Here is a 288,358-nt window from a genome sequence, read left to right as displayed (position 1 = left end):
AATCTTAAGTTCCCAAAACAAGAGACCACCAGACATGATGAGCCTCCTCCTGTGATGCAGTAGGCAATAGCAACAGCCACGAAATACTCCTGCCAAAACTGCCAAAATACTTAATGCCAAACTGATCAAGCCTCTAGATACAATGACTGCTTTATACAAACACTTGGGATAGAAGAACATGTTAAAGACACTGTGAGAGTGCAATAGCCAAATCCAAAATACAGGAAATTTTTTTAAGGACAAATTACTCAGTATTTTCAACCAAAGAAATGGCAAGTAAAAAAAATAATAACTGTGGCAGTGTGGGGGGCTTTCATAGAGATGTTTAAAGACTTGAGAAATATCAGCAAAAGCAATATGTGCACCTCATCTGGATTTTGATTCAGATAAAATAACTATTTATGAGATAATGTGAATTTTTATGCTGACTGGATATTGCATGGTATTAAGCAATTATTATTAGTTTCTTTTAGGTGTCATAACGTATTATGGATTTTTTAAAAGGAATTCTTATCTCTTAGAGGTATATATTTAAGCATTTTTGAATAAGTTATATAAAGCCTGGGATTGTTTTAAAAATAATGTAGCAAAGGTAGGGTAATAGAAGTTATAAAGTAAAACTGATCTTATGTTGATAAATGGTGATGCTGAGTGGTGAGTACATGGGGGTTCATTGTAAATCTATCCCTTATATTCAAACATACTTTAGTGATGCTTAGAAATGTCATCATAAAAAGTTTAATGGAACAAAATATATGCTACTATAGGTGGCATATTATCTATACATTAATAATAATCAAATTAATATAGTATATTGTGGTTTACAGAGCACTTTTCATACATAATTTAATGTAATCCTAACCTCAGGCCTACAAGGTAGATTTTATTATTGTTATCTCACAGGGAACAATTTCAGAGTGGTTAAGTCAATGGCTCAGCAGTTCTGAGCTAGTAGGAGGCAAAAAATGGGATTCAGATCTAAGTCTTTGATTTCTAAATCCTATGCTCCACCTGGAGAGGGAGAAGAAAAGCTGGGTGATACTGGTTAAGTCTCTAACTTCTGAGCCTAAGGAAAAAATGAGAACAATAATACTTAGCTTGCTTTCTTCCTAGTTATTGTGAAACTCAGGTCTGAACATTTCTAGAAAAGGACTTTGTGTATTGGGAAGTGCCTTATAAATTTAGATTGGCACATATAGATTAGCTTTCTAGCAAAGAATGTTACAAAAAGGGAAGAAGGTGGAGAGCTCTGGGAGCTGGTTTTGGGCAATGCAGAGTTTGCTCTTGGTAACCTTTGCATACCCCCCACATCTCAAAAATCCCTCCCTTGTGTTCACATTAACTGATAACGCGTAAGATGTTTTTCCTGTGGTGTACTTAATGTTTCCCATCATCCCTGATGTGCTGCATTGTTACTATCTTGTAGGAGCAGAGGTTCCACAATAGCTGTTTATAACGGAAAGTTTTATGACTTGTTTTTAGACTGTTGAAATGAGCATGAAACTGCATGGTATTTTCTGCTGTTGCCCAGAACTCCTCTATTAGATTATTTACACTAAGTCATTGATAGCCATGAATTTTCACCAAGCCACACTGGAAAACAAATGAGATACTTTTGATTCTCTAGAGGGAAAAAATGGAGAGGTACAGTTAAAATGACCCACATTAAACAATTACAGCTACAAAAACAAAAACCTCTCTGGGGACTGGGTATAGATATCTGAAAAGTCACATCAAAATGGCAGGATCTGCTGGGTATGGTAACTCACGCCTGTAATCCCAGCATTTTGGGAGGCTGAGTGGGCGGATCACTTGAGGTCAGGAGTTCAAGACCAGCCTGGCCAATGTGGCAAAACACTGTCTCTATGAAAAACACAAAAATTAGCTGGGCATGGTGGTGCACACCTGTAATCCCAGCTACTTGGGAGGCTGAGACAGCCTTGAACCCGGGAGGCAGAGGTTGTAGTGAGCCGAGATTGCACCACTACACTCTAGCCTGGGCAACAGAACAAGACTCTGTCTCAAAAAAAAAAAAAAAAAAAGGCAGCATCCAAACAACTGTTTCAAAACATCTTGGTCTGAAACACACATTCAATGATGACAATGTAATTCTGCCAGTGCACATTGAAATACTAACAGGAGCACCTAAAACAAAATAAATGTAACTATATATTTTGCTTTAAATATATAAATTAAGATATCTCATTTGTGATTACTGCTTTCATAGTAATAATTTCAGCCATAAGTAACTTCGGAAGACTCTTTACCTCTCTGTGTCTCCGTTTTCTTCACCATAAATTAGGAATAATAATGATATCTATCTTGTGGGCTAAAAATGAAATCAGATCATATATGTAAAAGTAGGTTGTGCCTTGCTCAGGGCCTGGCACTGATCTAAATTCAAGTGCTAAATGTTGAGCACTGAAGTCTACAATAACCATAGGCACTTGGAGCATGGAGATCAGTGTGACTAAGAAAGGAGGGAGAGTTCTGTGGATAGCTCAGAACAAAGGTGTGGCTGCTGAGCCCCAGCAGTACCGGAAAGAGAAGGCCCAAATACTAGTGCCTGCACATGTGATAAAATGTTAGAATCTTGATGCTGAGTGTATGAGTGTTAACTGCAATTTTTTTCAATTTTTCTGAGTATTCCAAAATTGTGATAATAAAACATTAGGACATAAAATTATAAAATAAAATCTAGTATCCCCTCCAAACCTCCATGGCCATGAGTAGCCTCGGCAGAATAGATTGACAACAACTGATCTGGCCTAGAGACCAATTAAATTGGCACTAGGGAGAAAGAAATGAAGGTGGGGGTGAGCCAGGAAGAGCCAGAGGAAGCAGCACTTTCGCGATGTGGTGGACACGGTGCTGGAACCCCAGCTCACAGAGACTCACTGGTGCAGCCAGGAAAGTTTGCATCATTTGGAACATGTGTGCAGGACTTCTCCCCGCCAGACAAGCCGTGCTCATTTCCAGTTCTGCTTCCAGCCTGCCTGGGGGAGCCTACCATTACAAACAATTACTCTGCTCTCAAAATGGAAAATTTCAGTCCTAGGATTGCAACAGGAACTTCTGGAGCTTGTGAAAAAAAAAAAAGCACCTCGCTCCTCGAGAGCAAAATTAAATGGTAAAATTTCTAAATGACTGTAAACGTGGGTCTCACGTGTCCTGAAAATAGCATGTATGTGACTGCTAAGTGTTGTGTGGGTGATTCATCAGACTCTCATTTCTTGTTTTGGTTTCATGGATAGCACAAGATGTGGATTAGGAAAGTATAGTGCAGTGCTTATGTCAAACACAGAGTAAGGGGTTGCCCTGCACAGTGGCAGTTAACAATTACCAGAGTATGGTTCTCTTAAAATGTAGTCAAATGAGAGTACACATGTATATCTGAACTTTGGGCAAAGGTTTAAATATTTTAAATATTATTGAAGTCAATACACATCTGTTGAGCACCTACTATTTACAATGTGAATATGCATGAATTGCAACAAATAGTACTTTTTCTGTAATGTGTGAATTACGTAATTTCAGAAATGTGTCATTTTCAAACCTTTTGCAAGCACAATCATTTCACCTGTATCTCTCTTCAAGATTCATTCTAGGCTGGGCGCTGTGGCTCACGCCTGTAATCCCAGCACTTTGGGAGGCCAAGGTGGGTGGATCATCTGAGGTTGGGAGTTCGAGACCAGCCTGACCAACATGGAGAAACTCCGTCTCTACTAAAAATAAAAAATTAGCCGGGCGTGGTGGCAGACACCTGTAATCCCAGGTACTCGGGAGGCTGAGGCAGGAGAATTGCTTGAACCTGGGAGGCGGAGGTTGCGGTGAGCCAAGATCATGCCATTGCACTCCAGCCTGGGCAACTCCATCTCGAAAAAGAGTGAAACTCTATCTCAAAAAAAAAATAAATAAAAGACTCATTCTAGTCTTTATAGTCATGAAAGAATCAAATCTGGGGCAAAGTTGAGACACTACACTCAATTGGTTAGGAGTCACTGTCATTCTCTAGTTATATTGTCTGAGTGCCATACTTTTTTTAAAAAAAGATTGTTTTTAAAGTAAAAATGCTAGTGACTTGGAAGGGGATAAACTGAAAAGTCCACCTCCATAAAGCACCCCCAGTCTTGCCCCCTAGAGGTAACTTTGGCAACAGATCTTTGCAAACGCTTCAAGAAAATTTTTACACATACACAAGCATATGTGACCCAGATGTTGGCCGTCCGTCTCAACTGCTTGACTGACTCTCTTTTGGCCTCATGCCATGCTTGACACAAAACTCAGTTCCTTGACCAGTATTTACAAGAAATCCAATCATACTAAATATATCCTGATTTTTAAAGGATTATTAAAGATTGATAGGGTTAGAGAGAATTATCACGGTGTACAGCATCAACGTCTCTGTCTCAAACAAAACTGTGTTCAACATGTCTCTCCATATTCTTACTAGCCCACATGACAAATTGGGCATGCTTCTCTCTGGCCTGTGTACACCATCTATTCTGACACACAAATCTGTCATTCCTATCACTCCTGTTCCAAGGTCTCTATATCTCTTTTTTTTTTTTTTTTTTGAGACGGAGTCTGGCTCTGTCGCCCGGGCTGGAGTGCAGTGGCCGGATCTCAGCTCACTGCAAGCTCCGCCCCCCGGGTTTACGCCATTCTCCTGCCTCGGCCTCCCGAGTAGCTGGCCTCGCCCGGCTAGTTTTTTGTATTTTTTAGTAGAGACGGGGTTTCACCGTGTTCGCCAGGATGGTCTCGATCTCCTGACCTAGTGATCCGCCCGTCTCGGCCTCCCAAAGTGCTGGGATTACAGGCTTGAGCCACCGCGCCCGGCCGGTCTCTATATCTCCAACCCAACCCTAATTATCTCCCAACCACTCAAGCTGTAAGGATGCACTACGTTTTTATTTCATCAGTTCCTTTCAGATGGACATCAGGTTGCTCCCAGTTTTTTTTTTTTTTTTTTTTTTTCCTGTGTTAAACAATGTTATAATTAATATCTTAGAAGATACATCTTTGTACCCTTGTGAGTTTGTTGCTGGGTAAATTCTTAGAAGTGCAATGCTTGGATTAAGAACATATACATTCACAATTTGGATATATTTTGACAAAATGCCCTTTAAAAGTGATATGAATGTATATTCCCACAGGGTATGCAAGCATACACAGGATTTCTCCACACTTGGGTCAACGGTGGGTATTACTCCACTTTACCGTCATCTTGGTTATCTTTATCAAATGAATGGTGAAAAGTAGTACCTTACTGTTATTTTAGTCTGCACTTCTTTAATGATGAGTGGGATCAAAAGCATCTTTTCATCTATGTATTTGCCGTTTGTATTTCCTTCTCTGTGAAATGCCAGTTCATCTACCAGCAAAAACCCTCTTGTTCTTGAAAGAAGCATTTCCCTTTGCTTCCAGGACACTTTCATCTTCTGGTTCTCTGGCGCCTCTTTCTCATCCCTTTGGTGACTCTTTTTTGTTTACCTTCCTCAGGGATGTTGCTGTTCTCCAGGGCTCCACCCTCATCCTCATCCTGCCTCCTTTCCACTGTACGTGCTCTTGCCGTGTCATGCCACCTTCTTGCCCAAAATTAGTTACCATTTATTGACCACTTGTTATGTTCTAGACATTCTACCAGGCATTCTAAATGCTCATGATAACTCTTCTAGGTCAGCATTATGTTCCCCAATTTTTCAAACGAGGAAACTGAGATCATGGAGTAACTTGTCTAAGGTTGTACCACCAGTAAATGATAGAGCTGGGATTTGATGCCAGGGTCGTTTCTCTCCAGTGTCTAAGCTCTTTCTATTACATTGCCATGTCCTCATTTACTACTCACAGGGAGACAATTCCAAGTCTATATTGCCACTCTAGGTCTCTCCCTGGTCTCAAAATCCCATGTACTCAATTCCTCAATAGAAATATCTGCCTGGACATCAGCAGGAACCTCAAATGCAGCATGCTCTCCCTGAACCTGCCCTTCCAGTAATGCCTTCACGGATAATAGAGTCTCCCAGCCTCAGCCAATCAATTGCTAAGTGTCATAGAAACCACTCAGATATCTGAGCCCTCTGTCCTTCCCTCTGTTCCCCGCTTTGCTCAGAGCCTTGTAATTTCTTGGATAAATACCACACACTTCCTAAACTGTACATTCCAGTTTATCCCCCACTCAGCATCTTGAGGTTGTTTCTCCAATAAGCATAATAATCTGTAAATGAAGAGATGCTCTTTATCTTATAGGCTCTTATAAGGACTAAGTGAAATAATCTATGTAAAATATGCAGCTTATGCTAATTCCTCAGTAAGTGTTAGGGCTCCTACCTTCCTCCTGACCCACCTCTATGATTCCTGCCTCACACTAGGCTCTAGTCAACGAAATGCCTCACTTTTCGTGTCTCTGTGCCTTAGTTCCCTCTGCTTGGAATTCCTTTCCTCCACTTACTGCACTAATGAGCACCTTGAATTGTTTAAGAACTGGTGCAGATGGCACTTTCCCCAGAATGCTGGCTCTGAATCCTTCCCATCAGGTTCCCGGGCCCCTTCTCTGAGCCTCTTTACTTTTTCTTACACTATTGCATTGCAATTACTTGCTTACCTGCCTGTCTCTGCAACAAGGCTGAGAACAGGGGCTGTTCCTTATCCATCATCATATCCTCAGTGTGTGGCACTCAGGAGGTGCTTTAAAATGTGTGTGGAATTAACGTGTTCCATGTGTGAATAAGTGCTTGCCATGCCCCACCTCCTCCAGAACTGTGGTTATAGACAAATGGGATTAAAGTGCTGCAGCCTTGCAGGTGGTGCACTGCAGGCTCAGAGGGTGCAGTTAGCCTTCTGAATCTCACTGTTAAACCTGCAAAGTGGGCCTCAGACACCTCCTGGGCAATTAAGGTCAAAGGAAATAACACGTAAGTAGCCAAAATGCAGTTAAGATGCAAGTGGATGTTAAGTTGCTAGCCAAAACCAGGCGAAGAATGATCATTTTTAGGGAATGGACGAATACCTGGAAAGAATGCAGGCTTTAGAGTCAGGCACATTTAAATGCACTGTGTTATTCTGTTATAACAGAATAACTGTGAAGTGTCATTGATTGGACACAACAAAGGGTGAATGTGGGAATGTCCACCACGGGAATGTGGCTCCTGCTGTACTCAGGCCTCAGGGGCCCATGTTGACAGAGTCAGGGTCCCTGAAAAGCAGACTCTGAAAGGGGATTAACATGCAGGATGTTTGTTAAGGGGTACCCTTGTGATTGACACCTGCAAAAAAGAGCAGAAGGAAACAGGACTGTGCAGAGGGAGGAGCTGAGCTGCAGTGCAGGCCCAGCACCAGCCTTCACCTGACCCATGGGGTCTCTGGAGCTTGAATAACCCTTTAGAGACGTTCTGAATTGGGCCAAGATGGCTGGACCCTGATACCTCTGTGTTAATCAGGGGCGAACCTTGGGTGGGGTGACTCTCGGCAGCTGAGGCAGCCCTGCAGAGATTGACAACTGAAGGCTGTGGCAGACAGCATTCCCAGCCCCTAGGGCCCTGCATCTTTTACTGAAAAGGAGACAGCTCACCTGTGGAGGATCCTCATCATATAGTTGCTGTACCCTGGGGACACATGCCAAAGTATCTCAGCTTGGGTTCTTCCAGAGGCCGATTCTGAGCCTGGGATATGAGCACAGGCCATTTATCTGGGAGTATGGAAGTGAGATGGGAAAGGAAAGGAAATCAATAGAGTACTTTCATGAACAGGTAACTGCTGGGGGCCCCTGCAAATCAGAATAGAACATGTCCCAGAGTTGTCCCACTCAATGGGCAAAGATGGGGTGGTATTTATCCACCAAATCCTGTGTGTCATTACTCACAGCCACTCCTGGACAGACTCACCCCCTGGCAGTTCCCACCTACCTTTCTATCTTGAACAAAGAGTGGCAGGTGACTGCAATAAGAAGCCATTGACATGAACACAAACTGTGAGCACCAAGGGGATGTGAGCAGAGCACTAATGGAGTCTGCCACAGCAGGGAGGAGGAAGGCTACAGAGTCTCTCAGGAATGTCACGTCGCCTCAGCCCAGGGGTGACACACTCACACAAGCACACCTGAGGTAGCCACAGGGCCCACCTTACTGTAAGGTAGAAAAGTCTGCCTTGCCCTCAGGGAGGGAAGGGGAAAGGAATATTGCTGAGTTCTGACAAGGTTGGCCACAGTACCTCTCCTGCCTTCTGGCTGGGTGAGATTGAGAAGCTGCTTTATCTTTCTGAGCCTCAATTTACTAATTTTTCAAAGAGGAAGAATAACATCTATCTCATAAGAGTGTGAAAGATGGAACAAATGCATGCAAAGAATCTACCACAATGCAACAGAACTGGTGATGAAACAAAGCTACACAGTTCATTCTATTCATTTTATTATTTATATAATAATATATATATTATTTTTTATAACACAAATATGTGACCTATATTCTTTTTATGTATCAAATGTAACCTTAAAATAATAAAAAGGACACTCATTTAACACTAAATGTTGAAATTCAAAGACAGATTTCAAACATATAAATAAATCAGTGCTAAGAAAAATTTTTGAAATAGTCTGTCGTAGTTTCTAGTATGTCACGGGCACTTAGTAAGTGGTAACTATTATTATCTGGGAACTATTGAAAACCAATTTCATTAATCACAGCCAAAAATAAAATTGATTTGGAATGTGAGTTACTCAGATAAATAATCAGCTCAAGGGTTTACTTGGAGAGAAGGAGAGCTGACTTATGCCTGTTGACCCACCATGTAAACACAGTCATGGTAATTTACTAGCAGCAAGACCTGTTTCCTGCTGAGCACTTCCAGTCTGAGCTCCAGAGCTAGACACAAAGAAAGGGGGTCAAACATGTCCACATGGAACCTGTATTTTTGTTTTTTTCCCACCAACTTCTGAGTGATCAGAGGCTCCCTTGTTGCAATGTCATCAAAATGAGACATGGAAATTCCTCACCTGCCATAAGCTAGACAGAGCTTTTGAGATGCAAACCATATACACTCTCAGAGGAGAGGATTGAAACCAATGAGAGAAGTCACTTTCAAAGCACCATCCCCCCGCCTTCCCCCTTCCATACACATGCTAAGCACACAGAGCTTTTGCAATCTGCTACGAAAACAGAATTTTAAAATAAACCCCAGTCTACTCTCTCAAATCAGAATTTAGAAGAAAATGGATTTCTGTAAGGTGAATTTGCTCTCCCAAAGTAGTTCCATTCACACACATGTACACACACACGCACAGACCCCCTTAAAATGCAGCACTCATTAATAGGCCAAATATGGAACAAGCAAGTTTATCCTCAGCAGAAGAGAGGCATTCAATAATTATGAGGAGAGGTTTGAGGCTGCGTAAAAATAAAACTTACGGAAGCCAGCAGATGGCACTTAATCATAATTTTTCCTATGATTTCTATTAATTGTCAAATATTTCTCCTTCTGTCTTCCGAATAAAACAAATGATATGCTAATATGGCACAGTAAGTAACATTTTTCCCTTTGAGATATTGAATAGACTTGTTACATAAAATTTCCCCACCTACATAACTAGCCCAAGACCCACATTTCTCATGCATAGATTTATCATATCACACTATGCATATGCATGTCCGTATATCTGTGTGCTTCCAAGCATGCAGCACATTTGATCAATGCAAAAAGTAAAAGCTAACACCTTCATTTATCTCCAAAATCAAGTCCAAATCAAGGATCTGTTGTTCCTGAAACAGTCACATAAAATCATTTAAACCACATTGTCCACCAGAAATAGAAACGCAGAAATACCTCAGGGAGGCCACTTTGGCAGTTTTCTTCGGGGCTCCTATTACAAGTGTTAACAAGGTGAATGACCCCTTCCAGGCTACTCTGTCTCACCTGCCAACTCCTCTACCTTCTTCCCCCACACTCCTCCTTCCTTCTTCCCATGCTTCCACAATGCGGCACCCTTTTTCTGCTTTTTTATTCTCTTTCTATAATCTACTTCTGTTTTCTTTAACCTTTTCTCCCTCTTGAGCACTGGACTTGGTTTCCTGAGTCTTGTAGGGACAGATGCCGTACCAGTCAGAGTTCTTGGTTTCTGACACCAGAAATCGACTCTGTTAAGCAGAAAATATTTATTGCAGAGCAATCAAGTAGTTCACAGAATCCACAGGAAGCCTGGAGAATCTGGCTCAGTGAACAGGCAAGAACCAAAGGTGCTGGCACCAGAAAAGGCAGCCAAGGTCACACCACTGAAAACCACACGTCTGGAACAGTGCTACCAGCACCACGGCCACTGGCCACTGACAGCTACCGCTGCCCCCAGGCTCTCCTGAATAATGATTCACTAGCTCTGAGGGTTTGCTCCATTTCCTCCAGATTCCCTATCCAGGCTGGGGAGCCCACGTCCAAGGCTGGGAGGGCTAGCCTCATGAGTTGCTCTCCAAGAGCAGAGCTGTTGTTCCAGCTCAGACCAAAGCAGGGCGGGGGCACAAGCTTCAGTGCTGAGAAGCCCTAGCGTGAATGCAGGAGAAAGTGAATCTAGAGAAATACTGGCACTGAGAGAGCACCGGGTGTCACAGACATTACTCATTTTAAACCTGCCCTTTCCTGGTGCAGATGGGGAGGTCTGTGCTCCCAAACTGAGTGGGATAATTTTGGGGAAAGGAAAGATATTGAGTGGAATACAGGTCAGTTATGCCAGTTTTGGAAAGACAAACAATAAAGCAAAATCCAGCTGATGCTGTAGCCCTGCGCAGTCCACTCAGTTATTTCATACATACTTTGTTCTAGACAAAGCAAGGAGCTACAGTTGCTAATGTGAACACTCTTCATTTTCACATTCTATTTAGCCAATTTAAATTCCAGTTCCTAAGCACTATTCCGACCTCCCATATCTTAACCCTTAAAGGATGAAGGCTAGCCTCTTTCTAGGGATGAAATTTGTAACATGATTCCTAGCTCAGCGCAGGGGCCTCCTTCTCTCCTCCTGCCAGCTGGTCCCAATTATGAGCTGGTTTGGGTAATTTGAGAGTGTGGAGGGTGCCTGTGCAGTAGGAGGAGTATTTTCTAAGCACTCAGCTTCCCGAGCCCAACTAAAACTAATAGATGCTTTAATATTCTGAATTCTGAGGGGATTTGTAATGGTTTTCCAAAAAAAGGAAATAAAATGTATAAATAAAATCACTTGGTGGCATGCCTGGTAACCACTGCAAGTGCCGAGTGAGAAATCAAGTCTGTAGCATTCCAGCAAAACTCCAACTTTGCCTACATTTCTTGGGCAACTACCTCAATTTTCCTGTGTTTTAACAGAGGGGGCTTGTGTGGCTGCAAGTTTTCTTGTGAGATGACACCAGACTTTGTGAGAGATGACAAAGACTTTTAGGGATCTCCAGCCCAGATTTTAAAGGGCTGAGGATGTCTCCGAGCTCAATTTTGTTATTTTCAACTTAACGTTTCTTGAGCACCTATTATATCCAACACATAGCACATGCTGGGAATTCGAAGCTGAATAAAGCTCAGAATCTTCCAAGATGGTTCTCTTTCAACCAGCAGCATTCCAAGGGTAGAAGAGTTAGCCCTTGGCTGGGAGGAGCATTTTGTCAGTTACATTGTTTGAAATTGCCACGGCTCATGTGATTATACAAACCAGATGGCATTTAGTTGGTTTTATTATTATTATTTTATTTATGTATTTATTTTGAGACAGAGTCTTGCTCTGTCGCCCAGGCTGGAGTACAATGGCGCCATCTCGGCTCACTGCAACCTCTGCCTCCCAGGTTCAAGCAGTTCTCCCTCTTCAGCCTCCGGAGTAGCTGGGATTACAGGCACCCGCCATCATGCCTGGCTAATTTTTTTTATTTTATTTTTTATTTTTTTTGTAGAGACAGGGTTTCACCATGTTGGGCAGGCTGATCTTAAACTCCTGACCTCAGGTGATCTGCCCACCTCAGCCTCCCAAAGTGCTGGGATTACAGGTGTGAGCCACCACGCCTGGCCAGTTTTATTATTATTTTTAAACCCTCTACAGACTAATGCACTCCTTATTATCTAAACCTGGTCTGACTTCTCCCACTGTCTCCACTACTTCCAATCACTCCTCCCAGTTTACATCATCATAGGCAATCTGAGTATGTGCAGGAGAAAAAGAAAACTACATTTGAAGATGTAAATGTCACCGGAAGATAAGTGCCCATAGCTGCCTGGGCATGTGTTCCATTAGCTGATTAATGCCAAATATAGTTACTTAGACATTGTCCTTTTGGGTCTCATCTGAGGTACTCTCCCGACGCACACATGCTAGTCCTGTTAAGAGCAGATTTATATTCCAGGGACAGCACAGTCTCCTGGTGACACTAGCAGGTCCTGAAGTCACATTATCAGCATTTATAAGTCAGCTCATTTTTCTTACTCAGTTATTATTTCACGTTTTTGGGCGTAAGTGTTCTCACAGGTAGAGTGTGGATAAGAGTATCTTTCCTGGAAGGAATGTTGCAAGGTTTAAATTAGAGAATACATGTAAAACCACATGGCACATGGAAAGTACTCAAAGGTTCACTTTTATTCTATTTTGTTTATTTATTTTTGTTTGTTTTTGAGACGGAGTCTCACTCTGTCACCCAGGCTGGAGTGCAGTGGCACGATCTCAGCTCACTGCAAGCTCCACCTCCCAGGTTCTCGCCATTCTCCTGCCTCAGTCTCCAGAGTAGCTGGGACTACAGGCGCCCACCACCATGCCCAGCTAATTTTTTGTACTTTTAGTAGAGACGGGGTTTCACCGTGTTAGCCGGGATGGTCTCAATCTCCTGACCTCATGATCCGCCTGCCTTGGCTTCCAAAAGTGCTGGGATTACAGGCGTGAGCCATCGCGCCCGGCCTCCTCTACTTCTTTAATGGACTTGCTTTAAATGAACTTGCTTTCATTTTACGGACTCACCCTCCTGAATAACACACCGTAGAATAAACTTATGTTTCTTGCATGAGATCCAAGAACCTCTCTTGGGGTCTGGATCGGGACCCCTTTCTGGTAACATATCTATCTACCTACCAGCCTACCTGCCTGCCTATCTAAAGCACACTTTACACAGTGGCAATACCATGAAGATTATTTTGGTTTCCCCCTTTCCATATCAGTGCCTTCCTTCTCCAACAGTGGAAGCCTGGCTCCCGTTATCTCAGTTTACCTGTATGTAGCCAATCTCCCAATTCATGCCCCACCCAGCTCACCCCTCCTTGAGCCTGCATCCTCTGAACTGGCTACCTACCTCATTCAGATTCTTGCTTTTTTTTTTTTTTTTTTTTTTTTTTTAATGAAGAAAAAAAGCAAGAAGCCAATACATATATTTAAGACAAAGACCAAAAGGGAATAGAAAGGAAGGGAAGGGAGAAGCAGGAGAGTTGGGTTATATATTGATTTGCGTTTTTAAAAGAACACTCTGGCAGATTTGTGAAGAAAGAATTGAAGGGGAGCAAGAGTGTATTCTCCTCTTACTCATCTTGGCATTCCTAGCACTTTGGTAGCATATTTTAAGGAAGGTGCTATATAAATGTTTAGGGAAGGAAGAACGACAGTTAGGATGGGAAGGAAAGACTAGGAGACTGAGGGAGGAGGACCAGAGGCTTCTCCAGAGGCACACACCATAGAATAAACTTATGTTTTTCTTTTCCATAGTGGGAGTTGTTGCTCTCTACAGTCAAGGACAGAAAATCACTTTGAAGTGTGTCTTCCTTTCTTTGTGAAGAACCTCGTAAGTGGCTTCCTATAGTTGCTTACATTATGTAGTAGTGTTGCACCCATTGTCCTGTAGAAGGGTAAATCGTCCTGAAGCAGATATTCTTTGTTCAGTGACAAATCACTCACAGTCTCTTTTAGTTGCATGAACGTAGGACAAATAGGCCCTTTATCCTGGGAGAAGTTGTAAAGGAATCTTTTTTCCCTTTCTCTCTCACTCGTTCAGGGTCAAAACCTTCCCTTCTTTCACATGCAGGTCTGCATGTAAGTGGAGGACCTGTTTGCCTGGAAGCCCAGTGCCCCCTAGGAGGCAAGGGATTAAAATTCAAGTCCCTGCTCCCTGAGGTTCGAAAGTAACAGTATATGGCATGGTGACATGGCTCAAAGTCTAGGCAATATAGTTCCCTTGAGGCTGGAAGCAGCTGAACCAGACTGAATTCTCTTTAGGTCAGATGGGTCCACTGGGTGGGAAAGGTTGGTGCCTGTCCTGAACCCACCATGTTGGGCCAGTCTGAGACCAGGGAAGTGGCTGTTTGTGTAAACAAAAGAGTTGGCTACCAAGAGCAGAAAACTAGTGGTATTCTGGAGTTGACCTAAACTTACTTGCAAGAACTGATGGTTAAATTTTCAGGAATGTTGCAAGCTGGTTGTAAAATACAGCCATTAATAAATATATGTTTTTAAACTTTTTGTTATATCATAGTTGTACATATTTGGGAGATATATTTTTTGGAATGTTTTAATTTTTAATTTTTTGTGGGTCTACGTTAGGTATATATTTATGGGGATACATGAGATATTTTGATACAGGCATGCAATGTGAAATAAGCACATCGGGCCAGGTGCAGTGGCTCATGCCTGTAATCCCAGCACTTTGGGAGGCTGAGACGGGCGGATCACGAGGTCAGGAGATCGAGACGATCCTGGCTAACATGGTGAAACCCTGTCTCTACTAAAATTACAAAACATTAGCTGGCCTGGTGGTGGGCACCTATAGTCCCAGCTACTCAGAAGGCTGAGGCAGAAGAATGGTGTGAACCCGGGAGGCGGAGCTTGCAGTGAGCCGAGATCGCACCACTGCACTGCAGCCTGGGTGACAGAGCGAAACTCCGTCTCAAAAAAAAAAAAAAAAAAAAAAAAAGAAATAAGCACATCATACATGGGATATTTTGATACATGTATACAATGTAATAAATATTAAATTATATCAACTTTCAATAAAATCATTATATTTAAAACAAAGGTAATAATTACTCAAAATTTACCAGTAATTATTTTACCATATTTTCCTATTATCTATGATTTTGAGGTTATTTATATTGGTCAGGCCTCTGAGCCCAAGCTAAGCTGTATCCCCTGTGTCCTGTATACATCTAGATGGCCTGAAGCAAATGAAGATCCACAAAAGAAGTGAAAATAGCCTTAACTGATGACTTTCCACCATTGTGATTTGTTTCTGCCCCACCCTAACTGATCAAGGTACTTTGTAATCTCCCCCACTTTAAGAAGGTTCTTTGTAATTCTTCCCACCCTTAAGAATGTACTTTGTGAGATCCACCCCAGGCCCGCAAAACATCGCTCCTAACTTCACCTATCCCAAAGCCTATAAGAACTAATGATAATCCCACAACCCTTTGCTGACTCTCTTTTCGGACTCAGCCCACCTGCACCCAGGTGAAATAAGCAGGCTTGTTGCTCACACAAAGACTGTTTGGTGGTCTCTTCACATGAACGTGCATGACATTTGGTGCCGAAGACCCGGGTCAGAGGGAATCCTTCGGGAGACCAGTCCCCTGTCCTCACCCTCACTCCATGAAGAGATCCATCTATGACCTTGGGCCCTCAGACCAACCAGCCCAAGGAACGGAACATCTCATCAATTTCAAATCGGTTAGGCTGTCTTTTCACTCTCTTCTCCAGCCTCTCTTGCTACCCTTCAGTCTCCCTCTCTCGCTACCCTTCAATCTTCCTGTGCTTCCAATTCCAGTTCCTTTTCCTCTTTAGTAGAGACAAAGGAGACACATTGTATCCGTGGACCCAAAACTCCGGGGCGGGTCACGGACTTGGGAAGACAGTCTTCCCTTGATGTTTAATCACGCGGGGATGCCTTTCTGATTATTCACCCACACTCCATTGATGTCTGATCACCGCGGGGTCGCCTGCCTTGGTCATTCACCCACATTCCCTTGGTGGCAAGTCAATTGCGGGGACGCCTACTTTGGCTGCTCACCCATATTGCAGCCCAGGGCTGCTCACCCACCCGCTTCTCCGTGTCTCTACCTTTCTCTTTAAACTTACCTCCTTCACTATGGGCAAACTTCTGCCCTCCATTTCCCCTTCTTCTCCCTTAGCCTGTGTTCCCAAGAACTTAAAACCTCTTCAACTCACACCTGACCTAAAACTTAAACGCCTTATTTTCTTCTGCAATACCGCTTGGCCCCAGTACAAACTCGACAGTAGTTCCAAGTGGCCAGAGAATGGCACTTTTGATTTGTCTATCCTATAAGATCTAGATAATTTTTGTTGAAAAATGGGCAAATGGTCTGAGGTGCCTGACGTCCAGGTATTCTTTTACACATTGGTCCCTCCCTAGTCTCTGCTCCCAATGTGACTCGTCCCAAATCTTTCTTCTTTCTCTCCTGTCTGTTCCTTCAGTCTCCACCCCAAGATCTGAGTCCTTTGAATCCTTGTTTTCTACGGACTCATCTGACCTCTCCCCTTCTCCCCAGGCTGCTCCTCGCCAGGCCCAGCCAGGTCCCAATTCTTCCTCAGCCTCTGCTCCCCAACCCTATAATCTTTCTGTCACCTCACCTCCTCACACCCAGTCTGGCTTACAGTTCATTCCGCGACTAGCGCTCCCGCACCTGCCCAGCAATTTCCTCTTAAAGAGGTGGCTGGACCTAAAGGCATAGTCAAGGTTAGTGCTCCTTTTTTCTTTGTCCAACTTCTCCCAAATCAGTTAGCATTTAGGCTCTTTTTCATCAAACATAAAATCCCAGCCCTGTTCATGTCCCGTTTGGCAACAACCCTTAGACGCTTTACTGACCTAGACCCCAGAGGAAGGCCGTCTTATTCTCAACATGCATTTTATTACCCAACCCACTCCCAACATTAAAAAAAGCTCCAAAAATTAGATTCCGGCCCTCAAACCCCACAACAGGACTTAATTAACCTCGCCTTCAAGGTGTACAATAGTAGAGTAGAGGCAACCAAGTAGCAACATATTTCTAAGTTGCAATTCCTTGCCTCCACTGTGAGACAAACCCCAGCCACATCTCCAGCACACAAAAACTTCCAAACACCTGAACTGCAGTGGCCACGCGGTCCTCCAGGACTGCCCACCCCAGGATCTTACTTCAAGTGCCAGAAATCTGGCCACTGGGTCAAGGAATGCCCGCAGCCCGCAATTCCTCCTAAGCCATGTCCTATCTGTGTGGGATCCCACTGGAAATCGGAGTGTCCAACCCGGCAGCCACTCCCAGAGCCCCTGGAACTCTGGCCCAAAGCTCTCTGACCGATGCCTTCCCAGATCTTCTCGGCTTAGTGGCTTTAGACTGGCACTGCCCGATCACCTCAAAAGCCTACAGGACCATCACAGACACTGAGTAACTCTTACAGTGGAGGGTAAGTCTGTCCCCTTCTTAATCAATACGGAGGCTACCCACCCACATTACCTTCTTTTCAAGGGCCTGTTTCCCTTGCCTCCATAACTGTTGTGGGTATTGACGGCCAGGCTTCTAAACCTCTTAAAACTCCCCAACTCTGATGCCAACTTGGACAATGTTATTTTATGCACTCCTTTTTAGTTAACCCCACCTGCCCAGCTCCCTTATTAGGTCAAGACATTTTAACTAAATTATCTGCTTCCCTGACTATTCCTAGGCTACAACCACTCCTCATGCCGCCCTTTTCCCCAGTTCAAAGCCTCCTTCACATCTTACTCTCGTATCCCCCCAGCTTAACCCACAAGTATAGGACACCTCTACTCCCTCCCTGGCAACTGATCACATGCCCATTACTATCCCATTAAAACCTAATCACCCTTACCCCACTCAACACCAGTATTCCATCCCACAGCATGCTTTAAAAGGATTAAAGCCTGTTATCACTCACCTGTTACAGCATGGCCTTTTAAAGCCTATAAACTCTCCTTACAATTCCCCCATTTTACCTGTCCTAAAACCGAACAAGCCTTACAGGTTAGTTCAGGATCTGCGCCTTATCAACCAAATTGTCTTGCCTATCCACCCCGTGGTGCCAAACCCATATACTCTCCTATCCTCAATACCTCCCTCCACAACCCCTCCACAACCCATTATTCTGTTCTGGATCTCAAACATGCTTTCTTTACTATTCCTTTGCAGCCTTCATCCCAGCCTCTCTTTACTTTCACTTGGACTGACCCTGACACCCATCAGTCCCAGCAGCTTACCTGGGCTGTACTGCCACAAGGCTTCAGGGACAGCCCCCATTGCTTCAGTCAAGCCCTTTCTCATAATTTACTTTCTTTCCACCCATCTGCTTCTCACCTTATTCAATATATTGATAACCTTCTACTATGTAGCCCCTCCTTTGAATCTTCTCAACAAGATACGCTCCTGTTCCTTCAACATTTATTCTCCAAGGGATATCAGGTATTCCCCCTCCAAAGCTCAAATTTCTTCTCCATCCATTACCTACCTCAGCATAATTCTTCATAAAAACACATGTGCTCTCCCTGCTGATAATGTCAAACTGATCTCTCAAACCCCAACCCCTTCTACAAAACAGCAACTCCTTTCCTTCCTGGGCATGGTTGGATACTTTTGCCTTTGGATACCTGGTTTTGCCATCCTAACAAAACCATTATATAAACTCACAAAAGGAAACCTAGCTGACCCCATAGATACTAAATCCTTTCCCCACTCCTCTTTCTGTTCCTTGAAGAGAGCTTTAGAGACTGCTCCCACACTAGCTCTCCCTGACTCATCCCAACCCTTTTCATTGTTGGGTTGTGCACAGCCGAAGTGCAGGGCTGTGCAGTCAGAATTCTCACACAAGGACCGGGACCACGCCCTGTAGCCTTTTTGTACAAACAACTTGACTTTACTGTTTTAGGCTGGCCATCATGTCTCCATACAGCGGCCGCCGCTGCCGTCTTTACTTTTAGAGGCCCTCAAAATCACAAACTATGCTCAACTCACTCTCTACAGTTCTCATAACTTCCAAAATCTATTTTCTTCCTCACACCTGACACATATACTTTCTGCTCCCTGGCTCCTTCAGCTGTACTCACTCTTTGTTGAGTCTCCCACAGTTACCATTGCTCCTGGCCCAGACTTTAATCCCTCCTCTCACATTATTCCTGATATCACACCTGACCCCCAAGACTGTATCTCTCTGATACACCTGGCATTCACTCCATTTCCCCATATTTCCTTCTTTCTCATTCCTTACCCTGATCACACCTGGTTTATTGATGGCCGTTTCACCAGGCCTAATCGCCACACACCAGCAAAGGCAGGCTATGCTATAGTATTTTCCACATCTATCATTGAGGCTACCACTCTGCCCCACTCCACTACCTCTCAGCAAGCCAAACTCATTGACTTAACTCGAGCCCTCACTCTTGCAAAGGAACTACGTGTCAATATTCATACAGACTCTAAATATGCCTTCCATATCCTGCACCACCATGCTGTTATATGGGCTGAAAGAGGTTTCCTCACTATGCAAGCATCCTCCATCATTAATGCCTCTTTAATAAAAAGTCTCCTCAAGGTTGTTTTACTTCCCCAAAAAAATAGAGTCATTCACTGCAAGGGCCATGAAAAGGCATCAGATCCCATCACTCAGGGCAGTGCTTATACTGATAAGGTAGCTAAAAAAAGCAGCTAGCGTTCCAACTTCTGTCCCTCATGGCAGTTTTTCTGTTCTCCCACCTACTCCGCCACTGAAACTTCCACCTATCAATCTCTTCCCACACAAGGCAAATGGTTCTTGGACCAAGGAAAATATCTCCTTCCAGCCTCACAGGCCCATTCTATTCTGTCGTCGTTTCGTAACTTCTTCCTTGTAGGTTACAAGCCGCTAGTCCACCTCTTAGAACCTCTCATTTCTTTTCTATCGTGGAAATCTATCCTCAGTGAAATCACTTCTCAGTGTTCCATCTGCTATTCTACTACTCCTCAGGGATTGTTCAGGCCCTGTGACCTCCCTTCCCTACACACCAAGCTCGGGGATTTGCCTCTGCCCAGGACCGGCAAATTGACTTTACTCATATGCCCTGAGCCAGGAGACTAAAATACCTCTTGGTCTGGGTAGACACTTTCACTGGATGGGTAGATGCCATTCCCACAGGGTCTGAGAAGACCACCGCGGTCATTTCTTCCCTTCTGTCAGACATAATTCCTGGGTTTGGCCTTCCTACCGCTATACAGTCCAGTAATGGACTGGCCTTTAGTAGTCAAATCACCCAAGCAGTTTCTCAGGCTCTTGGTATTCAGTGGAACCTTCATACCCCTTACTGTCCTCAATCTTCAGGAAAGGTAGAATGGACTAATGGTCTTTTAAAAACACACCTCACCAAGCTCAGCCTCCAACTTAAAAAAGAGGACTCTGTCAAGGATAGAGCTCAAAAACTCACCAACAAAGCAAGTAATTACGCTGAACCCCTTTGGGCACTCTCTAATTGGATGTCCTGCGTTCTCTCAATTCTTAGTTCTTTAATACTTATTTTTCTCCTTCTCTTATTCAGACCTTGTATCTTTCATTTAGTTTCTCAATTCATACAAAACCACACCAGGCCATCACCAATAATTCTATAAAACAAATGCTCTTTCTAACAACCCCACAATATCACCCCTTATCACAAAATCTTTCTTCAGTTTAATCTCTCCCACTGTAGGTTCCCATGCCACCCCAATCCTGCTCAAAGTAGCCCTGAGAAACATCACCCATTATCTCTCCATATATGTTTGAGATGCAAACAATGTACCCAGTCATTTCCTACAGCACATTATTCAAGAACCCCCCCCATGTTAGTAATTGCAGGAAGTCCAAAAGGGGAAGCTAGCTTTTCCCCCTCCAAATCCATAGCCACTATTGGAAGTTGGAAATGCATAGTACCTCACCATTATCTATAAAATTTTTATCAGTTGCAGTAGATATTGTCACACATGTCCATGTGAAGAGATCTCCAAACAGGCTTTGTGTGAGCAACAAGGCTGTTTATTTCACCTGGGTGCAGGTGAGCTACGTCTGAAAAGAGAGTCAGTGAAGGGAGATAGAGGTGGGGCCGTTTTATAGGATTTGGGTAGGTAATGGAAAATTACAGTCAAAGGGGGTTGTTCTCTGGAGGGCAGGGGCGGGGGTCATAGGGTGCTCGGTGGGGGAGCTTCTGAGCCAGGAGAAGGAAGAAGTATCCTTCTCCTGAGCAGTCCTAGAGATTGGGTTGTGTGTAGGTCATTGAGCATAACATTGGGGAATGGATCAGTTCTTAGAATGATGCTGCTGTCAAGGCCAACATATCTCCATTATCAGATCATGCCACTGCACCCCAGCCTGGGCAACAGAGAGAGACTCCATCTAAAAAGTGTGTGTGTGTGTGTGTGTGTGTGTATATATAGTATTTATACATATATATACACACATATATACATATTACATACACACACATATATGTAACAAGGCTATAAGAACCCAACATTTTTGCCACCCCAACACTTCACCACTGTTTGTTTTGTTTTCCTTAATAGTATAAGAAGACAGGAATGTCAGGTCTCTGAGCCCAAGCTAAGCCATCATATCCCCTGTGACTTGCACGTATACATCCAGATGGACTGTTGCTGCCTTAACTGATGACATTGTCTTGTGAAATTCCTTCTCCTGGCTCAGAAGCTCCCCCACCGAGCACCCTATGACCCCCGCCCCTGCCCTCCAGAGAACAACCCCCTTTGACTGTAATTTTCCATTACCTACCCAAATCCTATAAAACGGCCCCACCTCTATCTCCCTTCACTGACTCTCTTTTCAGACTTAGCTCACCTGCACCCAGGTGAAATAAACAGCCTTGTTGCTCACACAAAGCCTGTTTGGAGATCTCTTCACATGGACATGTGTGACAATATCTATTGCAACTGATAAAAATTTTATAGATAATGGTGAGGTACTATGCATTTCCAACTTCATATTGAGTGATGTCACATTAATAGCTTGAAATCAATCATGATGGGTGTATTTACACCAAGAAAATTGGCCAGCTCTACAGTCAGGGTTTCTTCCCTTCATCCTCCAGGGAAGCCAGTGGTTAAACATTTCTGCAGCACAATCCTGACTGTAGTCCTTAAGACTTACTCACTATTCGGTATTTACTGGCTAAGACCAGCTATGGTATAAGGTCCTAATGACTGAGCATATTAAGAGCACCTTTCCTCAGATATCCACCATAAAGTGGCCGGAGCATGGGGCTCAGGTGTTCCTTCTATTTCCAGACTTGATGATGTTGAATTGCTTCAACTTACTGAAATTCTTACCTTCCACCAGAAAGGCTCAACCACTATGAATTTTCTAACCTACCTTTTATTCTATCAAGGTTCTAAATCAACTTGTGGCTATATTGCTCTTCAGCCCAGATATCTGCTGTTATGTGTCCATAAGATGCCTAACACTGCTTGAGAAAGCAACAGAATGAGGGAACCGAAGTATCCTTCTCCTGAGCAGTCCTAGAGATTGGGTTCTGTGTAGGTCATTGAGCATAACATTGGGGAATGGATCAGTTCTTAGAATGATGCTGCTGTCAAGGCCAGACACGTTACCCTAAGTGTCAGTGGCTGTTACAAGAGGAGGAGACTACCCAACTGCCATGTTTGGAACATGACCCATGTTGGCCAAGTATCTCTCTGCCCAGTGAGTACACTAAGGTAAGACTAAACAGGACTGGACACTTTGCACTCAAGTTTCCCTGGACCTAAAATAGTGGCTATGGATTTGGAGGGGGAAAAGCTAGCTTCCCCTTTTGGACTTCCTGCAATTACTAACATGGGGGGGGGTCTTGAATAATGTGCTGTAGGAAATGACTGGGTACATTGTTTGCATCTCAAACTGTGTAGAGAGATATCCCAGTTCAATGAAACAGAACAAGATGAAAAGACCGGGCATGGTGGCTCATGCCTATAATCTCAGCACTTTGGGAGACCAAGGCAGGTGGATCACAAGGTCAGGAGTTCAAGAGCAGCCTGGCCAACATGGTGAAACACCGTCTCTTCTAAAAATACAAAAATTAGCTGGGCGCAGTGGCAGGCTCCTGTAATCCCAGCTACTTGGGAGGCTGAGGCAAGAGAATCACTTGAACCCGGGTGGCAGAGGTTTCAGTGAGCCAAAATCACGCCACTGCACTCCAGCCTGGGTGACGGAGTGAGACTCCATCTCAAAAAAAAGAAAAAAAGAAAAAAAAAGAAAGAAGAAGGAGGAGATGAAAAGGAAGGGAAAGAGGAAGAGGAGGAAGAAGGAGGAGGAGGGGGAGGAGGAGAAGAAGAAAGGAAAGGAAGAAGGAAAGAGAAGGAACGGCACAGATTAGACAATGAAGAACAAACCCCAACTATTCTGCCTCAGACTGTCCCTTCTGCTGCATTCCCCAACTCAGTTAATGTGATCTTCATTTTCTAGTTTCTCAGATCTTCATTTTTGACTTCTCTCACAACCCAAATTTAATCTATTATCAACTATACTTTCTCTCTCTCTCTCTCTCTTTTTTTTTTTTTTTTTTTTTTTTTTTTTTTTTTTGTGGCAGAGTCTCTCTCTGTTGCCCAGTCTGGAGTGTAGAGGCTCAACCTCAGCTCAATGCGACCTCTGCCTCCTGGGTTCAAGCAATTCTCTCATCTCAGCCTCCTGTGTAGCTGGGACTACAGGCATGCGCCACCTTGCCTGGCTAATTTTTGTATTTTTAATAGAGACAGGGTTTTGCCATGTTGGCCAGGTTGAGTTCAAACTCCTGAGCTCAGGTGATCTGCCTGCCTTGGCTTCCCAAAGTGCTGGGATTACAGGTGTGAGCCACTGCACCCAGAAGTTTATCAACCATACTTTCAAAATAAACCTAGAATGTACCCTTTCCCTCACCATTTACCCCTGCCACCCCAGATAGCAGTCACCATCATCTCTCTCCTGCATGATCACAAATGCTGCTAATGAGCCCGTTTCTGCCCTGGCTTTCTCTTGTTTCAACAGAACAACCAGAGGGATCTTTTAAAATCATGAGCCAAATGACATCACTCATCAGCTCAAAGTCTTCCAGAGGCTCTCCTCTCATCCAGAATGAAGGCCAAAGCCCTTCCTCTGTCCTGCGGAGTCCTACTGATCTGTACCCCCAGCCTCTTTAACCTCATTGCCAACTACCTCCCCCTTGTTCACTCTGCCCCGTCTACACTGGCCTCTGTGCTGTTCCTTGACTGTATACCAGACAGATGCCCACACCAGGACCTTTGCAGTTACTATTTGCTCCCCCAAGATACTCTTGCCCCAGATAATCACATGCCTGATTCTCCACTTCTCTTAGTTCTGTACTCAAAAATCATCTTCTGAGTGAGTCCTTTCCTGGCTACCTAACCAAAACATCTCCATCATCTCCATGCTTTGTATTCCCTCTCTGTTTTTTTTTTTTTCTCCTTGGCTTTTATTACCCTTTGTATATTTATCTTTTTTATTGACTATCTCTCACTAGCATATGGGTATATGAGGGCACAGATTTTTGTTTTGTTGATTCTCCAGATTCTAGAACAGTGCCTGGCCCATAGTAAATGCTCATTTCAATGATCTATTGCTGCATCATAAGCCATCCTAAAATATAGGGACTTGAAACAAAGTTTATTAGAATCTCACAATCTCTTAGGTTGACTGGGCTCAACTGGGTGGTTCTTCCTTGGGAATCTCTTATGTGGTTGGAGTCAAATGGCAGCTGGGACGGGAGTCATCTGATAGACTTGGCTGACACAGGATGCTGGCTATTGGCTAGGAGTTCAGTTCTGTCCATTGTCTGGAGTGCCTACATGTGACCTCCTCCAAGTTCACTGGGGGCACCAACTTTTTTTGTTTGAGACGGGGTCTCTTTCTGTGGCCAGGCTGGAGTGCAGTGACATGATCTTGGTTCACTGCAACCTCCGCCTCTTGGGTTCAAGCGATTCTCCTGCCTCAGCCTCCCGAGTAGCTGGGATTACAGGAGCTCGCCACCACACCCAGCTAATTTTTTGTGTTTTTAGTAGAGACTGGGTTTCACTACGTTGGGCAGGCTGGTCTTGAACTCCTGACCTCGTGATCCACCTGCCTCGGCCTCCCAAAGTGCTGGGATTACAGGCATGAGCCACGGCACCTGGCAGGGCACCATCTTTAAAGATTAACTACCACGGTATTCAGTGAATATTTGTGGGATGAAGGAAGGCAGAAAGGGAGGGGAGGTGATGGGAGGGAAGGAACTAGAAAATTTAGAAAGAAGAAAATGAGGAAGGAAAGGAGACAGAAGAAAAGGAAGGAGAAAAGGGGATGTGGATTTCTGAATAGATGAAAGTACTATCACCCGGGAATAAAATCCATCCTTTCCTGCCTGACGCTTGTTTCCCATCTCCCTCAAGTTGCATAATGACCTGGCTTGGAAGCAGAAATTCATCTAACACCACATATCAGAACTGGAGCGCTCTTGGCAGAATCTTCTACAATTTATACCCCAAGTTCAAATTTGAGCCAAGGCATATTTCCAAGGAAAGAACAACACAGTGCTTTATCTTGATGTTGCTCCTTACCCTTGGTGATTTCAAAGCAGTTTTATAAACAAGCACTGTCATTGTACAAGAGAGGAAATGGAAGGGAACTAGTAATATTTAGGTAACCAATAACAAAATCTTTGAGTCAATGTTATAGTGAAATGATTAAGTAATTATGTGGAATCAGAGGCAGGCTACAACTGCATCAAATTAGTAAAGTAGAATTTGAAAGAAATAAGATATAAAAATTTCCACATAAAAACTGAAGTCAATTGAGGTTGTAAGGAGCTAGAAATTAAAAATAGATTTATACCAAACTAGGTAGAACAAAATTTAAACAGTTGTTGAGATATTAAAAATGGATTTGCTTTTAAAACAGTTTGGAATAGTTTAGTCATTTTCCAGAGCCATAGATATTCTGTGCCAGTTGAGCACTTTTTCCCAAACCAACCTGGCAGACGGTTGTCTAATCAGGAAGCTTTGCAGGCAAGTTCCTTGGCTAAAACCCAGAGGAATAAATGAATTTGGGTTTCTGAAGTTCCAGTGTCTCAGTACAAAGAGAGGTAGGCAACACTTTTTCCTAGATATATTGATGATTATAAAAATTGTGGTATAACAGAATGCAAGTTCCCTAAGCTTGGGATTCTCCTCTAACTGATGTGTCGTAGGATAAGATGGCATCATGTTTACTTCCATTTGTGGTCTCTCTAAACCACTTTTCGTCTTTGGCCCCCAGATCTGCCCATTTTAGGGAAATTGGCATAACTCAAGAAAACAACTTTTCATAGATTAGTTAGGATTAGATTTGGCAGCAGGATGTTGAGCTCTCCCTACTCCCCAACACCTTCACCTCCCTTTAAAACAAACAAACAAACAAAAAAAAAACAGTGGCTTAAACAACATGAAAGTTTATTTCTCTTTCATATAAGCCTGAATAGGTAGTTCACAGGTTGTAAAGGGCTCCACAGTGCCAGGGAATCAGATTTTTTTTAATTTTTATTTTTCCGCCTTAACTGCATAATCTCCACTTCTTAAATCATCCTATGGTCCAAAATGAATGCTTGAACTCCATCCCTCACATCCCACTCCATCCAAGAGAAAGAAGAAAAAGGTAGAGGGCAGGAAAAGCTCCCTGCCTTTAAGAACACTTTCCAGAAGTTGCTCACACTCCTTCTGCTTACATCTAACTAACCAAACCTAATCCCAAGGCCGGGAGAGAATCAAGAAGACAGGGAAGCAGAGTCTTTCTAGCAGCAGGCATCTAGCTAAAGATTTAAGGTCCTAATACTTTAACACAGAAGAAAACACGCCAGGCGCAGTGGCTCACGCCTGTAATCCCAGCACTTTGGGAGGCCGAGGCGGGTGGATCACGAGGTTGAGACCATCCTGGCTAACACGTCTCTACTAAAAATACCAAAAATTAGCTGTGCAGTGAGCCGAGACCGTGCCACTGCCCTCTAGCCTGGGCAACAGAGTGAGACTCCATCTCAAAAGAAAAACAAACAAAAAAAAAAATAGAAGAAAACAAATGTTGTGAAACAATTAAACAGTCTCTCTGCCACAGTTTATCCCTTTGACATCCCCAAATATATGGACATCCCTCTTTCCCCACATAGGACACAATCCCTCCTCAAGGGGAAGAAATTCAGGGACTGCCTCCAGCTCAAAGTCAAGATCTCTGAGTGAAGTGTCGTCTCCCTCTTCAAATCCAGATATGATATTACACAATCTTGCAAGCTGTTTTAGTCTGTTCAGGCTGCAATAAGAAAATACCTTAGACTGGGTACTTTACAAATAATGTAAATTTATTTCTCACAATTCTGGAGGTTAGGAAGTCCAAGATTAAGACACCAGCAAACTTAGCGTCTGGCGAGGGCTCTCTGCTTCGAAGATGGCACCTCTTGCTGAATTGTCACATGGTGGGAAGGCAAAAAAGGGCCAGACTCCCTTTAAGCCCTCTTATAAGGGTACTGATTTCATTCGTGATGTCATCACCTGCTAAAGACCAACCCCCCTACCCCTTACTATGATGACACTGGGGATTAAGTTTCAACATGAATTTTGGAGGAGCCATATTCAAACCGTAGCACAAACCATAAGCTAAAAGATGAATTATCTTCCCCATAACCCACTACATACGCAGTGATGTAGTAAGAACAAGAAAACCACAATTAAAAACTGTCAGAAAATGTGAAAGTCCCAGGAGTCGATCTATAGTAATTATCAATCCTGCTGAGCAAGAATAGAGGGGACTCTCAAACATCAGGAGTCAGTCATCTGTCTTGTGGGAGGTGCTTCTGTGTCCATTATCCCGCATGGTTATGTCTGAAGCAGGAAGTGATGAGTTTGCCCTTTGGGGTGGGAGGACTGCTGCACAGCTTCCATAGCCTGTTTCTTGTTAATGCATAGTCGGAGGCACAGAGGTTGCTTTAGGCATTGAATAGTCACAGGCTTTGGCACATCACGCTTGGATATTTGGCAGTACAATTCCCTCAAAAACTAAGTAGGCATCTTTTCCATTTGCCTTCTATCAGTTCCATGTGTGGGTAACAATAGCCAAATATCTTGTCTAAAAATGGTTTTTAAACTTAAAGACTCAGATCTTACAGACCTTTGTCCTCTGCCCACCCTTGGCCCCAGTTTAATGGCAGCTAGTTGAGGCTATATGATACACTAAGTTTTGGAAGGAAAGCAACAGCTTTAATTGGATAGTAACAGCTAAGTTGTCACCCATTGTCTAGCAGACAGCTTTTAATAGTATTTTACTTTTAATATTAATTTTTCTTTTATTTTTGGAGATGGAGTCTCTCTCTCTGTCACCCAGGCTAGAGTGCAATGGCAAGTTCTCAGCTCACTGCAAACTCCACCTCCCAGGATCAAGCCATTCTCCTGCCTCAGTCCCCCGAGTAGCTGAGACTACAGGCATGCACCACCACGCCTGGCTAGCTGTTGTATTTTTAGTAGAGATGGGGTTTCACCATGTTAGACCAGCCTGGTCATATTTTTTGAGACAGTTTCTCACTCTGTCAGCCAGGCTGGAATGCAGTGGTATAGTCATATAACCTTGAACTCATGGGCTCAAGCAATCCTCCCACTTCAGCCTCCTGAGTAGCTGGGACTTCAGGCACACACACACTGGCTAATTAAAAAAAAATTTTTTTGTAACAGTCTTGCTATGTTGCCCAGGCTAGGTTAGTCAATTTAAATGGCAGGCCAAAGGCAGAGAGCATAGCCTGTACCACTTCCCTAATATCTTAAAAATTGGACAGATTTAGCTTTAGTTTTCTACACTTCTACTGCTCATGGAATTGAGGATTTCGCAACAATAACCACCAGCCCCAGCTCCACTCTTGGTACTGAAATGAGAAAAGTTCCCATGTCCCCCTTGCAGGGCGTGCGATGGAGGTGTGGCTCGCTTCTTCAGTGCCCTGCTGTTCAAACCTCTAGGGGAGCATACCGACCGGCAAGCTGTGGGACTCCGACCCCACAGCAGTGTCTAGGGGTGGATGTTTACAGCTCCTGAAGCCCCAGTGGGTGTGTGTTACAGGGTGCTCTTTTAGTTTTGCCGTCTATAGGCAGCTCGTGTTAATCAGCTCAGTTAGACCCTCTACCTTGTTGCAAGGACAGAGGGCTTTCTGTATCCCAGGGTTCTTGCCTTGGTGTACTGGAAGAATCGGATCGCAGGCGGGCTTGGGGAATGAGTGCAAGGTTTTTTATTGAGTGGAAGTAGCTTTCAGCAGATGGAGGAGCCAGAAGGGAAATGGTTTTCCCCTGGAGTAGGGCTGCTTGACGACGGCCCAGGCTCTCCTCTAAGTGCCCCAGCCCAACTCCGCGTCGTTCTGCCTGTTGGTGGCCTGCTGGCCTGCCAGTGCCTGACGGTGTGTTCCTCTCCAACTCCAGCCACCTGTATATTCCCCTGCTGACGTCCTGCTCTCGCTGTCTTTAACTGCCTGTGTGTCTGCCTGCTAGGGTCTCCGGGGTTTTTATAGGCACAGGATGGGGGTGTGGCAGGCCAGGGTGGTCTTAGGAAATGCAAAAATGCCTGTCTCACCTAGGTCTGTGTGGGTGGAGCCCCAGCCAGGGACCACGCCCTCCTTTACCCAGCACTTCCCTTCCCCCGTTCTATATCATTTAAAGGGACCATGCTCTTCCCTTCCCAGCACCTGTTTCAGTACAAATTTATGGTTTAGTTAGGGTAGGCTAAATGGCTACCAGTAGTAGACCTAAGAATTTAATCACTCTAATGCAAAAAATACATTTACCTTTTTTTTTTTTGAGACAGAGTCTTGTTCTGTCGCTCAGGCTGGAGTGCAATGGCACACATCTTAGCTCACTGCAACCTCCACCTGCCAGGCTCAAGCGATTCTCCTGCCTCAGCCTCCCGAGAAGCTGGGATTACAGGCATGCGCCACCACTCCTGGCTAATTTTTTGTATTTTTAGCAGAGATGGGGTTTCGCCATGTTGGCCAGGCTAGTCTAGAACTCTTGACCTCAGGTGATCCATCTGCCTCAGCCTCCCAAAGTGCTGGGATTATAGGCATGAGCCACCACGCATGCAACTGTCCAGGATAGGTGCTCCAGAGATTCAGGGACCCAGACTACATGAGTCTATGTGTTCGGAAGCAAAGGACTCATGTTAGTGAATAGTCTGACTAAATGTCCTATGTTAGACATTTTCCTTTTAAGAGGTATAGATCTGCAATAATAAAGTAAATTCTGCTGGTTAGTCAAAACTCAGAATTTTCAGCCAGTAGAATTTAGTGTATGCGACAATAGGGCATCTGTATTAGAGAATGCCCATTTAAGGCTCTCTCAATTGCCCAATCTGAACCCATAATGCTGTGGGGCTATTCTGAGCTTTGCACAAACCTGGATTCAAATATCCCCATTCCTATGACTTACTACCTATGTGACTTTAGGCAAATTACTTAATCTTTCTGAACCTTCGAATGTAGATATTAAAACAAACCTACCCAATGTGTAGATTTGATTTGATATCATATATATCAAATAGATATATAAGTTTGGCATTTAGTAAGTGTTCAATAAATGGTAGCTATACTTATTTGAGGAGCACGTGCTTATAATATCAGAACTTGGGTTTGAATTTGCACAGATCCGTGTTTGGATCCTCATTCTTGCTAGTTGTATGTATGACCTGGGCAACTCTCTCCTTATCAGGTTCCTCATCTGTTAAATTGGGATCCTAATACCTGTCTCTGAGTGTGGTTATAAGGATTACACACAAAAGACTCCTAGTATAGTAATTAACACAAATAGTCATTCAATATAAGTCTTCAGTTCTTGTTTTTATTTTTATTACTTTCTTTTCAGATTAAGAAGGCAATGTATGCTCAGCTAATTTTGAAAAAGATAAGAGGTTATGAAGGAGAAAAAATTAAAACCTCCTGAACATCCACTATCTGGAAGACATTGTCAATGTTATATCTTGAGGGCTTCACTCCAGCCTTTCTTTTTGTGTTAGGTTATTGTTTTTAAAGCTATGGGCTGTGGAATTCCCTTTGGTTCTATACACAGGGAGTTCCCCACTTTGTGTTGTGAAAGGGAAGCCAGAAGTCCCTACCAGTGTAAAAATAACGTCCCCATTAAAACCAAAAGGCTCCAGTTAATAATAGAGAGCTTCAAGTGAAGAGAGAATAGCCCTCCCTAAATTAGGCTAGATTTGCTGCCATCTTGGAAAGAGGAATGAAAGCCTGTAGGAATAGGAAGGGCTGGGAAGATCCGGGGGTGTGTGTGAGTCTGGGGCTGCTGAAGACACTTGACCAATTTACAGTCTCGCCGTGGGCTAGTTCTGCTAGGAGAACATCTAGTACTGATTCCGGTCAATAGGGTATTCTAGTCACAGAAGGACTGTGAGATTTGGCAAAGATCACAAAGCAAGAAATGCAGACAGAAACACTCGAAAATTGCAGCTTGGGATAGAGCAGAAGTAAAACCCCAAATTCTGGATTCACATATTCTGACATACCCAGTTTATCTGGAACGAGAATCTAAAATTTAAATTGGACAGCTACCAGTCAGGACTTATTTTTTCCCTAAAGGGCTCTGCAGTGTGGGCGCTCAAGGAATATTTAAAAAAAAAAAAAAATCAGTGATAATCTGATAATGAAATAACAGATGAGTTTGTCATTTTAATTTCTGTACCTCCCCTTCCTATTATCACTGCCTAGACATTTTGCCTTAGTCTTTAAATTGTAAATTTACCTACAGCTATTCATTCTGCCTATTCGAATGCCTGTCAAACCAAAATGAAAGAAAGCTGTACCAAGGCAAGTCTGAGCTCTTCGTCTCAATCAGTAAAATCTTCCGCGGAAGCTTGCACTACTCAAGCAAGACAGATCTGAGCTCTTGATACAGTTAGGAAATGTGACCTACTTTAAAACCCAGCAGAGTGTGTGTGTGTGTGTGTGTGTGTGTGTGTGTGTTGAAATGAAAGTGAATTGTTTTGCTGAAATCTGACACTAAAAATAGGGCACCGGATCCTTCCCCTGCTGGAAAAAGAAAAAAAAAAAAAAAGGCATTAAAATGAGTGTGTGTCTGTATGTCTGGGAATATGTATCCATGGCAACCATTGTCCCACCTCCCCTATCAACAGCATTACCTCTCTCCACGGAAAGAGGGCACATGAATGCCTTTCCCAGCACCCCTCCCAATCCCTTACTCCATGAAATCTAATTAAAGAGTGAAATGAATTTTAGTGCTGGTTCCAGAGGCTGGGAGAAGTCCATGACTAGGGGGCAGGGTAAAGAGAGGAGCACTGGGGGAGGGACAGGGAGACCTGCCCTTCCACACTGGAGCAGCAGCACGCGACTCTGTTCTCATTTTTAAAAAGAGCCACAGCTCCCACGCTGAGGAGCTGCAAGGGAGTGATAAACCTGCCATGCAACGATGTTATTACTTTAATGGATACAGGACTGGTTGAGCACTTTATTTCCACCAGGGCTTTTTTTACGTTGCATCTTCCCTTTCCACAACATCCAGTTTTCCTCAGACACTCCCCCCTTTACTAATGAACGTTGTCCCCATTTCGAATCCTGCTCAGGTGAGGGAGAAAGAAAGCATTATTGGAGATAATAGGTCTGCCTCTGGGGTGAGGTGTATGAGTCAATCACACTGGTGAACAACCCCACCCCCCAACCTCAAGCATCCCTTTTTGTAGATATTAGAAGCCAGAGAAGAATAGGGGGGCATGGAGTGGTGAGGAAGACACTCTAGGGAGGTTGAAGCTGATTTGGGCAAATGAGCTTCAGGGTTTTTTTAGCGTCTGCCAGGGACCTCCCTTCCCCCTTTCCAGCAGCTCCCTGCCCTCCCTCCTCCTTCCCCCACCTTTAGTGTCCAGTCAGCAGCGACTCAGGCACCTCCCTCTCCCTCCTCTCTGGCCATCCCTGCAGTCGGCTATCTGGGCATCTGTTTCTCATTCCTGTATCCAAATATTTTCTCCAGGTTGGCTGTCAGTCTGGTATTGGGCTGCGGGGGTCTCAGCTGGAGTAGAATTGCCCTCACATGAGCATGAGCGTTCGGACAGGTCTGGACTTGTCCCTCTGACAAGGGGGAAGTGGTGGCAGGAAGCCTGTGGGCCCTCCTGGGAGAGAGGGGCGAGTTCATTTTACATGGGCTCCAACGGTGTGATGTTTCAGCGGCAAGAAGAAGGAAGAGCATGAAGAGCAACTTGGAGCCTGTCACTCAGACTTGTGTCTTCTGTCCTGTCCTGGTGGACTGAGTGTGGTGGGCTGCAAGCATAAGGAAAGTCAAAGACGTGCTTTCACCCACAACAGGTTGGCAGGGCCAAGAGTCGATTGGCACAGGGCAGCCAGAGTGTGACTGTGGGCAAGAGACAGTGCCAGCTGTGGCATCTGCAGTAACCACCACCTCGACTGCCAGCCCTGCCTCTTCAGCAGCAGGCACCTCCGTGTCCTTGGAAGGGATAACCGGCCTCTCCACCTGGACAGTGGGCCTTGAGCGAGCCTTCCCTTCTTGCAGCCAACTGAGGCAGCCGGCACCCTTGCTTGCCAGACACCCTGAAGCGTTCTGGAAGAAGTCAAGGAAGACCCTCAAGCATGGGTCACTGTCAAGCCAGAGAAATTCCTCTGACTAGTTTTTTTTATCCAGGTTGATGCAGCTTAGGGAACGTGGCTTATCCACAGTATAATCATGAGAACCAACATTTACTAAGTCCTCACTCTAGGCCAGGAATTCTTCTAAGCATTTACCAACTCACTTAGACTTGCAAGAGCCTATGAAACAGATGTCATTCTTATCTCCATTTGACAGGGGAGGTAAGAATATTCTCAAGGTCATATAGCTAGAAAGTGGCCAGGTACGGTGGCTCACTCCTGTTATCTCAACACTTTGGGACGTCAAGGCAAGTGGATTGCTTGAGCCCAGGAGTTTGAGACCCACCTGGACAACATAGTGAGAGCTCGTCTCTACAAAAATTTAAAAATAAATAAATAAAAGGTAAAAATATAGCTAGAAAGTGGCAAAACTATGGTCTCAAATCAGACAGTTTGAACCCAGAGCCCAGGTGCTGGCCTCTCAGACTGGGATCTACTCAGTCACTGGACAACAACACATCTCCAGTCTTCATCAGACTGATTATCTGACTTTTTCTAAAGTGCTTAGGAATGCTTTAAGCATCAAAAATTCATTATATAACCATGATGTAAATAACATCATTAAAACCATGTTCAAATGAGAAAAAGAAGTCACTACTAAACTTACCACCCCAGAGTAACTGATTTTAAATATGCATGCTTTTTTCATCCTTGCACTCACACATTTCATATAGTGAAATATAACTCTGGATTATGATTATTTCCTGATGTTACAACATTGTATTATAAATGTATTTTCATAAGGTTATTTTCTGACATTTTAATTGCTGGGTAGCATTCCTTCAAGTTGATGTACCGTAATTGACGTAGCTAGTTTCCTATTTTGAACATTTAGATTGTTTCCATTTGAAAATTTGAAAAATAAACAAACTCTTCGCTCTCATTTTTTCTTTTTATCAACTGCCTTGACTCTGTCCAGACGCAGGAGAGATGTTTAACCTGTGCAATTGAAGCTATTTTGATAACCTTTAGCCTATCCTTAAGGTTTACGCAAAGGTTAAAAGTGTATGATCTGGAAGAATTTCCTTCTGTACTATTCATTGCTGAAGGACTTGGAAGGAATGAAAGGTTGAATGGAATTGCGCTCAAAGTATTGCTGCCAAGGTCTAGAATGGTGTACGTAACAGACACAGGCCAAGGAGGCTGAGCAGCAGACTTGCAGAGTCAACATTTTTAAGTTGGTAACAGATGGCCCACTGGTCAGAGCTCGAAAGGCTGGGGCTCCTTAAACCAACAGGACCCACGCATATGATTCAGATGTTCTCAGTAACCAGAGGGACGGCTGCTGTCCACTCGCCAAAGGCTGCTGTGACACGTGTGAATATGCAAGAGATGGGAATTATTTATCTTCCCCTAACCTCGATATTTCATTTTCCCAGCCTCAGACAGAGACTTTTTTTTTTTTTTTTTTTTGGAATGGAGTTTCATTCTTGTTGCCCAGGCTGGAGTGCAATGGCGCGATCTTGGCTCACTGCAACCTCCGCCTCCTGGGTTCAAGCAATTCTTTTGCCTCAGCCTCCCAAGTAGCTGGGATTACAGGCGCCTGTCACCACACCCAGCTAATTTTGTATTTTTAGTAGAGATGGAGTTTCACTATGTTGGTCAGGCTCATCTCAAACTCCACCCACCTTGGCATCCCAGAGTCTTGGGGTTATAGGCATGAGCCACCGCACCTGGCTGAGACTTTTAAAACTCTGAATCACCACTGACTGCATTCCCAACTCCATCTGGACTCTGCCCTTCTGAATTAATGAGAAAACCTCAGTATCTAGGGTATGCTTAGACTAGATGAGATTCAGCTTAAACCCTGGTAAAAATTATCATTCTCTCCGTATCCTGAAAGCTCATTCCTGGGTGCTGAGTCAGTCTAGACAGGCAAAGGGGTTTAAGCAAAGCCAGGACTAGGGTGAGACAAGTGAAGTGCCTAGTGGGCAAAACTGAAGGAGGCCTCACTTGCAGGTGCTGGCCCTGTACTGGTGTGGCCCCGAGAGTGACGGCCTCCTTACGTTTTGTGCCCTGAGCATCTCACTTGCTCACCCTGCTCCTGACCCTGCCCTAATGTCGTGGCAAAGTTCTGGCTTAGTCATTGCTGTCCTTGTTAAGCCCCTGCCCCTGTTAGGCTTAGAATAACCAGTTGAACCTAGGTCCTTGACATTGGCAGGTGAAGAAAGGGGCCACATCAACTAAGGTAGCAGTAGTAGAAGGGCACAGGCTGATAACCTTCACAGGACCGGGTGGAAAGTGGAAGCCCATGTTCTCCAACCAACTGTGGACAAACGAAAGGACCAGACAGCCAGAACTGTAACTTCAATACGCACTGGCACTTGTGTTTTTAAGCCTGCCGAGAGAATTAACGTTCAACAGCTGTGCGTATTCACACTGCTGAATGCGTATTACACAATATTCTCAGACATTCTCCTACGCAGAGCAGCAGTATTGGCCCATCGGGTGATTCATGAGGTTCCAACACAAGCCGCCAGAGAAAGGGAGCTATCAAGATTCTGGTGATGAGAGAGAAACTGTAGCACATGGTAAAAGAAGAAGACAAACTGGGTATCTTTTCAGGCTGGATCAAGAAAAAGCTTTGACAGAATGAGGCATGATTTTCCTTTATTTGAAGTGTTGCAGGTCTACGGATCTCGGTGCAGTCTGTTCAGTATATGGAACAATGCAATGAGTATTCCAACCCTGAACAGCTGGGAAAGGAGAAAGATGTGAAAAATGAGGAGGGAGCCAGGTGAGTTCACACTTGAATAATAGAGTCTCTTGGTAATAAAACCACAGAGAGAGCCAGTGCTTGCCCAGATCTAGAGCTATCAAGAACTCCATTGAAACTCCACCGGCTTAGAGTTCCTTCTATGCCGCCTTAAGCACACCTATTCTGAGAGCATGGCCCTCCTTTTCTGTTGTCTGAGTCAGTGGCTGAGTCATGGGTGTGTGCACACAAATCTATTAGGGTACCAAAAAAAAAAAAAGAATTATATTTAATAATTATTTGTCTTCATCTGTGTAAATTTCTATTCTTGAATAGGTTTTAGGATGTACATCATATATTAGTACAGCAGTGATGAGTATTCATTTTGACAGAAAATGCTAAAAAAAAATTCATACTAATGGTCACATGATAAAAAATGCTTAGAAGAAGGCAAGGCGTGGTTCCTCCTTCTGTCATCCTAGCACTTTGGGAGGCCGAGGCAGGTGGATCACCTGAAGTCAGAACTTTGAGACCAGCCCGCCAACATGGCGAAATCCCATGTCTACTAAAAATACAAAAATTAGTCGGCTCTGGTGGCAGGAGCCTGTAATCCCAGCTGCTCGGGAGGCTGAGGCATGAGAATCACTTGAACCCAGGAGGCGGAGGTTGCAATGAGCCAAGATCACACCACTGCTCTCCAGCTTGGGTAACAGAGGGACTCCATCTCAAAAAAAAAAAAAGCTTGGGAGTCACTAAGTAAGAAACTCCTGACTGGGCACAGTGGCTCATATCTATAATTCCACACTTTGGGGGGCTGAAGTGGGAGGATTGCTTGAGGCCAGTAGTTCAAGACTAGCCTGGGCAACACAGTGGGACCCCATCTCTATAAACAATTTTAAAATTAGCCAGATATTGTGGCACACACTGGTGGTCTCGGCTACTCAGAAGGCTGAAGCAGGAGGATCACTCAAGCCTGGGAAGTCAAGGCTGCAGTAAACCATGATCACGCCACTGCACTCCAGCTTGGGTGACAGAGTGAGACCCTGTCTCAAAAAACAAAACAAAAAGAAGCTCCTTAGCCCTCTGTTCCGCGCCCTCTGCAACTTACTTATTCAACCTCCCCTCCTGCGATTTCATCCTTATACCACCTACTGTAATAAAATGGATCTGGTCATCCAGCAATTCCTGTTTTTTTTTTGTTGTTGTTGTTGTTGTGGTTGTTTTTTAATACTTCCTCTCTCTGTATCTTGGCTGGTGGAATACCAGCAAATGAGGAGAGCTAATGAAGTCTCCTGGATACATTGAGCCTGCAATCATTTTACTAGCAGAAATTTCAGCCCTGTCCAGGATACCCCTTCCTAGATAAGCTCTCCAGGGATAAATATCTTGTTCATAATTCTCAGTGAAACAAACTACTGCTGTCTGCTGGAGAGAAGTGGTGGCTCAGATGTATTCAACTTTCTTTCTTTCTTTTTTTTTTTTTTTTTTTTTTGAGATGGAGTTTCGCTCTTGTCACCAAGGCTGGAGTACAATGGCACAATCTCGGCTCACTGCAACCTCTGCCTCCCAGATTCAAGTGATTCTCCTGCCTCAGCCTCCCCAGTATCTGGGATTACAGGTGCCTGCCACCACGCCTGGCTAATTTTTGTATTTTTAGTAGAGATAGGGTTTCACCATGTTGGCCAGGCTGGTGTCGAACTTCTGACCTCAGGTGATCAGCCCACCTCGGCCTCCCAAAGTGCTAGGATTACAGGCATGAGCCACCGCACCTGGCCAGATGTTTTTAACTATCATGAACAAACATTACAACTACCGCCACCCCCACTGGCAGCTGTCCCCACTGCTTGGTAGACTAAAGAGCATCAACATCATTGGAATTAATACTAACTGTGTACCCTGCCACACCAGTGTTGGTGCTAAGACCTTGGCAATACAAAGGAAAAATGATTCCAGGAAGCACAGTATGGGGATCCAGAAACACCCTCCATCTCTATAATTTACTCAGCCAGGGATTTCCCAAAACCAAACTGCTGGTAGCAAGGCTGCTGCATGTTTCTGCAGTTTGTACACGGCACAGTGATGCCAGGCAGGCAGTGGATCAAGCCCTCAATCCAGGGACTTTGTCTTAAGGTATCCTAAGGCAGATTGCATTTTCCAAAGATGGCAGCCACAATATCTCCCATCCCTCAAGCTCTTCTGACAATGTGACATTGATACTTCTCCTGTGGAGTGGTGAGGTCAAATGACCTCTCCTTGTAAACTTGGGTGGGTCTTTGTGATTTCTTTGACCAAGAGAGTATGGCAGAAATTATGGTTTGTGACTTCTGGAGCTAGGCCATAGAAATGCCATGTACTTCTACAAGGATCTCACTCACATACTCATCACCTGTGCCACCTAGCACAATATGCACCAGATGAGCTGTGTGACTGCGGGCAAGCTGCCTAAGTTCTTGGAGCCTCAATTTCCTCATTCATAGAATAAGAGTAAGATTAATCCCTACTTCACAAGGATCATATAAATTAATCCATGCAAGTGCATAGTATAATGCCTAGCATATAGTAAGCCCTCAATATTAGCAATTATTATCTCCTGACATTTGGTAGGTGGCCAATTAATATTTGTTCATTGCTTCATTAAATTGCACTGTACACAGGTGGAAGAGAAGATGAAGATCCAATTTTTACCCAATGGCACAGAAGGCTCTTCATGTCCATGCTCTGTTAATGTCACCTTCCCCAAGCCGTGTCTGCACCAATCACCCTGCGCAAACCGCCACAGGACACCCCCCACCCTGAGCCCTGCCTTAGTCTTCTCTGCGTTTTCCCTTAAGCTCCATGTTGCCTGCCGATGTTTGCTTTTACAATTCCCTCTTTTCAGAGTATTCCCTTCAACTTCTTCATTCCCCTTTCAACTATTTTTTTACTGGTACTCCAGTCCTCAGCCTGCAGGGCACCCCTTTGGAGTCATTTTCTGACCTGAAGGTTTTATAGAAAATGTTTCTCTCTGGTTACTCTATCATGGCAGTGGTTCGCCATAGGGCAATTGCCTGCTAATTTCTCTGTCTCCTTCATTACCTGGAAGCTCCTGAAGGGCAGGATTTATATAATCTTCACCGCTGTATTCCTAGCAGTTAGCAGTGCCCAACCAGTAACAGTCACTCAATAAATACTTTCTGAATAAATTGTTGCACATAAATAGTAACCATAAAACATTCAAGGTAACAATGTTCTGTACCATCGCTGGAAGAAAACAGCCCTGTAGTACATTTTGAAAATATTTCCATCAAAACAGATTCAAATAAAATCTTGGCACTTCATGGAATAAGCTTCAGTTAACTGGAAAAATAATGTGCTTGCGATGTGTTAAGAGAAGATAGTAAATAAATGAGAATGTAGTTACCTAGCTTTTTCACTGGCCTTTCAAATAGATAGGCTCTGGGGACGACAGGGGGATGGGAAGAAGGAACCATATCCATTCTACAGTACTAAGGATTGTGCCTTGATTACTTAGTTGCTCAATGAATATTTGATGACAGACTCAGAAATGTAGGACTTAAAGGAACTTTGATGACTGAGGATTGTTTGATTAAAACCAAACTATTTAGGACCCTGGGGGATGAACCACAAAGCAGCTGTCACTGGCCAGCAGAAGAAGGGAATACCTTGCTGCTACTCCTAGGATCTGGTCCCAGGTGTCTGCACTGAATGGCTTTCCAGGAACCCCAGCAGTGCCTGCCAAGACTGCATTTTCTGATTTAACTGCTAAGGCTTTCTGTATGGAACAGCGAAATATCTGCAATGCTTTTTGTATAAATGTGATTAGCACAGCATTCTGTAGTATTCCTTTCCAAGGAAAGCACACCACACTTAGGCTGGGAAAACATCCCAAATTTCTATTGTGATAGGATCCACCAGGGTGAGGCTAACAGCAGGTTCTAACATAACCAAGGCCACTTTAATTTCCCACAGAGGCCTTTCTGATACCCCAGGCTCCACCTTGGTTTGCGTGGCCAGAGCCTGTTGGAGCACTGCATGCCATAACCTGTGTTTCTTGGTGAGTTGCTTGTCTATTATTGAAAATCCCAAGACTATGACATCATGGCAATAACCTTCAGAATGCTGAGTGGGTTTCCTCCCTGCCTGGGAAAGCCCCCTTCTAGACAGGATATGACATGATGGTCTGGGAGAGCTTAGGTTAAGTTTTTTCTGCCGCGACTCAGGGTAATATGGAGGTGGTTGTATCTACTTACAGACTATGCCCATCATTTCTAAGCCTTCCTTAGATTCTTTCTCCACAACAGATACCCTCACTGATAGTCCCGCACAGTGTGGTCTATTATAGGTGATTCAAACACACTATCAAGTTTAAGTACAATAAGAAGAAACTTGGGGTCCAAAGAACCTGAGCTGCTGTGTTTCACAGCTCCAGGGGGCACCGTTCACTCACGCTGCTGTGCACATCACCTGCTGCCGGCTGTCCCACATCGCTTATTAGCTTTCTTAGAACAAATGTAAAATCTCTAACAGGAGCTTCCTAGTTGTCACTCTCATCTTGGTCTACAGCCCCTTTCACCTAGGCTCTGACCTTGGGAGTTGACATTTCTTCTGTCTAAAATAACACCTTTCTTTCACTTATAGTTAACAAAACACTTTCGAATACTTTATATCGCATGAAAGTCAATACTCTTATGATGTAATTTGGGTATTTGTCCCCACCCAAATCTCATGTTGAAATGTAATCTCCAGTGTTGGAGGTGGGGCCAGGTGGGAAGTGTGTGGGTCATGGGGGTGGATTTCTCATGAATAGTTTTAGCCATCCCCTTGGTGATAAATGAGCTCTCACTCAGTTCGCATGAGATCTGGCTGTTAGACAGTGTGTGGCACCTCCCGCCAACTCTCTCTCTTGCTCCTGCTTTGGCCACAAGTCACACAAGCTTCCTTCTGCCATGAGCAAAAGCTGCCTGAGGCCTCCCCAGGAGCAGATGCTTCAGGGCTTTCTCTACAGGCTGCAGAACCATGACATGAGCCAATTAAACCTCTTTTCTTTATAAGTTACCCAGGCTCAGGTATTTCTTTATAGCGATGCAAGAATGGCTGATTACAGGGAGGTTAGGCAGTTATTAATGCTCTGTTTTATAAATGAGGAAACCAAGGCTCAGAGGTCACTGGCTTGCCAATAGTCACCCAACTAGGAAAGAGCAGAGGTCATGACTCCTAGTTAATTGTTTATTCTATCAGAACAAACAAGCTTTAGAGTATAAACAGAATCACCCTCAGACCACTGTTGCTGGCGCCCAAGTCAGCCTCAATCTCTCCTACTTATTTTTAAGACCCTAGGAAGATTTGTGCATGCTCATGAACAAGCCCTTTCAGCTGCCCTGTGGTCCTCCTTTCCCCTCCCCTCCTTCTCTAGTTTCCATCAGTCCCGTGATGGCTTACTGCTGGTGCCTGCAGCCGGGAAGATGGAACTAGTTCTCAGTGCCAGAGCCACCATTTTGGATCAACTCAAATGTTCTGCAGGGATAAGGGGAAGGGAAGGGGGTCAGGAAATGTTCCAGCAGCCCCTACTGTTGTCCTGGGGCAGGAAAAACTTTCACTAGAGAACAGGAGGTACTGAGACAAGTTTCTGTGTCTGACTTTTTCTTTAGGATGACTCCTTTTCCAATAGCCTCTTCCACAGCTCTTCTTGGCCCTTCATGTAAATAGTCTCTGGAGGCCTGTCCCCTTTAATCCTCCAGATACGCCTAGATGCATCTGAATTTCAGTCCAAGCTGGACTAAGAGGATCCAGACAAACAACCCCCAGGGTGCCAGAACACCATGGATATAAATCAGAATGACTCCACTTAATTCCCCCCAGTCTATGTGAACATGGGTTTCTCTCCCAGGAGGACACAGCACCTGTAAGTGGTCAATTTAAAAACACTCTTCCAGCGTTGATCTATCCCTGTGGAATACATGCAGATGTACCATGTCCATATGTAAGTGGCTTGATGCAACCATACCCTGAAATTGGAAATCACAATTGCATAAGTTTTGAAACCTAATAGGGTTTTGAACCCTAATAGTGCTACTTAGTGAGATCAAGTAATCTAATTATTTTTACTTACATTTTAAGTCCTTTCATACTCCTATCATGAATTTGCCTTGTTTAGAAAATTGCAAAGGAAAGCTGAAGCAAGAATAAGAACGTCAGAAAAGGGAAAAATATTTTGCCAAGTTTTATCAGTACGCGGACTCTGTTTTGGCTGCTGGGAATAAATTAATAATCTGTTTCAACATAGAACATTTATTAATAGAAAATCAGTTTATTTCTGAAGTCACTAAATACATGTTGAACAAATATTTCAAAAATATCCATTTGAGGCTGAGCGCGGTGGCTCACGCCTCTAATCTCAGCACTTTGGGAGGCCAAGGCGGGTGGATCACTTGATCTCAGGAGTTCAGATCATCCTGGCCAACATAGAGAGACCCCATCTCTACTAAAAATATGAAAATTAGCTGAGAATCAGGGCATACGCCTGTAGTCCCAGCTACTCGGGGGGGCTGAGGCAGGAGGATTGCTTGAACAAAGAAGGCAGAGGTTGCTGTGAGCTGAGATCACCCCACTGCACTCCAGCCTGGGCTACAGAGGGAGACTCTGTCTCAGTAAAAAAAAAAAAAAAAAAAAAAAATCCATTTGGAGGGGCACCAACTTGTTAGCCTTCCAGGATGCTCACAATTTTGGTCTAGTCCTGATCCTAGAGGGCAAATCACAACAGGCATCTCCAGCCTCACGCGGCCTTTGGCTTGCTCTTCTGTGAAAGGAATTAAAGTAGAAGCTTAACAAATGTTTGTTAACTGCGTGCCTTTAAAATCATACGAATCTTTGATGTTCTTTTTTGAAAGAAGAAGTAAGCTGGAATTTAGAAATCTACTCTGCAAGGGATTTTGCCATGAAAATATTGCTGTGGTAATATGATTTGATCTGAGGAAATAGCAACGGTTCCATTGCCCCACCCAGGCAGGCTGGGATCCTCTCTTTACTGTGGCTCATTTTCCTCTACTTCTTACATAAGCCCAGTTTAGCCACCGTTTTGGAAGAAAGCTGTGGGCGAGCCTAGAGCCAGAGTGAATGATCAGAGAGGATGTTTTCAGAGGATACCATTTAGGGCCTCCTCTTGGGGAGGTCAGACTCCGTAAAAAGCATGTGTGAACTCACACGCCCAAACACAAGCTCACCATCTACCTGTATTAGCCTCTAACCCAAGGCTTTTGAAATTGGAATGTGCGTACAGGTCAGCTGGGGATCCAGTTAGTGTGTAGACCTTGATTAAATAGGTCTGGAGTGGGTCAAAGTCAGCATTGCTAATAAGCTCCCGAGGGACGCTGCTGCTGCTGGTCCTCAAACCACACTTTGAGTGGCGAGCTCCATCCTGCATTCTCCACCTGACTCAGGAGCACAGCATTCACAGTGTTAGAGTCTAGGGACGGGTGAATTAGGAAGATGAGAGTCAAGAAGAGGAGATGAATATACAGGCCAGTGACTATATCACAGTGCTATAAGTGTTCACATGGGTACATAGAGATGTGTGTAAGCATGGGAAAAGGGACTGAGTAGAGGGGACCATGGCTAAAAATAAATCTTGCAGAAATCAATGGATTTTTTTTTATCCATGGATTCTCTTGACAGGGTCTAGGAAGAAATGAGGGTAGTTTGGCAAGATTGTGTATTTAGCACCTTGGATGGCAACCTCCCCGGGGCAGTCAGATTGTTTACTCTCTTGTGTTCTGTCTAGTTCAGTGCTGGCAAATAAATTCTCCATAAATACTCGCGGACAGAATGAGTTAGTTACATAGTACATTTCATTTTTTATTATGGTAAAATATGCATAACATAAACTTACCATTTTAACAATTTTAAAGTGGATAACTTAGTGACATTCAGTACATTCATGTGGTTGTGCAACCAACACCATACCCATCGCTAGAACTTTTTCATCATCCTAAACTGACACTCTAACTCCCTGGTCCTCCTGCTCTCCCCAGCCCCTGGCAGCCACTATTTACTTTCTGTCCCTATACATTTAACTGTTCTAGGTACCTCCTGGAAGTAAAATCATACAGTATTTGTCCTTTTGTGTTTGCTTTATTTCATGTAGCATGTCTTCAAGATTCATCCATGTATCAGAATTTCATTCCCTTTTAAGGCTGAATAATATTCCATTGTGTGCGTGTATATACGTATACATACATATATATATATACACACACACACATATATATATCACATTTTGTTTATTCATCCATTCGTGGATACTTGAGTTGTTCTCATCTTTTAACCATTGTAATGCTATGACATGGGAATACAAGTATCTGTATAAGTACCTGCTTTCAATTTTAAAATTTTGAGTATAGATCCAGAAGTGGAATTATACAATGTAAATATGACATAAATAAAACAGAATGGAATTACCAGATAATAGGGTAATTTTATTTTCGTTTTTTGAAGAACCACCATACCATTTCATTTAATTTTTAAAATGTAAAAACTTCATTGTTTGTAACATATGAAATAATTTAAGAATCTAGATTCTCCTTGCTAGGAGAACATGGGAGTGACCTTTGAATCTGGTGATTTATGAAATGGGTTTTCCTGGCTGTACCTTCCCTATGAGATGTTGCGAAAGTGAAGCTGGAGGGAGCTATATGTTGCATCATTTCATCTGTGCTGGATGGGCCACTGGATGGGACTGTCAGGCCTTCAGATTTCTGGAACAACCAGCCCAGGTCATAACTTAGCAGAGTCTCTCTCAGCAAAGTCTCTCTGCCGACCCCACAGCTGCTGAGAAGAGGGATGGCCCTGAATCAAAGCTGTGTGGATTTCTCATCATAGGAGAACCCGGCAAGAGCAAAGCCAGCAAGACTCCTCATACCAGAGGCTGGATGGTTTCTGCAAATGGTGACACCGGCCGTAACATTTTCCAGGGGGTTGATCTCAGAGGCAGCCAAACCTCGGGGAGTGCGAAAGCAGAACACTCAGAGGGTGCGGCTAAGGCCAAGGCTGGGGAGGGGCTGGTCTGCAGCTGGAGGCCATTAAAATGTGGCAAAGTCTCCCTTCTTTGTTCTTGGGATTAATTTAAAGTGCTGCTGTCCTGTAGGGCAGGGAGTTACATTCCTAGAATGGGAGACTCAGGAATATCCAGACAGAATCCTGACTTTCAAACACAGGATGTCTTTTTTTTTTTTAAAGCTATTTATTGAAATAACAGACTTTAAAAAAATCATCTATAATCCTCTCCCCTCCCCCCTACACAAATTCACTGTTTCCATTTTTCCATGTTCTCATTTACGGCTAATGCACTTTCTGTTGCTCTTTTTACTCATCAGTCATGCCTAGATTTCTCTTGTCTACTCCCTACTTCTGAAGGCAGTTCTATCCAAATTATTGTCATTTTCAGGTTTCTGGGATTGGAGGAGAGAAGGATGAGTCTCCTTCCTTCTCACCACCCCTTCAACACACACACACACACACACACACACACACACACACACACACACCCTCCAGGTGCCCTCCTCTTGGTTGGTAATGTTATCACTTGTCACTCACTCCAGTTATTGTCTAACTTCTATGGGAAAGGTGCCAGTTAGGAACAGAAATATGCCCTTTTAGCCTTATGCCTGTTCTAGAGTTGAACACTGCAAAAGGATTCAGCAGTGATGTTTGCCTCATAGAGCTCCAGCGTCAGGCATTTTGCTCCACCTCAGCAGTCCCCACTGATAATAGCCCTCAGAAACTTCACTTACACGGAGTGGCTAAGGGAAGAGTTTACTAGATTTATTGTGTTTGTATGCCACCACAATGTGTTCCATTTTTTATATATCCCCAAGTCTTAAAACTATAACTTTGGGCCAGGCGTGGTGGCTCAGGCTTGTAATCCCAGCACTTTTGGAGACCGAGGCGGGTGGATCATGAGGTCAGGAGTTTTAGAACAGCCTGGCCAACATGGTGAAACCCTGTCTCTACTAAAAATACAAAAATTAGCCAGGTGTGGTGGCGGGCACCCGTAACCCCAGCTACTTGGGAGGCTGAGGCAGGAGAATTGCTTGAACCCAGGAGGCAGAGATTGCAATGAGCCGAGATTGTGCCACTGCACTCCAGCCTGGGTGACACAGTGAGACTCTGTCTCAAAACAATACTGACTTTGGCATTCCTTTTTTTTTTTTTGGAGACAGTTTCGCTCTTGTCTTGGCATTCCTAGTAGAGACAGGGTAAGATTTAGAGACCATGGGCTCTTTCTAGCATCTCTAAACTAACAACCTTCAGGTTCTTGACCATAACAGGATCACGACATGTGTCTTGGGGGCTTCTCCCCAGCCACTGTTGTTTCCCATCTCCTGTGTCACTGACACTGACTTGAAAATTTCCTTCAGCTCAGGTGGCCCTGGTGACACTCCCAGGCTGTACGTTTTGACCTTGCTGCACTTCTGATGTTTCTGGAGACCTAACTCTAACTCTCAGTTGCTTGCTTAGCTTTCCTGTTCAGGTATTCTTTATTATGATTAAGAAAGCTACCCTAGCAGGCAGCACAAACATCTTTCTTCTCAGAAATAGGCAGGCAGAAAGTTAGGATGCAGGATTCAGATTATAACTTTCTTTTTCCCTAAGTCTGGGCAAACATTCAGGTGTCCTTGTAAGGCACTTTTTTCATTAATCAATGGGTTCTTTTAAGTAAAAACAAAAACAAAACCAAACTATAATCTAGATTAAATTCACAGATCATCGATATTAGGAAGACTAAATAACAGTGTAATTTTGAAGTCAGGGGAGCCTGGGATTGAACCATCCCAGCTACTCAGGAGACTGAGGCAGGAGAATCTCTTGAACCCAGGAGGCAGAGGTTGCAGTGAGCAGAGATCATGTCATTGCACTCCAGGCTGGGCAACAAGAGCGAAACTCTGTTTCAAAAAAAAAAAAAATAAGGACTTCCATTTCTGACCATGAAAGAGTAGCTGGTATCAAACTTGCCCTCCCACCAAAGCAACTAGAAAACTGGAAAAAATATATGAAACAATTGTTTTCTAACATCATACACAAGCATTACAGGGTAATCCCTGAGAGAAGGGAAACAGATTAGATGAGCCCTATATTTGCCCAACTCCCTTCCTGGAGGTACTTTCTGGACCACAGAGCAGTAGGGCATCCCAAGCAGAGCGTAGCATGCTCTCTGAGTTTGGGAGATTGAGATCTGAGTTCAGGGAGGTAGAGGTTGGAATTTTGTGGAGAGGACACTGGAAAGGAGAAAGCTATACAGGGAAAGAATCCCCAGAAATATGCACAAAGAGAACCTGTAAGTCTTTGGATGAATACTAAGTTGCACAGTCTCAGATTAAAACTGCACAAGGACTGGCAATAAAATAATCGTTGAAGGTCTGTAAGCTGAACAATTCCCAGTGTTCACACAGGAATGATAACTGTTAGTATTCCAGTCAGCTAAGGTGGAGAGTTTTCACTGAACACCTGGGCATTCAGTAGAGTCCTCAGAAAGATCATGCCTTAGTAGTAAGATTATGCTAGCCCTAGAGTAAAGGCTATCTCCCTTAACAAAGCTTAAAAACAATCCTCAAAAGAATTAAGCTGATATGAAGGTAACTACCCATGCAAAGCTCATTGCTCTTTAAAGGAAGACAGGAAATCTAGATACGCAACAATGTAATAGTCATAATGCCTAGCATACAATAGATACCAAAATATGTAAAGAAGCAGAAAAAATGTGACCCATATGAGAAGAAAAATCAATGGAAACAGACTTAAAAGTGACAGTCATGATGGAATTTTCTAAAAAATAATTTAAACACTATTATAAACATTTTTAAGAATTCAAGGTAAAATATAAGGATGAAGGAGACATAAATGGAAACTGTAAAAATAATGAAATGGAGTCTCTAGTTCTGACAATACAATATCTGAAATGAAAAATTCACTGATGGACTTAATAGCATAATCAACACTGCAGAATAAAAGATCAATGAACTCAAAGACATAGCAATAACACCTATCCAAAGTGAAGCACAAACAGAAAACAGTCTGAAAAACAATGAACGGAACCACAGTAACCTACAGGATAATATCAAGTGACTTGCGTACGTATAATTGACGTCTCAGGGAGAAAAAGGGGTAGTGGAGGTAAAAAAAAATTTTTTTGAAGAAGTAATGGCCAATTTTTTCAAAATTTGATGAAAACTATATACCACAGATCTTGAGTTTTTAATAAACCCCAGACAGGATACACACAAGTAAAATCACAGCAAAATGCATCATAACAAAATTGCTGAAAACCAGCAATAAAGAGGAAATGTTTAAAGTACCCAGAGAAAGGGACACCTTGTATACAGGAGAACAAATATAGTAGTGATGGCTGACTTCCTGTCAAAAACACTGTAAGCCAGAAGACAATGGAAATCACATCTATAAAGTGCTAGAAGAAAAGTAAACCTTATAAACTAGAATTCTATATCCAGGGGAAATGTATCCTTCAAAAATAAAGACAAAATAAAGACACATTCAGGTAAATAATAGCTGAGAGAAGTTATCACCAGCAAATGCACTACAAGAAATGTTAAGAAGTCCTTCAAGTGGAAGGAAAACAGTACCAGGCGAAATTTGGGAGCTGTACAAAGAAATAAAGGACTCTGGAAATGTAAACGTGTGGATTTACATAACAGATATTCTTTTCTTATTTTGAAATTTTTAAAAAAGAGAAACGACTATTTAAAACAAAAATAACACTAATGTAGTCTGAGATTTACAACATCTGTAGGAGAAAAATGAAGGAAAACAACAGCAACAAAGGAGGGGAAGAGGAAATGACAGTAGAATGCTGGCCAGGCACAGTGGCTCATGCCTGTAATCCCAGCACTTTGGGAGGCCAAGGCAGGCTGATCACAAGGTCAGGAATTTGAGATTAACCTGGCCAATATAGTAAAACACCATCTCTAATTTAAAAAAACAAATATTAGCTCTGCGTGGGGGTGCACACCTGTAGTCCCAGATACTCAGGAGGCTAAGGCAGGAGAATCACTTGAACCCGGGAGGCAGAGGTTGCATTGAGCTGAGATCGCACCACTGCACTCCAGCCTGAGTGACAGAGTGAGACTCCATCTCAAAAAAAAAAAAAAAAAAAAAAAAAGAAAAGCTCTCATATGATACAAGACCTGGTATAATATGATGTAGAGGTAGACTACAAGTTAAAGATGCAGATTGTAAGCATAGGACCCACTTTTTTTTTTTTTTTTTTTTTTGAGAGAGAGTCTTGCTCTGTTACCCAGATTGCAGTTCAGTGGCATGATCTCGGTTCACTGCAACCTCTGCCTCCTGGGTTCAAGTGATTCTCCTGCCTCAGCCACCCAAGTATCTTGGATAACAGGCATTTTTTGTTAATTTTTTGTGTTTTTAGTTGAGATGGGGTTTTGCCATGTTGGCCACGGTGGTCTCGAACTCCTGGCCTCAAGTGATCTGCCTGCGTCAGCATCCCAGAGTGCTGGGATTACAGATATGAGCCACCGTGTCTGGCCTAGAACCCACTTTTAGAAAAAATAGCAAATAATTATAGCTGAAAGCTAAAATAAGAGATAAAATGAAACACTAAAAAACAGAACAACACAATCCAAATAAAGGCAGAAAAAGGAAAAAAGAAACAAGACAAATAGTAGGATCAGTTGGGCATAGTTCCAGAACTTCAGGAGGCAGGAGCATTGCTTGAGCCAAGGAGTTTGCGATCAGCTTGGGAAACATGGCAAAACCTTGCCTCTACAAAAAAATTTAAAAATTAGCTGGGTACAGTGCTATGTGCCTGTAGTCCCAGCTATTCAGGAGGCTGAGGTGGGAAGAGCACTTGAGACCAGGAATTCCAGGCTGCAGTGATCTATGATTGCACCACTGCAGTCCAGCCTAGGTGACAGAGCAAGACCTTGGCTGTAAAAACAAATAAAAATAAAATAAACAAAATTAAAATAAACTTTAAAAATATCAGTATCGACTGAGTGCAGTGGCGCATGCCTGTAATCCTAGCACTTTGGGAGACTAAGGTGGGTGGATCACTTGAGGTCAGGAGTTCGAGACCAGCCTGGCCAACATGGTGAAAACCCGTTACTGGTAAAAATACAAAAAAATAGCTAAGGGCATCGTGGCGCATACCTGTAATCCCAGCTACTTGGGAGGCTGGGGTAGGAGAATCGCTTGAACCTGGGAGGTGGAGGTTGTAGTGAGTCAAGATCACATCATTGCACTCCAGCCTGGGCCACAGAGGGAGACTCCATCTCAAAAAAAAAAAAAAAAATTAGTATCATAGACTGAAACCCTCAACCATATTGAAATTACATTAGGCTGAATACAGTGGCTCATGCTTGCAATCCCAGAACTTTGGGAGGCTGAAGCAGGCAGATCACTTGAGGCCAGGAGTTTGAGACCAACCTGGTCATCATGGCAAAATTCCATCTCAACAAACAAACAAACAAACAAAAAAAGACAGAAAGAAAAGAAATTACATTAAATGTAAATGTTTCAAATGCCTCAACTATAAATCAGAGATTGTCAGGAAGGATAAGAAAGCAAAACCCAACTATATATTGTATACTAAACCTGCATTTTAAATACAAAGTCACAGACAGGTAAAGGTAAAAGAATAAAATAATACTATACAAACACGAATCTGAAAAAAATCTGCAAAACATGTATGTGATAAGAGATTTATATTTAAAATATATAATGAATTCTTCTAACTCATTAATAAGAGCAATCAAATTTAAAAATAGGCATTATATATTAATAGATATTTCACCAAAGAAGATATATAGATGGCAAGAAGACACATGAAAAAATGTTCCACATAATTAGTCACTAGGGAAATGCAAATAAAAACCATAATTATACGCTCATTAGAATAGCTTAAATTTAAAATGTCTGACAATAGCAAGTATTGAAAAGGTTGCAGAAGAACTGAAATGCTCATATTTTTGTGGTGGAAATGTCAAACAATATATTCCAAACTATTAGAAAATAGTTGGGTGGTTCCTTGAGAACTTATACATACATGAATCTGTATATATATTTTTAAATTATGTATAAAACTTATACATAAACCTGCCCTATGATTCAACAATTCCACTCCCAGGTTTATTCCTAAGAGATATGAAAACACATGTCTGCATACATTTATTTATAATAAATGTATACCTTTATTTATAATAGGCTAAACTGGAAATAACCCAAACATGCCTCAACTGGTGAGTGGACAAACAAGTGTGTTATAACTATACAAAGGAATACTAAGCACCAGAAGGGGACAATTCACTGACAAAGGCAACCATGTAGGTGAATCTCAAGAGCATTATGCTGTGTGAAAAAAGCCATCTATCTGGAGGATCCAGTTCATATGGAATTTTAGAAGAGGCAAAATTATAGTAATAGAAAGCAGATCAGGTGTTGCCAGGGACTGGGTGCGGAGGGAGGAAATTGAGTACAAAAGGGCACAGAGAACTTTTGGGGAAAATAGAAATATTCTTTATTGTAATTGTGGTGGTGGTTATATGACTGTCTACATTTGTCAAAACTCATCAAATTGTATGCTTAAATTGGTAAATTTTATCATATGTAAATTACACCTAAATTAAACTAAAAATAAAAATACAAAAACAATTTTTAAAAAAGCAATAATCATAAGAAAGCTAGAGTAGCCATATTAATATAAGAGAAAGAAGACTTGACCGAGTGTGGTGGCTCATGCTGGCAGTCCCAGCACTTCAGGAGGCCGAGGTGGGCAGATCAAGAGATCAGGAGTTCAAGACCAGCCTGGCCAACACAGTGAAACCCTGTCTCTACTAAAAATACAGAAATTAGCTGGATGTGGTGATGGGCACCTGTAATCCCAGCTACCCAGGAGGCTGAGGCAGGAGAATCTCTTGAACCCGGGAGGTGGAGATTGCAGTGAACCAAGATCATACCACTACACTCCAGCCTGGGTGACACAGCTAGACTCTGTCTCAAAAGGAAGGAAGGAAGGAAGGAAGGAAGGAAGGGAGGGAGGGAGGGAGGGAAGGAGGGAGGGAGGGAGGGAAGGAAAAAAGACCTTTGTACGAATCCTTCCCAGAAGACTTTTTGTCACATCTCATTAGCCAGAATTTCCCCATATATTCATGCTTAAGCTGATCACTGAGAAGGAATAAAATTGAGAAGAATTGAAGTTTAGAACCTTATAGTGCTCAGGCATAGGGCACTCAGGAATCGCCCACTCAGACTAGTTCTTCAGCCAGTCTCCCTTGAGGCAGATGGCTCAACAGAGGTTGGGTGGACCCCTCAATAACACTGAGGTTCTGTTAGAAAACAGGAGAGGTGGTCAGGTGCAGTGGTTCAGGCATATAATCCCAGCATGCTGGAAGGCTAAGGTGGGAGGATCACTTGAGTCCAGGAGTTCAAGACCAGCCTGGGCAATTAGCAAGACCTTGTCTCTATGACAAAAAAAAAAAAAAAAAAAAGGAAGAAAGAAAGAAAGAAAGAAAGAAAGAAAGAAAGAAAGAAAGAAAGAAAATAAAATTCAAAGAAAATAATTCAAAGAAAAGGGAAGTGTATGACTTAGGGTAGCTGTAGCAGATGTAACAAGTAAGCCCCCACATTTCAGTGTCTTAACAGCATCAAAACTCACTTCTCCCTGCCATAACAGAACAATGCAGATGTTCCTGTTTGGGGGCAGCTTTCTTCCATGTGGCAATTCAGGGACTCTTATTTCTCTTCCATCTTGTGGCTCTGTTATCTTAGGCCTCTGCTTCTAACTAGCAGTCTGAGGGAGAAAGTATGGAGAAGCCACACAATTGCTTCTCAACCTGCCCACTATCCAAGTTACACATATAATTTCTCCTCACACTCACTGTCAAGAACCAACCATGCAGCCACATCTAGATGGAAAGGGAGCTGGAAATACAGCCCCTGGCAGGAGAGCTGATTCCTTTGATATCACCACACTGTGGAATGGGACACATTGGTATTCTTGTAGACAGTTGGTTGTCTGCCAAGATGGAGGTAGAGGTGGAAGCAAGTTTGAGAGACAACCCAACAGCTTCTATTACATAAATACTTATTTTATTTTATTTTAAGACAGGATTTTACTCTGTCGCCCAGGTGACAGTGAAGTGGCATGATCAGAGCTCACTGCAGTCTCCTCCTGGGCTCAAGCAATCCTCCTGCCTCAGCCCCCATGTAGCTGGCACTACAGGCACATGCCACCATGCCTGGCTAATTTTTTGTATTTTTAGTAGAGACTGGGTTTTTTCATGTTGCCCAGGCTGGTCTTGAACTCCTGGGCTTAAAGGATCTGTGTGCCTCAGCCTCCCAAAGTGCTGGGATTACAGGCATGGGCCACCGTACCTGGCCTACATAAATACTTTTTAAAATCCTTTCTCAGTTATCCCCAGAACCATCTTTTGCCATAAATATTATTATTGTCTCCATTTTATAGACAGGGAAACTGCACACAAAAAGGTTAAATAACTCGCCATAAATATTATTATTGTCTCCATTTTATAGACAGGGAAACTGCACACAAAAAGGTTAAATAACTCGCCCAAGGTCAGCAGCTTTTGTAACTGGCAGAGCCGGGATATTGCCCCAGGGTCTGTGACTCCGCATCTGCTTCTCTCAACCTCTATTCTGCATTGCTTGATGAAAATTTCACCACATCGCTCTTCATCAGTTGGCTCAGGTGAGTGTCAGAAGGAACACTTTAAGAACGGGCCACACAGATGAGGAACAGGTGTCTGCCTCACACTCACCAAGTGCTTTTTCATCATGGCATCAAGGATCATGGAAATGCTACACCAGCCCCTCTTTTCTGGAGCAATGTTGACCCATGTCTGGGCAAATAAGAAAGGTTTCATATGAGTATGTCTGTTCAAATAAATTCTAACTTTCTCACTGGGAAGGAATGACTAGTTCCCACGACTCATAGGACACCACCCCCATCCCAATATCAAAAATATCACCTCCTTTTTTTTTATACTAGCACACAGTGAGAAGTGGTACGCTTCTGTTTTTCTCAGTTTTCATCATAAGCTTTGGCTGTCCCTGGCATTCTGTATGCCACACATGTGCCAAATGCTGCAGCACGAGGATGGGCTAGGGGCAGGAAGGCTGCACAGGAAAGGGGAGGGCTGCGAGAGGACTTTTGTTAGGTCAGTGCAAAAGTAAGTGTGGTTTTTGCCATTAAAAATAATGGCAACCAACCTTACACAATTTATTGAGACAGTAGTACATGCCAGACTTCATTTTTAAATTACAAATGAAAATGCTACTATCCCTATAGCCGCCATGTTAGATGGACAGGTTGGAGGAAGAGAATGCAAAATGAGTTCATTCTGATTCAAAGTTCTTGGTACATTACCTGAAAATGTGTTTACAGCAGGTGAATATCTCTCCCTAGAAGAGAGAGCCTCACTCAAGCCATTCACTTCTTTAATCAGAGCTCAGGAACTTTCCAAGCTAATTTGTTTTAAGCAATTTCCTGGTGAAAATCTAGCACAGAGGTGGTCATACCTTCCATTTGAAGTGCTAATAATTCACATTGTAACTCCAGTCAGCTCCCTTGTCTGCATTTGATGTACTTTGTGAAATCATTTTAATATTCCATAATCACTTTAATATACTGTGTAATCCTGGACAAGTTACTTAGGTTCTCTGAGCCTCAGATGCTTCATCTGTAAAATGAGGGGGTTGGGTTAGATCAGTGATTTTGGATTACTTTTTCCTCAAACAAAATTTTATGTGGCACTCCAATATATAAGAGAGATCAAAGCATAAGTATTGTAAGTATAGCTGAAGCATTTATTAAGCAGACCTACTATGTTTCGAATGTTGTGCTGGGTACCTGGGAAACAAAGCTGATGGAACACAGCCTCCACTTTCATTCTAGTAGAGGAGACAGACACATAAACTAGGACAGATACACAACCCTGAAACAAGCATCAGATGCAGAAGTGGTGACATGGACACGGTGGAGACAGCGGCTGGTGAAATAGGGAGAGCTCTTGGGGGAGTAATGAGTAGTTGTATCTCTCGGCCCCTCCCGGGGTTTCTGTGCAGCCATGTGGACAGTTCAGAGTATGCTGGGGTGGCCTACCTCACACACATCTGTCTCTCCACTTGTCTGCTTCAGGGCTCTAGACTCAGACAGGTGCAGACCGGAGACAAGGAGTAGTGAATGCCATAGGGACAAAACTCAGCTGTTGAGGCAGAAGAATCAGGGAGTAAATACCTGAGCCTCTTGTCCCCTGAGGGACAGTTCGAAGGCACATTCTACACAGTTTGTTCACAGCTGTGCTTACCTCAATAACATATATTTATTGACTTTCTCTTGTTCCCTGACTTGCTTTCCCATTCCCTCATCATTGCTTTTTGAGATCACTTCCCAGATAAAGAACTCACAGCCAAATCAGTGTCTCACGCTTTGCTTTCAAGGGAACCTAACCTACAGGAGTAGCCATGGGACATGTGAAAGGCATTTCTGAGGGAGGGGACAGCAGGAGATGGCAGAGTACACAGGAGCCATAAGCGACTTGGTGCTGGCTGGACCATACCACCTGAGCTGTTGACTGCATGGAATCGGGCACACTCCCATTCATCTGTCCTGGACACGCAGGCCACTCCAGCCCTCAACCACTGTGTGCTTAGAGAAAGCAAACGAACCCTAATATTTGCTAACCCAGTGCAGACAGATGAGCAGTGCAGTTTTCTAGGGTTAGGAGAGTCAACTGTCTGCTGCTTTTGGAAACAACATCCTTTCAGGAGCTCCTGTGACTCTGGTGGATGGCAGTGCCCTTTCTCATCACACTCTGCCTTGAGTTCTAGGGCGGCTGACACAGCCTAATCACATTCCAGTCTTTCTCTGGAAGCAGAGCTTATTGTGATTATTACCTCATTGCATTTAATCTGCAAATGAGGAGTTAGAATTTAAAATGTCTCTTGAAGGGCAGGAGGTGTGGACTAGAATTTTACAGTAGGAAGGAGTTCCTGCATTGTGCAATTGCATGAACATAGAAAAGAAATGAAAATGAAAAAAAAAAATAGTAAATGAGGGAAAGGGAAAATAAGGATGGCAAGGTAAGGAGGAGCTAGCAGGGAGTTATGCAAAACTCATGCTATAAGTCCTCTTCAAGACTTGGCACTGTGGCTCATGCCTGTAATCACAACATTTTGGGAGGCTGAGGCAGGAGAATTGCTTGAAGCCTGAGTTCAAGACCAGCCTGGGCAATACAGGGAGACCCTGTCTCTAAAAAAAAATTTTTTTTTAAATTAACTGAGCACGGTGGTGCATGTCTGCAGTCTTAGCTACTTGGGAGGCTAGGGTGGGAAGATCGCTTGAGCCCAGGAGGTTGAGGCTGCAGTGAGCCATGATCATACTACTGCACTCCAGCTTGGGTGACAGTGCAAGACTCTGTCTCAAAAAAAAAAAAAAGTTTTATTCATTTGCTAGAGATAGGTCATAGAATTGAACATAACCTTCCCAATCACTACCATGAAAAGGAAAACACCACCAGTTACAATATTTACAGAATCCATAGGAAAAAAGAAACCAGTCACTAAGGAAAAGCACAACTATTTGTGGTACTGAGATGAGAGTAAAATTCCTCCATGCATCCTAAGTAGAGAGGCTGCTGTCTGATTTAATGAAGAGCATCTGTAAACCTGTCCTTCTGGGAAACAAAATGATGAAGTGCACAAAGCTGTTTCTTAGGACATCCCTCAATATAGGCTGATGGTACCATGACAAAATGCAATTCAGTAAAAGCAACTTTATGAGGGTGCCAATATGGTATATCCAGGTACTAAGCTCACTGATGTTCTACTTAATTCATAATTTAGGGATAGATTTTTGGGTGTCTAGAAAAATGCACAGACTGCATTTACTTTAATAATCTTCCATAAATACTGTTTTTCCCAGCTGAGCATTTAAAAAATATTAAGGGGCAGTAAGTTTGAAATCCTCATTTAGATGGTGACTGTTCTAGGTGGGGCCACATTAGGACAGCCAGCTGTGACTCAGGACCCTCAGTGTTTTCATGGGGAGGGCGTCCAAGATTCTCCTCAGAAAGTAACTTTGCCTTCCAACCCAGAGGTCAATGGGTGATTGAAACCTCATCAACTTCATATCATAAAGCATGGATACAATAATTTTAAGCTGGAAAAAATATTAAAGCAGGTGCAACAAACCTGCTTCTGCTGCAGGTGGATGAACAACCATTCATTAAAGTAGCCATGATATGACTGACTATGCAAAATGCCATTCCATGTACACCCTCCAAGATAGACAAAGTTGCAAAATGTTGCAACGTGTACCTGGGCAACAAGTGACTGGCTGAAGGGGATTATGAGTTACAAAGTAGATAAAAAATGTAGCCATGTCTACCAAAATGATGGCTCCGTTTTAGAATAATCATTCTGTGAGTCCTTTCCAGTGGAGAGTACCTGGTGAGCAGGAGTTGTAGTCTCAGATTTCATAATAAAACCATGGCGTCTGTCTATGAGTTTCTCTGTTCTCTAGTGCTGCAGAGCACATCTACGGCTCAGCCTTAAGTTAGAGATGGAGAAGTGTAGCAAGGACAAAGGCTGAACTTTGGAAGATGGACTAGAAAAAAGAATTGGCTGGATTTAGGTAAATCTCAAAATCTTGGGATTGGAAAGGATTTCCTCCAAGGTCAGTTTGTCCATGGCTCCACCTAATGTCCCCTTAGAGGGGCATTAACGCCTTAGAGGTAAGCATTCAACCTCAGGCTGGATGCTTTTTAGAGAGGAGAGGATACCACTGTATAATGTAACTCCCCTTATCGTTGAGCTAAGTGGTTATTACAAACTAAACCAATTTTGTCTCTTAGCAATTTTTACCCAGTGACTCAGAGTAAGACCTCAAATCAAAGTCTACTCCTCCCTTAAAGTACAACAGTTCAAAAACAACTGAAGACAGCTCCTCAGAGCTCCCTGTTGTCTTCTCCAAGTCTTCCAGAAGAACCTCTTTCCATATAAGGTAACTCTTCTCCTGATGAGGGTTGCCTGATTTCACAGATAAAAATATGGAATGCTCGGTCGAAATTGAGTTTCAGATAAACAAGGAATACATTTTTAGTATAAGTATGCTCCTGTATTTGGGACATACTTATACTAAAAATGCATTTCTTATTTACCTGAAATTCCAATTTTACTGGGCATTCTGTATTTTCGCCAGGAACCCTCCCTACTCTGGATACATTTTAGTTTGTAAATGTTGTACTTAAAATATAGTGCCTGGAACTTAAGACAATATTCTAGTTGAACCCAGAAGTGCAGCTCACGTGGTGTGAGAAATGCAAGTGGGGAAATGGTAAAAGGAAGACGACATCTTCCTCCTCCTCTCCCTCCTTCCCCCTCCTAATTTATGTGTGAAGACTGGGATAAACTCCCTTCCTCTGAGGGGAAAAGGCCTCTCCTGGGCATAGCAGCTCAGAGACAGCGCACAATGTTGATGGGGCACCCTTGGGCTCCATCCTACTTGGCAGCCCTGACCTTAGGTAAAGAACTTACTCCAACATCCACAGTGCCTGCAGCTATTTCTAATGTGTTAGCCTCTCTTTTGCACAAGGGACTGCTGTCTCTGTTCATTTGAGGAGATACTTCCAGCCCAGATGATAGCATATTTGCAGAATACAACACATAATGGCTTGTGCCTCTCTTATCTATTTACCTTTCTTTCAATTCCTTTGCTCTTGTGGTTTCCATCTCCTCCCCACCCTTCACTGTATTCCAGGTTTTTCATGCCAGGTTTTTCATGCATTAAATTAGATGATAAGCCCCTCCAGGGCAAGGGCTCTGTCGGCTCCTAACCCAGGAAATAGCCTCAGTCTTGGGGAGAGCTTTTATTGCCAAAGCCTCACCTCCATCCAATTCCTTATTTTCTCCTCACACTTCTCCACCGCAGTGTTCCTGCAGGCGTGATGCTATGTGGGGTAGGTTCCCAGGGAGACACTTTTGGCCTGGCGGAGGTGGAATCTGGAACAGTTCTAAGTCATTTAAGAACACTTTCTCCACCATGTTCCACTTCAGTCTTTTAGGGCTGAAGAAAAGATGGGGAGGATTGATAGTTGGGTGGTTATGGAGCAGGACCAGCCCTCAGGCAGGACCCTGCTTAGCCCCCACCAAACAGATGAGGTCCCTTGCTGTTTTCAAACTTGTCAGATGAGCATTCTACAGCTTCCCACTAATCTCACCAGTATTGCAGGACTCTCACTCATGGGGAAATAAAGGCCTCCTCTCACCACCCCTCCCTTTTTAACTTTTAATTTCATTTTCTAATTCTGTAATTTAATCCTAAATTTCTTTTTGCTTAGTCATCCCTGTTTAACTTTAACCAGGAAAATATACATCTGGACATGGAACAAGGAAGACTGAGAGTGAAAATGATTACTGGAATGAAACGTTGCCATGGAACATACTCCTGTCCCTGAGCCCCTGCTGAAGTAGGTAGGGGTCAGGGTCCTTTGGAGACTGTGTGCGTGTGGCAGGGCCAAAAACCCCAAGTCTAGGTGAATCTCAGATCAGCAGTTTCATTCACTGGGAACTTTTTAACATTTTCATTCACAAAGTTAAATAATATGATGATGTTTTTTGCCTGATCTCAGCAGGGAAACTTGTTTGGCGTAATAGTATGAGGACTCTTGTAAGGTTTTAGGGGTATCACCTGCAGAAAGACATGTGTAACCAGAAGACCATAAGGTCTGACTGCTATGACCAGTGCCCCTTGGGGGCACTATGGTTGGAGAAAAGAAACCTATGTCAGCACTCTCCTTGGGGGTGGGCGTGAATCAATTAGAATTGCTGGAGAGTGAGTCTTCCTGCCCCAGGCAAGCCTATAGACTAAGACAGGAGAACAACTGGTTGGGGCAAAAGCCTTAGCTGTATAGAAGGTTACTCACTCTGGTAAATAAATATCTTTCATAGTAAAAGCATCGTCAGATTCCAGAGTCATGAATTAACAAATTGTGCCAGTCTGCTGTGAGTGCTTCTTCCTTTATCCATTGGTAGTCAGGAATGTGCAAAGGGTGTGGTGGTTATAACCAACAGTCTAGAGTTATCAATTTATGCTTATTTTTTGCTTAAAAAAAATGGCTCTTTGGTTAACTCCCATGACAGTTAACTGCCAGCCACCAGCAGGCTACCCACTTCAGTTCTCATTCTACCTGCCTTACCTAGACAATTTTATTTATTCTCATCATTTCAACGGTTAACCACTGTTATTCCCATGATTGTAAGGTGCACCATTAATTTAATAACACCCGGGCGTGGGTGAGGCAAGAAGGATCTCTATCACACTAAATACACAACATGTATTGTAAGCTTATCCCTACACTCCACAGCTAAAGACCTACCAATTTTTCAAGACTCAATGCATAGTCATGACAGCCTCCTCCTGGACTGGCCGCTCCCTTGTGGTGTCACGACTCTACCTTGCACATGCTATCACAATGCACAAACTGTAGGCTCCTCAAGGGCAGGAACTGTCTGCTTCATCCCTGTACCCCCAGGATTTAGCCCAGTGTGTGCCATTAATTCACTCTATAAATATACATTAGGACCTACCATGTGCTAGGCACAGTCCCTGTCACGCATTGTTTATTAAACAAAAGAGTTTTTAAAACATCTACTCTGCCATAAGGTGGGATACAAGGTGAAAATGTGACAGCTTCTTAGGCCCATGCATTATTAGACAGAGATGGGGGCAGTGTATATGTTTCGCTAAAATGAATGTGACCAAGTGCCACAATGTATGGTTCAGACATTAAGTTTTCTAGGGGGTTAAGAAAAGGAAAGATGAAGGATGAGCTGAAATCTGAGCTGCTGAAGGTGCCAGGCCTCACATTTCTCTGAAGCTCCACTATCTTCCAAGGCCTAACATTAGGCTTGCATTCAAGGTTGATTGAATGAAATTGGAAAACTTCCCTGAAAAATTCTAGGGAAGAATTGGGATGGGAAAGATAAAGGAATTACACTGTGTATGAACAGAACCAGGAAAGGCTTGGTGGCAGAAAAAAATTTTAAAAAAATTATTGTATAAAATGTACATAACACAAAATTTACCATTTAAAAATTACAACTTTTTTTTTAGAGACAGTGTCTCACAATGTTGCCCAAGTGGTCTCAAACTTCTAGCCTCAAAAACAAAGAAAAAAGAAAAACAAGAAAACGTTTTGGCCCAGTGGCTCAGACCTGTAATCCTAGTCCTTTGGGAGGCTGAGGCAGGAAAATCGCTTGAGCCCAGGAGTTCAAGACCCGCCTGGCCAACATAGGGAGACTCCAGTGTCTACAAAAAAATAGAAACAATTAGCTAGAGTGTGGTGGCACACATATGTGGTCCCAGCTATTGAGAGGTGGAGGTGGGAGGATTGCTTGAGCCTGGGATGTCAAGGCGGCAGTGATTCCTGATCGCAGCACTGCACTTCAGCCTGGGTGACAGATCGAGATACTGTCTCAAAAATGAAATAAGAAAAAAGACAAAACAAATAAAAACTCCTGGTTTCAAGCAACACCATCCTTGCCCCCGCTCCCGGCCTCCCTCTACCCCCGCCCCCGCCCCCAACTTCAGTCTTCTGAGTAGCTAGCATTACAGGTACCAGTTACCATGCCTAGCAATTTTAAACATTTCTAAATGTACCATTCAGTGCCATTAAGTACAATAACGTTGCACCACCAGGAATGAATTTTTAAGACTCTTTCCAAAGGGTTCATACCTGGCTAATCACACATTTGATAGTGGAAATAAGAAACATTTGTTGGTTGAAACACGGATGCATGAGAGTAAAAGTAGTGTTCTTCCCCTGTGTGAGTGTGGGCAGTTTCCGCATAAGCATCTGTGATCCGTTTTCCACATGTGAATGAAAGCCCAGTGAGGGGCAGTGGGCACCAGTCCTGCTCCTTGCGTGTCTGAATCATGCTTGCTAAGTTTCAAGCAAGGAATGCTCCCTTTCTCCCAATACCCGTGGGGCCTTTTGTATTCAAATCAAAAGCACAAAACTCTATTGTGGGGGGAAGTATGAGTCTTTATTGGCAACCAGTGGTGTCCACTTAGAGCAAGAAATATGAAGTCTTAACAGTACATTCTATATGAAGTACTATAGCTATTAATACACTTGGGTTTCGTTTGTTTTTTAAATGGGTGTCTTTGTGTGGAGCTGTTCTAATCAGTGCCACAGGCGCTGAGGAGAGGGAGGGTGCTGGGTAAGGAGGAGGCAGGCCCACCCAAATCACCGGGGAGTGGGCAGTCAGGACAGCGGGGTTCTGATTTTGCCCCTTCCCTGTGAATCCTTGGGCACCTCACCGAAACACTTAAGGCCTCTGTATGGTAGACGTTGGAATCCGTGGCCTTCAAAAGTCCTTTCAGCTCCTTCGCTCCCATCTGCGTAATTTTTGGCATAGGCCAAGCGGCTGGTTGCTGGGGTGTTTAGCTCAGGACGAGAGGCCGAACGAGCGGGCAGTTGATTGAGGATAGACTAGACACGCGTGGGTGACTCCAGCGTGATGGAACGCGGGGTGTCCCGGGATAGGGCTAAAGCGAAGGGATTTCCAGACGAGTCTTTCCCAGGCCAACTTTTAAAGGTCGGAGGAAAGTTTCTCGTGGGGTGGGGGCCTAGAGGGGAAGGCAGGGTGGGCTCCGACGCCTCCTCGCCTTTAAGCGGGTGGCCCCTGCGCTTCCTCCGTTACCTGGAGCGGGGAGGGGCTTGGGAAAGTTTGTGTTTGTTGCTGGCAAAGCGCCGGATGGGAGGCGCGGGCGGGCGGGCGCTGCGGTTCTTCCCTTCTGCTTTCGGGAAGCGGTCGGGGCTGCACACTCGGATCGGCGGGGCCGGCTCCCGGGCCCGGCCGGCTGGAGGAGGGAGGGAAGGAGGCGGGAGGGAGCGAGCGGAGCCAGGGGCGCACGTACGCCCCAGCGCTGGGATTTATCGGCTCGCGAGGAGAGCGGAGCAGGCGCGCGGCCCAGGCGGAGGAGCGCCGACTCTGGAGCAGCCGGAGCTGGAGGAGGAGGAGGAGGAGAGGCGGCGGGGAAGGAGGAGGAGGGGGAGAGTCGCTCCCGCCGGGCGAGCATGGGGCGCCTGGCGCCGAGGCCGCTGCTGCTGGCGCTCCTGTCGCTGGGTGAGTGTGCGCGGGGCTCAGCTGGGCGCAGGGGGTCTGGCAGGGCCCTGGAGGGCTCGGCGGGGCGCGGCTGCAGCGCGCGGCCTGGGTCACTGAGGGTGCCCGGGCTGCTCCCGGGAAACCCGGCCGGGGTGCGCGGGCTGCTTGGCCCGGCGGGGAGCGGCCGCGGGGCCGCCCGGAGCCTGGCGCGAATCAGCCCGGGCCCCGCGCGCAGGGTGCAAGTGGCGGCTCCGCCAGGCCGAGCCTCGCCCCCAACATGTGCCGGGGGGAGTGGCCCGGGCCGGCTTTCCCCAGCCCTCCCTACCTGTTGGCCGCCGGGAGCCCGGCTCACCTTGAACTCCCGGCCCGGAAGGTGCTGCGGTCCCGGCCCGGGTCCCCCGCTCGAGAGCGGAAATGTGAGCCTTTGATATGCCCCGCCATAGCCGCCGCCGGCCGGGTCTCTCTTCGCCCAGCCCGCGCGGAGTTGCCTTTCCAGGGAAGCGAGAGAATCCTCCAACTTCCTTCCACGAAGGTCACAGGGTGGCCCGGAGCGTTACAATGGAAATCGGCGGGCGAGTCCTGCCGTCATTTTCGTCGTGGCTAGATTGTCTGCCTCAGTCTTTTCTTTTAGCTTTTCTTGAAGCTGCCTAGCTGCGTATTTATACACAAAGACCTAAGAGCCTGGCTTCTCCAACTTTTTCTACCTGTTACTTTTCCTCCCTTACTGTCCCCTCATCTTCCACCCTCCGGAAACCCTCGGTGCCCCGTGAGGTTTTGGCCCAGCGCCCTCCCCCCACCCAAGGAATCTTTTGTGGGTTTTTTCCCTCTCCATTTTCCATTCACTCCATACACAGACACCATCTTCACGTAGATCCACATGGTGATCCTAGCCAGCCACGGAAATATGTTTATTAAGTGCCCACCATGGTACCCCAGGGCCGACTCTTAAATGCTTTGATATTCTTGGATCCTTGTGGTCAGTGTCAACCAGGACAAGATGATTCTTATGACCCGGCCTGGGGTTCTCTTCCAAGCCCCTAGAGAAGGCAGATCTGAGTCTTTTACAGAGCGCATGGTGTGCGGTGTCCGTCCCATCCAGGTCCCAGCTGCACACAGCGCAAATGACTACTCTGCACTTATGGTCGGAGGGTCCCAGAGAAGGCCTTCTATAGCCACTCCCCTACTGGGGACACCGGGGGCCCACACTGCTCTAAGCCCCGTGACTCCTGCTGCTGGTAAACCAGCCTTGCTAGCTTCTGTGTTTTCTTCCTTCACCTTGAAGAGATTTTCTGAACTGACTCCCTCAGAGAGCTCGTCCAGCCACATTGCTTCAGCTTCAGCCCATGTGCAGAAAGCTTCCAGATCTTCCACTTAGTTTTATGGCATCTTTTCTATAGTCCCTGATCCTAGTGCTTTGTTTTTATTTTTGAAACAAAGCCTCACTCTGTCACCCAGTCTGGAGTTCAGTAGCACAACCATAGCTCACTGAAGCCTCAAACTCCTGGGCTCAATTGACTCTCCCACCTGAGCCTCCTGAAGTGCTGGGATTACAGGCATGCTCCACCACACCCGGTGGTAGTGCTTTTAATCTTTACTTTTCACTGCGGGACCCTTGTAAGTTGTATGTTAGTGGTGCACTGCTGTTATAGTCCACACACAATTTTTATTGACTGTGTGTGTCTAGGTCAAGCAGGGCCGTGGCCTGGGTTTGCACAGATTGTGCACTGTGCAACTTCGGGAGCTGCTGTTCACTTTGTAGTCTGTGTGAATGACTCCCCCTAGAGTTGTGCAGTTCTTTGAACAACCTGGGTACCAGTTATGAGGGTGGGATGAGGTAGAACTTTGAAAACTTTGAAAACAATGCCCTTGAGTAATCATAATGAGGGGGGAAGAGGGAAGGGGGCAAAGAGAGACTGACAAAAGCAAAATAGAAGTGGGGAAAGCACAGCTTGGGGAAATCTTGATTGTACTCCAGCATATCCTGTCCTGGCTGGATGCCTCCTATGAATTACACTGGGAATTTCTGTGGTGTCACTAGCCGGTGCCTTTTTACCTGACAGTTCTCTGAACCATTGATGACCCTCCTGATAACTCTGCTGCCACAGAATCTCACTTGGCGTGACTTCAGCCTGACCTCTGGGAAGGTCTCCCTGTGTTACACTACTCTAGCACTGTACTGATCCCTGAAATGTAATACATTGATAAGCAAGATCATCTTTCCTCCTAGGGAGTAACCTGAGTATAATCTTGGTATCACTGCTCTTTTTGACCTCCACATTCACATAGTCTCTCAATTCTTGCGTCTCCCCATAGCACAGACTCCAGCTTCTTCCTTTCCTTCCTGTTTCTACGGCTACTGTCTTAGCCCAGGTCCCAATTGTTTCCCACACAATTGGTGTCTTCGTGGTTGGTTATTTCCTCCAGCCTCCCTTTTAAGCTCATCCTTTTCCTAAATGATCATTTTTGGGGCTCCCACCTGTTCTCACTGGGTCCTTATGACTTTCCTCCAAGGAGATGTTGCCCCTAGTGTCCTCCCCTCCAGTCTTCTCTGGCTCACACACTTTGTTCTATCTAACCTGTTTGCTCTCCTTTATGTAGACTATATTAAACTTTCCGGCCCCTTCTACTTCTCACCTCTTGCCTGTGTATTAGTATTTCCTTTTTCCCCTAAAACTCACTTTCTCCATGAAGCCTTTCTAAACCCACCTACCATGATCCCACCAGAACCCACCCAGCCACATAGGGCAGGTTTCACATCCATTGCCTGTGTCTGATCTGTCTTGCCCGTCCACTCAGTGTGGCATTTCTTGAGTGGCCACTCAAGAAATGTGCCACATTCACAGAGAGAGTGCCACTCTGTGTGCAACTGTGTGTTCAATACTGGGAGTCCCAGACAAATGACCAAGACACAGCATCTGCCTGAGCGGCTGGTGGGTGTGAGTGGACAGAGAATAAAATAGCTAACCACAGGCCTGAATGAAATACCTGACGTGGAAACCAAGTGTGGGAAACAAGGAAGGGGATGATTAATTTTGACTTGGGGGTTGGGGCTGGTTTTGCTGAAGAGGTGACATTTGAGCTGAGCCTTGAGGATAATTAGAATTTTGAAAGAAAGGATAGAAGAGCATTCTAGGCTCTGGGGAAAAGCCTAAAGTGTGGATGAGTGAAAGTACATGGCTCATTCAGAAATGGCACGTAAGTTCTATGTAACTGGGAGGAGGAGGAAATGGGGGTGCAATTATTTGGGGGAGGAGGAAATAATGGGGGAGGAAAGGTGGGTTTGAGATAGATCCTGTAGGTTTTGCGTGCTGTGCTGAGGAGTCTGGACTGGGAGGGGTAGATTTCTTGGCGCTCTGGGTGCTGCCAGGCAGTCTGTGCCCTGTCATCAGAGCATATATTTACTTCATTGTATGTAATTGTCTGTTCCCTACTCCAATTGTTTCCCCTGGGGGCAGGGGCCACATTGGTTTTGTTCACTACAATGTCCCTATTACTGATAGGATATATAACCCATACTGGGTGTTTGTTACATATTGGCTGACTGAATACTTATAAACATATATGTCGTTTTATCTGTGGGAATGGGTAGCCATTAAAAGTTTGTAGGGCGAGATTAGGAGGACAGGGTGATGTGTTGAGGAGGATAAACCCTCAACTAGTGCAACATAAATTGGAGAGTGGAAGGCACAGAGATTGTAGGGTGGGATTAACACATTTTCTTCATTTTTGTCTTTATTTTGGTAAATCTATTGAGATACTTTTTTAAGTGTCAAAAGCATCACATCAGTATTTTAGAATTCAAATAATATAAAAGGACTTTGTATTAATCAGGTAGGCTAAACTGCTCTAACAAACTCGAAGCATAGTGGTTCAGACAATAGATGTGTCTTATATAACAATGTGAGGGAGATGCTTCAGAGGGAAGGGTTGGGTGGGAACCCTGCTTTCCACAGTCATTCTGGCTCCCCAGCTGGTGGCAGTTCCGCTGTCTTCAACTCACAGTTTCTAAGATCACTTTGGTAGTCATCTTCACCATTCCAGCCCCTACAAAGGAGGAAAAGAGTGTGGAGTAGAATATATGGAGGCTTTGTGGGTCAGACTTGAAAGTGGCACACGTCATTTCTGCACACGTTCTATTGGAGAGACTTTGGGCCCGTGCCACACTAGCTGTAAGGAAAACTGGGAAGCCATGTGCCAGCTACTATGGAAGAAGGGAAGGACAGATTTTGAGGGAACAGCTAGCAGTCTCTGTGTTACTTATAGAGGATACAAGGTCAAAAGAAAAATCTGGGCTAATCATGTCAGCTCATGCCTGCAATCCCAGCAACTTGGGAGGCCAAGGCGGGAGGACTGCTTGAGATCGGGAGATTGAGACCAGCCTGTGCAACATAGTGAGACCCCCATCTCTACTAAAAAATAAGAAAAGTTAGCTGGGTATGGTGGCATGTGCCTGTGGTTCCAGCTACTTGGGAGGCTGAATGGGGAGGATCACTTGAGTCTGGGGGGTCAAGGCTGTAGGGGACCGTGATCGCACCACTGCACTCCAGCTTGCCCAACAAAGTGAGACCCTGTCTCAAAAAAAAAAAAAAAAAAAAAGGAAAAAAATGTGTCCACCCTCCTGCCCAGGCACAGCCACTCCTGTCTAATGTGTGTGTGTCTCTGCATACTGAATATTTTGTTTGTTTTTTTTCCTCATAGCTTCTGTACAAGGCTTTGCACCTAATGGGCACAGACTAATAATAGCTACTATTTCTAGATGGCATATCAAGCGTCAAGCTCTGACATACATTCTGGTATTTATTCCTCACAGCAATACTTTGAGAAAGTCACTATTATTTTCTCTTTATTACAGATAAGGAAACTGATGCCTAGAAAAGTTAGTTAACTGGTCTAGAGTCATACAGATATTCCCTAGAAGACCCAGGATCTGATCTCAGGACTCCATTCTGTCTCTTCTAAGGAAAAGTTGACTTATAGTCGCTAAACCTTATGCTGTGTATTGCTTGAGATTAGTTTAGGTGAAGAAGGATAATAGTGGTTTGAAAGTGAAAGTGCATTTAAAAATAGGAGGATCCAGGATTAGTGCAGCCCAGGCACACTTCCTGAAGGGAAGGATAGTGCCAGCATGTACCTCAGAGGTGTGGCATCCCTGCAACCCTAGCAGGTGGCCATGTCGGCTCTGAGGATGGGCCTAAATGCAACTGTCTCTGGAAAGCCTGAAGGAGGAGGAAGGCCAGCGGGAGGAACCCTAGTGAATCCATCCAGCTTTAACAGTCTTTGAAGTGTTGTGGCCTTCAGAGATTCCTTGGCACTCATTTTAGCCTTGTTAACAGAATTCCTGTATCTGCCAAGCTGATTAATGCCTGCCCTGGCTATAATTATTCTTATTAGCCTGCTGAATAGGAACTCTAGTTGTCAGTGATCATTCCTTGCAAGGCAGCAAGCTAGTCGACATTTATGTGGCTATTTTGTTTTAGCGATGAACTGCTTTGCTGATTTTCCACCCATAGATTGAATGTGCATTTTCACATTGGCACTGCGTCTGGCAGTTAAATAAGGTGTGTGCTTGTCTGTCGGTGTGTGTCTGCATCTCACTTTATGAAACGAAGTTGGAGGGATGCTGTCCAGGCAGTTCATAGCTGTTTTCGTTTAATTGCATTGGTCTCTTCAAGGCAGGGTTGCAAGGGTCATTTGACTCTGCTTTGGGAAAATAACTTGAACTGGCAAAAATTCTTCATAATTTATCTTCTGGAAAAGGCGAAGTGCTGCAGTTGGCACAGTTGGTGGTTTTTTCGATCTTGGACTATTTCTCCCCACACCAACTATAGTCTTTGGGAAGCAACAGAATTCGACCCAGTAGTTAACACTGTCGCGTCCCAGCAATATGCGTTTCCATTAGGCTGGAGATCATGGCTCTGTGTATTTGCTTGTGTTCTTTGAAGGCTGATTTTCCACAATACTCTGTAACTGTTTGTGGTAGATTATGGAGTCACTAAGCAGCATGATTCAAGTCTAAGTAAAATGTTCTGGGCCCTTAATTGCATCCTATTTCACACCTTTACAAGCAGTTGGAATGTGAAAATATTTACATCACTTGGGGTATTTCACAGGAGTGGAGAAGAACCCGTGGCTACTGTTGCTCTGTCTAGGATGAATTTGGCTTAGAATAGTGAAGAGTGAAATTGTGCCTTAGGGTTCCGGGCACATTTCAGAGTGGGTGCTACCTTGGAATCCTAATGAAATAGAGATAGTAGGCAGATAGATGAGTTACTTCTTGGAGCTTAAAAGTGACTCTAAGCGAGGAATATTCTGATAATGGCTCTTCCTTGCTCTTCTTTAGAGCTGGGCTAGACAGAACTTCCCAGCTAATGGGCCGCAGTAAGGGACCCACATGGGTTTCAGCTGGGTTTTCATGATATTGATACCCACAGGGCAGGGGCTGCCTCTAAATCCAAAGACCTGCTTACCTGGAGAGCTACACAGATATTATCATTTCCTGTGTGTGCTATGATTTGACGAAGGATGGCAGTTCTCTCCTTCACTTGGTGAACTACAGCCCTTTAGCCCGAGCCTTGGAATGAGCTGTTTGAAGATGCAAGGTGAGAAGCTCAGTAACACGGCTAGCAGCTCATTTATTCAGCAAATATTGAGCAAGCGCCTGCTATTACACGCCGGGCATTGTTCTGAGGATTGCTCTATGAACAGAGCAGACTCAGATCTGCCCTCAAAGGGTCGGACAAAATGCACTAGATGTCAGAAAGTGGACGATTGAGATGAGGGTCAAAGGGCAGGTTCTTGGCAATGCCTGCAGTGAGGAGACAGGAAATGAAAGGGAGAGTGCTAGGAGTAGTCAGGGAAGGAGAGAAGAAGTACTGGGAGAGCACAGCTCTCGGAAGCAAAGCAGAGATGGGTGTGAGTGGACTCGTTAAAGAGGGATTGGTCACATGCTGCTGCAGAACTGGAAGGATAAAGACAGAGAAGCCCTTGGATATGGGCACTGTGAAGTCTGCCCAAACAGTGAAGGAGGAAGGGAAATCACAGAACTTGAGAAGTGGGTGGGGTGGGGAAGGAACTCTGAGTCAGAAACGATCGCCCACCTTTTCAGGTGGTGTGGAGCAGAAGATCACTGTGAGGGTAGTGGCTCGGGGCACGGCAGAACCAGATCAACTTAAACAGGATCCAGGAGTCTCCAAGCAGGCCCACAGGCCAGCTGGGAGACTCTCATGGCAAAGGACAGGCTGAAGAGCAGTGAGCAGCCGTGACTACTGGGTGTGGACTCCAGAGAAGGTGGCATGGGGGGTTGGGGTGCAAATAGAAACCCTAGCCTTGAAAAGCCAGAGAGGAGAGAAAGGAGAGGGAGAGGAGAGCGTGCAGAGAGCAGTGTGGTGCTCTCTGCAGTCTCTGCAGTGCTCTCAGACTGCCCTAAGAGTAGCCCCAAAGCTTCCCCAGATGTGCTAGTTAGAGGTTATCTATATGTTCCCTTGTTCCCTGTCTCTCTCTTTTTAGGACAGGGTCTCACGCTATCACCCCGGCTGGATTACAGTGGTACAATCACAGCTCATTGCAGCATGAAACTCCTGGCTCAAGCAGTCCTCCCATCTCAGCCTCCTGAGTAGCTAGGACTGACTGCACCACCATGCCTGGCTAATTTTTTATCTTTTTTTAGAGGCAAGGTCTTGCTATGTTTCTCAGGCTGGTCTCAAACTCCTGGCCTCAAGTGATCCTCCTGCCTCAGCCTCCCAAAATATTGTGAGCCACTGCGCCTGGCCTATATGTTCTTTCTTTCTTTATCTGCACACATATAAAGTTGCCTCTGTGTCCCTCTGGATGTCTTCTTCCATGTTGATTGGTGGAATTAACTTACTCTCTGATAGCTTTTTGGTCTTTGGCTGTTAGGCAGAATCTCTAGCAAAGGGACTCTTGCATTTTGTAATCCATCTTTCTCTTATATCAGCTAAGAAGATTTTAATAGTTTGTATTACAAATAAGCCATAACATGTGTGTTTTTAAAACCTACTTCTGTTCTTTATACTCTTCCATCCTTACTTCATCTCCCAGTTAAAAGAGGAAAAAATGGGGTTCAGGCTTCAGAATCAGCCTTTCGTTTGAATCCTGCCTCCCCTCAGCGTGAACCTTGGACAGATTTTCTAACCTCTTTGAATCTCACTTTCTGTCTCTGTGAAATGGGAATAATACCTCTCTTGAAGGTTTTCCATGAAGATTAAAAACAATATATTTAGAAGAATGCAAACATTAGGGTGTGTAAGTTCCTAGAAATCTGCTACCCCAAGTGTGTTCTGTGGACCACCAGCATTGGCAGCACCTGGGGGAACCTCAGGTCCAACCTTGTGAATCAAAGTTTGTATTTGAACAAGATCCCCAGGGGATTCCAATGCATGCTAAAGTTTGAGAAGCATGTCTGGAGGAGTGTTTGGCACACAAATTACTTGGTAGCCTGGGCTTTCTCAGTGGGACTGAGGCAAAGCCATGGTCAGAGTCAGAGCTGGAGGAGAGTGGGCTGGGGCTGGACCCCATGGGAATGTGACAGACATTCAGTTAGCAATGAAGGATGGAGGATAGCTTAGGTCTGTAGTGGAGGCAGTGGGCCTAGTTTCCTGGCTTTATCCCACCAAGTTTGGCAGCCTAAGAGAGACAGCATCATGTGGTCTCTCCAAGGAATGAGGGTGGAAGGATGAGGGATAAGGGAACCAAGGGAACTGATGAGAACATCACAGGAAAGAGTAGCCAAGCAATACAGGTGAGATAGGCAGGTGAGTGGGGCTTCCAGGCCTGATGCACCTGCAGAAGGTTTGAGGGCCTGTAGGGCATGATGAGGGCATAAAAGCAGATTCTGAGGTGCAAGGGAGTGGGTAATCTAGAAAAGTAGGAGGTGAGGGTCAAGAGAGGTAACTTCTGAGTTCCGGGTTTTGGCAGCAGAGATCTAAGAGGTGACAGGCTGGATGGCCGGTAGTGACATAAGCATTTATTCAGAATTTTCGCCTCTTCCACCATTTTGGCTGGTTGAGCTAATATCTGACTGGGTTGGGCCTGAATGGATTAGGAGAGAGGGGTGTGACTTAGAAGCATTAGCCCCAGGCATCGTGGGGAAAAGGCAGTAACCTATGACTAAGATGAATTGGGGGTTGGGGACCAGGTGTGATGCAGAGAAACCAATATGAGGGTTCGTTCCTTCCCAGGAAATTCTTGTCTGCCTTTTTTGTAGCATTTATTTTGTGCCAGGCACTATGCTTTTTTTTTTTTCCTTTCCTTTTTTTAGAGCGATGGGGTCTCTGTCACCCAGGCTGGAGTGTAACGTTGCAGTCATAGCCCACTGCAGCCTCAACCTCCCAGGCTCAAGTCATCCTCCCACTTCAGCCTCCTGAGCAGCTGAGACCGGCTAATGCACTTTCCATAGATGAACTTATTTAGGAGGCTTCATAGTCCCATGAGGGTAGGCACTATTGTTACCCCTATTTAATAGATGAGCAAACTGAGTCACAGAGAGGTGAAGTCACTTGCTCAGGGTCACAGTGTAAGTGGCAGACCTGGGATTCAAACCCAGATAGTCTGGCTCCAGAGTGTGGGTTCATAACCACAGTACACTAGTATGTCTTTACATGTTAGTCAAAATAGATCTTTGAAAACACTGAAAGGAATTGATATGGTTAGCTAAATTGTGATAACATTTGTTTCCTTGTCTTTCAAGACAGGAGGCTTGGATTTTGGCCCTCGTCCTTCTACTCACTAGTTTTGTGACCTTGGACAAGTTGCTGAATAGCTCTCAGCCCCTATAAAATAAGGGCTGGGCTAGCTGATCCCGAAGGTCTCCCCTTCCATCTCCAGAATTCTTTTGAGTTCAGGCTGACCCATGCTGTTGGCCATGTGGCCTCTTGGCACAGCCCTGGCTTCCTGCCCATCTTCCGAGCACTACTTTTGATTCTGCAGCCTGTGCCTATTGTCTCTCACCTGCCTGGTGCCTCTTCACAACAGTGGGTTGGTGCCTCTGAGGGCTCTGGAAATTGTTCGGTCCTTGTATAGGCAACTGCTGCCTCATTCCAGCCCATTTCCTGTGCACTAAAGATCTTTCCCTGTGGTTCTCTAGGGTACAGAGGTGTCCCCACCACCAGGCTAACTGGGCTTTCAGGCAGACCTCTGGGGGAAGTCACAGAAACGGTAAAACAATAAGCCATTTCTAGGTGACAGACTGTTTCTTATCATTACTGATTTTGTGTGTGTGTGCAAGTTTTGATTGAGGATATCAGCCATGAGTAAGCTGGGGCTGACTAATCAAGCCTCAGCCCTCACAAATGTGACTTGTGTCTTCTCCCTTCAGCCTAGGAAAGAGCCTAGAAGATGTTCCACAGGTTGCCCTTTTCCCAGTGTACCCCAGACCACAATGAGAAGAGACACAGACATCTTTAGATATGTATAAATATTGCCACTACTTTGGATTTTACACCCTTCCTGAAGGGTAGAAGAGTTGAAATACTTTAATTTTTTTGAAGCAGGGTCTTGCTCTGTTGCCCAGGCGGGAGTGCAATGGTACAGTTTTGGTTCATTGCAACCACTGCCTCCCGGGTTCAAGCAATTCTCATGCCTCGGCCACCCAAGTAGCTGAAATTACAGGGATATGCCACCACACCAGGCTAATTTTTGTATTTTTAGTAGAGACAGGGTTTTGCCATGTTGGTTAGGCTGGTCTCGAACTCCTGGCCTCAAGTGATCCACCTGCCTCAGCCTCCCAAAGTGCTGGGATTACAGGTGTGAGCCACCATGCCCAGCCGAAGAGTTTCCAATCAATAGACTCAGCTGGCCAAAAAGTGTGCTCCTAGCATTTGGGGACTTTCTTCCTTTTCATTGCTTTGGTCTGAACAAGGAAGGTTCAAAATGATGCTGGATAAATACCACCTACTAAAAGGATACATTCTAGAAAGCCGACGTATTATAGAAGGAACTTATGTATATGAGCTCAGTCCTCACTGCATCTTGGCTGCTGCCTGGCCCTCCCTGGCTACTTTAAGGTGCTACTGTTGATGCTGCTGCTAAGCCCAGTGATTTTATCTCAGTGGTTTTGGATGCAGATATTTTTGAGGCTTAACAAGAACTCATGAATTCTGGGCCATGTTTGAAGTAGCTTGCTGTCTTGTTCTGTTTCGGAGGTGTAGGGGTGGATAGTGCTTTGTGAAACCATTGCCCGCTTTAGGATGTACTGAGAAGAGAATATTAGCTGATTTGGTGTCTGTCCAGTGTACACTACTTTGCTTATGTTGCAGTGAGGAGTTAAAAAAAAAACACAGATTTTTGGTACAATTATTCATTTTTCCATTTTCTGAAAGCTGGCACATCCAAACATTTTCTTATTTATTAGAAGACATTACAGTCCATCATCTTGGGTTGAGAAATCCTTACAGTAAGTTCCAAGTTAAGACCATAGTGTCTAACTCACGGCATGGCACAGCACAGGGTACTTAGTCACATTAGTCAAAGTAAAAAGTTATAACCCTTGAAGAAGTAAATTATTTGTGTCCAATTTTACTCTTCAATACAGGACATTGCTGCTTTTCTTTGTGATCTTATTTTTTTAGTACTTCAACAGCATTAATGGAATGTTAATTGTGTTTCTGACATTGTGCAAGATTACAAAGTCCAAAATGGAACGGAACCAGTTACAAGTGAATGGCGGAATGGATCATAGGTGTTTTTTAAAGGCCTGGGTGAATGAGTTATTAGATCACTGTACATATGGGGCTGTCAGAATTATAGAGATGGAACGGAGGCCAGGGGCTGTTATTATTGAAAAGCTCCATGGAGCAGGTGGGGCTGAAGAGTCGGGAGCCAGGAGCAGGACATATGTTTCAGGTATGAAAGTGGGCAGTGCAGTTTCTCAGAGGTGGGAGCAGATACATGTGTACAGGTTGGTGTCCCATTTGGGGATTAGCTAACTTAAGTTGGAAAAATAATAGAGACCTTAGAGGATGTGGATATTAAACTCTGAAGAAGGGAGGTTGCTGGAGAAGAGGAATGTGAGCAAAGTCACCCTGAAAGATGTTGGCAGCATCGCCAGCGCCCACAGAGCAGCTAAGAGCCAGTATGTGTGAGGCTGGAGAGGTCCGCCGGGGCTTACAGGAAGCCAGCCTGCTAAATTAAGGTGATCAGTCAGGCCATAATCCTATTTTTGGTCGTTTCTTATAAGGAAAACAACTCACAAAACAATTACGGATGTTCCCCCCAGATAGTTTATCAGAGTGTTTCTTCAAAGGACTATGACCTGATAAGAGACACGTAAGTTTTAGAGCAATGATGGGGAATTTTAGTTGGTTTTCTATGGAAACAAGGTTTATGCAATCATGTGATCTATTCATCGGAGCCCCACTTTCATTACCATTTATGCCACAAACAAGTTTCAGCGGAAACTAGTATGAATCCCAGAAAGCCTAGTGTCGTACCTGGCTCATAAATAATTGGGGTAGGTACCTTTGTTCACCCATCTAGGGAGGGCCACAGAGGCAGCAAGGTGGTATACATTGCCCAGTGGTACTGTCAGGGACCCCACGTTCCAGGACCGAGTTAGCTCACACCACAGGCTGAAAGATAGTTATCATGCAGCAGGATGTGAGTTTGGTCGTTAGAAAACAGCAATGATGAGGCAAGCTCTGCTTTCTGTCCAGTATGTTCATTTAAGGCATTTGGGACTCAAGACAAGGAAGTGTGAAAACTGAGCATATAATCAAGTGTTGGTGACCCTTCTTGAGGTTTTCCCAAGTATCCCTCACTCCAGTCCTTAGAAATGACTGCAAGATAGATGCACACAACACCTTCTTTGGTTTACATATCTGTCTTGGAGTTACTTCCAGTTATTTGATTCTTTGGATTTCAAGTAAAGCCTCATTTCCTCAGAGAAATGAGGACATGTTTGGATCCAAGAGTGCTGCCGCCTACAGCATGGGCCGGCCTGCGCCAGCTTTTGGTGATGGGCTGTTACTCAGCCACCTTCCTTCAGAGCACAGCCATTGGTTTGTGATTTATTAGGATGAGGGTTTGTGTGTCTCACCCAACCGTAAGCAGCTCCAAAACAGGATCGTGTCTGTTTTTGCTTACCCCAGCATGTAGGAACTTGAATCTTTGAATAATTGAATTAATGTATGTGCTTAGAAACATGCCTGTAAGATGTATATAGTATATATATTTAAAATTGTGAACCTTAAGTTATAAAGGGGGCAGAAGTTATCTATGTGTCCTTACTATCTTTCGTATGTGTGCTTATTTATCTTCTTTCATTTGGAAAGAATTGCATGTGACTTCTCTTCTAAGACAGAGGTTTTTGTGGTAGAGTAGGAGAAAATGAAATCTATACATGAAAAAGAAGGGGTGACTAAAGTCTCCATTCTTCCTCCTGTGTGGATTTTCTCGTTTTTTCCTTGGCAGCTTGGGTGGAAGACAGATGACTCATGAGTTCTCATTATTGTCTCTCCACTGCCTCCACCCCTTCCCTTTGCAGGGTTGATACAACCTGTTCCACCCCAGAATGGCATATGCTCCCTTCTTGGGCTTTGTCCTGGTTGGTCATAGTCTAGAGAAGCAGACTTCTTCAGTCCCAGTATATGCGTCAAGTGTCTTATGGCTGGGTTCATTCAAACCACGGACCGTCTGCTTGTCATCACTGTTCTAGGGAGCAGCCAACACTGAGCCACATCTGAGCAAAGGGGCAGTAGTACTGCTGCCTGTAGCATGGGCCTGGGCTCACTGCCTAGTTCATAACCACTATTTATTATCTGCCCCAGGTCGGGCATTATTCTGGATCTGGGAGCACCTAAAAACGTAGATCAACACAGTCCTTTGACTCCTCCAGCAACCAGTCTAAATGTGGAGGCATGACACACACAGGAAGAGAGGTGGCATAGACGAAGTGTCATCGAGGAGTGTTAAACAAAGGGGAAACAAACAACATTAGAGAAAAGGGAGAACATTCTGGGAGTACTTTAGGCAGAGGTGCTTTTGCAGAAAAGGTAAGCATGATCTTCTGTACCTGTTTATATCACTACCTATGTCTCATCTCTACCTGTGCATGTATTTTTTATTTTATTTTTTTTGAGACAGTCTCACTCTGTTGCCCAGGCTGGAGTGCAGTGGCATGATCTCAGCTCACTGCAACCTCTGCCTCCCAGGTTCAAGCAATTCTCTGCCTCAGCCTCCCGAGTAGCTGGGATTACAGATGCCTGCCACCACGCCCAGCTAATTTTTGTATTTCTAGTAGAGACGGGGTTTCACCATCTTGGCCAGGCTGGTCTTGAACTCCTGACCTTGTGATCCACCTGCCTCAGCCTCCCAAAGGGCTGGGATGACAGACATGAGCCACCGCACCCGATCTGCATGTAGTTGTAAAGGCATTAGTGCCATGTCTGGATTGGGGACTTTTGTAAGGATCCAAAGCACCCAGATAGTTGGTTTTTACTAGCCCCAAAGAAGTGTGTAAACAAAATTGATGTGGTGAGTTTTGAGGTTTAGAATCCTGAGTGTGTCCCTTCCCAGGGTGCTGAGAACTGGTCTCTTGATTGATGCTGTGTGTCACAGTTGCCCCAGCTACATGCTCTGTGCTTTCTGTAATGAGCCTGGTGAAGGGCTATTTTTGAAAATTCATTGATGAAGGACTGTTTCTGAAATTAATGAGATTATGTACTTTTTGTTAAGCCCCCCGGATGATGATCCGAAGATCAGTTCTAGCCCTAACATTCCAGAAGCTCATTGAGATAGGAGTGATCACGGTCACTGCATCAACAGGCATGCTGATGGGCTGGGGGTGTGGTGATGAGAAGCCCCTTCAGAGCCTCACAGGGAGGCTGACAGGCAGTCTGCTCCAGGTGATCTTGGTGGCAAGCAGACCCTCAGTGGGCATCTTCTAAGCTCTGCCTGAGCTTTGGGCTGAGGCGGGGAAGGATCAGGCAGGGAAGGATCAAGAAAGCCTTCAGCAAGCTGGACCCATTTGAGCTCATTAAGTCTTGATGATCAGTAGGTTTTTGCTGGCAGAGAAGGGGTGGGTAGTTTACTTTAGACAGAGGGAAGAGCACAGAGAAAGCGATAAACCGGCTGGCGTGGTGGCTCACACCTGTAATCCCAGCACTTTGGGAAGCTGAGGTGGACAGATCGCTTGAGGCCAGGAGTTCAAGACACCCTGGCCAACATGGTGAAACCCTGTCTTCATTAAAAATGCAGCAATTAGCTGGGCATGGTGGCACATACCTGTACTCCTAACTACTCGGAGGGTGAGGCACGAGAATTGCTTGAACCCAGGAGGCAGAGGTTGCATTGGGCTGAGATCATGCCACTGCACTCCAGCGTGGGTGACAGAGAGAGACTCCCTCTCAAAAAAAACAAAAAACAAAGAAAAGATAAAACCATTCATAAGAGGATATTGGTTTTTAATAAATGAAGAAAACTTTTTGCAACTGTTGTGGAGGGTTGAGTTGTAGGGTCTTTTAGAGGGAAAGGATTGAGACTGGAGAGAAAGTCCTGAGTGTGAAGAGCCTTGTGTGTCACCTGAAGAAACTTAAGCCTAGCATCATAGATGAATTTGTCTGTTTTTTTCCTGATTCTGCCTTCCCTAAAAAGCTGGAGGTCCCTCCTTTCCTTTATTTACTTGATGTTTTAAAAGGTCCTCATCTTATTGGGGACTCATCTCCTTCCAACTTTTCTGTAAGTCAACATACTGTTCCATCTTTATCGACTCTGACACTTGGCCAGGTGTTAGCTCATCAACGGTCCGTGATGATGTGTTCTGCACACAGTAGGCATGCAGCAAAAAAATACTGAATGAAGGAATGAAGTATCAGATTGTAGTTAAAGTGTTCCTTAAAGGATCTTTAAAAAGCCAGGGTCTTTTTAAATTTAATTCCCTGCAAGCCAAACTGTTAAATAACACCGTACTACTTACTAAGCCTCACCAGGGAAGCTTGGCATAGACCCCTCATCACCCATGGCTTCTGGCACTGTGTCTACAAATGAGAAGGGCAGGCTTAAAGTGTTTTTGGGGAGGAGGGATGGCTGAGGCAAAGGAGGAGCAGACAGTGGATCTAGGGAACAGTCAAGGGGAGAGAGGACAGAGCTGCCTAAGGAAGGGAGTCACGTTGGTGGGGAGTTTCCCCAATTATCTTGGTTGCTTTTTATGCTCATATGCAAGTTTAAACATAATATGCATCTCTAATTCTCTTAAACTAGAGGCTAAAAGAAGGACCAGGTGTTCACACAGAACTTGGCAGATGATGTTGGCCAGTTTGAACGTGGAGAGGATTGAAAATGGCTGAGCAGGAAGGGATGCTGAGCGGTGCTTGGGCCTCTAGCAGCTGTTAATTTTGTAGAATGCGCTAAAATAAACCTTGTGGATAGATCTTGCCTCAGCCTTTTCTATCTCTGGTCCTTGGACAGAGAATTGTTTAAATCATTTCGTGTTATTGAGTTATTTTGGTTAATCATCAGTACAGATTGCCTCTAAGTGGTTTTTGCATCTTTTTTTATTATTGCTTGGTCACATAACTTCTTGGAACCTCAGTTTCCTTATTTAATACTCTCAAGGTTGAATATTACATCATATGAACAGGATTTGCAAACTATAAAGCAATGCTATGCATGTAAGATGTCTTTTTTTTTTTTTTTTTTTTTTGCCAATTACTGAGTCCTTAAGGGGAAATTGTCTACTCAATACTTGGTTTACTGTGTTAGGATTCCATTAGGGAAGCAGAACCCTTATAAATATTGTGGAATAACACATTTATTAGAGGAATTAGACCTTACACAATTATGGAAGGAGTTGGGGAAGTGAAGGCCTAAAAAGGAGAGTTAAAGTATCAGGGAAAAGTCACTAGTGAGCTGTCTTGAAGCACTGGCAAGTGGACAAGTTGAAGCGTGAAGAGGAATCTGGAAGCCAGGCAGAATGGGCTGGTTTAGGGTTCTGAAGAAGGGTAATCACTTAGCTCCGAGATTGCAGCCAAGCATTTAGTGGTCTTGGGGTCATGTTGGTCCAAAAGAATAGCATTTGGGAAGAAAACAGGAGCAGAAAGAGCAAGGACAAACAGGTGCCCACTAGCACCTTCACATCTGTCCCACACTGCCTTTAACCACGAGCCATATACCAAAGTATAATGGCTTCCGCTTGACTTCCACCTCCCAAATCTCACATGAAGTTCTGTTTTGTCCAACCCTAACCCGGAACTACACAGATAAGAGGATTCTGGGATATGTAGTTCCAGCTTAGCCAGGTGACAAAACCTCACAGTTTCATAATGTAGAATTAAAGGTTTGACATGGTTCTGCCCTCCCAGGATCTCTCAAAGGCCACAAAACTGGAAGCAATGTCATAGTTAGGTGATCTAGTGCTTCACTAGTAAGAAGGAATTCAGTTAGTTAATGATCCAGTCTTGAAGAAGTACCCTACATTTTTGTTCCTCACTTGTTGGTGGCACTGCATGTCTTTCTGCCTTGCTTGCCATTCTTTTTTTTTTTTCTTTTTTCTTTTTTTTGAGACAGAGTCTCGCCCTGTTCCCTGTTGCCCAGGCTGGAGTGAGTGGTGAGATCATGACTCACTGCAACCTTTGCTTCCCAGGCTCAAGCCATCTTCCCGCCTCAGCCTTCCAAATAGCTAGGACCATAGGCACATGACACCACGCCCAGCTAATTAAACATTTTTTTTTTTTGTAGAGACGAGATCTGACTATGTTGCCCAGGCTGGTCTCGCACTACTGGCTTCAAGCCATCTTCCCACCTCAGCCTTCCAGAGTGCTGGAATTACAGGTGTGATGCAGGAAGGTAATGGTTGTCTTGGCAGCAAAAACTAAGAAAAGTTGCATTGACTGTGAAGAGTGTGTCAGTACTGATGAAATGCAAAGTCTTTGTCGCCTCCTTTCTAGTCTTGTTTGATTTGGAGAACATGTGTATGAAGCCCGAAAGAAGATTTCCAGATATAAATGGCAGGATAGATAACATTAGAGCCAGAACTGTCATGTAAATGTTAATTGAAAACAAGATTTAAGTCTCTGGACCACCCTTGTTACCCCCGTGACCTGTTGGTCACACTGCCCCTTCCTCGTGTTTCTGTAGCCAGGCACAGGCTAACAAGGACTCAGAGAGTGCCTGCTATGATAATTTTAGCCCCTGGAAGAAATAACAGACATTGTGAGATTTAATGGCCACACCTGGGCCTTGTCATCACTTAGTATTCTTTCACCTTTTGGATTGTCAACTCTGATATTTCCCTCTGTGACCACAACCTCCTGCTTTACTCCTTTCAGATTCCCTCCTATGTGTTGAACCTATTCTTCATCCTAATTGTGATTCCCTGATCTTGAACATTCCTCCTTTTCAGTCCACCAGGCCATTCTCACTTTACTTGGCTCCTAATGCAGGGCAGACTCTGGTAGTCAGCATTTCAGCAGTGAGCTTGTTAACAACCTGGGGCCCTCTGTCATATTTGCTTGCCAGACCTCACATTGTATTATATTTCAGTAATTCACACCAATCGTAGTTTGTAAGCCTGAGCTATTTATGATCTTGCTGGGGAAAATCTCAAAGCCTGCCCATTTGAGATTCCAGCAAAGTCCTGGCATCTTTACCGCAGCTCACCTCTCCTTTGTGTTCCTTTTGTGATCGTTTCCTATTATATTTCTTCTGATGCTTATTCTAAACCTTTGTCAGGATCCTTAGCATCTGAACTCCTTTCTGCTATTTTACTGAGACAATAGAGACCTAGCAAAGAAACCTCAAGCTTTTGCCTCAAAACTTTTAAATAGTTTTACTCATCCTTTTCTCCATCTAACCTGAAAAAAAGTAAGGGCTCTATCTTTGGCTCTTTTTCCTCTCTATGGTATTCTTTCCCTAAGTGACCCCCGGCAACCTGTGGCTTTAAATACTCTGGGTGTGCTGATGACTGTCTAGTGAGTATCTCCAGCTTGGACCTCCCCACTGAGCTCCAGACTTAAACATCCAGCTGCCTACTCCACTGCACTTCTACTTGGTGTCTGATAGGGACCTCACATTTAAAACGACCAGAGGACAACTCTTGCTTTCCTTGGTACAGATTTGCTTCCGTCTAATTACTTGGCTGTCTCAGTAAATGGCATCACCCTGTAGGCCAGATGCTCAAGCCAGAAGCCTGGATCATTCTTGATTGCTCTCTTCTTCATTCCCCACATTCAAAAAGTCAGTTTGTCATTTCATGTATATACAAGTGAAGTCCTGAATCTGACTGACTACGCCTGAGAGTCGCCACCACTGTCAACCAAGGCCGGTGTTCATCAGCTTTTGCTTGGTCTACGGAAACTTCCCCCATACTGGTGTCCTTGCTTCCAAATTGGCCCCATATAATCTATCTTTCCCACAGCAGCCAGACTGAAATTTCTACAAAGAGAGCAGGCTCTCTCATTTTCTCATTTATGTGCTTCCCATTTCAACCAGAATCCAGGGCCCCTGCCCCCTCTTTCATTGTAATAGGTCACAGTGATCTTTTTTTCTGTACTTTAAACACCCAAGCTTGCTCCGTCACGGTACTTTTATATTTGCTGTTCTGTGTCTGGAGCAGTTTTGCCCCAGAGCTTCAATCACTGTCTCTTTCTCATTCTGGTCTAAACTCAGACATGACCCTGTCAGAGAGGCCTTTCCTGACCACACCTCATATTGTCATATTTTAACTGAATAGCATTTGCCAGCGGGTCTACTTCATCACTTTATCACTGTCTCTTTCCTTGAACACAGTTTTCTTGCTGGCAGGGACTGGTGGCCATGTGTCCCCAGTGCCTAGAAGGTGCTTTGGGGGACTGACTGGCTGACTTTGCAGGAGGAACCCCCTGCTTGCTGCTTCAGTGCCTTTTTCATGGTTGTGCCTTCTCTTCCCTACATCTCTGTTCCTTCTCTCCTGGCTCTTACTTTCCAGATCCCATACCCGTCATCGAAAATGCACTTTCCTGGAGGTTGCCAGTGATTACTTAACCATCAGTTCATTTCTGTTTTCTCAACACCCACCTTCCTTGACTTTTCTGCATGTTTGACATTGTTGTTCATTTTTTTCGAACAAAGGCATACAGTAGGAGCCTGCTGTAGATATTGTGCAGGATGCAGATATGGGTAGGAAACAACTCCTGCTTTAAAGGAGCTTGCAGTCTGCCAGGAGCAAGTAGATGAGTCTGTCCATAAAAAAACAGTAAGTGTTACTGTAAACCCTTTCTTGAAATTCCTACATCCCTTGGCTGCTAGGGCATAAGCCTTTCTTGGTTTTCTTCCTAATTGGCTACTATTTCTTTTTTCTGTGCTGACTCTTTTTCTTCTGCTCGTGCCTTAAACATAGGACTTTGCTGTGGTTTTGTCCCATTCCCTCTTTTTTGTACAGTAAACTGTCTCCTGGTGGCCTCATTGGCTCCCATATCTTCACTGCTGGGCAGATTTCCTCTTTACCGCTCCCTCCATGCATGTGACTCCACACTGATGTTAGGCTCAAATATCTTCTAGGGGTTTCCATTCCAACTGCCTCGTGGACATTTCTACTGGTCAGAATCTTACTGTAAGAAAATAGGCCAGGCGCAGTGGCTCACGCCTGTAATCCCAGCACTTTGGGAGGCCGAGGCAGGCGGATCATCAGGTCAGGAGATCGAGACCATCCTGGCTAACACGGTGAAAACCCGTCTCTACTAAAAATACAAAAAATTAGCCAGGTGTGGTGGCAGGCGCCTGTGGTCCCAGCTACTAGGGAAGCTGAGAGAGGAGAATGGTGTGAACCTGGGAGGCGGAGCTTGCAGTGATCTGAGATCGCGCCACTGCACTCCAGCCTGGGCAACACAGCAAGACTCCATCTCAAAAAAATAAATAAATAAATAAAAAATAAATAGAAAATAGATTTCACCAGTGATTAGCTTCCCTTTGGCTTCTCTCTCCCATCACAGGTCTGCTAGCTGTCCATTCCTCTGTTGTGGCTCTCAGGGCTGCTGCCTTTTGATTCCCGTCATTGCCCTTGTTTTCATTCTTACTGCCTCTCCCCGCCATTGGTAGAGGGCCCCTGAATGATCTCTGGGCCTCCACGTCTCCTCTCCAGTCTGTTCTTGATACACTGTTTTAGTCACCCTATCTTTACCACTACCTGCCTATGTCCCCTTGTGGCCCCTTTAGGTCTTTGTTTATGCTACACCCCTTATCTCTGGTCACTTTCCTCCTTCATGTCTTCTGTTCAACCTCCCCCTCATCCAACCATTTTTCAAAGGCTCAATTCGAATATTGACACTGCATGAAGCTTTTTGTGAATCCCTTTGGATGGAAATGTCCTCATTCTCTTTTGACCCCTGAGGCACCTGTTAGTGCCTCTCTTTGATTATTTATATCCTTCCTTATACAGGTTGAGCATCCTTAATCCAAAAATCCAAAATTGGAAATGCTCCAGAATCTGAAACTTTTTGAGCACTGATACGTTGTTCAGAGGTTGTGCTCAGAGGAAATGCTTGTCAGAGCACTTCGGATTTTGGATTTTCAGATTGGGAATCCTTAACTGGTAATAATACAAATATTTGAAAATCTGAAATCCCAAACACTCTGGTCCCAAACATTTTGAATAAAGGATATACAGCCTGTATGACAGTTTCCACTGTTACACACCTCCTTACTCTCGGCATACCATACATGCCTTCAGAGAAGATCCACAAGCTGACTAACCTTTCACTCACTTATCGTCTAGGACAGGGACTTCTTGCTCAATAGCTGTGTGTTGAATGAGTTATCTTATCTTACATTTGTCTGGTGTATCTCAGTGAGGTCTTAGCTGAACTTTTTTTTTTTTTTTTTAAATGATTATAAGCACTGTTCTGGTAGAACCTTGTTTGCTTCTGGATGGGGTTTTGAAGTTCTGCCATATGTGACTTTATTACACATGCTCTGCTGGCTATAGCTTGTTTAATGTGCCTTGCTGCATTTTTATTACTTAGGGACTGTCTAGATGAAAGTTGGCATGATCCTTTCCTGCCACACCTCTCAGTGGCAGACTTGAGGAGACAAAGGTTTTTCATTTGTTGAGTCAGCTACTCCAATAAAGGCACTATAAGGTTTTATAAGTTTGACTTTCTGTGCATTCATTTCTAGCTCACATGTGGGCTGGGAACTCCATGTGGAAATCCATAGGCCCTGAGTCTCTCCTAAAAGCCTTTTAAGGACTCAGGAAGTGGGAATTAGGCACCCATTTACAAGGCATGCTGAAAATCATAACCTCGTTAGTTTCAGCATTTCAACCCGCTTGTACCACTGGATTCAATAACTGCTGATACTTATCTTACAAATGGTTCAGATTGGAAAGTCAGATTGTTTGCTTCTAGGCAGCTCAGTGAAATGATAAAATTTGAGCAGTAATAGAAACAATTGCAAGAATTTTTAGCAAATATGCTGTACTCTGCAGGTCTTGATTTAAAAGAATGTTGATGATAACCTGATAAATAAAATCCATTTCCCATGGATATCAGGAGGAAGTGGAAAAGTGTAGATAAATGAAGTGTAGTCTTCATTGCCTTGTCTTTCTTAATGATTCCTCGTGGTTGCCAGTAGCACTTACTGAAATAAACATTGCAGGAGTAGTTGTTTACCTTGAAGAACTTGCCTTTTTCTACCTGTCCCTATCTATTCCACCTGATAGAAGAAATTAATTTAATTAGTTTCCTGAGTATTCCAGAGATAGGGAAATGGTAATCTGGAAACAACTCCTGGTTGTTAATTTTCTACTGCTGAGAAGTCAGAGCAGAGGGCTTCTAAAAGTCCCTCCTGTATGTATGATTTTGGAATAAAGTTCTCTGCACCATTTTTGAGTATAAATATGTATGATGTTAAAGTTGGTATCGCTTAAAATAACAAAGGTAGTACATCAGAAAAATTTTTGAAGAAATTTTTAATCCAATTTCTCTTATTTCTCTCATCTATCTACTTCATATTGAAAGTACATAATATTTCTTCTTTCAGTGACTCATTTCTGTGTTACTTTCCTGCCTATCTTGGTTCCATTGCCCATGGAGAATATGAAATATAGGGAATTTTAAGCTGTTTCTTCTTGCTACTCAGATTAAAGACAAAAATCGAAAGAGAGTGATAATATATAATGCAGCTGAAGGCAAACCAAATTCAACCTATCTTTGGCTTATGCTGCACTATCAAGTTTGGGTTTGAGTCCCTCACGTTATAGCTGTTATGACCTTCAGGAGGTAATTCAACTTCTTTGATTCTCAATTTCCTCATATCTATGATAGGGGTGGTAATAGCTACCTTACAGTTGTCTTCTGTGGATTAAGACAATTTGTGGATAGTGCCTGGCTCAGTCAGTCAGTGCATGTCATGTAAGAAACACACAGTACATTATTATTTTTCCTCTTACTCGATCCTAATATTGTTGTGGAGAGAGACTAGGAGACTTGATAGTAAATCAACCTGAATACATCATGAAATAAATACTTTGAGAAATGCTTATATGATTATAGCTGAAACTATGGGGTCTTCGATTAATCAAGTATTTTTTATTCTGCCCTCCCCCACCAATTAGCTTGTTATTCAGTCTTTCATTTTTGTGGTTACTCTAGAGATTAGAACATGCATCAGTGACCTGTTAGTGTCTACTCGTGATCCTTTTAACGCTTCCAGGATAATGAAAGACAACATTTAAGCTCCAATGTATTCCACCCCCCCTCACTTTTTCTGCTATTGATGTCATATGTTTTAATTATGTATATATTTTGAATTCCAGAAGACATTACTAATATTGTATTTATAGTCAATATTCAGTAGGTTTAGCCACATAGTTATTCTTTCTGTTGCTCATTTTGCCTTCTCACATTTCCGTGATTTCAAGTGGGATTATGTTCCCTCTATTTGAAGAACTCCCTTTAGTATTTCTTTTTGGTGCAATTAATTCTTTTTCCCTTGTTGAGAATTGGTTGAAAGCATATTTATGTTGCCTTCCTATTTGAGGATTTTTTTTCTCTGTACAGAATCCTAGGTTAGCAGTTACTTCCTTTCATCACTTTAAAAATGCCTTTCTATGGTCTTCTCATGAGCATCATTTCTGTTGAAAGTTAGCCATCAGTTGTACTCCTGTTCCTTTCTTTGCCTTTCAGCAGTTTTGCTATGATTTACTGAGGTGTGGTTTTCTTCGTATTTATTCTGTTTATGATACATACCTTATCTTGAATCTGTGGCATGATGTCTTTTGTTGGTTTAATAAAAATCTTAGCCATTAGCTCTTCAAAAATTATGCCTAATTCTACTACAGTCTCTCCCTGTCCTTCTGGACCTCTGTGACACATGTGTTTGGCCTTTTTACCGTGTCTCATAAATTCTTGCTGGCTTTTTTTCATTCTTTTTTATACCCTGGGCTTCAGTTTGGATAACTTTTACTGACTTTTGTTTTATTTTGTTTTCTTTTTGTGATCGTTTTGTTTTTCTGAGACAGGGTCTCACTCTGTTGCCCAGGCGGGAGTGCAGTGGCACAGTCATGGCTCACTGCAGCCTCTGTCTCCTGGACTCAAGCAGTCCTCCCACCTCAGCCTCCTGAGTAGCTGGAACTACAGATGTGTGCCACCACACCTGGCTGTTTTTTTTTTGATAGAGACAAGGTCTCACTATGTTGCCCAGGCTGGTCTTGAACCCCTGGGCTCAAGCAGTCCTCCTGTCTCAACCTCCCAGTGTTCTGGGATTATAGGTAAGAACAACTGTGCCTGGCTGCTGACTTCTTTTGTGCTGCATCTAATCTGCTGCCAAACCTGTTTATTGACCTCTTAATTTCAGATACTGTATTTTTTTTTTTCAGTTCTAAAATATCAGTTTGATTGTTCTAATATATTTCAGTTTGGGTGAAATCCTGTTTTCTATTTCTTTCGTAAATTAATTATAGTTAGTTTACAGTCTATGTCTTATAAAACCAATATCTGGATCCCTGCAGGTCTGTTTCTATTGTCTATTTTTTCTCTTTTGTTTTTACTCATTTCGTTCTGTCATCTGGAATACCTGGTAAGTTTTGATTGAACACTGAAAAATTGTAGTGGCTCTATATGATGTTATCTTCTATCTGAGAAGATTTACTTTTTTCCTAACAGGCCTGTAGAGTAAGAGAAGCTCATCTTTATCCAGTGAGGAACTGAGATGCTTTGAGACTGTCTTTCCGTCTTGATGAGAGCTAGTTGCTTTTTCTGCTTTGCTCTTATTCCAAGAGCATAGCTCTTCCAGGGTTGTAACTGAAAATCTGAGTGTTTACCACCTTCCTTTGTGGACTCAGAGTTCTAGTTTTTGTTTCCCCATATTGTGAGATGGTCAAAAATTTTACTTAAGCTTTTAGCCCCCTAGTGTTTATTTTCTGCTTAGCTTCTCAGCCACTTGCCACCTCCCCATACCCTTCAATGTATCTTTCATAATGTCAGTTACCTTGTGGGGAAAGCAATGTAGTATATCAAGCTCACTTCTCTGCTGTTGCCTTTTTTTTTCCTAGGATCTTGCTCCTCAAACTCTGACCTTCTTAGTATCCCTGAACTCCAGTTGTCTTCTTGGCCCCACAAGGTGCTGGAAGCTCTGAGTTACTAACTTCTACTTGGTTTCTAGCCTGCACCACTTAAAAATAGCAAATATCTGAAGAGAAAAGGCAGTGGGTATTGTTGAGTCCACCTCAGTATCTTTCTGTGATCTTGGACCCTTGAGCCTGGCTGCCTTGATTGTTCACCACTGCATTCAGTTAGCCTTTATCTGTCTTTTATGGTTTCTGTAGTGGGAGTGAGGGTAGGGGCGGGGGTTGCGGAGTGATCTGATATTAGCTACTCTATCATAGCAAAAAGCAAAAATCTAAAAGTAGAAATCTCAAGTATTGGTCTTTTGAAATTTAAACTCTGCTTACCACCCCCAAATATTTGAGTCAACTTCCAATGAAATACACATACATAGACGGAAGCACTGCACAAAGCTGATAATCAAAGTGCCCTTATTTTGTCTTGGGTATCAAAGGTACTCTGAGGCTGTGGTAACTGCCCTGAGAGGTAAGAGAAACCTGTGTAGTTCTTGTTTTTTGGGAAATAATGTACAATGGTCCATCAACAGGTATTTTTTTTTTCTGGTATTAAATTTTAATGGAATTTTATTATGTGGATTTTTGTGTCATTGAACCACCCAGTAGTGTCCTCAATAGGACTTTTAAGACTGACAAATGTTTTTCCTATGAAGGTTTCTTATATTGACTCCTGAAAACAAACGAAGCCATAATTTAAGATTGTTACTTAGTAACGATGTTTTTATGGGGATCTAAACTAATACAGTTCAGGTAAAGAAGTGTTTGGGACTTTCAGTTTGAACACTGGTAGAACTTGGAAAAATAGAGAAAAATTTTCTTTTCCTCTTTTTCCCTCAGTTATCAACTGTTACAAAAGGTTTTGACAAAAATTGGCAACATGTGGCTATGTAGATATTCTTTTTGATTTGAAAAGAGCCATATGCTCTATTTTTTCCAAGTTATATTTATTTTTAAATACCATTAGCTGTTATTTAACAATATTACAAGAAATCTGTGCTAAATACCAGATTGCTTGGTGGCAATTTGAAATTCTGTTACCAAAATTTAAAATCTTGATTTGCATGGATGAGGGGGGCATCCTAGTTCTGCATGCAAGACAGTGCTCAGGTTTATATCTTTTCAGATTAGAATTTGATCTTTCAAGCATCTGTTCATATCTGCTTTACTTTTCCCAGTGGCGCTATCATATAGCCGATGTTGAAGGTACTTTTGCAGGTTGAGTTGGAACATGAAGGAAGGAATACCTAATTGATCCTAGGGGAGTTGGGGAAGGCTTCACAGAGGAGGTGGTGCTGCAGCTGCCTCTTGCGAGAGGGTGAAGAGATTGATGAGAGGGTATTCCAGGTGATGGAGGCATGAAAGCAGAGGCCATGAAGCACTAGAGAGCATGGCATGTCCAGAAAGTGAAGAGATGTTTGTTTTGTGGGATAGAAGCATCAGAGAGTGGGAGAACAGTCGGAGATGAAGCTAAAGTAGTAGCCATGAGCCAGATCATGAATGGTCTTGTATGTCTTTTATTCATTCATTCATTCAACAAATATTTATTGAACAACTACTATTTTACCAGGTCCTGTTCTAGGCACTGCCATTCAGCAATGGACAGAACAAAAATCACTACTCATATAGAACTTACATTCTACTGGGGGGAAAAAAAATAAATAATAGTAAAAACATATAAATGTTCATAAAGTATTTTAGTAATAATGGATAAGGAGAAAATTTGGCAGGAGCAAGAATGGGGATGTGCCACTTTAGGGTGGTCAGGAAAGGCCACATTAAGAGGGGACATTAGAATACAGATCTGAAGCTGGTGAAGGAACCAGTGGGATGAATGTCTGAGAGTGTCCTGGTCTGAGGAAATGTGCAAGGGCCCTGAGGTTGCAGTAGGTGAAACCTTGGGAGCAGAGCATGGCTGGAGTATAGTGGAGGAAGAGGAATAGACAGGAGATCCAAGAAACAAAAAAGGCCAGGTCCTGTAAGGATTGCCTCCGTAAGGATTTCAGCTTTCATCTGAATGAGATGGGAAGGGATTGGAGACCTCTGACCAGAGTAAGATATAACCCAACTTAAATTTTTCAAAGATCACTTAGCTGTGTTGAGAGTAGAGAACAAGAATGGAAGCCAGGAGACCAGTAAGGGACGTTGCAGTAATGCAGATGAGAGGGGTGCTGGCCTGGGCCGGGGTGACAGCGATGGGGGAGGCTGATGGGTTGATTTTGTCCTATAGGTGATAAGGAGCCATTAGAGACTTTTGATCAGTGAAGTGACATTGGATTTGTATGTGAAAAATATGATTTTGGCAGCCCTGTGGAAGGACTGGAGAGTCCAGACCAGGAGATGAATCAGTTTCTAAAGCTCTCATCACTAAAGATAAAGATAGAGACCTTACAAGGATGCAGTCTCATGCTTGAGGATAGGTTGTCCACCCTGGCCAGCTTCTTGACAAGGGATAGGAATGGAAAAGATGAGCACATTAGGAAATTCCTCTGTAAACCTAGCCGAGGAAGCAAGGTGAATGATTATGATCAGGTTTATCTTAGAGGTGGCCTGCCCAGCACATAACCGCAGCCCCTTGCCACAGGCCAGGGATCGTGAGTGTTGTAAGTGCATTTCCTCATTTAATCCTTACCACAGCCCTCAGGGAGTGTGGTGACCATGGTCTCCATTTCACACATGAGGAAACTGAGGCACAGGAGGGTTAAGCACAAGGCTGTTTTGCCTCTAAAGAGTCTCCACCATGATGCTTTCTTCTAGAAGATCTCCTTGGGAGATTCAGAATTGTCTGGTTGTCTCAAGAATTAAATGTAAAAAAGTGATCACCTCATTTCTTTGTGAACTGTGGTAATGATGGCTTCAGAGAATTAGTCACTGCTGGGTAGTGATATATTATTTCAATGTTCTTTCAGTTGCCAGTGACAGAAATTATCTTTAAGAAACGTAAGTAGGCTGGGCTTGGTGACTATAATGTTATAATCCCAGCACTCTGAGAGGCCAAGGTGTATTAGTCCGTTTTTATGCTGCTGATAAAGACATACCCAAGACTGGGCAGTTTACAAAAGAAAGAGGTTTAATGGACTTACAGTTCTACGTGGCTGGGGAAGTCTCACAATCATGGTGCAAGGCAAGGAGGAGCAAGTGACATCTTACGTGGATGGTGGCAGACAAAGAGAGGAACACTTGTGCAGGGAAACTCCCCTTTTTATGACCATCAGAGCTCATGAGACGTACTCATTATCATGAGAACGGCATGGGAAAGACCTGCCCTCATGATTCAGTTACCTCCTGCTGGGTCCCTCCTGCAATGTGGGAATTCAAGATGAGATTTGGGTGGGGACACAGCCAAATCATATCATTCTGCCCCGGCCCCTCCCAAATCTCATGTCCTCACATTTCAAAACCAATCATGCCTTCCCAACAGTCCCCCAAAGTCTTAACTCATTTCAGCATTAACTCACAAGTCCACAGTTCAAAGTCTCATTTGAGACAAGGCAAGTCCCTTCTGCCTATGGGCCTGTAAAATCAAATGCAGGTTAGTTACTTCCTAGATACAATGTGGGTACAGGCATTCAGTGAATACAGCTATTCCAAATGGGAGAATTTGGCTAAAACAAAGGGGCTATAGGCCCCATGCAACTGTAAAATCCAGCAGGGCAGTCAAATCTTAAAGCTCCAGAATGAACTCCGTTGACTCCATGTCTCACATCCAGGTGACGCTAATGCAAGAGGTGGGTTCCCATGATCTTGGGCAGCTCTGCCCCTGAGGCTTTGCAGGGTACTGCCTCCCTCCCGGCTGCTTTCACAGGCTGGCATTGAGTGTCAGTGCCTTTTCCAGGTGAACGGTACAAGCTGTTGGTGGATCTACCATTCTGGGGTCTGGAGGATGGTGGCCCTCTTCTCACAGCTCCACTAGGCCATGCCCCAATAGGGACTCTGTGTGGGGATCCTGGCCCCACATTTCCTTTTCCGCACTGCCCTAGCAGAGGTTCTCCATGAGAGCCCCGCCCCTGCAGCAAACTTACGCCTTTCATCCAGGTGTTTCCATACATCTGAAATTGAGGAGGAGTTTCCGAAACCCTAATTCTTGACTTCTGTGCACTCACAGGCTTGACACCACGTGGAAGCTGCCAAGGCTTGGGGCTTGCACCCTCTGAAGCTGTGGCCCAAGCTCTGCATTGGCCCCTTTCAGCCATGGCTGGAGCAGCACCAAGTCCCTAGGCTGCACACAGCACAGGGACCCTGGGCCCGGCCCATGAAACCACTTTTTCTACCTGGTTTGTAATGGGAGGGGCTGCCATGAAGACTTCTGACATGCCCTGGAGACATTTTCCCCATTGTCTGGGGGATTAACATTAGGCTGCTCATTACTTATTGCAGATTTCTACAGCTGGCTTGAATTTCTTCTCAGAAAATGGATTTTTCTTTTCTATTCCATTGTCAGGCAAATTTTCCAAACTTTTATGCTCTGCTTCCCTTATAAAACTGAATGCCTTTAATAGCACCCAAGCCACCTCTTGAATGCTTTGCTGCTTAGAAATTTCTTCCGCCAGATACCCTAAATCATCTCTCTCAAGTTCAAAGTCCCACAGGTCTCTAGGGCAGGGGCAAAATGCTGCCATTCTCTTTGCTAAAACATAACGAGAGTCACCTTTGCTCCAGTTCCCAACAAGTTCCTAATCTCCATCTGCGACCACCTCACCTGGGACCTTATTGTCCATATCGTTATCAGGCTTTTGGTCAAAGCCGTTCAACAAGTCTCTAGGAAGTTCCAAACTTTCCCACATTTTCCTGTCTTCTTCCGAGCCCTCCAAACTGTTCCAACCTCTGCCTGTTATCCAGTTCCAAAATTGCTTCCACATTTTTGGGTATCTTTTCAGCAACACCCCACTCTACTGGTGCCAATTTACTGTATCAGTCCTTTTTCATTGCTTCCGTTAAAGACATACTCAAGACTGGGCAATTTACAAAAGAAAGGTTTAATTGGACTTACAGTCCACATGGCTGGGGAAGCCTCACAATCATGGCGGAAGGCAAGGAGGAGCAAGTCCCACCTTACGTGGATGGCGGCAGGCAAAGAGAAAAGGGCTTGTGTAGGGAAACTCCCCTTTTTATAACCATCAGATCTCGTGAGACTTATTCATTATCATGAGAACAGCATGAAAAAGACCTGCCCCCATGATTCAGTTACCTCCCACTGGGTCCCTCCCACAACACATGGGAATTCAAGACGAGATTTGGGTGGGGACATAGCCAAACCATATCACAAGGCCAAGATTTTGAGACCAACCTAGCAAGACCCCATCTCTACAAAAAATTTTTAAAGACTAGCTGGGCATGGTGTTATGGCGCCTTTAGTCCCAGCTGCCCAAGAAGCTGAGGTAGGAAGATCGTTTGAGCCCAGGAGTTGAGTGAGCTACAGTTGTGCCACTACACTCCAGCCTGGGTGACGGAGTGGGACTCTGTTTCAAAACAAACAAAAATTTTAGAAAACAAACATAAGTGGGGATGAATGGAATTGCAATAAACTAAAATGTCCAGGGAAAGGGGTGTGGGGTTGTGTGTATGTGTGGGTGTACATTCTTGCACAAGAAATTGCGTGTTCGATTGCGTTGGGAATGGTATAGAAGGCATGACTGGATCCAACAGCTCAGATGCTGCCATTCGGCAGTGACTGGGGTGGCTTTCTGACCTCTGTCGTTCAGGTGCTGGGACCTGGGCCTGGGTCTCTTCTCCTATGGATGACTTCTCCTCATGGTCAGGAGACCCACCTATGTGCAGTTTAGAGTACATCATCTTTATATTACCTTGATTCCACTGGAAGCTAAAGCCTCTAAGAAGCTTCAGCAAAAAAGAGCTAGGAGAATTCTGATTTACCTGGTTTTAGCCCCAGTGCCCATATGTGGGACTGGGGGTACCGTCAGCCTCATCTAAGACAGTTAAAGCTGGGCAGCCACTGCGGGTCTGCCTCATGGTTGCCAGAATTAACAGGTGTGAGGTCAGGGTGTCATCCTGAGCCACTGAGTTGCCTTAGAAGTAGCATGGGCTAGGTGGGCTGGCTCATGCCTATAATCTCAGCACCGTGGGAGGCCAAGGTTGGAGAATTGCTTGAACCTGGGAGTTTGAGACCAGCCTGGGCGAAATAGCGAGACCCCATCTCTACGAAAAAGTGGAAAAATAGCTGGGTGTGGTGGTGTGCACCTGTGGTCCCAGCTACTCATGAGGCTGAGGTGGGAGGATCGCATTAGCTCAGAAGTTTGAGGCTGCAGGGAGCTGTGATCATGCCACTGCACTCCAGCCTGGGCAACAAAAAAAAAAAAAAAAAGGAAGGAAGAAGGGAAGAGGAAGGAAGGGAGTAAAAGAAGGGGGAAAGAAAGAAAGAAGGGAAGAAAAGGAAGGAAGGAAAGATAGATGGAAGGAAAGAAAGAAGTATCACATTCCAGCACTACTCCTCAACAGTATGTGGGGTTGGTTCAACCATTCTCTGCAGAAAGATATGTGACCCATAGTTCTTCTAAGTTACCAGCACCCATAACTTTATTTTATTTTTAGGGAGAGTAATGTGATTTAGGGTTCAGCAACTTTTCTTTGAGCTGGAGTTCAGTCTGGACCTGCCCCCCAGATGGGCTGGGAGGGGAAGGCAGTCAGTTAGCCCCTTCTCAGAACCCACACTCTTCCCCATCACCTTTTTTCTTACATGGATACTTCCTGTTTCGCTTCTCAAAGTAAATAATAATAGGTGGAGAAAACGAGATAGCTTTAACACGGTGATCTTTTTTTTTTAACCTTGACTCAAATTAAGGTATAAGGCTTTCATCATCTTCTGGTACACACATACTTTTGTTAACTTAACAAAATGTAATGAAACAATATTTATCTCTTACTAAATGCAATGTACTAATATTTAGTGTTTTCTATTTGGTTTAATTTTGTCTTTAAAAACATGCACATGCTGGTCACGACTACTATAAATTCATTTCACAAGCCACTAAAGGGTGGCAACCCAGAATTTGAAAACATGAATTAAACCCGTGAAAAAACAGTGGCAGTAGTAGATTAGTTTGCTAGAGCTGCCGCAACAAAGTACCATGAACCAGGTTGCTTAAACAGACATTTATTGCCTCACAATGCCGGAGGCCAGAAGTCTAAGATCAAGGTGTTGGGAGTGGTTCCTGCAGAGGGCTGACAGGGAGAATCTGTTCCATGCTTCTCCCTTAGCTTCTGGTGGCTTGCTGGCAATTTTTGGCGGTCCTTGGCTTGTAGACATATCTGCTTAATCTCTGCCTTATCTTCATGTGGCTTTCTCCCTGTGGGCATGTGTGTGTCCAAATTACCCACTTTTTAAGGATACAGTCATATTGGATTAGGGGCTCACCCTATTCCAGTATGACCTCATCACAACGAATTATATCTGTGACAACCCTGCTGCCAAATATGGTCGCATTCTGGGGTACTGGGGGCTAGAAGTTTCACATAGGAATTTTGGATGGGGACACAGTTCAACCTATAAAAAATGATAAACATACAATATTAATAAAAGGTTCCCGTTTCCTGGAGCCCTTATTACATGGCAGACTCTCACCTAGACATTTTATTTCATTAACTCAGTGAAGCCTTCTTGTCCCAATTCATAGTGGCAGAAGTCAAAGGTAAGAGAGGTCTCAGATTGAAACTTAGGTCTCCTTGATTTCAGACGTACTTTCTCTTTTATATATTGTTGCAAGAACATCAAGAAGGAGCCATATGTGTTTATTTGGTGCAATTGAAATGCTAAACAGGTAGTAAATATACACTGCAAAATCATGCTGAAGTTGATTGCAGTGGAGAGATCTTAAAGGACTCACAGGTGCCAGTCGTAGGGTCCCTACCAGAGAGGCCTGGGAATTGCACACTCTTAGGGAAGGAAAAGCTAGTGAAGTCTTGTCTGTGTCCACTGGGCTTATCCCCGGCAACCAGCTGCTGCATTCCTAAGAACACCCAGCAACCAGCCTGCCTCTCTCCCTTTGTGCTTCCCCATCCTCATTCTGAATTTAGATCAGAACAAAGAGTAGAGAAGGAAATGAGCCAGAAAATAGAAAATTAATACTTGGTAAAATCATCATATTTTAAAATTAATTTATAGGCAATGTCAGATAACAGGAGTTAAATCATTTTATCAGCAGGCTGCTCTAGGATTTAAAAATTGGCATCCGTCATTGTAAATCAGGTCTCAGGAGCCCCAGGGAATAATGGTCTCTAGGGATGAGGGCTGATATAGGGTGGGCAGAAGTGTAAACACTTGACTAGCTGTGCGCTTTTCTTTCACACAAAACCTAAAATATTTTTACATCACATCGAGTGGTTAGGGTGTGTTAAATAGTAACTGGAGGGAAGAAACTATTGAGGTTTACGGTCAACCTGCTTTTAATGCTTATCTTCCTCCCTCTTAGTCCTGGGAAACTGGTTGTGTGAGAGGTGATCATTTTGAGGTTGTATTCGTGGCTCATTATTTAAGGGACAGGCTTAACCTTCTGCATAGACACATTTTCCCTGGTGGTTTGGCTATCACGTTTCTGCCATGCCTGTGAGCAGGAGCATCCACAGGTTTGCCACATTTGTCCCGGGAAGACTTTCTGTGATTAAAGACCTGCCTTTCATCTCTTATCATTGCAGCTCTTTGTCGAGGCCGTGTGGTGAGAGTCCCCACAGGGACCCTGGTTCGAGTGGTGGGCACCGAGCTGGTCATCCCCTGCAACGTCAGTGACTATGATGGCCCCAGTGAGCAAAACTTTGACTGGAGCTTCTCATCTTTGGGGAGCAGCTTTGTGGAGCTTGCAAGCACCTGGGAGGTGGGGTTCCCAGCCCAGCTGTACCAGGAGCGGCTGCAGAGGGGCGAGATCCTGTTAAGGCGGACTGCCAACGACGCCGTGGAGCTCCACATAAAGAACGTCCAGCCTTCAGACCAAGGCCACTACAAATGTTCAACCCCCAGCACAGATGCCACTGTCCAGGGAAACTATGAGGACACAGTGCAGGTTAAAGGTACAGTCCTCACATGGGCGTGTTATGCCAGGGGCCACACCTTTCTCTGCCCCTGGGCTGTGGTTGACTTTGTCAAGAGACTTAATTTCTCTGAGGCTCTGCTCCCTCCTCTGTCCTGGGGAATAATCATGACTTACCTGATTAAAGGCAGGGATGGGCCAGATGACCTTAGAGGGTCCTTTCTCTTCACTCCAGTATGGTTCTGAGCCACCCTATGCCCAGTGAGGTGGAGGCAGCATGATGCGGTGGTGGAGAGCTGGCTCTGGAGCGAGGTTGCCTGTGCTTGTTTAGTCCAGTTGCTGGCTCTACTACTTGTCAGCTGCATGACTGTGGGCATGTGACATGCCTCAGCTTCCTCCTCTAAACTTAAAGGTTGTGAGGACAGGTGAGTTACCAGGTGTAAAGCCTTAGAGCAGTGCCATGGTAAGCATTCAGTGGTTAGTGACAGGAAGGGGATGGTCATGTTAATGATGCTCAGGTTTATGGGAATAACAGGCACTTCAAAGTTCATGTCTTTCTCTGTGACTTTCATGATTTTAAAGTACGTGTTTGTACCAGAAGTTGTATGTGTTATAGGTAGAGAAAGAAGATGTGGTCTCTACTAGCTTATTGACCTAGCTTTGCAAATAATTATACCTTATGTACGTGGAATGTTTTGGGATTTGTTTTGGGGGTTTTGTTTGTTTGTTTCATTTTCCAAGTCCTTTTAGATGTACTCACACATTCAATTCTCTGAACCCAATCAAAATAGGGCAGAATATTTCCCTAATTTATACATGAGAAAATGGAAGAGCATAGGTTAATTACTTGCCTAAAATCACACAGCTAATTAGTAAACGAGCAAGAACAAATCATTTTAATTTGGGGCTAAGAAAATAGAAACATTATAATTTGTTGTTATTGTTACTTAATTATGCATTTATTTGTACCCTGCCTTGTTCCCAAAAGGATTTATGTCTGGGTCAGAATGTATGTAATTATCAGAAAGTAGAAAATGCACATGGTGATATAAAAAGCGAGGGTTGATTGAGGCATTCATTCCCTCATGACTTGTACAACCCTACCATAGCTCAGAGACTGTTCCCTCACTAGACTCATCAGGGGATAAAACTGCTGTGTCCATTAAAGAAGTAATGAAACACCCAACCTACCTCTTTATTCCTATAGAAAATCCCGGACATGTTTTTTAGAAAAAGACACTCTGGTATTGGAGCTAAATAATGCCACATGCCACCTTTTCATTAAGCCAGACACACCCTTGTATCCCCTTGGAGTCTCCTCTTGAGTGGGAGGGAGGGTAAGGGGAGAATTCCCCTACCCCTATCCCACTTCCTCCAGTGTGTTTCAGCCTCTTCTGCTGTCTGTGGAAGGCAGGAGACACAAGAGGAGGCCTTTCTTGGGTGAGGAAAGCAATGGATGACCATGAGAGAGACTGACTGCTGCCCAGGTGGAGCCTCTGATGGTTGCCATGTGTGGTCCAGGGTCTGCCTGGCCTGCAGCTTCATGGCTCTTGAAACCATTCATCTGTGCTCTGAGAGATGAGCTGGCCTTGAGAACTGAGTCATATTAGCCAGACTCACAGACTGATATATATATATACTAGAAGGTCATTATATTTATTTTGCAGTAGAGATGGGTCTTCGGGATGTGTCCTCCTAAAAATGTAGCAGCTTTTAAATGTTACCTAGAATAGCCCCTTCTCAAGTACACTGAATTAGTTTCTGAGTGTGGAATTGGGGGAAAAAAACCAAAGAGATGTTGAATAGTGGTGTTGGAGGGTCCTCTTAGCCAGCTCATCGACAAGCCTGATAGATGTTTCCTGCTCCTTGGTAGTGGCCCCCTTTCTGGTTACCAGAGTAGCAGTATCCATCACTTACTGCTTTTTTCCTGAATACACCAGCGATACTTACTTGATCACGGCCCCCTTTTTCTAGACTGTAGAAGTGCCTGGGCCGGTTCCTATCATGTGGATATGCTGTGTTCACCCTAGACATTCTTGGTTATTCCCCAGGCTGCAAGCCACAGGCAGCTCATGCCATCCTTTCTACCCGGTGGATCTTGCTACTTTAAGTCTAGAAGGTCACTTTATCTGCAGATTCTGCAGGCTCCCTACCCTAGCCCTGGTCCTAACCAAAGAAATGTTTGACAGTCATACCCAATGTTTTATCATGACTGCTGAGTGCCAGGCACGGTCCTGGGAACTTGCCCTGTTTAACTTAACTCTCAGGCCAACTCTATGATGAAGATCCAGCTATCATCCCCCTTTTAGGAAACTGAGGCACAGAGGGGTAAAGTAACTTTCCTTAAGGGTGGCAGAAGCACATCCCATCCCCAAGGCACGACTCCCACAGGGAGTTTTCACCATCCACTTCTAGCATGGGGTTTTTTGGTACCTTTATTTTTCTTTTTCAAGTCAGAAAGTCAGTTGAGATTACAGATGAATCCAAATGGGAAAACGTGCCCATCCGGGCCCTGGAATGGGGGAGGAAGGAGGAAATTGTGGTTGCAGCGGTGGACTGGCCCTTGCTGGCTGGGGTCGGTGTGGACGGGCTGCTGACCCAGCTTTGTCTCTCCGCAGTGCTGGCCGACTCCCTGCACGTGGGCCCCAGCGCGCGTCCCCCGCCGAGCCTGAGCCTGCGGGAGGGGGAGCCCTTCGAGCTGCGCTGCACCGCCGCCTCCGCCTCGCCGCTGCACACGCACCTGGCGCTGCTGTGGGAGCTGCACCGCGGCCCGGCCCGGCGGAACGTGCTCGCCCTGACCCACGAGGGCAGGTTCCACCCGGGCCTGGGGTATGAGCAGCGCTACCACAGTGGGGACGTGCGCCTCGACACTGTGGGCAGTGACGCCTACCGCCTCTCCGTGTCCCGGGCTCTGTCCGCCGACCAGGGCTCCTACAGGTGTATCGTCAGCGAGTGGATCGCCGAGCAGGGCAACTGGCAGGAAATCCAAGAAAAGGCCGTAGAAGTTGCCACCGTGGTGATCCAGCCGACAGGTGAGCTGGAAACGATGCATTATAGGTGCTGTTATTTTGTGACTAATGATAGTGGTATAAAGAACTGGGCCAGGGAGCCCCATGGCCTTCTGACAACTGTTTCTGCTTCCCATGTGAGGCCTTATTTTTAGGGGAGAAGGGAGTAGGGTGTGGAGAGGCTGGAGGTGTGTATGGGGGTGCATTTGTTTTGTGCTGAGCATGTCTGTTGTTTTGCTTCGCAGCTGTTTTTATCTAAATTCATGTCCATGGAGAACCACAGCCTGCACGTAACACGAAGGCAGATCTTTCATTCAGAGTTTAGGTGCCGCAGTCCCTCAGCCAGATTAGGTGGGGCTTGGTGTTCAGTGGGGCTTTGGGGTGAAGGTGCCACACCCTGCCCCCTAAGCTTTATCGGGTTTGGTGTTTCCTGAGTCCTTGGACCTGCCTTTCTCTGCAGCTGTTGGGGTGTGTGCCTGGCTCATCCCAAAACCTTTCATCTAACTTGTATCCTGTAGGCCTGCCCTTCGGTCCCCTCAGATGTGCCTTTCCTGGTAGTGGGAGGAGCTCTCCAGAGCAGGGCCACTTGCTTTCCTGTGTCATACAGACCACAGGAGCATCCAGTCATGGGGTCTATACAAGAAGCCCTTTGTCCTGTCATCTGTGAATCAGCTTTTTTTTTTGTTTCCCAACCCTCTACTGCAGTTATAGAAGTAATTAAGAAAATACAAAATGCGTTTTAGAAAACACATAAAAATAAAAGGAAAATATGCTATTGTTGACTCATTGTCCAGCCAGCATCAATGGAGAACCTACTGTGTGCTCAGCTCTGTTCTGGGCCCTTAGGTCAGAGGTATTTGAGGCTTGTTCCCATGGACTGTGGAGCTTCAGGCTTCACAGAGACAGTGTATAGAGACCAAGGCAGGGCAATGTCATTGCTCAGGATGAATGGATGTCCTTGGTTTTCTGCGAGTCTGACATCTTCAGATCTCAGAGTACTTTGCTGCTGTTGCTGCTGCCTTCTGTTTTTTAAACTGGGAAGACCTTGGTTGTTGGACTCATTTCCTGAGCATGAATGTGAATATGTGGCATCTCTGTTGTTCAGACGGGAAGGAAAGCAGGAAACAATACGCAGGGGGAATATTTTGTCTCTGAAGCTGCATTGTCCTGAGCTCTTTACTCTGCACTTATACCACAGCACAGAACCTGGATTTGGAAAAGTGGGTGGTGTAAAAGCAGGTCTGAAGTTCTTGAGTGACTGTGGCCATCGAGGAAAGGAGCTGCTCATTACCGGTGAATCTGGGCTCCAGTGGCTGCAGAATTCGCTTTCCAGATGGACTTAGGTTACCTTCCTGATCAGAAGTGATTGCTCTGGAATCTGCCTTAAGAAACCTCTGTATATTAAACTTGCATCAAACAACTCTTTTAATGAGGCAGAAGAGTTAAGAGTTTCAGCTTTGTAGAAAGTTACACTTTTATGAAAGAATATGAATTCTAAAGACATTTCTTTGTTTCAAACACACCACAAGACCTGTAATATCTACCTAAGAGACTTGAACACCCTGAACTTATTAGGCAGGTAATATCTGGCTCTCAGATGAAACAGCGTTCATAATCTTTCCGTGCCATGAGACTTTTCGACAGCCTTTTGAAACCTGCAGACCTTTTCTCAGAATTACCATGTTTTAATTCATAAAATACAGTACACAAAATGACAAAGGAAAATAATTATATAGAAAGTTATCAAAATGCTTGTAAAGCAAATTGGTTTTGTAGTAATATTATGCAGCTTTATTAGTGCATTGATAATAAGATAGTGGCAGGCTTAACGACAACTGTACTTTCTGAATAGTAATGAGTATACATGATATTTCAGGATGTCTGCAGCAACTGTAATGTGATGGGAAGGTATCTGTGATTTCTATTTGGGGTAGTCCCAGACACAGGCAATACTATACTGGTTTGTTGCTTACTTTCACAGTGGCAGGAGATGCTTTATTTCAGGTGCAGATTAATAAAAATAAAGATGGAGTTTTTTCCTATCCAAGTTCATAGACTCTCTGAATTCTCTTTGTGGACCCCAGGCTAAGAACCGCCACACTAGGCTTATGGTCCTTCTCTTCTTGTGCACACCTGCACTGTCCGTAGCTGGCTGCTTCTATATTCTTATCACGTTGTTATGATAGATGGCACAGAGTGAAGCTGTGCTACCCATGTGGCAGTGAGCCTCCTCTCCAGCCCCTCCTCCCCGTCGTGGGAGTGGTCTGGTTACTGCAAACTTTGTGTCTGATTTATGGATTTAGTTATATTCACGGACAGAGAACCTGCCCCACCACAGGCTTTGTCTGAGGTCCCTTCTTTCATTACAAATACTTAGAACTGGTCCTTTATTTTCCTTTAACCTACTCCATCCTGTCTCCCAGCAGTAAACTCCCAAATCCAGAATGTGTGGGACCTCTGGTTAGTGATGTGACAAGACACTGAGCCACTTACACAGAGAAAATTACAAAGTGAACTGCACAGCTGAAGAGACATCCCTGCCAATATTTTCTGAACCTGAGACTCTGTTTTCTCCATCCAAAGAGTCCACAGCTGCTTGTTAAGTACTTCTTCACTGACCCGACTCCCTCCTGAGTCGTCTTTTACTTCCAGTAGCTGAAGTCCTGGCAGAGGTGACTCCAGCAGGATTCCAGGGTTTCTGGCCACAGGCTTTGACTGTAGAATGGTTCAAACTGCAGAGCCTGGCTCAGGGCAGCAGTTTCCATACTTAGTCCTCTCAAATGATACCCTCAGGTTACTTTTGGCCCCTTTAAAGAGGTGAGGGAGAGAAAGAATAAGACTAGGTGGAAGGAGAAAATGAACTTTTAAATTCCCTTTTCTGGCCGGGCGCGGTGGCTCAAGCCTGTAATCCCAGCACTTTGGGAGGCCGAGACGGGCGGATCACGAGGTCAGGAGATCGAGACCATCCTGGCTAACACAGTGAAACCCCGTCTCTACTAAAAAATACAAAAAACTAGCCGGGCGAGGTGGCGGGCGCCTGTAGTCCCAGCTACTCGGGAGGCTGAGGCAGGAGAATGGTCTAAACCCGGGAGGCGGAGCTTGCAGTGAGCTGAGATCCGGCCACTGCACCCCAGCCTGGGCGACAGAGCAAGACTCTGTCTCAAAAAAAAAAAAAAAAAAAAAATTCCCTTTTCTAATACTGTGCCCACCTCATTTTCTGTTTTCTGTCTAGATGGATCTTGAACTTGACTTGAAATATTTGTTTGAAATATTGTCAGGCTTTGGACATATTCATATGAAAGTAATTTACGCCAAAGAGCATGGGCTTTGGAGTTGGTCTTTTCTGAATTGGGTCCCTGAACTTACTGGGGCCAGTGCAATGCTGTTGATGCCAGCGACTTGCTAGAAGACCAGGGCCATGCCTCTGCTTGAATCCCCTGGGAGGTGCTTGGTACTTGTCATTTAAGTAATTGTTCCCGGGCATTTCACAAGTTGATGTTTTTCTACTCAGATTACAGATGCTCTTTTAAAATCTTCTGAATAGAATAAAATGTTTCCACGTGAAAGCTTTGACAGGGGAATGCTGGAACTAGATCTGTCTTGAATCTGTGACACTAAATACTTCATCTAAATATAGTCTGCTTTTAATTATCCACACTAATGAGAAAGGACAGTAGTGCAGATAATCAAAAAATCATCGTATTTTAGTTTTAGGATATGTTTTATGATTGGCTTTTATGTGGGTATATCTAAGAAATAAATGATACTCTCAGTACATTACATTTTGAAGACTTGACTCAAGGAAAATTGTCTGGTTTCACTTTCCTGGCCCTTCTGTTAGGATTTTTCCCATTTATCCCTTAGACAGTTTCACCCTCACTTCTGCTGCCCTATTCCCTAGCCCCCAGTTAACAATATGTACCAGTCAGAACCAAACCTTCCTTTTCTGTAAAATCACCCGTTTCATCATGCACATGGAGAATGTATAATTTTAGTTTTATAGTCTTTTTTTTTTTTTTTTTGAGACAGAGTCTCACTCTGTCACCCAGGCTGGAGTGCACTGGCGTGATCTCGGCTCACTGCAAGCTCTGCCTCCCAGGTTCACGCCATTGTCCTGCCTCAGCCTCCTGAGTAGCTGGGACTACAGACGCCCGCCACCATGCCCAGCTAATTTTTTGTATTTTTTTAGTAGAGACAAGGTTTCACCATGTTAGCCAGGATGGTCTCAATCTCCTGACCTCGTGATCCACCCGTCTCGGCCTCCCAAAGTGCTGGGATTACAGGCGTGAGCCACCGCGCCCGGCTAGTTTTATAGTCTTCAGTAGACTGCTTATCAAAAGATAGCATAACAGTGAAGAGCAGAGTTTCTTTTATTATTATTATTATTATTATTATGCTTTAAGTTCTAGGGTACATGTGCATAACGTGCAGGTTGGAGCAGAGTTTCTAAAGGCAGATAGCCTGGATTTGGATTCCATCTGTGCCACCTATCAGCTGTGTGACCTTGGGCAAGTTACTTAACTTCTCTGTGCTTCAATTTCCTCATAGTAAAATTAGGATAATAGTAGTACCTACCTCTTAGGGTTGTTTTGAGGATTATTATATGTAAAACACTCAAAACACTGCCTGGCATATATAGCAGGTATATATAAATGTTTGTGGCTATTGTTTTTATAAAATAAAAAGAAATGTGGTATGTTCTGTTAATTTATTCATTAAATAATTCTCAAGCACTTACAACTGTACAAAGCCTTCTAACTTTAATACTGTAAATAAGAACTTAAAAGGAGATGCTCTAAAGAGGGTGGAGAATAGAAGGGGCAAACATAATCGATTACCTAGATGTATTTGTTTTTCATTTTCAAGTTCTGCGAGCAGCTGTGCCCAAGAATGTGTCTGTGGCTGAAGGAAAGGAACTGGACCTGACCTGTAACATCACAACAGACCGAGCAGATGATGTCCGGCCCGAGGTGACATGGTCCTTCAGCAGGACACCTGACAGCACCCTACCTGGCTCCCGCGTGTTGGCGCGGCTTGACCGTGATTCCCTGGTGCACAGCTCGCCTCACATTGCTTTGAGTCATGTGGATGCACGCTCCTACCATTTATTGGTTCGGGATGTTAGTAAAGGAAACTCCGGCTACTATTTCTGCCACGTGTCCCTGTGGGCACCCGGACACAACAGGAGCTGGCACAAAGTGGCAGAGGCCGTGTCTTCCCCAGCTGGTGTGGGTGTGACCTGGCTAGGTGAGTGGTTTGGAGAATGACTTTTAACCTCTCCAGCTTAACCCCTCCTCGGAGTTATCTGAAGGAGTTATCTCAGGAGGCTCTGCACTTTGCATTATTTTGACATTATTTCTGTTGGTTCATGCATACTTTGGCCCAGATAGATCTCAAGCTGGGGATGAAATAGAATCTGGCAGGCAAGGGAAATGTTTAGATAATGTGGCCTCAGTTGTCTCAATACCCTCATTTGAGAGTATATAGTTTCCTTTTGTTGTCGACATTTGCAGGGTCAGGGCACTGCTGAATGGCTCTTTGAAATGAATCTTTGTTGGAGGGAGAACGCTGCCATTCTTCGTTTGTTTCTCTTAGACTCCTAGGTGCTCCCTGGCAGGAGCTGGTGCTTTTCCAAAGCCCAATGCAGAAAGAGAATTCCTTCAGTTATTGGAAAGCGTGTTTTGTTTTTTTTTTTCACGTCACACCCTGGAATCCCACAATATATCTTTATATACCAGTTACAACTAAAGGGCCCGCCTGCTTCTGTTGGCTTGTTTTGTGGGTGCTCTCACTCCGGATTATAATTTCCCCAGTGGAAGAGCAGCGTGGCTCTCAAATGTTGACCACCTTGCCACCCATTTTATAACAACCTGCTGTATATGTGAAGATCTTTGGCATGTCCTCTTATTTTATACTAAGCTCCTCTTCCCCTACCTCTTTTTTCCCTAAATGTTTGCCCTCTCGGCAAAATGTACACTAACTTTTCCTAATTTTTGTTATGCCTTATAATTGCAAGTAATCAAAGGAGGGATGAGGTCAAGCTGGGTGTGGAAAGCTTCGCTCCCCACCTCCATTATTACAGAGATGGGACAGGCCTCCCATCACATTCTCCCCTGTTTTGCTCTCTCTACTGTCCATGAGTGCCTGAGCCCTGATGAAGGCATTTGGCATTGCTCTGATTTTTAGCAGGCAAAACAGATCTTTAAAGGCCAGGAAACCATTTCCTCCTTTGTCTGATCCTTCTGCTATGACCTTCAACTCATACTTATCTCTTCCTTATCTCTGCATGGAAATCTGCTTTTGGGTTAGTGGCATATTCAGTCTCTTTATTCTCCCCACTAATAAGCCTTTATTTGGCAAAGATGGGGAGTTGGCCAGTGGAGACAGAGGGGGCAGGGAGAAGAGCAATGAGAGTAAGCAGAAGGGACAATCCGATTCCGATGGAGACGAGGCAGGGTGTTCATCAGCCCTGTTAGCAAAGTAATCCTTTGATATCTGAAAAGAAAGAAGCGGGGTTTATCTGGTGAGCTTTTTATTCCTGCCGTCTGAACCCCGTGCAAGAGAGTCACTATGAAGTACTGAACTGGAACAATGTTGGCCCAGCTAGAACTCTCCTTAGCAACCTTCAAAATAAAACAGATGTTGTCAGCACCAAAAGAAGATTTTTCATCTCTGGAGCTGAATTTGTCTCACAGCTCTGATCCTTGGTGTATTGTATGGTGCTGTCAAATCCCAGCACTGGCTCTCCGTACCCGCTCCCCCTTCAACTTCTGAATCCCAGCTCGAGGACTTTTTTTTTTTTTTTTCATTGAAAGTGCTGCTTGCACTCCAATTTGAGGCTTCTTTGAAGTACTTGTGCATTGATCCCGGCATACCCGGGGGGAAATGCAGGGACTGTCAGACAACAGGAGGGGAGCTCTGGGAGAAATGGGCTCCTTTAACTGGAAGGGATTTGTTGGTAGCTGTGTTCTCCAGAGGGTGAAAAGAAAGAAAGAGACTAAATTGTGGAAGAGGCTCAGTTATTATCCAAAGGATCCTGTCATTTGTTTTCCTATGGAGTGCCACTACCATTGTGAAAGTCATCAGTGTGCTTTTCCCTGACTGATGCTAACAGATATAGAACCTGCATCTTCCCTGGTGCTTTGCACGTAATAAGCACTCAATAAATATTAGCTGAGTGGGTAAATAAACCAGTACCCACACATGAATTTTGTTAAAATTTGTGCATAGGAGAATTAGAATTGCTAGGAAAGCAGTAATGTTCAACTCCTAGGATATTCAGAGATATTTGCCCCTGAGTAAACCTAACGAAAGTGCGAGTGGTATGAAAAACAATTGCGTTCTTCTTTTGTGTTCCTCTTAAATCTTCTCCTCCTTCACTGTGCCTATGACTCAGACCACTACAGCTGCTTGGATGCTTGTCAGGAGCGGGTAGGGCATGAGCACAGCAGCAGGTCCTTCTCAAAGAATTCCCCGCTGGACTCTGTCCAGAAGCCAGTGAGCCTGGCCTGACACTCCATGGTTGTCTCTAGATACGTAACGTGCACGTATATGCATATGGATACCGTACCACATACAACTTGGGACAAATATAAGGTAATTGAGAAGTGACCAAAAAAGATAGACAACCTGCCAAGCACTCTGTTTATATAGGTGGTCTCAGGTCGTGTAACTCTGGACTGTTGTCACAGAAAAGTTCTCGAGAGGGCTGGTTTGCCACACAGGTAAGATGCAAAACTCAGTTTTGCCACTTGGCAGATTAAAATAAGTAATTAAGGCCGGGCGCGGTGGCTCAAGCCTGTAATCCCAGCACTTTGGGAGGCCGAGACGGGCAGATCACGAGGTCAGGAGATCGAGACCATCCTGGCTAACCCGGTGAAACCCCGTCTCTACTAAAAAATACAAAATAGCCGGGCGAGGTGGCGGGCGCCTGTAGTCCCAGCTACTGGGGAGGCTGAGGCAGGAGAATGGCATGAACCCAGGAGGCGGAGCTTGCAGTGAGCTGAGATCCGGCCACCATACTCCAGTCTGGGCGACAGAGCGAGACTCCGTCTCAAAAAAAAAAAAAGAGTAATTACCATTTATTATCTACTGTGTGCCAGGCACTGGACTAAGGACCTTATATGCATTAAATGTTCAATGTGAAAATATTTTTGGCCTTGGGACTCAGCTTCACTCCTGAAACTCCAGAGCATAGTCCTAAGAGCTGGGTAGTTCTTGGCTTCATTTGCTTGGGGCTTGTGTACTGAGCTAGGTGAGGGGGTTGAAGCTGATTGGGGCCTTCTAGAATTCCACTGTGCTAAGCAGGAAGAGAGGGCGATGACGTGAATGGGTCTGGCAAGTCCAGAGCACTTGCAGCCATTGAGAGGATCATGATAATTTTTTAGAGGGTGAGAAAAAACCTCTTTTACTTAGAGTGTATGTCCTACTTTGAAGGGAAAGAAAAAAGATTTAAGTTGGCTTGCAAAATGAAGTACAATTTAAAGCAGGAAACATAAAAATAAAATCAAGATCAAAAGGGTAAAAGAAGAATAGATATTGCAAGGTGGTTGGTATGAATTAGTTATTATATTTGAGCACTGAAATTGCCTCTGAAGTTCTGAAGAGTTGAGACAAAAAAAAAAAAAAAAAAAAAAAAAAAAAAGATGTGATTATACAGTTCTCCTCTGAGGAAGGAAAACATAAACTCTCTCAGAGAGACAAACTTTCTCTTGGCACTGAATTTATCATGTGCTCTTTCATTTTGGGGCATTGGAAAACATAATGGACAGGGCTTTCAACTGTCCTTTTACAAAAGGCCCTAAATGATTGTTTAAATGGATGTTTCTTATATCCACCCTCTATAAAAGCTGAGGACATAAATCTTAAGTGTGTGAAGGGTTTCTGTAAGAAGCTGAATTACTGTGGGGGACAAATGATGCTTTGTGTTGATCCAATTTAGTACATGTCTAAAACAGAGAACCTAGCAGAATGGCTAGTTAATCTGCACATTAAGCCATCTCCTTCTGCTATCAGATGTCTTAAATGAGCCTTTGGCAAGAGTTGGATACTAATCAGTTCATGGTTGAGCTCTCTGCCCGAAGTACCAGACTTCTGTGGTGTTAATTGGAAGGGGTTCCACAGGCTTTGGATATAAGAGCTGGAGGAGGCAGAGTTGAGTTCTGCTGTTCAGTCTTAAGAACCTGATTTGCATTCTTCCCCACTAAAGGACTGGCCCCTCTTCATCAGTGCGCCAGCAAGGAAGGTAATTATTTTCTTTAAAAGGAGCTGTTAATCTGCTAAGTACTTGGTAGAAACTTTAGAGTTCTGGGCCATTTATAGGAGATAAGATTTAGACCTGTAGGGTTTTTAAGGATAACTATTATCAGCTGTCTGTCCAGGATTATTCTGGAAGGCAGAAGAGCACGTGGCCAAGTGTTGGAGTCAGGAGACCTGTGTTAGTCCTCCTTCACCACCTTCTAGGGATGTTGCCTCGGGTGTGTCGATGAAACCAAGTAAGTTTTGGTTTCCTGGTTTAATATGAAAATGCATATAAAGCGCTTAGTATGGTGCCTGGCTCTTAAATGCTCACTGCATTTTCTTGGTGGTGGCGATGATGATTTGTTTGTGTTTGAGGGTCTTCCCCACCAAGTTCTTAACCAGTTAAGACCTTAGGGCACGGAGGAGCCCAGCGTAGAGGACTAGGAACATGTGTGTCCTAAAGGCAGCTGCTCCCAAGAGGAGCTAAAGAAAGGTGTTGAGCTGACCACATCCAGCCCTTTTCCTCCCCGTCAAGGCTGGTAATTCACTTTTCCTTCTCTGGAAGGAGCAAATGAGGATGAAGAAAGAAAAACTTCATGAGTATTTCTTTTTTTTTTTTTTTTGAGACGGAGTCTTGCTCTGTCACCCAGGCTGGAGTGCAGTGGTGCAATCTTGGCTCACTGCAACCTCTGCCTCCCGGGTTCAAGCGATTCTCCTGCCCTAGCCTCCTGAGTAGCTGGGACTACAGGCACCCACCACCACACCCGGCTAATTTTTTTTTTTTTTTTGTATTTTCAGTAGAGATGGGGTTTCACCGTGTTGGCCAGGCTGGTCTCAAACTCCTGACTTCAGGTGATCCGCCCACCTTGGCCTCCCAAAAGTGCTGGGATTACAGGTGTGAGCCACCGTGCCTGGCCCTTCATGAGTATTTCTTTGGGTGCAGGGCATAGATGTTGCATTCAAATAATGTTATTATTATTGCTCTGAAATGGCTAGTGCTCCATACATCCTCATAATGGTTCTGCCACAGTAAGGTAACGAGTCCCCCCTCCCACCCCCTCCCAACAACAATAGCTCCGTATTTGTAGCCTTCACTCATTAAATGTTGGTGAATATTTAATTGTTACACAAATGATGATCATGGTGTCATTTTGACAATTGGTCAATATGCTTTAGCTGCCTCTAAAGTACCTACCAATTCAAAATAATAAAACCCTGTCATTAGCAGAAGCTGAGTACTCCTTCTGTTTCTTTTAACTGGTGCATGCAGCCATTCCTGTAATTAGCTGTGCCAAGTTAACTAAGTGTCAGAGGGGGTATTAGACCATGGTCCTGTTGTACACAGTTCAGGATTAGTGCTTCAGCTGTTGTTATCACTCTTGTCTTCCGGGACGTGGCAGGCTTTGAGAAAGATTAATAACCTGGGTGTGTAAGGAGGTTGCACAATTTGCTCATACTAGGAGCCAGGCCATGGAGCCAAAGCCTGTCCTGTAATTCTGCTCTCACACACTGTGCAAGGCCTTAGTCTTCTAACTTAGCTCCTCTGGGCTTCATTTTTGCTTTTTGTTTGTTTTTCAATTGGAAGTGTACATGAAAATAGTACCAATTTTATAAGGTTGTTATGGAGATTAACTGAAAACACAAGGAAAGTATATAGCTTGGTGCCTGGCATATAGAAAGCCCTTGATAAAAGCTCGTTGTTTAGCATTATTATCGTAAAATGGGGATAATACTACCTTCCTTACAAAATTGTCATGAGAGGAAAAGGAGGTATTTTGTATGAAAATCTCTAGATCAGGCTCCTGCACATAGTAGGCACACGATACTTGTTTTTACAAATTAGCCAGTGATTCTGAAAGCTTTTCATTGTTTTGAAAGTTGTGACAAAGGAGTTTAATGAGCCATTATTTTTAAAGCCTTTCTTTTGGGGAGGGTCACTCTTTTGGAGTCTGTGTGTCGCTTGAGAGATGGTGTGGACATGAGCGGACACCTTCCTGGCATCCAGATTAGGGAGCAGATCCCTGCTTCTCAGAACGTCAGTGATGCCGCACTTGGACTGGCCTCAGTATTCTGTGAGAGGGCTTACAATGTGTGTTGTTGTTTGTTTTTAACTTTCAAAAATAGAAATTTACAAATATTCACAGGGAAGAAATAACCACCAACTTCAACAATAATCAATATTTTGCTGATCTTATTTTATCTCTCTTCCCTATTCCAGACACCAGACACACACAGACACACACACACACAGACACACACTGTTTTCTTCTGGAAGAGTATAAAGTGTATCCCAGACATCATGTCATTTCACTGTTCAACACTTTAGTATGCATCTTTAATGATAAGCAGTTTTTAAACATAACCACCATTGCATTCTTAGCTGATTTCTTGATGAGATCAAGCAGAATGTAGCAGTAATCAGTGGTGAAATGCTTGTGCCCAAAATGAACATTTTAATGCAAAATATTAAATTTAGTTCAATTCAGCCAGTATGTTAGTATTTTTTATGTACAAGGCACTGCATGCACAGCACGTACAGAGAATCAAGGTGGCAGTCCCTGGCCCTGGGAAGAGTCCTGTGGAAGGCCGCTAAGACATACATACAAATAACCAAAGTTCAAGGCAGGATTCACATAAAATCCTTAGAGAGCTGGGAGCTTGGCAGGTGGTGGGATTTGTTGAATATGAAGTAGGAGTGTGACATGCGAGTTCAAAGGAGGCATTCTCCGTTGAGTAGGAGAGGATGCACAGAAGAGGTGTGTACATGACAGGCCTTGAAGAAGGGCACAATCTCTGCAAACCATTTTTAAAATTGTAAAACAATGTTAAAGGACAATCTCTGTCCATGCACCAAAACAAAGAAGAAATCAGAACCCACTCCTACTCCTACCATTCTGACATGGTGGAATCATATCTTCTCCAGGAGTGTAAGTCTAAAGTTGACCTACAAGGCTGGTGGATAGTTCAAATGAACCTGCCCCTCATAAGTTCACAAGCCAAAAATCCACTTGTTTTTGTTTGCCTTTGCATTAAAACTGAGACCTCCTTTTCTGAGGCCTAAGGTTAGTTTTAAGAGACAATGAAGAGACCAACTGTTGAGGTCAATGAAGAGATTGTTCTTTCCTTCCAAGCTGGAATTCCTATAGCTAGATGCACACATTGTGCAAGTCCCCCATACTCTCATTCCGCTATGTTTGGATACGGAGGATTCAAACAGATTCATTTCAGGGTGGAGAATGGAGTAGAATGAAAGCATCTCTTCAGTGATTATTTGAACTACTTACTGAGCAGGTGGCCCAGGTGCTGAGGCAGACAGAACAGCAGGAAGGCAGGCAGAGAAACTGGAAGCATAGGATTAGCTAGGGAATGGTGAGAGGTGCTATCTGAGTGGAGCTGAGAAGGCAGTGGGTGCTGCGGCTGGGTGCATGCAGTGGAGGGCCTTGAAGCCAGGCTGGGGAGCATTTTCTTAACTCAGTAGGTGGGGGAAGAAGCCACGGGAGGCTTATAGAGCAGATGCCCGAGCAGTCATGTCAGTCATGTCAGTCATGTCAGGTGGCATTGGGAGGTTGTTATTACAGTCTTGGCTAGAGGGAGTGAGGGCCGGGGTGAAGGGGTTCTTCATGAGGTTTTTACTTCTATTTGCAAATATTCATGAAGTGTCTACTCTGCATCAGGCCTGGGAACAAAGAAATGGAAGAGACACTGAGGAGGTAGGATGTGCGAGACTTAAGAACCCTCAGAGTGGAGAGGTGGAAGGGAAGGGAGAGTGTTGAAGACGGCACACCTTTAACACTGAGCGACCTTGAGAATGAATGGCAGGAATGTGGTAGCAGGAATGGTTGTTGAAAAGTTTGGAGGTGGGGCTGGCTGTGTTTGGAGCAAGGTTTTAGCTTGCGCTCTCTCTCTCTATCTCTCTCTCTCTCTCTCTCTCTCTCGCTTGCTCGCTCTGTGTGTGTGTGTGTGTGTGTTTGTTTGCAGAGGCAGATGTGGAGTGAGGTGAATTTGGTTGTGAGCATGCTGAGGTTAAGATGCCATGGATGCCCGGTCAGAATGCCCAGACCTCAGCTGAGGCCAGCGTTTGGGTCTGGAGGCTAAGGAAGAGCTGGGTTTTCATGTCTGGGGCAGTGAGCTTTGGGGTGTGAGCAGGCCAGGGAGTGGGAGGAGAGAGAGAGCTGCCCAGGTGGTTGGCACAGGAGCTAGTTTTGACCCCTTTTCTGTGTGTTCTGTGATCTGACCACTAATAGGTGAGTCAAGTCACTCGAACATGTTTTTTTTGCATTGACAGATTAAAATTATATGTGTTTATGGTGTATCACATGGTGTTTTGAAATATGTATACATTGTTGAATGGCTAAATCAAGCTAATTAACATATCCATTACCTCATATACTTTTAATTTTTTGTGCTGAGAATGTTGAAGATCTATTCTCTTAGCAGTTTCCAAGTATACAATAAATATTTGGTTATTAACTATAGTCACAATGTTGTACAATAGATTTCTGGAACTTATTCCTCCAGTCTAACTGAAATTTTGCGTCCTTTGCCTAGCGTTCTCCCCTCCCCATCCCCCAGCCTCTGGTAATCACCATTTTACTCTCTGTTTCTATGAGCTCAGCTTTTTGAGCTCCCACATATGAGTGACATTATGTGGTATTTGTCTTTCTGTGCCTGGCTTATTTCACTTAACACTGTCCTCCAGGTTCATCCGTGTTGTTGCAAATGGCAGGATTTTGTCCTTTTTTTTTATGGTTAAATAGTAGTCTATTGTGTATATATACCCCATTTTTTAAATCCATTCATCTGTTGATGGACACGGATTGATTCCACATCTTGGCCCTTGTGAATAATGCTGCCATGAGCATCTCGCGTCTTTCATCATAATTTTGACGGCCTTTGAAAAGGTGCCACTTTGAAAGAATCTGCACGGGGGTGGAAGTAAACCATGAAGGATCAAAGGGTCTGTCACCTGTGAGGAGACAGAAGAGGAGTCCCCACAGGCAACTTCATGGTGTTTTGGATCACACTGGTCAGCGAGGCTGAGGCGACGGCCTGCGGGGAGGTGTCGTCTGGGTCAGATTCCCTGTGGCAGTAACTTAGTGTCATGGCAGCACTGCACTCAGCGTTCCTAAAAATCCTATGTCCGTCAGTGGAACTTAGAAAATACAAAGTTTAGAAGACAGTAGGTTTGGTTCATCTGTGAGCTAAGGATGCACTTGAAAGGTGGGAGAAGATAGGGCTTGGTAGGGCTTCATTCCCATCTGCCACTTTTGAGCTGTGTGGGCCAGTCACTAACTTATTTAAAGGTCTCCCCTCAGAAATGGGAACTGTGAATAATAATCACAAATATATACACGTGTCTGTATATATGAGTATGTGTGTACCTGCATACACACACACACACACACCAGGCATCAGTCTAGGCATTTTAAGTACAGTATATTTTAACTCTTAACCCTCACAATAACATTATGAGCTAGTTACTCTCGTCGCCATTTTTATGGGTGAGGCACCAGAGATCTGCGTAATCTACCCAAGGTCAATGGCAAGTAAAGGGCAGAACCAGGATTTGAACACAGTCTGACTCCAGACCTCATCGCCTCACCACTGTTCTCTGCTGCCTCACAGTTTGCTGTGCAGGGTTATGGTTCTCCAGTCTTCACACAGTCTCATGCCACACAGGAAGGGTCTTAGGCGTTGTGCTTGAAGTGGACTTGAGGCTCCATGTAACAGCCACTGCTGGCTGCTGCCTGCAGATAGTTGATGTTCAGTGTCCTGGGGCAGTCTTGCTCTGTGCACAGCTGGTGCAAATCTGCCCTTTCCACATGAGATGGACTTAGTTGTCCTGCTCTGCACCCACATTGCTGCATCCAGAATTCGACATGAAAGTTTAGTTGTGGAGTCATTTGAGCATTCCTTATCTTTTGCATATGATGATGTAAGCACAGTTGGGTGGTGTGTGTCTTTCGGTCAGTTTTTGCTAGGGTGATGTGTGGTGTGGTGTGTTAGCACCATGCCCAGGAGCAGGATATCCCCTAGCAGTGTGACAGCACACGAGCCTGTAAATTGAGCAGTCAGGATGGCCGCTGGATTCCTCTCTAGCCCTGGCAGTCCCACAGCCTGTGGATTCTCTGCGGTGTCCACATCACAGTACAATGTGCTCCCATGGATGGGTGCAAGCAATTAAATACTTGCGAATATGACATTTGAGGATTTAGGATTTTGAGTTCTTTCCATTTCCTGGCCCACTGAATCATTCTTGGAGAAATCATGATGTTATAAATTCCATTAGAAGTGTAAATCACAAGAAAAGTTCCTTGACCTCAGCAGCTTGTAATCTGTATGTCATAAATGAAAACAATGTTAAATAAAACTAAACTTTGATCAAGATGATGCAGATAAAGATAGTGTTGATAAATGGAACGTTCTGTTTAGGTAGTGTTATTTTTCTCCCAGAAGGCAAAGTGCTATGGAAGAAAAACGTGTAGCCTTTATAGGCCGGGTGCGGTGGCTCGTTCCTTAACCCCAGCACTTTGGGAGGCTGAGGTGGGCGGATCACTTGAGGCCAGGAGTTTGAGACCAGCCTGTCCAACATGGCAAAACCCTGTCTCTACTAAAAAAATACAAAAATGAGCTGGGTGTGGTGGTGTGTGCCTGAATTCCCAGCTATTTGGTTGGCTGAGGCATGAGAAATGCTTGAACCTGGGAGGCAGTTGCAGTGAGCTGAGATGGCGCCACTGCACTCCACGTAGAATACACAGTGAGACTCTGTCCAGGAAAAAAAAAAAGAAAAAGAAAAATGTAGCCTTTTCTAAAAGCCTGAACATTAAGGCAGTAAACATTTACTGAGTGCCTACTGCATAAAAGGCAGTGTATTTGGAGCTTGAGGATGAGACTGTAAGCAAAGAGTCATTGTGGAGTGGGCTAACTGGCATCCAAGGGTGCATAGATGGCTTCTGGGAGCACAGAGGACATCCCTTCTGGGGACCCAGGTGACATTGAAGAATAAGTGGAAGTTTGTAGAGCATCCCGAACAGGTCATCACAGTGGCGTGAGACTGTGTGGAGACTGGAGAACCTCAAGTAATCAGGTGTAGAGGAGCTGGGGGAAAGGAGAGGAAACCACAAGAGGATTCCAACACCAGCTCCTTGGCAGGTGTGGAGGAAGCCTTGGGGCCAAGGAGGACAGAACCATGGAGGTGCAGATGGATTAAATTGATGCAATGAAGCCAGAGGAGGGAGGGGTTTTTCTCCCAGTGAAAACAGGACTGTGGCAGAGGAAAGGGATTGCCAGGAGAATGCTAGCTTCCCCCCACCCTTCCCTGTAGGGTCATAGGGTGCCCGCTAGGGCCAGATTCACAGTGACGCAGGTGAGTTACATGTGGCAGTAGCAAGAATGTCTGTGGGAGAGTTTGAGATGGGAGTGCTTACTGACCACTGAACACAGATTCCACAGAAAAAGGCAGAGGAACAGTAAAATGAGGACAGGAATATGTAGGGGGAATGATGACCTGAGGGCCTTGCATTTGGGGCATGGCCAAGGATGACGGAAGCTGAGCCACTATGAGACTGATGGGCCTAGTGTTGGGTGGGGTTTTCCAGTACTGCTCCAGTGGGGGCGTTGGAGGTCTGTGGTCTTGCTTGGCATTCCAGAGCAATCTTGGTAGAGGGTGAACACTGACCTTCTTAAGAGATTCTTCTCAGAAGACCTTAACCTCTTGGGGAAACTGACAGCAGACCCAGCGCCATGGAAAGATCAAGACTTTGGCCGAGGACATTGGGCTTCTGCCCTTGGGAGGTTTTCTTGGGGTGGGAAGTATGAGAGGTGGTGTTTTACAGGTTTTGCAAGAACACTGTTATAGGATCCTATCCAATGCAATGGCTGATTTCTGTCTCTGTAGTCTGGCAGGAGAAGCCTTTAATTGTCCAAACAAGAGCAGTCCTCGTCTCATTCCTTTTGCTAATTCTTGCTACGTTGCTCTAATTATTTTCCTATCCTGGCCTTTCTGTCTCTCTTGTTCAGAACCAGACTACCAGGTGTACCTGAATGCTTCCAAGGTCCCCGGGTTTGCGGATGACCCCACAGAACTGGCATGCCGGGTGGTGGACACGAAGAGTGGGGAGGCGAATGTCCGATTCACGGTTTCGTGGTACTACAGGATGAACCGGCGCAGCGACGACGTGGTGACCAGCGAGCTGCTTGCAGTCATGGATGGGGACTGGACGCTGAAATACGGAGACAGGAGCAAGCAGCGGGCCCAGGATGGAGACTTTATTTTTTCTAAGGAACATACAGACACGTTCAATTTCCGGATCCAAAGGACTACAGAGGAAGACAGAGGCAATTATTACTGTGTCGTGTCTGCCTGGACCAAACAGCGGAACAACAGCTGGGTGAAAAGCAAGGATGTCTTCTCCAAGCCCGTTAACATATTTTGGGCATTAGAAGGTAGGAACTTTTTTCTTGTTATTCATTTTTGTTTTGTCTTCGCTTAAGTCGTGCCTCTGTGTGTTTTCAGATGCACAGTCACCCTCTGCAGGTTATCACTTACACTAGGAATGTATGTCCTGGACATTGATCGCCATGCGACCTGCTACACCTCTTTGGACTCACTATCACCCCTCCTCTATCCCTAAGCCCCAGAGAGGTCCCTCTCCAACTCACTGTCATCAGCCAAGTCTCTTGTTTCCTGAACTTTACCTCTGAATGTTCCTTTTCTCTTTCTTGTGTTGAACCTGATGACTCTGAGGACACTCTTTCCCCTGGAGAAAGTTACCTCTCTGAGGACAGTTTCCCCCAGAGCCCACCTAACTGGTGCCCATTTTCTTCCCACACTTCTCATAACTGGGCCTAGAGGTGGGGCAGGTGCCCTCCTTGATCCTCCCTGCAGCTTCCAGGCTGTTTTTGCTCACTCCTAAAAATATCTAGCTTCGAATCTCATGTCATCATCACAGCATACCACCTCTTCTCGTTACTATTGCCTGCTGCCTCCTAGATCCTTCATTCGTTCTTTGAAGATGTTAGCGTTTGTTTCATGGCCACTCTGTCTGACACTGCTCCCATCTTGCTAACTTCAGTATCTGTGTAGAGCACTGGGTCACAGTTGGAAGCACCCTAGGAACTTAAAAAAAAAATGCTGGTGCTTTGTCCCACTAGAAATTCTCCCATCCAAATATTAACCAGGCTCGACCCTGCTTAGCTTCCAAGATCAGATGAGATCGGGTGGGTCCCACAAGAAATTCTATTTTAGTTGGTCTGAAGTATACGCATTCTGGGCACTGGAATTTTTAAATGCTCCCATAGTGATTTTCATGTGCAGCCAAGGTGGCGAACTGTAATATAGTTAATCCTGTCATTCTCAGTTGCTTGTCCTCCTCTCTCTAGTCATCATGTCCTCTATCCTATTTTGGTCCTACACTCCCGTGCTTATATGCTACATTAGACCGTCTCCCTTCTGATAACTGAAACCCCTCCACAGTCTCAATTTCAAGCATCCTGTTTTCTAAACATATCTCCTGTCTTTCTACACCACTCCCTCTAGTACTCCAGCAACAATCCCCGAATCCTACTGGGGCCAACAATCTGTTAATCCTACCACCTGACATCATCCTTCACTCCCATTGTGTCTTCATGTCTCTCTCACTAGGGTGCCCATTTGTAGTCCAGCGTACACCTGGACTGGTGTACATTATGATAGCACCTTCTTTCATTCTCAGAGCTAAGGCTGGGAGGTAGGGGTAAGTTATGTGGTCACCTACTGTTACCTAGCCTAAATTCCCAGTCAGTCTTAATCATTCCCTTGCATACACCCCTAGCTCCCTTCCTTTCTCAGTTTGCATTAGACTCTGGCCAAACCACAACCCAGTTCAAAGGCAGCTTTCTGCAGCCTCCCTACCTGTGCCCACAGAGCTAATGTGGTTGGAGAGAAACATTCAAACATGTTGACTGGGCTCCCTTTAAAGTAGTGGTCACTTGTGACAAGTGGGCTCTCAGCACTGCCTGAGAATTATTCTGCATTTCCTTAGTCTGTTTATCTCCCCACTCTCCTAAGTGATTACTGCATACAACCTTCTGTCTCTGCAAACCTCCTCCCACAGCTTCTTTCTCAGCTGTTGGCCCTGCTTCCTGTTCTCCTAAAAGTAGAAATAATCAGGAGAATACTCATTCACGCTGCCCCAGGGCTGAGACCAGGTCACCCGGCATACAACCTGGCAGAGGCCAGCCGCTCTCACTACTTAGACCATGGCTACTCTCTCTTATGTCTTCAGTAATTCTCTCCCTTCTGGACCTTTCCCATAGGTCTGTCAATGTGCTGTTAGATCCAGGTTTCCTTGGGTTTTTAAGAGGGGGTGGGGAGTGAGGGTTGTGGTATTTTTTGTTGTTTTAGTTTTGTTTTGTTTTTAGGGACAAGGTCTCACTCTGTTGCCCAGGCTGGAGTGCAGTGGTGTGATTGTAGCTCACTGCAGCCTCGACCTCCTGGGCTCCAGTGATCCTCCCACCTTAGCCTCCTGAGCAGCTGGGACTACAGGTGCTCACCACCACATACAGCTTATTATTATTTTTTTTTTTTTTGAGACAGGGTCTTGCTCTGTTACCCAGGCTGACTTGCAGTGTCATGATCATGGCTTACTGTAGCTTCAGCCTCCTAGGTAGGTTAAAGTTATCATCCCACCTCAGCCTCCCGAGTAGTTGGAACTAGAGGCACTACAGGCCATTACCATCATGCCTGGCTATTTTTTTGGGGGGTGGGAGTAGAGACAGGGTCTCAGTGTGTTGTCCAGGCTGGTCTTGAACTCCTGGCCTCAAATGATCCTCCTGCCTTGGCCTCCCAAAGTGCTAGAATTACAGGCATGACCCACTGTGCCAGGCCACCACCTTTTTTATGCTAATCTTGATCTTGCTTCTTCATCCATCTTTCTGTTGCCGACACCCATTTGTCTACTTATTACTTTTTCCTTTTATAACAATAATATTTGATGTATACATACTCAGTGTGTCTAGTTTTTCTCCTTCCATTCTCTCTGGTACCTACTCGAATCAGGCTTTCCCCTCAGCTGCTTGTGGTAAGGTGGCCAGTAATCATCATATTGGAAAATCCTATTGTCAGTTATTTTATTTGACTTAGCAGAATTTAACACAAGTGATTCTCTCCTCCTGGGAATCCTTTGGTTTTTCCCTTGGCTTGTGGGACACTGCCTTCTCAGGGCGTTCTTCCAACTTTATTAGCTATTTCTCAGCCTCCTTTGCTGGCTTCTATTCATTTTTTGAACCCTGGAACATTAGACTACCTCAGGACATAGTCTTCGGACATAGTCCTTGGACTTCGACTTCTTTTCTATTTAACCTCACCTTCTTGGTGATGTCTCTAATCTCATGAATTTAAATACCGCCTAGACACCAGTGACTGCAGATTTACACGTCTACCCCGGACGTCTTTCCAGAACTCCAGACTCAATATTACATTGCGTTCTTGACACTATTTGACTAACAGGCATCTTAAATTTCTGTTCAAAAGGACGCTTCCCATCACATCTGCCAGCTCTCTTCTCCCAGCCTCCTCCAGCACCATTGTTCTAGTGGCTCAGCCCAAAACCTTCATCCTGGACTCCTCGTTCTTAAAATTGACTTAGAATCTGGCTACTTTTCACACTCTGCCATTTACGGCGCCACCCTTGCCTGGATTACATCCCTGGCCTCCCAGCTCGTCTCCTTGCACTGCCCTAGCACACGGCAGCTGGAACAATCCTGTTAAATATAAGTCAGGTCCTGAAACTCCTCCGCTCTGAATCTTCAAAGCCTCCCCATCTCACTCAGAGCAAAACCCAGAATCCTCTAAGTGGTCTTAGGTGTTCTGTACCAACTGGTCCCATTACCTTCTGGCCTCACCTAGCACCCTCCCCAGCACCCACTCCATCCAGCCACTCTGCCCTTCCAGGCTCCTCACATATACCAGGTGTGCTCCTGGCTTGTAGCTTTCTGCCTGCTGTTCCATCAGCCTAGAATGCTCTTCCCAAGATAGATAGGACTTGCTCCCTCACCTCCTTCAGGTCCTTTTTATTTATTTAATTTTATTTTTAATTTTAATTTTATTTTTTTAGAATCTTGGGCCTGCTCTCTCACCGAGGCTCTCTCACCCAGGCTGGAGTACAGTGACGCCATCACAACTCATTGTTGCCTCAAACTCCTGGGCTCAAGCCTCCCAAGTAGCTGGGACTATAGGCACATGCTCTGTGCCTGGCTAATTATTTAATTTTATTTTTAGAGACACAGGGTCTTGCTATGTTGTCCAGGTTGATCTCAAACTCCTGACCTCACGCAGTCCTCTCGCCTCAGCCTCTCTAATCACTGAGATTATAGGCGTGAGCCACTACACCCAGCTCAGGTTCTTTTTAAAATGTTGCCTCCTCAGGGAGGACGTCCCTGATCTCTCTATTTACAGTTGCGGCACACACACCTTCCTTCCATATACAAATCCACGCTTTTTCTCTTCCTTGGTTGCTTATCATCTCTTAAACATTTATCACCATCTAACCATACCATATATTTTACTTGTGTATTTCATTTGTCTTCCTTCACTAGCATATAAAGGGAGGGATTTTTGTATTTATTTATTCACCGTTATGTTTCCAGTACCTGCAGTATGGAAGGCTCTCAATAAATACATGTTTAAATTGGTGAATGAATGACCGAACTCACAGGAAAATCAAGAAAGACTGTGGTGGCTCAGTAGAAGCTCAGCAGTCAGTGGTTCTGGAGAGAGTTCATAATATATATGCTCTGCTAATCGGTTTGTTAGAACAAGTGTTCCAAAAAATCTAACGTAAAAATCTCATCTTGTAACTGGATGGATTATAGGATTCATCATCTTATTAAAGGATAAAAAGAATGTGTCTAATTCGTTTATTCATCCACTCAACAAATATTTAAGCACCTTCCAAGTGCCTGACATTGTGCTACTATAATAGATGAATTCTAATGTGTACCTGCGTAGGCATTGTTGTTTTGACAGAGACGCAAGGAGTAATCCGCTTAAACCTAAAGTTAGCGTAGCCATAGACACCTCTCAAAATGTTTAAATAGCATTTCTGAAATTAAAGTGTAAACCAAGTGGAAATTATTAGATCTGCAAATATATACGCTACAGTCATTTTAGCAATAAATCTGTAATGTCACTATCATATGATTAAACAGAGAGAACTCATTTGTCCCTTGCTGTATTCCTGCCTGCAGGCTGACTTAGCTAGGGGCACTTTCCCTGCATTTAGCAGACCCCTGGGGAGGAGAGGCAAATTGTATGGCCAGGAGCCTGGCTTGGAGGTCATGTGTTCAACCATGTCTTTCCCACCTTGCTAGAAGTGCTCTCTGCCTTGCATCTTTTGGAGCACCAATAGTGGGTTCCCAAACTCTTCCTGGTGAAACTTCTTAAGGACTTAAAAATCCTTAAAACTGGTTCTCACCATAATTTCCTCTCTCCTGACACCCACTGATTAATTTCAGACTGTTACTTCCAAAATGGGGTGGTTTTAGCCTGCTTATAGATACACGTGATTTTCTTTCTGAGTTTCCCGATTTTCATAGGTGCTTTTGTGTGGAAATTTGCAAATAAATTTCTATTTCTTGGTTATTTTGCTTTTAGTTGCATTTTTATTTTAACTGATCTTGTTGGAAATCACATCCTTCTGGTCCTTCATTCCAGATTCTGTGCTTGTGGTGAAGGCGAGGCAGCCAAAGCCTTTCTTTGCTGCAGGAAATACATTTGAGATGACTTGCAAAGTATCTTCCAAGAATATTAAGTCGCCACGCTACTCTGTTCTCATCACGGCTGAGAAGCCCGTCGGCGACCTCTCCAGTCCCAATGAAACGAAGTACATCATCTCTCTGGACCAGGATTCTGTGGTGAAGCTGGAGAATTGGACAGACGCATCACGGGTGGATGGCGTTGTTTTAGAAAAAGTGCAGGAGGATGAGTTCCGCTATCGAATGTACCAGACTCAGGTCTCAGACGCAGGGCTGTACCGCTGCATGGTGACAGCCTGGTCTCCTGTCAGAGGCAGCCTTTGGCGAGAAGCAGCAACCAGTCTCTCCAATCCTATTGAGATAGACTTCCAGACCTCAGGTGAGCAGGGAGTCCTGTGGAATCATAGATGGAGCTAGAAGAGACCCTACGGTTTTGATCAGATGCCCTCATTTTTAAAAACAGCTTTGTTAAGGTGCAATTCATATGCCATACAATTACCTGTTTAAAGTACATAATTCAGTGGCTTTTCATATATTCACAAAGTTGCGTGATCATCACCACAACCAGTTTTAGAACATTTTCTTGACCCCGAAAGAAACCTGGACCCCTTAGCCAATACCCTCCATTCACACTCCATTCCCTACCTCCCATTCTGCAACAACCACGATCTACTTTCTGTCTCTCGACATTTTGCCTATTATGGACATTTCACATAAATGGAATATAATATGGGGCCTTTGTATCTGGCTTCTTTTTTGGAGCAAAATGTTTTCAAGGGTCATCCATATTGTAGCATGTATCAGTGCTTTGTTCATTTTTATGACTGAATAAGATTCCATTGTATGCATATGCCACATTTTGTTTATCCATTCATCAGTTGATGGACATCTGGGTGTTTCCAGTTCTTGGCTATTATAAATAATGCTGCTGTGGACATTCATGTACAAGTTTTTGGATGAATGTATGTTTTCATTTCTGCTTTCATTTTAAGGAAATGAACTGAAGCTCAGCTACTTCAGATACTTTAGGGAACATGGTGGAGTATAAAGAAAGAGAGGAGGGAATCGAGCCTCCCAAGGTGTTAAATGACTTGTCAAAAGTGGAAGATTTTTAACATCCTTTGTCTGTGTATGTATGTGTTTCAGTAGGAAGATGATTTGAAAGTATTTCAACCCCAATCTTATTTAGAATATCAATGCAAAGGATTATCATTTGTGAGTTTAAGACTAAATGTTTTCACTAACTCTGCCCTGGGTTCCTGGGTTTTAATTAGAAATTTGTGAATGTATATATTGATACTCCTCTGTAAAAATTCAGGTATCAATTGAATCAGTATAATGACTGCAAGATATTTATTGAATTAAATAATTAGTATTTATATTAAAGATAAGCTAGATTCTAATACAGTTTGTTTTCTATTAATATTATTTGTAGTATTATAACCTTTTATGGTATATAGTGAAATAATCTTCTAACATCTCTTGACCTTTAAATTAAAGGGTAAATATTGATTTAAGCCCTTAGATTTGGAAAGAGCAGAGAAAGCATAGGCTTCCTTTATTGTGTATCTGTTTGTTTTTAATAGCAGCTTTATTGAGATAGAACTCACATACCATAAAATTCACTATATAAAGTGTACAATTTAGTGGTTTCTAGTATAGTCACAGAGTTGTGCAACCATCACCACTATATAATTCTAGAACATTTTAATCACCTCAAAAAGAAACTCTGCTCTCATTAGTAATCATTCCCATGCCCCCATGCCCCCGCCCCTGGCAACCACTAATTTACTTGCTGTCTCTATAGATTTGCCTCTTCTGGGTATTTCATATGAATTGAATCATATTATATGTGGACTTTCGTGACTTGCTTTTTTTCACTTAGCATAATGTTTTCAAGGTCCATTCATGTTGTAGCAGGTATCAGTACTTCATTCCTTTCTGTGGCCGAATAATATTTCATTGTATGGATATGCCACATTTGTTTATCCATTCATCTGTTGATGGACGTTTAGACTATTTCTACTTTTTGGTTATTATGAATAGTGCTGCCATAAACATTATTATTTGAAAATATCTTCTCCCATTCTGTGTGTTGTCTTTCACTTTCTTAATGATGTCTCTTGAAACACCAAATTTTTAAATTTTGATGAAGTCCAGTTCATCTGCTTTTTTTTTTTTTTTTCCTTCTCCTTTTGCTGCTTGTGTTTTTGCTATGTCTAAGAAATCACTGCCTAATCTGAGGCTGTGAGGATTAACACCTATGTTTTCTTCCAAGAGTTTATAGTTTTAGCTCTTACATTTTAGGCTATGATTCATGTTAACTTTTGTATGTGGTTAAGAGGAAGGGATCCAACTTTTATTATTTTGCAAGGAGATGGCCAGTTGTCCTGGTACCATTTATTGAAAAGTGTGTTATTTCTCCCATTGATTTGTTTTCGTACCCTTGTCAAAAATCATTTAATCATAAATGTAAGGTTTATTTCTAGACTGTCAATTCTATTTCAATGATCTAGATTTCTGTTCTTATAACAGTATCACATTGTTTGATTACTGTAGCTTTGTAGTTAGTTTTGAAATCAAGAAGTTGGAGACTTCCAATTTTGTTCTTTTTCAAGATTGTTTTGGCTGTTTTGGATACCTTGCACTTCCATGTGACTTTTAGGATCAGACTGTTAATTTCTACAGTCCAGGCATCTGGGACTTTGATGGGGATTGTGTTAAATCTGTAGATCAATTTGGAAAGCATTGCCATTTAACACTATTGTTTTTCAGTTGATAAACATGGGATATCTTTCCATTTATTTAGGTATTAAATTTTTTCCATGGTGTTTTGTAGTTTTCAGTGTACAAATCATGTTTCTTTTGTTAAATTTATCCTAAGTATTTTATTCTTTTTGATGCTATTGTAAATAGAATTGCTTTCTTAATTTACTTTTCTGCTTGTTTATTCATTGCAGTTTTATAGAAGTACAACTGGCTTTTGTATATTGATCTTGAATCCTGTGACCTTGCTGAACTTGTTTATTAATTCTGATTAATTCTAAAGTTTGGGGACTCGTTACAATTTTTAAAATACAAGATTATGTCATCTGTGAATAGAACTAGTTTTACTTCTCCCTTCCAAACTGAATATCTTCTATTTCTTTTTCTCGAGTAACTGCCCAGCCAGAACCTCCAATACAGTGTTGAATAGAAGTAGCACAAGTGGACATTCTTGTCTTGTTTCTGATCATAGGGGGAAAGTGTTCAGTCTCATTCACCTTTAAGTATCATGTTCACTGTGGGATTTTCATGGATGCCCTTTATCAGAATGAGGAAGTTTCCTTCCACTCTTAGTGTGTTTCCTTCTATTCTTAGTTTTTTTTTTCATTCCTAGTTTGTTGAGTATTTTTGTCATGGAAAGGTGTTGAATGTGGTCAGATGCTTTTTCTGTGTCTATTGAGATGAGATGATTATGTGGTTTTTGTCCTTTACTTGTGTATTTGTTTTGCTGTCTGTAGGAATCTGTTCCATCTTGTTTTACATTTGTTATTTGATCTTTATTTTAAACTCTTATGTGGAAAAGGGGAGACACAGAGTCTTTTGTATCTATTTCTGGGTGAGGAATGGATGTTGAATCTATTCCTCAATTCTTTAAATCTCAGCATAACAGATAAAACCACCGTAGCTTCCAGGTTGAATAGATTGCCTATGGTTTTTATTTTATTTAATCCACAGAGTTGTCATGGCCAGTTCACATTTTAATTAGAAGAAGCTGCCATCAAATTCACCACCCAGCACAATACTGTAGCCCTGAATAGCCACCAGTAAACATTGATTTGAAACTGAACAGCCTTTGCTTCCTAAAAATCAGTGACATACCTTAAGACACGCAACAAAAGGGTTCTTCAATGTTCACCTCCCTGTCCCCTGATTTCAGGGCATCTGCTTTTTGGTATTGAAAACCAAGGAGCCCAACTGAGTGCTAGCTTTTACTGATTCAAAGTGTCAAGAGGAAAATGGTATTTAAATATGATAGTGTAGGCTTTGACCTTTTAAAAGAAGAATAATAAAGTTTTTTCTTCGTAATATATATAGAAAATTTGAAAATATAGTAATGTAGAAAGAAGGAAAAGAGACTCATCCACCCTCCTACCAGAGACTGTTAATTTGTGTTGTTCATCTTCCTAGAATGTTTTTCTTGTATGTTTTCTTCATGACTTTGAGATCAGGCTGTACATACAATTTTAGGACCTGCTTTTCTCCCTTTAGTGTTATAAGATCAGCACTTTCCATATTGTAACCAGTTCTAGGTAAATATTAGTACCACCTTTAATGACTTTACATACTTGAATTTGCTTAACCATTACCCTATTGATGGACATGCAGATGGTCTGTAACTTTTGCTTTCATTAAAAAAAGGACCAGTAGCAGCTTTTTTTAGAGGCCAAGGTTAGAACATGGTTTATGTCAATGTTTGTATTTAAAAGTTAAGTAGTTCCTATACTCTCTGCAGACTAGGAATTGGGGGACCCCTAGTGACTCTGGTTGTTCATTTAAACTCTCTGTACCATACCCTGTCATCTGTGAAGTAAACCAGACAAATCCCCTCACAAAAACAGCATTACCACAGAAATTGACCATAATGAAAATATTTCTAAGCCTGGGATAATGACCCATATTAACAGTGAGCTGCTGATTTCATTAGGAGGAAATCCACTCCTGTGAATAGCTCACCACAATGCAGGCCTTTTCCCCAGTCCTTGTCTGCCTTGTGAGCTGCAGCACAAATGCTCCGTTGATTCCCACGTCCAGTAGAGGAAGTGAGAACTGTAACGTGACCTAGGAGGTATTTGGGTTTTCTTTGGAAACATAAAGAAAAAGTAAAATTTATTTGAATTAAGTAAGTCTTCTTTACTGCTTCAAATTAAAGAGATAAATCCATGAGAATTTCTTAATGTTTTGTCATTTTATGTTCTCTTAGGAGGGGCCTAAACACTAGAAAAGCCCCTCAGTGTAGTTCTGTGTATTACCATGACATTTCTAATCTGAGCAAAATATGACACACCGCCCCCCTTGCTTACCATAGTTGCTGCTAACCTGTACTCACTGACAGATGGCCGCCTATGGCATAAGTGTCCCCAGTCACCACACAGAGCCAACTCTGGGCAGTTTGGCTTAATCCTGCCCCACCTCACCACTCCAGGCAGAGCAAGTCCAGGGTATAAGGCCTGAGGGAGCCAGAGCTTAGAGCTGAGTTAATTGAAGGGGATGATGTCCAGAAATAGGTCAGGCTTCCTTGTCTCTGCTTTCATCCCTTTTCCCATTTCCTGGAACAGCCCTTCTGTCAGTTCTTTATCCCCTTAGAGTTACATACGCCCCTGCTATTCCCTGAATAATCAGAACTCTCAGCAGTTCCCCACCCAGAGCTGCCTAACCCCCCTAGGGTTCAATATTCTGTAACCATCCTTCACCTTTCTCCCAGGAACGCACAAAGTATTTATATACTTGGTTAGGAAAGCAGTCTGATGAATTCATCTTATTAGTCATCATGTCAAAATGAAAATATAGCCCTTTCATCATGTTACTCCCTCTGTCGTGGCCATTTCTTCTGCACGTTTAGAAAAGGTACTTTAGGATACTTGTTTCTTTCTGGCAATCTGAACAAGAAGTAGTATTACTTATATTCTTAACTTCTAATGAGTTTTACAGTCAGCACCTAGGGCCTTCAATCGTTGCTTCCCAGGAGACCCAAGGGGAGTCCCATAGCATTGATGTTCTGTGAATTTCTTTTAGGTTTGCCTGTTCCTAGATTTTAGGAGTTGGGATAAAGTAAACATTGAACTCTTAGGATTAGCTAAGCTGGAAGCTATGGAATGTTCTCACCTAAGAGGAATTCATAAGTGAGTTAAAAATAATAATTCTGCCTATAGCGTTCTCAGGGAGGCATGTAAGACAAATCCAGTTTGGGTAGGGTTTTTTTGATTTGTTTTTGTTTACAAGACTTTATTTTAATTTTATTTATTTATTTATTTATTTGAGGCAGGATTTTGCTCTATCACCCAGGCTGAAGTGCAGTGGCACGGTCTTGACTCACTGTAGCCCCAACTTCCCAGGCTCAAGCAATCCTCTTCCTACCTCAGTCACCTGAGTAGCTGGGACTTCAGGTGTGCACCACCGTGCTCAGCTAATTTTTGTATTTTTTGTGGAGATGGGATTTTGCTGTGTTCCCCAAGCTAGTCTTGAACACCTGGGCTCAAGCGACCTACCTGCCTCAGCCTCGCAAAGAGCTGGGATTACAGGCATGAGTTACTGCATCTGGCCTAGACTTTATTTTTTAGAGGAGTTTTAGGTTCCCAGCTTTTGAGCAAAAAATACTGAAAGTTTCCATATACTTCCAGCTCTCCTACAACACACAGCCTCCCCAACCTGAGTAGTCTTTTAAAGGCATATCCACCTGTAATCTTAGCACTTTGGGAGGTGGGCAGATCACTTGAGGTCAGGGGTTCGAGACCAGGCTGGCCAACATGGTGAAACCCTGTGTCTACTAAAAATACAAAAATCCACAGAGCGTAGTAGCATATGCCTGTAATCCCAGCTACCCAGGAGGCTGAAGCAGGAGAATCACTTGAACCCAGGAAGTGGAGGTTGCAGTGAGCCAAGATCACACTACTGCACTCCAGCCTGGGTGACAGAGCAAGACTCTATCTCAAAAAAAAAAAAAAAAAAAAAAAAGGAAAAAGGCATATCCAGGCTGCCTCCATTTTCCCTGGCAGGCTGGAGCTGTGCCTTGAGTTCTCCCACCATACCTCATAGAAACATCATTGTTGGCATGTCTGTCTCCTTACCAGATTTCAGCCTCTTGGTAACAAGGCCCCCTTCCCCAGCACCTAGCACAGTGCCGTGAGGCCACTCACTCCACTGGGACCAAAAGCATTCTTGCTTCAGTCCCTGTTCCTCTGATCCCTGAGCCACCCTGGCCTAGAAGTGAACTATGTTGAACAAGAACCAGCCCAGGCTGTTCCAGGGTGGAGGGTAGCTTTCGAATGAGGTCACTGTGGCCATCAGAAAGAAAAGCCAGAGCAAAAGTAATTCTTTCAGAAGAGTTCTATTTTGGTTGTAATCTTAAGATGAAGCTCACTTGGATGTGCCTAATGCCCATGTCTCTCTGAATAGAAGAGAGGCAACCTTGGAACACCTATTTTGTGAGTTTCTAGACCAGTTCCCAGGGACGAGAACCACATTTTGATGCCCCTTAGAGTGCAAAGAATGGAATTTGACAAAAGCATGAAAGAGAATAATGAGGCTGGCATTACTTTTTTTCCAGGTCCTATATTTAATGCTTCTGTGCATTCGGACACACCATCAGTCATCCGGGGAGATCTGATCAAATTGTTCTGTATCATCACTGTCGAGGGAGCAGCACTGGATCCAGGTACCTCACTCATTCTCACCCCTTCACCATGTTGCTTTCTGTCAATGTTTCTCATATCGTCCGCACTGTGTTACACAGATGTAGGTTAGGGGTAGGATTATCTATTTATCCCCTAACTGCCTGGCTCAGTACTTTGTACTCATTAAGTGTTTAATAAATACTTGTTGAGTGGATGCATCTATCTGCTAGATGGTGTAGGAATGCATCCAGACATTTGAATCTGAGCTGTCAAGACAGTTGGTGGGTCACTTCCAGGCCTGTTTCAAGCTGATTCAAAACCCATTGGCAGAGTCTAGCTCCTTCTCTTGCGTCTTTCATTCATTTATTCATTCAGATATTTATTGAGTTCCTTTGGTATACAGGTGCTGCTCTAGATACTGGGAATAGAGGAGTGAACAAAATGCCCGAAGTCTGTCCTTATGGAGCATGGCAACCTAGATGAGGACATGGGCAAGAAATAAAGTGCTCTATAATATCATAGCAATTAATGCTATGAAGACTTACAGAGCAAAGGAGTAGCTGGTGACCAGAGGGTGCTATTGTAGTTAGAATTCTTAGGAAATCATTATACATCTTTTCTTTGCAGGAAATATTAGCATCGCTGACAGGCTGCCTAAGAGTTGTGGGATGCATCAGTCTTACTCCTTTTCTGCTTAGCCCCATTCAGTGACCAGTTGATGTCCCTCTCTCACTCTTCCACCCTTAAGGCTTGAAAGAACATTAAATACACTCAGGGATCTCTGTTACTGAGCAGGACTGTACCCACCTCTGCCTTTTCCTAAAGAACTCATGAAGAACCTAATTCCCTATGGGCTTCCCTTTTCTCCTGCATGTTTTGACCCACAACACTCTGTATTGACCCACCCCATCACAAGTAGAGCCATGACTGCCGGCAGAAATCTGCACCTTGAAAAGGCCAAACTCTACAAAGGTCACAGGTTTCTATGTGGAGACTGCTGGAAGTGTGGCCCTGGGGAAGAAACTAAAATTAGCCTTCCATTCTGTGTGAAGGGGCAAGCTCTAAGCAAAGGGTGGTGGCCTGCAGTGAATCCAGTGAGCCCCTGAGCAGGGGACTGGGTAACACTAGCATCTGGAAGCAGAGACCTGGATGCCGCCACCATCCAGGTGGACATCTGGCTTCTGCAGGACTCCCAGTTGAATGTTCAGTTCAGCAAATATTTTCTATAAAGGACCTGGGTAGGAAATATGTTGGCTCTGTGGGCCAGATGGCCTCTGTGGCAACTATTCAACACTGTCATTGTAGTGTGAAAGAAGCCGTAGATAATAGTGTAAGCAAATGGGCATAGCTGTGTTCAGTGAAACTTTATTTACAAAAACAGGTGGTGGGCTGGACTTGGCCTGCAGGCTGCAGTTTACTGACCCCTGGACTAGTTGACTGATACCAAAATTGGCTGTAGTAGGGAAGCTGGACATGGTTGATCTTTAGAGGTAGGAAACAGAAGGAGAGTTTGTGGGAGATGTTAGAAAAGGAAAAGAAACAATCCCATCTGCATCCATGGAGTTGGTCAGCTCCATTCACCGGGGAAGAGGAATGAGAAGCCACTCCTATACCTGAGATGGGGAAGATTGAGGACAGAAAGCAGGATTCAGAAGAGAAAATGAAGCTAAAAGTAGAAGAGACTACCAGGGAAAAGGGAGGAAAATCCTTTTCAAAAGTTGGAAAAATGTAATACCATGTTTGCCCTTAAAGCTCATTTATGATACATACAAAAATAAATCCTTTAAATGCTCTTTCTCAGTAAATTAATAGGTCACCAGTTGTGCCCTTAATGTAAAAGTCTTTTCCTCCAATGTAATTAATTGCAAAAGCTATAGGTAGCTGTTATCTTTCAGATTACAATTTTGCAGAAGTTTGCACTCTTGGACTGTGTGGGTGGAAGATTCTGAATTATTAAACACAAGTTGTAATTTAGTTTTTCCTCACACATGCTGTGGGCTGTGAGGGAATGCTCTTTTGTGAAGGACACGTTGCATAAGTGATTTGTGGCCCAAGGTGCTCTGTGCCGAGCCGGGGTGGGGACAGCGGACTGTGGCCCTTCTGAGGCGGTATCTTAGGTCAGGTTCTCCCCAAGCAAAGACAGACAAGCATGTGAGTGGTGGATTGAGGGAGTGCTCTCAGGAAAACACACTGAGGGAGGCAGGGACTTGAGATAGAGCTGGAGAAGAAGGCTGAGGTCGAGGCATGAACTCGGAGCAAGTCCACCTCCCCACGGGGAGCTCTGGAGCATGAGTGTACTGCAGAGTAGGCCCACCAGAGGGAAGGGGACTGGGCTTTTCTGTCCCTTCACGAGTCAGTCATTGTCCACAGGCTGAGTGGCCAAGGAGTGAGAGTGTTTCACCACCTCCAGGTGGTGGCTTCTGTCAGCCTAAGCCCGGCCTCTGGAGAGGAAAGGGTACGGGTGTGTGAGTTTTAACAGCCAGCACCTGCAGCAGCCAGAGGCTCAGCCTGCCAGCTGGTGTGGACCGGCCACCAACGGCATTTGCTGCAGCTGGTAATGCCCTTCCCCTTAGCAGGTCTGTGTGTAGGAGCATGTGTGTTGTACTGTGGAGGTAATGTTCATGGTGACCAACTTTTATCGAGCACTTAGTGTGTTCCAGGTGCTGTTCTAAGCATTTTAATAAATGTAGTTAATTTAACCCTGGGTGCTGTCATTCTCATTTTGCAGATGTGGATACTAAGTCTCAGTGAACTTGGGGAACTCGCCCAGGTCACATGGTTCATTAGTGCTGGTGCTGGGATGCTAGCCCAGGCAGCCTGGCCCTGGAGCCTGGCTCCCATACCGTAAGGCACAGTGGGGACCAGGGCTTAAAGTCTGGGAACCTGGTTTGGCTTTTTGCCTTCAGCAACCACCCAGCACCTGCAGGTGACAGCAGCACTGAGTTAAGAGTTTTCATTGAAGACAAGAGAGTGATGCGGGTGTCCACTCTGCCCTTGGCACTGTGAGAGCCTCAGGCTGTTTATGGCACGCCCTCTGCCCCCAGGGAGGTGGTGGTTTCCTTGGAGAGATACTGGGAACAACAACAAAAAAAGTTATGCTCAAGTGCCACAGTAGGTCAATGGGAGAAAAAGAGAAGATATTACATGTTTAGAGTGAGCTAAAAAGGAATTATCATTTGGATAATTTCATAGAAATTCTTGCTTTTAGTTCTGCTTACTTTTTTAATATGTAAGCATCTGAACATAATTTATTTGCCTTATAATGTGCTTTTTGAGGCTATCAGTGTGTTTTTACTAAATGAATAAATGTTATCTCTTGTTCAGCAAAAATTGTTATTTGACATTTATACAAAATCCTTTCTCAAGTGGATTTAAGAGAAAACAGTGTTGTGGCTGTTGTCTTTTGTTGCTGGATGAATCTCAGAGCCGACACAGCTGATAATGGTTGGTACCAGTCAAGGGAAGAGGTCAAGGGCTTATGATGTGTGTTCTGTTTTCACATTCCATGAGAATTACCACTTGTGCCAAAGTCTTCTTTCTCTTATGCCCATATTAATTTATTTGAGGCTGTTAGAACCTTAATTTTGCAGAGTACTTTACGATTCAGCATTACTCTCTGGGACTGTTAAACTGTGTTCCATTTTCTCAGCTTGACATTTTTTTTCCTCTTGTTTTGAACTTAAGCACTTCTGCAAGGAAAGAAAAACCGTAGTGTACAATAAAACCTAAACTGTTTACAGCTCTAAATTTGGTGCGATTCATTTTATGTACATTTTGTTCCATATGACTTTAGTGTCCTTCCAGTCTTGGGTTCTTCTGCCTGAAATGTCAAAGGAGCTGGCTTTCTTTGGGAGACAGAGCCTGCAGTGTCCCCGCATACCAGTTTTCAGATCAGTGTTCTCTGTGGGAGAGTTTTTGACCCTGACTCTTCTTCCTGTGGCCCCTGAGTCTGGGTGGCAGCAGTGCAGTGGTTAAGAAGCTGGGCTCTGGAGCTGTACTCCCTGGGTTAAGCTGCATACTCTGCTACCTGCTGGCTACATGACCTTGAGCAGGTATATAGTCTGGCAGTAATGACAGGATAAAAGTATGATAGTGCCTTCCTCATAGGGCTGCTGTGAGGATTCAGTGAGACCGAAGGCATGTAGTGCTGTGCTTGCCGTACGGAGTAAGGGCCGCATACATGGATGGTGGCCATACGTGTGACTTCTGCCCATTGCACTGACCCCAGGGTTTTGGCTTGGTAATCCACAGATGACATGGCCTTTGATGTGTCCTGGTTTGCGGTGCACTCCTTTGGCCTGGACAAGGCTCCTGTGCTCCTGTCTTCCCTGGATCGGAAGGGCATCGTGACCACCTCCCGGAGGGACTGGAAGAGCGACCTCAGCCTGGAGCGCGTGAGTGTGCTGGAATTCTTGCTGCAAGTGCATGGCTCCGAGGACCAGGACTTTGGCAACTACTACTGTTCCGTGACTCCATGGGTGAAGTCACCAACAGGTTCCTGGCAGAAGGAGGCAGAGATCCACTCCAAGCCTGTTTTTATAACTGTGAAAATGGATGGTAAGAATGTCACCCAAATTTCTCAGTGTTTGGGAATGTCTTCTTTCTGTGCCAGGCTGTAGCTGACAGAACCCAGGTGGCCACAGTTTGAGGAATGTGCCGTAGCACGTCCTGCTTTCTTTCTAGACCTGGCCTGAGTCTGCACCCAGAAGGAGCCCCAGCAGCCCTTGCTGTTTCCCCAGCTGTGCTATTATGTGCTGGTGGCACCATTGAGAAATGATTTTCAAGACTTACTAGAAAAATTTTCAAGGCGTTGCCTCTTCTATACATTTACAGAAACTCGCTTTATTGTGTCCGAGGGTTGGCACGGATTCTGCCAGGCACAGGCAGAGAGCAGCCTTGAGAGAGAGGGTTCAGGTCGACAGGGGAGCTGTAGCTTAGGGATCTGCTACTCTCACTACCACTGGTTTTGCTTCTTAAAGAAGAGAGGCTCACGGCTGGGCGCAGTGGCTCACGCCTGTCACCCCGGTACTCTGGGAGGCTGAGGCGGGCAAGATCATGAGGTCAGGAGTTTGAGACCAGCCTGGCCCACATAGTGAAACCCCATCTCTACTAAAAATACAAAAAAAAAAAAAATTAGCCTTGGTGTGGTGGTGGGTGCCTGTAATCCCAGCTACTCAGGAGGCTGAAGCAGGAGAATTGCTTGAACCCAGGAGGCGGAAGTTGCAGTGAGCCGAGATCGCACCATTGCACTCCAGCCCAGGCGACAGTGCAATACTCCGCATCAAAAAAAAAAAAAAAAAAAAGAGAGAGAGACTCCTCTCGCAGTCACTGGCACAGAGCGGGTACTTCACAGAGCCCCAAGATGGGAGGATGAGCTCCCAGCCTCACTGGACCACAACAAACACCAGGGTCGACCTAACTAGACAGTCAGAGCTTTGTTCCCTGAGCATCCCAGAATGGGGACAGTTGTTCCTTGGTTTACAACAAACATGTCTCCTTTGTGGAAAATTTCAGAAAGTACATGTTAGTTGAAATAACTCCATAAAGAGAATTGAAGTCCAGGGGCCTCCAAGGATGAATAGAAAGCTTTTGAGTAGAAACCTAGTGATTGGTCAGATGGAAATTAGAGCCCTTGCTCTTCCACAGACTACTTAGCCTTTCTGATCCATTTTCTCCGCAAAATGAGCTAATAGTCTTATGGGGCTATTTTGAAAATTAAACCTTAGCAAACATAAGGCACCTGGCCCAGTGGCAGCATCCACCCAAGGAGCATGGGTACTTATGGGAAGGGAAGGTGGGATTTCAAGGGTGGAATCTAAATGGTGTTTGTGCATTTCTGACACTTAAGTCATCTGTACCATATTTTGTATCTTAGGAATTCCTTGCTTGAAGTAACTCCGTATAAAAACCCAGATTTAACAAACAAGGGAGTAATTATTCACTTTGCTAGATAATTTACTATAGTGTTACTTAAAATAGCTCCCTTAGTACACTTCAGTTATTTGATGCATAGGATTGATTTATGCAGTTTTTTTAAGGATGCATCTGCTGCTGAATGTGCGATGCCCTTATACTGACTTTTAAAAATCAATCTTTTGCCAAAACCCTGAAAAGCAAGTTGACATTCAAAGGCATCGAGTGAAATCTTCTTTATGGTTTTTATTCTCCCCACAGAGCTGGGTGGGAAGACATTTGCTCATTTTTGTGACAGATAAGGCTGAGCTTCTCCTGTCTTCAGTCGTGTGCTAGGTGCTAGATGCAGGAGGAATGAGACCTTATCTCTAGGGGAGATCCTGCTCCAGTGGGGAAGGGAGGTGAGGGTGCCCCCAAAGCAGCCTCCCTCGCAGCACTGACCGGCTTCCCCTTTGATCTCTCCCTCCCAGTGCTGAACGCCTTCAAGTATCCCTTGCTGATCGGCGTCGGTCTGTCCACGGTCATCGGACTCCTGTCCTGTCTCATCGGGTACTGCAGCTCCCACTGGTGTTGTAAGAAGGAGGTTCAGGAGACACGGCGCGAGCGCCGCAGGCTCATGTCGATGGAGATGGACTAGGCTGGCCCGGGAGGGGAGTGACAGAGGGACGTTCTAGGAGCGATTGGGGCAAGAAGAGGACAGTGAGATTTTAAAACAAAGTGTGTTACACTAAAAACCAGTCCTCTCTAATCTCAGGTGGGACTTGGCGCTCTCTCTTTTCTGCATGTCAAGTTCTGAGCGCGGACATGTTTACCAGCACACGGCTCTTCTTCCCACGGCACTTTCTGATGTAACAATCGAGTGTGTGTTTTCCCAACTGCAGCTTTTTAATGGTTAACCTTCATCTAATTATTTTTCTCCCACTGGTTTATAGATCCTCTGACTTGTGTGTGTTTATAGCTTTTGTTTCGCGGGGTTGTGGTGAGGAAGGGGTGATGGCATGCAGAGTTCTTTATCTTCAGTGAGAATGTGCCTGCCCGCCTGAGAGCCAGCTTCCGCGTTGGAGGCTTGTGCTCAGAGGGCTGCTGAGCGCCACCCTCTACCGGGCTGACAGACAACACAGACCTGTGCTGAAGGCTAATTTGTGGCTTTTACGACCCTACCCCACCCCCTATTTTCAGGGGTTTAGACTACATTTGAAATCCAAACTTGGAGTATATAACTTCTTATCGAGCCCAAATGCTTTTTTTTTTTTTTTTTTTTTTTTTTTTTTTGCTTCTCTGCCCCTTGTCCATTTCTTTTGTATTTGTTTTCTGTGAGAGCGCTGAAATGGCGGCCCTGGAATCTAGAATTTGGCTCTCCACTGAGCACCTTATCTTGCCACCTTAGCCTTAAGAATGAATATGAAGAAAAATACACAGCCACCTCTGTCCAGGGCAGTAAGAAGGGGGCTGCAAGGAAGGGGAGATTGGGGATAAGGAAAGGAACAGACACCTGCTCCAGTAGTTGTGAGGCCACTGTGCCTCAGGGGACCCCAGGAAGAGCAGAAGAGGGATCCCGCGAAGTTATTTTTTATGTAGCTGGAGCCGGGAGGGTCAGAGTGGTGCCAGGTGCAAATTAGACTAAAGAAGCCACCACTACTCCTCTGTCTTGCCCATTGTGGGAGGCAAAGGCCTTGGTCACCAAGAGACTTGCAGGGGGACCCACAGATACGCCATGTCCTTCACACGCTGCTTGGGCTCCTTAACCTGAAGGCATATTGCTACTTGTGAGACTGACTGACTTCAAGGAATCAGAAATTACCTAGAAGCACCATGTATTTTCTATGACCTTTTCAGTCCATCAGGTCTTTTGAAGGTCCACTGCAGGGGGTTAGCGAGAAAGGGTATACTTTGTGGTATGTTTGCTTTCCTAATAGGGACACGAAGGAAACCTAGCAATTTGCTGTCATGTGAACGGCCTGTAGAGCAGAGTCAAGAGCGGTCTGCTTTGCCCGACTGCTCCCATCAGGAATAGGAGAGTAGACAGAAAGAGATCTTCCACATCCCAGGCTTCTGCTGCTGCTTTAAAAGCTCTCCCCTCGGAGCCTCCTGCTCCCTGAAGCGTCTCGCCCCCCGTACAGCACTGGCCTTTCGGAAGCATCCCAGAGGAGTTTTCTGAGGCTTGCTGGTGACTCATGCCCTAATTGCAATCCTCTGCTTTCATCCTGGCTCTGAAGGATCTAACACTGCTCTCTCTTCCAAAGGGGAAAAAAAGATTCATTTGTTTTGAGCAATAAACTAATACAAAATGATGGCCATTCATGTGCAGCTCTTTGTCACCGTGGGCCGGGAGCTGCGCTCCTCCTGGCTCACCTTTTCCCCCTGCTTCCCAATGCCCAGTCGCCCTGGAGGCAGATTCCCATTGAGTTTTCCCCCGCCAAGGGGACCCTGCACGGGATAGAAACATTAGATTCTGCATTGACAGTAGCCTTTCCTTGGCCCGGGCTTGTGGTGGGAAGACGGGCAACAGGTATACCCCACCAGGGCCTGAGTGACTAGAGGAAGAGGGTGAGGCCTTGTTGGCACTAGATTTGGGTATTTTCTGCATGTTATATCCTAACTGCTATTTCAGAAGAGGCAGCTTGTAGGTGATTGTACAGGTGAGAATTAAAGACAGAACAAATATATAAACAGGTGCTGTATTAGTAACAGCCAGTGCCCTTTCAGCCCTTGCATCTATTAAAGGGAGATTCAGGATTTTATTGGCACAGGCCCTTCTTAGTAGGAAGAAAGGGTGCTTAGCTTTGGACATGACCGGGTGTGTGTAAAACCATGGACTGAGTCACAGCAGACACTCGGTGGTAAATGTGACAGGTGCTTACACACTGTACCTTTTCCTTTCATACTGATGCTGCAGTTCAGGGCTGGAGTTGTTAAGGCATTGACCTCCACCCACCTGCCCCGTGTCCATTGGGCTACCCAAGCTTCATGTCACCTGGGGGCTGGGAGGAAGGGGCAAGAAATCCCAGGGCATTGTATCAAGGACCTAGTTCCTTCTAGGGATATAAATTTGCCAGGAATGTGTATTTTTAATGTGGTGAGATGCACTCTTTTGTTGTACCAAATAGGGCTCCCCCCCCAACCCCTGCGACAAGTGCTCTTCTAGAAGAGGTTCCTACCAGCAGCACTGGTGTGAATGAAAGAGGGACCCAGCCGCGTCTCACGGGTGGAATTGCACTTCTTAACAAAAAGGAACTTTATAAAAGTTTGGGTTTTTTTTTTCCTAATCATAAAAATAGCCCCAGAAAGAGCCTAAGCTATGTTCAGATAGAAGCCTCGAAATTCCTGTACTTTGTTTACTTTATGATGTTTACATACACCTTTCACTTTGAAAAAAAAGAAAAATGCAAATCAACTTTTTAACAACTTTTCAGATTTTTCATGGGACAGTAGAACTCTGACTCACCAACTGGGCTAAATTTTAATTTAAAAATGTATGTATTTGAGTGTCTTTCCCCACCTCACCCCCACCATCTGAGGGGCTCCCTGAGATCTTGGTAGAGGAGGCCCCTCCTGCCCAGACCTTCGTCTGTTTCCCCGGTGGCCCTTGCTTCTTGCTTTGCAGACTGCCTGCAGCCATGATTTTGTCACTGACATCTGTGAGCCAAAGACTGAGCCTTTTTGGCAGGAATAATAAGCAATACTACACAACTTGCTACTTTCAGAAAACTTTTTTTTAGCTTCACCGATGACAACAGAGGAAGAAGGGAACTGGGATTTGGGTAAGTTCTCCTCCACTGTTTGACCAAATTCTCAGTGATAAATACGTGTGCAGATCCCTAGAAGAAAAAACGTTGACTTTCTTTTTAAGTGTGGCACATAAGGATCTGCAGAATTTTCCGTAGACAAAGAAAGGATCTTGTGTATTTTTGTCCATATCCAATGTTATATGAACTAATTGTATTGTTTTATACTGTGACCACAAATATTATGCAATGCACCATTTGTTTTTTATTTCATTAAAGGAAGTTTAATTTAAATTGAAGTTGTGTGAGGAGCTTGATATTGGTCTCTGTTATCCTTTCATATCTTCAGCATGAGGGATTGTGACTGGATTCCAGCAGGAACTTTAGCACCTTCTGATCTCTTTGAATCCTGCAAAAGCACTGCAGATTTTCACTGATGATAAGAGAAGAAACGGATTTGATGGGATCAGTGTTGAAGTTCCCACCAGGTGGAAAGGTGAGGGCTAGGATCCTGTTGTTTACAGAAGGCCTTCTGCTCTTTCACGGAATTCCCATGACCTTACAGGAGTCCTCTCAGGAAAGAGAGAAGTTAGATATTGTTCCTCTTTGCCGTTGAGGAAACACCAAAGTTCTGTGACGATGTCGTGACTGGAACAGAGTGGTTTTTCTGACTCATGATGCAGTCTGGGGCCAAATCAGTCCAGAAGGTAGCAACCCCTGTAATAGAAAAACAATCCTCTTCCCTAGGCCGCTGGCGGCAGCAGGCCTGGGCAGGAGTGAATACCGAGAACCCAACTCCCTGTGGGACCCTGGAACAGCTGCATGCCCTTGGCTGGCCTCCGCCATTCACTCTCCTGTTGGCCTCATTTGTGTTCTCTCTGTCTTTTGTGTCCTGTCCAGGGACCAACTTCATGTTGTGGAGTTATTCAAGGGCTGGGTTCGTGTCCCAGTCACTAACATTACCCAATGACTGGCACTCTTCCAGGCCTGTAGAAGGTACTTGCACTTTGTAAATGCACAGTTAATGCTCTGCTCTAGGAAATGAGCCATCATTGCATGCTTCTTAGCGAACCGGGAGGGTTCCACTCATGTCACAGTGGTGACACAGTCAGAGCTGGTCGTTAGCAATCCTCTACCTAGTTGTGAACCCATTCCTGCCTAACATTTAATTTAAATTTCAAATTTAAATTAATAACATTAAACTAAATTAAAAACAAAACAGAAACTTACTTGCATACTTATTGTGTGCCCAGGCATTGTGCTAAGCACAGCTGCTGCCGACTTGTCTGTAGGCCTTGGCACATAGTGTCTGCTTGCCTAGAAACTTCTTTCTATCCAGCCTTCTTTCCTCCTAACTTGCACTTCTCTTTCAGGACCCAGGGGTCATCTTCTCCCTCTTTAGGCAAAATGAAGGTCCCTTGACAGATGGTCTGATAGTCTGAAAATGATGGGAGGATAGGAACCATTCACTGCTGTGACTTCAGTACCAAATTGTAAATTGGACTCTTACAATGTGCCATGCACTAACACAAGTACCTCATAGATGTGATTGCAATCTTAAGTGACCCAAAGGGGTTTACAGCAGAAGCACTCTGGCCTGTTCTTCACAAAACTGGATCATTCAAATAATACCACTCATTTCCTGTAACCCGTAGACCAGTGTGCATGACACACTTTTAAAATAAAAGTTTTAGTATTATTGAGGTATGGCAGGGCCAACAGATCAGGAGACAATTACCATAGAAAAGGCAGTTTGTTATATTCATAGAGCCCAAGAGGAGGGACATACCACACCATGGGAGGCCACACAGGGAAGCACCAGGGTCAAGGCACAGGGGAAACATGGGCATGGAGCTTTATTGTGGGTTTTTGCAGGAAGGAATAGGTGAGGCAGAGTAGGCAGGCTTAGGATTGGCTAGTTTGAATAATTCCAGCAAGCTCTAGGACACAGGGGTTGTCCCTAGTTGTCTGGTACCCAATCCTGGGTGATTAGGGAAAGGGAGTAGTGGTCCTTAGTGCAAAAACTCAGTGGAGGAGGTTGTGGAGTGTAGGCTCTGGATTGGTTGGTTTGCATATGAAAGGCTTCTCTCAGGAGAGTCCTTAACTAGCTCTAAGAATTGGCTAGCCCTGGAAGGGGCAGTCTCTCCAGGATTAGCAAGACCCCAGATGTTAAAACATCAATAAACACAAAATAAAAAGAGGTAATTAATGCATACACTCATTGCTTAGGGCTTGTAGACTACTGAGTCTTGTAGACACCTGGGTGGCTCAGCTCCACCCAGAGAAGTGATGCTCACCTGAGTCCACCCTGTTCTGTGCATTCTCCAACCTACTTGTGCCAACAGTACTGGTTACTATGATTATAATAAGTTTGTTGAATAGTATGTAAACCAGTGAAATATGAATGCCAACGGGCTGTTCAAAAGTGCTGTTGGTAAAACTGGATGTCCACATACAAAAGAATGAAGCTGGACCCTTACCTTACACCATCTCCAGAAATCAACTCAAAATGAATTAAAGACCTAAACATAAGACTTAAAACTATAAACTCCTAGAAGAAAACATAGGAGGAAAGCTATAATACTTTGGATTTGGCAATAATATCTTGGGTGTGACACCAAAAGCTCAAGCAACAAAATAAAAAAAAAATAGACAAATGGGACTACACAAACATAATTTCTGCATGTCAAAGGAAAAAAACAGAGTGAAAAGACAACCTACAAAATGGAAGAAAATATTTAAAAATCATATATCTGATAAGGGGCTAATATCCAGAATATGTAAGTAACTTTGTTGTACAATAAAAAGTAACCTGATTTTAAAATGGGCAAAGCATAAAAAGGAATGAAATAATGGCATTTGCAGCAACATGGATGGAATTGGAGACCATTATTCTGAGTGAAGTGACTCAGGAATGGAAAACCAAACATCATATGTTCTCACTCATAAGTGGGAGCTAAGCTACGAGGACACAAAGGCATAAGAATGATACAATGGACTTTGGGGACTCAGAGGAAAGGGTAGGAGGGGGATGAGGGATAAAAGACTGCACATTGGGTACAGTGTACACTGCTCAGGTGATGAGTACACCAAAACCTCAGAAATCATCACTAGAGAACTAGTCGTGTAACCAAACACCACCTGTTCCCCACAAACATGTAAAAATTTAAAACAAAATGGGCAAAGGACTTGAATAAACAACTCTCCAAAGAAGATACACGAATGGAAAGCAAACATGAAAAGATGGTCAGCATCGCTAGTCATAGGAGAAGCGCTGATCAAAACTACAATGAGATATCAACTGATGTGCATTAGGGTAACCACTGTCAAAAGAATAGGAAATAACGTGTTACTGAGAATGTGGAGAAATTAGAACTCTTGTGCTCTATTGGTGGAGATGTAAGATGGTGCCACTGCAAAGGAGAATAGCATGGAGGTTCCTCACAAAACTAAACAGAATTACCAAATGATCCAGCAGTTGCATTTCTGGGTATATATCCAAAAGAATTCAAAGCAGTATCTCAAAGAGGTATCTGCAAACCCATATTCATCACAACAGTATTCTCAGTAGCCAAAAGGTAGAGGTAACCAACCTCTTGTTGATGGCAACAGATGAATAAAGAAAATGTGGTATTTACTTACAATGGAATATCATGCAGCCTTAAACAAGGAAATTCTGTCATACATTACAACGTGGATGAACCTTGAGGACATAAGTGAAATAAACCAGTCACAAGGACAAATATGTATGATTCCACTCATATAAAGTATCACAGAAGATAGAAAGGTAAGGTTGCCAAGAGCTGGGGGGAAGGGAAATTAGTGTATAGTGGGTATAGTGTTGCAAGATGAAAAAGTTAGGGAGATCTATTGCCCAACAATGTGAATATACTTTACTAAACTGTACATTTAAAAGGTTAAGATGGTAAGTTTAATGTTATGCTTTTTACCACAATTTTAAAAAGTAAGAAGTATCAATAAAAACATGAATTCTCTGAAAAAAAACTCAATAAAAGCAAATTGCTTTTTTTAAAAAAAAAAATGCTATCAATTTTGGTATGAGCAAAATAACTAAAAGATTGAGCAGGGTGGGGAGGATAACAGAAACATGGGAGGATTCTGTACTCCACTGGCTTCACAGATGCTGAAGTTCTTACTCCATTTGAAAGAAATCGAACCTGAAATTTGTAGAGAAGACATTATAGGTTTGGTTTTTGCAAGAAAGTGGCCAGAGACTCCAGGCAGCAGACCCATATTCAACAGAAAGGCTTGGGCCTGTGTCAAAAGATTGGCGAATGAATGTGCATGTATATGTTGAGGTGGAAATAAAATGTCTAAGATCCATGGAAGCCTTTTTATGATTCCCATGTTTACCTGACATGTTCTCTTGATTGATCAACTAACAGCCCAAATTGTGTCAGATAAGAAAGTTTCTACTGTGATTGTTCCCATTTTTATAAATGAGGAAACTGAGACGTAAAGAAGTCAAGTGATTTGCTCAAGATTTGAACCCAAATCTTTCTGACTCCACAGTCTATGCATGTGCTAAATCGTTACACCAGCCTCACTGCCTGAATATGCCAGGCATTTGTTAAATATTTGTTGCACAGATAGAAAGATGAGTAAGAACTAGCCCCTTCCTTTATGAAATTCGTGGTCTTAAAAGATAGGGAGGTGTATAAATAATTCATTTTATTACTATATAGTAAGTAAACTTACAGAAATTCACTGACATAGCACAAACCTTTCTTTGGATTTCTATCCAAAATGTTAAGAAAGTTTTCACTTAGGAGATGCAAACCCAAATTTTAAAATTTTTAAATGAATAGGCATTTACCAGGTAGGAATGGGACAAGATGCTAAGCAAAGGGGATAGCATTTGCAAAGTTAAAGAAAGAAACAACGGTAAGGTACATTCGGAGAATATAAGTGATTCTGTATTCCTGAAGGTTGAAAGTTAAAGGACAGGGTGGTGAGAGTGTTCCCCAGGTTCAGCTCACAGAGATCATGTCAAGAAGTTTGGACCTGATCCTCTAGAGATCTTTTGGAGCCACTGAAAGAAAAATTTGGAAAGTGAATGGCTATGTTTGTATTTTAGATCACTCTGTCAGCAAAGTAGCAGTGAGAGACAAAGCTGGAAGACCAGAGGTGCTGCCTTAGTCCAGATGAAAGCTCAAGGCTCTCAATTGTTATGGCAAGTGGTAGAATTAATTCATAAAAGATTTTAAGGAGAACTGATAGGATTTCTTAACTGAATGTGATGCATGGAGGCCAGCCATGGGTCTGGGTCGATACTGGTGCATTCAACCATGATGGACAATACCAGTGAAGACAGAGAAAACAGTGATTTCAGCTTTAGACTCAAGTTTGAGTTTCCTGAGTAACCTTCAAGTGGAGATACTCAACACCAGCTAGATGGTCTGGAGCTTACGGGAGAACTTGGGGTTGGAGATCTATTTGAGATTGTCAATATAGAGATGGGGAATGAGATGCAGCAGGGTGAGGAAAGAAGGGCTGAAGACAGAACCTTGGAGAAGATTATAATGTCAGGTGGCCTGGAGAAGAGAAACCAGTGAGAAGCAGACTGAGAAAGAACTTCCAAAGGGGTAAGGGAAAATCCTGGAGAGAGTGGTGTCAGAGGAGGAAGGAAAGAATTGCAAGCAAGTTTGCCAATGGCCAGCCACACCTGATGCCACAGAAAGACCAGGGCAAGTGAGCAGTGTTCACTGTTGTGACCCAGGAAGTCTGTGTGAATCCATGCCCAGATTTCAGTGGGCTAAAGTGGCGGTCAGAATTAGGAAACCTGGTCAGAAGTTTGAAGAGGGGAGGGAAAAGGAGGTGATTTGGAACTAGAGTAAAAATTGACTATTTAGTAGAATAGGAGACACTTGAGCTTCTTTATGGGCTGAGTAAGCAATGGATGGGTGTCTGACCCCAAGGGGGTAGGAGGGATCTGGGGTCTAGGTAAAGGGAACTTCCTGTCTCCTCTCCTCCTTTCTGCCTGTCTCTAAGGCCTATTCTGATCCCCTCCCCTAAACTTTTTTTTAATCATAGCTTTTTGTCAACTGACCATAGGAAATTTAAGGAATAGCCCTTCCCAAAGAAGTGTTCACTTAGAAAACAGGAGATGGCCTAGGATCCCATCTGTTTCTCCTCTTTTGCCAGGAAGCTAAACTCGCCCTGTTTTGCACCCCATGCTTCTTTGCCTCCTCCATAGAAACCTAGTTCATGCTTTCCTCACAGGTAGGAAGAGTCGTCATCCACCTTGAAAACCTCTTCAGCACTGGTTAACTCATCAGCTCCTGGTGAAGCCGGGCCAGTGGGAAGGAAGAGCAAGAAGCCTGGGGAGTTGGGACCTGGGCTTCATCCTCCATCACTGGGGCCAAGTCACAGCTGGGCCTATGCCAGGCCTCAGTCTCTTCTTTTGTTATATGAGGGAGTTGACTGAGATCACTGTGGTCCCTTCTTGTAGTGTGACTGCTTGGTGTTATACACATGCAGAGGGGAGGCTCAACTGCAGGGCCTCCCTCACGTGGGCAAGTCCAGGCCCTGTGGAACAGTAATCAATGTGACCTGAATTCAAAGAGCTCAAGTGGGGAAAGGGGTAAAATAATGACCAGCCTCCTGCTGACCCCTTAGGGTTCTTTCCCCCTCCTCCAGCCATTCACTATCGTGCACTCTGCCTCCTGTAAATCATGAGTAGCTAGCTAGAAGGTTTGTTAGACAGAGCTCTGAACCAAAAGTGAAAAGGCACCCTTAGAATCCCATCATTTTCTAGCCATGATACTGATATACTCTGAGTCTGTTTTCTCATTTGTAAAATGGGATTAATAATACCTACCACATAGTGATAAGAGGTATTCTATAAGACTGTATATGTAATGTGCCTTGCACAGAGCCTGTCTAGTACTCACTCTCTCCCTCCATCTGAATCAGGAACTTCATTTTTACATTCCTTTCAAATGATACAATTGCAATGCAACAATTCCCCAGGTAAAAGAATAACTGTCTCTCTTGCTGGCTCTATTTTTTCCTTTTCTTCTTCTTTTTTTTTTTTTTCTTGACAACAGAAAGCTTCTTTTTCCCCCCAGAAAAGAGGCAACATCACCCTGTCAATGTTAAATTCTGGCAGAAATGAAGCCACTAAAATGGAAAGAGAAAAAAATATTTTGGCAACAGCCAGGAATGAGAAATTGCATAGCATTTACTGGGTTATATATATTCTATGGATACAGGATACTCTCTATTATTGGCAATGATTGTCTCTGTGGTCAATGCTTATTTCTGAAATAATTCTCTTTTCAGTGCACATGGTGGATTGATTGCACTGATGGCCTCAGTTTGTTTGTGTTAATCTCTCCCTTTGCTCTATCACTTTGCAGTTCCCCTCCATAAAGAGGCAGAGTATATATTAACCCATCTCTTGCCTTTGGAGTTGGTCATGTGGCTTGCTTTGGCCCATGGGGTGTTAGTGGTCACGATGTAAATAGAAGCTTTAAAAAATGCTGTTGTATTTCCACTAGTTCTTTTGGACCCCTGACATTACCATGAAAATATGCCAGTCCAGCCTGCCAGAGAGGTGTGAGAGACATGTGGAAGAGAACTGAGTCATCCAAGCCAAGGCCATCCTAGACCATCCAGCTCCTGTCAGCAGGACATAGCCCCATTGACAGAGCCACCCAGCTGACCCATAGGCTTGTTAACAGAAATAAATGTTTGCTGTTGCAAGCCATCAGAGTTTTCTGATTGTTACACAGCAGTAACTACTCCATTCACACACATTTGCTGAAAGCGTTGGTGCCTGGGGGTGACCCCCAACTTCTGCAACTGAAATGGTGAATAAATTCCTGTAATTTGAACCTCACTGATTTTATAGTTAGCAGCCTGGAGAGTTTGTTTGAAATCTCCATCCTAGGCAGACTGCCCTTTTATTGTTCCCTAAATACAACCTGCACATCCCTGCCTCTGCTTCTGCCTCTGTACGTTGTATTTGTCCGCACTGAAATGTCCTTCCTTCCCCTCCCTGCCTATTTGCATCATACCAGATCTCCAAGGACATGACTTTAAAACCAGCCTTTTCTGATTGACTTCCTGCGACTGTTCCCTGCCTTTTCAGCCTATTAATTCAGGTTATTTCTTGCCTGAGCCATAGATTGGATACCAGACCCATGTTTGCCATATATGGCTGCTGTTTTTGTTTGTTTGTTTGTTTGTTTTAATCTCAGCTGTTTATTAAACTAGATCCCAAGTTCCTGGAGGGCAGGGCCCTCTTACATCTCTTTTATCTCCCAAGCCTTGTATAGTATCTTGAAAAGGGAAGTACAGGGCCTTTCACTTAAGACTTTAATATTTGTAAGTTGACCATCACTGGGGGGCTAATTGTTACTTATCATTGCTAATGAATAAAACCAGAAGAATGGATGAGTGAATGGAGGGATGGATGGATAGATAGATAGAAGATAGATAGATAGATAGATAGATAGATAGATAGATAATGTTAGATGCTTCCAGATCTGAATTTGTAGAATGTACCCTGTTCTACTATAATTCTCACTAGGAAAATAAATTTTACTTTAAAATGCCACCTTTCCCCTGAAGATTTTACTGACCCCCCATTCATTCTCTCCAGATTAGATATGCCCTTTTCCTTTCCTGATATCCCTATGTGACAGTCAAGTTCTTACCTGCTCACCTCCACCATGCCACATGGCACAAGCAGCAGCTCCTGGAGATCAAAGGCTGTAGCTTAATTATGTATGGATGTCCAGCACATGGTAGGGTACTTACTGCACAAGGAGTACTCAGTAATTATTTGATTATTTTATCTATCCTGCCTCTGTCTTTCTTTTAAATGCCCTACTTCAGCCCCTTATTATTGCTCATAGAGACAACTACAAAAACCTTGTAACTGACTTTCTTGCTTCTAGCCTCATCTCCCTTCTTCACCTTTCAACCTGTTAGCAATGCACACATACGGAATTCAACTTAAAAGGAAAATCCAACCAGGCTATACTCCCACTAAAAATCTTTATAGCTTCCCTCTTCTTCAAGGTATTAATAAAAACCAACCTCTTAGGCTTGGCACGCAAAGCCCACTAAGATATGCCCATCCTACCTGTGTAGATCCTTCTTTCACAACAGCCTCAAACTTTATTCCAATAGGATAGTACAGCCTGTGTGTACTATTCATACTACACGGTTACTTCCCAACTGTACCTTGTCCCCTGCCTCTCTAGATAACTCACTGACTCACCTGGCCCAGCCCAATCCATCCTGACCTTCCCTCCTGCCCACCAATTTTCCCCACCCCCTGCAACAATCAGTGTTCCACTGATTGTTGACACATTGCGTTGTGATTATCTGATTTAAGTGGAAGCTTCCTGAGAACTCTAGCACTAGTGTAGTATTAAATTAGCCTAGGTTCAGGACCAACTGTTGAATTTAGACACTCCTCTGCCATCCTTGGTACCTGGGTTCACATCTGAGTAACTGCCCATTAGTGTAACTGCCCAATGGGTTCTCCCTGCCTGCTGCCCAGATAGAACAGATTTATCAAGACAGGAGAATTGCAGTAGAGAAAGAGTTTAATTCACACAGAACCAGCTAAATGGGAAACCAGAGTTTTATTACTCAAATCAGTCTCCCCAAAAATTCAGAGACTGGAGTTATTAAGGATAATTTGGCAGGCCAGGGAGTGGGGAGTGCTGATTGGTCAGGTAGGAGAGGAAATCACAGGGGATCGAAGGGGGTTCTTCTTGCAGTCTTCCATCCCTGAGTGGGATCAAAGAGCTGTTGGAGCCAGATCACCAACCTGGATGGTGCCAGCTGGTGCATCAGAATGCAGGGTCTGAAAAATACCTTGAGCACCAATTTAGGTTTTGCAATAGTGATGTTTAGGAACAACTGAGGAGGTTGGAATTGCGTGGCCTCTGGCTGCATGACTCCTAAATCATAATTTCTAATCTTGTGGCTAATTTGTTAGTCTTACTAAGGAAGTCTGCTCCCCAGGCAAGAAGGGAGTTTGTTTCCAGAAAGGGCTGTTACCCTCTTTGTTTCAAGATTTAACTGTAAGCTACATTCCTCCCAAAGTTAGTTCGGCCTACAACCAGGAATGAACAAGGGCAGCTTGGAGGTTAGAAGGAAGATGGAGTTGGTTAGGTCGGATCCCTTTCACTGTCATAACTTTCTCACTGTTATGATTTTTGCAAAGGCAGCTTCGTAGGGCAGATGAAGATAAACTTAAATGTCTCATGATGGTAGCTAATATTCATTGAGCACTTACTATGTACCAGATATTGTTCTAAGTGCTTTAAATAAATTAGCTCATTTGGCATTCACAGTAATCTTATGGGGTACATACTATTAGTATCCTCATTTTAGCAATGAGGGTTAGGAAAGGTTAATTAAGTTTTCTAAGATTACACAGCTACTAAAACTAGAATCTGCATGCAAACCCAGGCAGCCTGACTCTAGAGCCTGTAACCTTCAGCACCACCTCGTGTCGCCCCACGTTCATGTTTTCCAGGGGCCCTCTCCCATTTCTCAGTCGTTTCCTCTCCCAAGAGCGGAGGAGAAGGAAAGGCCAAGAAGACAACATTTCTCATGGCTTTTTAATGTATTCAGTTTACCTGAATTCTCTCATCATTACTAAATGACACATACTGAGCCAGGTTGAGGCCTATCTTTTCTTAGTTTTATCTGTATCTGTTTACTTAACCACGAAGATAACTTTTTTACTCCCAAATTTGAGTGATTAGTAAAGAGCTGTATAATGTAACCAGTTTTGCTTTTCGCAAGCCATCTCTGTTTCTCAGTGGGCTGAAAACCACACTATTGCTTCCTCTTTACTTTGCAGTGAGAGCACAGCATTTGTCACTCAACCTCTGAATGTTAGTGACACTGCTGGGACGGGAAAGGACTGTGCTGGCCTCAATGGCAGGCTTCTCATATGTGGCATCTTTCTTTCTCTTTCTGAGTAAGTTTCATAATCCTTTATGTTTCTCTTGTCACAGGAGGTAGTCAACTCAGGGTGCTGGGTGATGGAACAGGACAATTTGGTCTCTGCAGGAACAATTATGCCATATATTTCTGATGTTAGCAATGATTTTTGACTTATTGATGACAGTTCTTGGCTTACCTAGACATCCTTGAGTTCCAGGGAGGTGCAATGCTTGGTTGAGTCCCATGCACGTGATTCCATTGTTTTGTACATTTGTGTGTGTTGCCAGATCTATCAGTTTTGCTTGGCCCTGTCTTTACTCATCTTCCTGGGCTGATCATCCCAAGAGACAATAAAAAAGCCTTGTGTCAGGCTGGGCGCAGTGGTTCACGCCTGTAATCCCAGCACTTTGGGTGGATCACGAGGTCAGGAGTTCCAAGACCAGCCTGGCCAAGATGATGAAACCCCGTCTCTACTAAAAGCACAAAAATTAGCCAGGCGCAGTGGCAGGCGCCTGTAATCCCAGCCACTCAGGAGGCTGAGGCAAGAGAATCGCTTGAACTCAGAGGGCGGAGGTTGCAGTGAGCTGAGATCAGGCCACTGCACTCCAGCCTGGGCAAGAGCGAGACCCTGTCTCAAAGAAAAAAAAAAAAAAGAAAAGCTTTGTGTCTCAAACTGAGAGGAGACTTTAAGGTTTGTCTGATATTATGGCTTGATGGAATAAATATGCCTTGCAGATATGACTGGATGGAAAGAAAGGTTATGAAAGTACTTAGTAGTTTTAGACTATGCTAAAAGAAGGTTCTAGATTTCATCTGTGAGTGGAAGTGGAAATTGACTACTGAGAGACTGAGAAATGGGCAGGAAGATTCACTTGGCTCTGCTGAGGGCCATGCAGAGGGGCTTGCCTGATCTAGGGGCATTTATGTGTGTTAGAATAGGATGGAAGAAGAGAAAATTTGGAGGTAGAAGGGAGAATCAGATGAGTTGAGCAGGTAATGGAATAGTTTCAAACCAGATAGCAGGTACTTTTTAATGCTACAGTTTTCATTAACATCTGGTAAAGAGAATAGACCCCATCTCAGAATAATGTGTAAAATGCATGAAATAAAGTGCATAGAATTATAGAGGAAATCAATCACATTGAAATACAGGTATCAAAATATTTTAAATACGTTGTAATGCAATAATTTATTTGCTTCTTATTTATGGATTACATAATAAGATCTACAGGTAGGTCTGTTAACCACCAAACTTCAAAGTAATGATGAGTATAAATAACATTTCAATATATCTTAAGTAGTTGTAATGTGATATGAAGATATCTGTGGTTGTCTACGTTCGTAACTGAAGAAAATACTAAATTTCCATTAGAGGTAAAAATGAAAATAAAGGTGTAAGATTATTTTTCAGCCTGGTTTATGGACCCTTTAATCCTACATGTGGACCCAGTTAAGAACTCTTGCTTTATAGCTGGGCATGGTGGTGCACACCTGTGGCCCTAGCTACTTGGGAGGCTGAGGTGGGAGAATCACTTGAACCTGGGAGGTGGAGGTTGCAGTGAGCCGAGACTGAGCCACTGCACTCCAGCCTGGGTGACAGAGTGAGATTCCATCTTAAAAAAACAAAAACAAAAGCAAAAAAAACTTCTTGCTTTAGAGAGACTGGATGGAGCTAGTGCAGGGACCCGAATGGCTGGGATGATTGGGGAAGTAAACCAAGCTGTATTTGGTGTGACCAGGACTATGGTTGAAGAATTAAAAGAAAAGAATACAGCATTCAGCACAAAGAGGTTGCTTCATAAACATTGATTGAGTTAATTGTGCTCTTGTCTCTAGGTACATATGATAGTGTGAGGTAAGAGTCAGTCCTAGGGCCTGCAGGAGAAGTTGCCAGGACCGCTTGCTGGGTGATGGATGCCTGCCAGACTGACTTGGCGGGTGTTGATGGATAGGTGCACTGGTGGGATCCTTTGGGGGCTGGTGTGTTTCTGTTTTTTGGTTAAGTTGTCTGAGTGTGATTCTCAAGTGTATGTGCTTTGTGTATTTGAACTCTTATGTTTGCTACATATATAGGAGGAAACTGGGTTTACATTGTGCAATAATTCATAGAATTGCAAATTCTGTCTCTTTTTTTGGTAAGCAGGCTAGAAGGCCTGGGGGAAGGAAAGTAGTAATCAAGGCTCAAAAAGGGGAAGCTGGAAGCTTTTCCTTAACCCATTTAAACAATTACCTAAACTGGGTTATAGATTTACTTCTTCTAAATTCTGACTCATCCCAAGCACTAATTTTGTGTAGAAGCACAGTTTCTATGTGAAGAATACATAAATCAGGAAGTTACTTGAAAAAGCTTTGGAAGTCTGCTGTTTGTCATTACAAATATAGAGGGGAAATGAAAGAAATTATTTAAATAATGATCAATTGATCAATTACATTGGTTAGCAAATGTATACTTTGTCCCAATTTTTTTTCAATAAATATAAGGACTGAACAATCCTGATAGAAAGTGGTGCCATATGAGATTAATGTCATGGGTAAATGAGTTCTCGGAGTTAGCAGTTAGCTTTGTCTGCCCGTCTATTTCCCCCACCCTAACTAGCTGCCCTACAAATAATGGCCATTAACGTGGCAGGGTTTGGGGGAAGGGCTATTGTCTGTCTTACTGAGATTGCATTCATGAAAAATAAAACAGATTCCACTTAGTATGGATGGAAGCTGTCTCAGCCTCCAAGCATATAGGGTTTTTGAATGTGTAAAGAGAAGGAAGCTGCTTGTTATGTTGGCTATTCCTGAGGTAGGTTTTGTATAAGGTAGCGTTATTTGAAACTGCTCTTTTTTTGGTATCAAAAATGGTCAAGTATGGGCCGTTTTATAAGGTTCAACCTAATTGTTTTCATTCAAATAATACTGCAATGGTAAATTTGACAATTCAAGTGATATTTTTAAAGAAAGTCAATACCATCGAGGAATTTTTAGTGTTTTGAAAGCATGATTGCAATGTCAGTATGTCAGTGCCAAGCTTTGTACTCATCAGCCTACAAGAATATGAGCTGTTATTCAAAAGTGGCTAACCCTCTGCCCACTGAAAGAGAAAGCAAGAGGGCAGTCCTCACAGGTGTTTTTCGGAGGGTGGATGATACGTACTTGAAAAAACTCAAGAGAGAATATATTTATAATAAGATCCTTAAGCTTATGCCCCAGTGCATAGCCATTTGAGTTGATCTCTGCCAGTCATGCCTTCCACCTGAAAAATACCTTTGAAGTCTCCACACTATTTCTTTCAGTTTTCTGAGAAAGTAGTATGTCTTAGACTGTTTGGGGTGTTGTAGCAAAAGTACCATAAACTGGGAGGCTTATAAACAACAGAAATTTAGTTCTGGAGGCTGGGAAGTCTAAGATCAAGGCACTGGCAGTTTGGTGTCAGTGAGGGTCTGTTCCTCACAGCGCCTTCTAACTGTGTCCTCACGTTGCAGAAGGGGCTAACGAGCTTCCTGGACTCTTTTATAAGGGCACTAATCCCATTCATGACAGCAGAGCCCTCATGACCTAACCGCTTCCTAAGTGCCTCACCTCGTAATACCTTCACCTTGGGAATTTGGTTTCTGCATATGAGTTTTAGGAAGACACAGACGTTGATACTATAACACAGCTCCCTCCCCGTCATCCCTCTACTAAGACATTACTTCATTCATCCGCCTTGCTGGCTTCACCCATTCTCCATCCCACCCCTTCCTACCGCTCCTCACCTAGCTACTCTCTCTAGCTGCCATCCTGGTCTTCATTTTTCCCTCTCCATGAAACTCCTGGAGGTAGGTTACACTTTCTGCAGTTACTTCTTACCCTGAAAACTGCTGCTTCCACTCTATTGAAATCCCTTTGACAAAGATCTTCATGGACATCCTCCTCATCGAGCTAACAAGACTGTCCTCTGCCTTCAGAGTCCCCAACCTCTTGGCAGCCTTTGGCAGTGCTGACAAGCCCTTTCCTCTTAGAATGTTCTTCTTCCCTTGGTTTCCAAGCCGCTGTGTCCTAGTTGCCTTCCATCTAACTCTTCCCTCTGTAGGTATTGTTCCTCGTCCCATCCCCTAAAGAGATTCCGTAGTAATCTCTCCTTAGCCCTCTTCCTTCTGTTCCCCAACACTTCCCAACACTTGTATATAACTGGCCTAATCGACGTCTAACAGCTCAGAACTCTCCCTAGTTACAAACAGACATTTACAGGAGCCAACAAGAAACAATGGAGACTGCCATGGATTTGGCATTTGCAGATCTATTAATATGTTCAAGTCTGGCTCAAATTCTAGGAGTTTTTGCACAACTAAATATGGGAATGTCAAATGGTTTTTGAAAGGATTCGATTATAAATATTTTCAAAGGGTTAAATAGACCTTAACCCTTTGAAAATATTTATAATTTATATGTAAATATAAATATATATTTAAATATTATTTCAAAATGTTTGCTGAATATCCTTCCTGTCTATTCCACGGTCTTCAAATTTAGTATTTCTAAAATTAAATGCATTATATTTTCACTCACCATTATACACACAATAGTAACTCTGCCTGGTATCTGTATTTCTATTCAGAATATCAATATTCTCCCAGTCAGCCTTATCAAACTTACGATCTTTGATTTCTTCCTATCTCTCATCTCGCCTACTACTCCCAAGCATCCAAAACACTGAAAACTCTACAGATTTTGTTTCCACAGTAGCTAGGTTATAGTACCTTTATTTTTATCCCTATTGCTTTTGTCACCTCTGCCCTGAGCTCCTATAATTACCTGATACCTATTTCTAACTTCCATCATCCTACACACCAACTGTCAGGTTCATTTTCCTAAGACCTTTCAAATACTTTCAGTGGATTCCCCATTGCCTAATGAATCAAGTCCAGACTTTTAAATGTGATAGTCAAGTCTTTTCTGCTCTGGACCCAAAATTGCTCTCCAGTTTTACCTCTCTCTATTAATCTTCATGCAGCGCCCCCACCATCCAGTTGATTACTCCTTATTTTTGAATATGTCTTTTGATTCCTACTCACAGAGTCTTGCCATGAAATCTCTTTTACCTAAAATGCCCTGTCTCCCCATTTACCTTGTCATAATCTTCCCAATTCTCCAAAATCCATTTCTAATGCCATCTCTTATGCCATCTCCATAAACCTGCTTCCCTCCCCTCAAAATGTAGTCCCTCCTTTCTTCAAAATTTTTGAAGCACTTTTATTATATGTTTTCCATAGAGAGATGACTGCTGTCCACTTGACTGGATTATAAAATCCAGAACAGAATCTAGCCTAAATTCATCTTCATATCTTAGTCCGTCAAGCATGAGAAATACTATAAGTGGTTGAATAAATATTTATTGAATTGGCAAATAAAGCAGCAGAAAAAGAAGTATGTGTTTTCACAATAAAAATTTTCAAATGTGGTACCCATCTTGCTGAAAAGTGATGGGAAATGTTGGAGCAGTGTTGCCTAGCCACCAAAAATAACATCGTTTGTAGAAACATGCCTTGATATAAGTAGGTTCATGGTACCTCAAAAGCCACATTAAAAAATATTTTTATTGTGAAATACAACATAAGAAAATATTAATAAAACATACATTTTCGGTTTAACAAATAAGTAAAAAGTAAAATCTATATAATATCTACCCAGGTCAAGAAACAGAATATCACCAAGACCTAGAAGCAGCCACCCAGCCCGCAGTGTGCCCCATCAAATCACAGACGCTCCCCCGACACAATCACTTTCCTGACTTTCATGATAACCGCTTCCTAGTTTGCTTTTTTTTTTTTTTGAGATGGAGTTGCCCAGGCTGGAGTGCAGTGATGCAATCTTGGCTCACTCCAACCTCTGCCTCCCAGGTTCAAGTGATTCTCTTTCCTCAGCTTCTGTAATAGCTGGAATTACAGGCACCTGCCACCATGCCTGGCTAATATTGTATTTTTAATAGAGACAGGGTTTCACCATGTTGGCCAGGCTAGTCTTAAACTCCTGGCCTCAAGTGATCTGCCCACCTTGGCCTCCCAAAGTGCTGGGATTACAGGCATAAACCACCTCGCCTGGTCATTTCCTAGTTTTTTGCTGATGATTTTACCCCTTATGTATGCATCACTAAACACTATAGTGTGGTTTTACCTGTTTTTAAACTTTATAAACAGTAGGATTATTCTGTATAGAGTCACAAGGGTTCAGAAGTGTTTTTGTATCTTTCATTGAACGTAGTCACTCATGTTATTGCAAATAGTTGTAATTGTTGATTTTTATTTCTATAACATTCCACTTTATGACTGTACCACAGTTTATCCAGTGTACTGTTGATGGACATATAGGTTGTATCTTGTTTGGGGTTTTAATGAGCAGTGTAGCTGTGCATATTCTTTCACACATAGCTTGGTGCACACATTTCTCTAAGATGGCATTGCTGAAAAGTGTTTTAAACTGCCACTGTAGTATAACTGGTTGGTAAGTTATAATTTACATTTTCCCAAGGTGGTCTAACTTCTATTCCTGGCTTCTTATTACAAAAAGAGCATGATATAAATATGTCACATTAATTTGAACTTATGAATAAATTAGTGTATTCTAAATTATTATAGAGGCTGGGTGCAGTGGCTCACACCTGGAATCCCAGCACTTTAGGAGGCTGAGGCAGGCAGATCACTTGAGGTCAGGAGTTCGAGACCAGCCTGGCCAACATGGTGAAACCCTGTCTCTACAAAAATACAAAACTTATCCAGTCATTGTGGTCCATGCCTGTAATCCCAGCTACTCAGGAGGCTGAGGCAGGAGAATCACTTGAACCTGGGAGATAGAGGTTGCAGTGAGCCAAGATTGTACCACAACACTCTAGCCTGGGTGACAGAGCAAGACTGTCTCAAAAAAAAAAAAAGAAAAAAAATATTATTACTAGAAATGTGTGTGGTTGGCTGACTAGTTGGTTGAGTGTTGGTTGGTTTCCCAATTTTAGATTGAGCATACATGTATGAGATATATGCACCTGACTGCCTCAGGTGACCACTTACCTTTTCTTCCCTTTTGACCTTTGTTGTAGTTCCCTTCTATCCCTTAGAACTAGTTTCATTTCATCCCAGATTCCTATACTCAGTCTTTTTGTGTTCTCTGTAATGTCCTTTTTCCTTTCCCTCACTTGTTTTTTCCACTCTACTCTCCTTACTCTTTGTCCCTGGAGAGTCACAAAATGCAGCAGAGGCTCTGCTTCTTCCTCGTCTCCTTATGAACTCTGTTCAGTTAACTCCATAAAGCCAGCAATCTCTCCCTGTCTGGCCCTTCCGATGTCTTCCAATCCATCTTCCCTTTTACTGTACCCTGGGCCCCTAGTGAAAGAACTGGCCACCCTTGTGGCATGTCTTTGTCCTTTCTGCAACACAAAATGAACTAGCCTTTAATATCAATCATAGTAAGTAAAGATACGCTTTTTGATTTCTAAAAAATGATTGATTTAAAAAACTTGTCAAATGAAATGTTACCATTTAATTATGTCTTTTCCTTTAGACCTAATACTTGAGATTTGTTCTAATAGAAAACATTTCCTAGTAGTCCCAACGGAAAACTTTTGGTAAGAACAAAGCTAAAATAAATTCTAATCCCAGAACCTGCTGGATTTTACAGCCATCTATTAGGAGGCTTTTCAGTAAAAGCGTTTCTTTAAGAAATGACAAAACAAAACCAAAAAACCCTCCACAGAATAGAAAGGAAGTGCTGCTGCCTCTTCAGATGCTAATTTTGGCTAGTCTTGCAACAGACCTGGCTAGGAGCTACAAATAGTTCAACCAACCAGCTAGAAAAATCATGGCACCAAGGGCAGAGCCCTAGACTTTGCGTCTCCAGCAACTACTTCTCTGAAAACTGCCCGACAATGGCAGCAGGCACCCTGGAATTTGAGGCTTGAGGAAGTATATGCCAAATTTTTTCATAAAATAATGTAAAATTATCATACATTTATTTGCTTTAAAATAAGTACACTTCGATAAGCAGATGTTTTATAGAAGTGGTCATGTTACATTGATGAAGCTAAACTTTTTTTAAGAGACCGAAGATTACTATAGAAGTTAAAGTTATAAAAGAACAATTAACCCATCAAGCAATTCCACTGCTGCTCAGCCTGAAGAAGATGTTGAACGTTTGAGTTGATTATAGCTAACAGCCTGAGATCTCATTTACCAGAATTGTAATACAAGGAAATACATAATGTGGTACACTGGGAACTGAAACACTAATCTCTTTTTATTCCCCTTTCTTTCTCCTACTTGCAAGCTAAGCTCAGCATTGGCCAGAGAGAAGTAACAGTTCAGAAAGGACCGCTGTTTAGAGCTGAAGGTTACCCAGTCAGCATTGGCTGCAATGTAACTGGCCACCAGGGACCTTCTGAGCAGCATTTCCAGTGGTCTGTTTACCTGCCAACAAACCCGACCCAGGAAGTCCAGATCATTAGCACCAAGGATGCTGCCTTCTCTTACGCAGTATATACGCAGCGGGTGCGAAGCGGAGACATCTACGTGGAGAGGGTCCGGGGCAACTCAGTCTTGTTGCACATCTCAAAGCTCCAGATGAAGGATGCTGGCGAGTATGAGTGTCACACACCGAACACTGATGAGAAATACTATGGGAGCTACAGTGCAAAGACTAATCTAATTGGTAAGCTGCTTGTCCGCTTCTGCTCGCCAGCCCCTGAGAAGCCAGAGTCTCCACCATCACCATATCTTGCCATGTGACCTGGCTTTATATTGTTCCATGTTCTTTGGGAAAAGAGCCCATATACCCTTGTGGATATTTTGGAGATATGTCACAAGGGGGTATCTCCTATTCTCTAAAATTATGTTTCTTTTCTCAATTATCTTTGACATATGTAGATGGTGTGTGGTTTTCCCAAGGCCTTGTCCACAGCTATCCATAGGTTGCTAATAGCAACAGCATTCAACAAAGCTGTGAGAGTTCTCCCTGTGTTGTCTCTGCTTGGAGGCAGAAGAGTAATTTGACAAGAGAGCTGCTACCATAGGTGATAAGTCATTAACTTAGAAATGATTACTCTCAAACTACCATTCTCTAGCATATTTACATATTGGGAAAGGGTCATAGTCTTTGCAGTTGTCACTTTGTCCCTTTGCCTGGAATATCTATCACCCCCTTTTCAGCTTAACAAACTCCTACATATACTTCAGGACCCAGTTTAGATACTACCTCTTCTGTGGAACTCATCTTGACTGCTTGGGCAGAATTCCCACTTTTGTTTCTTTTAGATTGTCTGTTCATACCACTACTATCAGCATGCATCCAGTTATATGGTAACTGGCTGTTTGTATACCTCTGTCGCACCACATCCTCAGCTTCAACTCAGTGGCTAGCACTGAGTAGATGCTTGGTCACATTGGTTGATTAAATCTAAGTGTTGCTTTCATATAAGCTTAGGCTGTGTGATTTCATTTTAAGAAAACAAGAACGGTAGGGTAGTAAGAGAGTTACCAAAACTTTAGTAAAGAATGCATTTGGGCTCTAAATGATACATTTTAACAGACATTATTACATTATTACAGAGCCTTATAGAGGAGCAGGTTAAGGCCCAGGGAGGTGAAGTGACATGCCCAAGTCCATGTAATAGGGATGGATGTAGGACCAGAATCTAAGGTTTCTCTGTCCCAGTGCTTTCTCGCTTTAAATACATGCTTTGTGTCTGAGTAGCTAAATTGGTTACAGCCTATGCTAATGAAGCAAAGTGAGGGTCAACGCATTGGTGAGACATTTACTTTGCCAAGTTCCGTAGACTGTACATAGAAGCCAGTGTTCCCATTAGCAATAGAGAAAGCATATGGATAGGAAGGCATATGGCAAGTGGAAAACCAACTCGAAGTCTGTGTGCTTTACATATGGTAGCTCGGGGCACCATTTTCACCTAAGGAGGCCCACTGGACAAGCACTGGGCCAGTCACATTATTATCACTCCTTTGTTTCCAGTTATTCCAGATACCCTCTCTGCCACCATGAGTTCTCAGACTCTCAGTAAGGAGGAAGGTGAGCCATTAGCCCTCACCTGTGAGGCATCAAAAGCCACAGCCCAACATACACACCTCTCTGTCACCTGGTACCTAACACAGGATGGAGGAGGAAGCCAAGCCACCGAGATTCTCTCTCTCTCCAAAGATTTTATATTGGTCCCTGGGCCCTTGTATACAGAGCGGTTTGCAGCCAGTGACGTACGGCTCAACAAACTGGGGGCCACCACGTTCAGGCTGTCCATAGAGAGGCTCCAATCCTCAGATCAGGGTCAGCTGTTCTGTGAGGCAATGGAATGGATTCAGGATCCAGATGAAACCTGGATGTTCATCACTAAAAAGCAGACCGATCAAACCACTCTGAGGATCCAGCCAGCAGGTAATTATCTTCCTACGAAATTCATTAATACACTAGTATTAGGTAGTGGGTATTTATGAGGTATGCTTTAATTTTCGTTCTAATCCTTTGTTGGCTCTAAACAAATTGGCTAGAAAGTTTGATTTGATTTTGTATTTTTGTCATCTGAGAAGCATAACTAAGAGGGAGGACATTCAGTTTTGGCTCTGCCCAGATTCTTTGTGGGATAAGGTCTACTCAATGGTTAGATCGATTCCACAAGCCAGTCATGGAAGTAGTTTTGTTACCATTTTTGCCAGTCTCTGTGTTCGCACATTATCTACATTATCTAATTTAGTCGTAACAACCACCCTGTGAGGCAAGTAGTTGAGTCTCCATTTTAAAAATGAGGACTCTGAACCTCAGACATGCTAGATGCGCTGCGTAAGCCCACCTAGCTGGTGAGAGTGGGGCTGGTATTCAGAGGGAGGCCCGTCTCTCTCCAAAGCCCACTCAGCACAGACAGCTGGGCCTCAGAGTAGCTCCAGTTTCCAACATGAAGCCTTGTCTTCGTCAGTGCTAGGATTTCCTTCCACCTGCCCCTTTTCCCAACTTGGAATGCAGTCACTTTCCGTTTTTATTATTTTTTTAATTAAAAAAATTTTTTTAAGGACAGGGTCTTGCTATGTTGCCCAGGCTGGCCTTGAACTCCTGGGCTCAAGCAATCCTCCTGCCTCGGCCTCCCAAAGGGCTGGGATTTCAGGCATGAGCCACCACACCCAGCCTGCTGTCACTTTTCATAATCTTTTGGCATTTTTGTCAAAGCAAGTATAAAGGCCTTGTCTGTGATTCTTGGTCTCTCCCTATAGGCTTTTGTCCAACAGGATTGGTTACTAAGCCATGTACTGTATACCCATTGCTAAAAGCAATGATCCCATGGTGGATCATTAAAGTTTTTTCTTTATTAAAAAGAGTGTTATTGTGTTCCACTAAAAATTGTCCTGTTGGCCTCAAGTATCCAAGTTACACTCATGAGTCCTATGCAGCAATATCACATGTGCTTTTTAACTTCAGAAAATTCTGCTGGAGATTCTTTGCCAAAAAAGACATTAAGAAATCACAATTTACAGCAATTCAGTATAAAATATTTAATTTAATATATCTATTTAATTCAGTATACAATATTTTAATTTTTAATTTAAAAAGCATACATTACTATATGCATCATACGTTTGTGCATTCATCTTGCTTACTAAGAGTGCATTCGGAAAACCATGTGTACTGCCCTTTCCAGGTGACTTAAGGAAGAGTCATGAGTGTTTTTTACTCTAAGGATTTTTTTTTTTTGGTTTACCTACCAGTATAGAGCTGAACTCTCACATAAAATGTGATCCCTGTGGCATCCTTACAGAGGGTGTCATCTCTCTCTTGTGCTGAAAGGACAGGGGCTGTGGGCTCTCTAAATACCTGCCTTGCTTTTGTTTCCCAGTGAAAGATTTTCAAGTCGACATTACAGCTGACAGCTTGTTTGCTGAAGGGAAATCCTTAGAACTGGTTTGCCTGGTTGTAGGCAGTGGCCGTGACCCACAGCTTCAAGGCATTTGGTTCTTCAATGGGACTGAAATTGCTCACATTGATGCTGGTGGAGTCCTGGGCCTGAAGAATGACTACAAAGAGAGAGCAAGTCAAGGAGAGCTCCAGGTCTCAAAGTTAGGCCCCAAGGCTTTCTCTCTCAAGATCTTCTCTCTGGGCCCAGAGGATGAAGGCACCTACAGATGTGTGGTAGCAGAGGTCACGAGAACACGCACAGGTTCCTGGCAGGTGCTTCAGAGAAAGCAGTCACCAGACAGCCACGTGCACCTGAGGAAGCCAGCAGGTATGTGAAGTCAAGACCCGGCATGCACTGGGCTGCTTTCAGATGCCCCCTCGTCAGTAGAAGACCCCTTTGTGGATACAATGGGGATCTTCATGAAGAGCAGGTTTCAATCAGATCATATTGGAGGTGGAGTGGAGTGGAGTAAAGGAAGGCACCCAAACTAGCTGGAGACCCGAGTCCTATTCCTGAGTCATTACTTAGGCTGCGACCATGAACACACCACTTTACGTCTCTAAGTCTCAGCTCCCTCATCTGTAAAATGATGGCACACAACTAGATGGTCTTCAAGTTCCTTCTTGCTGGCTTAGAGTCTAAGCCCTCTGCCTTGTGTGTGTGTGTGTGTGTGTGTGTGTGTGTGTGTGTGATATGAATAGGTTAAGAGTAAAAAGCTACACTTTGTCCTCCTTCCTGGGGAATGAACACCCATGTTATCCTACCTTGAGACTCTGCTGGCATTTTTCAATTGCCTTCTGTTAATCTCCTACTATGTCAACCTGGTGTGGGAGATAGTACTTAGTCATAATTCTGACTCACAGTAAGAAACGAAGAGGTAATTGATAGTGGGCAGACTCCATCCTCTGCATTTTGCTGTGATGTGGTGAGACGCCGGTCCAAATGGTTCTGAGTGTCTGCAAGCACAGAACTGAGGAAACCACGCAGTTTACCTTTACTTTATGAAGGTTGGGCGACTTTAAACATGTTTGAATAATCATTGCCTTTTGTGTGGAGAAAAACAGACAAATCTACAACTAATATAAGGATTCACTAGGCTGGGTTTAAATTCAAAGTCCAGAAAGATTAATTGCCCCCAAATTTTTTTAATGTTTTAAATGTTTAAAAACTGAGCTGAAAATAAAGATGTCCTTGTTGCACTGGCTTATTGGAGACATCTCCAAAGATAGATACATTTTCCTTTCATGTTCTCCAATACGCCATTTACTAGGAATGAAGATGCACTGATTTGGCCTTGAGTGGCAGGCCAGGAGGTGTGTTGTGTTCGCTTTCACACTAAACATTTGGTCTGACTTTCTAGAATTAAGGAAAAACAATATAGGTAGGGTTTACATATTTATGCAGAGATAAGTTTCTGCTTTATGCATCTCAGCCTTCTCTGGAACATATCTGCAGGCTTTTGTAAACCTGGTATGTGGGAATTTCACCCAAAGGGGAACTTCAGGGTACACAGCTGATAATCCTATCAATAGGGTCATCTTCTAAAACTAAAAATAGTTCTTTGTATAGGCTGGAGTCTACACTGGGCTTACTATGTAGACGCAGAAAAAGTTATTAGCAAATTTATTAAGGATCTTATTTAGCATTCTGTTTTGAAAGTCAAACGTTACTCAAAGTATTAGCAACATTTCATCATTTATGAATATTTTAATCACCCATTACCGTTGTGAATGTGTAACTTACATACATTTCGTAAGTTTATTACTTCTTACCAAAAGGCAGTAATGGCCACAATGAACTAAGGAAACATCATTTAAAAAAAAAAAAAATCATGTTAGTTTAAACTAATCATCATGGTTATCTTAAAGTGGTGAGATTTTGAGTAATAATTTCCCCTCCAATTTCTAAACTTCAGTTATGAGTCTATTTTTAACTTGAAAAAAATTAAATTTGAAAGCAGATTTGCTCTTTTAAAAAACATATTTATGGACATTAACCTTCATTCTGTCTTTGTTACTTATGTGTATGTATGCATAAAACAGTCAAAGACTGAACTCCTTCCTCCGCAGGGAAGAACAATTTGCAAATTCATTTAGATCCTATTTAGATTTCTAATGCCAGTTCTATTTTATTTTCCTCTTTTGCTTTGAATTACCTCTGCTTTTGCCAGAGCCTATCATTAAACACTGATGCTAGCAGCTAACCTTTACTAAGTACTTTCCCCAGCCATCCAGGCTAAGCTCTTTGCATGTGCCATTTGTTCAGTCTTCTCAACAATGCAGCAAGGTGAGCACTATTATCATCTTCATTTTTACAGAAAAGAAAACTGAGGCTCAGAGAGGTCAAATATGTTACCCAGGGCAATTCTGACTCCAGGAGCCGTGGCCTTAAATTAGTGCTGGGCTGCCTAGAATGTACAATCTCCTGCTGTATCTCTACATTGCTCACAAAGCAACCAGGACAAGACCTTGCAGAATTCATGTTTGTTGAATGAATGTGTTTGTTGAATGATGACTTGAATTTCCCATCTGAGAGTCAGATTTACATTTATGGTTTTACACTGTAGTTTAGACATAAGAAGCCTCTCTGTTTACAACAACGTGTATATGTATATATACATGTATTTTCCCCCCAAGTAATTGTTTTTTATAGTAATATTGTGAACAGAGATGTAATTAACAATGTTTCTTCCTCATTCAAAACACTTACTAAACCAATTAGCTTGATTAGGGAAAGATAAGAAAGAGGAAGATCTTTTTGAACTCTGAAGGTCCGAATTCTAAAAAACTAAAAATTTAAATAAACACAGCTTTATTACTTTCAGGCTCTTATATCTACCCTAATTAATATACTAAAACATTACCAGATGTTTGGCCAACTAGATATCCTTAAGGAAGAGTTGATTTAACAAACTAATAAAAAATACGTGCAAGTGATAAATGGCTTAAGTAAGCTGGGCACAGTGGCTCATGCCTGTAATCCCAGCCCTTTAGGAGGCTGAGACAGGAGGATTGCTTGAGGCCAGAAGTTCAACACCAGCCTAGGTAACAAAGAGAGACCCTATCTCTGCAAAAAATTTAAAAATTAGCCAGCGTGGTGGCACGTGCCTGTAGTCCCAGCTACTGAGGCACGAGGCAGGAGGATCGCTTGAGCCAAGGAGTTTGAGGTTGCAGTGAGTTAAGATCACAGGGCTGTGTTCCAGCCTGCACAACAGAGCAAGACCCAGTCTTTAGAAATAAATAAATTGTTTAAGGGTAAATACATCCTCCGATATTCTTTCTGCTATCTTGTTTCCACTATTTAAGTGTTTGGCAAATCTTTTGCCGGAGGGTGGTGCAAGAGGAAACAGCCCGATTTGACTTGTCACAAACTAGTCAAGTCCTAATTAATGAGATTTCACTGTATTTTAGAAAATTTCTTATTTACCTAAAACAGTTTTTTTCTTCTATAATCTGTAACAGCAAGAAGTGTGGTCGTGTCTATCAAGAACAAGCAGCAAGTTGTGTGGGAAGGAGAGACCCTCGCCCTTCTCTGTAAGGCTGGTGGAGCTGAAAGTCCCCTGTCTGTGAGCTGGTGGCACATCCCACAGGATCAGACACAGCCCGAGTTTGTGGCTGGCATGGGGCAGGATGGCATTGTGCAGCTGGGTGCCTCCTATGGAGGACCCGGTTACCATGGCAACACAAGGTTGGAGAAAGTGGACTGGGCCACCTTCCAGCTGGAGATCACCTTCACTGCCATCACAGACAGTGGCACATATGAGTGCAGAGTATCTGAGAAGTCTCGGAACCAGGCCAGAGATCTGAGCTGGACTCAGAAGATTTCAGTTACTGTAAAGTCTCTGGGTAAGTGTCAGAGGAAGTCCTTTTCTGCACCTGTATATCACTCAATTCATTCTGCAGTGGAATTGGATTGCGTGTTATCCTGAATCCCCCAGTGATGGTATGTGTACCCTAGGACACAGAGCATAGTCTCTGGCTACCCTCTCTGTCAATCAATCTTTAAAGTTTCTTCATCTTTGTAAAGATCATCTTTAGGATGCAGCTTGTAAATTGTTGTTCAAAGTTAAAAACAAAACCCTATGAATCAGCTTATAGATGAGTATAGCTGAGCCTCATATCTTCTGGCTTTTGAGAGCTGCAGCCCTGGGATTGCAGAGCCCATTGGAGCATGTGCAAAAAAAAGGGTTCCGATACTGAACCCACGCATGGGGGTAAGGGAAAGAGGCCAGACATCTGGGGTGGGGAGTGCTCCACCCACTCAGCAGCAGCTGTCTAAGTAGCAGATTGGGGAAACACTGCCTATTTGTTGTGGCTGCTGGGAACAGTCTTAGAAGAGGATCAGCTTTGCAAAATTGAGGTCAGAGTTCAGGACAGACTGTACTGAGAATCAACTTCTACTCTATAAAATATAAAACTCCAGATGTACAAATGCATGGTCCTACTCAAAGAGGTGGCAGCTAGAAAAACCTGAAAGTGCTGTATTTTAATCTGGTACATATATTAGAAATTATGTTTCATTTTTCTGTCTAGAGTCAAGTTTACAAGTTAGTCTGATGAGCCGTCAGCCACAAGTGACGTTAACCAACACCTTTGACCTGTCCTGCGTCTTGGGGACTGGTTACTCTGACCTCAAGGTGCCACTCACTGTGACGTGGCAGTTCCGGCCAGCTAGCTCTCACGTCTTCCACCAGCTTATTCGAATCACCCACAATGGCACTATTGAATGGGGGAATTTCCTATCCCAGTTCCATAAGAAGACAAAAGTTTCACAGTCTTTATTTCGTTCACAACTCCTGGTGCATGATGCCACTGAGGAAGAGACAGGAGTGTATCAGTGTAAAGTAGAAATTTATGACAGAAATTCCCTATACAACAACCACCCTCCGAGAGCTTCTGCCATCTCTCACCCATTGAGAATAGCGGTCACTTTACCAGGTAAGTGTGACTTGAAATTAATCCCTGCTTTAAAAACAAACAAATAAATAGCAAGCCTCCCATTCTGGGTAAGTTATAACAAGAAAACATAAAATACTTTCTCCCATATTTGTTCTATCTAAGTAAGCACCACATCATGAATGATACCCAGGTCAACATTGAGTTAGTATGCACGGGTTGGCCATACTGGTGGTTAAAACATTGAAATACCTTCCATGTCAGCTAATTGCTGCTCTCTATCCATTCCCCATTTTCCTCTAAGTTCCCACCATCCAGCAACTAAAGGGTACCACGTGGCACAGCAGGGGGCCTCTAGGACCTGGCTCCGGGGGAGAAGATATGTTTTGGATTGGTCACGGTCCAGGCCTTACCAGTTAGTAAACATTTGCAATGTCTCTGCTGGTGGTAGGGATAAGGTAAATTCCACTGGAATACATCCACCTACTTATTTGTAAGGTGTTAATGTATAAGAGTCAGAAAATTTATTATTACAATTACATATAATCCATCTCATCAACTGATAATACAGCACAGGAGATAAAAGTGAGATACCACCTAGGCAAAGTTCTGCTGTGTCATGTATCTTTTGTCTCATAGTCTGCATTCTGTTAGGACAGAGTGATGGAGAGACATTGAATTATTTAGATCTGACAATCACTGGATAGCAGAACAGCTTTGGATGAGCCACCTAATCTGCTCAAGCCTTAGTTACCTGATCTGTAATTGTTAATGTGCAATTTAAATATGGTGACATATATAACATGCCGAGTACCTGACATACCAAGATGATGCTCAAACGTGGTCGCTGTCATTCTCGCTGCCGCTGTGCAACATTTTTGGTAATAGTAATGATCCCCTTGTTCTTGAATTCATGCTTAATTAATTTGTCCTCTCTGTGGTATTTGCAACTGCTGCCCCAATCTGTCTTCTTGAAACTTCCTTTTTCCTTGGCACCATGACACAAGATTTTCTCCTCCACTGATTTATTCTTTAAAGAAAATAGTTTCTCTGGATTTTATTCTTAGCTTTGATCTCTTTTCATTCTATACACTTTCCTGCAGTGGACTCATCCCTACCTATGGATACAACCTGTATGTTCACAACTCCCAAATTCATTATCTTGACCAATTTCTCTTCTGATCTCCAGACTCATATATACAGCTGTCTCCAAGACATGTCTGCACTCATTATGTCAAAACATAAACCCCCCATTATCATCCAAAGCTCTTCCTTCTACATTGCCCCTTATGTCCCCACTCCCCATCAGTGACCCAAGTTGAAAACCTGAGTCATCACAACTCTTATGTTCACCTTGTATCTAAACTCCCATAGTGTGACATGCAAGGCCCTTTATCATCTGGTACATTTGTGTCTTTCCAGCATCATTTCCTTCAACTTTCCATCGTGAATTTGAGCTTCAGTCACACTGAATTACTTGCAGCTCCTCAATAGTCCATGTTCCCTCTCACTTTCAAAATCTTTGGTCAAGTTGCATCTTTTGTGCAGAAATCCTTAACCTCTTCTCTATCAGAATAATTCCTATAAACCCTTAAGACTCAGCTCAGAATTATCCCTCCAGGAAGTCTCCCCTCACTCCTGTATTTGGGCTAGGAGACCCTGCTGTGTGCTCAGATAGGCACTTCTACATACCTCTGTCTTAACATGAGGGACATGAGGAACAAAAATTGTACACTGAGGCCAGAGGTGGCTCACACCTGTAATCCCACACTTTGGGAGGCCAAGGCAGGCGGATCACCTGAGGTCAGGAGTTTGAGACCAGTCCGGCCAACATAGTGAAACCCCGTCTCTACTGAAAATGCACAAGTTAGCCAGGCGTGGTGGTGTGCACCTGTAGTCCCAGCTACTCAGGAGGCTGAGGCACGAGAATCACTCTGCACAGGAAGTGGAGGTTGCAGTGAGCCAAGATCATGACAGTGCACTCCAGCCTGGGTGACAGAGCAAGACTCCATCTCACACAAAACAACCAAAAATTTCACACTTGAGAAAGGTTTCTCAAGACTTATTTCAGCTCCACATTCTAAATGCGGAAGACAGCGATCAGGGCAAATATCATTGTGCTGTGGTAGAGTGGCTGTCTGTCTACAAATGGCACTTGGCACCATCTCTAAGCCTCTGTCCCTGTACTTGTCTCCCTCTAGAGTGTGAGCCACTGAGGGAAGATATCCACAGGGCCTGGAATTGTCTGGCACATAATATAGTGTGTGCTTCATAATGTTTGCTGAAGGAAGAGTAAAGAGACCTACTGGCAACACCAATAAGCAGTTACAAAAGTAGAGTGGGTGATGTGAGCAAGACGTGAGAAGAAGATTTGGGAACAAGGATGGTCACTCATCTTTCTGACAAAGCAGAAAAGCTGCTGGGGTCAAAGATTAGTTGACTCCACATCCATACGATGTTTCCACAGTTAAGTGGCTGCAAAGATGCACACAGTTTTAATCACTCATGTACAACTTCCTTTTGTTTACCCATGTTTGAAGGCAGATACAACTAGAGTTTGAAAATTGTGAATCCAGAAGTACTCTGCATATTAAACACACAAACACAGCATTAATAGGGCCACTTTCTCCCAATCTGATACATGAAATATGACAGAAGAGATGCTTGTGCTTAAATACTGAAGCAGTATCATGTGGAAGAGAGATACTGGGCTTGTCTGTGTGACACTCCCTCTGCCACACCACCCCTACCAAGCACAGGTAGCACTAGGACTAGTCATGAAGAGATAAAATTCAACTTGATATCAGAAAGCATTCTGGAGTGGCAGAGCTGTCCAAAGATGAAATGGGCTGCCTTGTCAGCTAGTGATGTTGTTCAAAAGCTGGATGAGCAGTGAGCGGGGCTACGGTAGAGGGAGTTCACCCATATGATGGCGGGAGGATGCAGTGTCATACTTGACCTCTAATGTCTCTACTACCTTAACTTTCTGTTTTGTAGCAAAGTAACTGTTTCCATTTTTTAAATTTAGAGAGCAAGCTAAAAGTGAATTCAAGGAGTCAAATCCAAGAGCTCTCCATCAACTCCAACACTGATATAGAATGTAGCATCTTGTCCCGGTCCAGTGGAAACCTTCAGTTAGCCATCATTTGGTATTTTTCTCCTATTTCCACTAATGCCTCCTGGCTAAAGATCCTGGAGGTGGACCAAACCAATGTTATAAAAACTGGGGATGAGTTTCACACCCCATGGAGAAAACAAAAATTTCATACTGAGAAGGTTTCCCAAGACTTATTTCAGCTGCACATTCTGAATGTGGAAGACAGCGATCAGGGCAAATATCACTGTGCTGTGGAGGAATGGCTCCTGTCTACAAATGGCACTTGGCACAAGCTTGGAGAAAAGAAGTCAGGACTAACAGAATTGAAACTCAAGCCCACAGGTAAACCTTGAGGGTGTATCCTCACCATGTCTGTCTGTCCGATGGCTGTTTTTTCTTGGGCAGCTCTTCTATGGAGTGATTATGTGGGAGTAAAAATATGACCTAAAGTCATAGGAACAGTGTCCACCTACAAATGACTGCAGGACCGGGTAGTCCACCAGAGGAGGGGAGGTCACTTAAGGTGATTCAATCTGAGGTTTTGGGGAGCTGAGGCAGAAGCAAGATCCCTTTGATTGGTTCGCTTCTCAGCCTGGCAGCCTAGTCTATGCAGCTACCCAGGGTATGGTATCTCCAGATCTCTATAATAGCAAGCTGTGTCATTCCAGTGGGGCTCTACTGTAATTTGGCAGAGAAAGAGTAATACGAAGCATATTTCTCCCACTGTGAACAGAAACTGTACAACTCTATGGGGATGTGTGGAGAAATTGCTTCTCAACATTTAGCTGCCTAAACATAAGGCAAATAAGAGTAGTTAACTGTTGGAATGGCTTACTGAAGGAGTCTCCTCTTCCTCAGGAGATCTTTAAAAATGCAATGGAAGTTCCGCACTGGTCTAAGAGTGCTGCTGTCTAAATGTGGGCAGGGTTGATTAGGTCTCTCAGCATAGGTTAGGTCACCTCCAGTGTTGATTAAAATTAAATGAATGTCACAGCCAAGGTTCGGGAACTGGCCAAGATCCAACAGCACAATGCAGAGAAGTTGATCTAATCTGGTGCTTAAAATATTATTTTCAAGGTAATGTTAAAAAAAAAAAAAGGATGATAATTCAGCATTACTATGTATTAGGCAATGGAATACAAAGATAAAGAAGGCACAGCCCTGCCCCTTAAGGAGCTCCCAGTCTGGTGGGACAACAAGGGCAAAACAGCAGCTTGGTATGGGATCTCTTCCTGCCCTCTGGCTTCCCTTCTCTATGTTCTTCAAGCCCCTTCTTCTCCCTGCTAAATGCATGTGTTCCTCAGGGACAGATCCTGGGCCTGTTTTGCTTCTTATTCTCTGCTTTCCTCAGAATTTCTTAAATACTGCCCTGGTTTCAACTACCACGTTCTGGATGATAACCCTGAGATTTTGTGCTTAGTCCTGATCTCCTGAGCTCCAAGCCTTCATACCCAACTGCCTGCTGTACATTTCTACTTGGATGCCCCCATACTCAGCATGCCCTGAATTGCACTTAGCATCTCTGCCATCTCACCATGCTCATTTGTACTTCTGCATTTCCCATCTGTGTGATTGGCATTCTGTCTCCCAGTCCTCCATGCCAAACCCTTGACCACATGTGCATGCCCCTCGTCAGGAGGCAGCCACTGCTTAGCTCAAGTGCCTCCCATGTACAAATGTGGACTCCGTGTTGTCAGATCTTTTTGCATATCTACAGATGCCTAAAATCTTTTTTGGTAACATCTCCCAGTTTGAGAATGTCCACAACTAATTCACTTCTTTTTTTTTTTTTTAGACAGTCTGGCTCTGTCACTCAGGCTGGATTCAGTGGTGTGATCTTGGCTCACTGCAACCTCCATCTCCCGGGTTCAAGCAATTCTCCTGCCTCAGCCTCCAGAGTAGCTGGGACTACAGGCGTGCGCCACCATGCCCAGCTAATTTTTGTAATTTTAGTAGAGACGGGGTTTCACCATATTGGCCAGGCTGGTCTCAAACTCCTGATCTCGTGATCTACCTGCCTTGGCCTCCCAAAGTTCTGGGATTATAGGCATGAGCCACTGCGCCTGGCCTAGTTCTTTTAAAATACTGCAAGTGTCCAGCAGAACATACCTGTGGGCTTGGCGTGGCTGTGGACTTCTGGTTGTGCACGTCGTCTAGGGAACAAGTTAACGAAGAGGCCCCAGAAAGATGCTGAGAATGACTGGTCAGAGTTGTAAGAAGGATATTTTATCTGAGATAGGAAAAAAAGAAGTCAATTTCAAGGAGAAAATGGCCTCCAGTAACAAAAACCACATAGAGAAAAGGACTAGAGGGTCCCTTGAACTGGGAAATTAGGCCCTGACCAAGTATAGTGATGGGATTGGAAGCCAAATCACAATAAAATAGGAAGTAATTTGAGGCAAGGAAACAGCAACAGTATCACATAAGCTAATATTCCATGTGCTTCTCCATGAAGGAGAGAGTAAACATGGTAACTAAGAAAGAGTCCAAGATCAGACAGAATTATTCTCTTAAAGATAGATTAATAAATGTGTTAGGGTCGGGCTTAGTGGCTCATGCCTATAATCCCAGCACTTTGGGAGGCCAAGGCGGGTGGATCACCTGAGGTCAGGAGTTCGAGACCAGCCTGGCCAACATGGTAAAACCTCGTCTCCACTAAAAATACAAAAATTAGCCCCCTGCCTGTAATCCCAGCTACTTGGGAGGCTAAGGCAGGAGAATCACTTGAACCCGGGAGGCAGAGGTTGCAGTGAGCTGAGATTGTGCCGTTGCACTCCAGCCTGGGCGGCAGAGTGAGACTCCATCTCAAAAATATATAAATAAATAAATAAATAAATAAATAAATAAATAAATAAATGTGTTTGTAGTAGAATTGTAGTAATGCACGCTATAATTTCTTTATTTTGTTTGTAACTACTTTAGCCTTCATTCTAAATCCTCACCTGCTGGTTAGCAAGGGGGAAAAAGGTAAATGTCAAAATCTGTTTAAAACTTAGTCTAATCCAATCATCTAAATAGTTCCCTTGGATGGCTTTCTAACACTTGCATCAAATGTTCAGTCTCTCGGATGGCCTCCTCTCTTCCTGCATCTACACCCAGGTAATATCTGGGTGGATGGGAGGAGAGTAATTTGCTAAGAATGAGGGGTCCTGGTGGAATACATGGCTTGAGGGAGCTGCTAAAAGTTGTGAACGACCACTTTGGGAAGTAGAGGAGGAGTGAATCAAGGATAAATAAAAGCAGCAGGCAGAGGGCCCTGCAGCAGCTGTGTGGTTTTCAATGGCAGGGTCCAGCAGGCAAGCAGTTGGGCTAAAGAAGGAAAGAGACTGGTTTCATTCCTAGCAGAGAGTGTTCTGGCAAATGTGAAAAACAGGGACCAAGGACAAGGATTAAAATGAATGTGGCCAGGCGCCGTGGCTCACGCCTATAATCCCAACACTTTGGGAGGCTGAGGTGGGCAGATCACTTGAAGCCAGGAGTTCAAGAGCAACCTGGCCAACATGGTGAAACCCCGTCTCTACTAAAAATACAAAAAATCAGCTGGGCATGGTGGCATACACCTGTAATCCCAGCTACTTGGGAGGCTGAGGCAGGAGAATTGCTTGAAACCAGGAGGCAGTGGTTGCAGTGAGCCGAGATCGTGCCGCTGCACCCCAGCCTGGGTGACAGAGCAAGACTCTGTCTCAAAAAATAAAAATAAAATAAATGCACTGATGTCTAAGGAATATAAGAGCTTCCCAGTGAGAACTAGATTTTTCAGAGGTGGTATCCAATCTGAACATCTGCATTCTCTAATTTACTGCCATTTTATTGTCTAGGAAGTAAGGTACGTGTCTCCAAAGTGTACTGGACCGAAAATGTGACCGAGCACAGAGAGGTGGCCATCCACTGCAGCCTGGAGAGTGTAGGCAGCCCAGCCGCTCTGTACTCCGTGATGTGGTACTGGAACAGAGAAAACTCTGGAAGTAAAATGCTGGTGCACTTGCAACATGATGGCTTGCTGGAGTATGGGGAAGAGGGGCTTAGGAGGCACCTGCACTGTTACCGTTCATCCCCTACAGACTTTGTCCTGAAGCTTCATCAGGTGGAGATGGAGGATGCAGGAATGTACTGGTGTAGGGTGGCAGAGTGGCAGCTCCATGGACACCCAAGCAAGTGGATTAATCAAGCATCCGATGAGTCACAGCGGATGGTGCTCACGGTGCTGCCTTCAGGTAACCGGGGGTTTATCTACCGTGAGCTCATGGTCAGGAGGATACATGGCTCTCCTCTTATGGCCTCCCTCTCACCTATCTTTTGCTCCTTCTTCAGACTGAAGACAATTTTCAGGTTCCCTAAAGAAGATGACTTTGCTATCTCTCTCAATAGTAACTCATTTGAACAAACAAGGTTCACATGAGGTTTTGGCACAGACGCTTAAGTATCAGGAGCATCTGACAGGTCCATGTCTTTCTGCTGGGGTTCAAGGAGAGGGTGGGAGGTGAGCAATAAGCTCAGCTTACTGAGGGAAAGGGCCATTGGAGAAGTAGGGGTGTGGTCTTGGTGCCAGACACCAGGAAGCATAAAGGGAAAATCATCAATAAAGGTAACAATCCTGAGACACCAGCTAGCTTTAGTGACACTCCTTGGGAAGGACAGAATGCTGTTGAGAACATATGGGAACATCCAAGAAGTAGGGATAGGTGCACCCCAGCCCAGCAGGGCTTCCAGAGGGGAAGGTGAGGCTATCCAATTTGTTCCTTGAAGGGGTCCATCATTGTTTTTCCATGTTCATTCTTCAGCGAAGTTTTCTCCTGAGTGCCAGGCAGAAATGTTTTTTCTATCAGCCTTTTTTTTTCCTTCCAACAATTACAGGAAGTCCCATACTTGTGAGCACATTCCGTACATGTTTTCCCAGTGGAATTCATAGACTCTGTAGAATCGGCAGTTTTTGCAGTAGAATAAATAGATAAGAACCGTAAAAAGTATACAGTCTGTGATGAAAAGCATGTCTTCTCTGAGGCAGATGGGATCCTTCATAGCATACATATTGTTAATCTTTGTGAGATCCTTGTAAAACAGGTATATGGTTTTTAAAAGATAAACCTGGAAAGAAAACATTAAAAATTGAGTGGCCTTTGTATTCTTCAGAAAGCCTTTGTCATGACAAACTGAGGGTTTTGAGGGTAATGAATGTTGAGGATTTCCAAGGAAATCCCTGTAATGTAGCATCTGGGCTCCTCTACCTGGCTGTTCCTTTCTGGTAGTCAGGGAGGCAGTGTGGGTGATAAAAAATCCCAGGGGCTGGAATCAGACCAGCCTAAGCTCCAATCACAGCTCTACTACCAATACCAGCTATGAAGTCATACTCTGGTTACTTGCTGTGAGCCTCAGCTTGCTATAAAATGAAGATCATAATATAAATATATATATAAAGTATCCAGTACAGTGCCTGGCACATGGTCAGTACTCAGCAAATGTAATCTCCTTCTCCCCTTATGCCTCCAAACATGCGGCACATACACATACACACAGGTATACACACATCTACATGTGTACATCTATGTGACAAAATAATGGCACTTGTTTAATAAATAACTATATGAGGTTCTGAGGGCACAAAAGTGTATATACAGAGTCTGTTCCCACAGAGCTTAGAGTCCAGTGGGAGAAATCAAGTCCAACATAATAGGTGTCTTCAAAGAGGTATTTCCCGTAGACTATGGGAACAACAGAGGCAGGGCTGGAGTGAAGGGCTAGGTAGGGAGGCGATCTGGGAAGGTTCCCCAGAGTCTGGGGCTCATGAAAAGGAAGAAACTTATTTTAGGAAAATGAAAGAGTATGCAAGATGATAATAAGATGTAAAATTTCATGTTATATTCAGGGAACTCCTGGTCATTGAGAATGGCAGGAACTGCAGTCTCTATGGTACAATAGCAAGAGATGAGACCAGTGAGGTGGAGAAGGTACAGATAGATCCCAAATGTGATTATGAAGCTAAGAAGGAAGAACTTTATCATGACAGTGGTGGAGTGTCATTGAAAAAGTTTAAGCAGGGAAGTGACATGATCAGGTTTTCCTTTTAGAAAGTTCCCACATTAAAATGAATTGGAGGCCGGGCACGGTGGCTCACGCATGTAATCCCAGCACTTTGGGAGGCCGAGGCAGGCAGATCACCTGACTTTGGGAGTTTGAGACCAGCCTGACCAACATGGAGAAACCTCGTTTGTACTAAAAATACAAAAAATTAGCCGGGCGTGGTGGTGCATGCCTGTAATCCCAGCTACTTGGGAGGCTGAGGCAGAAGGGTCGCTTGAACCCAGGAGGGGAAGGTTGCGGTGAGCTGAGATCATGCCATTGCACTCCAGCCTGGGCAACAAGAGTGAAAGTCTGTCTCAAATAAATAAATAAATAAATAAAGAATTGGAGGGGAGGCCAACAGTGCAGGGAGAAGTATATGAAATGTTGGAAACCCAGTTGGGAAAAGGTGAAGGCCTGAGCTAAGGCAGTACCCATGATGACTAAGAAAAGAACAGGCATTAGGTATTAGGAGATGTCATCTTCAGGATTTAGAGGCCGATTCATTGTATATAGAGGGCAAATGAGCAGAAAGAGAGAATTAAGGATTAACATCTGGATTCTAGCTTAGATGGATAGTAGGGCCATTTACCAAGCAAGGTAATATATGACAGGGGTTTGGAGGGGAAGATTAGTTCAGTTTTGAATAAGTTGGGCTGGAATTGAGTTCAGAGTACCTGTGAGTTATTGATAAAGATCTGTCCAATAGAACTCAAGACTTCCAAATGGGATCTGCACCGGAGTTGTAGATTAGAAGTCATCCATTGGTAGCCAATAATGATGCCCAAGGGTGGAGCTCTGGGATAAACTACCGTTTCTCAGGGAGTGGAGAGCCTGTGAAGGAGACTGATAGGAGTGATAGGTTGCTGGGAAGAGAATCAGGATTTGGTGGTACCACAGACACTAAAGGCAGAGAGGGTATCAAGAGGGTGAGGAGAGTTGACAGACTCAGCTCTTGCAAAGAGGTTGATTAAGATAACAGTGGGAAAGTATCCATTGGATTTGACATTGTGGAACAATTACAGAAAAGTAATCAGGGAAGTCTGTCTGCAGCAAGTTGAGGAGGGGAGAGTGGGCCCGTTAATGCAGATTGCGCTTTCAAGAGCTTTGATGTCAAGGGGAAGAGAGAAGAAAATAAAATGGCAAAAGTTATCCAGAAAAAGTGAAAGTGTTTTAGTTTTGCTTTTTTTCTGTTTTGGTTTGAAGATGGTACAGATTTGAGCACATTTATGTTTTAGAGGGGAGAAAGCCAGCAGAAAGAAAGAGAGAAAGAGAGAAGGAAGGAAGGAAGGAAGGAAGGAAGGAAGGAAGGAAGGAAGGAAGGAAGGAAGGAAGGAAGGAAGGAAAGGAAGGAAAGGAAGGATTAATAGAAGAGTAGATACGACTGACAGTCCAACATCTCACCATGCATGCGCCATCTCCTTTCTGGAATGCTCCTACATGCCATCTTTCCCTGGTCAACACTCTCACCCAGCAACTTAACTGCCACTGCCTCAGAGACTTCCCTTATTCTTTTAGCCCTCACACCTGCAGTTACCTGTTTAACATCTGTCACACTGCTAGACTATACTATAGGCAAAGATGATGAGTGTCTCATTTGTAGCACTAGCACAGTGCCTGGCACATAGGGGATGCTCAAATGTTTACTGAATCACTGTGTAATTGCACTCCTGGTGAATACCAGGTCTATGTGTTATCAAGATCCAGTTCAAATATAATATGCTACTTATGGTCACTTATCAGATGATTTTTCGTGCTCTCTATCTGGCTATCCCAGCTTGGGCTGGGTTTAGGGCCACACAATAGGACTGTAGAGCGTGTGGCTCAAGTGAAGGCAGGAAAGTTAAGAGACATTTTTTTGGAGAATGGACCTTGCCTTTTTTTCTCTATCTCTCTATCTTATTTCCTTACCAATGACTAAGCCATGGCAGGGACAACAGCTGCCTCAGTCTTTTTACCTTACCCTTAGACCCTAGACATAAATGTCTTATTCTAGAGAATTGTCTGTGATTAATTGATAGGCCAGGCTGTAAGGCTTCCTGGGAACTGAATTATTTGTAGTGGTGTGGTACTTGTTACTATTTCCGAGCTTTTATTACGGTAAGAGTCTATTTAGAAAGTAGAGCCTTGGGCCAGATGTGATGGCTCCCATCTGTAATCCCAGCACTTTGGGAGGCCGAGGCGGAAGTATTACTTGAGCCCAGGAGTTCGAGACCCCTGTCTCTACAAAAAATTTAAAAATTAGACACATGGTTGATGCACGCCTGTAGTCCTTGCTACTCAAAAGGCTGAGATGGGAGGATTGCTTGAGTTTGGAGGTCAAGGCTGCACTAAGCCACGATCATGCCACTTTGCTCCCGTCTGGATGACAGAGCAAGACACTGTCAAAAAACAACAACAACAACAGCGAGAGAGAGAGAGAAAGAAAGAGAAAGAAAAAGAAAGGAAGAAAGAAAGAAAAAGAAAGAAAGAAAGAAAGAAAAAAGGGAAAGGAGAGAAGGGAAGGGAAGGAAGTGGATTCTTGAAGGAGCTGTCTGTCTCTATAACACGGAAGTTTGTGGAGATGCCAGGCTACTTACCTGTGCTTCCCAGTGCCTCCAGCAAGGCCTGGCACATGGCATTCAGCAAATGCTTAATGAAAGAATGAGCAGGCAAATCTTCACTTGGGTTGAAACAGGATGCTGTCAGTGATTCACTTATTCTGGGATGCACTTGTTATCAGGTTACCTTACCCTACTTTTATTTCTTGGCAAGAGCCATCTCCCACATGGCTGCATGTTTGGGGTTGGGTAGTGGGTAAGAGTTGGCAGCCCCCTCTTTATCTCACACCTCTTTTCTTCTGAAGTCAGTGTCTCTGAGGAAATATCAAAAAGGGGTGCTCCTTTTGCTGTGCTTGGCTGTGGGTGGAAGCACATTCTAAACTAAGCCTCACGATGAAGTGCTCTCATTACATTTTTGGCTTTGTTTTGAAGGCCTTGTACTTTGAGCATTGGCCACTGACTCAGATTGATTCAAAATGCCAAACCTTAATGGTTTGAATGTCACTAATTCTAATCCAGATATGGGTGAGAGGCAGATGGTGGGAAATGGTGACTGTGGGATCCAGAGCAAACACTGCCCTCCCAGGAGAGATGATGTAGCAGCACAGGCGGTAACAGTTGCTAGCTGTTGGCCACTTCAGCATGGTAAGGGGCACACCTTGCCATCCTTTGATGGTAGATTGCGCTAAGCTGAGCAGCGTCATCCCCACCAGGATAGCCAAGCCCTCTGGCTGTTCCTTCATGCTGAAAAACAAGAATAGTAGATTTATTTCCACCTCCTGTGTAGTGGCCCCATCTCGCCATCATTACCCCACCATTCTAGCAACTGTAATACCTGGTGCTGTGGACTTTCACCTCACAATTCTCTGCCTCCCATGAGTAGAAAAGGAAGCCAGAGCCCCTGGATCCACTTCGGTCTTCGCTGAATGTCACCCAGGTTTGAGGACTGGGGGACCAGAGATCTAAGGGAGAGAGAGCCTGTGGAGGAAGATGGCCAAGCCTGGGGTCCCTATGTGAGGGATCTGTAGGCTCCAGCCCTGTTCTCTCTCTCTTCTCTTAGGAGAAGGTTTCCTGTGATTTTCTTAGCTTTCTCAGTACCATTCTAGATAATATTTATCGCTTGCTGACTCCACAAATGCTTTAGGCACTTCATTAGATATTAGATGCTTTATTATACATGATCTCATCACAACTGTAGAAATTGTTACCCCTATTTGGTTGATGAGGAAACTAATGATTAAGAGAGGATAAGTAACTTGTCCAATGTCAATAACAGCACATTGAAGACTGAGGATTTGAACTCAGCTCTCTTTGAAACAGAGTAGGTGCTCATTCATTACTCTGCACAAATGCCCACAGCCAGTGCTTATAATACCTGGACTCCGTGGCTCCATTCACTTGCATCATTGCAGTCTATGCTTCCTTCTCACCGTGGGCCTTCAGATGTACTCAGATAAGACCGGGGGAGAATAACTGTAGTCAAGCAGGGTCATTGGAAGAGGGGTCAGATAGGATGTGGAGTAGAGGGATGGTAAAGAATTCAAAACCTAACTTTATCATTGCTCACCAATTCAAAAAACAAAACCAAATTTAGGATGAAGGATACAAATGAGGTCAGAGAAAATCCAGGCCACGAACCTCTGCAGCTCTTTGCCAGCCTCATTCAGAGCTGCCAGCCGAATGTTCAGTGATGATCTGTACTTTGTGTAGCATGATGGCAGCCATCCCTGGGTTCCCATGTGTGGAATGTGCTCGTGCAATTGATTCATTCATCAGGCTCCATTGAGACCCTGTGAACAAAGAGTTGAGGAAGATAAAAAGACACACAAGACACAGGCCCTACCCTCAAGGAGCTCACAGTGCAGGAGGTGAGCGAATGTCTAGATTCTTTCTTGACTTCCATCAAAGAGATGTTCTTCAACATGTAAGATTCATTGGCAATGCCAAAAATGGAATTCTTGAAGCAGAAGGTTGGTCAAGATGACCTCTAAACCTCTTTTCATCTCTAAGCATCTATAATCCCATGAATCCTGCAGCTTAACCTTTGAAGAAGAAATTGCTTATGTCATTACAATTTTCCAGTAAAAGCACAGCTACTGTTAGCATTGAATATTTCAGAACAGCCCTGATTTCGGATATCATGTCATAAATAGATGTGATTGGAAGACTACATTTAGTAATTGGTCTCTTTAAGCATGTGTCTTTCTTCTTCAATAGACTGTTCCCTGAAACCTGTGGTGTTTGCAGTCCTCTGGGCCTTTGCTTCCCTGGCTGTGTGGCCAGGAGCCACTCGGGCTGCTTGTGTGTGCTCCGTGCGTGTGTCTGCTGCTAGTGCTTCCCGGCGGACTGCAGCTGTGGGATGATCATATGCTTCAGCATGCCTTTATATAGTATCTTTTGCCCATGTGGTTGCAGTCAATCCAATTTAATTCAGATCAGCAAAAGTTACTGAGCACATGTGCTAGGCACTGTAGGGGATATAGAAACAAATGGCACTATCAGACATACTCAAGTAACTATAATGAACAAAGGAGATGAGTAAAAGGGAACTAAAGAGGCCTAAACAAAGGACTGAGCAAGAACGGGATGGAAGAGAAGAACTGTGCCTGCAGCAAGGTAGGAAGAGCTGGGAGAGTGGGAAGTGTGATGGAGCTAGCCCAGAAGGACCTAGAGGCTCAGATGCATGCAGCATGTCAGGTGGTGGCCACACCCAGAGCAACAGAGGAAAGGAGTGGAAGGGAGGGGGCCAGGGAAGGGGGAGACCCACGGGGAGGACCAGGCTTGGGTCAGCGGGGCAAGGGGCTCCTCATTGTGGGTGCGATTGTTTTATAAGGGCAGTGCAGAGTGCAGGGCAGAGTGTGTGTATGTGTGTGTGAGAAAGAGTGTGTGCCTGTGTGTTGGAGCAGCAGCAGTGGGAATAACTCAAGTTAAAAATTCAGGACTGGCAACACTGTTGAGAACGAGGGTTGAATTATAGATATCTTTTCTGAGGAAAGAAGATTAAAGGAGAGGTTTTCTTTTTTGTTTTGTTTTTCATTTTGGCTGTTAGTTTTAAGTAGGTCATTGGAACCTCCAGTGGTTGGAAATTGCAGGGCAAGGGGGTGTTGCATTAGAAGAGCCCGTTCCAGGAGCTCTCTTCCCCCGGTGCTCAGTCCTGTGCTCCTCATGATTTCAGGAGCACACTGCTATTTGGCCCCATTATTTTTACATATACTTGCCCGTAACAATAAATCCCAGGAGTGTTTGTAATTGATTAGTACAAATAAGTTGGAGATGAATTACTCTCTTTCTCCCTTCGTTGCAGAGCCCACGTTTCCTTCCAGGATCTGCTCCTCGGTCCCTTTACTCTATTTCCTGGTCATCTGCCCTTTCGTCCTGCTCCTGCTTCTGCTCATCTCCCTCCTCTGCTTATACTGGAAGGCCAGGAAGTTGTCAACACTGCGTTCCAACACACGGAAAGAAAAGTCTCTCTGGGTGGACTTGAAAGAGGCTGGAGGTGTGACCGCGAATAGGAGGCAAGACGAGGAGGAAGATGAAGGCAACTGAACCCCAAGAGGTACCTGCAGTCAGTAAGGAAAGGTGGGGGCTTTTTAATTGGGCTAACTGGGGGTAAATGAATCTTGGTTCTGTCCTCAATGATGTCTGCGGCCTTGGGCAAGTTACCTAGGAATCAGAGGGAGCATTCGCTGAGTGCTTATTGGTTCTACGCACTGTTAGGTGTTCCTTTGTGTCTTACCTCATCCACCTCTTGTATCCTCCCCCCCTTGGAACCAGATAGCATCCTTACCCTACATCTCTTGAAGGTTCAGGTCCCTGGGCTGCAAGGAGATTAGAGGCTCCCTCACACAGCCTCTGGAGAGCTAAATGAGATCCTACAGCTATGCCCTGGTGGGGCTTCTCTCTCCTTCTTGTGTCACTTGTCACACCTGCTCTAGGTAATCATTTTCCTCCAGATGAGAGGTGTAGGAAAGGGCCTGATGCCAGCAAGGCAAAAGGAATTGGGACCATGCCCTTTGTTTACCTAAAATTTGTCCCCCCAACAAGAATGTAGCTTCCTTCAAGGCAGAAATCCAATTTTCTTCTCCCAGCCCACCTACAAAGGCCCACTCAAGAGCAAGCTCATTAATATAGGTTCTTTGACAAAATGATAAAACATTTGTAACCTGAGTTTGGGTTTTTTTGTTTATTGTTTGATAAGATTTTTTATTAATTAATTGCTGAGCAAAAACTTTTTAAAAACTCATGTAACAGTACTCCAGTCAGCCCCCCAAGGCCTCGTACCTCTGCTTCCCCCCACACCTCCATACCCCCACCAAAAGGTCCATCTGGCTCCTGGTGCTCAGCCAGTGCCTTATTTTCTTTGACCTGACAGCACTGGGTGGTACGGAAGGCATTGTTTGGAGGAGCGGGGTTGACAGTGCCACCCTTCCCTCATTCTCCTGCAGGGCTGGGGTTCAGGGGCAGCAGTAGGTCAAGTCTGGTTCCTCAAGGTCTCCTATTCTCAGTTGCAAAAAGCAGGCGGTGGGGGTGGGGTGTAATGGCTTAAAGCTTTCAACAGCTGTCCCCACTGAGCCTGCAGTCCCCTCATCTTTGTTTCAAAAGCCACTCAGGCCCTGTTGTAGCCAGAATTGGAAATCAATCAGTGCCACCTAACAGACTTGAGAAGACACATCTATTTATTATCTATGTGACCAACCGAGTTTCTTTAACACTCGTTAATTTGCATTTCCAAGGAGAGCAATTTAGTTTTAATTATTTGATCAGGCACACACGTCCTCTCCAAACATAATTAGTTCCTTCGTAAGGGGATTATTGGTGGCTATGAGCACTCCTACTGTGGACCTACCAGTTCCTTAAACTCATGTCCCTTCATAGCCTGATTTAAAATACTCCAAATCCTTCCTTAAACATGTCAGCACATTTGTTTCTTGTCACCCAGGTAAGGGAGCATATTTTTATAAACAATAAAGCTGAAATGAAGACTTTGTTTTTTTTTTTTTTTGAGACGGAGTCTCACTCTGTCGCCCAGGCTGGAGTGCAGTGGCGCGATCTCGGCTCACTGCAAGCTCCGCCTCCTGGGTTCACACCATTTTCCTGCCTCAGCCTCCCCAGTAGCTGGGACTACAGGTGTCCAACACCACGCCCGGTTAATTTTTTTTTTTTTTTTTGTATTTTTAGTAGAGATGGAGTTTCATTATGTTAGCCAGGATGATCTCGATCTCCTGACCACGTGATCTGCCCGCCTCGGCCTCCCAAAGTGGTGGGATTACAGGCGTGAGCCACCGCGCCTGGCCGAGACTTCTTAGAAAGTATGATGACCCTCTGCCACTATTTTTTAGAAACCTGTATTTTAATTCAAAGGGAAAGAGCGCAGAAGCGAGCCTGGGCCAAGGATCTTGGATGGACTCTGCCGCAGCCCTCTGTGGGAGCACTCTTCCCCCCATCCCTCCTCTCTCCTCACATGGACACCTCCTTCAGCTTCTAGCTCAAACACCTCTTCCCCTTTGAATCCAGCACAGACATAGCACAGAGGAGATGTAAGCAGACAGGGAAGGTCTCCTGGGAATGTAGACATTTAACCAACTTGAGCAATCGGCTTGTTTTACAGCTTCCTGCCTCGCTGCCTGTTTCTTCCCAAGCCCCCTGTGGAATGTGGTGACCTAGTCAGCTGGAACCAGCTCCTGACAGACCCTGGCAACTTCTAGATGAACCCGAATGAACTTTCCTCATTACCATCCTGAAGTCACTACCCCGGGAGGAGCTACAGCTTCATGACCATAACATGTGACCTATGTGCTGGCAGCATGACTCACTGAGGCTGCGCCACTGGGACCCCTCCCTACATGCACCGATGCACTCTCTCCCCTCTCCATCACCCCATGAAACCCTCCTGTCACTTTCCTTCAGAGACACCGCTTTGGAGAATATTCCCAGCGCTATCCTTGCTTGTGACAAGTGAAACAAACTCCTTTTGATCAAAACTCATGTTCTTGTGGAGTCATCTGTTACCCACCAGGCAAACAAACCCTGGTTTTTTCAGGGAACAGAGACCCTCAGATATGAAACTGTCCTGGCCAGAGCAGAGCATGGGGAAGTATGAGTTCCCAGGGGGTACCTGCTGCACGTCAGGCCCTGTGCTAGGAGCAAGGGGTCCTGTGGTGACTCAGACACAGTCCTGTCCTCCTGGGATGCTCACCTTGTTTGTCCTGGATGCTCTGCTTTCATGAATGGGACTTAGAGCGCCTTCGATAGTCTAACCAGCTACACGGCACTGTTTGTCCCATAGGCATCTAAAACCCTCCAGAACTAAAACACCGCCACAGTATTTTCTTCCTTTTAAAGAATAAAATTTGCCCTGATGCATTTCAGCAGACATTTTATGCCTCTTCTCTCTCCAGTTACATACTTGTTGACTTTTGGTTTTTGAAACTTACTGGAGAGCTTTACTTTTACTCATTGATTTCAGCTTTTCCATTTCATGCCACCACCTGGTTTTACTTTCGGCCTTTTTGTATTATAAATCCTCCTTGGCAAAAGGACAAGCCTCTGTCTCAGGAGTTGACCAGCCAGGGCCTATGGGCCAAATGAAGCCCACCATCTGTTTTGTTTTTTAAAATATAATATATTGGAATATGGTCACTCCCATTCGCTTACATACTGTCTGTGGCTGCTTTCACGATAAAAATGACAAAGTTGTGTAGTTGCCACAGAGACCATATGACCTACATTGCCTAAAATGTTTATTACCCGGCCCTTCACAGAAAACGTTTGCCAGCCCCTGCTGTCCTTTAATGTTCTGTCTCTCTTAGCCATGTATTATGTCCCTGGGAAACTGATTCGACCTCTTATATCTGAATCTCTTATATATCTGATTAATCTAATAAATAATCTTAGGCTTTCAGGATTGGCATCTAGTCCCAGCCATTCTGAAGTTCCACTCCACTGTACCAGGCCCATACTATAGATGGGAAGCTTATCAACCCGCAGCATTTCACATCATCATACTGAGTACCTACTCTGTGCAAGATAAGCTGACACAGAGATGATTAAGGCGTGGTTGCTCTGTTCATTATTTTTATTGTATTGAAATGTATAGAAAAAAACGATTTATGGCAGAAGATGAATACAATGGTATAAAGTCATGTGCCATAATTTCTTACAATTGTACAGGATTTTTCATCATCTCAGAATTTTACAGCATCTCTATACAAAAGGAATTGTTATTCCTGTCCAACAGGTAAGGAATTAAAGCTCAGAGAGGTTGGGATTTATCCAGGATCACCCAGCCGTATGCAGAAGAGTAAAAGCTCAAATGTAGGTCTGCTGACAAGTCCTGGACTCTTTCCACAATAAACACTATGCTCAAATCCATCGCTATGGGGGAAAGTCTGGATATAATAATAGCCACCTTGAGTGGTTGTTATGGTAATCAAATCAGATAAATCAATGGAGATAAGTTTTAAAACCATATCAAGTCATAAATGAATGTCAGCATTAACCCAAGTTTTTCTAGGACTTAACCTGTCCATGTACACAAATAAAATATAATCAATAGTAATAATCCAAATTCTACAGGCTTTTCCCCCAGGATATTTACACAGGGTCTTGACCATCTACAGTGTCCTTTAGATGTTTCTGGGGGATTCCCCAAAACTCTGGGAATTTTTTTTTAAAGAGAGGAGGTCTCACTATATTGCTCAAGCTGGCATTGAGCTCCTGAGCTCAAGTAATCCTCCTGCAAGAGCCTTCCAAGTAGCTGGGACTGCAAGTACATACCACCACGTCTGGCCTGGATTCTGTGAATTCATATGAGCTCACAAGCAAGTCCATTCCCATGTGGTTCCCTGCAGCTCTCTTGGGCTCTGCAGGCTCCCACTGCAGCTGGCGTGCTGGAGCACATGAGATGCCAAGCTGAGTGGTGTTCAGAGGTAAGCAATGAAAAGGGTCTCATTCTCTTTCTGTCTTTACATTACATTCTTCTGTAAGGATACAAATTCAAGATTGTTTGCACCCCTGTGTCTCTAAAGATTATCTTGTGAAAACAGTTCCATCAACATTTGCCCAGTATCTCCTTCCTCCATAGAGTCCAGACACCAGTAAGTCTGTGGCCAGGCTGGGAGAGACTTCATGCTATTCTCTCCATTTCCCATTCCCTGTTCCCAGCAGCCTCTGCACTAACCTCCTCATCACAGGTCCTCTTCTCCTCCAGCAGGAAGGTTATACAATTGTGCTGTTGGGGAGGCTCTACCCCTTGGCAGACAGAGCCTGAGAAGTCTGCATTCCCTGTAGGCTCAGGTGGGACTTCTGTTACACTGGCCATTAAGTTTTACTCCTAATAAAGTGCTACAGGCCTTTAGAAAACAGAGACAACTTCATAAAGAAGATGTAAGTTGAATTGGGCTTTAAAAATAAGAAAATATTTTGACAGGAGAAGGGTTAAGTAGGGGTCTGGACAGAGGAAGCCCCATGAAAACTGCAGTGCACAGACTAGCTTTGAGGTTAAGCATCAGATGTATGAAGGGAAGCAATGGTAGATAAATCTGGAAAGGTAGTTAGAGCAAAATTCTGGGGTTGGGGAAGGACAGAAGAACAGATCTTGAACATGCATAATATCTTGAACTTCATGTGGTGGACAACAGTGAGCCAGTGAATGTAATGTAGTAGGGAAGGAGGATTGAAAAGCAACAGCATAGATGATAGGTGGGGTTGGAGTGAGGACGGCAGTGGTATGAAGGTGAGTCAGGGAAGCCAGCTGGAAAACTATCTTCACTCTTCATTTGTGTAATGGCTATAACACCAATTTTGTGAGCATTTTGAGTACAGAAAAAAATTATCAGAAAGTCTCAAGTATCTTATCAAGCTCATAGAGGTACCTCCTATGTGTTTGTTAAACACAATGACACATTATGAGACTCTTCTTGTGTCTAATAAATGTTTATTAACCTAGTTTCTACTAGTAAGTGTAGAGATAACAGACAGTTCCACCCATTTATATTAACTGGCTTTCCATTTTTTAAATTTATTCACCTTTACATTTAATTTACTTGTTAGAAATTTGGAGTTTCTACCACATTGTCTCTTAATCCAAGGCTCCTTCTGAACTGGCTCTGACTGCCAAATAGAGATGTTTTGAGTTGAAGCATAATGATCACATTAAACCATTTACCGAGAGAAGAGACTATATGGGATGAGGACAGTGATTAAGAAGTTTCTATGTTATAAATAACCAGCATAGGAAAATCCAAATTTATTACTCCTATAAGGTCACATTGGCAAGGGCACCAAGAGGGTGTGTGTTCCATTTTAAATTGGCTTTTCAATAATAGGATTCTTGGTGGACTTATCACACCCTAGTCCCTTTCTGGGGACCTTGTGCTCCAGCCACACCAAATTACTTGCCAGGTTATTACTCCCCAGGTCTCTACCAAACATGCCCCTGATTTTGTATCTTTCATTTGGAAATTTTCTCCTCTTGTGTGATCCTGTTCATCCCACTCAATTGACTTCAATATGTGTTTATGCTAAGTGTGTCCACATAAGATACCAGGGAAAAACAATACTGTTTGTTCTTTCATTTGCATCTTCTGGGCTGGATCATGTTCATATAGAAAGTTGTGATGCAAACCAAGATCTCAGAAAGCTCCCTACCCTATCTCATGCCCTTTGGTAATTATAAGATTTTGAGCTCCCATAAGCTTATCTTGGGTCCTGTCTCCCAAAACCACACTCTGCTGGGAGGCGTTTCTTGGTGGCCTGATGTGCATGCGTGGCACACAATTACATGAAAGAGACAGTAATATGGAAGCTATCCTATGGCACTGGTGCAAGTTTAAAGCCTGCTACCTTTTGCTTTTTATTATTTACATACGTACTTCTTCAGTGTGAGGGGTTTTCAACATTTTCCTCATGATAACAGTCATTATTGAGAGGCTCAGGCCAATAAAACAAATACATACTACGACAATAGCAATAAATGTTCTTTGATGACACGCATATGTATATATGCAGTGAGTTTCTAATCAAAACATATATCAGTAATAGTTACTTGGGTACAATAATACTATAGACCAGGGATCATAAACTTAGCTGTTTCAGCATCTAAGGTAGGTAAATGAAGAGAAAGTATCGGTCTGGAGAAAATCCTTAGAGAGGGATGAAGATTAGAGCAATTGGAGCATGCATATCTATTGAAAGGCACTTAAGTTCAACATAAGATACAAGACATTGTGCAAGGTAATCAAAACACTTTGAGGGGTGGAATTCTGTTCCTTGTAATCCTTGCATCACATCCTAAAGCCATCAATAAATGCTAAAACTCTGCCACCAAAATAGCATCTGAAGGTTATGCCTATATCTTAAAATTGTGAGTTATTGGCCTATGGTTTCTTCTAAAAGCTTCACTGTCTTACCATTTTAAAATAGTTCTAAAATACATGTCAAATTGATTTTTATATACGGTAATTTTTGTATAAAATATGAGGTAGAATTCTCATGCACTGCTGATGGGAATGTAAAATGGTACAGCTGCTATGGAAAACAGAATGGCAGTTCCTCAAAAATTAAAAATAGAATTACCATATGAGCCAGAAATTTCACTTCTGGGTATATACCCAGAATAATTGAAAGTAGGGGCATGAAGAGATATTTGTATACCCCTGTTCATAGCAGCATTATTCACAAAAGCCAAAGATTGGTAGAAGAAACCCAGTGTGCATCAATGGATAAATGGATGGATAAATAAAATATGGTATATGAAAAATAATACAATATTAGTCATCTTTAATAAGAAAATAAATTCCAACACATGCTATTGACATGGATGAACCTTGAAGATATTATGCTAAGTGAATAAGCCAGTCACAAAAGGACAAATGCTATATGATTCCACTTATATAAGGTACCTAAACCAGTCCAATTTATAGAGACAGAAACTAGAATAGTTGTTGCTGGGCCTGAGGGAGGGGCAATAGGGAATGATTGTTTAATGAGTTATACAGTTTTAATTTGGGAAGGTGAAAAAACTTCTGGAGATGGATTGTGGTGATGGCTGCACAGCAATGTGATTGAACTTAATACACACTGAGATGAACACATAAAAATGGTGAAAATGGTAAATTTTATGTTACATATTTTACCACATTATAAAAGTGAGATAAAGATCATGGTTTATTTTGCTCCATATGATTATCCCATTGTTCCAGGACCATATTTTTAAAAAGAGCATTCTTTCCCCACTGTAGTGGCATCCATAACATAAATTAGGTGAATGTTATGTTTTTATGTATTGTTCAAGAAATCTTTGCCCATCCACAACAGTCTGCAGTAATACATTAAATCACAACCAATCATGATTTAATAACAATTTACTACTGAGCATGATTTCTTACTACTAACCATGATTTCTTACAGGGAATGCAAGGTTGGTTTAACATTTAAAATTTAATCTATGTAAATCAGTACATTAACACTTAAATCATCTCAATAGATCAATAAAAAAAGAATTTAATAACATTCGATACTTCTGTTTTTTGTTGTTTTTTTTTTAGACAGACTCTTGCTCTGTCACCTGTCACTCAGGCTGGAGTGCAGTAGCATGATCTTGGCTCACTGCAACCTTCACCTCCTGGGTTCAAGGGAGGATTCTTGTGCCTTAGCCACTTGAGTAGCTTGGATTACAGGTGTGTGTCACCACACCTGGCTAAATCCATATTTTTAGTAGAGATGGGATTTTGCCATGTTGGCCAGGCTGGTCTCAAATTCCCAGCCTCAAGTGATCCCCTGTCTTGGCCTCCCAAAGTGTTGGGATTATAGGCATGAGCCATCACACCCAGACTTAACACTTATTCTTAATAATATTTCTCAGTAAACTAGTAATAGATGGGAACTTTCTAAAATTGATAAAGTATATCATACTTAATGGTGGAATATTAAATGCTTTCTCCCATAGTTAGGAATAAGATGATAATGTCAACTATCACTATGTCTGTTGAATATTATACTGGAGGTCCTAGCCAATGCAAAAAAACAAGACAAATAAATATAAGGTAAAAGGATTAGAACAGAAGTTAAACTCTTTATTTACAGGTGACTTGATTATATTTGTAAAAAATCCAAAAGTGTCTCCAGACAAGGTTGCTGAACACATGATGAACATGTTGATCAAAAATGCACTACATTTTTGTATATTAAAAATCAAAAATTGATAAATTAATTTGAAAATTACATTTATAGCAGAAAATATCAAATGCATTGGAATAAATTTAACAAAAGATGTGCAAAAACTCTACATTGAAAACTAAAATATTTTGCTGAGATAAAGAAGACCTAACTAAACAGAGATTCCATTTTCATGGATTAGAAGGTTCAATATCATTAAGTTGTCAGTTTTCTCCAAGTTGATCTATAGATTTGATGCAGTTGTTATCCATGGGGAGGGAGTGGCAATTTTGCTCCCAGAGGACATCTGGCAATTTATGGAGACATTTTGGCATGTCTTTACAACTTGGGAAGTGCTACTGGCATCCAGTGAGTGAAGACCAGGTCTAGTACTGAACATCCTATACAATAAACAGCACAGCAGCTCTCCCCAACAATAAAGAATTGACTGGCCCCAAATTTCAATAGTGTCAGGTTGAGAAACTGTAGTTTAATGGAATCATAATGCAAATCTCAAGCGTTTTTTAAAGAAATTGACAAGCTCATTTGGCATTAAATGGAAATACAAATTATCTAGAATTGACAAAACAATATTTAAGAATCAAAACTTGGAGGAATTATATTCTCAGACTCCAGAACATTCTACAAACTATAATAATTAAGACCATGTGGAATAGGTGCACAAGTAAACAAGGAAACCTAAGAAGCAGAATAGAGTTTAGAAATACAGATACACATACACATTTCCATTATAGGTGCTACTATAGTGGGGAAAGGATGCTCTTTCTAATAAATGGTGCTAGAGTAATTGGATACTCATATGGGGGGAAAACAAACCTTGACATCTATCCCATGTTATAGGATAAGAGAAAAAAATAGAAACATTGGACATCATTAAAATTAAACTTTTTTTGTTCATTAAAAGACAATATTAAGAAAGTGATGGCTGGACATGGTGGCTCATGCTTGTAATCCCAGCACTGTGGGAGGCTAAGGTGGGAGGATCACTTGAGCCCAGCAGTTCAAGACAAGCCTGGGTAACATAGTGAGACTTCTTTACTACCAAAAAAAAGTTAAAAAAAATTTAAAAGCCAGGCTTGGTAGTGTGTTCCAGCAGTCCAGCTACTTGGGAGGCTGACATGGGAGGACTGCTTGAGCCCAGAAGGTAGAGGCTGCAGTTAGCTGTCATCACACCACTGCACTCCAGTATGGGTGACAGAGAGAGACTCTGTCTCCAAAAATAGCAATTACATCACAGACTGGGAGAATTATATTCATAAAACATATCTGACAAAGGCTTATATCCAGAATATATACCAAACTTTTATAAATCAATTTTAAAAGAGGAGAAGCACAGAACTCAATTTAAAAATGGCCAAAAGATTTAAATATGGTTTGAAAAAGAAAGAAAAAAGACTTGAACATGGATCTCAGAATCGCCAATAAGCATATTGTTAGTTCAGGTGCTTTGAGAAGCACATGCCAAGATTACACATGAAAGGGATCTACTGGGGGCAATGCCAGTGAAGAAGAAAGTGGGTGGAGCAGAAGAGGGAAAGAACCCTTGTCTGTCCTGCAGGTCTGACTTCTGTGAAAGGAAACAGAGAAGGAAGGAGGATTATATAAGAAAAGCTTCAGATTGCACAGCAGTTCTGAGATAATCTGGGTCAAGCTGATAAGGAGTCTCTGAGCAAAGCTTGCTTATTGAAGAAGTACTCCATGGGGCAGACATTGCCCAGCTCTAGTAGCTCTGCCATGCTTAGTCCTTGGCGGGGAGCAGCCCACGGGAAATGTGGCCTTAGCATAAACATTTGAAGATCTGGATGCTGGAGGTTGTCAATTAGCTATGGTCTTTGCAGCAGGCTCCCTTTAAAGGAGATATGAGTGGTACAGCTCCTCAGCCACAGCATATGAAAGATGTTCAATGTCATTACTCATGAGAAAAATGCAAATTAAAAGTAAGATAACTTTATTCATATACCAGGATAGAATATATAAAAGACTGACAATATCAAACAATGGTAAGAATTTGGAGCAACTAGAAATAGAGTGCATTGCAGGTGGGAGGGTAAATGTATTCAACTATTTTGTAAACTAGTTTGGTAGTTTCTAATAAAGCTAAACATATACCTATTTTACGACCTACAATTCCACTACTAGCATTTTCCCAAGAGAAATAAATGCTTATGTCCACCAAATGACATATACAAGAACATTCATAGCTTTATTCACCATTCCTAAAAACTAGAAACAATCCCCTTGTTTATTGAGAGATGAATGAATAAATTATAGTTTCTACATATCACAGAATACTACACAGTAATAAAAATGAACAAACTACTGACATACATGACAGCACGAATGAATCTCACAGCATTTGTTGAGTGAAAGAAGACAGACACAAAAAGTACAAAATTCAAGAACCAGCAAAACTAATCTATGGTGACAGAAGTCAGAATAAGGATTTTCACTGGCAGAGCAAGTATTAACGGAGAAGCAGCATGAAGGAACCTTCTGGGGTAACTGAAATGTTCTCTTTTTTGATCTAGGTTGTGGTTTCATGGGTGTATACATATGTAAAAATTCATTGAGCTGTCTTTTTAAGATTTGAGTATTTTTTGTATGCAAATAACTCAATAACATATAACTTATTAATAACACATAACTTATTATATGTAAATAATTTAAACCTGAGGGTTTTTTTTAAAGCATTTTTCTTTCAAAAAGTAGTTGAGAACCAAACAGATGACCAATATAGAATGAGGAGTTTTAATATAGACGGGAAATTGTAAGATTTATGTATTCAACGAGCATTTTTCTGGTACTTAGTATGTGCCAAAACATACGTCAGGAGGTAGGCAGGCAGAAATGACTGACATTGTTTCTTCCTTCAACAAAGAAAGGAGAAAGGAGTTAAGGTTTACTTTATTGAGCAGCCATCATGTGTTATAAGGATTGAATCCTTACGACAATATTGTCAAGAAGCCAAGATTAAACCATTGTATTCATCAGGGCTCTCCAGAGAAACAGAAACAATAGAATATTGTTAGGCTATGTATAGATATATAAGAGGAGATTTATTCTGGGAATTGTCTCACACAATTATGGAGGCCAAGAAGCCCCACGATATGCCATCTGCATGCTGGAGAACCAAGACAGCTGGTGGTGTAATTCAGTCTGTCTGAAGGCCTGAGAACCAGGCGAGTTGATGATGTAACTCCTAGTCTGAGGCAGAAAGCCTAAGAACTGAGTGGGGAGGGGATATAAGTCCTGGAGCCTGAAGGCCCAAGAGCAAGGAGCTCCAAAGGCAGCAGAAAAAAAATGGATGTCCCAGATCAAGAGCAGAGAGAGAATTTGCCCTTTGTCTGTCTTTTTGTTCTATTTAGGCCCCCAACAAACTGGAAGATGTCCTCTCCACATCGGTGAGGTATCCTCACTGATATAACCAAAAACAGTATTTTACCAGCTATCTGGGCATTCCCTAGCCCAGTCAAATAGACACATAAAATTAGCCATCATAACCATAAATCAGTAAAAAGCAGTTAAATATCATGATCATTAAGTGGCATTAAAGATCATGATCATCAAGCCCGGATCCTTTGATTCCAAAAGCAATGATCTTTCGATCACAGTAGACTCCTCAAGTCATAAAGATTCTACCATTTCATTATGGGCAAAGATCTGTAAACATAAGGTCATGAGAGGACCACTGGGACAGAAAACAATGCTAGGTGCTTGTGTTGTCACAGAGTCTCTAAGTGCTAGCATGTTCTGAAAGGGGGGGGGGGGGATAAATTTGGAGTTGGGGAGCAGGGACCCCTTTGCACTCTTTGCTCTGGTTCTGACAGATTTCCATTCAGCCCAACACATGTTGACTGAGTGACCACTCTGTGCTGCCTTCTGATGCTGTGCAAATAGACACATAAGAGCATGTTTTGTTATGGTCTCCCCTGACTGAAGGCAGATGCTACAAGTTCTTAAGTCTGTCTTTAGGGAATCTTTGTATTGTTTAATGGTCTGTCTGACAGCAGCTATTTGTACCACTCTGCTGGCAGCAGGAAAATGAGGGTTCTTCTGTTCTTAATGCCCAAGATGTGACCAGCCCAATAAAAGGGTGCTGATGTCAGAAGGGCCTGTATTTTCTAAGCATGGGCCAAATACCTTCTAGCCCTAAAACTGACAGATGGGACTGCTGGTGTGGAAAAAACAGAACAGAACAGAACAGAACAGAACAAAACAAACAAACAGAAAACATTGAAGCAAAACATTGAGTGGTGTTACAGGAGTCTAAAGTAACTGGGCTTTGCTTCAATATCAAATAAAGGTTACTGGCTCAGCCCAACATTAGCTCCTAACACACATAGGTGTCCAAATATTTCCCTTGAAGTTCTTTTATTGATTGAGGAAAGGCATTGTTAGGATTAAATGTGGATCATTCAAATGCAGTAAACCAGTAGATTTTCCACCTGGCAACAGAAGGCTCAATGGCAACTCCGGATTTAATAGTAGTCTTTCCATACAAAAGAAATAGTAAATATATGAGCCCTCATCTATCAATGAGACGAAATTGAAGCCACTAACTACTATGTCTTACACTCCTCTACTTAGATTTTTTTGCTTCTTTTAGATGGTGTGCCAAATGAATACATCCAATAAATTAATACTCAGGAATGTGTGCTCTGGATTCAGACTGCCTGGGTTCAAACTCTGATGATGTCACCCACTAGCTGTGTGATCTTTGCCGGTTAATCTTGCTTTGCCTCAATTTCTTCATCCATAGAATGGGGATAATACCCATTACTTCACAGAGTTGACTGTGAGGATTAAATGAGATCTGCATGTGTGGAAGTCAGAACCCATGTTAGGTGTCATCATCATTCTTAACAAGCTAGCCATTTTAATTCTTCCTATTCCTGAAAAGAAAACGAGATACCTGCATTTTACTTCTTAATTCTTAGCACACTAGTAGAACAGGATGTGGAAACAGAATGCAAGCATGGGTTTTGCCACAAGATAGGATCATTGCTTGGGTTCTCAGCTCAAAAGGATAATTTAAGGGATAGGTAAGTATAAAGTTTCAGAAGTCAAGATATCAAGGCAGTGTGAACAGAGGAGCATGTGGATAGAATTATCTGAGTGCTTTACAGTTAAATGCAAAGCCAGGGTAGTTTACTCCAAGAGTTCCAAGTGAAGATATATAGTATATGGGAATTAATGACAAATGGAATCACCAGAGGCTCCTATTCTGAGGTACATTTTACCTATGTTAATTACCTGTTTCAATTTACATGTAGATTTGAGTGCAAATGGCACATTTGGAGAACAACTGTTATGGAAGATAGCAAATAATTAGTTTGGGAATCTGTATTAGTCTGCTTGGGCTGCCATAACAAAATACCACTGATAGGGTGGCTGAAATAACAGATACTCATTTTCTCACAGTTCTGGAGGCTGGAAGTCCCAGTCAAAGTGCCAGATGATGTGGATTTTGGTGAGGACTCTCTTTCTGGCTTGTAGACAAGCCACCTTCTCATTGTGTAGTTGCATGGCATAGCAAAGAGGGCAAGCTCTCTGGTCTCTTCTTAGAAGGGCACTAATAACATCATGAAGGGCCCATCCTCATGACCTCATCTAAACCTAATTATCTCCCAAAGCCTCCATCTCCAAATACCATCACACTGGGGGCTAGGACTTCAATATATGAATTGTGGGGAACATCATTCAGACTACAGCCAAATTGACAGCATAATTAATGAACTGGACTGTGGTTTGTCCTGTCCAAGGTGTGCACTCTTCATGTCTGTTAACATAGTTCAGACGGAGTAAGTTATCTGAGTGCTACATGTTTGGCATTTTTTATTGTGCATGTATACACTTAGGTAGGAGGATGTACAACTCAAGAGCAAAACCAGTCAAGTGAACTGAGTAGAATTTCCCCAACTGCCACTTAGCAATGCTCCAGCTCTTCCATCAGAAATAGGCGATCACTGAAGTGTCAGAAATGGTGTCATCATGAAAGAGTGTAAGGATGGAAAGGGATTGCTTAAACATGCATGCGGAGCTCTGGGTGGGAATACAGAAAGCCTGGACACCTCCTCCTCCACAGCTGATCATTAATGCTGTTTCTGTCTGCCCTGAACTCAAGGAGAAATGTGGAGGGTTGAGCAGGGAGGAAGTGGGGAAAGCAGGAGAAAAAGAGAAACAAGAGAGAACAAAAAGCGACAATTAGCACATAAAAGCGAGAAGGCAGAAATAAAAGCCAACAAATCACAGAAAAAAGAACTGACCAGCCTCTGCCCCACCCAGCTCTGCTCTGGGGCTCAAGTGGGTCTCTCTGATCCACCGTGCCAGCAGCGCTCACAGCCCCCGAAGAAACTGTTGGCCCAGAGAAGGAAGAAGGCTGAGTGCTTGCAGGAAGAAACCCTTCAGACACCATGGGAGGCAGCAAGCCCCACCACACTGAGGCAAGGCGTCACTGTCTCTGTGGGACAGCAGACAGGATAAGTCCTGTCTTACTGTGTGTGGAAAGAGGTGTGTGGGCTTCCGCTTAGAGTTAGGTGGAAGTTCAGCCTGAAAGGGAGGGTGAGAAAGTACTAAAGAGGAACAGAAGAGCTGAGAGGAGCTAGATCTTTTCAAGGGGATGTCTGCTTCTGCACCACGTGACAGTGGAGGATGCCTTGGATCTTCATCAAAAGAGGCAACTTCCTCTTCTCCTTGAGAGACAGAGCAAATCCCTCATTTACAACACAGAACCTTCCTAGCCTTCATCCAAATGCATGTAAACCTTGAGAGAGCACCAAGAGGGAGAGGAAGGAGTCGACAGATTCTATAAGAAGTGAGACGTGACAGATATTGTGAGGCAAATCGACGCAGGAGATGGTGGTGTGACTGAATGAATCACTAGCCTAGTGTGAGGCAAGGGCCTCTGTTCTGAAGAGCCACCCCCCTGAGGCCTCTGGGCTGCTTCCTGTGCTGCTCACCAAGCAAATGCCATGCCAGACTAGGTGTGGTGGCTCACGCCTGTAATCCCAGCACTTTGGGGGGCCGAGGCGGGCAAATCACCTGAGGTCAGGAGTTCGAGACCAGCCTGGCCAACACAGTGAAACCCCATTCCTACTAAAAATACAAAAATTGGCTGGGCGTGGTGGCGCACACTTGTAATCCCAGCTACTCAGGAGGCTGAGGTGGGAGAATCACTTGAACCCGGGAGGCGGAGGTTGCAGTGAGTCGAGATGGTGCCATTGCACTCCAGCCTGGGTGACAGAGTGAGACTCTGTCTCAAAAAAAAAAAAAAAAAAAAAAAAAAGAAAATGCCATGCCAAGTTAAACTCATTTTCTTTTCTGATATGCTGCTTTCTGCTAGGCTGGTAAGTCATGGGACGGCTATATCTGTATGTATGAACTGCAGCAAGGCCTTTGAACAAGAGGAACAACATGCACACTACGTGACTGCATGCTTGAGTGAATGACCATACCCAAGGCGTAAAGACCATGGCGCCATGTTTACCTGGAGGGCCTCTCTCCAGGTCTTGCTAAAGCACTCTGCCTTGTTGGGCATTTTTATTGGCAACTTGGAAGAAGGGAAAGAGAGCAGGCTTGTCAAGTGTTCAGTTGACACAGAATTAGGAGATGGCACTAATAAGTCAGTTGACAGGAACAAGATTCAAAGAGATTTAGATAACCTAGAATAATGAATCAAAATTAACATGAAATATAGTTAAGTTTAGGCAATTAGGTGCACCAAGTAGGGGAGATGAGCTCATGCATGAAAAATGAAAACAGTAGGTTTTGGTTGATTGCAGACTTGATATACATTATTAGCATAACATATTTATTTAAAAACAGTGAAAAAAATTTGGAGTTTTACACTGCATATATAAAATGGTCATATCCAAAATAAAGGAGATAATTACCCCACGGTATTTTTCATATCGCATTCTCTTTGGGATGCCTCAAATTAAGCATACATTCATCAAAAAATACTGGAGAAACCCCATCTCTACTAAAAATACAAAAATTAGCCAGGTGTGGTGGCATATGCCTATAATCCCAGCTACTCGGGAGGCTGAGACAGGAGAATCGCTTGAACCCAGGAGGCAGAGGTTGCAGTGAGCTGAGATCGTGCCACTGCACTCCAGCCTGGGCAACAGAGCGAGACTGTCTCAAAAAAGAAAAAACAAAATACTGGTGAGGGGGTGTCGGGGGGAGAAAAGTAATTGATGCAGTTGGACAAGTTTCTCTGGGGAAAGAGAATGCATGTGAAGTGCAGAGAGGATGAAGTAGTCATATTCATATATTTTAAAGTGATGTAAAAATGGATCAGGTGTATTTTGTTTAACTCCAGATGACAAGAAAGTAGAAGTTTCAGACAGAAAGATTTCTGCTCAATATGCATTAGAATTAACTGACATTTTGACACACTCAAAGCGAACTTGTTATAAACAGAAGTTTCTATGCTGAATCCATTAGGGACGCTGTGGAAGGGATTTGGGAGGACACATTAGGTGGCTTTAGGGTTCCTTCTACCCTGTGATTTCATCCATTCCATTTAACAGATACGTATGCAATGTTTACATGCTGTGTATACAGTCATTAGTGAGGCAAAGAGAAATAAGTCCCTGCTTTTTTGGCACTTACATGTATAGTCTATGGGGAAGACAGACAATGAACAAGTCAACAGACAACTATGAAATAAATGTTATGTGGAAAGCAAACCGGGTACTGAGAGAGAACAAGGAAGAACCTTTGTAGATAAAGTAGTCAGGGCAAGGCTCACTGAGATGGTGCTTGCTGAGACCTAAGGATGAAGGGCTAAGGTTTTAAAGAACTGAGGAAAGCATTCCAGGCAGAAAGCACAATATAAATGCAGGCCTTAGGGTAATATGAAGCTTGGCACACTGAGGAACAGAAAACAGGTTAGGGCGGCTGCAATATAATGGTTGGGGAGTGGGATGGCTGTCTGTGAGAGGGGAAGCAGGTAGGGCCAGATCATGCAATGCCCATAGGAACCAAAAGGATGACTTCACCTTTTTCTCTAAGTGTAATAGAAAGTCACTGAAGAGTTATAAGCAGAGTAACAGAACCTGATTCATGTTTTAAAAGGTTGACGAGTTCTTTAAGGCCATTTTCATACTAAAAAATAGCAGCAAAAACCAGAGGCTGCTCTGCTCTGGCTCCCAGGCTAACTCAGAAAGGAAAAGGAGGGAGAACCAGGAAGAACTCTGCCAGAGTTTTCTCAGCTACTAAGATCCCAGCATCCAAGGAGGCTCACAAACTTCATGGCAAAAGTCTTCAGAGCATTGGGTAGTATTGTCTACGCTCAACTTGAGAACCTGGAATCCACCTTAGTGCCATTTGTTGCTTTCCAGAAGAAATGCAACTCAGAAACAAAAAGAAAAGAAAACCAAACAAACAAAAAGAGGCCTGCTGCAGTGGCTCACGCCTGTAGTCCCAGCACGCTGGGAGGCCAAGGTGGGCGATCACTTGAGGCTGGGAGTTCGAGACCAGCCTGGCTAACACGGTGAAGCCCCGTCTCTACTAAAAATACAAAAATGAGCCAGGCATCGTGGCATGCGCCTATAATCCCAGCTACTCGGGAGGCTGAGGCAGAATTGCTGAAGCCTGGGAGGCGAAGATTGTAGTGAACCGAGATCACACCACTGCATTCCAGCCTTCGCGACAGAGTGAGACTCTGTCTCAAAAAACAAGGGGGGAAAAAAAAAAGAAAGAAAGAAATACAACTCAGGGTGGCCACCAGAAAACAAGTACATAGCCAGTGGAGGCCTTGAGGCTCAAGGTTATCTTGAATGTGTAAAGCGGCGAAGGTTTTAGGGAACAAATGAGTAATGAGGGTTGAGAAGAAGGTTAGAATTAAGTAGAATAACTAGTATAGGGTTAAGGGGAAGAGGGAATAAACAGCTTGGTATAAAACTTGAATCAGATACCAAAAAATTGGGTAGGAGGGCATGAAGCAAATAAAAGAAAGAAAGGATTAATTAGAGGAAGGTTAGGATTGAATAGCTAGGATGAGAACTAGGCAAGTTTAAGAGCTGTTCTGATGAAGGTACAGAGACGTGGCGCCTATGACTACTCTACTGCTGATAGTATAATACCATTATATGCCATATAAAACAATGGGAGAAAAAGAAGAAAAGAACACCAATAATCCTACCATCTTAAATAAGCATTGTTATTCTTATTTTGGTACATCCTCTTTGTTATTGTTTTCTATGTGTTTGCGTTTAATATCTTTATTGGATTTTTAAAAATCAGAGCAATACATGCTAGTTGTAGAAATAAAAACTGCACCAATCTCCCAACCCAACCTCCCAGAGGTATATAAATGGGATCATACAATATGCAGTCTTGAAAGTTAATAGTTTGTTGTGACTAAACATATTTTTCATGTCAGGTGCGATGGCACACACCTATGATCCCAGCCCTTTGGGAGGCCAACGTGCCAGATTGCTTGAGCTCAGGAGTTTGAGACCAGCCTGGGCAACATAGTGAAACCTTGTCTCTACAAAAAATATGAAAATTAGCCAGCTGTGGTAGTGTGCTCTGGTAGTCCCAGTTACTTGGGAGGCTGGAGTGGGAAGACTATTGGACCCTGGGAGATGGAGGCTGCTGTGAGCTAAGATCGCACCACTTCCAGCCTGAGGGACTGAGTGAGACCCTGTCTCAAAAAAAAAAAAAAAAAAAAAAAAAAAAAAATTGACATGACTATAGTCATAGTACATAGTACATTGTATAATGTTTGTTACTTAACATTATACAAACGATTACTATGTCTTTCATCTCTTTGTATTAATAATAATTAATGTCATTTTAACTTAGGTTTAAGTTCCATACAAACATTAAAGAGACTTTCAAGACCATTTAAAAAGAGGAAGATGATGGCTAAAAAGCACATGAAAGAGTGCCACATCAATAGAAAAATCCAAATTAAAAAAAAAAAAATCAGATACCACTTCACACCTACTAAAAAATGCACACAATAACAAGCATTGTCGAGGATGCGAAGAACTGGGAACCCTCATACGTGGCTGGTGGAAATATAAAATGGTATAGCCACTTCAGAAAGTGGTTTAGCAATTTCTTAAAAAGTTAAAACTAACCATATGACCTAGCAATTCCACTCATAGTTATCTGCCAAAGAGAAATGAGAGCAAATGTTCATATAAAGACTTTAACATTAGGCCAGGTGTGGTGGCTCATGCCTGTAATCCCAGCACTTAGGGAAGCTGAGGCAGAGAGATTACCTGAGGTCAGGAGTTTGAGACCAGCTTGGCCAACATGGTGAAACCCCATCTCTACTAAAAATACAAAAATTAGCTGGACATGGTGGCTCAAGCCTATAATCCCAGCTACTCGGGAGGCTGAGGCAGGAGAATCATTTGAACCCAGGAGGAGGAGGTTGCAGTGAGCTGAGATCACGCCACTGCCTCCAGCCTGACGGAGCAAGACTCCATTTTAAAAAAAACAAAACCAAAAACAAAACAGACTTTAACATTAATGTTCATAGCAATATTATTCCTAATAACTCCAAAGGAAAATGATCTAAATGTCCACCAACTGGTGAGTGAACACAGTGGAATACTACTCAGCAATAAAAAGGAGTGAAATACTGATATATGTGCAACATGGATAAACCTCAAAAGCATTATGTAAGTGAAAGAAGACAGAGGCGAGAGTCTACATATTACATGACTCTATTATATGAAATGTCCAGAAAAGGCAAACTTATAAAGACAGAAAGCATATCAGATGTTGCCTTGGGACTAGCTGGGGGTGGCAGTTGGAATTGACTACACACAGCTTTGAGGAAAGTTTTTGAATGATAGAAATGTTTTAAAACTGGATTCTGGTGGTGATGGCACAACTTCATAAATTTACTTAAGAAGTGAATTGTGGGCTGGGCGTGGTAGCTCACACCTGTAATCCCAGCAATTTGAGAGGCTGAGGTGGGTGGATTACCTGAGTTCAGGAGTTCGAGACCAGCCTGGCCAACATGGTGAAACCCCATCTCTACTAAAAATACAAAAATGAGCCAGGCGTGGTGGCGGGCACCTGTAATCCCAGCTACTTGGGAGGCTGAGGCAGGAGAATCACTTGAACCCAGGAGGCAGAGGTTGCAGTGAGCCAAGATCATGCCACTGCACTCCAGCCTGGCAACATAGCAAGACTCTGTCTCAAAAAAAAAAAAAAAAAAAAAAACCAAACAAACAAAAAAAGAATTGTGGCCAGGCATGGTGGCTCAAGCCTGTAATTCCAGCACTTTGGGGGCCCAAGGCAAGCAGATCACCTGAGGTCAGGAGTTCAACAGCCTGGCCAACATGGTGAAACCCCATCTCTACTAAAAATACAAAAATTAGCTGAGCGCGGTGGCACAAGCCTATAATCCCAGCTACTCAGGAGGCTGAGGCAGGAGAATCACTTGAACACAAGAGGCAGAGGTTGCAGTGAGCCAAGATCCCACCATTGCACTCCACTCTAGCATGGGCGACAGACCAAGACTCCATTTATATATATATATATGTATGTATATGAAGAATTGCACATTTACAAAAAAAAAAAAAAAAAAAGAAGACGAAGATGAAGAGCCTGCTTTGAACCACTTTTGGAATAATATTTCAAGAACAGTGAAATTTGGAATCTAATACTGAAAATATATTGGTACAACAAAAGAATTTGTAGTCTCTTGGCTTTACAAAATATAACCACATTTGTTTTCATTACAGTATCATCCTGATTGAGCCTATGTCAAAGGACAAGTTGAAAACAGTCATATGTTTGAAAGGCACGAAATGAAATGAAATGAAATTGAATTACCATTACCTATCTTCAAACAAAAAGAATGAAACAGAAGAGGGTGGGCCTCAGTTTGGTTTTTATGTTACTATGCTGCTACCTAGTGGTCATTTAGAAAATGGCAGGACTTGGGTTTTTGGTTTTTGTCTTGGATTTGTTTAGCCATGTCTGTACACCACAGCAAATACCTAAACGCTTACCGATGTGTGGGTTAAATATCTGAATGTATTGCTGAATAATTTATGCTTTATAAAAATACTATAGTGGCAAGAACTGGATTGAAAGTTTTGAAAAATGGCTTTTAGTCCCTGATCGGCTGGTGTCAGCTTTGTGACTTTGAGCCAGCTCAAAATTAATCCATGGGTACTATCCCGTTCCAAAGTTTTAGGAGCAGCTCTGTAAGGTCAGCTCCTTAACTGCTCTAAACTTTAGTATCTTCATCTTGAAAATCGGGATAAACAATCCCATCCCTAGGCTAGTTGTGACAATGAAATGTGACAATGCATATACAAGTACTATCTCAGAACACACCTCAGGAAAAGTTAGAATATGACTTTCCCTCTCAGAATGTGCCTAATGGGGAACAATCCTTTATCTGTCAATTAAAATTAGTTACTGCTTCCCATCGTATCCCAAAGCAACAAGCAAAAACACCAGAAATTCAGAAAAGTAAATATGATTCTTAAAATGATCTGCTGATTTGAAAAATAAATTTGAACAATTTAAAAAATAATCAATAAAGCATAGCAGCTGGAATTTTACAAATCACTTGAAACTTGGAAATGCTGATTATTTTAAAACAATAAGGTAGTGACTGAGATGTCAAAAGGTGAATGTTCTAGCTCATCCTCTCACCACTGGTATCTTATGGAGGTCTGACATGTTTAATGTATGCCAGTCAGCACAATGCTGACCACAGAAAGTATAATTCTCTCATTTTCCCAAGAATTAAGCCCCACTTTTTTTTTTTTTTTCTTTTGAGACGGAGTCTCGCTCTGTCGCCCAGGCTGGAGTGCAGTGGCCGGGTCTCGGCTCACTGCAAGCTCTGCCTCCCAGGTTTACGCCATCCTCCTGCCTCAGCCTCCCGAGTAGCTGGGACTACAGGCGCCCGCCACCTCACCCGGCTAGATTTTTTGTATTTTTTAGTAGAGACAGGGTTTCACCGTGCTAGCCAGGATGGTCTCGATCTCCTGACCTCGTGATCCGCCCGCCTGGGCCTCCCAAAGTGCTGGGATTACAGGCTTGAGCCACCGTGCCAGGCCAAGCCCTGCTTTTGTGGGGTTGGACTTGTTCCTGGGTGTGGTGGCTCACACCTGTAATCTCAGCACTTCGGGAGGATGAGGCAGGAAGACTGCTTGAGCCTAGTAGTTCGAGACCAGCCTGGGAAACACAGCAAGACCTCCTCTCTACAAAAAAAAAAAAAAAAAAAAGAAATCAAAGAATCAAAAAATTAGTTAGGTGTGGTGGCACATACCTGTGGTCCCAGCTACTCCAGAGGCTGAGGTGGGAGGATTGCTTAAGCTCCAGAGGTTGAGGCTACAGTGAGCTATGATTACACCACTGTACTCCAGTCAGTGGCAGAGCAAGACACTGTCTCAAAAAAGAAAAGAAAAATAAATAAAAACAAAATGAGTGTCTGCACTAGGCGGGAGCACAGTAGTTCAATCATGGCTCACAGAAGCTTCAACCTCCCTGGGCTCAGGTGATCCTCCCAAGTCAGCCTCCCAAGTAGCTGGGACCACAGGCGTGCTCCACCAAGCCCGGATAATTTCTGTATTTTTGTATTAGATGGAGTTTCACCATGTTGTCCAGGCTGGTCCCAAACTCCTGGATTCAAGCGATCTACCTGCCTCAGCCTCCCAAAATGCTGAGATTACAGGTATTAGCCACCTTGCCTGGCCCACCCTAGATTTTATTCAATATTTCACAGGTCAGAGAACTAGTTTTCTTCTGTAACTGAAGGGTTTCTACTACCATTTTATTTCTTCACCCATTAGGATATTTCCTTAGGATGCCAACATATCTAGATGACTAATTTTAGTTATTACTTTCCATGCAGCAGATAGATGTTTTGGCATTACTTAGTTTTGAAAACAGCTTTATTAAGGTATAATTTAGATATCACAGAATTCACCTATTTAAAGTGTAAAATTCGACGAGTACAGTAAATTTAATCAATTGTGCACCCATTACCACAGTCCAGTTTTAGAACAATTCCAACACATACTTTGCATTTGACCAGCTCCATACTGAAAAATTTCTTGGATAATTAACCTGTGCATTTTAAACCATCTAAATCTAGGACCCAGCCTAGACATTATTTTGAATAAATCAAGCTTTAAGGAAAAACAAACTCTAAACTTTACTCAAAATAGAGATCCATAAAGCACATTCTCCCAAAGTCTCTCCAGGGGTCTGTAGGCTAATTAAGAATACAAATTTAAAATATAAATGAAGAATAAAAAATAATACACATACACCAATACACATATGTATTTTGAAAAGTGTATATTGTATAATTCATTATAGTTTATTTCAATAGGCATACGTTTTTTTGTGTTTTTTTTAAGAGACAAGGTCTCACTCTGTCACCAAGGCTGGAGTGCAGTGGCATAATCACAGCTCACTGCAGCCTCGAACCTGTGGGCTCAAGCCATCCTCCCACCTCAGCCTTCTGAGTAGCCACGACCCCAGGTGCCCACCACCACACTCAACAGGCATAAAAATTACTTTTAAAAATGTTTCCAGTTATGACCATCTTTCATCCAATCTCAAACTTATTTTTTTCAATCTTTTAAATATGATGAGGTGGAATAAGTTGCCCAGAGACTTAACATTTTTATCTAGTATATTTTAAATTTATGGAAGAAATATTCCCCGTTTGTGATTTGGCTGTGCACACTTTTACCGGGTTGGACTGGAGATACTGACTTGGGTACTTGCAGAGGGGGTGCTTCTTCCTTAATGGGATATTTAAGAGGCCCCGATTTTGCCTTATTTTAAAAATTATTCAAGAAATAATTAATTACCATGCCCCTCTTTCTGCAAATCCTGTATTCATGGTGTACTACCTCCAACACAGCATCTATTAAACACGTACAAATACATCAATTGCAAGAATAACAATCTCGGAATAATGAAAATGCCTCTACCTGTTTTTTGTTCCTGTCTTATCTCTAAGTTCATCTAAGTTTCAGAAGGGTAGTTATGTATAAATGAACTCCACTTTGGAAATTCCATTTTTCTCTAGTCCTGGAGAGTTGCTTATAACTCCATTCATTTTGACATTTAAATACTATTTTATATTTTTATGTAAGTGTTCAATATGCACTAGTTCAGTCTCCTCAAAATACTGAGTAAGTTTCTTGTGGTTAGAATAGTTGTTTCAAACTTTGTGTGTGTAAATGAATAAATTTTACATTTCTCAAGCACCTAGTCCACATCGGGCATAAAAAAGCTATTTAACAAGTATTGTTTAATTAATAAATGATACCTCAGGTTTGTCTCCCTTTCTCTGGATCCCCATAAGATGTACGTTTATCACATCGCCGAGATTTCCTAGACATTACAGATTTTCTGTTCTACGGCCCCCATAAGAACAGTGCAGGTGCCACACCATATGTCTGGGACATATGGTCCTCAATAGCTGCAATATGAAACTATTTCTATTGCAATAAATCTGGTATCTATTCCTCTCTTTTTGTTTACTAATAGTTTTGATTACAACTTCAAATTTTAAAAATCGAGGATGAAGCTAAATAGAAGGGAACTGTCCCCTTTCTTCTATTTAACCTCATCTTCCACTTTCAAAATTACAAAAGAATATTAGTAAAAAAAAGTTTGACAGTACAAAATAATAAAGCAAAATTCGCCTTCACCAAAAGTCATCTATTTCCCCTTCCGTAGTTTCCACGTTGAGGCTGGTAACTCGGGGCTTCCACTCTGGGCGAGCCTAAAGAACATCCAGTACACACAGGTAGCAGCTGCGCGGGCCAAATGGCGCTGAGACCCGCGCACCTGTCCACGGACCAGCCCACTGGCCAACTCTTTGACCTTGGGTGAGTCTCTCAAATTTGAGTCTCCGGATCTTCCATAAAATGCTACCCATCTCATCAGGCTGAGTGAGGAGAGCCGTGTATGTGTAAACACTTTGTGAAATCTAAAGCACGAGGCAAACTTAAAGCATTGTTGGGGGGAGGGGGGTCCTAGAGAAGTCTTTGTGCCTGCCTATGAGAGCCTTTTCAGTTCTCCGCAGCAGCTTCCAGGGACTTCCCACCACCCCGGCCGCTCCGGCTCCTGCACCGCAAATCTCGCGGCTCCGCCTGCAGCTGCGGCTTCCCCCGGCCTCCCCGCCAGCGACTGAGCGAGGAGCCCAGCGCGCACGAGCGCCAGCCTGGCTCAGAGACGCCCGCGAAGCCAGGGCCTTTCAGCGCCTGCTAACTGGCGTTACCCCTAGGGCCGCCTCTCGGTTTTAAACGTAAACAAGAGCTGCCCTTCCCTCTTCCAAGACCTGCAAATCCATGATTCCTTTCCTCCGGAAACCCCGCCGCCTTCTAAGTTTCTCCCCAGCCTCAGCCACGCCCCAGCCAGCAAATGCCGGGTCCTCCACGTCCGCTCGCTTAGTATTTGATTTCGGCGCGCGCCATACCTGAGGGCGGCTGTGATTGGTTGGAGGTTAGCGAAGTTCCTATATGATTGGCTGATGGCGGGTAGGATGGAAGAAGGCCAAGGGCGGAGAATTGTGGGCGGGATTAAGACTGCAAGAGCTGAGTGATGGTTGGTTCCTGAACAAAGAGGGCGGAGTAAAAGGCGGAAGCAGAATTTGGGGCGGGGCCTTGTGGAACTTGGGAGACCCAGCGAGATGGAAGTAGTTAGGTGTCCGGAGCACGGTAAGGGGCCAGGGTCTCAGCGTCCCCTGGGGCCTGTTAATTTAGCGTGGCGTAATCGTTCACTTTCTTCTCCCTTCAGGGACTTTCTGCTTTCTTAAGACCGGCGTCCGCGATGGCCCGAATAAAGGAAAGAGCTTCTACGTGTGCCGGGCAGACACGTGCAGCTTCGTGCGGGCCACCGAGTAGGTCTCGACCTGGGCCCCACTCCCTGTGGCTGCCCGGGGCCTCCCAAGAGGAGCTGCCGGCTCCCCGCTGTTGGGGGCCACAGAGACGAGGAGTGGTGGGGCCCTGGTCTGCGTTGTCAGGACCCTTTAAGCAGTTGGTGATCCCAGGGCAGCGTGGCGTGTTTGGAAGACGCCCAGCTAATTCTGGCTGTGTGACCCGAGGCTGGTTACTCTCCCTCTCTGGGCCGATGGTTTCCCTACCTGTAAAATTGAAGATCGGTGTTTTCCAGCTCTGGGTTTCTATTCACCTGACAGGACTTAACCACTCCCTTCTTCTGCTCAGACAGTCCCTCCCCCTTTAAAGGAGTAAGGACACACAGCAGACATGGTGGAAAATAATTTATCTGTGTTTTGCACTAGTTTTAGGCCCGACTGTTTTTTTAAATGTTTGAGCTTAAAACACTCTAGTGATTAGTTGTTAGCCTTTTTATTTTAAAATAGGAGTCTCTGCATCTAAATGGTGAAATTGATAATTCAAAGAAATTAGCGCTGGAAGAAACAACGGAGGGCCTGGCGCGGTGTGTGAGGCCTGTGATCCCAGCACTTTGGGAGTCCAAGGCGAGCGAATCGCTTGAGCCTAGGAGTTCGAAACCAGCCTGGGCAACATGGTGAAACCCCGTCTCTACAAAAAATTTAAAAAAAAAATTGGGCATGGTATCACACGCCTGTAGTCCCAGATACTCGTGAGGCTGAGGTGGGAGGAGAGAGTCAGAAATGTTAAGCATCTTCTCTAAAGTGAGGAAAGTTAATAGTTTGTCAAGTGTTAATGTTTTCACAATACCAAGTGTCTACATCTTCTATGTGAATTTTAAAACTACCATCACATCATTAAACGTTTGCTCTCTATTCAGCGGAACTTGTTAGAGAAAAGTTATTTTTCCACGTGTCAGATGTAAAGTACATAATGGATATCAGTATTAGAAAAGTGTCCTTTCAACATGTACACTAACTTCCCATGTTTCTGTTTCATGAGTTAGATGATTTACACTGAGCCTGTCAGGTCAAGTTTTGTGAGATAGAAGCATTTTTATGTTTGCAGGAATTCAGCATTAATGGTGGCATAAGATTTGGTTTTACATTAAGAGAAACACTCTTATTTAGGTCCCATCTACACAAATGCTTTGCTATACAAACTAGTACAGTGGTATTTGAAGACAATTATTTGATAAACTTGATTTATTTGGAATATATCTGATAACCAAAATATAGGCCAAAAAAGTGCCATAGGTATAGGAGAGTACTTTAAACTTTCACTCAAACCTGTTTACTCTCAAATGTTATATATATTTAAATTTTTTCATAGTAAGTTGGGAGTGATTAAAAAACTTACCCAAAACAAGAAGCATATAGGACATATTATTAGAGGTAGGCATGTGAATAACACTAATTGACAGCTCTCAGGGAAAGCATGAAGGAAGAGCCTGGGGAAAATTCATACAGGGCCTCAGCCAGCCCTAATTATGTCATTCATAGGGGGATCTCAGTGTAGAGGTTATACAGTGCAGTGTAATTTTAAACTTTTGAGTCATCAAGAAATAGTTATGCTTTATTTGAGAAAGTGGGTAAAGATGAAAGCTAGGGACCCCTTCCCCAAAGGAATGCCCACAGCCGTGATAATGAGTGGGAATTACAAACCCAGTAGAGGTTATACATAGATTCTTGATGTAAAAGCCTATAGTTTTGGTTTGACTTTAGGATATTGATCTCTGTTCCTGACCTAAAAATGTTTTCAACTTTTTTCTTTTCTCTAGCATTCCTGTTTCTCATTGCTTATTGCATGAGGACTTTGTGGTAGAGCTTCAGGGTTTGCTTCTGCCACAGGACAAGAAAGAATACAGGTAAGGGTCCAAAAGGAACATCTAAGTATATTTGCTTTTTTTTTCTCCCTGAAAGAGTTGCAGCCAGGTATGTATTAGGATTGTTCTTTAAAAGTCATTTTAAAAAAACAAACAAAATTTGTGTATGTATTAAGTGTCTTTTGGGCTGTCACTCCATAACTGCTGAGCAACTAGTTAATCTGAGAAGTCTGATTTCTAGTAATTTTCATGTAAATGGCTCCACAATCATCCCTCTCCAACTGTCAAGTAGCTTATAATGTCAGCTGACCATTGGCCACTAACTTGCAGTTAACTTGTCAACCTTCCAATTCCGATAATAGAACAAGGTAATGGGTAAAAATGGCTGACAGATATTTAGTACTCAATAAATGTTAGTTTCCTTTCCTTTCTATGGGAATTTGGGAAGGGCAGAGAAGTCTATAGAGATGGGAGATATCTGTCATGAGTATTTAAAGATAAAGGAGGAATTCCCTAAGTGTTACAGAGAGGTCATATTTAATGGATTAATATATTGCGTTAGAGTACTGAGGCGTGAATTAGCATGGCGTTTTCAGGGAAAATTTGAACAGAGACTTTAGGAGATAAGGCTGGTCAGGAAGGTAGGGGTCAGGATGTGATAGTCTTTGTGTGATATTCTATGCACTTCAGAATTTATATATTCTAGATCCCCCCCCACCCAATTGAAGGCATTTGAGTACCACCTACAATTTTTACATACCTGAGTACTGTTCATACTTCTATTTTTCTTAATTTAGTTATGTGTATAGTAAGATACACAAGTCTTAAGTTTTCAGCCAGTTGAGTTTTGAGAATGTATGTACCTGCTCATAAAACCAAGCTCCGAGTCAAACTATTACCCCAATAAGTGCCATCAGTCCCCTTCAAGTTAATTTCAACCCTCCCATCTCTACCCCCATCAGCAATCACTGTTCTGATTTTTATCTCTTTAGATGTGTTTTGATTGTTCTTGAATGTTATATAAATGAAATCCTACTGCATGTACTCTTCTGTGTCTGACTTCTTTTACTTAACAATGTGTGAAATTTATGTAATATGTATCAGGAATTCATTTTTATTGTGGAGTTGAATTTCATTTATAAATGCACCACTTTGTTTCTTGTGCCTATTTGCCATCAGAAAATCTCAACGTATCTGTTTAAATCTTTTGTCCTTTTTTTTGCATTGAAATTTGTATCAAGTAGTTTTAGATTCACATACAGTTGTAAGGAATAATGCAGAGTTATCCCCTATAGACTTTATCCAGTTTCCCCCAGTGGTGACATTTGCAAGGTTTAGAAATATATCACTAACAGAATATTAATATTGGTAAAACCCACCAGTTTTATTGGTAAAGGTAGTTTTACTTGAATTAATTTATATGTGTATGTGTGTGTGTATTTAAATCTATACAGTTTTATCCTGTTGAGTCATGTATCTACCACTACAGTCAAGGTACTGAAGAGTTCCATCACGGGACCTCTCTGTTGCCCTTTCTATAACCATACCCCCTTCCCTCCCTTCTACCCTCTTCACCCCGGCAATCAGGAATTTGTTCCTCATTTCTAAAATTCTGTCATTGCACAATTGTTACATAAATGGAATCATACAGTATAACTTTGGAGATCTTTGCCTGTTTTAAAAATTATGTTGTCTTTTTTTAAAACTGAGTTGGAAGCGTTCTTCATAAATTCTCTATACAGGTTAGGACAGGCATGGTGGCTCACGCCTGTCATCCCAGCACTTTGGAAGGCTGAAGTGGGCAGATCACTTGAGATTAGGAGCTCAAGACCAGCCTGGCCAGCCAACATGGTGAAACCCCATCTCTACTAAATAAAAGAAAGCAAAAAAAAAATTAGCCGGGCGTGGTGGCACACTCCTGAAGTCTCAGCTACTCGGGAGGCTGAGGCAGAAAAATCACTTGAATCTAGGAGGATTCAGTGAGCTGGGGGAGGTTGCAGTGAGCTGAGGTCCCACCACTGCACTCGAGCGTGGGTGACAGAGGGAGACTCCCTCTCAAAAAAAAAAAAAAAAAAAAATTCTCTATACAAGTTATTTGTCAGATATTTGTATTGTGAGTATTTTCTCCCAGTCTGTGGTATGTGTTTTCTTAATTGCTTTTTAAAAAGCAAATGGTTTAATTTTTTATGAAGTCCAGTTTATCATTTTTGTATGGTTTGTGCTTTTTGTCTGATCTCCAAGAAATCTTTGCCTACCCCAATGTCACAAATATTGCCATGAATTGTCTAGAAGCTTTATAGTTTTATTTTTGTTTGTTTGTTTTTTTGAGAGAGAGCGTTTCGCTCTGTCTCCCAGGCTGGAGTGCTGTGGTACAATCTCAGCTCCCTGCAACTTCCGCCTCCTGGGTTCAAGCAATTCTCATGCCTCTGCCTCCCAAGTAGTCACAAGTAGCTGGGACTACAGGTGTTCACCAATAATTTTTTTGTATTTTAGTAGAGATGGAGTTTCACCGTTTTGCCCAGGCTAGTTTTGAACTCCTGAGCTCAGGCAATCCACCCATCTCGGCCTCCCAAGGTGCTAGGATTACAGGCGTGAGCCACTGTACCTGGCTTGTTTTTTTTTTTTTTAAGTAGCTTTTTAATATAGGTCTATTATCTACACTTTAAATTACTTTTGTATAGTATATAAGGTAGTGTAGAGGTTCGTTTATTTTTACATATGTTACCAATTGCTTTAGCATCATGTTTTGAAGAGTTTCCTTTTCCCATTGAAATGCTTGGCATCATTGTAAAAAATCAATTGATCTAATATATGTAAGTCTATTTCTGGGGTTGCTAATCTGTTCCATTGATCCATTTGCCTATCTTTACATAATTAATCAGATAAAATAGTGTGAGTCTTCTGACTTTATTCTTTTGCAAGATTGTGTTGGCTATTCTAGGATCTTTGCATTTCCATATAAAATGTACAATCAGCTTTTAAAAATTTCCACAGAAAACCCTGTTGGGATTGCATTGAATCTATGTAGATCAATTTGGAGAGACTTGTCAATATTGAGGCTTCCAATCCATGAATGTAGTGCATTTATTTATGACTTTAAAAATGTCGGCCGGGCGCAGTGGCTCATGCCTGTAATCCCAGCACTTTGGGAGGCTGAGGCAGGCAGATCACGAGGTCAGGAGATCGAGACCATCATGGCTAACACGGTGAAACCCCATCTCTACTAAAATTACAAAACAGTAGCGGGGCGTGGTGGCGAGCGCCTGTAGTCCCGGCTACTTAGGAGGCTGAGGCAGGAGAATGGCGTAAACCCGGGAGGCGGAGCTTGCAGTGAGCCGAGATCGCGCCACTGCATTCCAGCCTGGGCGACAGAGCGAGACTCCGTCTCGAAAAAAAAAAAAAAGTCTCTGAGCATTGTTTAATAGTTTTCATTAGAGAGTTCCTATACATCTTTTGTTAAATTTATTTCTCAGTGTTTATGTTTTTTAATGCTGTTGTAAATGGAATTTTTAAAATTTCATTTTTGGATTGTATTCTGCTGGTACAGTGGGGCCGGTAAGGCTTTATTGCATGAAGTTATACTCTACTGATACTTAAAACCATTTACGTGCTACTGGAGGACCTTTACCATACAGACACACTGTGGTAGGTGTTAGGAAGCCACTGAAGGATTTTTGATCCAATTTGCATTAAAAGAAGAACTGTGGAGGACAGATTAGAAAGTGAAAATAGAGCAAAGAGACCACTGAAATACTAGCTACCATTGAAAGCCCACTACATACTTTTTTTTTTTTTTTTTGTAGAGACAAGGTCTCACTCTATTACCCAGGCTGGTCTCAATCTCCTGGGCTCAAGCAATCCTCCTACCTCAGCCTCCCAAAGTGCTGGGATTATGAGTGTGAGCCACTGCACCTAGCCTGTTTATTATCTTTTACCTTCATATAATTTGTTGTGATAGATGTCAATATCCCTGTTTACCAGACAGATGAAGAAACTACCATTGAGACAGGTCAGAAAGGGAATCTGGTTATAAAGTGGCATTGCTGGGATTTAAACCCAAGTCCAACTGATTCCAGACACACCAACTTTCTCTTAAGTGAGAGGTGATGGGCCTGAATTGAGGTAGCAGCAGTGGAATTGGGTGCAGTTAGAATGGAGAAAACTTGCTGAAAGAGCACTGATAAGATGTATTTCCTGGCAGGGCATATAAGCGTGTTCCTTCCTCCATTTTTTCATCTGGAATATTGCTCACAGTGACCCTAACTTCCCTGGGTTGGAGGACTCTGAGAGAGAACGTGTGTGATGGCCTCGGTCTGGTGTGTGGCACATTGTCAGTGCTCAGTAGGGAAATGGTTGCTAAGGTGGGACTTCTGAGTAATGTGTTTACATTAAGCAGGACAAGGAAGAAAGGTCAGTTGGTAGAGTATTGGGATGTGTGGCCAACATGTACAGCTTTGGACTAATCATGTCTGTTTGTTTTTTTTTTTTTCTTTTTAAGAGTCTTGCTCTGTCACCCAGGCTGGAGTGCGGTGGCACAATCTCAGCTCACTGCGACCTCTGCCTCCCAGGTTCAGGTGATTCTCATGTCTCAGTCTCCCGAGTATCTGGGATTACTAGTGTGTGTCACGATGCCTAGCTAATTTTTGTATTTTTAGTAGAGACGGGGTTTTGCCATGTTGGCCAGGCTGGTCTCGAACTCCTAGTCTCAAGTGGTTCACCTGCCTCAGCCTCCCAGAGTATTGGGATTACAGGCGTGAGCCACCACACCTGGCCAAATTGTGTCTTATTTTCATGTGAAACCAGCTAGAAAAATGAGTGTGCAGCTCTGAAGAAAGGCGTGATTGAGGTCAGAATTTTGAGAACTTGCTGTTAACATTCTTTGTACTAGATGGATGAGACTGAGAGGGGATTATTATTTTAAAATAGAACAAAAAAGTATGTTACATGTATTTCTCTTATCCCAAATCCAGAACACTATTACTAGGAGGTACTTACTGGAGCTTTAAAAAGGTTGTCTTAGGGCTAGGTGTGGTGGTTCACACCTGTAATCCCAGCACTTTGGGAGGCCAAGGTGGGCAGATCACTGGAGGGCAGGAGTTCAAGACCAGCCTGGCCAACATGGTGAAACTCCGTCTCTACTAAAAATACAAAAAATAGCTGTGCGTGGTGGTGGGTGCCTGTAATCTCAGCTACTTGGGAGGCAGGAGAATCACTTTGAGCTGGGAAAGCGGAGGTTGCAGTGAGCCAAGATCACATCATTGCACTCCACCCTGGATGACAGAGCAAGACTCAGTCTCAAAAAAAAAAGGTTGTCTTAGGACAAATAAAAGTAAAAGGCAGTTCTCAACACACAACAAATTAAAAAACAATAACAACAGAAAACCAGGTACCCTGATAGGTGGTATGGACTGGACATTTAAACAGAAATAGATAAGCCTATATATGGATGATGGCTTCCGTAGTGAACATTAAGGGTGTTGAGCCAGAACCCCTGGAGAGTGACCTAGGGGAGTACAGCCTTTCCCTCACACAGTCTGGGTTTTCTTTTTAAGAACTTAAGTATTTTACATCCTCTAATTCATAGTATTATGTTTGGCTTAATATAGCCAGGAGACAGGTGCAACAGAGTAATGGAAGGGAGGTGTAAACTGAGGTGAAGATGCCCATTTTTTCATCCCTTGCAGTGTAGCTGCATTTGTGTGCAGATCTCTAACTGAAACACCAGATGGCACCACTCACCAGCATTTGACTGGCCGTTCGGCAATGGCTTTCTGTGTACAGGCAGTAAAGGAAACTGATAATCTCAGTAGAACCAGGGGGAAGAAATCTTGCATTGACATGAATGATGTGGCACACCCTGGTATACAAATGTTGGACATTGTCATTGAGCTGCTGAGTTCACATTTTCCTTTCTCTCTGTTTCTCACAGAGCTTTCACTCTCAAGGATACAGGGTCAAAATAAATGGAAATATTTCTTAGATGTGGGTAAAACAAGTTTTAGTTCTTTAAATAATTGGTTATGGTATCATTCTGAGCAAACTATCGCAAGGACAGAAAACCAAGCACCGCATGTTCTCACTCATAGGTGGGAATTGAACAATGAGAACACTTGGACACAGGAAGGGGAGCATCACACACCGGGGCCTGTCGTGGGGTGGGGGGAGCGGGGAGGGATAGCATTAGGAGATATACCTAATGTAAATGACGAGTTAATGGGTGCAGCACACCAACATGGCACATGTATACATACGTAACAAACCTGCACGTTGTGCATATGTACCCTAGAACTTAAAGTATAATTAAAAAAAAAAAAATTCACCTCCAAAAAAAAATTAATTGGTTGTGGTGAGATGTTCAAAATGTTTTACTTTTAATAACCCTTGAAACTTCACATGTGTAGAAAACTCCTCGTGTTGTTGACTATTGGGTGAAATTGACCTGCGGATTATCTAGCCCTAGTATAGTGAGCAGGCTGATGACAGAGAGGCAACCAGGCATGCGCCAGACCCGGCCAGAACCTTGGGCCCCACCAGCTGTGAAGGACTCACTGAATAAAGCCATACTTATGAGGCGGTGTACAGTACCATGCACTGCACTGTGCAATAATGGGAGCAATCCCTGTGTATAAGGATAGTAACCCTTTGTAATATGTGCAGCAATTACGTTTTCCCAGTTTGCTTTTTGTCTTATAATTTTGCTTATAGTATTTTCATCATATGGAAATGTAAACTTTTAAAAACTACTAAATTCTTTCTCACCTCAGTCAAAATTACTAAATTCTTTATTTCTCAGCTTCAGAGTTTTATCCCATGCTTAGAAAAGCCTTCTTCGCTCTAGGACTACAAGAATATTCATCTCTGTTTTTTTCCTAGAACATTTACAATTTTTTTTTTTACTTTCACTTTTTTTTCCATCTTGAATGTTCATGTAAAAGAATGAGGTAGAAATTCGGCTTTATGTTTTTCCAGAGCTGGAGCATGTAAAGATGTGAACTCATAATCCCCAAGGAGCCTTTAACACAACTGGAATAAGAGTTAGACGTACTGAGATTGGGATGCAGTCTCCTCTGCACGTTAGAGTGCTAAATTGAAGACGTTCAGATGCCAGATGGTTCTCTGACTCTCAGACATACAGTTCAGGGCTAGGAAGGTTACATAGAAAGTGGATGAGTTGAGACCTGAAGTTGTCCTTGAATGACCTTGACAGTTTTGATGGAGGAAAGGACAAGGAAGTGTTGAGGCAGAACAGCTTCAGCAGAAGTGTGGATGTAGGAATAAGCAGGGTGATCAGCTAGAGTGAACTTGGCATTTCTGTTGCCTATCAAGACCTTGGTATATATCAGGCTTTGCTCTGATTGTATTTTGTCTTCATCATGACCGTATGAGGTATGGACTATATCATTTTGCCATTTTACAGAAAAGGAAACTGCCACAGGGAGCAGTCAGTTAAGGTGTCTGATGTTTCAGAACTAATTCTGTGGTAGGGCTGGGATTCGAACCAAGGAGGATAGTTCTGGAGGCTGAGAGAACCGCAGCCTTGCTAAAGTGAATGCACTTGGCAATGTTATGTTGAGTTGGACGGTTACCTTTAGGAAGATGGGAGGATTTGTGTTTTGGTGGAGAAGTCAGGATTGAAGAGGTCTGGCTTCCTCTAGCTGGTTCCTTCATCGTTATTGCCTATAACCTCTGTCCTAGAAAACAATTAATAAACATACTGCAGAAATTAATGCTTTTCTTTATAGTGGAATTGATATTTGCTTTGTCCGCAAAAATATATTTCCACTGCATTCTTTGTTGATTTACAATATAATAAAACATAACAAACAAACTTTTTATCCTAAAATCAGAAAAGCCCATCCAGATTGATTTTAATTAAAAATGTAAGGGAAAGCATTTTTAGCACTGTGCCTAGCACATAGCAGATGTTCAGTGTGTTTCCTTCCTTCTTTCTCCAACTCTTGCCCTTCTGAAAGTCTACATGGCATGAGTTTTAAAGTAGACACTACAGTCATGAGTCATTTAGCAATGGGGACATATTCTGAGAAATGCGTCATTAGGAGATTTGGTTGTTGTGCGAACGTCACTGTGTGAACTTACGCAAACCTACTTGGTATAGCCTAATACATACCTAGGCTACAGACCTGTACAGTATATTACTATACTGAATACTGCAGGCAGTTGTAACACAGTGCTAAGTAGTTGTGTATCTAAACAAAGAAAATGTACAGTAAAAATACAGTATTATCTCATGGGACCACAGTTGTACATGCCATCCACTGTTAACTGAAACATCATCATGCAGCATGTGACTGTACTTATGAAATATTCTTTCAGTAAAGATTTCAAGTACTTGATATGCTTTAAACAACAGCAGGGATTTGTTCTTGATTTATTTCTGTAAGTAGTAGCACCCACTGATGGCAGCTGGTACTTTGAATTTTATGCATTCAAAGCATTTCAGAAATTGTATTACATATGTTTAATATAATATCCTATTGCAATGAGAAAAATTAAAGAAACCAGTAAGGTTTTAAAAATTGTGAACTTGGATGGGAAAATCGTGTTTGTACAAGAGGGAGGGGCTGGACCTATTTTCTTTTTAGCTTAACTTTTATGGACTACTTGTCCATTTGGGCTTGTTCATCTTTGTTTATGTGTCCTGGTGAAGTAGTGGCATCAAGGGACTGGGACCTGCTCAGGACTCCTGAATTAGGATGCAGACTGTTGTGAGTCATCTTGTACATCGTGGGACTAATTTAAGAAGTTAGAAAAAGAACAATAAATTACACTGAAGGAAAGCAGAAGGAAGGAATTAATGTTGGTAAAAATTACATTTAATGAGTTAGAAAGCAGGATATAGATAATTAATAAAGAAAATCAGAGGCTCACCTGGTCAAGAAGAACAGCACAAATACATAATATGAGAAATAAGGAGCTGCACCACAGACGTATTGAAACGTACGTGAAATGACGTATGCGTAGTTTCACTCCTTGTGCCACTGCTTTTAATAGTAAAGGATAAGAAACAGATGAACTGCCCACCAAGAGGGTTCTGGTTAAAGATAACGAAACATCCTATACAGTGGAAAACCGCAACTGGAAAAAAAAAATAAAAACAAGGGCCTTCTTTACATATATGTTACTATAGAAAAATTTTCAAGGTACTAGGTAAAAAAAGAAAGGCAAGGTATTTAGCAGTATGTATGTTATGCTACCCATCTGTGTAGAGGAGGAAGAAAGAATGTATATTGACTTGAATATGCATTTAAAAATCTCTTGGAAAGGTAAACAAAAAACTAATGAGCAGTTACATGTTGGGAGAGAAGTGAACCGGGCAGATAGGGTATGAAGGGGCTCCTCACTGTGTTTTTAATACTTATGGATTGAATACGTTACCTATTTCAACAAACAAAATATATATTTTTAAAGTTCTTATTTAATCAATTAAATTTTTTGAAGAGGTATTTTAGGTAATGACATAAATCAGTTCTATTTTATGCAGCAATACTTAATTGTGTACAACAGGCAAGTCATAGTTGGGAATAAAGAGATCATATATGGTTTTTGCCTTCTAGTAGCTGAAAATATACCTGGACAGTCAGCTATATTTTATAGCTGGACAGTCAGCTTTATTGGGTTGCTGTAAATGTAATTGTGTTTTTTGCCATTAAAAGTAATGGCAGAGAGGCAGTTCATGGATTAAACAGGGAAGGGAATATGGGGAAACCTTGCCAAGCAGGTATGACTTAAGCTGGGCCTTGAGGGACCAGTAGGACTTCCATAGCTGGAGATGGGGAAGATGGTAGACAGATCGGGATGATGAGGATATCCTTTGGATGGAGAGTAGTACCCATGCAAAGTCTAGTAGACTGGAGGGTGCATGGCTTAGTGCGGCAGTGGAACAGCATAGACACCTCTGGATAGCTGGACTATGGGCTATGTTTGTGTGTGCAGGGACTTTCTTGCACTGGGATGTTAAGTCTGTATTCAGCCTTCTTTTTTTGGTGGAAAGAGTGTAAATATATACAGAAGTAAGATAGGGTTCTGTAGCATGAACTTCAATAATTGCCAGCTCATGGCTACTCTTGTTCTGTATGTATCCTATCCACTTCACCCCGTAACCCCTGCCCTATTTTGAAAGAAATCCCAGATAACATTATTTCATCTGTCAATATTCTAGTATGTAGCTTTAAAAGATATGGACTTTTTTTTTTTTTGAAACAGAGTCTCACTCTGTTGCCAGGCTGGAGTGCAGTGGCGCAATCTCAGCTCACTGCAACCTACCCCTCCTGGGTTCAAGTGATTCTTCTGCCTCAGCCTCCTGAGTAGCTGGGACTACACCACCATGCTGGGCTAATTTTTGTATTTTTAGTAGAGACGGGATTTCACCAGGTTGGCCAGGATGGTCTTGATCTCTTGATCTCGTGATCCACCCACCTCAGCCTCCCAGAGTGCTGGAATTACAGGCATGAGCCACCATGCCCGGCCAAGATATGAACTATTTTTAAAAATGTATTTTTATGTTTTAGAGAAGGGAGTCTTGCTGTGTTGCCCAGGTTTGAGTGCAGTGGCTATTCACAGGCACAATCTTAGCACATTGCAGCCTCTGGCCTCAAGTGATCCTCCTGTCTCAGGCTCCTGAGTAGAGGGGACTGACTACAGGTGTGTGTCACTGCATCCAGCTGGACTCTTAGCATACCAGTTGGTGTACATATTTTCAGTGGATTCATAAACTGTCATAGTTTTATTAGTTTTTATTTGTTTAAATCAGGATCCAAATAAGGTTCACAAATTGGAATTGATTAATATGTCTTTTAAGTCTCTTTAGTTTTCCCTTCATCTTTTTTTCTCCCTTGTAACTTATTTGTTGAAGGGATCAGGTTGTTTGTCCTGTAGCGTTTCCCACTGCCAAGATTTTGCAGATTATATTCTCCATGGTCTAGTTTTACGCGTTCTTCTGTTGTTTCTATTTCCTATAAATTGGTAATTGGATCTAGAGGTTAGTTTTTTGTTTGTTTTGGCTTGGTTGTTTTGGGTTTTTTGGGGCAACATTGCTTTATAGCTAGTGTTGTGGCCCCCCTTCAGGGACACACAGTGTCTGGCTATCTCTCATTTCTCTGATTTTAGTAGCTAGTGCTGATCAGTGTTTCTATTTCAGTCATTCGTTACAGACTAAAAAGAATAAACCTGTGTGCATTCTCTGGCGACCATGCCATATTTATTCTTTGACTTCTTAGCCTTATAAATGTTCTGTGCAGTAAATAATTTTTAAATGTGTATATAAAAGTAATTGGTTTCAAGTGACCTCCCAAAGCCAGTATCAAATAGTTGCAAGATGTTTTCTTGGATTAAAAATAAGCTTATCTCTTGTTCTAATGGATTTTCATAGCCTTGATTATTTGTGTTTTATACTTCATTAGATTGTTCTTCCGATGCATTAGAAGTAAGGCAGAGGGGAAACGCTGGTGTGGAAGTATTCCATGGCAGGTAGGAATTATTCATCTGTTTTCAAACCTGTTGTGTTAAGACTTTTAATATGCAGCATCACCTGAAAGTACCTTGAAGTTCACATAAACGAGTTGGTCTTCATCAGACTGTCCTGAAAGATAGTTTTCTTTAAGCAAGGTAGGCCCTGTTGGGACTTTAATTCAAAGGAACATTTGGTTGTAATCAAGATTAATTATTTGCATCCTATTCACTTAGTAAATATAAATATTTACTAATACAAATATTTATTTGAGGTCTTAAATGCAGTCAGCATTCTTTTACTTAAGAAAAAAAATAGATTTCCTTGACTAACTCTTGTATCTTTTTATAGAGGAATTTCTACTTGATATTGGTATAAGCTCCTAGAATGTTCGAACTAGGAGGAGCGTCTCCTCTGAATAGGAGAAGGCCTATAGATATTCAGTACATAAGGAACTAGAACCAGGGAGATGATAAGACTTGTTTTGGCAGAGGTATGGCTTGAACTTACGATTCTATATTACCACAGTAAAATCTTCCTAAAGCCAAAATCAAAGCAAGTGTTTTAAGACAATTAGGTTTGGGGAAAAGTTCATCTTTTTTTTTTTTTTTTTTTAAATTGAGACGGAGTCTCGCTCTGTCGCCTAGGCTGGAGTGCAGTGGCGCAATCTCGGCTCACTGCAAACTCCGCCTCCCGGGTTCATGCCATTCTCCTGCCTCAGCCTCCTCAGTAGCTGGGACTACAGGCGCCCACCACCACGCCCGGCTAACTTTTTGTATTTTTAGTAGAGACGGGGTTTCACTGTGGTCTCGATCTCCTGACCTTGTGATCCGCCCGCCTCGGCCTTCCAAAGTGCTGGGATTACAGGCGTGAGCCACCACGCCCGGCCGTAGTTCATCTGAAGAGAACAGTTTTTTTCTGAAAAGTATACACTGTGGCCATTGTGATTGTAAAAGCACTTTGGTTTGTCACTACTTTTCCTTGAGGTCTGGAAAAGTGTGATCATGGACAGAGAAGGAATGAAGCATTGAAAGTACCGTGAAGAAATGAGTCTTTTGTGGGTCTGGCATGTCATCTTTTCTAGACGTGGAAATGGTATCAAGAATGTTCAGGAAATATTGGACTGCTTTTACTGTGTTTCCATTTCTTCTGCAGAATAATCCTAAGTGAATTAACGCAGGAACAGAAAACCAAATATCATATATTCTCACTTACAAACAGGAGCTAAACATTGAGCACCCATAAACATAGGAACAATAGATACTGTGAACTACTGGAGAGGGGAGGAGGGCATGGGTTAAGAAACTCTTGGGCACTATGCTCACTGCCTGAGTGCGATATACTCATATAACAAAGCTGCATGTGTGCCCCCTGTATATAAAATAAAAGATGAGATGAAAAGGAAAGGCATTCTAGATAGGACATTTGCATTAATATTTTATATGAAGATTAATTATTTTGTCTTTAGGATCCTGATTCCAAAGAACATTCTGTCCCCAATAAGTCTCAGCATGCATCTGAGACATTTCATCATTCTTCCAGCCGGCTGAGAAATCCATTCAAGGTACTTGACAAGAATCAAGAACCAGCTCTCTGGAAACAGCTCATCAAAGGTGAAGGTGAGGAAAAGATGGCTGATAAGAAGCAAAGAGAAAAGGGAGATCAGCTTTTCAATCAAAAGAAGGAACAGAAGCCTGAATCGATGGAGAAAGATCTCTCATCTGGCCTGGTACCAAAGGAAAAACAACCTGTAGTTCAAGAGAAGCAGCAAGAGGAGAGAGCAGAGATTCAGTGTGAGGCAGAGGAGACTGGAGGCACTCACAAAAGAGACTTTTCTGAAGTTAAATCTCAACAGTGCCAAGGTAATGAGCTTACAAGACCATCTGCATCTTCTCAGGAGAAATCAAGTGGTAAGAATCAAGATGTCCAAAGAGAATCAGAACCTCTGAGAGAAAAGGATACCCAGCTTTTGCCTCAAAACGTTCACAGTCACAGCTCAATAAGCAAGCCCCAGAAAGGGGGACCCCTCAACAAGGGGTACAAGAACTGGGAGGCTAAAGAAACAAAGGCAAAGGATGGCCCTAGCACACAGGCCACGCAGAAAAGCCTGCCTCGGGGGCATTTCCAAGAGCGGCCGGAGACCCACGGTGTGCCTGCTCCTGGAGGACCAGTGGCTCAGGCTGCACCAGCAGCACCAGGGCTTTCCCTGGGTGAGGGCCATGAAGCTGCCACAAGCAGTGACGATGAGGAGGAAGATGATGTTGTTTTTGTTTCCTCTAAGCCTGGGAGCCCCCTACTCTTTGACTCGACTCTGGACTTACAGACGAAGGAGAACCTCCAATTCCCTGATCGAAGTGTGCAAAGAAAAGTATCTCCGGCCTCAGGTGTTTCCAAGAAGGTGGAGCCCTCAGACCCAGCAGCCCACCGTGTCTACCTTACAACACAACTGAAACAAAAGAAGGTAACTGTTGACTCGTGTTTTGTTTTTGAGGTCAGAGCATTGCTTGCTATGGGCAGATATGAGATCTCATTGCTGCAGAAGGGTTAAATATGTTCATATTGAAGGTTTTATAGGTGTGTGTTTAGTTTCTGCCTTTTCCCCTATTTATATTTTCAAGATTGGTAAGCCAGCTGGGTTAAAATTTTAAAAAGGTTCTGGTTTTTACACACATATTTAAAAGAGCATAATTTCAGAGTTTGGGCGTTTCAGGCTATTTTAATCTGAAACTATTCATCTAACAGTGTGAAAAGAGAGATCCATTTGATGGAATCTGTTTTGCAGAGCACACTGGCATCAGTGAACATCCAGGCTCTTCCAGACAAGGGTCAGAAGTTGATCAAACAAATCCAGGAGCTGGAGGAAGCGCTCAGTGGTCTTGCCCTTTCCCCAGAGCAAGGTAAAGTGGCTTATGCCTCAGAACTCCGGGTTTGCGTGGACTTTACAAGAGACATTTGGAAGCCCTTTTAATAAAGAATGTGTTGATTCATTCACTTTTCCATTGTATTATCTGCTTCTGAGCCTTCTTTCACATTACACCTATGGTTCATAAAAAACCTTTCTCCTATTTCCTGTGGACTCTACTTTCTTCCCCCATTGTTTAAGCAACTGTTAAAATGCTACATTCTCTAGGAATCCTTCACTGGAATGGTGATGATCCCTCTCTCTTGACCTCACCTCCACACATACGATCCCTTCACTTAGTTTGCTGAACTTTATTCTGCTCTTCCCTTGTTTTCTGAGCAGGAACTAATGAGAAGAGTAACAGTCAAGCGCCACAGCAGAGTCACTTCACCGAAACTACCACTGACCCTCCCCACCTGGTGCCTCCCCAACCCCTTCCTGGTTGTGGTACCCAACCCGTGGGTTCTCTAGAACTAAAGTCTGCCTGCCAGGTGACTGCTGGAGGATCCAGTCAGTGTTATCAAGGTAAGACCCAAGGGCCTGGCCCTGCTGTGAATAGCCACCCCTGTGAGTTACGTGCCACCTGGTACAGTAGTCACCTCTTATCCACACTTCCAGTTACCCTTGGTCACCTGTGGTCCAAAAAGAGGTGAGTACAGTACAGTAAGATATTTGGAGGGAGAACGATACAGAAACCACATTCACATAACTTTTATTACAGTATATTGTTATAATTTTTCTATTTTGTTATTATTGTTAAACTCTTCCTGTCCCTAATTTATTAAAGTTTAAAATAGGTATGAATGTGTGGGAAAATAAAAAAACAAAACAAAACATCGTGTGTATAGGGTTCAGTACCATCCACAGATTCAAGCATCCACTGGGGGTCTTACAACATATGCCCTGTGGATAAGGAGGGACTACTGTAGATGTCTTTGTGCCCACATGAGGGGAGAAGCCATTCTTAAGTCGTAAGTTGCCCATATAATAAAGATTGTGCAGCTCAGTAGAGCTTTGCATTGTGTTACTTAGCTTTCTGTGAGGGCACAGACTGTGTCTACCTTGTTCACCACTGCATGCTGATTAGTCAGCCCAGTGGCTTGCACACAGGAGTCATCCAGTCAGCATTTGTGGATGAAAACTCTTAGCTCGCATCATTATGAGGTAGGCAGACCTGCAGATATGCTCTTACTCCTTCGTGTGTGTGTGTGTAAGACCGAGGAGAGTGTGTGTGTGTGTGTGTGTATGTGTGTGTGAGACCGAGGTGTGTGTGTGTGTGTAAGACCGAGGAGAGAGTGTGTGTGTGTGTGTGTGTGTATAAGATCGAGGAGAGTGTGTGTGTGTGTGTGTGTGTAAGACCGAGGAGAGTGTGTGTAAGACCGAGGAGAAGGCCGGGCGCGGTGGCTCAAGCCTGTAATCCCAGCACTTTGGGAGGCCGAGACGGGCGGATCACGAGGTCAGGAGATCGAGACCATCCTGGCTAACATGTTGAAACCCCGTCTCTACTAAAAAAATACAAAAAAACTAGCCGGGCGAGATGGCGGGCGCCTATAGTCCCAGCTACTCGGGAGGCTGAGGCAGGAGAATGGCGTAAACCCGGGAGGTGGAGCTTGCAGTGAGCTGAGATCCGGCCACTGTACTCCAGCCTGGGCGACAGAGCGAGACTCCGTCTCAAAAAAAAAAAGACCGAGGAGAGAGTGTGTGTGTGTGTGTGTAAGTGTAAGACCGAGGAGAGTGTGTGTGTGTGTATGTAAGACCGAGCAGAGTGTGTGTGTGTATGTGTGTGTAAGACCGAGGAGAGTGTGTGTGTGTATGTAAGTGTGTGTAAGACCGAGGAGACATGAGTCAAGACTGAAGACTAATAGATCCACAGAGAGCAATAACACCCTATTAGCTAAGTGTTTCCTTCCTGAACTTTCTAGGCAACTTTGAATTCAGAGGTAACTGCAGAATGAAGATTCCAAGTAGAGCCTGAAATGTGTAATAGGATCAGTTGACAGGAGACTGATCAGGAAATAGGAGCTTGGGTTGGCTGGCAGTGACTAGAAAAGCAAAAGCCAATTGCTTCCCAATAGAGAACTCTTAGAGAAGTGGAAAGTTGAGGAGAGTAGTTAACAAGGAGGGTAAGAAATAAATACAGGGCCATTTCTAGCTAAGTTCACTCTAAAGGGATAAAGAAAACATACTTGTGACATCTTTTAGGTAACACCTATTTGTACGCACGCCATACAAACCAAGATCACGTTCACGCAGTGTGGAAAATCACAAGTGAAGCCATCGATCAGCTGCATTGCTCACTTGAGTCATGTCCTGGTGAGACGGCTGTTGCGGAAGATCCTGCTGGGCTGAAGGTGAGCCAGGGAAGACTCCCGGTGCAGTCCCCTACGACAGTGCTCCAGCAGCCCCATGAAACTGCTGCAGAGACACTTTCTGAGATACCTTTCCTACAGATAGATGCTTGAATGCCTTCCCTTGCAGAATCCTCTCCTTTTATGCTTAACAGCCAAACAATAACAACAAAACTCCTTTTTTAAAAAGTCATAAAGTTACGTATTTCTGTAGCAGTAAAGGATCCATTTGTTGAGTTGGTAGGTGCCACAAGAATGTGAAAGAATTGCTGCTTGTAATGAACTAGTTGGGGTGAAAATACATATACAATATATATATAAAACAGTTAGCAAAGGCTTTAAGGCAGAAATAAGTTGTACCTTGTAATATACTATAAAGTACAAAAGGGATTCAGAATAAAGGAAACATCACTCTAGGTCAGTGGTTATTTGTTGTCTGCCTACTTTGTGCCTTAAAGGAATTGAAAGCCTTTAGATAGCAGAGAGGAAAGGAACAAAACACCGCAATTAGAGGAGTGGTGACTAGTGGGAAGATAAAGAGATTGGTATTCAGAAGTGGTGATCAGGTGTCATCAGTACCTGAGCCAGCAGTAGCAGGTGATGTTACTGAGTAGGAGCCTGGCGTTGGTGAAGGATTAGATCTGAATAGCTCAAGATATACTGTGGAATCGCTGTAGCATTTAAGCAGGGATGGCCGATGAGGATTAGTTTCTCTCACAAAGTACAAGGTAAACTGGAGTACAGAAGGACTAGAAGGGGGACTCTGGTCAAAAGGCTTTTGAAATTTATGACCAGTAGTGCAGACTGGGACATTGGCTGCAGAAAGTAGAGGCAAATTTAAGAGATAATGAGGAAATGATGAAAAGCCAATGTAATGGCTGCTGAAAGTAGAGTCACAGGTCTGTTAAAAGCATAGAACTGGGCGCAGGGGCTCACACCTGTAATTCCAGCACTTTGGGAGGCCGAGGCAGGCAGATCACTTGAGGCCAGGAGTTCAGGACTAGCCTGGCCAACATGGCGAAACCCCATCTCTACTAAAAATACAAAAATTAGCCGGGCATGCACCTGTAATTCCAGCTACTTGGGAGGCTGAGGCAGGAGAATTGCTTGAACCTGGGAGGCGGAGGCTACAGGAAGCTGAGATCACGCCACTGCACTCCAGCCTGGGCAACAGAGCGAGACTATCTCAAAAAAAAAAAAAAAAAAAAAAAACCCACAAAAACTATAGAGGTGGATTTTGAGTGATAAGCAGACAAATCAGGACTCTCACTTGGGGTGTAGGGGGACTCTTAGTAGAAATGCCTAACATTAGATGCAACCCAAAACAAACAGGGGCAGACCAGGACAGTATGGTTGCGTCTAATGTTAGGCATTTCTATTAAGAGAGGGTGCTGGTAAGGACTTCAAGGTGAAATGAACGGTCTACATGAGGACAGTTAGAATACTGAGGGGATCACTTGCAGAAAATGAAAGAGTAGAGTGTAGAGTTTGTATAGCCAGGCTTGGCGTAGCCTCTCATTAGGAATTTATGCTTAGCATTTGGTTATTACTTTTGTCAGGTCCCTTTGTTACTACACCAGAAGCAGGCATTGGCTTGGTTACTGTGGCGGGAAAGTCAGAAGCCACAAGGAGGAATTCTGGGTAAGTGTGGTATTATAAGAGCCAGCCTTTATTGGATGCTTAGGCATTGTGCTAAACACATAGTGTTGTTTTATTTAATTCTCTCAAGAACTCTATGAGGCAGGTACTATTATTCCTCATTTTACAGGTGATGAAAGTGAAGCGTGGAAGTGTTAAGCAACTTGCTCAAGAGTACTCAGTTGTAGGATCAAAGATTTTGGTTGCCAGCAGTAGAAGCTGACTGGCTGATTAAATAGAGGAGGAGTTTATTTTTTGGCGGCCCCCACAATCTCTGGGAGATATGGAGTGCCAGGCTCAAGGCCAATTTCAGGAGCCATGGCTACAGTCAACACACAAACAGTAGTCTATTGCCTCCCTCTTTTTTTTTTTTGAGATGGAGTTTCGCTCTTGTTGCCCAGGCTGGAGTGCTGTGGTGCGATCTCGGCTCACTGCAACCTCCACCTCCCAAGTTCAAGTGATTCTCCTGCCTCAGCCTCCCGAGTAGCTGGGATTACAGGCCTGTGCCACCATGCCTGGCTAATTTTTTGTATTTTTAGTAGAGATAGGGTTTCGCCATGTTGGACAGGTTGGTCTCTAACTCCTGACCTCAGGTGCTCCACCCGCCTTGGCCTCCCAAAGTGTTGGGATTACAGGTGTGAGCCACTACGCCCAGCCTAACAGTAGTCTATAAAAAGCATCATAGCTCCTTTGCTTCACCAAGTGCTAGAGGCAACCAGTGCCACCCCAAAGTCAGTTGTTTCTATAGCCACTCTTTCCTGCAGAAAGGATTTCACAGGGAGTCTCTTTCTAAAACTGCTTATACCTGAATTAAAGACGTTTATGAGTACATCTGATATATAGAGCTAGGTCATATTGCTAGTGCCTTAGTTGCAACAGAAACCAGAAAGCAAGTTTTCCACTCTGCTTTGGTGACTTGTCAGGCTAAAATTTTCTAAGGTGTTCAATTTTCAGAAGCCATGATAGATGTCCACTATGGCTAGTAAGTGACTGTGTCAGTGGTCCTCAAGACCACCCCCAGGTTCGATGATTTGCTAGTAGGACACAGCATATGGTCATACTCACAGCTATGATTTATTACAGTGAAAGGATATAGATCAAAATCAACAGAAGGAAAAGTCGCAGGGGCAAAATCCAGGGGAAACCAGGTACAAGCTTCCAATATCCTCCCAGTGGAGTCCCATGGGATATGCTTAATTCTCCCAGCAGGGAGTTGTGACAACAGGCGTTCAATGTTCCCTAGGAAGCTCATTAGAGATTTAATGCCCAAGGTTTTTACTGGGGGCTGGTTACATAGGTGGCTTCAGCTTGGTATATACTAAGTTTTCCTGCTCCTAGAAGGAAAGCAGGTGTTCAACATAAACCATATTGTTTGTACAAAACAATTTAGGCAGAGTGATCAACTCTTACCTTACATCCGAGTTTCCAGAGGCAACCTTGTAAGCAGGCCTTTCAAAGGATAGCAGACAGGCCTAGGGGCCTGCTATGTTCATTCTTTTTCTGGACAGTAGCAGGGCCAGAATTAAAACCGAGCCCATGCTCTGACATTCTACTTCTGTTATGGCAGAATGATTATTTTGAGTGGGTCAGGATTGCAGTCTGTTAAAATGAGGATAACAGTACTCTGTAGAGTATGAATAATAAATTAGATAAGCTCAGTGATTGGTACAACGACAGTACCCAAGAAATGTTCATTTATGTCCTTTTTTGATGAGTAAGTTAAGGGAATGGAAGGCTATTGTAACTCCAGGAATGTTCTGGTACTGGTAAAGTAAGTAGTAGGATATATCTACTGGACATTTTTTACTTTTGGAGGTAACGGATCATCAAACTGTGATACTGCACATTGTGCAGGTAACAACATAACATAGGGACTAGAATAAGATTCAAATGGTAAGTTTTAAATTTTACAAGACTCATAGTAAATGTCTTGGACCTAGATCTCAAAGAGCAAGTGCTAGGGTTCCGCTGAATAAGGAAGATAAAGGAGCCATTAAGGTAGGCACAGAGTAGTGACTGGAGTGGCACTGACAGCAGAGAGAACAAGGGGTAAATGTCTGCCAGTGGTTTCTCCTCTTGAAGTAGGGTTGATTCTTTGCCCTAAGCAATTAACTCTTAATTTTGCTTTTATTTTCTAGCGGATGATATGGGCTTAGGAAAAACCCTGACAATGATTGCACTCATCCTGACCCAGAAGAATCAAGAGAAAAAGAAAGAAAAGGAGAAAAGCACAGCTTTGACATGGCTCTCCAAAGATGGTAGACCGAAGTGCCTTAATAGCCTGCCATTCCCTACGTCATTTGAGCCACCCAAGAGGGGAACGTTTTCAGCTAAAAAAGGATACCTTTGGTCATATTTAATTATTCTACTGGAAAATCAGTATTAGATTACTCACCTATCGTATCATTTCTGATGCTGAGTATACTAATTATAAGTGATCATTTTTTCCCTTTTAATATAAACTAGGCAGAATTTTATGGAGAAAGGTGAGGCTCTAGAACACTTAATTTAAGCATAATAATAATTCTTATTTTTTGAGACAGAATCTCGCTCTCTTGCCCAGGCTGGAGGGCAGTGGCATGAACACAGCTTACTGCAGCCTCAACCTCCTGGGCTCAAGCGATCCTCCCATCTCAGCCTCCCAAGTAGCTGGGACCACAAGTGTGCACCACCACACCCAGCTAATTTTTAAATTTTTTTGTAGAGACAGGGCCTTACTGTGTTGCCCAGGCTCGTCTCAAACAACTGGGCTCAAGCAGTCATCCTGCCTCAGCCTTCCAAAGTGCTGGGATTACACGTGTGAGCCACCATGCCTGGCCAATAATTATTATTTTTGTAAATATTGGGGAAATAACCACAGGGTAGATTCAAATTAATTTTTTTAAAGGAAGATCTGTCACAAATTCACATTTTAATCACTATAGTGGAAGCTATTTTCCATGTTTCTGAAATTCTAGAAGTTCTAGATTATAGACACTTTCTATCTTAGCAAATGTTTTTAAAATGTAGTAACTTTAGCCAGGCACAGTGGTACGCACCTGTAGTCCTAATTGAGGGAGGAGAGTCAGGAGAATCGCTTGAGCTTGGGAGCTTGAGGCCAACCTGGGCAACATAGCAAGACACTGTCTCTTAAAAAAAAATTAAATAAAAAGTAAGAACTTTACAAGTACTTTAAAGATTGAATATGTTATGTATAGATAATACTACATGTAAGTTGCCATGTATTTGAGTACAGTTCTCAGTTGCTTAGATAGATCAAAAATCTATGGCATCTGCTCTCAGGGCCTCTAATGAGCACTGTTGCAGCTGGGTCCTATATCCCTTTGTGGGTAGTAGCAGCATGTGTGAGTAGCACAGGCATACACACGCAGAGATGAGGGGCCATGGTATAAACAAATCATCACTAATTGGTTCCAAACCAATGTTTGCTTATTTTTTAAAAAAGGTTTCTGTACTTAATTTTAAGGTAGAAGTACATACAGTAAGTTATGCTTTTCAGAAAATATAACAATACTCCATACGCCTGTGTAATGAATCAACTCAAGAGGAGTTAGGAAATGATCCAGCTTTCACCTCCAGCCACTCTGAAAGCACATTCCTTTTTCACACTAAGGTCATGTGCCACCCACTTTCCTCCCCCTATTTAGCCTCTCTTTCTGCCTGTACTTTTAGCGGAGAAAATAAATAATTAAGTGTTTCAGTTTAAAAGACCATTTCTTGGCCGGGCGCGGTGGCTCAAGCCTGTAATCCCAGCACTTTGGGAGGCCGAGATGGGTGGATCACGAGGTCAGGAGATCAAGATCATCCTGGCTAACACAGTGAAACCCCGTCTCTACTAAAAACTACAAAAAACTAGCCGGGCGAGGTGGCGGGCGCCTGTGGTCCCAGCTACTTGGGAGGCTGAGGCAGGAGAATGGTGTGAACCCGGGAGGCGGAGCTTGCAGTGAGCTCAGATCCGGCCACTGTGCTCCAGCCTGGGCGGCAGAGTGAGACTCTGTCTCAAAAAACAAATAACATAAATAAAAAAAAAAAAAAAGACCATTTCTTCCATTTCCTATTTCACTGTAGGCTCTGTATAGAAATAAGAGCAATGGTTAAACATATTAACTGAAGGAGTAAAGTCAGTCAGGAGGAAGAGGTAATGCCTTTAAGTTAAAGGCTGGTCAACCACGGTGACTCACGCCTGTAATCCCACTGAAGGAGGCTAAGGCAGGAGGATCACTTGAGCCTAGGAGTTCGAGACCAGCCTGGGTAACACAGCAAGACCATGTCTCCATATATTAAAAAAAAAAAAAAAAAGTTAAAAGCCATTTGGTATATGTAACTAGGCACTGATTTTTTTTCCCTTCTCAAGACTCTTCTGAGTTGACTTCCCATGGAACACTAATCATCTGTCCTGCCTCCCTGATCCATCATTGGAAAAATGAGGTGGAGAAACGGGTGAACAGCAACAAACTAAGAGTCTATCTCTACCATGGGCCAAACCGGGATTCACGTGCCAGAGTGTAAGTGCAGGAATTCGCAGTTGTGGGGCCATTCAGCACCTCTGCTCAAGGGCCTTTGGGCCTTTACTCTCCGCCCGAGATTTCACTTAATCAGGAAGCATATTCGTGAAGGCCAAAGACAGATCTTCAGTCTCGTCACCATACAGCCTTTGCCTTGTATCCTGAGGTCTATTGGTGATCTTTTGCTGTCCTTGTCATTGTCCTCAATGAAAGCTGCCCTGTGAGGAGGCCTGAGATGCCTGAGCTGCCAGTCAGGTGGCAGCAGCATTCCCCTAGTCAAAAGAGATGTTTCGCAAGGCCCTCATGGCTGCTGGACTTCTCATTCCAGGTGTATGTAGTGTGAATGGAACCGGCCTAGTTCTACAGAGCATCTTGATGGAATGCTAATGATTAGTTGCTATAGGTTGATTATATTTTTATGACTTTTTAATATATGAACCATCTAAGATGCTTTAGACTCAATAATTTAGGATGATTAGAGCTAACTGTAAATTCTTGAAGAGGGATGCTCAGAAAGGAGGAAAGAAAATGCTTCCCCACGTGGCAGTCTTAGTCTTAGTCTTTGTCTTTTGGTTTTAAAGGAATTGTTTTCTGTTCTTAATAGCGAAGTGAAGATCTAGGTTGAATACTGGCTGCTGTAGTCAAGGATGAGAACAAAGTTATTTTTGCTTCTAAGTAATTTCTCTCCCCAGCCTCTAATCTGGATATTTTATCTCCTAAAGAACAGGGCAGCAGTCTTTCAGGAGTAAGTTGTTAGATTGGTGCCCCTCTGTCTATGACACACCAGTTCTCATGACTGAGAGTCGCTTCTGCAGGCAAAACGCATCAGGGTGGCAGTGGCAGGCCTGCAGGCCTTCCCTGGCATAGATTACTGTGAGTTACCTGCCTTTGTTCTAAATTTTTAGTTAGAAATAAATTGAATCTCACTTGATTTTTACTTTGAGCATAACTTGTTTGGTATTTAAAATATACTAGTTGACCGATTAGAATCATTCTCAATTACACTTCTTTATATGATGCTAGGGTAACTTATAGACACTGCTGCCTCTCTGAATCAGGCATATCATTTTTATCAAAAGCATTTATTGAGGTTCTCTTAGGGCTGGACATGGTGGCTTATGCCTGTAATCCCAGCACTTTGGGAGGCCGAGGCAGGCGGATCACTTGAGGTCAGGAGTTCCAGACCAGCCTAAGCAACATGGTGAAACCCATCTCTACCAAAAATACAAAAATTAGCAGGGTGTGGCAGTGTGCACTTGTAGTCCCATTTACTTGGGAGGCTGAGATAGGAGAATCGCTTGAGCCTGGAAGGTGGAGGTTGCAGTGAGCCGAGATGATGCCCCTACACTCTAGCCTGGGTGACCAGGGTAGGTTACTCACCTATCATATCATTTCTGATGCTGAGTCTGATAATTATAAGTGATCATTTTTTCCCTTTTAATATAAACTTGGCTTGATCTATGATTAGCAGAATTTTAATTACTTTATTTCCATAAATACTTTATTACTTTACTTTTGAGACAGGATAGAGTGAGACCCTACCTTGTCTCAAAAATAAATAAAGTATTTATTGAAGTTCTCACAATATTAAGCTTCACTGGAAAAAGATTTGTGTTTCTCATTAAGAATCTTTGTATGTAACAAGTATAAGCAAGATACACTGAAAGCTTACAGCATGTATTTTTATATCCTAATGTCAAACTAGATCAGTGAATTTTCACAAATCCATTATAGAGTGGTGGAAAGAAAGCAGCATTGAAATAAGGTGAACAGTGCTCTGAGGGTATCTTTCTCCCCTGGACTTTGGTGTCATCCATCTCAAATCATGATTAAATGTTAATTCCCAACTCTATCCTACTTTCTGTTCTGGCCAGATCATATCAAGCATTATATTATCCCAGCCAGAGATTTTTCTTTCTGACTCACTGGATGGTAAGAGGGAGGCTGTGGTAGCTATAGAGAGCAGGTGGTAAATGATCAGAGGTAAAAGATAGGGAAACGAAGTGGGTAAAATTTACCTCCAAAAGTGTGTGTGTGTGTGTGTGTGTGTGTGTGTGTGTTAAGGACACGAGTTAATGAGTTCCATTTGTAGGCATTTTTATTGAAAGATTACTCTGTCCCTCTCATTGTCACTCTATAGTGGGACCATTTATTGATTTCTTTGTTATGTCTATGCAGCCTCTCTACATATGACATCGTGATCACTACCTATAGCCTCGTGGCCAAGGAGATTCCCACAAACAAGCAAGAGGCAGAGATCCCAGGTGCAAACCTCAGTGTGGAGGTGAGGCTGGGGGGCGGCCAGGGAAGTGGAGTTGGAGCCACAGATGGTTTAATGGGAGTGTTTCACAGCCTCTTTGATAGCAAGAGGACCTCCCTGGGGGTCAGGAATGCAGTAAATGATCTGCATGTGGAAAGGAATTGTTCTTTCCTCTATCCCATCGCCCTTATTCCAGACAACCACCTCAGTGATAAAGGTCAGCATATGCCACAGGATTCACCTGCCTTTTAGAACGAAAGATGACTACATTGTATTTGTGGGGGTAATCACCTGAATATACGAAAGCCTCACTTGTTGCTATTTTTATTTTAGAGTATTTGATATTTTTAATATTGATTGCGCAGACTAGCATTTTACTACTAGTATTTTGATTTTAAGCCATCATTCCCTGCCTCCCTTTACTTCCCAGAAAAAAAGGGTTGCAAATAATAGGGCTATAATGGGCCAGAGGCTAAGTGACAATTGTGAAGACCTGAGGGTCTTCTAGGGGGTCCAGGGCAGCCTCAGTTATGTGATGTAGAGGCTTTATCGTGGAATTATACTCTGAAAATACAATGTCATCCCAAGAACTCATCTTTCCGTATGTTATCCTTTTAGCCCAACAGGATATTCACAGGTTTCTTTATTTGGAGAGATCTCTAGAGAGAACATCTCTCCGTCTTATAATCAACTCTGACTTACAGATGATGAAATTTTCAGATTCCTCACTGATTTTCCATTGCTTTTGGGATAAACCCTAAATTTCTTTTCATGATGTATTAGGCTTTAGTTATTTATTTATTTGAGGCAGAGTCTTACTCTGTTGCCCAGGCTGGAGTGCAATGGTGCAATCGTGGCTCACTGCAACCTCCGCCTCCCGGGTTCAAGCGATTCTCCTGCCTCAGCTTCCCAAGTAGCTGGGATTACAGGTGCCCGCCACCACACTCGGCTAATTTTTTGCATTTTTAGTAGAGATGGGGTTTCGCCATGTTGGCCAGGCTGGTGTCGAATTCCTGACCTCAAGTGATCCACCCGCCTCGGCCTCCCAAAGTGCTGGGATTATAGGCATGAGCCACCGCGCCCGGCCGTATTAGGCTCTTTATGATCTTGCCCTACCTGTTTGTGGCTCATCTCTCTGACACCCTGCCCCTCCCCGGGGCACCTCGTGTTCAGTCATACCAAGGGATCTGTAGTTCCCGCCATGCTCTGTCACAGCGTTGTGTCTGTTCTCCCTCCGAATGAAATGCTTTGCCTCCACTGCTTCTCCCAGGTTAATTTTTTTTAACCTGCTTCAAGAATCTTTTCTGGACCACTCCCTTCCCACCTTCCCCCAATTTGAATGCCTCTGCCAGCACCTTGTGCTTATATAAGTTGTAGCGCTTTATTTCTTCAGCAGACGTTGAGTATCTGCTATGGGTCAGGTGCTGTCTGGTCAAGAGCAGCCAGATTCCCACTTCAGGTATTGAATTAGACAGTAGGACTTACTGTATCTACATCATATTGTAATTATCTTTACACTTGTTTTTCTCCCCTGCTAGATTTTGAGCTCTTGAGGGTAGGAACTGTTTTTTATATCTGGCTTAGCATCTCACATCTAAAAGTAGACTTTTGGAAAATTTTTAGTAAATTTAGTAAATATTTTATTGAGTGAGTGAATTTGCAGGTTCAATTCCTAGTGTAGTCCTGGTCTACAGCCATTGCTTAAGTGTGGATTTAAAGAATAAAAGAAAACTCAAATTTGAAAACATTTTACTCTTAGCCATCTTATGTTCAAAGACTGAGACTCTCAAATGACTTATTTATTTGAACCAGTTGAGAGGTTTCACTCTTAGGTTTCTTAATTCTTATTTCAGTGTACCTGAGCTACGCAAATTTAAAGGTAAAGGTGGGTCCTCCATACTTGGCTGCTAGTTCCCCTTGTTTCCTTGAGGACATGTACATTTTCCCATACTGTGGCTAGATTTCACTTGTGATTCTTCCAGCGCACCTCAACACCTTTGCTTCAAATAGCCTGGGCTCGAATCATATTGGATGAAGCTCACAATGTTAAGAATCCCCGAGTGCAGACATCCATAGCTGTGTGTAAGCTACAAGCCTGTGCCCGTTGGGCTGTCACTGGAACCCCCATTCAAAACAACTTATTGGATATGTATTCACTGCTGAAGTGAGTAACTTCTTGTGATTGTGTAAATATGACTCCTGTCTGTATCCCTTCATCATTATTTCATGTCTCATAATAAAGCCTTAGTATGTGCCAGATTATCTTGTTTAGCAGATGGCAAGCCTGTCAACCTTTAAAGGACAAAAGAATAAATATTTATGAGAAAATAGCTGTTGATTGGTTGATATAGGACTTTGATTACATTCAGCCCTTATAAATATGCAAACATATAGGACAGCTTGAATTAAATTATTCTTGAGTCCAGTGAATGTTTTCGGCTACTTCTGCTTTAAAACATATGGTCTAGGGCCAGCACTACAATTTATTTGAAGCAAACAGAAAAGAATGCTGATTTTAAAATATTTCCTTTTGGCTGAGTGTAGTGGGTCATACCTGTAATCTCCACACTTTGGAGGGCTGATGTGGGAGGACTGCTTGAAGCCAGGAGTTCAAGATTAGCCAGGGCAGTAAAATGAGACCCCATCTCTACAAGAAAATTAAAAAATTAGCCAGGTACAGGGGTGTGCACCTGTGGTCCCAGCTGCTCGAGAGGCTGAGGCAGGAGGATCGCTTGAGCCCAGGAGTTCAAGGTTGCAGTGAGCTAGGATTATGCCACTGCACTCCAGCCTGGGTGGCAGAGTGAGACCTCAGTCTCTCAAGAAAAAAATTAAAAATAAATAAAATACTTATTTTTATTCGAGTCAGCTATAATAGGATGTGAAATTTCTTTCTTAGCCCCTGTAGCTTGAGGAACAAATCCTAGCTGTTGGTTATATGTCTTGTTGTGACAACGTAGGTGTTGTTACTAGGAAAACTCACATTTTTATAATGTGGTTTTGTTATTGACTTACATCCTTTTGATCTGTCCAGCAGAGGTTTGCTATGAAATTCACTTTTTAAAGTGATTGGATGACAGATGTAACAGAAAATCTGATTTGTCTTTCATCTTACATCTTACTTTGAACTTTTATTCCATTCTCCCTGACTTCTCCTTCCCTATTCTGTGCCCTTCTTCCTCAACAAAAAAGGTTTCTCCGTTGCTCTCCATTTGATGAGTTCAATCTGTGGAGGAGTCAGGTTGACAATGGCTCAAAGAAAGGAGGAGAACGGTTAAGTATTTTAACTAAGAGCCTTTTGCTGAGGAGAACAAAAGACCAGCTGGACTCTACTGGCAGACCTTTGGTAATCAAGTTTATACCTGTCCCTGGGGGAGGCTGGGAAGGAGCATGACTGTGTCCTTGTCTTGGGTTGAACAGCCATCTGCTTTGCTTCAGGAGCCTCTGACTCTCCCATCCTCCTGTGAGGAGGCCCCAGGGTTGCAGTTCCTTGCCTAGTGTCACAGCAATCCAGTTGTACTGTATGTTGGAGCAGTCCTGTGTTTAAGAAAGGGTGGAAGCTGCATTCCAGGGGTTGACTAGCTCTGCAGTGTCAGTATGTGGGGAATTTCTTCTGTAATAGGTAATTCATATAGCTTCATGCCAGCTTTTTTTTTGTTTGTTCTTCCAGGTGATACTGCCCCAGCGTAAATTTCAGTTGCACCATTTAAAGCTTTCTGAAGATGAAGAGACTGTTTACAATGTGTTTTTTGCAAGATCAAGGTGTGTGTATTAAAGAAGCACCTTCTCACACACACTGTTTTATTCCTGTCTTTTCTTGGGAGTGAGTTGAAGGTCAAATTTCCACAAACTTTATTTGTGGCATTATTGATTAGTTGGATGTCTGTATTCCTTTTTTTTTTTACTCCATTTTTCTGCTTCTCCCCTCCCCAGCTTACCTCTGTCTCATACACACATGGAAGGCAACATTTTGAATCTACTCTTCATTGACTTCTTTGCATAGCATAGGGTGTGGTCACCATATACTCAATCTGCCTGGTCCTCATGGGGCTGTACTGAATGATGATCTCTCTTCGACATTTGACCTGTCAGCCAGCATCTCACTGGAACTTTAAAGAGACTACTTTAATCCTTTGTGTCATCTGTTCTTTGCACTGTCTCTTGAACTCTTATCCTTCCCTGAATTCCAGATTTACTGTCTCCTATTTGGTACCTCTCATTTACGTTTCTAATGTAAATATTTTTTTTCTTCTTTTACACCTTATATTTATTAGCTTATTTTTTTTTAAAGATTGGTTTTTTAAAATAACTCTTTTGCATTACCTTTGGCCATTACTTCTTATGAGCTTGGCATCATTTAACAAGTCCACTTATATAATTTGTCAAGATCCCACTGCAGGCACAGTTAAGCAGGTCTTAGTGACCATTATACCTGCATTTTTTTTTTTTTTCTTTTTAATCTGAGGCAGGTCAGCTCTGCAGTCCTATCTAAAAAGGCATGAAAGTAGAGGCAACCAATCTGGAAGAAGCCCTAATAATCCATTCAATAGAGGTAAGCTGTAGAACTCTCATAAATACATATGACTGATGATAATGGGGATTTGGATTCAGTGAAACACAGAAATGTGAGGTTATGAATCCCTGGTATCAGAGATTTGACCTTAACTAAGACCCTCAAACCAGAGTAAAATCTACTGATCTGTGAACATGAGATCTGGTGTTTGTTTAACTTCTTTTTAATTGTTCCCTAAATCTGCTTTATTAAAAGGCAGGTAGTTCTATAAGGAAAACCGATATTTCATTTGGCCTAATTGGCATGGAAGTGAGTGATAACTATATTATTGAGTCTGAGATCAAACATGGTTAAAGTAGCCCCGTGTAGTTCCCAGCTCTCTCTGTATTTCTCTTTTAAATCCCGTACCATCCTGTGGCTTGTCTTCCCTCTTGGAAGTGGCACTGGAGTTTGGGTCCGAGGAGCCTAGACACCCTGAGGCAGCAGACTCACCGAGATCCAGCACCGTCCACATACTGTCCCAGTTGCTGAGACTGCGCCAGTGTTGCTGCCATCTTTCTTTACTGAAGTCGGTAAGAAAAGCCCTCAGCCTGCTGTCATGTAGTGCTCCAGAGGGGCCACCGAGAAGTCAGTTTCACTCTCCTCCAACTGGAATCCAGTCTGCTTGATCAAAGGAAATGCTGTGTTGGTTTTTCTGTTTTTGTTTTTTTGGTGGGTTGGAGAAAAGGGGGCTTATTTATTTTGCTTTATGTCATATTAATCTTGATAATTCCTATGGCATCAAGAATAGTGTATTTCTATTGTTTATTTTGTTTTAGATTAACTGTTTAAGAAAGGAAAATGACATTTTGTTTAAAAAGAAGCCTTTTGTGAATGCTCTGGTACTTCAGAATGTTACAAAGCTAATTTAGTTCTCGGGGTTTTCTGCTTTCAGGCAGTATTGGAGTTTTGGGTTCCAGTTATAAAAACTCAGATAGTTATACAAACTGAAAAATTGCCTCTACATTGGATAGAGGCACATCCAAAATTAAGAGGAGTATTTTATTCATTTGAGGAGCTGTAATAATGTATTCTGATTATCAATATCTCAACTAACTATATTCTAGCTTGGAAAAATAGAATGATTATGTCATCTGCCTGGCAAGTCTTTAAAAAGTTCCATCATTGGGTTTATCTTTAATCTGGTGAAAAAACTTGCAAGATCACACTTTAATCAAGGTATCTTGAGGAGTTACTGCTGACAAATTACAAGACATTTTGTCTGTGAAGTGTTAAACTATCAGAACATCATCAACAAGTAACAAGGTTTGCTGCCTTGACTTCCAACCGCTCCTGTCCTTTTTTATTTGTTCAGGCCCTGGATCCAATGGAACTGAAGGGTGAAGGTCTCGTCCTTTCCCTGGAAGAACAGCTCAGTGCTTTGACCTTGTCAGAACTCCGTGACTCAGAGCCGTCTTCCACTGTTTCCCTTAACGGCACCTTCTTCAAGACGGAACTTTTTGAAGATACGCGAGAGAGCACCAAGGTACTTTTTGTCTCCTCTATAGTAGTAGAGAGACTTCGATTCCTCACACATTTTCCTGTGTGACAGCACCTCATTTGTCCAAGTGGGAACAGCCATTTGCCAGCAGAGCTAGAGCCATCAGATTCTAGCTGATCGGATTCTCCCTCCAGTCTTAAAGCTTCATTTATTTCACAGATAACACTAAAGCCTTACTACATAGGGGGCTTTCAGAGAGTAATTTGGGACAGCCCCAGCATTGCACTGAAGCAGGTTTTCTGTCGTGGGTCACCGGGGAGCTTGCCAGGTTTGTGCTAGGGACGGGGCCTATGCAAGTGAGCATTTGTTTAGAGAAAGCTTAAAAGGAAAACAAAGGCTTCACTCTAGAGACTGTGTCGTACATGTGAGTGCCAATTGCTCTGACTTTGAAAGACTTCCATATGTGAGTAGTGTTTCCTACAGAGCCTTCTATCTTCATTAGTCATTCTGCTCTGTTTTCATCAGAGCTTTTTCAGGCAGAAACATTCTGCTGGAGGAAGGCTGACATATGCCGTAACCTGAGTCCTGCCTATCTGCTGGCTTGAAATGTGCTTCATCATCCTGCCTGTCTTGAAAGTGGGGCTTGTTTCTCTCTCAGCATCTCAAGCTGCCATTCTTGAGCTCAACCTCTCTTCAAAGGCTTTTTTTGAAAAAGTGTATTAATACCTAGAAAGGAGGTCACTTCCAGGGGAATGGCATTATTTTTTAAGAAGAAATGCTGCCTTTTAATTAATATTTTAAAACATTTACCTAGGTCTTTACCACTCATAGCTGAGGGAAACATAAGAAGAGCATCCCATGTGGCCAGAACACACATGCTAGTGCCTTCAGAGTGAGCTACTGGGCTAAAACTTATAATATTGCTCATCATTTGTGTTCCTTGTTTAGTTAAATGCAGGCAATGTTTATTCACAAGTTTTCTTAACATAGGCCCATTAATAGTTGAAACCACGTAAGGTTGTTTCAAGTAGGGAAGGAGGCTTCTTACTGGAATTTGACCCTGGCTCATGAGCCACAAATCCAGCCCCGCTGCTGCAGTTTTCTCAAAACACCATGGCCAGCTTTTTCATGTGGGAGTCGCAGCGCCCTTCCGCAGTCTCAAGTTGCCAAGACACCAGGCACATCAGTGTCTCTGTTCTATTGTTAACTAAATAACAGATGTACCTGCTTCTCTGTCTGCTGATTTGAATTGTACAGTTCTGTGACTCACTTCCTGCCTAGGCAGCAGAATGTTAAGATTGGAAAGCAGCCCCATGGGGTGACCACTGGAACGACATCCTCGAATGTGGGAGCTCAGGGCACCTCAGAATTTATCTGGCCGAAGTCCTTCTTTTCACTGATAAGGAATCTGAGTCTCAAAGAGGTTCAGCCATACGAGGACAGAGGAAGAACTTCTGTATATTTATCTCCTGATTGATTCACAGTCCAGTTTTCTTCCTTCTCCAGCATTCTGGGGGTGAACTCTGGGGCCCTGAGAGGCTTTTGGAAGGTTTTTCACATGAGCAGCTGGGAAGAATTAATCCAGCTGCACTCCAAAGTCATGCCCCGTGCGTTCTTACTGCCAGCTCCCCTGTGGACTCAAATGCACCCTAAGGGTTCTTGGGGAATATCCAGGGAGCCTGTTCAGAAGCTTTAACAATCGTTCCTCCGTCTGGAGAGGTCTTTTTCAACAACATTTGGTACAGGCCGTAAAGTGGGTAAAACTCTTTCACTTTCTTCTTCAGCAAGCATTAAGAGAGTACCTTCTCTGTTTTGGCCATGTGTGTACTCACAGCCCCTCACACATGGCCGAAACAGAGAAGGTACTTTCCTAATATTTGCCTCCCTGGAGTGTCTCAAGTCCTGGAAGCAAGAGATAATAAGCAACTAATATATAGTATGATAAGGACTGTGATAATAGAAACAAAAGGTGCTACGACAGTACATGGGCAGTAGGCATCTAACCCATACTTTGGGGGTTGGGAGGACCTCCACTGACACAAAAGGGTGTTCTAGGCAGAGGGAACAGAATGGATGGGATAGCCAAAGTGTGATTTATGGGAAGAATTTTGGTGTGATTGCTGTGTCGTTTGAGGAGGGCATAGTGAGAAACGAACCCAGAGAAGCAGAGGCTGGAGCAGCAAGGATCCGACAAGCTGCCTTGAGGAGCTTGGCCTTTATCCTCAGTGGGAAGCTATGGAAGGGCTTTAGCCAGAGGGGTGAAGTGACAGACTCACATTTTAGGAAGAGGTTTCTGGCTACAGAGAGGAGGGTGGAATAGAGACAGGTGAGGCCAGAGCACAGACGCCATCTAGGAGCCTGCTTCGCACGGCAGGTGAGAGGAGATGGAGAAAAGTGAATTGCTTAAACATACAGTGTTGATGTAACCTTTTCCCAGATTTCATCTCTGTTGGCAGAATTGGAGGCAATTCAAAGAAATTCAGCGTCCCAAAAGAGGTAACTGCGTTTTCTCATTATCCAAGTATTGGTCATAATTATGTGAGAAAATTTGATATTGCCGAGAGTTATAAATCAAGGACTGTGAGTCATGCTCAGCAGAAAGCACTGAGGTTACAGCACACATTCCCTGTGATTTCTAATTAAAATATTTGTGGTGCAAATTAAAACGGACATCCCTACAGGATCAGGGTAAGCTAAGCATCTGAAGAAGAGTTTAAAAGTAGAAAAGCATATAAAGAAAAGCAAGGGAGTGAGCGGGCGCCAGCAGTGCTGATAACGTTCTTAAGCTGGGTACTTGGATACAAGGAGTTTCATTTTGTCATTTGCTATACCTGACATATGTGCTATACACCTGCGTTTGTATATGTGAAATAATTCAATATAAAAATGTAGAACTCTAATTAAGACAGCGTGGGGGCAGGGAGGAGCCTTAGCAGCCTGTTGCTCTGGCTGGCACAGGAAGGGTTGTCAGTGTCCATTTTGTGCAGGACCACAGATTTCTGGGTGAGCACTAGGCCCCCAAATAAAAGCAGGCTGGAGTCATCACTTTAGTCGAGCTACCACTTTTTTCTGACTTCATTTAGCACCAAATACATTGTAGCAATGATCTAGAAATAACTGGAAGCATTATAATCTTCAGACATGACCTAAATGTATGCCTTCTCTCTTAGGCAGCAGAAGCCCTTTCCTTGTCAACATTTGATAGCCAGTCTTAAGAATGATGGGGGCATTAAAGCCCTGCAGATGAGTCTGTGTAATCTATGTTAGGGTATTTTTTATTTTATCCTTCTTTCCAGTGTCATTGTCTCTCAGTGGACCAACATGCTGAAAGTTGTAGCATTGCACCTGAAGAAGCATGGACTGACTTATGCCACCATCGATGGCTCTGTCAACCCCAAGCAGAGAATGGACTTGGTAGAGGCATTTAACCACTCCAGAGGCCCTCAGGTACAAGCTGGTCACATCAGAGCTGCATAATTAACTGTTCTGAGTTATATAAGAGAATTCTTTTTGTTTGTTTCATTTTTGTTTTTGGTTTTTTGAGATGGAGTTTCGCTCTTGTTGCCCAGGCTGGACTACAGTAGTGTTATCTCAGCTCACCGCAACCTCCACCTCCCGGGCTCAAGTGATTCTCCTGCCTCAGCCTCTCAAGTAGCTGGGATTACAGGCTCCTGCCACCACACCTGGCTAATTTTTGTGTTTTTAGTAGAGACGAGGTTTCACCATGTTGACCAGGCTGGTCTTGAACTCCTGACCTGAGGTGATCCACCTGGCTTGGCCTCCCAAAGTACTGGGATTACAGGCATAAGCCACTGTGCCCAGCCATACAGAGAGAATTCTAATATGGCAACTTAAAAATATTTACAGTCTTGATTCCTCCAAGTGTTTAGAATTTATTAGACATGTATTGGGATACTTTTAAAGAGCACAAATATTCTAAAAAGAATAAAATAGGCCAGGCGTGGTGGCTCAAGCCTGTAATCCCAGCACTTTGGGAGGCCGAGACGGGTGGATCACGAGGTCAGGAGATCAAGACCATCCTGGTAACACGGTGAAACCCCGTCTCTACCAAAAAATACAAAAAACTAGCCAGGTGAGGTGGTGGGCACCTGTGGTCCCAGCTACTCAGGAGGCTGAGGCAGGAGAATGGCGTGAACCTGGGAGGCGGAGCTTGCAGTGAGCTGCGATCTAGCCACTGCACTCCAGCCTGGGCGACAGAGCGAGACTCCATCTCAAAAAAAAAAAAAAAAAAGAGAATAAAATAGGAGGACTAAAAGGAGATTAAGAGCAGAGCTGGTTAGGATGAGGGGAATTTTTGTAGAGGAGGCAAGTTTTGAAGGATAGGTGGGGTTATGGGATGAGGAAATACGGAAGGAAATGAAAGAACACAGGCATCTAATTATAGATAATAAGGATTTGGAAAGCATTAGTAGAATGATAGGCAGGAGAATTATTGTAGCAATGGAGGGGTAGGGACTGATGAAATAAACATAATCTGGTTAATTGAAAGTTTATTGAGCTGATCATCCCCAGGGTTCTAAATTACAGTATTTATATATTTTGGCAGGCACTCAGTTAATATTTTGAGGTCGACTCACACACACACAAAATGTGATGTGAGACATTTTCTCAAAAGTGAGACATGGGAGATAGCATTATAATGTTTAAAAAAATTTATAACAGCAGAAGGAAATCTGATAGGAACACAGTGCTTATCTGTATTGATCGTGGACTTAAACCTGAGACCAAGATGTGTTACGAGACCAAGTCTGTTTAAAGTTACTGTTGTGTTTCCTTTTGAAGGTAATGCTGATTTCTCTCTTGGCCGGAGGTGTTGGTCTAAACCTGACTGGAGGAAACCATCTCTTTCTTTTGGACATGCACTGGTAATGATTCCGGATTTGTCCTGAGTTGTCACAGCACAGCAAGGAGGCCAGTGGGCTACAGGGGCAGCAGGAACTGACTTCCTATGTTGATTGCTGTGTTCGTATTGTGGAGATGCCTCGCTTTGTATCTGTCTATAGATACAGATCTAAGCAGGGTAGAGGGCTAGTTGACTCCCCTGAATTCCTGAGCTAGCAAGCCTTCAAATGACTACTCAAAATAGTTCATTCATGTTATTGTTAATCTAACATCTGTTTCCATGGAAACTAGGAGCATAGCTTTTCCTCATGGCTAATAGTTAACGTTGCTCATTTTTACCTCTTCTCCAGAATACTGTATTTCAGACATACTTGTTGGGGTCCAAGGAAATTTCAACCTTCAAAAAGAGGAAGAAGCATTACTCCAAAAAGCAAAGGAATAGGGATTTTCTAATTATGTTAGAAATATACTTAATACCTCACCCTTGGATTCATGTATGTAGTGTTAATACCAGGAGTACAACCACATCTTTCGTGGCCACAAAATGAATGAGTGTGTTGCTAACAGGAAATCTCATAATTAGTACCAGTTTCTGGTTTTCTGGTTATGCCAATCAAGGATTGCTGCACCAGGCACTGTTGCTAGGGATTGTCATTGGTCTAGTTCTCTAGACAGCCCAGATTGGTACAAATAAGTCAACCTGTTATCATCTTCCGGGAGAATGGGTTTAGTTCTTACTTGGGACTCCTCTATACACGTGAGTGAGGAACGCATACTAGGAATCATGCTTTTTTTTTTTTTTTCCTCTGAGATAGAGAAATGTTATCCAAGATTTTAAAGAGGTAAGCTGAGAAACTAATTTGGAGTTACAATGGGAATCAATAAAGAAGGAAACAAATTAAGTCTCCTTCATTGAATCACAGAATATCAAAGTTGAAAAAGGTAGCTATTCAAGATCATTAGCTGGCCCTTCAGTTTCCAAGTACCAATCTGAAGCCTGGAGGGCTGAGCAATCTGAAGCCCAAGGACATCTAGCTACCTAGAGACCAGACCTGAGTTTTGGTTTCATCTCTGTTACTTAGAGTTGTCAACTGATGATAGCAATAAGAGCTATTATGAACACTCTGACCCTAGTTTCTCACTAGAAACTAGCCAAGAAGGTATCTGGCACCAGCTTGTCTTAGGCCACTATAACCTAGGACAGGGGTTGACAGATTTTTTTTCTTTGAGGCTTTTCAGGCCACATAGGTTTCTGTCACATGATGTGTGTATTTTGTTTTGCTTTGCTTTCTTTTCTTAAATCCGTTTAAAAATGTAACAATAATTTTTAGCTACAAAAACAAGCTATGGACTGGATGTGGCCCCTGGTCCATAGTTTGCCACTTCTGATCTAGTATGTCGGTTCCTTTGAGCTTTACCTGTCTTCTAACAGGAATCCGTCACTTGAGGATCAAGCTTGTGACCGAATTTACCGAGTAGGGCAGCAGAAAGATGTTGTCATACACAGGTAAGTAATGGTCCCCAGGACCCTTCTCAACTTGTACTTTGTGAAAATCTTTCTTTGTTAGGTAGTGTCTTAATAGAATTTAAAGTATTTGGTGATGACTTTATTAATGATGCTCCTGAGGTGTACCCTCAGGCAAACCACAGTCAGGGAAAAAATGAGCAATTTGGGGTAAGCTTGAAGTTGGTCACTGCAAAAGAAGAGCAAGTTTGTGTATATGGTGAGGGCAGTCCATGAAACGACGCTCCTCTCTTTTATTTTTCTTTTTAACTTTTATTTTGACATAATTTCAGACACACAGAAAAGGTACAAGAATAGTACCAAAAAGTTCCCACATATTATGTGTGCATGTGGGTGGAAACACTTTTCTGGACCACTTGAGAACAAGTCGTAGACCTGATGCTCCTTTGTCCCTAAGTACTTAAGTGTACATTTCTTAAAATTAAGGGAATTCTCTTACATAACCCCAATAAAATGATCAAAAGCAGGTTATTAAAGTTAACAAAACACTATTATCTGATCTACAGATCTTTTCAATCTCACTTGTCCCAGTAATGTCCTTCACAGCAAAAAAGAATCCCAGATTCCGGTAGCATGCAGTTGTCATAAGTTTGTCTCCTTTGATCTGGAACAGTACCCCAGTCTTTGTGTTTTATGACATTGACATTTTGATGAGCATGAGCCAGTTATTTTGCAAAATGTCCTCTATTTTGGACCCCCTTGTCTTTAAAAACAACAAAACCTGCCTTAATGCTGCCAGTCCCCTCTCACAATGGCCCTGTTTTTCTCCTTCCTTTTCATGACCAGGTTTCCTGAAGAATTAGGAATCACTGCCTATTTTTACTTGATAACTTCCCATTCATTCCTCAACCTTTGCAAACTGGTTTTTACTCCTGTTGCTGCACTGAAATTGCTCTTGTTAAGGGGCACCAATGACTTCCAGACTTTGCCAAATATAGTGATTATGACAGTCTTCCTATGCTCTCTTCTCTGCTTATTCTGTGCATTCTTTCCTTTACAAATTCCATGCACTCCAGTAAGTCCAAAATTCATATCTTTAGTTCCAAGGTCTCCTAAACTTTAGATCTATCGCAGTCCCTGCTAAATATCTGAATCCGAGTGTCCACATACTCATCTGCTATCCTTTCTTTTATTCATTGTTCATTTGAGCATTCAGCCCATAAAACATACCTTTTGAGCACCCACTATGTAGCAAGTATAATAACATGTTTCAGGTATTCAAATGTTACAAATCAAAATTGATTTTCTCTTCCTATTACCTCAAATCTGCTATTCTTCTGTAGTCACTGTCTTTGTGAATAGTATCACTCTTTATCTAATTATATCTAGCCAGAAACTAGACTCCCACCTTTCTTGCTTTTTCATGTACCAAGTCCTTTAGTTGTATTTTCTAAATGTTTCTGATAACCATTTCTTCCTTCGCATGCCCACTGCCAGGTCCCCTCTTCCCACTCCACTGAATTCTGTCCTCTGCATCACCACCAAAGGGCTCTTCCTAACTAATCAGTCTGATTGTGTCATCCACTTCTCATACTCTTCGGTAGCTCTCACCTCCTATAGGATCAAATCAAAATGTCTTAGCATGACATACACCGCCACCCGTGATCTGGCCCTGCCAGCCTCTTGAGCCTTTGCCATTTTGGACAACATGGTGAATGTGAACTTCCTCCAATACACCATGCTCTGAAACTCAGCCATGGTTTTGCACCTCTTCCCATTCCCTGGGGTGCTCTCCTCACTGCTCTCTCTGGCACACCCTTGCCCATCATACAAGTCTCATATTAAGAGTTAACTCTTTAATGGAGCCTTCCCTGACTACTCTGGACACATTTCCTTTTCTTCCTTTTGCACACAGCACATACTTCCATTATAGCACTTACCAGGTCATATTATTATTGTTGTTTATTTTCATGTTTGTCTCGCTTGTGTCCTGCTCCAGAGAAAGACCGTATTCATCTCTCCATCCCCACACCTAGCATAGTGTAGTGAGTGCTTAATCAATACTTTTGAATGAGTGAATGAATGACAACAGTGCCATTTACTTGGTTTGAAAACCCTGTTTTTAGTGTGAATTCACTAAAAAATAGATACTCTACTTAAACTAGCAGAAATTTGATAACCTTTGAGGCCTTATGGACTTACCAAGGTAGAACTTTTCAGGTGAAAGTGGATCTCTATACTTTTTTGGATTGTGGTATCTTTTGCTTATTCTGAATTTTTTCAATTACCTTAGCTTCACAAAGTATTAGAATGTCAATGTGAGTCACATCCTTTCAAAGGGACATATATCTAGTCAAGGTTGTTTGAATCCCTCAAACAGGGTTCTTAACTGGACCTAAGAAGACTTAAAGGAAGAAATCTCATTAAAAACTGAAGCATAATAAAAGTTTGAATGTATTATTAGATGTGCTGCTTTGGTTTTTGATAGTTTGCTTATTTTTTTTTGTTTTTGTTTTTTAGATTTGTTTGTGAGGGAACAGTAGAAGAAAAGATCTTACAGCTCCAAGAAAAAAAGAAAGATTTGGCCAAACAAGTTCTATCAGGGTCTGGAGAATCTGTCACCAAGCTCACCTTGGCTGACCTCAGAGTCCTTTTTGGCATCTAACCTCCCATGGATAAGGGCTCAGAATAGCACCATTGCTGGTTTGTATTAGGATCTGGGAATAACAACCTAATCATGAGCCTTGAACTCTGTTCTTTGCATTTCAATTTCACCATCAAGCCTTTCACCTTCCTCAAAATGAGGCATAATCTTATCCCCAGAATTGAGGAGGGGTTATGTTAGCCAATTAGTTAACCAATTATGTTAATACGTCAATTTATTTAATGAGTGGTATGGAAACCATTTGATTTTTTTAGATAAAAGAAAATATTTTAGAGTTGGATGATTTTGGAAAACAACTCTTGCAGAATTGTACATAAGCTTCAGTAAAGTTAAAAAAGCGGGCCAGGTGTGGTGGCTTATGCCTGTATTCCCAACATTTTGGGAGGCTGAGGCAGGAGGATGGCTTGAAGCCAGTAGTTCAAGACCAGCCTGGGCAACACAGTAAGACCCCATCTCTATGAAGAATAAATAGATGAGCTAAGCGTGGTAGAGCACACCTGTAGTCCCAGCTACTTGGGAGGCTGAGGCAGGAGGTTTTCTTGAGCCCAGGAGGTTGAGGCTGCAGTGAGCTGTGATTGTACCACTGTATCCCAGCCTGGGTAATATAGTGAGACCCTGTCTCAAAAAAAAAGAAAAAAAGCTCAAAAAGTTCTGTGTTGCCTATCTCTTCTTAGCTGATGATGGGAGAACCACTATTACTACCTTCTGTAACACAGACGCCATCCTATCTCTTTTTTTTTTTTTTTTTTTTTTTTGAGACGGAGTCTCGCTTTGTCGCCCAGGCTGGAGTGCAGTGGCCGGATCTCAGCTCACTGCAAGCTCCGCCTCCCGGGTTTACGCCATTCTCCTGCCTCAGCCTCCCGAGTAGCTGGGACTACAGGCGCCCACCACCTCGCCCGGCTAGTTTTTTGTATTTTTTAGTAGAGACGGGGTTTCACCATATTAGCCAGGATGGTCTCGATCTCCTGACCTCGTGATCCGCCCGTCTCGGCCTCCCAAAGTGCTGGGATTACAGGCTTGAGCCACCGCGCCCGGCCTCATCCTATCTCTTCATCTCTTCTTGCCAGTGATGTTGCTCCTGTAACCATCTTTTTGTGGGTGGAGCAGAGAGTCGATCCCTGCAGCCACCCTGCAACCAGCCATCTCTGCAGTTCTCTCAGTGCAGGCAGTTCTTCCTCTCAGACTGAAGGTCAAGGAGATGCTTTGTACATGAACAGATGTTGAGTATCTGTATCATTGTATTGTTTAGTGTCAGTGTATCATTTAGTGTTGTATATCACTCAGTCATTTAATATTGGTTATCACCATATCGTTTAGTATCATTTGGTTCATTGTATCATTTAGTATTTCTGTTATATCATTTCTATTATATGTAGCATTTGTATAATATTTGTGTCATTTTTAATAGTATTTGTATTTTTACAAATTTATAGTATTTGTAGCATTTAGTATCTTTGTTTCATTTAGTATTTGGTATAATCTAATAAATACTAATCCAGTCCAATACTAATCCAATCCAATACTAGTAATACTATTGGTACAATCCAATACTAATAATACTAACAGTAGTATTGACACAATCTAATAAATAATGTGTTTGACAGTGTAGCAGAAATAATGCTATGTGTTCATCAAACCCATTTCCTTTTCCTCCCGGGCACCCAGAGAGACTGTATTTCCATCTTGGCTGCAGTTTGATGGGGTCCGCATCAATAGACTGTGGAGAGAAGTGATGTAAGTCACTTCTAGGCTGCCCTCTACCACTTTTCAAAAGATCATTCATGCTGTTTCTTCCCTCCTCAGCCTATGGGATGCAAAGGAACTGATGGAAGATTACAAGGCCCTAGGGAAGGTGAAGCCACTAGGCTCAGCAGTTCTTAGCCTAGTTTTTGGCCATCAGCCCTTCTATTAGACTAGTAAAGCCTCAGTCCCGGGATGGCTTCCCCATGTGCACTTCCCCCCTCGCACCAGCTCACCTACACTGGACTATGACATGATCAAGGAATCTTTTTTTTTAAGCTACTGAGATTTTTGTGTTGTTTATATAGCAGTTTGTACCCTAATACAAACACTTGAGATTTTATACTTCAGGAAACTATTCAGATTTCCTTCTTCTCATTAGCAATTATTCCAAAAACACTTACTCTGCTAATTTCTGCTAGAAAGAATCACAGTTCTTCTTACATAGAAATATTTCTCTCCCTTGAGTTGGGAAACAAGAGCCTGTGTTAACCCAGTCACAGTGTGGACTGAGGCATTCGGAGCCTGTTCAAGCAGAGGTTTTATATAAGGACAAGATCTAAAGGCTTACAAAGGTAAAGACAATGGCCTGGTTGGAAGAATTCTAGTCTAGAACTGAGACTTGACTCTAGTTCTAGGTTCATCTTAGCTGGGTGTATAACGTTGAAAAAAATTGGCCGAATGCAGTGGCTCATGCCTGTCATCCCAGCACTTTGGGAGGCCGAGGCAGGTGGATCATGAGGTCAAGAGATCAAGACCATCCTGGCTAACATGGTGAAACCCTGTCTCTACTAAAAATACAAAAATTAGCTGGGTGTGGTGGCACGTGCCTGTAGTTCCAGCTACTGGGGAGGATGAGGCAGGAGAATCGCTTGGACCCGGGAGGCGGAGGTTGCAGTGAGCTGAGATCGCGCCACTGCATTCCAGCCTGGCGAAAGAGTGAGACTCCATCTCAAAATCAGTCAATCAATCAATCCTCACTTTCTCTACATTGTGATTTCCTCATTTGTAAGGCGGGCAGTTTTCAGAACTTAGCAGCAGCAAGGTTTCTGATAAGAAGCAAAGGAAGTAATATTGCCTTTTTGAAGTTTTGCTATAAGATAGACACACCAAGGTAAAGATTGAGTCACTTGAGAAGCAGTGGCTCCCAGGCCAGCAAGAATGTACAAACCTGGCTCTGCCATTTGCTGACTGAAATTAGGCAAGTTGCAGATTCCTTGGACATCTCAATCCTTTCATCTGTAAAATGTGTGGATTATCATGTATCTCATGCTCCGCTGGGAATATCATAGCAAATATATATACTATAACATGTTTGACCAGATAGATCAGTAATGTCAACTAGAAGGTGTTGGACGAACATTGTCAGTCTCCAGTCAAGCCCTGTTTAGGGGAGAGGAATTCTTTCAGGTTCAAGTATTCTGGCTTTTAGTTTGGAGAGGGATGCAGGGATTGTAACCTATAATCTTCAGATATTGAGGCCACTGACAAGTAGTCTACTGCAAGGTAGATGCCTCCTGGTATTTTAAAACAGATTCTCTAATTTCCCTTGTTATTGTACGCAAGCAAAGCAACCTAGTTATGTCTTGGGTAGGTGTTCTCATAGCTGTAAGATGCTATTGATTTGATGTGGATGCAGAAAGAAATGGAACCACTGCCTTAGTGGGATGGAATATACCAAACATGCATTCTTAAATCCTAGTGCTGGGATGGAAATGTCTCATGTATTAATGGAAGTGGCATTCTGGTATCCTACCTCAGGCTCATATTCATTTTAGTGTAAATCAGTTTCTTTAGGTATGACAGGGTGGGTCATTGTACCTTCTAGCGATGGACAGCATCCCACAACGTAGTGGTCTAACTGAAGTGCTGCACTGAGTCCTGCCTGTCAACCAGCCTTCCTTCATGCGACTACTGCTGCTGGATTTGCTTTTTACATCTGCCTGTTGCACCTGATTTGGTCATGGATGATATGAGGTAATAAATGCTTTGAAAACCATGGAGGGCCACACAAGTGCTAGTGTTATTGCTGTGGGACAAGGTCTGGGAATATGAGAACCAGCAGCAGCACGGGTGCAGCTGAGACCCAGATGGTGAACGTCTGTCACCAAAGTGCAACATTCCTGAGCACCGGATTTACAAGGTATTTCTTACTCGACAGAACTGACTTCATGGAAGGTTTGTAGTTTGACTTTGCCTTGGCCATGTTGATCAAATAGGAGTATGGTGCATGCCACAGCTGGGCAGAGTCCTGGGCCCTTCAACAACCTCATCAGTGACTCCCATTGCAGGCCCACTGCAGTGGCTCACAGCTGTAATCCCAGCATTTGGGAGGCCGAGGCAGACAGATCACTTGAGGCCAGGAGTTTGAGACCAGCCTGGCCAACATGGTAAAACCATCTCTACTAAAAATACAAAAGTTAGCCAGGCGTGATGTTGGGCACCTGTAATCGCAGCTACTTGGGAGGCTGAGGCAGGAAAATCACTTGAACCCAGGAGGCGGAGGCTGCAGTGAGCTGAGATCATACCACTGTACTCCAGCCTGGGCCACAGAGGGAGGCTCTGTCTCAAAAAAAAAAAAAAAAAAAATTTCTCTTTATAGGAGGTGACTTATTTCTCTAGCAATCCTGTGAGTCATTTAGCATGGCAATTCATGAACACTGAGTTGTTTCTTTGCTCTGATTGTCTTTTGCTCAATGAAATGGCTTTTAGGAGGGCTCAAAGGTGAAGCCAGATTCTCCTGCACTAATAGGATAAGCATGGAGACACCAGTGCTCAGTGTGGCCTCTGGTTGTCTGAAATTTCGCTATCAACTATAATACCTTGAAAGAATTAGGTTTCCAAAGTGGGATATTGTACTGCTGTTTGTTATATAGCATTTAGCCTTAGGAAGAGGGCAGGAAAAATTTAAAAGCACATCCGTAGGCACAAAGAATTATACTAGAAATTCAGAATTCCTAGACATATGACCTAGACTAAAATGTTTTCATAACAAAATGAAACCAAGGTCGTTTATAGTACAAAGTACCACAGAAGTCAGTAGTTAGGGGATGGAGATAGATACGGGAAAATGCAGAAGAAAAAAAAAAGCAAAACCCAGCCTAACCCCCAGGGAGGGAAGAGGGGAGACAGACAGGCAGCTACACAATGTTTCTACTATCTTGAGTTCTTTTTTCCCAGATTCCATAGCTAAATCCAAATGTATTAATAGGTAGAGACTACATAAGAAAGGAAGGATGAGACTATTTTCTTGCTTATTCATACAGTAATTCAGAAATGTATATTGCACACTTTCTGTATGCCAGGCACTGCTGGGCACTGGAAATACAAAAGCAAGCAAAACTGAAAAACTATCCTGTCCTCCTGAGGCTTAGCATCTAAGGGAGACAGGCATTAATCAAATAACCCCGCGTGGCTGTGAAGCAGCCATAATGCTGAGTGAGTGCTACAAGAGACGACTGTGCAGCTGGGAGGGCTTCTAACAGGATTGGAGCTAGTCAGGGAAGAGCTGAGGAAGTGATGAAAGAATGGAAATCAATATGTAGGAGCTAAGAAGGCAGAGATGCCTCTTCCTATACTGTATCCTGCTTCTAATGAGCATCCACTTCACTGAACCACCTCTTCATTGAGCCAAACCTACCACACAGGGATACATTCTCTAGAGGAAAGTTGACTGTTGCATTTTGGACATTAGAATATGGGTGGGCTGACAGGTATGTGTATGTTTATTATCCAAGACAGCCAAAGTGTTTATCCTGTTGCAACATCCCAGGGGACAGAGGCTCTTATTTGTGACTCTTTTTTCTTACCTGTAACACCAGAGGCATAAGTTACATCATAATGCTGCATCTTGTTGATGCTTCAATGCTCACAATTCAAAGGTGATTTCTGAAGCAGTTTGTTACGCTGGGGACAGCTACTCAATCCTCCCACTCTTTTTTTGCCTCACCTTAGAGTCTTGGACTCTGTTGATCACTGACTCTGCCAGGTCTTTCAGCAGGCAAGACAGCTCAGTTAAATTGGGTTTGGACTCCACTGTAGTGCATGCATGAGACAGTGCCCCGATCCCCAACACCCACACACAAACTTTAAGTATTTGTAACAGAATTGTTACCATTAATATTGCTTAAAGGCTAACACAGTAGCCAGAACCTAGATGTCTTATGGAAATTTTCTATTGCAATGTTACTTCATCTACATAAAGTTGTCCAATCACTGAAACCACCTCCAACTGAAATAAATGGTAAGCTTTTTGTTCTCAATTCTGAAATCGGATTCATTAAAAGGCACATGGGGAAAGATGATATAATACAACAGGCTTCTTCATGGCAAGCAGTTCCCTAGATGAGGTAACTGGAAAATTCAAGGCCGGTCTCTCAGGTGCATATAATTTATCCAACAGGCTTGAGATAAGGCTGCTGCTTTTCCAAGTGGTATTTGTTTAAATGACAAATACTGAGGTTTGGGAGAAGGGAAGTCTGGCTTATAAAACAGATACCAAGGAGATCCAAACTAAAAATTCTACCAATTAGATCTTTATTCACTGATCATAATATGAAGTCTCTACTATCTGCCAGGAACTGTCCTACATGGGGACAGAATGGTAGTTTAAAAATATCAAATATCAAATCCCTGCCCTCATACAGCTTACAATCTAGCATGAGAGGGCAGACAACAAACAGAACATACATATGTTGGCCTGTAATCCCAGCACTTCGAGAGGCTTGAGATGGCCAGGAGTTTCTGAGACCAGCCTGGGCAACATGGCAAAACCCCATCTCTACAAAAAATGCAAAAGATTCACCGGGCATGGTGGGGTGCGCCTATGGTTCCACCTACTTCGGTGGCTGAGGTGGGAGAATCACTTGAACCTCGGGAGGCAGAGGCTGCAGTGAGCCAAGACCGTGCCACTGCAGTCCAGCCTCAGCAACAGAGAGACAGAGATCCTGTCTCCAGAAAAAAAATACAAACCACAAAACATATACATATATGTGAGATGGCGATGAAACTGGGCAACTCTGGGGTGGGAAGTTGCTATTTTGTACAGAGTAGTTAATAGAGTGATATTTAACACTGGAGTGAGAACTTGAGAGGAACATGAACCATGAAGGTATCTGTGAAAAAAGCATTTCAGATGGAGGGGCAGTGATTCAGGCCCCAAGACAGTGCGTGGAGAGTTTGAGGAGCACCAGGCAGGCCAGTTTGGCTGGAACAGGGTGATGGAGGCGGATGGGTGGGCAGTAAGAGCAGGGATCCAGATCATGTGGGGTCTTACATGCTGATGTAAAGGCTCGCTTTTCTGAGATGCGAGGCCAATGGACAGTGGTGAGCAGAAGAGTGACATGAGCTGACATGTTTTAAAAGATTTCTCTGATATTGGGTGGTCAAAAAAGATAAAGGTTGGGAATTGAACACTGGATTCTGTAACCTGGAGTTTACCGGTAACCTTGACAACAGCTATTTCAGTGGAGTCTTGAGGATGACTGACTGACTGGATTAGATCGTACAGAGAATGGGAGGGAAACTAGAAATACCAAACAACAATTCTTTTGAGGTCCTTTTAAAGAGGAGCAGAAAAGGGGGGAAGTTGCTAAAGTGGGTTGTGAGATTCTTGAAAACTCAGCCCTAACACCCAATGCGACTCTATTTGGAGAAAGAACCTTTAAGGAGGTGATTAAGGTTAAATGACCTCATATGGGTGGGGTCCTAATCCAATAGGTCTGGTGTCCTTATATGAAGAGACACCAGGAGCACATGCACACAGGAGAAAGGCCATGTGAAAACAGAGGGCTGCCATCTGCAAGCCAAGGACAGAGTACTCACCAAAAAACAACCCTGCCAGCACCTAGATTTTGGACTTCCAGACTCCAGAACCGTGAGAAAACTAGTTTCTGTTGTTTAATCCACCCAGTCCGTGGTATTGTTATGGCAGCCCTAGCCAACTAATACAAAAGGGAAACTTGTATTTGAAGAGGGAATATTGTACCATATTTATTTTCTGAAGTAAGCAATCTGGTAGAGGGGGAAATTACTGAAGCAATGTTCTCAGGCAATAGCTACAGAATGGGATTTAGTACACGGGATAGAAGTTGGCTCTTGATAGGAATTTGGATAGATGTGTACATGTGGTAGGGAGGTTAGGGAAATTCTCTGAATCCTTTTATATTCTTGGTGAAATAGGAGGCAAGGTCATAAGTACAGAGTAGAGGTGGGGTAGAAATTGGAGTTTGAGGGGAAGAAAGTATGAATTGTCTAGAAGCATGGGAGAATAAATGGACTGGGGAGATGTTTCAGGTTATCAGGCAATGCTAAGGCCCACTGAAATTAGTGGTCATAAATTTAAAGTGAGGCTAGTCATCACGCTTTTTTTTTTTTTTTTTTTTTTTTTTTTTAGGATCATTCAGTTGGGTTAGATGGAAAGCTGTATCTAACCTGGGTTGGAGTTTTGCCAGGCAAGAATGATAGAGGGAGACTATGCAATAGAGTGATTATAGTGATGGTCTGTAGAATCTAAGCTGGGAAGGATGAAGGGAAGGACCTGAGGTGGGTGAGAGGAACAACAGGAAGGTGGCAGAATCACTGCATTGTGGATTCCAAAGAGGTAGACGAATTAGTAGTCAGGTTATTACAGTGGGTGAGCTGGAAAGGTGGGAGGTTGTGGTTGCAGGATGCCTGAAACTAAGACTATGCAGAGTGTGCAGTTGGAATCAAGATCTAGGATATGTAAGGCTAAGTAGGGAAAAAATAACATTGGGGAAATGGTCACAGAACTAAGAAGTCTGTGTAGACAATGAGTTATCCCAAGACTGATAAGGAGTTGTACCGGAGTCATAGCAAGCTCAATGCTATAATCTTCAAGGAATGAAGGGGAACAATTTGGGGCTCAGTAGATGGCTGAACCATGGAGGAATAGCAAGCTGTATAGCTGAAAGGCATGAGCTCCAAGGCTGGCCATTTTTAGAAAAAAAAAATATGGCTAATGCCCTAGAACGGGGTTTCTCAGCAGTGGAACCACTGACATTTTGGATTGGATACTTTTTTGTTTCAGGAAGCTGTCCTGAGCACTGTAAAATGACTAGCAGCATCTCTGACCTTTACCCACAAGATGCTAGTAGCACCTTGCCCCAGTAGTGGCAACTAAAAATGTCTCTGAGACTTTGCCAGATGTCCTCTTAGGAGCAAAGTCCCTCCTGGTTAAGAACCACTCATCTCGGCCAGGCACGGTGGCTCACGCCTGTAATCACAGAACTTTGGCAAGCCAAGGTGGGCGGATCATGAGGTCAGAAGTTCGAGACCATCCTGGCCAACCTGGTGAAACCCTGTCTCTACTAAAAATACAAAAATTAGCTGGGCGTAGTGGCATGTGCCTGTAATCTCAGTTTACTCTCGGGAGGCTGAGGCAGGAGAATCGCTTGAACCTGGGAGGTGGAGGTTGCAGTGAGCTGAGATCGCGCCACTGCACTCCAGCCTACGCAACAGAGCAAGGCTCTATCTCGAAGAAGAAAAAAAAAAAAAGAACCACTCATCTCAAAGCAGTAGTAATAAGCTAAAAGGACATATACTTCTGGGCTGAGTGACAGAAGGAGTGAGGAAGAGCAAATAGCTAATAATTTGAGAGGGTGACGGGCAGGAACGTGTTTTGGAAAGATCAGATTTGGGTTACAGAAAGAGGCTGAAGGGAATGTTTCCAGAAAAGGGTGAGAACACAGAGAACATCTTAGTATTTATGGCTACAATGTAGCCCATGTCTGTCAGCCTCAAGGAGGAAATGTATTCCACAATGATCTGACAGTCATCATCTAATTATTTCACTTCCTTTGCCTGACCCAATTCACCAAAGGCGTCATCCACCTGTTAAGGGATCTTATAATGCAGATTTCGCTAATTATATTTAATATATGCTGAGTTTATTGCTATATAGGAAATCAAGACTCTCAGAAGAACACACGAAATATATACAGTGAAGACCTTGGCAGGGCTGAGGCACTAGTGCTGTGTACATCCTCTCCCCAGAATTCTCAAGCAGCTAAGAAGGCACACTGTGAGTGAAGGCACATTAAGAGTCAAAGCTCCCAGTTAACTTTCTAGGTATATAAACAACAGTGAAGACTACTCTAAAGACTACTCTACCAAAAACAGACCTGTGAGAAGTATGAAGGTGTCTAGATTTTCTGGCATGAGTAGAACTGTAATAAACGTATGAGGTTCTATTTCAACACCACTCCCCTTTATTAACTTTCTATTTGTATGCCCTTGATCAAAGAGTAATCTTCAGGCTTTGGGGCAGAAGGCTGACATGGCATGGGAGCGGTGGGGGGGACACCACCAAAACAAGATCACATTATCATGATCATGAAACATGTACGAGTAAATCCACTGAAAGTATGCTAACAAAAAGCAGACAGGATGAAAGGAGGTTTCTAATCTCTAGGGGAAATATCTAAATAATGTGTAGCTCAGAGAAAAATAAAAAAGGTCATGATAGGCCAGGTGTGGTGGCTCACGCCTGTAATCCCAGCACTTTGGGAGGCTGAGGCGGGTGGATCACGAGGTCATCAGAAGTTTGAGACCAGCCTGGCCAACATGGTGAAACCCCATCTCTACTAAAAACACAAAAATCAGCTGGGCGTGGTGGCGGGGACCTGTAATCCCAGCTACTCGGGAGGCCGAGGCAGGAGAACCATTTGAACCGGGAGGCGGAAGTTGCAGTGGGCCAAGATCATGCCACTGCACTCCAGCCTGGGTGACAGAGTGAGACTCTGTCTAAAAAAAAAGGGTCATATCAGAAAGGAACTAACTAAACGACCTAGACCCTTCAGTTCCAATGGAATAGATACCTCCATACTGTACAAAATGAAAAGGAGTCTCGTGTGGTAGAAAAAGAACGTTTGCCAACCTACCTTTAAGAGAAATGTAGAGGTGGTCTTTTGTGCTCAACCATCCACAAGTACAACCAGTGAGTAACAAAAGAGCACCTGAACTCCAGTGCAAGATAAGGCACTTTGTTTTTAATTCTATCAGTCTCTTTAGAATGAAAGAAGGTCTGGGTCCTCTGGAAATATCGAGTGGTGCTGACTGCAGCTTTAAAAGGCTGAGCACAAACCCATCAGAGAGCCACAGTCCTAAGTAGACTCCTCGGTGCGCTCTGCCCACCTGTCCACGTGCATTCAGACTTCTCATTAAACTTCCCACAGCATGACCAGTGGGGACGACCTGGGTGGCCTTTGTGTCCATGGCCACAGCCTAGGTACCCACCTACATGGGACAAAGAAGAAAGGACAAAAATCAACCATTAGAGTGGAGTCCAGCAGTTACCATTATCGCGGAAATTAGACCGACCTCCTGGCAACATGCAGATTCATGGGAGTGAAAATATCTAAGAAAGTCTTGGCAAGAGGAACAAGCTGTCTGACTGCTGTGTAGTCAGGAGGACCCTGAAAATTGATCACAGCAAATCAACTCATGTTAGCCAGAGTTCTAAGAATGCTGTAGTGATAAAACTTACCACCTGAAGGAGGCGAACTAGTTTGCACATTAACTGTAAAATAAATTGGTTTGGATTTTAACTGTAAAATCACTGAAATAAAAAAGGATAGGTTGGTGGACATAGAAAAAAAACAGAGGTAGATCCTCAAGTGTTTATACAGAAGGATGCAAAAGCCCATTTTACGGTCCATTATTAGAGTAAGGACAGAATAATTTTTTTTAAAGTAATTAGATCCTTTACCTAAACTCCCTATCCTTTCCGTCTCCCTGAAAGACCCAGACCTTGTTCAACTGGTTTAATCATCCACTCCCCCAGCCATGCCTCCTTTGGAATTTATTTAAGATACTAAAAGGAATAAGATGGGTCCACAGTTTTCACACTGCTCAGGCTGCTGGAAAGGGACAAACTGAGAATCCGACACAGAAGCACAGGGCTCATAGGAGCTGTACCAAAACTAACAGAACTCAGAGCTTTTAAGCCTGCTATTTCAATTCAGAACAAGGAAGCTTTAAGTGAAACTTTTAGAACAGTGGTGTCTCTACAATCACAGACTGTGCTTCCTAGAAACAGAGCCTAAGTCCAAATGTCTCGTGGCTGTGTGGTGGGGAAGGGCCAGTTGCTTGATTCCCGCTGCTGGCAGGAAGGCCCAGGTAGTGCTTTCTCCTTACCTGGCATGGTGCCTCCACAGGCGCAGCGAGCGGTTTTCTGGCCTCCACTGGAGCAGAAGGTGCAGCAGTGAAACACACCTGGGTGTGGGCGGTGCTTTCTCCTCACGGTCACAGTGAATGGCGAGCCCTTCAGTGTTCAGACCAAAAGCAAAGAACAGCATCTTACGAGTTAACAGGATGTGTTGAGCATCGCTATGTGCTAAACAGAGTCTGAGGCACAGGGCCTGCCCTTGGAGGGACAAGGACACCAGGAAAGAAACAGATTAGAGGGCAAGAACCCTGCTCAGCTGAGAGGGGGCAGATACAGAGGCAGTGGAAGCATTACGTGGTCTGTGCAGCCCTCCTACCATGCTTTTCACCGCAGATGCTGAGTACTAGACTCAAGTACTGATTTATTCCGTGTAGCCGAACCTGCTGGGCACTGACAGGAGTCATACAGCGTCAGCTGCATTTTCAGTGACATCTGTATTAGCTGGGGATTGTTCTGGCAAGATGGCCCATGCCACAAGAAGCTTAAGCTTTTTTTAATGGATTCTGCCTCACTCTATCCTTGTATGAAGTATAAGGATCTAGGTCATTCAATACATTAGTAATCTCAGACTGACTTTTCTCTGGGATTCTCAATTTCAATTCTTAAGGAACCTCAGGTGTAATAAGTAGAATATCGCAACCACAAAGATAGGACATCCTGTGGTCCCTTCTCCAATTTCTCAGCCTTGTACCTCTTCTCACATACCAAGCTAGCCTCTTTCCTTCCATCCTGGACATGACTTATCTGTTTACTCACCCACTTATTCTGTGACAGTGAAGACATATGGAAGGGAGAAAGGTTAAAATGTGTACAGCTAATAATCCTCAAATTAGTAACTCTCCCATCTGCTCCCTTTCCTTTAAGGATAACTTTCATTCTCTAATTTATATCCCATATTAAACAAAAAATATATATATTTTTAAAGATGGGATCTCACTCTGTCACTAGGCTGGAGTGCACTGGCACAACCATAGCTCACTGCAGCTTTGAGCTCCTGGGCTCAGGCAATCCTCCCAAGTAGCTGGGACTACAGGTACACACCATCATGCCAAATTTAAATATTTAATAAGTTGCAATGTGCCTATCCTTATGTGAGAGCCACACTGTTAGAGAAAACGCAAAGCAGAGAGCCTAGCACCTTAGAAGTCTTTCAGATGTTAAATTTCCCATCTTAAAGAGTTTACAATCCAGTTAAAAAACAACTTGGCATTCAAAGAAATGGGTTCAAATTCCCATTTTGCTATATTTGCTGTGTATTTTAATGCAAGTTTGGTCTCTTGGTCTAATTGGACACTGATCCCTGTGCCTGAGTGGTTTTGAGGAAAATTGAAATAACGTATGTAAAAACACCTAATCTGTTCCTGACATACCACAATTAAGTAAATAAATGGCTTTTAAATATGAGTGTTCCTAAGTGCACAAATCATAAGCCTAACATATCATGATGCTGTATGGTATTTTACTGTCCCTGTCAGTGCTGATTTCTGTGGAGGGAAACCTCTGAGTACTCCAAGGTCAGCAGAAAGATTCTGCTGGACCGGTTAGTATCACCCAATTTTTAAAAACTCATAATCTCTAAAGCGGAAAGTGCTCTACTTGTTTGTGTTATACTTGTTTGTAGAAACCATGGTAACATAACTTGTTTGGTATATTTGTTTGTTTATAGTAACCATAGTAACAGAAAAACCTATATGTAAAACAGAGTAGAAAATTACGTAAGCAGATGGTTAGGCAGATAGATGACTAGTCAGTTGTGAGGAGGGGGCGTAACTCTCTCAACTGTGTTCATGGCCAGATACAGTCTGGACAAAACTGGAGAATTCTGAGCTAGATTATATTTTTTGAATATGCATGGTTGTCTGCTGGCAGATCACCCCCTGTGATCAAGACATCTTCTCCATATTAAGAATCCTAAGAAACTGACTGGGAGAATGATAAACTATACGCATAACTGCCAGGAAGTGACACAGGGATAGAGGTCAACAGCATCCTTATGGTCAACAGCATATTCTCCAGGAAGAATAAGAGTAGCAAAATCTGGGCTGTTTCTAAAGTGAAGAAGACGACATGGGGATTCTATTCAATCTCTCTGTATAGCTGATTCTATGCGAAACATCTCCAGATCCTAAGACAGTAGAAGCCAGGGAGCTCAGGGAAGCACGTGCACCAGTCTTACCTGCACATGCTGTTCTTTGACGCAGACCCACACAGTATAGACACCAGGCTCCTTGGGGGTGTAGGAAATGTAGTATGTCCCATCCTTGTTATCCTGCACCATTGGTCTGACTGGGCTGAATGGAGATAAGAGTCAAAACACCACTCACTCCCACAAGCCGGCTTTAGTTGCTACTATTTCAGAATGTAAACTACACCATTCCATTCAGTATTAATGTTAAATATACCCAAACAGGATGCTTCTTCCATTTGCCTCAAAAGTTAATTTTACAACAGAAGGTAAACTGCATAAATTCCAATTTAGTCTGATATTCAGACAAATTCCTTGAATATATTATTGCGTCCTTTTCAACAGGCTTCTGTTGAACCCTCTTGCTCTGTTGTGCCTCCTCCATTCTCCAATTCCAGAGAAATATAAACATGTTCCAGGCATAATTTAGTACCAAAGGGAGACTGATTTTTGAAAAGGGTACCATTCAGTCTAACACAGAAGATTTTTCAACTTATTCTAAAGCTGGAGATGAAAAGAATCTGAGGGGCACACCACAGCTTTGAGAGAGAATTGAATACAAAATCCACACAAGAAAACACATTTGGTCATATAACGTTTCATAGTATTACGGGGAGGTAAGATGTAATTACTTAGTTGCACTCCAATATATTTTTTTTGACCTGGGGTCTTGCTGTGTTACCAGGTTGGAGTGCAGTGGCGCAATCACAGCTCACTGCAACCTCAACCTCCTGGGCTCAAGGGATCCTCCCATCTCAGCCTCCTGAATAGCTAGGATTATAGGGATATGCCAATAATTTTTTTTTTTTTTTGTGGAGACGGGTTCTCCCTATGTTGCCCAGGCTGGTTTTAAACTCTTGGGCTTAAGCGATCCTCCTGCCTCCACTTCCCAAAGTGCTGGGATTACAGGCGTGAGCCACCGTGCCCAGTTCTAATATCTTAAAGGACCTCATGTTTCCAGTTTTCTCACTGCCTGCTATCCATGACCCCTACTTGTGGCATACAAACCTGTCTTTCTTATCCTTAGGGAGAACGGCAACTTGAATGTTGTCTCCTCCCCTGCCCATGATTTCTCCTGCGGCATCCTTACAAAGCAGGGTGAAAGAGGCTGTCTGTTTCTCCCGGGCTCTGTGGAGGTCTGAAAAAGATAAACACTCGGTCCTCACCTCAAACGTAAACTGCAGTGACTACATCTCCAACTTGCTTTTTCTCTTCAGAACAAAGGGTTGTACTTTCCTGCTTACTGTAACCACCCTGGCTCCCTTTCTTTTCTCTTCCCCTTCTGCCTCCTAGAGTACACCTCTTGGGAGTCCTTCCTGGTTAGCCTGGTTCTCTCAGCTATCAGCTGCTTTGGATCACACAGGATCCTGGACCTTACCTTCAGTCCTAGGAGGCTTTAAAAATACTCAGGACCGACCTAGGTATTTAGAGAAGAAAACCTCTAGACCTTGTGAGAGAGGCTAGTAACCCCAAAACCACCCTCCCTAAACTCCGGATCCCGCTGGGCTAGGCAGGGAGTACAGGTGACCAGCCTCACGACCCTCCATGTTGTGAGATCCTCTGCAACTTGGTAGCTCATGCCAAGGTATTGGAGGGCTATCCAGTAGCTACAGCCCCTACTCCAGCATTCAGATGAAACAGGGTTTCTTAACCTGGGGTTCATGAACTACTATGAGGTCTATGGAAAGGCTCATGAAGAGTCTAAAAATCTGGAATTGTATGCACAAGTTACTGGGTGTTTCTGTAGGAGAGAACATTCTCAAAGAAATCTATGGCTTCCAAACAGTTAAGAATGCCTGTGTCAAGAGTCTGATGACCCTTAAGATGCAATCTTCCTATCAGGACTGACCTGTGAAATGTGTTTTAATAACATGCTTCCATTAGAAAGGGAACGTTCGTCAAAAGAAACCATTTTTCCCCAATTAAATGAAACACCTACCATATCCTTTTAAATGCCAGTAAGGTGTATGTGAACCAAAAAGGGCCTAAAGGAAAGGAAACCGTAATCTCGTCTTCCTTAGTCCTCTGAAACCCCCTTCAGAACTTGATCTAGGAAACCAGGGTCTGCCATGCTCCTCTCTGAGCAGGCAGAATTTCACCGGGCCCTAGTCACTGCTGTTACCTCCAATGGGCACTGTCTCTGTTCTGCCATCTGATAGAAACAAAACATAATCTATGTGCTTCTCAGCTGTTATTACTTCTCTGAACAGGAAAAGGGTCAAGCCTCACTCCTGTATTAACTGTACCCTAACCAGAACAAACCAGAAAGGGCAAAGGTGAGGGTCACTGTCTTTCAGATCAGTTTATCTCCCCACCTTTGGTAACCTGGTCAGTAGGGCATGCTTCCTAGCAAAACAAGCCACCAATCTTTACACACCATCTCCCTGTAGACTGCCTTCTCAATGTCAATGGGAAATGCCTTCCTACCTTCTCCTTGTAGGACACATTTGGCTGGATCAACCTCTTTGGTATTAATGGTACCATAAATTTCATAGCCATGGCACTGGCCTGCTTTCTCCTGAGGACAGAAGCGTATCTTATCATTTACTCCAGGACGGGCACTATATTGAACTTTGTTCAGCTTCCTGAGCCGTTCTACTACCACCCCCTTGGTGATGAGGATCTCCAAGTCTGAGCCGCTGGTCAGCAAGTGCTCGGTGAACTCCACTCCAGTCCGCATGTCTGCCAGTAACTGTTCCAGCTGGGCCTTCTGCAGCTGCAGGGAATTTTCTTTCTGGATTCGTATGTCTTCCAGCTGCTTCAGCAGCTTGTCCCGATGCTCCTCAATGGCCTTAATGTAGCCCTCCGAGAATGTCTGGACATCAGCTGCCACTGCCTCCACTCGCTTCTGCAGGGCACTGTTCATTATGTTGATCTGAGCCAGGGCTTCCTCCAGGGCCTCCACGTGGGGCTGAGTACCTTTGAGGAGCTCCCGCACAGAGTCCCCATGCTTGTGGATGACATTGCTGGTGAAGTCACAGGGGTGTTCCCGATGCTCCCCCACCACGCAATCCCGGCACACAGGCCGGTCACAGAACTCACAGAACAGCCTCAGTTCCTCTGCAGGATGAATAGGACACAGGATGGGCTTCCCAATCCGGCTGTAGCCTTTCAGGTCTTTTAGGTCCACCATAGTGTGGTAAGTCGTTTTCTTCTGCCGCCTAGGGGCAAAGAGAGTCAATAACAGGAAATAAGGGAGTAATTCTAGTTGGGAATAGTTGGGCAGAGGTATTTCAGGAGCACAGGCTCTGAAGTTAAACAAACTTGATTTCAGTTCCTTGCTCTAATCTCTAATTGCATGATCCTTTCTGATTCCAGTTTCTTGTCTGTACAGTGGAGACAATCCCTACTTGCAGGAGCTGCTGTATAGAATAACATGTGAACAGACTAGAGCTCTGGCTTGCCACATGTCTATGTAGAAGGTTGCAAGGCTATGACTGCATGCTAGGACTTTCCCCAAAGAGTTTAGACAAGAGCCACAGTCGGCTTCCTAAGGTAAGCTAGCAGTGAGGGCATGGCAGAAAACTAGCACCAAGAAACAGAAACCATGCCAGATAACACAGTAATAAAGTCCAAGCAATTAAACAGCAGATAGCTGATCCTGATACCAAGTCTCATCTAGCTTGCATCTAAGATTTTGGTGAAGCATTTCTGTTGACCAGTACCTATATTACCCAAATCAACAGGCTAGAATTTTTTTCAAGAGACATCGTCAACATTATTAGAAAGCATGAAACCAGCCGGGCGCGGTGGCTCACGCCTGTAATCCCAGCACTTTGGAAGGCTGAGGTGGGCAGATCAACTGAGGTCAGGAGTTTGAGACCAGCCTGGTCAACATGGTGAAACCCCGTCTCTACTAAAAATGCAAAAAATTAGCCAGATGTGGTGGCGTGTGCCTCTAATCCCAGCTACTGCGGAGGCTGAGGCAGGAGAATCGCTTGAACCTAGGAGATGGAGGCTGCAGTGAGCGGAGATTGCATCATTGCACTCCAGCCCAGGCGACTAGAGTGAGACTCCATCTCAAAAAAAAAAAAAAAAAAAAAAGTGTGAAACCGATGGTTAGTAGAATCAAAGCTCTCTAATTTCTTTCCTGTAGTAGCCCTCTAGAGATGTAGGGAAATCCCTAGGAAAACATGGTGACTGTTCAGAGTTCCTCCATTAGCATTATATCAATTTCAAGCTTATATGCCTATTCTGGCACCAGAAGAGTGGCTGCAGAGAAAATAGGGTCAGCTGGTTTGGCTGGCTGCAAGACAGTTGCAGGGACTATCACATAATTACAAGTTAAAAATAGAGTGAAGTCTACAAACTTGTTCTGTTAGTGTAGCCAGAAAACAAATGGAAGTTAGAACCCAAAATCTATTTTAGGCTAATCCTAAAACTGTGGTCATTTTATATTCTGGTGTCCTAGGATGGGGTAAGGTAGAGTAAGAAGGGACAAAATGATCCATCTGACAAACTATTCACCAAATGCCATAAAAGACGTAGTCTGCACCCCAATTAACACCCCAATTAATACCCGCCCACCTCACCAACCTCCAGAGTAACTCTAAGGTACAAAGCAAAAGCTGAGGTCCAGCCAATCACCACCTATTCTAGGAGTGTAGCATGGGTTAGTGGAATGTAGTCAGAATGATCTGGATTTAATACTCAGTTCTGTTACACACTCACCAACTGTAGGACCTTGGCAAATCAAATATTGCTGACCTTGTTTCCCCAGTTAATAAATGGGGGTGAAAACAGGGCCTGCTTTTCTGCAAGAGTTGCAAGATCAAAGGAGATAAAGAGCAGGATCTATGCTATTATATTCATTCTATTTCTCCAGCACCCAGTACAATTATTCACTACATGAATGATTGATGATTGAAGGAAACTGTAGCTGCACTTTGTAAATTGAAAGGGATTATGAAAACCTCCATTGCTATTGCTACAGGTACTATATTAGGCTGACCGGGTTAACTGTTGTACTAGAGTATTTGCTACTGCATCGTTATATTGCTCTTTGACCTTCCACAGTATTTGAGGCCTTCCTTTTCATCTGCTCACCAAGGGATTTCTGTCTTGACACCTTTGTAATCTGCTCTTAAGCTACACCGGGTGCAATGCCCCATCTTTACCTATGAGCCTGGCAGCAGAAGTGGCAGAGGTTGGCTTTGCAGGTCTGACACCTCTTCTCTACTTCCCTGTCGTTGCACAGGTCACACACCAGGCCCTGGCCTTCCCCACGCAGGCTCTCCAGCATCACATCATTCACGGCCAGGTGGTCTATGGTTAAAGCCTTCACTCCACCCATGGGCAGGTCCACCTGAGCATCACATACCGGACAGAGGATGCCGATCTGCGACTGCAGACTTCGTGGCTTGAGTTCCTGGAATATTGACCCCTCAGAGCTTGTGTCAGAGTCTCCCCCTCGGATGTCCACTACTGAGAAGGGCTCCAGCTGCTCCAGACACGTGGTGCAAACTGTATGCAAACAAGGCAAGAGCCTGGGGGCTTTGAAAAGCCCCAAGCACAAGGGGCAGTGAGTCTTGCCTGAGTTTCCAAGTGCAGTCCCATTAGGGAGTTTGCTTACAATGCCCAGCAGCGGCTTTCTGTTTTCTGACATACTCCCCACGTTTGTGACCAGTATCAGAAAGGGCCCTGGGCAGTTCTACGATGTAGTAGGAGATGATTAAGCCCACCCAAAGAGAAAGTTTCCAGAACTTGAACAGAGACCATGGGGACTCCCTCGCTGACAAATAAAAGGGCAGACGGGAAGACCAGGCTTCCTCAAAAGAACCACCCACAGACCTAATCAGGAGGGCCCCCTCCTTTCCACTGCATCCCATACCAGACACGCCCACGCCCTCCTCTGCCCCGTAAGTCTCCCCGGATGCGCTTCCAGGTCTAGCTCTACAGCTAGTCCTGCTGCCAACAAAGTCACTCCTGCATCTCTCGCTCCCTCCACGGCCACCCCCCCTCCCGCCGCCCGCCCCACTGCGCCCCACACGCGACAAGCGCCGACCCCGCCCGCGCACGATGAGGTAGGGGCCCTCCTGCTCCTTCCCTCTGCGAAGGGCGCGCGCCGGACGAGGGACTTGCAAGCCCCTGCCGGCTTCTCGGTGACCACCGCCTCCCCCTCGCCTCGACCCAGGACGCCCGCGGGCTCTCGCCCCTCCTCACACCAATCCCAACCCGGTCTACTCCGGCGAGTCCAATCACCGTCCGAGAGGGGCGGCCCTCGCCGCTCCGGGCCCCGCCGCCCTCCAGAGTGACGCCACTAAGCATCCAATAAGTTTTGGTAATTCCACATCTTCGCCAGTCCACTCACGCGGGGGGCGGGACCTGACAAGGTCGTGGGCGGGGCGGCCGAAGGGCTTGGAGTGCGGCGGGAGGAAAAGGCGAAGGCTGGGAACAAGCGGCATAGTGTAGTCGGCGTCACCGTTTCACAGGGACTGTCCCTCTATCTCTGTGGTGACCAGAGAGGCATCAGGGCCTCTTTAAAAGCCACGCTGATTTGCTGCCGGGACGGCCCTCTTTGTGGCCTCGGACTGGTCCCACGAACGCAGACTGGGCTCTCCCATTGGTGGATGGCACTGTCAGTTGGCCCCGTGCTGAGAGTGGGAGACGTTTTTCTGGCTCCTGAGGTCTTGGCCGCTCGGGGGCGCCAGACGTTCCTGCTCCACGCCGGTGTGAGGCTGCGAGGCTCCCTTCTGTCCTCCGGCGCTTATTGTAACTCACAGGTCCATCACGCCTAGCGTGCTGGGTACAAGCACTTCCGCGGCTCCCTGGCTTTGGGTATTTTCCGGGGGTGAGGGCATCTCAGGCTCGCGTTCCAGGAACCGGTTTGGGAGACCGTGGAGCCGAGGTCTGGAATGGAGGGCTTACTTCGACCGGCCTGGGCAGCGCCATCCTCCTTGTTGGGCTCGGGAAGGCTTTGTTTCTCCGTCCGGGGAGAATGCAGATGACCTAAGGAGTTGAATGTCACCCAGGATTCCACATTTCTGTGTAACAGAAACGAGCTGAGCGAGATGGACCCGCTGTTTTTATCAGTCAATCACGGAGGGCTCCTACCTGGTCACAATGGGACAATGGACGGTGGCAGTGAGGGACAAGCCCTTTGTGGGCTCAAAACTAATTTGGAAGATGAACACGTCCGACCCCTTTAACTTTATAATTACACGGCCCCTTTCTCTGGCCTTACCGGGCGTCTCCTGATTCTCCAAAATTCCAAAAATGGAAACAGCTGCTCCCTTCCCCTCCACCTGTTCTTATCTCCAGTCGCGTCAGCCTGTCTACTGGGCCCTCACTGCTTTCTTTGTTCATGACCTTCCCTACTTAATTTGGACCCAGTGGGCGGCTGTTTCACTGATGCCTTCATTATCCGTTTCATGCTATAGGTGTAGCGTCTGGAGCCTAAGCTTTTAAAAATATGGAATCTGAAAAAGAAAAATATGAAATATGAAAAAATATTTTAAAAAAGCTGTAAAATATAAAACTGAAATGTTTAGCCATTTCCAAAATAAAACACGCCAATGAGTCAAATGCCACCTTTATATAAAATGTGCAAGTAAGTTCCAAATGTTAAGCATATCCCCAAAGATTTTTAAATAGTCCTTACCTAGATTTTTTTCAGCCTCTTGTGCTTCTTGCATCTGCTCTCAAAATCTGCATTCGCGTCTCCAGTAGGCTGGAGGAAGTCACAAAAACTGTGTGGACTTGGGTTTGCTGTATATTCTTGCTTTGAACTTCACCTTTACCCTCCCTGCTGCTTGACTGTGCTTTACTTCATCTCTTGTTCATGCTGTATCACATTTCTTGTGGTGGTAGTTTCAAACTTCTCTTGTTTGAGAAGTGCTTTATAATTTACACGTGCAGTATCTCATTTAGCCGTATCTCATTTAACCTTTAACAATATTGTAAGGAAATGGCCTTAAAGAGGTCTTGCCAGCTCTTGGATGGCCAGCCCAAGTTAACATATCTGGAACTTAAACACAACCTTTTGATGCCATATCTAAGATTATATCCGGGTTACCTCACCTTTCCTTTTGTTTTTTGTTTTGTTTTGTTTTTTGAGATTGAGTTTCGTTCTTGTTGCCTAGGCTGGAATGCAATGGGAGGCTCTTGGCACACTGCAACCTCCACCTCCAAGGTTCAAGCGATTCTCCTCCCTCACCTTCCTGGGTAGCTGGAATTACAGGTGTGCACACCCGGGTAATTTGTTGAATTTTTAGTTGAGACTGGATTTCACCATGTTGGGCAGGCTCCTCTTGAACTCCTGACCTCAGGTGATCCACCCGCCTCAGCCTCCCAAAGTGCTGGGATTACAGGCGTGAGCCGCCACGCCTGGCCACCTCCACCTTTCCTTTCTCAGTTTCTTAAGCATCAAATCCCTCACACATGCTGCAGCTAATTCCCTTCCATTGATGAGAAAAACAAGGCTGTCTGAAGAACTGCCTCGCCTTTCTACTTAAAAAATCCTTGATTCCTCACACCTCCTCTCGTACCTCTCCTGACTGCCATTCTTTAGTGCCAAGATTAGTTCCTCAAGATCTTTGCTTTTTATCCCAACCTCTCCTGCTTCCTCAAAACCTTATTCTTCCTATGTTTTATTCAGTCAATTTTTCTGCCAAGAGTTCTGATGAAGTCCTGAAAGGGGAAGAAAATCATCTTTTGATCTAGCTCCTCTTCAACGTATTAACGGTGGTGGTTCTCACCGCTATATTTCTCAAAAGAGTGGTCTCACTGTCTGCTTTCGTCATCTTTTTAAAACCATCACCACCCGTTTATTCCTCCCCTCTTTCCTATGGAGACTTTCTTGTAGATCATGAGTGACCATATTGCTGGCCTTTTCTCAATAGGCAATCTCTTTAGTATTTACCATTTTTTGTACTTCCTCATCCTTAAAACTTGTCTCCTCCTTGACTTCTGAAATACTCTACTCTCCTAGTCTTCTATCTCTTGGGCTGCTTCTCACACCCTCCATCCTCACTAGTTCCCCTTCTTCCACTTTATCTCCTACCTTTGCATCTACATTTCCTCTTATGTGAATGATTCCCAGACCAGCGCTTCCAGTACTGATGTCTCCCCTGAGCTCTTGTCATAGATTTCTAAATCTGCACTCAAATGTGTTCCTATCACCAAGTCTCACATAGCATAAACTTCACTGAACTTCTTTGCTCGCTGAACTGCACTCTCTGAATTTTCCTATTTGATTCTCTCCAGAGTATCATCATTCTCCTTTCCCTCCTGCATGAAACCTTATAGTGCTGCTGGCCTCCTTGCTCTTGTTCCATATCTAGGCAGACACCAATTTCTTTCCATCCCCACTGCCAACACCTCACTGCATACACTTTTTAAGATGCTATAGCTCTTTATCACCCTCACTTTAAGTATCACAGTAGTGTCTGAATTATCCCTGCCCTTTATTTTTTTATTGATCTACACAGTTCTTCCAAATTGATTGTAAAAACATATACAAACATGATACAAGTCAGTCTTCATTCTAAAACCTTCAGTAGCTCCCCATTTTTGTAGGATAATACCTGGATTCCTCAATAGATTCCTAAAACTGCTTTTTAGTTATTCCCTAAACATTGTCAAGCACGTTTCTTGGTCTTTGCCAAGTTGTCCGCAACATTCTCCTTCTTTTATTATTTAAACCTACCCTTCCTTCTATGAAAGGCCTACTTCACACTACACCCTTGAAGCTTTCTCTTATTTCAAGGCCCCAGATTCAAGCTTAATAGCTGTTTTGCCTATATTATTCACTTTGCAGTTTGTGCTACCTTGTGGTATTGTTTTTATTTATTATGTGTGTATATATATATGCATGTGTATATATTTACACACTATATATATCACATACATACACGTATACTCTCTCTGTTAAGATGGAAAATCTTGGCAACCTAGACAGTAGTCATTTAATAAAGACCTGTTATTGATGAAGGAGAGAATGGTGATCTCAAGTAATGGGAGGACAAACAGGACCACCTTCAACCAAGAGTTTCGTGGATAGTGAAGACCATAAGTGATACGGGGTGACATCATAGGATGAGAGAGGATTTGTTAAAGATGCTCCTTTCTCAGAATTAATTCGGTGTCTTCTTCCATGCTCACACATTGCTTCATCTGTCTGGGGACCCCAGGCAGCAAATAGTTAAAGGGAAGTGCAAAAGTCATGGGATTAGAGGAACAGGACTGATGAAAGTGACCAGGGTTCATGAAAGTGTCTAAAGATGGCTGGGCACGGTGGCTCATGCCTGTAATCCCAGCACTTTGGGAGGCTGAGGTGGGCGGATCACGAGCTCAGGAGATTGAGACCATCCTGGCTAACACGGCGAAACCCCGTCCCTACTAAAAATACAAAAAAATTAGCCGGGCGTGGTGGCGGGCCCCTGTAGTCCCAGCTACTCGTGAGGCTGAGGCAGGAGAATGGTATGAACCCGGGAGGCAGAGCTTGCAGTGAGCCGAGATCGCGCCACTGCACTCCAGCCTGGGCGACAGAGCAAGACTCCATCTCAAAAAAAGAAAAAGAAAAAGTGTCTAAAGAGTTTCAGCCTACCCCTGTTGCCCAAGATAGCGATGATACTGAAGGCAAGAAAGACAGGAAGGGAGAATGACTCATCAGGAAATCAGGCAAGCCTGGTTTCGGCACTTTGCTTGATCAATACCACTAGACATTGAGTGGATATATGGAAAGGGACCAGAGAGCTCTGTCAGACTTATCTTTCACCATTCCATCTGTCTCTGTTGCCATCCTTCCTTCTTTCCTTCAAAGGAAGGAGACTCCTTTCTTCTAAGACCTGTGCTCTGAAGTTCAGCCCTGCCTGCCTCCTCTCTCTCTTCTGTCTTTATTTTCTTTCTGGTGGATCTTTTTTTCCTCTCATGTCCATGCTTCAGTCTCTCCTTCTACCCTGTGCCCCTCTCTAGCTCCCAATCTCTACTTCTTTATAGCCAAGCTGCTTGAAAAGAATAGTCCACATTTGCTTCTCTTCTTCTTCTTGCATTTTACTCCTAAACACAGCTCTATCTGGCATTTGCTCTCACCATTCCTCTGAACTTGCCTTTGCCAAAGTTACCAATAACTTCATATTTGCTAAACCCATTGGATGCTTTTCAGTTTTTAACTAACTGAATTCACTATAGCTTTTGACAGTGACAGTTTTTTGTTTCTGTTTGTTTGTTTGTTTGTTTGTTTGTTTGAGACAGGTTCTCACTCTGTTGCCCAGGCTGCAGTGCAGTGGTGTGATCACAGTCCACTGCAGCCTCAATCTCCTGGACTCAAGCGATCCTCCCACCTTAGCTTCCCAAGCTGGGATTATAGGTGTGTGCCACTATGCCCAGCTAATATTTTTATTTTTGTAGAGATGAGGTCTCACCATGTTGCCCAGGCTAGTCTTGAACTCCTGGGCTCAAGTGATCCTCCAGCCTTGGCCTTCCAAAGTGCTCAGATTGTAGGTATTAGCCACTGCGCCTGGTCTGACACTGACAACTTTCTTCTTGAAACTTTCTTCTTCCTCAGTTGCCATATGCTATTCTTGATTTTTCTTCTACCTTCTGCCGCTCTGACCACTTCTCTTTTTCTCTGCAGGACACTGCTTCTTCCACTTGGCTCTGAAATGTTGCTAGTTCCCAAGGTCCTTAGCCCTCCCTCTTTTTTTTTTTTTTTCTGAAATGGAATTTTGCTCTTGTTGCCCAGGCTGGAGTGCAATGGCACAATTTCAGCTCACTGTAACCTCTGCCTCCCAGGTTCTAGTGATTCTCCTGCCTCAGCTTCCCAAGTAGCTGGGATTACGGGCATGTGCCACCATGCCTAGTTAATTTTGTAATTTTAGTAGAGATGGGGTTTCACTATGTTGGTCAGGGTGGTCTTGAACTCCTGACCTCTGGTGATCCACCTGCCTTGGCCTCCCAAAGTGCTGGGATTACAGGCATGAGCCACCTCAATGGTGGCTTCTTCTTCCTCTTCCTCCTCCTCCTCTTCCTCCTCCTCTTCTTTTTCTTCTTCTTCTTTTTTAACTTTTTCATCCTCCCTTGATTGATGTGGGATTTGGAGGTGATTTATAAAGCATGAACCCACTTGTTACATGGGGGCTCTTTTTACTGTATTATTACCTCCATCATATCTCTGAATTCACTCCCTGTTTTCAATTCATTCTCTATAATCCTGTTAGTGATCTTTCTGCAATTCCAGTTTGATCATACTCTTTGGTAGCTCTTCCGTGCCTTTGTTTACTCATTTAATGTCCTTTGAGTACCTGGAATATGATTTTCCCAAATGTCTTCACAGCTTACTCCCTACTAAAATAATAAGTTCCTTGACAGCAAGGACTTTCGACTATGTGCCAGGCACCAGAGATGTTTTGTTAAAACAAGCAAAAAGTCCTGCTCTCATGGAACTTACCTTCTAGTAGAGGAAAGCACCCAATAAACAATAAATATGTCGGGCACGGTGACTCATGCCTGTAATCCCAGCACTTTGGGAGACTGAGGTGGGCGAATCACTTGAGATCACTGGCCAACGTGGCGAAACCCCATCTCTACTAAAAATACAAAAATTAGCTGGGCGTCGTGGTGCACGTTTGTAATCCCAGCTACTCGGGATGCTGAAGCAGGAGAATCACTTGAGCCCGGGAGACGGAGGCTGCAGTGAGCGGAGATCATACCGCTGTACTCCAGCTTGGGTGACAGAGCGAGACTCTGTCTCAAAAACAAACAAACAAACAAACAAACAAACAAAAAAAACCAATAAATGTAATAACTGCAGAACTATATAGTATGTTAGAATGTGAGAATGCCATGGAGAAAAATTAGGCAGAGTGAGGAGCGTGCAGTGCAGGATGAGGGTGTTACAACATAATTGGAGTGGTCAGGGTAAGTATCATTGAGAAGGTGATATTTGAGCAAATACTTGAAGGTGAAGGAGGGACCCATGGAGAAAAGATAGTTCAGATAAGGGAAGAGTTGGTGCGTGCTGAGAGAGGAACGTGCCTACTCATGTTTGAGCAACAGTGAGGAGGCCACTGTGACAAAATCAGAATGAACTAGGGGGAGAGGAGTAGGAGGTGCCTTCAGGATAAAACTCCATATGTCTTAAAGTGATATATATAATCTCATATGTATATATGGTTTCCCATGACCCTGCCTCTGTCAGCCCAGTCAACCTCATTTCTTGCACTGCCCCATCCAAACCCAAGCATGCACACCGGGTTTCAGCCTTCTTTTATGATTATACAAGCTACTACTTATTCTGCTTCGGACACCCTGCCCATTCTTCTTTGTCTAATGAATTCCAACCCATTCTTCAAAGCTCAGTTTAGACATCAACTTCTTTAGGAATCCTCCATTCATCAAGTCTTCATTAGGTGTCCCTCTGGGTGCTACCCATGGTACTCCATGATGACCTCTATCAAGTCTTTAACATTCTGCATTTCAATTTTCTACTCACTTGTCTGATTCAGCCCTCTGTTCTCACTGTTCCCCTCCTTTTCCACACTGGGAACTCTTAAGGACAAGGGACCTTGTCCTGTTTCGGCATCCTTAATACTGGGCCAGTGTCTGAAACTTAATATGATTTAATAAATGTTTAATAGTGAATAAATGGCCAAGATTCATGTTTCATTTCTAAGAAACTGATCATTAGGACAGATGACTGGAGAAATTTATTGTTCATTTCAGACAGATCATTTTTGTCTTCCGATTTTCTTTTTTAAAAGGGCCTCATTCCTAAAACACAGAATCTGTAGTGCCATCTAGTGGAAACAGCTCAATAAAAATGCTATACTATGAATAAAACTCAGTTTCCTTCTGTTCTATTTTATTTATTTTGAACCAAGATGGACAGAGAAGGGAGGACTAGGTTGCACAGACTCCAGTGCACACTGCAGGCTGGGCATTTTTATTTTTATCTAAAAGTTCACTGTACCTGAGAGGACTGTAGTTGTGAGATCTAACAGGTTTAAATAGTCCCTTATCACTGACATTTTGTGAAAACGGCCAACTCTTCAACTTTGAGAAGGTAAGAAGGAAACAGCTAGAATAATGTGAGTTTTGGAACTCTCCTTGTGTAACTGCTTGTAGGTCAAACTAGAAGTACACAAGATATCAGTTCCATTATTAACAGCTATCCTTTTAGAAAAAAATTCTTTACTGTTATATCTAAGACAGACTCCTTAGCTCTTCTCAGTTGACTCCTAGTTGTCTCATCAATTGTGTGTCATGACCCCAAACTATAGTTGATATAGTCAGGACAGGAAGCTGCACCCAGTCTTAGTTGGTCTGGTATAAATATAAGTGGTTCTTAGACTATTTACACTTTATTCATCTATTTCTCTGAACTCCCATTTTTATGTTTATTACATAATAGAGCTTAATATTAATGTTGTTTGAAATACATGTTTTAAAAATTACCTGCTGCATTCTGTTAATGTATTTTATTTTTAAAATGTGGATAACTGTGTTGTGATTATATTATTTTTACATAAATTTATCTTCCATATAAAATATTCATAAGTCAAATGAGTAACAATAGTAAGAAAATGGCACATTTTAGAGACTGAATTTTGTGCTGCATTTGGCAATAATGCTTGTGATTAAAATTAGTACAGTGCTGATGCTGCTGTGTTAGAGAATTGATCATAAAAGGCTCTTGATAATATTGCATTATAATTTAACACTTTTTTCCTTTTAGGATTCTTTCATTACTTGTACTTATTAAACATGTCAACTTTAAAGATTGATTTTGAATGGAAAGTTTTGGTTTAGAAGGGGCCCTTTATTTGGAATAAGTTTGCCCCAGTTATCTTGCTCTCTGTCAGAATGCTAAGTCAATGAGGGCAATCTATTGAGTTTTCTGTATATCCTCAGTGTCTAGTTGCAAGTCTGACTCATAGTTGGAGCTCAGTAAATATTTATTAAATGAATATATGAGGAAATTGAGGTGCAGCAAGGTAAAGACACTGATTGAAGGTCACATATGGCAAGGTAAAGACACTGATTGAAGGTCACATATGACATTACTGGCAGAATTAGGGCAAGAATCCATGTCTTCTGACTCCCACTCCATTGAGTGGTTCAATATAACACCTTGTCTTGAATCAGTACTGCTTTTAGATTCAGATGCCTGTGGCACTTGCCCTGGACCCTTTGCTTTCAAAGAGCCCACCCTGGCCCTTCTCCAGCCACACCTCTTCCCATGGGCCAAGGAATCCCAAGAGTACATCTCTCCCCTCACCACCCCACCCTCACCTCCTTCAGACTAGGTTCCAGCCACCTACAAGCCCGAAATTCTCTGACAAATAGCCAGAAGCCCACTCCCGGGCCCATGCAGTTGTGGACTGCGAGCGTAAGTGTACACACACTTAGGCCTCAGGAGTGGTCAAAGGACGACTTTTGCGGGGGTGGAACTTGATCAAGCCTATTGGAGTGTCCACACACATATGCAAGGGCCTCTGGTAGGATGGAGAAAGATGAGAACAGGCCGTGAGCTGGGTGCCCCTGTTTGTCCTCTTGCTAATGGCCACTCAAATATTAGGGGTAGGCCTGCCTCCTATATTAAATCTAGTTTCTCCACATATTTAATATCATTTAAACCAGCACTAAATGAATGCCAGTATTATGCCAGACACTGTGCTGGATATTTTCAAATGCATTACCTCATTTAAATGTTATTCTTCCATAAGAATGCTCAGAAGTAACTTACCCGACTTACCTAAGGGCAAGCAACTGGTAAGTTAAATGCATAACCCGTATCCTCAGGAAGTAAGCGCAGCACCAAAATACGGGTGTGTGTGTGTGTGTGTGTGTGTGTGTGTGTATACATACATATATATATATACACATACTTTTTCTTGAGTAAATAATGTGTCTGATAAAAACATGCAAACAATTTACAAGAATATAAGTCAATAGTAAATCTCCCATGCTAGGCCTCGAGTCAGAGACAGCCAGTTAATAATTTTTTTAAATTAAAAAATCCACATATTTTAAAATTTATCATCAATAATTTTTAAACTTTTTTATTCGGGAAACTTCAGATATATGATATATACAAGCATAGGGAAAAGTATAATTAATCCCTAAGTACCCCTCACTCAACTTCACCAGTTACAGCATTATGTCACTCTTGTTTAATATACTTCCCCAACTTTTATTATGTTTTCTCTGCTGGGGGTTTTTAAAGGAAATACCAGATATCATGTCATATTATTAAATTATATTAAAATATTAGATGCTTAATTTATAAAGGTTTTGATGTAAAGATGGAAAATATTTTGAATTTTCCATGAAGACCTCTTAATTTAAAAAATGCCACATAAGATTGTATATACCATATAACATTTTACCAATGTTATTTAAATTTATTTATTTATTTATTTAGAGATGGAGTCTCGGTCTGTTGCCCAGGCTGGAGTGCAGTGGCACAATCTTGGCTGACTGCAACCTCTGCCGAGTTCAAGCAATTCTCCTGTCTCAGCCCCCTGAGTAGCTGGGACTACAGGCACACACCACCACACCTGGCTAATTTTTGCATTTTTAGTAGAGACAGGGTTTTGCCATGTTGGTCAGGCTGGTCTCAAATTTCTGACCTCAGGTGATCCACCTGCCTCAGCCTCCCAAAGTGCTGGGATTACAGGCATGAGCCATCATGCCCAGCCCTGATTTTTAAATATTCAATATTTCCTCCTTTGTTCCAAAGGACTCAGGTGAGAGTCAGGCAATACATAATAATTTTGTGACTATAAATTCAATGCGTGCATTCCACCTCATGCCATGCAGTTTTCTTTGCAGGATTCTGTGAGACTGAGTCTCTTTTTATTTTATAGTCCATCCACTTTTTATCATCCTTTCTCTTCTTTTGGAAGAGCTGTTGAAAATGGTAAGCAAATAAATGCCTTTTTTTCTCACTTCTCTGAGAGATAAAACCTGAAAATGATGAATATATAAGGGCAAACTATGATTTAACGTAGTGCCTTTTCTAATTCAGATGACAACTAACTTTTCTGAGCTGAAGTGTGCCCACACCCTGATGATAATATTTAGAGGATGAGTAGGTTATAATGTATCATGGCATGCAGAGAAGCCTGCACATGAGTTCCAGGAATGTTGCTAGGAAATATAAATAAATAATGTTCCTAGATGCAAGGAAATAGAAATAATTCCACCAACTGGGGCAAAGCCTAGGTATTTATTTCTATATTGACAGCAACTATTTTTTCTTAAGTACCTATTTTCTAGATGGCATTTAAATCTGCACTGCATTTTAATACATTTTTCACTTTTTTGCATAGTGTTCAGGACCTGAAAGCTCCTTCTCCTATTATTAATGAGGAGTATATGATGTCTTCAGGAAATTCTGATGTAATAAAGCCCTTCTATTATTCAGTGTTCCATGTCCCTCTTTTAGACAGAATCCCATCAAGAAAATCTTTGGAACAGTGCTGTCTGGAGCACTGGACTGGGGAGGGCCAGGTGAATCTCTGTGTTTGAGGAGCTGAGAGGCAGCAATCTGGGTGGAAAGAAGGTTCAGAGACTTGTTTGGAAGCTGCCTTTGCAGGGTAAAGCACTGTTTCATATATGCGTCTAGTGTGGTCTGGAGCAATGCTGATAGAGATTGGGAGGTAGGAAGAGTTGAGGTGGGTAAAGTCCCTCCAAGCCACCTTTGGTACTGCCATTGCTCTAGACCTGTGTTGTCCGACATGAGCACTTGAAATGTAGTTGGTCCAAATTAAGATGATGCTGTAAGTGGAAAATGCACACTGGTTTTGGAAGATTCATTATGGAAAAAAAGAATATAAAATATCTTGTTAATAATGTTTTATATTAATTGTATGTTGAAATAATAATTTTTTTTATTTTTACAGTTTTTAAGGTATATACTTTTTTACAGCAGTTTTAGGTTCACAGCAAAATCATGCAGTTTTTTGTTAGAAAATTTACAATTTATCTTACTTTACATTTATATAAGTGATGACTATATTAATATTCTTTCTAAAAACTAATTGTAATAGGAGTTCATTCTATTATAATCTGATTTATTCCTTCTTTATGTTAGATCTGTTTATCTCATACATTCTTTTTTTTTTTTTTGAGACGGAGTCTTGCTCTGTCGCCCAGGCTGGAGTGCAGTGGCCGGATCTCAGCTCACTGCAAGCTCCGCCTCCTGGGTTCACGCCATTCTCCTGCCTCAGCCTCCCGAGTAGCTGGGACTACAGGCGCCCGCCACCTCGCCCGGCTAGTTTTTTGTATTTTTTAGTAGAGACGGGGTTTCACCGTGTTAGCCAGGATGGTCTCGATCTTCTGACCTCGTGATCCGCCCGTCTCGGCCTCCCAAAGTGCTGGGATTACAGGCTTGAGCCACCGCGCCCGGCCAACAATGCAACTTTTTAATGAACTATCAATCTCCAAAGCTTCCTAAGGAGGGAGAAAAGTATAAAATAGATGAAAGATATAGAAAGATTTACATTTACAGATTAGGAGGAAGGAAGTATCTGAGGAATGTTAGAAATCTCTACCACTGGCCAGGCGCGGTGGCTCACGCCTGTAATCCCAGCACTTTGGGAGGCTGAGGTGGGTAGATCACCTGAGGTCAGGAGGTTGAGACCAGCCTGGCCAACATGGTGAAACCCTGTCTCTACTAATAACACAAAAATTAGCCGGGTGTGGTGGCATGCACCTGTAATCCCAGATACTCGGGAGGGTGAGGCAGGAGAATTGCTTGAACCCAGGAGGCGGAGGTTGCAGTGAGCTGAGATCGTGCTATTGCACTCCAGACTGGGCAACAAGAGTGAAACTCCGTCTCAAAAAAAAAACGAAAAACAAAACAAAACAAAAAAAGCAAAAAGGAAATCTCTACCACCAACTAATCACCAGATGTTAACCTTTTTGCCAAATTCATTTCTCTCTCTCTCTCTGTGTGTGTGTGTGTGTGTGTGTGTGTGTGTGTGTATTATCTAGGTGAAGTGAACATAGATATTCATTGCATTTATTTTTTCAAATGTTTTCTACGTGTGAAATTTTTCCAAATAAAAGTTGGGGAAAGGCTGAGCACCGTGGCTCATGCCTGTAATCCCAGCACTTTGGGAGGCTGAGGCAGGTAGATCACAAGGTCAGGAATTTGAGACCAGCCTGGTCAACATGGTGAAACCCCGTCTCTACTAAAAATGCAAAAATCAGGTGAGCGTGGTGGCAGGCGCCTGTAATCCCAGCTACTTGGGAGGCTGAGGTGGGAGAATCGCTTGAACCCGGGAGGTGGAGGTTGCAGTGAGCCGAGATCACACCACTGCACTCCAGCCTGGGCAACAGAGGAAGACTCCATCTCTAAAAAAAAAAAAAAAAAAAAAAAAAAAAATTAGGGAAAATGCCATACTTCCCCACACCCTGTCTCTACCCATTCCTGTACTCCAGTTCTATACTGGGTCCTATGGAACCACAGTTTCTTGGTAACATGTTTTCTCTCACCTCTGGATGTTTGCATATATTTCTCCCTCTGCAGGGGACATACTGTCTGGCTTCCCACTTCGTCCTTCACATACAGCCTTTGCCTAGATAACTCCCAAGGGTCTTTTAAAGTTTCACTTCCTCCAGGAAGCCTTTCATGATCACCTAACCCCACTAAAGTGTACACTAAGACTGTCATATATATTTCCTTTATTGTAATTGTTCTTATTATTGTCCTTGTCATACAATATTATACATGTACATTAAACTTGTCTGTTTTCACTGCACTATGAGTTCCTTAAAAGCAAGGATTATGATTTATTTTATTCATTCTTTGTCCTCTGCAACTATGACAGGGCCTCTCACAATATTTATTAAAGTAATAATTTTTCAATCAAATGCATAGTTGCTTATATAATCCCATTCAAAAGGAAGAAAAAAACAAGAAAAAGGGGGGGAAAAAAAGAAACTTTGATGTTTTATTTGGTTTGTAAAGCTTTACTGATGACAACAGCATAATTTCAGGTTAGACTTTTATAAAATATTGAAAATAGCTCCCAGATCCCCATTATTAGAAACTCTGGGTGAAATATCCCTGACAGTCCTAGAAAAAATTGGTTGGTTGTTTCTCTCAGCGACAACCGAGCTGTTTCTGCCTCTATCTTACTCTACAGGAGCTGCGGTGGGAGGCGGGAAGTCGGGGAGAGTGGGGAGGATACAAAGATGAAAAGTAAGGGAATTGTTTTTCAGGAATTTGGAGTTTAGCGAGAGATACAGATTCATGAGTAATACCAACAGTTCTACCTTACATTTCTATCATTTTTTTTTTTTTTTTTGCAGTTTACAGTGCAATTTCCCATCATTTATTCCTCAAAAAGTCCTTTAAAGTAGGCATTATTAGCCCCATTTTAAGGTTGATTTTAACATAAGCCAGGATGTGCTATGAAAGTAAGACGTTCTTTTTGTTTGGTTGTTTTCTAGAGTCCAGACATTTCCCCCGTATCTAGAATCCATCATTTAAAATCTACCACTCCTTACCATATTCTGCACCTTTCCTATTGTATAAAAGTGTGTAGGTATAACCCAGGCTGCAACTTCAGCCTTCAACAGCAGGAACTATTGTCTAATGAAAGTTGTACTCCAGATGGAAAATTTCTCAAGTGAAATGGATGGGATTGGTAAGTCCATTGTTTTCTAAATTAGCAAATATTTGGGTATGTAATAATATACATTTATTCAAGACAAAGGCTATGATCACAGCTTTTCAAAATACGTGTGCAAATGGATGAGGACTAAAGCATACACATTCTGATCATTATTAAGGAGGTGGATTTAGGAGTAATTATTTTCTCTATAAATTAAAAATCATCAATAATTTTTAGCATATGTACATACCCAAGTTTTGCACATTAATTAAAGAAAGCTGAGAATCACCTATTTTCAGTCCTAAAGGATTCTTTGTTTATTTAACCCACTAGTTGAGTAGCCATTTTCTCTCTGTCTTCCTAGCTCCAATCAAGACAATCTTCCCACCTTCTCTCAAGAACATGCAGAGGACTTTGCCAGAATTATTGGATCAAACCACCGCACCATGACACATTGACCTGGGAAAGAATTGTTTGTCTATTTCTCAACTTGATCACTCTTCTGTTTTGAACCTGCAGGCATAATGAATGCTTGCTCTCCCCTTCCTGATTACTTGTATTTGTATTAAAGGGGTGGTTCTTGGGCCAGGGGTGGTGGCTCACGCCTGTAATCCCAGCACTTTGGGAGGCTGAGGTGGGCAGATCACCTGAGGTTGGGAGTTTGAGACCAGCCTGGCCAACATGGTGAAACCCTCATCTCTGCTAAAAATACAAAAAATTAGCCAGGTGTGGCAGTAGACGCCTGTAATCCCAGCTACTCGGGAGACTGAGGCAGGAGAGTCACTTGAACCCGGGAGGCAGAGGTCGCGGTGAGCTGAGATCACGCCATTGCACTCCAGCCTAGGCAACAAGAGCGAAACTCCGTCTCAAAGAAAAAAAGGGGGTGGGAGGGGTGGTTCTTGGATCACAAATTGAAAGTCTGAGGTCAGGAAGACTAGTCGAGAGTCTGGGGCAATTGTTCACTTGAGCGCTAATGCAAATCTGAGCAGAGTCCTGCAGGCCTCTTCTTCCCATATGTGGCAGGGAGCTGGCACCCTGCACATGTGGCCACACCCAAGTGCTCACCCTTTGTGCTGCAGTTTCAGTTGATCAATAGTTCAATGACATTTGTATGTAGGGAGGATTGCCTGACCGTCCTAATGGCTGTTAGGGAGGTCTGATTATTCCTTTTCTTTATCTGAGCAGATATACATCTGAAAGGCCCTGGAAGTCCTTGGAAGCACAACCTAATAACAGCTCCTGAGATTTGGGGGTTCCCATTTCCAACAGGGCTATTTCTTCAACTGGAGGCTTGCATAGCATC

General features: G+C 43.3%; 4 protein-coding genes and 1 long non-coding RNA gene across 10 annotated transcripts; 3 read left to right on the top strand and 2 right to left on the bottom strand.

The window, feature by feature from the left end:
• Nucleotides 1–62,369: 62,369 nt before the first annotated feature.
• On the bottom strand, nucleotides 62,370–63,968 carry LOC135971549 (uncharacterized). 2 transcript variants are annotated; one of them, XR_010587772.2, is made up of 2 exons: nucleotides 63,806–63,968; nucleotides 62,370–63,354 (listed from the first exon to the last, which is right to left on the bottom strand). It is a non-coding gene; the product is annotated as an uncharacterized lncRNA (long non-coding RNA). The 2 variants fall into 2 exon arrangements; XR_012416120.1 differs by having other exon boundaries at nucleotides 62,370–63,208.
• On the top strand, nucleotides 63,129–141,264 carry PTGFRN (prostaglandin F2 receptor inhibitor). Its single transcript, XM_005542200.4, has 9 exons — nucleotides 63,129–63,474; nucleotides 97,646–98,014; nucleotides 100,593–101,006; nucleotides 105,849–106,229; nucleotides 118,242–118,667; nucleotides 123,916–124,335; nucleotides 131,266–131,373; nucleotides 135,584–135,889; nucleotides 137,716–141,264. The coding sequence occupies exons 1-9, from the start codon at nucleotides 63,426–63,428 to the stop codon at nucleotides 137,880–137,882; spliced, it is 2,640 nt and encodes an 879-aa protein (XP_005542257.3). The 5' UTR covers nucleotides 63,129–63,425; the 3' UTR covers nucleotides 137,883–141,264.
• Nucleotides 141,265–151,844: 10,580 nt separating this feature from the next.
• On the top strand, nucleotides 151,845–187,552 carry CD101 (CD101 molecule). Of its 2 annotated transcripts, none has more exons than XM_005542199.5 (10): nucleotides 151,845–151,945; nucleotides 160,192–160,572; nucleotides 161,887–162,303; nucleotides 163,751–164,137; nucleotides 167,272–167,655; nucleotides 168,343–168,747; nucleotides 171,734–172,144; nucleotides 175,621–176,016; nucleotides 183,704–183,955; nucleotides 186,008–187,552. In XM_005542199.5, exons 1-9 carry the CDS (start codon nucleotides 151,858–151,860, stop codon nucleotides 183,943–183,945), a joined length of 3,111 nt encoding a protein of 1,036 aa, XP_005542256.3. In that variant the 5' UTR covers nucleotides 151,845–151,857; the 3' UTR covers nucleotides 183,946–183,955; nucleotides 186,008–187,552. The 2 variants fall into 2 exon arrangements, with proteins under 2 accessions (XP_005542256.3, XP_015285991.3); XM_015430505.4 differs by having other exon boundaries at nucleotides 183,704–183,978.
• A 22,652-nt stretch (nucleotides 187,553–210,204) lies between these two features.
• TTF2 (transcription termination factor 2) lies at nucleotides 210,205–256,116 on the top strand. Of its 2 annotated transcripts, none has more exons than XM_005542197.5 (24): nucleotides 210,205–210,254; nucleotides 210,334–210,436; nucleotides 212,230–212,316; nucleotides 223,695–223,761; nucleotides 225,210–226,202; nucleotides 226,524–226,638; nucleotides 226,986–227,168; nucleotides 228,846–228,994; nucleotides 230,551–230,632; nucleotides 232,768–232,887; nucleotides 234,984–235,134; nucleotides 237,313–237,418; nucleotides 239,377–239,558; nucleotides 240,584–240,737; nucleotides 241,062–241,153; nucleotides 241,861–241,943; nucleotides 242,343–242,476; nucleotides 243,259–243,429; nucleotides 245,822–245,880; nucleotides 246,681–246,831; nucleotides 248,188–248,270; nucleotides 249,680–249,754; nucleotides 252,233–252,415; nucleotides 255,946–256,116. In XM_005542197.5, exons 1-23 carry the CDS (start codon nucleotides 210,227–210,229, stop codon nucleotides 252,375–252,377), a joined length of 3,513 nt encoding a protein of 1,170 aa, XP_005542254.3. In that variant the 5' UTR covers nucleotides 210,205–210,226; the 3' UTR covers nucleotides 252,378–252,415; nucleotides 255,946–256,116. The 2 variants fall into 2 exon arrangements, with proteins under 2 accessions (XP_005542254.3, XP_005542253.3); XM_005542196.5 differs by having other exon boundaries at nucleotides 255,906–256,116.
• Nucleotides 256,117–263,103: 6,987 nt separating this feature from the next.
• On the bottom strand, nucleotides 263,104–272,638 carry TRIM45 (tripartite motif containing 45). Of its 3 annotated transcripts, none has more exons than XM_005542193.5 (6): nucleotides 271,606–272,638; nucleotides 268,916–269,649; nucleotides 267,497–267,626; nucleotides 266,480–266,594; nucleotides 264,273–264,399; nucleotides 263,104–263,372 (listed from the first exon to the last, which is right to left on the bottom strand). In XM_005542193.5, the coding sequence occupies exons 1-6, from the start codon at nucleotides 272,091–272,093 to the stop codon at nucleotides 263,224–263,226; spliced, it is 1,743 nt and encodes a 580-aa protein (XP_005542250.1). In that variant the 5' UTR covers nucleotides 272,094–272,638; the 3' UTR covers nucleotides 263,104–263,223. The 3 variants fall into 3 exon arrangements, with proteins under 3 accessions (XP_005542250.1, XP_073854294.1, XP_073854290.1); XM_073998193.1 differs by having other exon boundaries at nucleotides 269,531–269,649; XM_073998189.1 differs by having other exon boundaries at nucleotides 271,809–272,638.
• Nucleotides 272,639–288,358: the final 15,720 nt, after the last annotated feature.

This window comes from Macaca fascicularis, chromosome 1 (genome assembly GCF_037993035.2).
Source record: "Macaca fascicularis isolate 582-1 chromosome 1, T2T-MFA8v1.1".
Lineage (NCBI taxonomy): Eukaryota > Metazoa > Chordata > Mammalia > Primates > Cercopithecidae > Macaca > Macaca fascicularis.
Note: the sequence above shows the minus strand (reverse complement) of the source record. Positions and strands in the feature narration are given on the sequence as shown.

What these genes read in the sequence shown, in the direction of transcription:
- PTGFRN (XM_005542200.4), top strand. Translation starts at nt 63,426, where the DNA reads ATGGGGCGCCTGGCGCCGAGGCCGCTGCTGCTGGCGCTCCTGTCGCTG. An exon ending in GATAGACTTCCAGACCTCAG is followed by an intron (nt 124,336 to 131,265) that starts GTGAGCAGGGAG and finishes CTTTTTTTCCAG; the next exon opens with GTCCTATATTTAATGCTTCT. An exon ending in TATAACTGTGAAAATGGATG is followed by an intron (nt 135,890 to 137,715) that starts GTAAGAATGTCA and finishes TCTCCCTCCCAG; the next exon opens with TGCTGAACGCCTTCAAGTAT.
- CD101 (XM_005542199.5), top strand. Translation starts at nt 151,858, where the DNA reads ATGTTAGTGACACTGCTGGGACGGGAAAGGACTGTGCTGGCCTCAATG. An exon ending in ATCTTTCTTTCTCTTTCTGA is followed by an intron (nt 151,946 to 160,191) that starts GTAAGTTTCATA and finishes CCTACTTGCAAG; the next exon opens with CTAAGCTCAGCATTGGCCAG. An exon ending in GCTCACGGTGCTGCCTTCAG is followed by an intron (nt 176,017 to 183,703) that starts GTAACCGGGGGT and finishes CCTTCGTTGCAG; the next exon opens with AGCCCACGTTTCCTTCCAGG.
- TTF2 (XM_005542197.5), top strand. Translation starts at nt 210,227, where the DNA reads ATGGAAGTAGTTAGGTGTCCGGAGCACG. An exon ending in GTGGAAGTATTCCATGGCAG is followed by an intron (nt 223,762 to 225,209) that starts GTAGGAATTATT and finishes TTTTGTCTTTAG; the next exon opens with GATCCTGATTCCAAAGAACA. An exon ending in AAGATCCTGCTGGGCTGAAG is followed by an intron (nt 228,995 to 230,550) that starts GTGAGCCAGGGA and finishes TACTTTTGTCAG; the next exon opens with GTCCCTTTGTTACTACACCA.
- TRIM45 (XM_005542193.5), bottom strand. Translation starts at nt 272,093, where the DNA reads ATGTCAGAAAACAGAAAGCCGCTGCTGGGCATTGTAAGCAAACTCCCT. An exon ending in TTCTGCTGCCAGGCTCATAG is followed by an intron (nt 269,650 to 271,605) that starts GTAAAGATGGGG and finishes CTTTGCCCCTAG; the next exon opens with GCGGCAGAAGAAAACGACTT. An exon ending in ATGTGTCCTACAAGGAGAAG is followed by an intron (nt 267,627 to 268,915) that starts GTAGGAAGGCAT and finishes TATCTTTTTCAG; the next exon opens with ACCTCCACAGAGCCCGGGAG.